The sequence below is a fragment of the Mesocricetus auratus genome, unplaced genomic scaffold (assembly GCF_017639785.1).
Source record: "Mesocricetus auratus isolate SY011 unplaced genomic scaffold, BCM_Maur_2.0 Super-Scaffold_100006, whole genome shotgun sequence".
Classification (NCBI taxonomy): domain Eukaryota; kingdom Metazoa; phylum Chordata; class Mammalia; order Rodentia; family Cricetidae; genus Mesocricetus; species Mesocricetus auratus.
In genome coordinates, this window is record NW_024429190.1 from 18,421,676 (window position 1) to 18,710,033 (window position 288,358).

General features: G+C 46.5%; 2 protein-coding genes, 1 long non-coding RNA gene and 1 pseudogene across 6 annotated transcripts; 1 reads left to right on the top strand and 3 right to left on the bottom strand.

The window, feature by feature from the left end:
- Positions 1-3,538: 3,538 nt before the first annotated feature.
- Slc2a9 (solute carrier family 2 member 9) lies at positions 3,539-132,591 on the bottom strand. Of its 4 annotated transcripts, XM_013112513.3 has the most exons (13): positions 132,477-132,591; positions 117,942-118,039; positions 111,650-111,748; positions 98,442-98,602; positions 90,675-90,799; positions 86,110-86,255; positions 66,615-66,747; positions 53,192-53,379; positions 47,436-47,546; positions 38,057-38,158; positions 36,142-36,217; positions 19,546-19,673; positions 3,539-5,594 (listed from the first exon to the last, which is right to left on the bottom strand). In XM_013112513.3, the coding sequence occupies exons 2-13, from the start codon at positions 118,002-118,004 to the stop codon at positions 5,319-5,321; spliced, it is 1,608 nt and encodes a 535-aa protein (XP_012967967.1). In that variant the 5' UTR covers positions 118,005-118,039; positions 132,477-132,591; the 3' UTR covers positions 3,539-5,318. The 4 variants fall into 4 exon arrangements, with proteins under 4 accessions (XP_012967967.1, XP_021082095.1, XP_040602953.1 ...); XM_021226436.2 differs by lacking the exons at positions 117,942-118,039; positions 132,477-132,591 and adding an exon at positions 114,090-114,352; XM_040747018.1 differs by lacking the exons at positions 3,539-5,594; positions 117,942-118,039; positions 132,477-132,591 and adding exons at positions 12,933-19,215; positions 114,090-114,359.
- Positions 132,592-153,759: 21,168 nt separating this feature from the next.
- Wdr1 (WD repeat domain 1) lies at positions 153,760-185,758 on the bottom strand. The gene is made up of 15 exons (XM_005068821.4): positions 185,590-185,758; positions 185,157-185,278; positions 177,328-177,418; positions 172,994-173,141; positions 171,837-172,017; positions 166,736-166,813; positions 166,482-166,562; positions 165,952-166,185; positions 163,818-163,905; positions 161,756-161,912; positions 160,610-160,697; positions 158,282-158,392; positions 157,397-157,570; positions 156,999-157,143; positions 153,760-154,852 (listed from the first exon to the last, which is right to left on the bottom strand). The coding sequence occupies exons 1-15, from the start codon at positions 185,603-185,605 to the stop codon at positions 154,746-154,748; spliced, it is 1,821 nt and encodes a 606-aa protein (XP_005068878.1). The 5' UTR covers positions 185,606-185,758; the 3' UTR covers positions 153,760-154,745.
- Positions 185,759-185,936: 178 nt separating this feature from the next.
- LOC121140800 lies at positions 185,937-213,913 on the top strand. Its single transcript, XR_005877716.1, has 2 exons — positions 185,937-186,062; positions 212,001-213,913. It is a non-coding gene; the product is annotated as an uncharacterized LOC121140800 (long non-coding RNA).
- Positions 213,914-232,823: 18,910 nt separating this feature from the next.
- On the bottom strand, positions 232,824-238,516 carry LOC101827225 (annotated as a pseudogene).
- Between the last annotated feature and the right edge of the window lie 49,842 nt (positions 238,517-288,358).

The following is a 288,358-nucleotide window of genomic DNA, read 5'->3' on the forward strand; positions in this document are numbered from 1 at the left end:
AACCCAGGAAGGCAGGAGGGCCAGGTCAGCACCGCAGACAGCTCCAGCACTCAGGCAGATAGGGGCACCAGATGCTGGGAATCCACATGCACCTGCAGGCAGCTGTGCCCCAGGGAAATAACTAGCAGTGTGTCAAAAGAATTGCATTTGCTTCATGGCTTCTCATTTGCCACGGGCACTCTCCTGTCACAACTTGTGTGGACTGAGTTTCAGTCGCCAAAGAGACTGGAAATAAGAAGTGATAGAAGTCAAGATAGAGTATTGAGATTTAGTGGCAAATGCCAGGGGTGGGGAGCTCAGGGCTGTGATAGCAGCTTAGACATGTGAGATCTGGGGCACTGTCCTCAAAGCCCCCTAAGGGCATGACTCTAGATTTGTACTTAAGGTGCTGGGCAGTATTACTGCAACTGCATCAACGTTCGTACATTTGTTCCTCCATTAAGACAAGAGTTTCTGATGCCTCCTACACCATAGAGACTAAAGGTGCTCTATCTGAGGTCAGCATTCTTGTGATTCCTAGCAGTGGAAACATTCTTTGAAATGTTTGTGAGGAGAAACATGCCATCTAAGCAAAGACCAGACTGGTTGGAGCCATGGAGAATTGTGACCAAGACTTCCCATATCCCGAGAAGCCTCTTGGGTTCCACCAATTCTGTGTCTACTATGGAGACAAAAGTGAAGAGCATTTGCCCTATCTCTCTGTCACTGCTGTAACAAATGGCCACACAGAGAGTTAGCAGAGAGGATAATGGCAGCCTTGGGGTTAGAGGTGGGAGAGGGAGGCAGGGGAAGGTGAAATGGTACTGGCTTCAGTTGTGTAGGAGAAACATGTCCTGAGGTGCTGTCTACAGTGGTGGCTTAACAGACAGTGCTGCATTGCATACTTGAAGCATGAAATCATAAGTGCTCACCACATGACTAAACAGACAAGAACATGATAACCAAGTGCTGTATTGCATACTTGAAGCATGAGATCATAAGTGCTCACCACATGTCTAAACAGACAAGAACATGATAACCACATCTGGTAATGGCTGTGCTAATTGGCTTGACTGCCCTCCATCTCACACTATAAACTTAGCTCAAAACATCAGGTCATACACCTTAAATCCACACAACTCTTTATTTGTCAAATATGCATCCATAAAAATGGAAAATGAGAATTGAGACGTTGGATTTTTGTCTTGTGTTGTGTGTGTGTGTGTGTGTGTGTGTGTGTGTGTGTGTGTTCTGCCAGGGCAAATGTATTTCTGAACCAAAAGGTAACAGATGAAAATTTAAAAGGAGTAATTCACACTTCCTTCCTGGGCTAAAACCATACAGATTTGTTGTCTTACAATCTGGGAATCAGAGGTTCTGAAGGTAAAGATGCTGGCTGGGCTGCACTCCCCTTAGTGTGTCTAGGGACTAATGCAGCCCTTGCCTTTTCCAATCTTGAAAGGCTATCTGCACTTCCTGTCTCAGGACCCTTCCTCTGCCTTCAAAGCTGGCAAGTGGATATATACCGCTTGGTACTTGCAGCTCCCTTGTTGTGGTGGAGACATGGTGATTTCAGCCAGTACTTTAACCAAAGTCACTAAATCCAATGCTAGAAGCAGAGTCCACTCAATTGCTAACCATGTCTTTCTCTACCTGTTTGCTGGGCAATTGCATCATGTTCTGGAATTGGCCAGTGAATAACTGGCTAGGTACCACCTTTCCTTCTTTTCCTTTCTTTTTGTGTGTGTTTGTATAAATATGGTTGGTGTATCTGTGTATAATCTATGTACACATGAGTATGCAGGTGTGTGCCTGTGTGTGCACAGGTGTGTGGCTGTGCGCGTGAGTGTGGGATCCAGAGGAGGTAACTGAGTATCTTGTCACTCTTAATCTATTTCTTTGAGACAGGGTCTCTCACTGAATATGAAGCTGTGCTGTTAGCCTGTAAGCCCCAGCAATTCTCCTGTCCTTGTCCCTCACAACCCTGGGTTTTGGTGAACAAGCCAATGGTCACACCCACATTTTTGCATGGCTCTGGGATCTGAACTCAAGTTTTCACATCTCACATCTGCAAAGCAAGGACCTTCTCAGAGCAGAGCTTCTGTCCTTCTTGGTCAGTTTCTGATCCTGTTACACACACACACACACACACACACACACACACACACACACGTTTAACCTGTGTAATTTGATTGCTACAACAGACTTTTTTATTGAGTTATACATTTTCCTTCACTCCCTCTAGCAGACTCTTATTCAAACCTTCTGTGTGCTTTTCTCTGAAAGCAGACAGTTGACTTGGTTAAATTCAGATCAAAAGTTTTCACCCATGCTTTGTGGGTGGTAACTCCCACTTCAATCTCTGTGCTGTTCTGTGGGTCCATGGCATGTGTATGCTTGGGAACTGGATGGGCTTGTGCTGGAGTCTACATGCATTTTGATTTTCAAAACTCCTTTAGTCAGCTTCATGCTGGTGCAAACCCAGAATCTCAATCACAGATTTGGGGTGTCCCTATCTTCAGCTCTCTCTTTACCCTCCCTCCCCCATCACTCTGCAGTCTTCTCTTTTGGTTAGAATTGCAATGTTCCCCCCCACTACCGTGTTACATTTTACATGGGCTTGTATCTGAAACAAAGCAGCAATAGGAGGAGGAGAAGGTTAAGGCTAGGGCAGAGAGAAGCTGAGGGAATGATTGAATAATAGAGAGAAGGGTTTTTCTTTAAGTGCCTGTGTGGTTCCTATTGTCACCTCCAGGCAGGGCTCTAAGTTTCCTCCTGTCACCCTGAATGGAGGAATGCTTTCTTCCAGAGCTTCTCCTTTGGGTACCCATTCTGTGGTAACCATTGCTGTCTTGGAGTGTGTTCTGGAGTTGTGGGAGAGGAAGATGCAAGCGGCTAAGTGAGTTGATTTTCCACTTTGAATCCCATGTTCAACTTGCCTGTGTTCTCATCTTCAGTCTGCGTGTGTTTACAGTGCGATTCTGTCCAGGTTTTTAGTTATAATTAGCCAGAGGAAAATGGCCTAATGTGTACATATTATCACCAGAAGTTGAAAGAATTACCTTATTTCAGGGACTCCGAGAGGAGGAAATACCAGCTTCCATGGTTTGGAGATAAGGGAAGAGATGAAATGGACCCAATGAACCTACAAGGGGTGAGGTCACCCCTAGTGCTTGGGTGGGAATTAGAAAGTGAGACTGAGAGCCGAGCTTCTCTTGGGGACCACGGAAGCTTGCAGGGTGCAAATGGTCACAACCTCTCAGCAAACTTTAGCCTGCAGACCCTCAGCGAATGCCTGACTCTGACTCCAGGATCACTGTTTTCTTCCAGTATCTAAGAAGCAGCTTCCTGTGGCAAAGAATTCTCTGAGGTGGGTACCAGAGGGTGAACAAAAGCCTTCAGGGTTGAGATGATGCATTTGATTTAATATCAAGTGGGAAAAATAGGAGATAAGAGAAAGATGATTGTAATCATGTTTTATATATTCTGTGTTTGTAAGTGGATTAATAACAGGCAGGAAATGGGCAGGGATGTGTAAAAAATAAAACGATAAAGCATGTGAGATGATCAGTTTTATTATGAGATTCATTTTTCAAAGAAATGCCCTTAGTGTGGCTTCATTACAATTTCAAAAATAAGAACATGTAAAAATAGTCACTGGCCTCTGGCCTCATGGTTACACTGGTCCTGGATCTGCTCTGTCCCTTGTCTGGGAGGACATCCCTCTTTCTCAGCTGCTACCCCAGCTCCTTCTGCTACATGTCCCCATACCACTGTCCCCCCAGTACTGATGGCGTTGCACCTCACCACCGGTGTTTTAATTTTCCATCTTCTCTGTGAGACATGAGTGTGGAGGTCAGCGCTGGTGTCTCCTTGTCCATAGATCCACCTTCAGTTCCAAGCCAAGGCAGGCTAGTTACTGACTAACAAACATCTATTGGCAGAATACTTAAATCTCCAAGTGAATGACAGCTTTCAAATGTTAGGATTTCTGCTTTATGGTTTCTTTGACTCCCTTTGTGGTGGGCACTTGTCAGATTGGTGTGTTAACTTTCTCTCCATACTTACACACACTATTCAAGCCAATGCAGGATGGCATGGTGCCCTGAGCTGGGAATGAACCCATGGAGAAGCAGATAAAGAGCATTCAACAGGGAAGGGAAAATCAGAACTTGGGTTTTGGGTAAGGTCTTGTCTAGAACAGTCGGGAAAACAGCAGTGCTGCCTGGTCTGGGGACTTAGCCTATCTGGGTACCGTGCCTTCTAAGGCACCCTAAACTTAAACACGCCAATGCTAGCTTAAGTGCCTGCCACATGCTTATGGCATTTGTAGGCAGAAGAAGGGACTCAACCAAATGATGAACCACATATGATGGCAAGATGCAAGTTGCTGCAAACCAGACACCCACTTATCACCCTACTCTAGAACTGGCTCTGACTCCCGTAACAAGTGTTGAGGCTGGTGATTTTCCCAGCCTTCACCTGAGCAGTATGAGTGATGGAGAGTGCCTTTCCAGGCCGCTTGTGACCTCTAAAGATGAATCTCCTTCATATTGCCAACATGAGGCTCAGGAGCAGAGACTGTCTTTCCTGCATCCAGGGCAGGCATTACCAATCACTCCCAGTGTTCCTTCCCATCAAACCTAGGTTTAGCCTTAGAGTCATTGTCATTGTTCAGAGCTCAACTTGTAGTCTCTGCCCTCTAGTTGCCAGAAAGTTCATTCTCATATCACTTATTGATCTTCTGTGTGCTCTCTGTAACAGTCTGACCTAAAGACAGCCTCAGACCTGGAAGCCTTGAGTGCTACAACAAAGTCTGTCTTGGTAGGATCAACAGCATGGTGGGTTGGTATGAAGTGTTGCCGAGCCTCAGGTACACAGGGCGGAGGCAGATCAGCAACGGGCATTTGTTAGTGTGGGCAAAGAATCTTCCCATGGAAGTCAGAAAGCCTCCATGCAGGAACAAGGTCCTGGTCCCAGGAGGCTGGAGGCCAAGGGCAGGTCAGTGTAGCTACAGCACAGCTGGGACAAGCCCCAGACTGCTGTTCCCTTAACAATGCATGCCCATCAGATAAGAAGACTTTACTTTGAGTAGGCAACCTGATCCCCAACTTTATTTGGAAACTATGAGTTTAGTTGTGAAGAAGATGGCCTTTGATCCGTATAGGATCCTGAGTGTACCAGACCTAGGGAATGTTTTCCAGGGAGTTTGGAAGGGGCAGCTGTGAAGACATGGCTGTGAGGTCTGATTCACACAGGCTTCTTCCTAAGACCCTAGTATGAGACTCTCACATGGCTTCCATCAGCTGAAACCTTCTAAGTTTTGGGAAGACCTTAGGCTACTGCAGTGAGAACACACATTTAGATGTTTGGTTTTGGCCTTGGCTGTCCAGTATGGAGGATAGATCTGTCTCAGGCTGGCCATTAGCCTTCTCCTCTGCCATGGCTGAATCAGTCTTCACCTCTTGAGGGTGAGCCTTGTTCCTCTTGGCAAAGGACTGACTGATTTCTGCATGGGTTCTGTTCTTGGTCTCAGGGAGGACAAAATAGAAGTAGACAGCTCCTGCAATACACACTGTGGCAAAGACAAGGAAGCAGTAGGAGTCCAGGCTTTTCTGTGGAAAGTAGAGACAAAAATGGTCAAAAATGTCAGTGAACGAGCTAGCAGGCTGCAAGGCCACATTGCAAGATTCTCCTCGCCAGCCAGCACTCACACCCCAGCAGTTCTGGATAAAACCCCACAGTGGTGGCGGCTGCTGTTGCAAGAGGCAGGTGGAGCCACATGGTAACTGAGCCAGTCAAAGGATGTGGGGATAAGCCAGTTCCCACCATGATCAAAATGAGGAAAAAATCAGTCTTGATTGATCTGTATTTTTTCCTCCAAAGCAGGCATTTAAAAACTGACCATTAAGAAAGGAAAATGTACTCCTTGATGAATATTATCTTAGGTTCATTTTTATCACAATCACATTCTTCCCATGACACACAAGAGGAGTGTAAATCCCCAGTTTGCATGAAAAATATGTATCACAGTATCAAGATCTACCTCACTAATTGGTACAGCCTTGCACACAAAAAAAAGAAAGAAAAAGAAAAGAAAAGAAAAAAGAAAGAGAGATCAGAAGATAGATCCTGGGCGTAGACACTGCTGCTTATGCCTTGGTTAGACCTCAGTGAGATGCTGGGCTTCCCAGGGCTCGTGAGTCTCTGTGGCCCCTGGCATGGTGCTTGGCTTCTGGACTGGAGAGAAGGCTCCTTCCTGCGCAAGCACCAGGAGTTGAGTTTGAATTCTTAGCACCCGTGTAAAAAGCCAGCTGTAGGTGAACACTACACTAGTCTGTGACCCTAGAACTTGGGGTGGGGGCTGGGACAGGAGGGTACTGAGAATTGCTGGCTGGTAAGCACACAGCTGTAATCCCAGGAGTAGAAGCAGGAGGGCCCTAAGTTCATGGTCATCCTCGACTTTTCAAACCAACTTTTGGATATATGAGAGCTTGTCTCCTTAACCCCCAAAGGCTTCCTGGTTAAAACTGCCAGACTTGACTACTTCATACTGCAAACACCATTGATCAAAGATAAGGTGACAATGTTTTTGAGAGGCATTTTCCAAGAAGCAATGTCAGGGTTTTTTCATCAGTTCCATTTGATCTCTGATGGAAAACCATGGTTTTGGAGTGCATAGTGCTTAAGTGTCTAGGTCCTCATGCATTCCAGATTTTCCGATCAAACACATTTCGACTCATGGTGCCCTGGAGGTTGTAAAGCAAGGACAGCAGCAAGTTTGTGGGGTTGTTGTAAAGAGCAATAGAAACACCCATCTCAAAGCACTGCAGTCGGTGAAGGGTGCCTTGCTCTGAGAAAGGAGCCTTCTGTTTGTCTACAGAGTCTGTGAGCCAGGAAGGGTTTCTGCTGTCAGAGAGGCTATGTCAACACAGATGAGTCACTGAAGGCAGAATTTCCAACCGCCAAGTGTTAAGTTTCCTTATTTGAAACACAGTGATGTTTGCCCTCATGTTATTTGGTGATGGAGTGGAATGTGTCTCACAGTCCGAACCTCTGCCTGCATGCTGACTCTACACCTGAGCTCATGGAAAGAATGTAGAGTCCTGCAGTTTGCTGCTGCTACGGGGCCTCATCTCTCTGGAGACTTAAGCTAACCAAGACTCCTCCAGTCAGGATGGCTCCTCCAGCCATCTTCACTCACATCTGCTCCATTAGGAAGTCATGCTGACCCTACCTTGAGATGCAGCCTGCTTCTGACACTTGTCACCTCTCTGAAGGCTACTATATGGGTGGAAGCCACCATTACGCTCTGCCTGGTCATTGAATAGCTTCTCCTCTCCCTACATCTCTCCTACCTGGATTATTCTCAGGGAAGAAGCCGGCACGACTCTGATGGGGATTTTTTTTAGTATATGTTTCTCTTATTGGTTAATGAATAAAACACTGATTGGCCAGACAGCAAGTGATGTAGCTGGGCAGAATCAGGATGAAAACAGGGACGAACAGGAAATCACTCTCTTTTCTGAGGAGACACTGAGCAGTCATCACGTAGCAGGCAAAGGAGTCGCAGGTCCAGCATTCCCTGGTAAGCCAAGACCACGTGGAAATACTTAGAATAATAGAAATGGGTTAGCAATTAAGACAGAGCTAGCCAAATTAGAAGCTCAAGCCATCCGTCAACAGTTTCATAATTAATATAGTGTCCGTGTGTTTCTTTGGGGCAGAGAAAGGCAGCAGGACCTAGCCAGGCCAAGAACCTCATGTACACGACTCTGTTGAGTAAAGGTAGCTTGTCACTCTTCTGTTCAAAATCCACAGTCACATCCAAAGTCACTCTAAGTGAAGTCAAACTCCTGCCCATGGCTGACCTCTAGTTCCTATTACTTCTCTGAGGTTATTTCCTTTTTTTTCTGTTCCAGCTTTACCTCCCTGATGGTTGTCCCTAATATACCCCAGGGTCTTTGCACATGCCGCCATCTGTCTCCCTGGAACACTTTCAAAGCCACCAGCACAGCCTGCTTTCTCACTTTCACCATCTCTGCCTACAGGCCCTTCCTCAGATTGTCCTGGATCCTGCTTTGCGAGGGTGCCTCCCAGTTCTGATTGGCTATTCTCTGATCACACACCATTATGCAGCACAGAGCACAGAGCAGACTGTTAATTCATTCTCTCCCCACTGAGGGTACGCTATGTGAGGGTGGGCACTGCTGGTCTTCTTGCATCCCCAGAACACAGGGCGTTGTGGATAGGCAATGGGTGTTTGCTGAGAACAAGGGTGTCCTGAAGCTCTCTACTCTAACTCCTGGAGCTACCTGGGATCTCTTACCACCCTCTGAGCGGCTATGTGCTTGTCTTCATTTCCCAAAGGACAACATGAGGTCACTTGGATTATTCTGTTTTACAGACTTCAGTTAACCCATAGCACCCACAACATCTGGGGAAAGGACACTTGTCCCCTTCTTTGTGAGTCTCAGTGGCAAAAGTGTAGAAAAGTAGGGTGAGAGACTCCATTTCTTGGGCACTGAGTCTACGGCAGAACCCCCAGATAAAAAGCGCTATTGGGTCCCTGATACAGTTCTGCAAACCAATGTGTTGGGGCTGAACCCACAATGTAGTGTGGCCTTTATGGGGGTGATTAAGCCATGAGGGTGGATCCATAACATGTGGGATTAGAAACCTCACACTGGGACGAAGGGAGATAGGCAGGCTCCTCTCATCCTTCTACCTTCTTCCACATGAGAAGACACTGAGGGCGCCATCTTGAAAGCAGAGAACAGCCTCCACCAAATCCACCAATCCCTTGATCTTGGACTTCCAGCCTTATACAGAGAACCCTGCCTGGAGCATATAGCTGGGATAGCCCTTCTCCCTGAGGGTACTGACTTCTAGGAGGTAGAGCTAAGACACACATGCTTCCTCACCACCTCCCTTACCTAGTTCTGGTACTGGAAGTCATACTACCAGATATTGGCTGTGCAGAGGGAGGGTGTTACAAGGCCAGGTTAGGGAGAGAGAGGAAGGAAGGAGCTTATACAAACGAGGATTTACTCTGTCGGTTACAGAGCCAGATCTTTGGGGCCATTCACTGGTCTGTTTAGTTCCTTTTGACAGATGACAAAAGTCAAGCTGGAGTCAGGTTGTCACTGGAGTCCTTAAGGGTCAGAGCCTGGTCCCTGGCAGTTTCGAATACATAGGCTCAGACAGGAAGGAGACGTGTCAAAGTGGTCACATGGGGAAAAGGAACAAATAATGATGTCCAGCGAGCCACAAGCCAATCTCTGAGGTCTTGACATGAGGTCTAGGTTCAATAGAAACCAAGAGGTGTGCATAATTAGGCAGTCCTGGTCAAGGTGGAGCCACACCCATTCCTGATCCATCATTGCCTTGACTTCAGTTTCCCCTGCAAGTTGGTCTGGTAACTTGTCAGAATTCAGTGAAATCTCCTTCCCTGGAACCAGACCCTCTTCTGACTGGCACCGAGACTTTAGCCTTTCCCTCCCTGAATTGTGATATTCCTTGCAGTACATCGCTTCAATGGTGCCAATGTGTGGGGCATACATGTCTCTCTTTACACTATCTTCACTCTTGCCAGTTCATGTTATTGGCCAAGTTCATGCTGCTGGAAGGGGGTAGGGCTGGACTGAAATGCAGCGCCATGTTCTTCTTCAAAGCTGCCTTGCCTGTTGCTGGATCCTGGCTTGGACTGAGGACCTGACACAAAGTCAATGCTAACATTAGCAACTGCTCTCCAATTGCTTCCTGTCCTGGGATTGCTGACTAGCTCTGGTCACCTCAGTCCTGTGGTGTGATCTTACAGGCGAGATGGCTAGGGGCAGAAACCGGGCTGAGCATCAGTTAAGAAGCAAGCTCATGGAATCTATGGATGAGGTGGAACCTCACTTGGGGTGGATACTCACTTCATAATCACCCATCTTCCCAACCCTGTTCCAGCTCTCAGGGGTCCTGCTAGCCACAGTCACATTGCTTCTGAAAACACATCTTTTATGTCATTAGACAGCCATTAAAGTGGCCCAGATTTTTGTTTCAGAGAAGAAAATTTCTTTTCACAATACAGTAGAATGTTAAATTATGTTAAAAATACAAGGTAATTTTGGTAAAATACTACTCTTACTTCCTCTTAGGAAAAGGTTCTTGAGATTAAAGAAAAAAAACTTAGCTTTTTTTCTCCCCACTGTTCTGAATCAGAACTATGAGGGGTAAATTCTTCCCAGAGCAAGGAAATGAGAAGTACACACTGGGAGTTCACACTCCAGCTCCCCCAGAGTGGACTTATGGATGACTTTGGAGTGGTAAGGTTGGATGGGCTCAGAGGAGGGGCATTCATCATCTAAATATGTGGACACAAAAGCCCAGCATGCTCTGGAGGTGATGAAATTATGACCTAATGAAATTCTGGGTTAAGTTTAGAAGTAGCTATTCAACCCTTTTATCAAAAGCAAAAAGGTGCTCTGAGTCGGAATGACTCTTCTCTGCCACGATATTCTGCATGTTTGCAGAGAAGTGGTCAGAAATAATGTGTCCAAACTTAGGAAGTGCCTATCCATCCTTCACACTGGGTTCAATCCTATCTTACATGACAGCAAAACACCTGTGAAAGCATGTTCTGATGCATGTGTGCTGGTGGCTCTCAGCTGGGCTCCCTGCATCCTGGGGACACGTCACTCTTTGGAGTCTCAAGAAGTCATCATAGCATCTGATGTAGACTGTTCCTTCTAGAAGATTCTGGTGTTTTCCGTGTCTGGCCACTAGTGCCTGGAAGTGTTGATAATTCTTCCCCCATCTCTTCTTCCCTCTCTCCTTTTCTTCCTCCCTCCCTTCCAACACCCCCCCCCCGTCTCTCTGTCTAGGGTATGAGGACAGACAACAACTTTTCAGTAGTCATAATGAAAGCAACAAGCTTTGTAGACACCATTCAGGGTGTCTCTTAAGAACCCTGCTGCAAAACAGAGACTACACTTTTGTTTCAAAGGCAAGACAATGACAGTCATCAGGGGAAGTTAAGATTACTCTGCCCCCCACTTCAATGCTGAGTGGCATGGCTAGATTCAGTGTCACCTGGTTTGGTCTTAAACTGCTCAATTAATCTAGAAGGTTTTGCTAACACACTGGCAAATAAGATCAAGAACAGCAACCACCAACAAATACAGTATTGTGGGTTCTGCCTTATGCTGGGAGCCTGAGGTACAGGCAGGGCTTGAGGTAAGAAGATTGTTTGAGACATGGTGGGGTAGTAGTAGTGACTGGTGACTGTCATAGATTGCCTGGGATTGACCAATGTTTTAACATTTGGGCTGTCTGGGAGAGTTTTGAGCAAACATCCTAGGGCACCTTGGCCACCATAGGAAGGACAGGTGTTGCACAGAGAATTTATTCTCCCAAAGGCATACTAAAGTCCTGATTGTAGAGAAAAGGGGCCAGCCAAAGAAACACACTTTGGCCCTGCAACCAGAACCAAAGACATGTACCCTGACTCTGAAACCAATGCCAAAGAAACACACTTTGTCCCTGGAATCAGAGCCAGTGAAAGAAATACACCCTGGTCCTAAAACTAGAGCCAAAAGATTAAAAAGGACCAAAGAAAGAAACACTTTGGCTCTGAAACCAGAGTCAAATTTGACCCTAATGTGCAGAAAATTAACCAATCCCTGAGCAGGAGATCTAAACTCAGGGATTGCAATCTAATCAATCTCCACCCTGGAAAACTCCGCCCCCTAAGAAGCCCTATATAAACCCTGTGTCTGTTCAGCTTGTGGCTGTTCATGCTACCTGGCTGTCCTCTGCCACTCTCCTAGATTCTTCCCTCCCAATAAACCCCTTCCATGAGTTTGGGTGAAGACCTTCTTTTGGTGGAGTAGAGGCGACCCTGGGCAGAGAAGAGTGAGCAGGGCTGTAACACCTTTGCCAGGGAAACGTTGCCCTCACAGAGGGAAGTTGTTACACTCAGCGGAGCAGAGCTGAACTGTAGCAACTTCGCCTGGGAAACCTTCTCCTGCCGGAGCAAAACTGCTACATTGGGCAAACATCCCCAGCTGGAAGACCCTCTCCTCTTGGAGCAGAGCTGATAGTCTGGAGAAGCCTTTCCCTGAGGCAGGGCTATAAGCCACTAATCTTACTGCAACCTGTAGTGGTACTTGGCTCCCGAGCTCCAGGATACCTTTCCATTTGAGCTGTGTAACACTCAGTATTCTGTGACTCCTGAGTGCCAGAATACCTGTCCCACCCGATCCACTTGTCCCACCCAATTCACCCAAAATGCCTACACTGATGGTCTGTGAATGTGGTATCACTTGAGATCACTTGAGAACCGTCTTTACAGGTATTAGAGAGGTACTATGAGTTCAGGTATTAGAGAGGTACTATGAGGTCAAGCTAGATGGGCTTCCAATCCACTCGGTGTTTTCCAAACAAGAAAACATACACATGCACACACACAGACACACACACACAGGCACACACACATACAACAAACAAATACACAAGTGTATACACATACAGACACACAGACATGCATACAAACACAGACACACAGACACACACAGACAGAGATGCATATACATACACAGAGGCACACAGAGCATACGCAGATTTACAGACACACACAGAGATATATACACATACACACAGAAATACACACATACACACATACAGACAGACACATGCACACAAAGAGGCACATATACACATAGACACACATATACACACATATAGATACCCATACATACACAAACACACAGAGACACACAGACACACTGACATACACAGACACACAAATACACACATAATATACTCAGAGATACACACATATAAACACACAGATACGTATACACAGACACATACATACACACACGCATGTGCATGCCTTCACACATGCACCTGCACATATTCAGACCACATTTTATATTTGAAAGGAAAGAAGCCATTAGTCTGGATCATTTCTATTCATTATATTTTCATAGTTTCCACAGCAAACATGAATCATTTACAATTTGAATTCCCTAAGAATTTCTTGGGAACAAAGGAAGAGGAGGAGGAGGAACAGAAGCAGGAGAAAAAATAAATGCCAATCAGTGCATGTTCCCTGTGGTCTAGTGTCTTCAGGGCCCACTCATATCCTGTAGGGCTGTGCTAGGTTTCATGAGATAACCTACATAACACATTGGCTGAGGGCTCCTGCAAAATGACAGCCAGTGAAATGCTTGTATGCTCAAGGCAGTGTCCCTGGTATGCCGGGCTCTCGGGCACAGGGCTGGGTGATATTGGCACCTTTGGTCTCTGGCTGTCAGCAGTGATGCTCAGGTTGTGGGAAATTTACATGCAGACTTCTTCAGTGTTCTCTTTTGCAGTCTCCTACTGCACTCCAACGTCAAGTACATAGGATGGAATTAACCATATTCCTCATTTCCTTTTCTTTTAATTTGTGTGTGCACATGCACACACACTCACACACACACACACACACAAACACACACACACATGCTATGTGGAAGTCAGAGATCACCTCAGGTGCCAGTCTTTGCCTTCCTCCTTGTTTGAGACAATCTTTCGCTGTTTGCTGCAGTGTATATGTGTATAGCAGGTTGTCTGGCTCACGAGCTTCCAGGGATTCACTTGACTACCTGCCCTCCCATCTTACTGTTGGAGTGTTGGGATTACTATAGGTACGCTGCAGTGCTCATCTTTACATGGGCATTGGGGACCTGGGCATCTCAATTTAGGTCCTCACACTGTGTGGTAAGTGCTTTACCCACTGACCGTCTCCTCAACCTACAATACACCCCATTTCTTGATGCACTAGCACATCTGGTCCATGCTGAGACCCCTTCTTGTTTGTATTTATTTGTTTTTCTCATCTTTAGTCTTGATTACTGCTCTCATTTCTTTTGTGCTACAATATTCTCCTAATCCTGGAGAAAGTTACATGTATGTCTTTGATAAATAAACCCAAATCAATTTTTTATCTGACTATGTACATGTCATCTTTTTATGTATCTATGATCTATCTATCTGTCTGTCTATCTATCTATCTATCTATCTATCTATCTATCTATCTATCCACTCATATATATGTTTGTATCTACACCATCTATGGAATTTTACTTCATTTCTCTCTCTCTCTCTCTCTGTGTGTGTGTGTGTGTGTGTGTGTGTGTGCACTCATGTACTTTTAAACAAAATCTTGTGTCATCCCGGCTGGCCTTAAACTCTCTATGTACCTGAGCTGGTGCCTGTGTCTCCATTGATTACTTGCAGGAGTTAACAGTTTACGAGTTTGGCACAACCTATTTGACCTACAAAATACCCTCACTATGTGCAGGAAGGAAGAGGGGCTTGATCATTCTGAAACCCCTGTGCTGCTAGAGCCCGTGTCACAACCATGCCTGTCCTGTGGGATACAAGCAGGTCACGAGGCAGCACTTCTGCTAACTGGAGTAACCGAGGAAGGACTGAGAAGCAGCTGAGTTTGGAGGCCGGGCTTCTGCGGGGAGGGAGCTCTGTTCAGAAGTGGCCAGATGGAGCCACTGTCTTACAGATAAGACCTTTGTTGCTTTGATGATGCCTCATTCCAATTATGCAAATCTTTCCACTGGACCAGTTCAAAGGCCCTGTGTCCCACCACCAGTCGGAAGGAAAGGCTGCTGAGGGTCAACAGTAGATTGCTTTTGCTGAAGCAAGAGGAGAGCAGGGTATGGAGCTGCCTGGAAGCAAAGTGCCTGCTGCCAGCTTGGCTGTCTGCTCAGCCAGGGAAGAGCATCTCCATGCAGGTGCTGCCTCGTGCCCCTCACCTTGTCCTTGCAGGCACCTTCTACCCTCCCTACCCAGACCTTAGCACAGGATCCCTGGTAAACCGCAGACTACCAGACACCATGTCTCCCCGCCCACAGTCTCTCACTCCAATCCAGCTTCCGAGAATCTGAAAGGATGTCTTCCAGAAACACCCACATGCTTTTCTGTGCATTCTCACTGATTTCCATCCTTCATGGGTTACCAGATGTCAGTGGGTGCCCAGCCTTGGTAACATGCTCAGATCGTCTGCACTGTTTTGACACATATTGACAATCTCACCCCTTCCACATTGCATCAGAACATGTGATGGGTACTTCTCCAGTATCCATCAGACACCCTAAACTCCTAGATGAACCTCATGGCCTTCAGGATTGAATCCCTTTGGTCTACTGGAACAAATGAGGATTCCTCAGTAGGACATTTAAGTTCCAGCAGAATCTGCCCATAATGCATAGAGAACAGGAAGTGGCAGCATGCATGCAGTGACTGTTGTTGGATGCTGAGTTAGAAAGTGTGTCTCCCACAACTAGCAAGCCCATTCTAGTCATTTCCTGGGTGATGATTGGCCAGGTATTCAGTCACTCAGAACTGGGCTCACATGACTTCTCCTGGTCCTATGTGTGCTAATCTAGGGATGAGAGTTTCCAATCACATGTCCATCCCCTGCTCCTAAAACCCACCTCACTTCTATGAACAGCCATTCATATAATGGTCTTCAAAGATCCAGGCCTATGTTGTAAATCTTGCCCTTTAAAAAAAGTGGGAGGTGTGGGGTTGCATGCGTGTGATAAAGTTCCAGTTATGAAAGGGAGGCCCTGGATTACATGGATGGGCTCTATGTGTCATTGTCTTTACATGGGAGAGGTGGCGATACACATCACACAAGATGACAGCCATAGGACATCAGCTACCCGGGAAGAGAGAAGACGGGAGTTGAGCTCACAGCTAAAACGTCCTGCTCTGAGATGACTCCCCTGAGAACAGCATTGACATCTTCACGAGTTGGAGCCTTCTGAAACCCATGAAAGGCTTCAACACCGTTTTATAGTCTGGTTTGGAGATGAGGTCTCCCCTCAACAGGCTCATGTGTCTTGCCCCTTATGCAGCAGCATTCCAAGACCTTTTGGGAAGTAGTTGGACCACAAGACCTTCTTAAGTGAATCTGTCCTCTGGTGGAGTCATCATGTGAGTGAACTGTTGGAGGTGATGGAAGTGTGGGACACGGGGCTGAGTTAGAGGAAGTGCACCACTGGGTGTGAGCCTAGGAATATTTATCTTGTCCTCAGCTCCTTCCTGTCTCTTCTGTGCTCCCCAGACACAGCTATGTGAACTACTTTACCTCACCAAGTCCTCAGAGCCATGATTCTCTGATCGTGGTAATAGAGTTAGCTGTTGATGGATGGGAATGGTGAACTGTGAGCTAAAAGAGACCACCACTTCCTCTCAGGAATTTTCACTGTGACAAAAATCTGAGCAGCACAACTGGGAACCAAACTTTAGCATGAAGCTTGGAGGAGACATGTCCCATTAAAACACGGCATCAAGTGCGTGCTGTAATTACAGCAGCCTCGGGGACACACATACACACCATCCTTCGGGTCTGTGATCTGCCTTGCTACCTGAACTCCTCAGAGCCCATGTCATCCTATTCCCTAAGATTGTCTGTCACCCTGAACCCACCCCACCCATGGCCTGGCTTAAGCTGCGGTCTGTCAAATGTAATGACGCTTTTTAAATTTTATTTGTTTTAATTTTTATTTTATTATTTGTGTGTGTGTGTGTGTGTGTGTGTGTGTGTGCACATTGAATCCAGGGGTTGAGGTATGTCCTCTTTAGTCACTCTGCAAGCTATATTTTGAAACAGGGTCTCTCACTCAACCTAGAATTTCCTGATTTGGATAGACTGATCAGCAAGCCTCAAGGATCTCTCCATTTCCTCCTCTCCAGCACAAAGACTACGGGCATGTGTCTCTGCACCCAGATATTTTGCATGAGTGCTTGGGATTTGAACTCAGGACCTCTTTCTTGCGCAGCAAGCACTTTATCCACCAACCTTATCCCCTTCCTAAGGATGATTTCCCTGCACTGCACCTCGGATCCTCATAAGAGCCCAGTGAGTAGATTCTGCTATTGTTCTTGACACACAGTGAGGTCTGAAGACTGAGGAACCAGGGGCACATTGCCCGAGAGCAGCAGAGCTGACAAGCAAGCCCAGGCTCTCTGCCTGTAAGTTGTGAGCACTCATCCTCAGTTTCCCTGCTCATTAAGCACCCCACACAGACCAGCACCAACCTGCCCTGAAGCATGCAGAAGATACTAGATCTAACTTGAGACAGATTCTTGAAAATTGTTCCCTGACCTATGCACATGTTTGAGGTACATGTACACACACGCACTCTCTCTCTCTCTCTCTCTCTCTCTCTCTCTCTCTCTCTCTCTCTCACACACACACACACACACACATACACACACACTCATCACAGAGCCCTGAGAAGACACCGAGGAATGACTCTCTGTGTAAACCTTTATCTGTATCCATGTGTAGTTTTTTTTTGGATAAATTAAATCTGCCAGATAACAACAGCCTCCTTTCTCCCCTTGTCGTACAGGTGAGGGTGAAGAACTTGTGCTCAGAGTCTGGCTCTGGCATGCCTAGTGGGGATGACCTTGGGAGTCTCTCAGAAGGGCTGGCGGCTGTCCTCCTGGTACTGGCAGGGTTGAGCATTTGCTGACACATGGCAAGTGCTCAATAGATGTTTGAGTGAACGTGCCAGTGAATGCTTCTCATCCCAGCCTGGCAGGATGGCATCAGGTCTGCAGTGTCTATAAGATCTACTCTGCTCATCCTCAGGACCCAGCGAGTATACCCTGAGCCCATGAAGGCTCAGCCGTGAAGGAAAGAGAACCAGCAGGTAACTTGAAGTTAATTTTCTCCATGTAGCGGATACTTTACTGACCCCAGGCTTTGCCTGCTAGCTTTTAACCAAGCAGGAAGAGCCCAAATGAAAAAGCAGCTTGTTGTGTCCTGGCTGCAGCTGGCAAGAGACCCCAAGGAGGAGAGTACAAAGCATGGGTCCCTCTGTACCCTGTGGCCCTTGAGGGGCTTGTAGTATTGTGAGACGGGGAGCCGTTGCTTAAATGCAGCCAAAGATGGAGGCTAGATGGTGCACATGCCTTCCAGCTGTTGGGTTGAGGAGTCCACAGTGCATGGCAGGCCACCACAAAGAGAAGCAGTCAGGGGAGCTGGGCTTGGTGGGTGCTGTGAAGCCTGGGAAGACCACCTGTTGCCTGCCTTCAGTGGGCTTGCCTGTAAGAGGGTCAGGAGTAAGTCTGGCTGAGGGCCATGGAAGATGACATGGACATAAAGCCAGACCTGGGGCCTGTGGCACAGAGGAACTGGTTTGCAGCTGTGAGAGAAGTGACTGTCCCACAGGTCTGCAGCTGTGTTGAGTCTGAGCATGGTGGGCTGGGGACAGGGCCTTTTTGTTCACCTGGTTGGTACTAGGATTGCTGAGGCATGCCAGGCTGGCACTAAGCAGTGGTTTGAATAGTGGGTCAGGGAGGATGATGGTATTGAGAAGAGATGACAGGCCCTTTTTGGAGGTATGTGATATATAGTCTTGCCTTCTCTAGGTGGACACACCTGTGTTATGGGCATCGGGGAGCTCTGGAGGGTGCTGGATTAGGGATGTTTCACCTTCTGACTGAGTGCTCTGGGCCCTCTATCCGTGGAGAATCCTTGCACAGTCCTTGTCTTTCACGCTCTGACCTGTGGATAATTTCATTTTCCACTCAGCGATCCCCTGCCTTGCCCTGCTGCAGCTGCATTGGCCTGTACACTGTTTCCCGCCCCGGCCAAGCACGAGCCAGCATTGGCCTGTACACTGTTTCCCGCCCCGGCCAAGCACGAGCCAGCTGCAGGGCTTTTACACTGCTCTGATGCTAGCCTGCACTTTGTACTTCCAGACTCCCCTGCTCCTGCTCCTTATTTTTCTCATGTCTCTACTCCAATGCTACTTTCTTTGAGAAGCCTTTGAGGACCACCACACCCCCAACAGCCCACATACCGCAGAAACACATCTCCAGAAGCCCATATGCTTCAGAACCCCATCTCTAACAGTTATGTGCCCCAGAACCACAGACTGGGGCCCACTCATTTTTGTTGCCCCAAACACTGCAAACCCCAAAAAATTTGCATCTGGTTCTGGAACATGTTGGCATTTTCCTACCAATCACTGTTTTCCTTGGGAGGCTAAGAGTGTAGGTAGGACACATACCGCAACATTTCTATTAGGTTTGTCTGACGCTGTGGTGAGCACATTTGCAAGAGTGGTCATAAGTTCAAGACACAATATAGGATCTCTACACACACTCAGCAATAAGTGACCCATTCTTAAGGAGGCAGTCCATAGCATCTGGGGCCAGCTCCTAGAAGGGACAGGAGGGAGGAGGGATAGAGAGGGGGAAAGGGATGGGAGGCAGGGACAGGAAGGAGGAGGGAGGAGGAAGAAGGTGGGGAAGGGAGGGAAGAGGGAGGAGGGAGAGACAGGAGGGAGAGAAGATGATCTTAGTCAAAGTGCATATCCTTCCTTCCTTGGGACAACAGTATGAGTTGAGACAAAGAGAGAGGCAGGGGAGAGAGGGGTGGGGAGGCAGAGGCAGAGGGAGAAACACCCATCCCATTGCAACCAGACAGATTTCACCACATCTCAGAGTCCCCAGGCGATGTGATGGCAGGAGGCCCTTTGTCAGGCATACCTGGATGAAGGGGAAAAGGAGCCCCACAGCGAAGTTGGAGAGCCAGTTGACTGTGCCTGCGATAATGAAGGCTGCCGGCCTCTCTGACTGCTGGAAGAACTCTCCAGTCAGGATGAATGGGATCCCACCTGTGAGGGGAGAGCCAGGACAGGAATGAACCCCTACGTAGACCTCATCCACCACACTACCTCTATAACCAGGTGCTGGACCACCGTGAAGTGAGGATACTGTCTTGGCAGGAGTAGCTGTACCTCCATGAGGGAGGGTTGGAGCCCTTAGCAGCCCTCAGCCTTGGGCTCCAGAGACACAAACATTTCTCTGGCCTAGTTGAAAGAGCACTAGGGCCCCAGCTGAGATCCAGCACAAACCTTGAATTGCATGGACACAAGTGATGTGTAAGGCAACACACATTGATGAGATACAGATGCAGCTCCATTCACAGTGGGGTCATGCTCCTATCTAGGGCTAAAATGCATTTATTGCACATCTGCTGCCTGCTCGTTGCTCAGCCTCACCACCTTACAAGTGCTTACAGCATTTGCACTAGCCTGACTTTAGACTCGGTCTTTAAACTAGAACACTTAGGATTTGCATATGAAGAGTCACCCAAAAGGCTCACAGATAAGGTTTGGCCCCTAACTGGTGGGTGTAATCCTGAAATGTGACTGGTCCACAAGCACTCTAACTTAATCAATAGATTAATCCCTTGATGGTATTAGAGGAAGGGGAGGCATGCCCTGAAAAGATACATGGCATCGCTGGCATATCTCTCTCTCTCTCTCTCTCTCTCTCTCTCTCTCTCTCTCTCTCTCTCTCTCTCTCTCTCTCTCCTCTGCTCTATCAATCCTCTCACCATGGTGTTCCACCTTCACCAGAGTCATGACCTAGAAAGACAGGCATGTTTGCTGACCACTTCCTCTCTCTCTGCTTCCTGTCTGTCCCGGAGTGAGCAGCTCTGCCCATCAATCATGGTACTATACCCTATATCAGGCCCAGAAAATCTGCTGTGACCTGTGAAACTGTAAGCCAAAATGATCTTAAAAATGGATTCCTCCAGGGGCTGGAGAGATGGCTTATAAGTTAAGAGCCATGATTGCTCTTCCTGAGGTCCTGAGTTCAATTCCCAGCAACATCTATAATGAGATCTGGTGCCCACTTCTGGCATGCAGGCATACATGGAGGCAGAATGTTGTATACATAATAAATAAATACAAATCTAAAAAAAATAGCTTCCTCTAGTAATTCATCAGAACGATGAAAAATACCAACAATAGCCCATGATCCTTTGGGCAGGCTGCCACAGGGGCACACTACAGGGCAGTGCAGCCAGGCAGGTGGCCCACACAAGCCCATCTTGAAGGGCTATTGCAATGGAGGGTCAGTTGGAGGGAGACTGGGGAGTCAGGCAGGGACATCAGCAGGAAGCAAGCAGTTGAGAACGCTGGTGTATGTGTGGGGTGGGGGTTTGTTGTGGACTATTACTTTAACTAAGTAAAGGTGTGTTCCATTCGCTTATTCTGCATTTGTTTAATTATGTATAGATGTGTTGCTGTTTTACCTTGCCTGCCTAAGGCACCTGATTGGTCTAATAAAAAACTTAATGACCAACAGTGAGGCAGTAGAGGGTTAGTTGGACTGGTGGGCAGAGAGACTAAGGAGGAAGAGGAAGAGGAGGAGGAGGAATCTAGGTGTGTGTGTGTGTGTGTGTGTGGAGAGAGAGAGACAGACAGAGACAGAGACAGAGACAGAGACAGAGAGACAGACAGAGAGACAGGGGGGAAAGGGGGGAAGAAAAGACAAGAATGAGGGAGAAAAAGAGGGAGACACCCAGGGCCAGCCAACCAGGCAGCTGCCAGTCAGTCAAACATGGAGTAGAATATTCAAAATGAAAGAAAGGTAAAAAAAAGCCCCCAGACAAAATGTAGATGAAGAGAAACAGGTTAAAATAAGTTATAAGAGCTAGTGTGACAAGCATAAGCTAAGGCCCAGCATTCACAACTGATATGGGAAATATTGGCAAGAGCTTTATGGCTCCCTCTTTCATCACTAAGGTAGAGTAATACTAACTTGGATTTGCATAGATCAATCATGCGGAGAAACAGTATTCTCCTCCCCACTGCCAATTAACATGTTTTTCATTCTCACGGAGCTCTCTGCTCATCCCTCCAAAGTGATGCTCAGGCTGGGACAATGCCCCTTATAACCTCCTGTCCAAGAAGGAAGCTGTTGATGTCTTCAGAGAAATGCACCATGAGAGCTCAAACTGGCCCCACACGTTCTAATTAAAGATTGGGGTCCTCGGGCTGGAGAGATGGCTCAGAGGTTAAGAGCACTGACTGTTCCTCCAGAGGACCTGAGTTCAATTCCCGGCAACCACATGGTGGCTCACAGCCACCTTGAATGAGATCTGGTGCCCTCCGCTGGTGTGCAAGCAGAAGACTGTATACACAATAAATAAAATATTAAAAAAAAAGATTGGGGTCCTCTACATTTTAATGGTGATCAATCAGGTATGAAACAAAGTCTATCAGAAAAAGCTCCCATCATGGCTGGGGTGGGGCTCATCTTCCAGTTAACACGGGGACAAAGGTTTACGAGCTGTGACACTCAGGATGACCTACTGTCCCGTCCCAGCTTTACAGCAGAATATCAGGGACATTTGCAGAGTCAGCCAAGCAGGCCCTATCACCCAGGTGGGATCTCAGCTTAATCAACTCCTAAATGCTTAGAGAGGAAAGCTATCCAGCTGTGACTAATCCCAAATTGCTAAATTAGTCTACTCCTGCAGAACCAGTGCAGACTGACACCAGGTGGGCTGGCAGGTCATGTGGTGAGGAGCACGTCTGGGACCTGGGTGGGGCAGAGGCTCAACAGGGTAATTTATTGTGGAGCTGACACTAACTGGCTCTCCAGCTGACAGGAGAATGGACTTTCCTCAGATTCTATGGCATACCGTTGTTGCTCAATGGCTCTAATGTCTGCATGACTGTCCTCTCCTAGGAGTCAGATCTCTGCCTATCGTTGCTAAGGGCAGGAAGTGTGGGAAGATCCCCAGAGGCACACTTCTATGTTTGTTCTCATCCAAGCCCTTGAGGGTGGCACTGTCATGGCCATCTGAGTGAATGTCTTCCACTCGGACATTTTGAGAGTGTAAGGGGACTGGTTATTGTACAACCATGTTCAGAGGCAGCTGTGGTGGGTATCTGTCCCAGAAAAGCCACAATGAGGGGATAGAGACATCATTCTGGGTCCCACAAGTGTCAAGGCAGGGCAGAGAGGGTGCTGGGTCCCAAGTGCACTGGGCTTTCCCTGACTCTTCTCAGTCAACGTGAATGTCTTATGTGAGATGATATCTGGGATGTGCTGACGGCCGCCTGTGCATTTCTCTGGCCCTAAGACTCTCTCTGGGTAGGCAGCATTATCTCAGTTCACAAGAGAGGACACTGAGGCACAGAAGAGTGGGCCTCCAAAGGTGGATCTAGGTGTCTGTGGCAGAGATAGCACTGGGAATGTTTCTCAATGCCAGCCTGAGGCTGGGTGAGGATGCTGGACAGTGGGGCAGGATGCAGGGCAGATGGAGGAAGAGGTCTGGAAAAGATAGCAGCAGGTTCTGCACTTCTCTGTTCTCTAACTTCTACAGGCGAGGCAGCTTGTTTTCCCTTTGCAGGCATCTCCCCCAAGCGTTTGCAGCCTGTGCTGTAGGTGTCAGGCTGGGCCAGCATTAGATATGTCAAGAGAGTGCTCTGCAGCTGGGCCACACTGACACCCTCGGTTAGCAGCAAGCATCTGTCCTTTACAAGGTCCTCTTCCCAGACCCGGAAGCTGAGCCCTGTTTGGTGGGAAGCTGAAAGCCCCCCTTTCCCCCATATCCAAGCTGACAGCTGCAGGCTGGACCTGCTCCAGGCCAGTCTCAAGAAGATTTTTTTTCCTGCCTGTTTGTTTTTGCAGTGTTGGGGATGGAACCCAGGGACTTGGTCATGCTAGGCAAGCACTTGACCTCTGAGAGACCCACAGCCCTCTTCCTGGCTCTTAAAAGGCGGTGCTTGGATCCTGAGGTGAGGCTCCTCCCGTGGCACCTTCAGTCTCTAGCTCTCTCCTCCTCAGGAATCCTCTTCCTCATTTTCCTACTCCCAGCCCAGCAGCCTGCAAACCAGCCCTCACCCTAACTTCTTTGTCCAAAATCCCTTCCTGGCTCTGGGGCTGGGGGCACCACCTTCTGTGTACCCACGGTGCCATGTCCACCCTCTGGCTGCACCCATCTAGCAGTTGGGGAGACCCTCTGTCTGGGAGCTTATCTGTAAGACTCAGTTCTAGGCTGTCTGCAGACCTTCTGTAGTGATTTGAATGAAAATGGCCTTCACAGGCTCATGGCGAGTGACACTATTAGGAGGTGTGGCCTTGTTGGAGTAGATGTGATCTTGTTGGAGGAAGTGTAGAACTGGGGGGGTGGGCTTTGAGGCTTTAGATGCTCAAGACAGGCTGAATGTCTCACTCTTCCTTCCTTCTGCCTAAAGAACTCTCAACCCCTCTCCAGCCATGTCTGCACTCACCATGCTTCCCATCACGATGATAATGGACTAAAACGCTGACCTGTAGGCAAGCCCTGATTAAATGTTTTCCTGTGGTCTCGGTGTCTCTTCACAGCAATAGAACACTGACTGAGATAACTTCCTGTGGCCTCCAGCAGCTCCTGGACAAGTTGAGTTAGGATGTACAGGAGCATCCCGACGAGCTCAGTTGGGATGCACATCCCCACCCTCCCCATCACGCTGTCATTCTTCATTTCATTATCTGGTGTTCACACCTCCGGTTTCTTAAAATGTAATCTTATATACATGGCATTTAACTACCGTATAATTCTTTGCCTTGAAGTGAAAGCTCCACAAGGCTGGTCCAGATGTCTGGCCCTCGTGTGTAGATGCCGCAAATACAAATGCGCATGAGAAATAGAAACCTCTCTAAAGAAGGGGACAGATAGCTTAATGGTTTGACAGGTTAAGAATTCAGAAGGGAGGAAAGGTAGTGACTTGGAGGCCAGGAACAGGTGAACCCATGAATGTGCTAACACTGCAGACTGTCAACACTTGCCCCGAGGAAGGTACCATGGCAGGGGTGGCAGACAGGAGATGGAAGGGGCTTCCTGTGTGTGTGTACATGTATATGTGTGCATGCATATATGTGTGTTTGTGTGTGCATTCGTGTGTACATCTATGTGTGTGTTTGTATATGTGCACATGTCTGTGCCTTGTGTGTGTTTACGTTTGTGTATACATACATGTGTATGCATGTGTATATGTGCATGGATGTATGTGTATGTAAAAAAGGACGTAAACACAATCTGTTTCTGGCCACTTTGCTCCCAGTGTGGAGAATGACAACAACTCCTTTACATACTTTTGATTGGCCTGAATCGAGCCTCCCCTCAGATGAACAGGAAGATGATGGTCAGAATATGAACGCACTGGGCTGCTTATGTCTTTTTTTAGCAGCCGATTTTTGACACATTAGAGAAATGAATCATTATCCTGTAATTGCTTCTCACTTGGAAAGGTGCAAATTAAAACAAGGTCAATGTTGATGCCCCAGGCCTACAAGAGTCTGCTCATTAAAGCTATGGAAGAAGCTGTGGGGTGGAGGGGAGGCTTCCTCGTGACCTGTTTCTACCACCTACTCAGCTTGTGAGGTTCTAACAGAAGCTGAGGCAGATGAAGGGCAACACCTCACACCCTGTCTCAACCAACTGCTGAGTTTCTTGCGAAAGGAGACAGCACAGGTAGAGAATGTAGTATCATATCAGAATGTAATAACTGCTCAATAAAGGTGCTGATGGTGACGACAACAACAGTAAAACTGATAATAGTTATGGTAGTGGTGATGTTGGGGACTGGACTATTGTGTCTCTTCCCATTTGTATATTGAAAACTTAATGGTATCAATGCAATGCTTAATAAAGGCAAAACCCTCATAAGATTAATAACCTTAAAACTGAGACCCCAGAGACTGTACCTTCTTTCTGTCATGTGATTGCAGAGCAAGAAAATATGACCATGTAGCTGATCTTGATTTTGAACTTCTGACCTCCAGAACTGTGAGGTGTTTGCTTGTAAGTTGCCCCATATATGGTGTTTTGGTAGAGATGTCAAAGGGCCCTGTGCTTGTCTGGTATCTTTTCAGCTACCTAGGACCATATTGATGCCCAGGGGCCATGTTATATCAGGGGCTATACAGATCTAAGAGTCATATACTGCAATCTGGTGCCATGGTGATGTCCTGGCCAGGGCTGCAGCTGAGGGCTATGTCTGGGTCCGTGGCCCTACTGAAGCTAGGGTCTGTGTTGATTGATGTCTGTGGCCTGTGTCATCAAGGGCCATAGGAACCATGTGTGATAAAATCAGAGGGCCATGCTGAGCCAGCCCTGCCTTATGCCAGGCCCCGGATAGCTGATCCTGCCCCTTGCTGGACACTGAAACAACAGAGCTGGCCCTGACCCTCTCGGGAGAGCCCTCCCACCCTTCCCACTCCCCATACTTGGGAGAGATGGCCCCGCCCCTTGCCACAGGTGAGGGAGAGCTGACTCTGATGGCACACGTGTAGCGGAGCTGTCTCCACCCCTCGTCTGAGGTGGGCAGCCCCAATGGCCTGGACTGACCAGGTTAATTACTACACAGGCACACGGGACTGGGGCTGGATCATCCTAACATCTGCCCAGTCTAGGACCTGCTAGAGCTCATGAAGGGGCTGGGCCTGTGGATCTCCATGGCTCAGGGTGGCCATGGGATAGCTGAGAGGAGTTTGGGAGAGGAGCCAGGGATGATGGCGTACAAGAAGCCAGAGGCCTTCATTGTAATGAACATTGCAAGTAAAGTTGATTGGACAAAAGGGTATACTTATGTGACTCATGTGACTCCCAATGTCACCAGGACAAATGAAGAGGTGTTGGAGAGGTGGGAAAGATGGTTGGATGATTGAAGAGGTTTTTTTTTTTTTTGATGTTGTTATTTTTTGTTTGCTTGATTTGGTTTGATTTTTTAAATTTTTCTTTTGGGGGACACTGCATGGGTGAGGGGAGGATATGGAGAGACTGGAAGGTGAATGGAATTAGGGTACATGATATAAAATTCCCAAAGAGTCAACAAAGAAATTATGTTAAATAACAAAAAACCCAATCGATCAATCAATAAATCAGTCAGTCAATCAATAATAGAGGCTTAGCCTCTGGAGCTTAGGGTTATTTTTAAAGAGAGCAACTGCTTGTAGTTTCTTCTGAAGGCAAGCTTTTCAGAAGAGAACTTGGCAGGAAATCATAAAACACACTGCCGTGTGTTCCTGCTCAAGCTGCAGGCTGTGAGCTCCCTAATTAACTCTCCCCAAGGCTGTGGGAAAAGATAAGAAGGAAAACTGAGCAGTGAGAGACTCGGGGGAGAATGGAGAGGCTGAGGAGGAGACTATCAGGCTCAGAGTCGGGCGAATCCTGATTGTGTTCTGTCTACATTGCGTGTGCTGTGGACTAAGCAAGGCTCGCATAGTCATCAGCAGTAAAAATGGAAGTCTACTTTACAGAGATGCTGTGGTCCTAGGGATGCACATGGCAATGTCCTGGTGGAGCAGGTGCTAATGGGAACTTTGCAAGCTCCCTGGTCTGCTTGGACAAGTGGAACATGCGCTGTACCCTCACTGAGCATGTTCTGGATGGTGGACATATTTATCTCCAAGGGCCACGTGTGCCTATAGCTGCCTAAGTTCACGAAGTGTTTTCCTGCCATCACTGGCACATCACTGTGGCCAGATTAGTTTGCTGTGACTGCTGTAACAAACAGACAAATGTGGTCACTTCATAAACCAGGAAGTTGTCATGCCAGACCTGGATGCCTGGAGCTTGGGAGGGGAAGTGTCTTGTTCCTGCCAAAGGCTCTGAATCTCCTTTGTGCTTCTTGGAATGGTCCTTCCTGGTCTTTTCTTTTTGTACTTCCAACCAGGCTGACCACATCTCAAGAGCCATAACTAACTGTTCTCCAAGGCCTTGTTTCTAGATAATGTTGCATTCCAAGGACACAAGCAGACATGAATCTTGAGGGATGCTATTCAATCCACCACAAGATTGGAGCATGCTATGGTTTAAGTATGAAACATCTCCCGAATTCATGTGTTGAATATTTGGTCCCCAGTGGTAGCAGTGCTGTATGTGTGCGTGCGTGCGTGCGTGTGCATGCGTGTGTGTGTGCGTGTGTGTGCGTGTGTGTGTGCGTGCATGCGTGTGTGTGCGTGCATGCGTGTGTGCATGCGTGTGTGTGTGCACGTGTGTGTGCGCGTGTGTGTGCGTGCATGCGTGTGTGTGTGCGCGTGCATGCGTGTGTGTGTGTGTGTGTGTGTGTGCGCGTGCGCGCGCGCATAAACTTAAGGATGTAAGACCTCACTAGGAGATGTCGGTTTCAGTGAGTGTGCCTCGAGGGTTATATACCTAGTCTGGGTCTCTCCGTCCCTGCCCCACTTTCTGCTTGTGCTGAAGTGAACAGCCTCTTTCTGCTCATCCTGTTACTGTGACCTTCCTCCTCAATATCACTCATGCTGAGTGTTTGGTCAGAGTGACTTAACATCTGATCAAACAGAGCACGAACCTGGCACTGTGTTGACTTGAGGAACAACTTGTGGGCATCATCTGTGGAAACCGCAGGGCTCTAGACCTCCTGTGCTAACAGAGCAATGCTTTGTTTTACCCACCACTAATGGACAGAGGGCTTCATCCTGAAGGTCACAGTCATGTGCCACTGTGCTAATGGCCAAGACATCCATGGCTCTGGCATTGCCTTGTGTTCTCCCCACAGTTTTCTGTCTACAAAATTTCTTCAAATTACCCTTTTGAGAGGTATCCCACCCACACATCAGTCTGAGCCATCACAGACAAGTTCTGTGACCTCAAGCCCTGAGCAGGAAGAGTCTGATCTTACATGATCTCACAAGACTGACTGATGATGAAGCATGGTTATCCATGCTGACTTGTAGCTCTTACATTATCACATTAATTATGACCATATCTGGCTGCTGAGCTGGAATACATTTTTTCATATAGAATAGACATGTATTTTAAAGTTTTCTACTATGTACATGGGCTGAATCATGTCCTCAAAGGATGTGTCGATGTCTACCATTGGTACCCGTGACAGTGACCCTATTTGGAGGAAGGGTCTGTGAAGAAATGGCCAAGTTAAGCTGAGTCCATGGTGAGGTCATGTGTAGCTGACATCTGCTAATTGGTGTTCTTATAAGGATAAAGATGGGGATGGGGATGGGGATGGGGATGAGGATGAGGATCAGGACAAGGATAAGGATGCCCTGAGGATGGAGGCTACCAGCATGGGGCATGGAAAGCTAGTGAGGACTTCTTTCTTGCAGCCTTGTGGGGAGTATGCCCCTGACCTCACCTCTACACCTAGGTCTATGACTTCTATTTCAGCCATCCAGTTTGTGTTAAACTGCTCTAGCAGCTGTGGAAGTAGATTAAATCACTTTGGGCTAGGAGACAGTAAGAGCTCTGAACAGAAATAGAACCAAGAGAGGCATGATGGTATTTTACAACTGAGAAGCATGGAAGGTTGTTGGAGTAGTGTGCTATGGTTTGTGTCTGGAGTGGCCATCAAAGAGTCCAAGTCTTAAAGTCTTCATTCTTAATATCATATGGGAAATGGTGGAAGCTTCAAGGTGGTGCTGTGTGGGAGGGTTCTCTGGCCATGGAAGGGGTGCCCTTGCCTGGAGATGCAATCAGCTTTGCTCTGTCTGGTGCTCTCTCTGGCACACTCTCAACCCATCACAGGCCTGGGGTGGTTTTAAATGCAAATGGCCCCCATAGACTCACAGGGATGGGACTGTTGGAAGTGTGGCCTTGTTGGAGGAAGTGTGCCACTGGGGGTGGGCTTTGAGATTTAAGAAGCTCAAGCTAGTTCCAGTATCTCTCTCTTCCTGCTGTCTGCTGAACCAGCTGTAGAACTCTCTGCTCCCTCTCCAGCACCATGTCTGCCTTCATGCAGCTTTCTGCCATGATGATAATGGACTAAAAATATTGTGAACTATAAGGCAGTCCCAATAAATGCTTTCCATTATAAGAGTTGTGGTCATGGTGTCTCCTCACAGCAATAAAATCCTAGCTAAGACAGATCAGAACCTCCCAAACTATGAGCCAAAATAATCTCTTTCTTTTTCTAAGTTGGTTGTCTCAAGTAATTTGTTGAGTGGATGGCAAATTCCTGTGATGGTCAGTTTTAACTGTCAACCTGACCAATCTAGAACTACCTTGGGAGTGTCTCAACAAGGGATTGTCTAGGCTACTTTGGTTGTGGGCTTGTCTGTGGGGGATTCTCATGAGTACATGAATTAAGGTGGGAAAACAGCAGGGCAGTGCCACTCCCTAGACAGACTCCCTGCATACTGTGCATGTGTAGAGAGGTGCTGAGCACTAACAAACTTGAATGCATTCATTTCCCTCTGCTCTTGACTGTAGATGTGATTTCCTGCTTCGGGTTCCTGTCTTAACTTCCCTGCAGTGATGGACTTTAGCCTGGAATGGTAAGCTAGATAAACCTTTCTCATTCAAAGTCACTGTTGCCAGGATATTTTACCACACCAATGGAAACAAGACTAAAGCAACGATTTCACTCTGACCTAGTTTCCTTTTCTCCCCTACCTTCCCCCAGTACTTCCTCTGTCATCTCCTTCTCGGATCTGGGTCCCTACACTCTGAGAATATGGCTCCTGTACTCCAGTTGGTCACTAGGATGGCCCACATTAGAGAAACTCCTTGACAGGCCTCTGACTTCAGGGCACTCTAGGCTTGAAGGGTAACAGCTCCTGCCTGGGAAGCCATTCTGCATCACTACATAGTCTCCCTCCAGGCTACAGTCTTACCATGTGTTTTTCCACACATCTGGGTGGTCTTAGGATGGGACTGATTCCCACTGGGGCTGGTCCTGGGGCCTCTGTCTCTTGCTGAGTCCTCTACCTTTGTCCTCAGATCAGAGAGGAGACCATTCACATGATGGTCCTTTAAGTTCATTTGACTGCCCTCTCTGGGGACCACCTCCTACCAGGCCCTGGAGAAGCTATGACTTTGCATTGCATCTTAGCATTCACAGGCTGGATTCAGAAGGCTCATGTCACAGGGACCTTCCCACAAGCCCCTGAGTGGTCATGGGTTTGAGGCTAGATTTCGTTTTCTAGATGTGAGCTACTCTTAATAACACACAATAATGATTTCATAGGTAAGCCTCACCTTTGTATAAATTCATTAATATGTCCTTGGCAGTGACAGCTAATCTTGTGTTATATGGGTTTATCTTATAAGAATTATGACCACATACTGATTTGGTGTCAGACTGTGTCTCAGTTTATGGTTCTAGTTGTGTATATGTATATATATATATATATTTCTCTACCCAATAATTTCTATTTAGTCTTGAAGACTAGAAATTAATTTTCTTGTCACTTTGCTTTTGAGATAATTTTCTTACTCCACAGCGAACAGAGTAACCTGATTGGAATCCCATCTAAGTTGTTTAGTTCAGTTGTGAGGAGGCTAAAACCATGCATGGGAGTCAGTCTGTCTGTCTTTCCCTCCCTCTCTCTCCTTCTCTCTTCCCCTCTCTTGTTCTCTCCCTCTGTCTCTCATTTGTTCCTGCACCTGTTCATTTTTCGGCAGGTAGGAATGTCTGAGGTCACGTGCACACTAGCCACTGTGCAAGGAGACTCATGACCTAGTGGTGGCGGGATCTACTAGCGGGGCCAGAGCTCTTGTTCTGCTCTTTAGTCCCAAATGAGGGGCTTTAGGCCATGTAGCTGTTCCTTGAGTTTTAACCCAGGGTGGCTGAGGTCATAAACATGGCCTTCCATCCACAGCGTACTACTACTTGGGTCACGGTCAGGGCCCAGACCTGACCAACTACAAGATCCTGGAACCAACCTCAGAGACACACAGGATGAGAAAGAATAATGTATGCACAATATTCAGATGAATCCCATTAGTCCTGGCCTCACTCTATCCTGGAAACACCCTGAAAAATGGTTGCTGCTGGGTCTGATTCTCCAAGGGCTCCCCCAGGTCAGGAATAGTGCCTTTCCACTTCCTTCTCTGTAGATGTGACGGGGGCATGGCTGGCATTCTTTTACCTGTTTCCCTTGCCTCTGTCCTCAGCTCCTTACTTTAGGTGGTCCTATGGGTCTCCAAGAGCTTGGTTGGGATATAGGGCCTCTGTGAAACTCTAGCCTGTGTAGCTGGAGGGCTCCTGTATCTGTCCTTTACCCAGTACTCAGGTCATTTCTACCTTTGGGAAAGGCTCCATAGGACCAGGGCATTATGACAAGTAGAGGGTTCCCCTTTTCATACAAGACATGTGTTAAGTAGGTTCCTGGTACATATACTGGGCCAGCCCCATCATCTGGAGTGTACATCACCATCCTAATTCCCACCCTCAAAGACCATCCTTCCTCTGGGTAGTAGTCCACCCCACTAGGCCCACATTCCCGCTTCCAGGTGTCAGGTCTTCATGTCAGCCTTCAGACTGGAAATGAGGTGTAGAAATCTTCTGTCCTTCAAAGTAAGGCTTTCAACTGCCTTGCTTATGAGATTCTCTGAGCTGCCTTGGGGCTGTGCACACACATAAAATATGTAGCAGGAAACTGCTGCCTTTGTGTTCTTTCTTTCCCTCTGTCTAATTTCTCTGTCAGGTCTCCTTAAATTGATTGCTCAGGAGAGAAGCTGTCTGGTGGAAACTACGGGTTTCCTCCTGGAAGGATAATCCCAGTGGGTCCCCGGTTTACTGTCATTTCCTTATGGGGAGACCGAATCGGGGTGTGGGGTCTCAGTCATTTATCCCTCAGCTTCCTTATTCCTCACTTTCCTCCTGGGACGGGCTCTGCCCTGAAGGTTTAGGTAGACTGTGAAGCTCTCAGTTGTCTAGACTTCCCTTAGACAGGAAATCTCCCTGAGGCCTTGGGCTCGGCACTGTCAATGTGAGTTGACTGTGGTCCTAGAACCAATCCTCCTAGAGGCTGAGATCACCGCTTGCCTGAGAGGCGAGGCTGCTGAGTGAACACTTGACGCTGATAAAGGGTCAGCTTATCTGTACTTGAAGGGTGCAGGTGACTTCCCTGGAGGGAGCCCCTGGACACCAGTGTGGAGCTGACTGTTTCACACCCTGAGATGTGAAAGCGCTCCCATCAACACCAAGTGCTATGACTTGGGGGTCCGAATTTAAGAACTAAAGCCCTGACTTTTGAGTGGGGACAATGCCTGAAGTAGGAACCAAGGGAAGTTATGAAAATCAGCATTCTTCAGAGTTGCCTTCAGATGAGAAGTTCTGTCAGAGGGACAGGGCTGACAAAACTGTGTCTTGTGTAGATGCATGCAAGATGGATGTGTGAAGATGGAGGTTAACCTCATTCTGGGAAGAAGAAAGTAGAAGCCTCCTCCCCATAACCAGAATTCTCTGTGTAGGCCTCTGAGAAATTAGAAAATATTGCATTTACTAATGCATGCGTGGGCACATATGTGGAGGCCCGAGGGGGTTGGTTCTCTCCTTCTACCATGTGGGTTTCAGGGATCTAACTCATATCCTTACACTTGGTAGTAAATGCTGCTAGCCACTGAACCATCTAAGTAGTTTTTAACCTTGTAGGTCAATGTCAGAATGGATCTAATTCTACTCAAGTTTTAGCAACCAGCGATTGCTCACCAGCCAGGTATGTATGAATGTGTTAAGATCATAGGTCTTAGGACAAGACGGTGACAGTCCAAACTCATCATTTCTCAGCTTTGTGATGCAGGAAATCAATCTGAACTGCTTTCCTTTTAGTCTATAAATTGAGAACAAGGTTAGTATGGAAAGAAAGAATTTGGCAGCTCACCCTAAACCCATTTTCTATTCCTGGGATAGGAAGAGTGAAACCAAAAGAAAAAAAAATGACCTGATCATTTCTCTACTCAGCATGCTATCTCACCTCAGGATGGTACTGATGGTCAGGGAGGCAAGAGAGCATCCTGTGTGTTCAGCACGGCTAGTGGGAGGCACCTGGTCTGCTATCAGTGGGTAGCTCAGGGACGGCCCACAGGAGAGGTCAGAGGCAGCAGCTCTTGGTCTTCAGTGGTAGGAGACATGGAGGTCCTTGTGCTCACAGATAAGCACTAGGAAACCAGGAATGTTAAACATGCTGGGTTGTCTCTTCAAAGGGAAAGATGTATAACCTGTTCTCTGCCCAGAAGACTGAGAATGGAGGTGGCTGATAGGCTGGTGACCTCTGTCCCATCTGCATGGCCAGGCCTCATGGGTTCCCACAGATTTTTATGCTTATCTCAGTCAATCTATAGCTATCTTCTGTCTGTCTTCAGACCCTTATCAAGAACTTTGTTTATCATACGCCTTTCTTCTCAGTTAATCTGTATAATCTACAGAACCTATCTTTATGGAAGATGTCAGTTGTACTTTGCAAGAGTTTTGATGTAATCATGTCTTAAGCTTGTCTGTACACAAAGGCTTGTGTCAATTATCACCAAGAAACCTTTTTTTCCAAATTGTGCTATGCTTGAATATGCCTGAAATAAACTCGCAGGTGTCAGACTCTTGAAGCTTGAACAGACACTGGCTATTGAGTCCTGTGGAATGGACTTCCTTCTTCTACCTTCTTGCTTTGTGTGAGCTGACACTCTGCTGGTTGTGATGTTTGCAGAGATCCCCGGATCCGTGTGAAATGAAGCAGCTTCCTGGGTAAGTGGCAGGACAACAGCTGCCTGTGTCTTCTAGAGACCCCTTGTGCTACATGTGGGCTAAGGTGCATCCTGAGATGGCAGGGAAAAGCTGGGCAGCTGCCTTGATGTACTAATTACGTTCTCATAGTATTTTTGTGACAGTTGAAACATTTAGAAGCAGGGCCTAGAACACAGTAAGCACTTTCAAATGCTGCTATCCGCACGTCAGATTTGTAGGTTGCTGCAGGATGCACTCACGTTTACCCTCCTGGCAGCTCACTGCCCTGCCAGGTAGGTACCTATCTTAGTTAGGAATTCTACTATTGTGATAAAACACCAGGACCAAAAGCAGGACCAAACGCATTCTGGGGAGGACAGTGTTTATTTCAGCTTACAGATCTAAGGTCTCACTCCATCACTGAGAGAAGTCAGGGCAGGAGCCTAAGGCAGGAGCTGATGCGGAGACCATGGAGGAGTGCTGCTTACTGTCTTGCTCCTTATGGCTTGCTCAGCCTGCTTTCTTATAGTACCCAGGACCAGCAGCCCAGAGGAGGCAATACCCACAGTGGGATGGGCCCTTCCATATCAATTATCAATCAAGAAAATACAACACCACAGACTTATCCACAGGTCAATGTGATGGAGGGCATTTTCTTAATTGAGATTCCCTCTTCCAAAATGACTCTAGCTTGTGTCAAATGGACATGAATGTAGCCTGCACAGTGCCTCCTTTTTACTCCAGCCATTCTGAACACCCTGCCTTTTTAGTGTGGGTATATGTGCATGTGTTGATAGGCATTTTCATGATCATTCCAAGTCCCCCTCTGCCATCTTATCACAGTTCCCTGATCCTTGGGATGGGGACAAATGCTGTCCATTCAACAAACACAAATAGGAACCAACATGATGGCCCTTGAAAGTAAGCAACACTAGATGAGACAGAAGTTTAATTCCACTTGTTTTGCTGGAAGTCTAAAAGGCAGGTGTCGCATGACTGATTCATGAACTCCTGGGATCATCTTGACACCAGGCAGTATGTAACTGACTGGGTCCCAGCCCCACAATTTAGCTTTTTCCTCAACATAGAGAAAAAGCAAAGCAAGTCTATGAACACCCTCTCAGGGAGACAGTGCAACCATGTTGGATGATGCCCTAAACCTACTGCTGAGCAACAGCCTTAGGGAGGCTCTACTGGGCACAGCCAACGAGGCCAGGAAAAATGGCAAGGTCTTAAAGAGTACTCCATCTTACAGACAGGGAAAGTGAGGTACAACAAGATGAACAAACTTTTCCAGTTGATGCACGGCTAGAAAATGAAAGAACGAGACTTGCTGACGTTCTGTGCTACCCATCCTGGCTCCATGGTCAAGTTGTTCAAGGTGGTGCTTGGAGCTGGGTCTGCAGCTGGGAAGTTCTGCTGCTACTGAGTGACAGTGGCCTTCCCTAGAGCTGCCAGGCACTCCATGGAAATTTACTCTCCAGTTCTTAGAAGGCAGCTGATGAGCTGTCACTCATCCATCCTGGCCACCATCATCAGTGAACTCCTCAGTACCCTGTACCCTCTCTGAGGCAAGATGTGCCTTGATTATATTTGATTCCTCATAAGCCAGTCCTAAGCCTCGCACACAATACCCCAATTATTATTGGGCTCTTGGACATTACCATTGGCAAGTGTGTTGGTTAGCATGAATCTGCCCTTTGTGGGCAGAATGAAGACAGTCCACTAAGCTTTAGTAAGGTCTACAGCTGGGGCAAGCCCTTCTCCTCATTATTGCTTCTTCCTGGACCTTAGGTTCCTCACCAGTCAGGGAGATACCTGATCCCTACCCAATCCCCCAGGCCAGGCACAATGCAAGAGGGTGTCCTACCTGGGCCGCTGCAGAATGAGGCGATGATGGCCAAGATGCACACAATGCTTAGGTAAGGGATCCAGGGGGCTTGGTCCTGCAGTAAAAGGGCAATGTGGATGAGCAAGGAGCAGCAGATGTCCTAGGGATCTGCATTTTTCCGACTCCATCTGTGTGGCAGGCCATTTCATATCCCTGGGCCTCAGTTGCTGCAAATGGCAACTACTTAGTCATTCTGTCCTCTGATTTCTAAGACGTACGATGCAAGGAGATGATGCCTGCAGAATTCCGCAGGCCCCAGTATGCAGAAAATAGCAAATAGTGTATAAGGGATGGCAATTTGAATGCTTTGTTTAAAGCAAACTATAGGAGAAAATGTTCAGGTATCATCACGTTGAAATTTCTCTCAGTTAACATTCATACTGTGTAAAACACCATGTTTACACTCCTGCTGCCCCATTAGTGTGGAGAGCTAACTCACTCATGGAATGTCCAGAGGGCCTGTCACTCATCTTTAGGCAAGTGTTGAAGGAGGTTTGAGGCCCTGTTGGGTGGGACTTAGATTGGGGGATACTTGAGGCAGAAGAAAGGTCGACCCCGGAGCAGCTTACCCTCCCTCTCTCAGAACCTCAGAGGGCCAAGGGCACTGTAAAGCCACCCAGTTCAGGACAACGGTAAGACTGGATACGGGAAAATGCCAGCTGGGCAACACACTGACCCCCCCCCCAGGAGGAGCCAGCCCAGCACCACCTGTGAACCACAGGCTTTGACATCTCTACACCATTCTTGCCTCGTTCTGAAACTGTTTGGAACCTTAGGATATGTGGCTGAGGACCAAATGCCCAACTCTCGACGTTAAAATTTATCCCTGACAATAATACCGAGACTCATCAGCCCAGTAAGTGTTTGATGGATGCATTTGCTCTGGGCAGTGTAGGGAGCAGAAAGGAAAGATGCGGGCCTTGTAATAAAGACCCTGGGAACCAATCCCACCTCTGCTATCATCCAGCTGTGAAACTTTGGTCACTTGTAATGAAGACCCTGGGAACCAATCCCACCTCTGCCATCACCCAGCTGTGAAACTTTGGTCATTTGCACTTATGATTTGGGTTATCCCTCCATAAAAGGAGGCAATCTGGAGCTGGAGAGATGGCTCAGAGGCTAAGGGCACTTGCTGCTCTTGCAGAGGACCCAGGCTCAGTTCCCAGCACCTACCTGGTGGCTCACAACCATCTTTAACTCCAGTTCTAGAGGATCTGAGACCCTCTTCTGGCCTCAGTGGGCACCAGTCACACACGTGATGCCCAGACATACATGCAGGGAAAATATATGCATAAAATAAAATGTTGTTTTTAAGAGGAGACACCTTGAATTTAGTAAGGGTAGTGGATATAATTGTTCCTCCACATAGACACACATGCACACTCCTGGACCGCTCAGTTCACATGCTGTCATTTACTCCTCTCAGCATCCCAGGCTATGGGGACAACTCTTCCTTGTAGAGCTAGGACACAAGAGGAGGCAGCAGAGTGGTAAGTGGAAAAGCCAGAATTCCATGTCTAGGAATCCAGGTAACAGGGCGGTTACTGAGAAGTCACCTGACAGTCAGTACCCAGCTTCCTTTGCAAGGGGGCAATCACTGGAGGGGCCTCTAACATAAATCCCCTGACCCCAAAGATAGGTAAATTGAGGCTCAGGGAAGGCAGGCTTCCTGCTCACCACAACACAGCTCATCTGTGGCAGTGGCAGCACCAGAAGTCAGGTTTCCTGTCTTCAAGTTCCAGGACCCATCAACAGTGCCACCCTGTGTTCTGGAAGTGAAGCTCCATGGGAAAGATGTCTTACAGGAGGAGCCACAGCCAAAGGCTCCAAAGTGATGAAGTCAGAGCCAGCTCCCTGCTGATCCCCACAAAGAGTGATGGGCACAATGTCTCACCTGCAGGGTCAGTGTCACAGTGAGGGTCCCAAAGAAGAGAGCCATCAGCCCGAAGCCACCAATGAGGAGAGGTCTCCGTCCTAGGCGCTCCATGACCAGGCCCTAGTCCAAGAGAGCAAAAGAGTTGGGGAACACAGTTATTTCACTTTGAGCTCAATAACGGAAGTCCTTGGTCCTGTGAACTGATGGTGGAAGACCGTGGAAAGCTACTGAAGGCTGTTGAAGGCCGTGGAAGACCCCAGAAGGCCGTGAAAGGCTTTGTGGAAGACTGTGGAAGGTTGGTTTCACTCAGGGGTTGTGATTCAGGAGGATCACTTTATACAGCCTCTGCAGCTGCAGCTGTGGAATTTTCCTCCCTCTGGCACCTCTGTCTGTCACCAAGGGTAAAGGCAATGACTCTAAAATATAATGACCATAGGCAAGAGCTATTGTCAGGCAGCCTTGGACTGATGCCCTGGCTCTACTACTCTGCAGTTATTGAAACTTCTGCTTGTGACTTCAGGTTCTAAAGTGTGTAGCAGGAACACTGTCACCTCACCTGCCCCACCCCAAGACATCCAAAAGGCTGAATGGGTTAAATAAGGGCCTGCCTGCTATTTACATTCGGTGACTTTCTCTCCCCCATCCCACTGCTTCTCAAACAAAGAACATCAAGGATCAGAGAGACGAAATAACCTGGAAGAGGCCACACAGCAGAGAGTGAAAAGGCCTGGAACTGAACCCAAGGTGTTGTCAAGACTCATGGCTGAGCTCGTCAGGGAGAGGGTCAGCTCCAGCAAGGTGTGGAGGTGGGCAGAGTCCTACTGAGAGTGCCACCTCCTTTGCTCCCTCAAGGTCTGTAATATCCCAGTCCCACCGCCCATAACACACACAATCTCCACCAGAGAAAAACCTATAGTATTTTTTTTCTGAAACTGGTTTTCTTTTATTTCTTCTTTCTTTCTTTTTGTTTTGTTTTGTTTTGGTTTGGTTTTTTTGAGACTGGGTTTCTCTGTGTAGTCCTAGCTGTCCTGGAACTTGCTCTGTAGACCAAGCTGGCCTCGAACTCACAGAAATTTCCCTGCCTCTGTCTCCCATGTGTTGGGATTAAGGGCTTGTAGCATCACCACCTGGTTTATTTTGTTTTACATAAATATCTAAAGTTCCACCCATTTTCCTGCAAGTGTCATGATTTCCATTTTCTTTATGACCGAACAATATTCCATTGTGTATATGCACCCCTTTTCCTTTACCCATTCATCACTTAGAAATGTTCTATTTCCTGGCTACTGTGATGCCCAGGGGTGCATGGGCCTGAAGACAGGCTGACTGGGGTTCAAGTCCTGGCTGTGCCTCTCATCCTTACTTGCATGAAGGATGGATGACTAAGTGACTGAACTTCTCTGAGCCTGAATTTCCCCACCTGGGAAGCGTGGATGGTAGCGTCTCTGCAGGGTAGCTGTGAGAGGAGAGGAAAGGCTTGCTGGGCGTGAACTCAACTCAGGGCCTGCCCAGCACAGCAGAAACTGCAGCATGACTGATTGTTAGTGTAAGAATGGCCTGGGTGGCTGCTCTCATGCCTGCCTCTAAGTGGCCTCATGGCCTTGAACACGAAGGCCAGCCCTTTCGTGACCTAACTTGTTTCTGTGCAGTCATGGGATAAGTCTAGGTGGCAGAAGCTGGGGATCACTGCTGAGTACCCACTGTTCCAGGCACTGCACTGAGCACATTTCAACCACGAATCATTTAATCCCCACAGACACCCCATGAAATGGGCCTTGTTTGTCTCATTATACGGGTGAAAAAAAAACAAGTCAAGAGGCTTTGGGAAGTTGTTTAAGGCATGCGGCTGATGAAGGGAGAAGCAGGGATGCCTGCGGGATCTTTTCTGTTTCTGAAAATACTAAGTTTCCTAAAGAGGAAACAGACAGAGCCCCAGTGTGCAGCAGCCCACTGCCCCATCTTCCTGTCCGATCATCGGACACATAGAGCACCGAGCAATCAGCTGATCCTCCATGCCCTCCCCAGAAGCCCTCAAATCATCACTATGTTTCCCCAGAATCCAGAAGTACCCTGGCTACCATGGGGGCCCTTTGTGTTGATGGGGTGAGCAAGGTAGATACACAGTGAAGAACATACAGTTATACAGGGAGGACAGGGAAGACAGAGAGGAGAGAGGCAGCGAGCTCATTCTGTGGGAGGTGTGGAGGGGTGTGCCCGCCCGGGAAGGTCACAGAAGAAGTGAAGAGCATAACTTTGTGGGGAAAGAGGATGGAGAAAGGCAATAAGAAGGAGAGGCAAAGGCAGAGAGAAGAAGACAGAAGGAGGGGGCGGGAAGGATGGAGGGAAGGAGAGAGAGAGAGAGAGAGAGAGAGAGAGAGAGAGAGAGAGAGAGAGAGAGAGAGAATGAGAGAGAGTTCCTAAGCCTTCAAAAGCTGGACCCCATCAAAGAGGAGGCATTAATGGGGCCACAAGTTCCTAAGCATCAGGAACAGAGACGGGTCCCAGTGACAAGGGCACATCAGAACCACCCCGAATCAGAGGTGCAGAGCCGTCCTGGGATGCACCCTACAAGGCAGAGTGAATTAGCAGAGTGACACAGAAGTGGACAGGTGCTCCTCCCCTTCGGAGCACTGAAAACCTGAATGCTATCTCCTCATGAGGACTCAGTCTGTAAGACTACCCGTGACCTAAGCTGTAAAATAAATACCAGATCCTCTGGGTCCTAGATATCTGGGAATGAAAATATTTTCAGTTAGTTTTGGATAGGTTGGTAAATCCTCAGCATATGATTTAAAATGAAATGAAGACTAGAAAATAGAGTTACTGTATAAAACATCAATTCTGTCCTGGGCCTCAGGTCTGTGTGTGTGTGCATGCGCCTGCCTGCGTGCGTGCTTGTGGGTGTGCATTCATTCATGTGTGTGTGCATGCAGGCTTGTGGGCGTGCATTCATTCATGTGTGTGTGCATGCAGGCTTGTGGGCGTGCATTCATTCATGTGTGTGTGTGCATGCAGGCTTGTGGGCGTGCATTCATTCATGTGTGTGTGCATGCAGGCTTGTGGGCGTGCATTCATTCATGTGTGTGTGTGCATGCAGGCTTGTGGGCGTGCATTCATTCATGTGTGTGTGCATGCAGGCTTGTGGGCGTGCATTCATTCATGTGTGTGTGCATGCAGGCTTGTGGGCGTGCATTCATTCATGTGTGTGTATGCAGGCTTGCCTGTTGAGGCCAGCAAACCACTCTCGGTTATTCTTCAGGTATTGTCCATCTTTTTTCTTCTTCTTCTTCTTCTTCTTCTTCTTCTTCTTCTTCTTCTTCTTCTTCTTCTTCTTCTTCTTCTTCTTCTTCTTCTTCTTCTTTTACATGAGAGAGGCTCTCTGTTCTTCTGGGGGCTCGCTGGTTATTTTAAGCTGGTGACCCATGAACCCCCAGAGATCTATGCCCCAGCCTCCCCAGCACTAGGGTCTAAGCTTGAACCTAGCTTCTTCCTATCTGGGTCCTGGGGAGTGAACTGGGTCTTCAGAGTTGCACAGCAAGCTCTGTACCAAGTGAGCTATTCCCCCCACCCTGGCATTTCCTGTGCCCCACCTATCACAGGTCATTTCCAGAACCCAGCCTAGTGAATTTCTATAGCCATCTGAAAAGTCACTAAATTCTAATGTTTGGAAGCCACTCCTGTGACTAACTGTGAGAGGTCCAAGGCTAACAGAAGCTCAGAGCTGGAGGATGGGGGAGGGGCTTTGTCTCCTCAGTATCTCCTAGGTGCTGAGCTAGAGTCCCTGGTGACAGAGATGGGCACAGAGGTTGCCAGAGACAAGCTTCCGTATCACAGAGGGGACCCGGTCACAGTGAGATCAGCATATTTCATTGCTGTACTGATTCTGACACTTGTAACAGCTTTGCTGAGGTTAGCCTGTCACAGTTAGAGATTAATGAGTCACATTGTTACACAGAGAGTCTGTGGTTAAACCTGCTTTGTGCTGTGAATCCAGGATTAAGGTGTCTTACACTCAGATGTGACAACATGTTATACTTCACACAGAGATGGAACACACTGTTTATTGATATTCACGTTTTTCAAACATTACTAAGTGCAGGACCCTGGGTTAGATAGAATGTGAGAGAGGCTTCCTCAAGTGAGCCAACCACAGTGTCAGCATTTGAAAGTGTGCCCTCCAATACAAGCTAGCTGATATTTTATAATATGACGTTGATATTCAGGACCTCTGTTGGGGAGGAGACATGCTCTCCCCTAGGTCGCTGAAGAATCTGGAACATGCTCCTGCATGGGAGATGACAGAGCTCAGATGAAGGTCTAGGAAGGCCCTGAGGAGACAGCTTTCAGAGAGACCCGAGTGAGGAAGCAGCCCTCCCCGGCTCCCAGTCCTGCCTGTCCAGGACACCAATGTGCTCTCTCCTCCAAGCCCCACTGCAGCTCAGCCTGTCCGAAGGCATTAGGGTGACAGGATATCCCTACTCCAGCCTAAAGCTGCCAGGGAAGACACTAACTCAAGATGAACAACTGCCCTTGAAGGGTACTGATGTCAGCTAGGAACCAACGGAGAAGCCCCTCCGGGACTCTGAGCTGTAAGGTCCCCTCTGTAGCCACCATCTCTCCCACAATGTGCTGGGACCTTTGAGCAGACAGCAATGGCAGCATGTTTCTGTTTAGGATTTTAAAAATCAACTTTACTGAATTTTGGCCAATGCAATGTCCTCATTGTAATTGTGCAGCCTAACATATTCTCCACAAATTTGCATTATTACCTATGAGCACAACTGCAAATGAGATACAGAAAATGCCCACTACCACCAAATGTCTCTGTGTCCTCTCTCAGCCCCAGGCAGCCCCGATCCACTTTCTAGCACTGGGCTTACAGACACCAGTTTTAGAATTTCCCACAGATCTTTGTAAGGTTTTTGAGACCTATCTTGTTTGTGATATGCATAAATAGTTTTTTTTTTGGCTGAGCAGTATTCCATTGGGTGGCTACACCACAACTGATTTCTCAATTGTTGATGGACATGGGGTTGCTTCTGGGTTTGGTCTCTCATATACAAAGCTGTTAGGAACACCAGCATATGAGTCTCTATGTAGACATGAGTGTTGTTTCTCTTGGGTAAATACTTGTGATTGGGATGGTGAGTGAATGGGTGACTGTCAGAAACAGTCTCTGAAGCGGGTAATGTGACTTCCAACAGTGTGAGAGTTCCTGTTGCTCCGTTTCCTTGGCAACACTTGGAATTATCAGGATTTAAATTCTGCCTGTCCTTGTGGTGAATGACAGGATCTTATTGGGCATTTTACCTCCCCTGAAGGTACTGAGAACTTTTTCCTGTGCTTTTTGGCCTTTGAGAATTTTCCTTGATAAAGATCTGTTCAAATACTTTCAGAGTGCAGTTCTTCTTGAGTTCCCAGGGTTCTTTACATATTCAGGACACAAGCTCCCTGTCAGGTTTATACAGTCACCCAGCCTGTGGCTCGCCTTTTCATTTTCTCAACAATGCTTTTTAAATAGTGGAATTTTAAATTTCTGATAAAATCCAATTTATTAATTTAAAAAATGGTTCACGATTGTGCATCTAATCTAAGAAATCTCTGCTTATCCCTTTTTGTAAACCTTTCTCCTATATGACCTATATGACCATTTGTGCATCTACAGCAAAAGTGTGAGTGACAAGGCATCACCTCTTCACTGAAGCAGTCAGATCTGCAAGTGCTAAGCCACCTTGTCCAGTTCTAAATCTCAGAACTGTCCAGCTCAGAAGAGGTTGCCAGCAGCTGCTCACACCTGCAGGGAGTGGGGCGGGGCCAACACAGATGGCTGCTTCTATTTTTACGTGATGGGGTGTCTCCTCTGCTGAGCTCCTCTATGCTTTGTTCTGTGGACTAGGACTCAGTCTCAAATAACCAACAGAGATTGCATTAGTTTCCACGGCAGTAATAGGTGCACTACAGATAGAAGGGGTCAGACAGCAGGGATGTTCCTTATTTTCTCAGCTGCAAATCTAAGATCAAGGCGCCGGCAAAGCCTAGTCCCTGTGTGGGTGCAGCGGAGCCCCACCTTGTCTTCTGAGGGTCTGCCCCAGCCCACCTTCTGAGGGTCTGCCTCAAACCTTCTCCCACCCTCTGAAATCTGCCTTGACCTTCTCCTGCATTCTGGTATTTTTTTCTTTGAAAATCAAGACTCAAGTATTCATGTGGTGGTCTGTGTCCAAAATTTCCCTTTTTGTAAAGACATAATAAGTTTGTGGGTTCAACCAACTCCAATATTATCCAATTCTAGCTTAACTAACAACACCTGCAATGACATGTCTCCAAATGAGGTCCCATTGGGAGGCACTGGGGATTCCAGCAGGTGAGTTTTAGTCACATCACAAGCCACAGGTCGCTGAGTCTCCATTGAGCTGTTGGGATGACCTGTTACCACCACTACTCCCGAAGAAGAGAGTGGGAGTCAGAAAACCTGGGCATCTCATCTCAAAGTTACCCAGGTTGTGACCAGCCACACGGCCAGGACACCACTGAGCCCAGATAAGCCCGTGTACCCTGTCACCCTCATCTCTACGATCTGCACACATTAGTATCTCACACTATGACCATAGAGAATACAGACGGTGACGCTGAAATTGCAGGAACCCTGGGAAGTCTGGAAGTCCTTAAAGATGTGTGTTTAGTTCAACATGGCATAGTCCCAAACTGCGCTGCTACAAGCAAGACCACACTGCTGTGGATCCTGACCCTGGCTTTTAAAAGCAGAGTCTGGGCCTCCTACCAGAGGCAGAGTTGACTCTGTCCACACCACAGTGGATGGTCATCCACTCCATGGAAGTTCTCTCATCTGAACAGCACAGTTGAAGCCCCCAGAAAACAGCCTGGAGAAGCCAGCTGTTCTGCAAGATGGCAATTATTTACAGCCAGCAAGCTGCTGAGTGATGGCTGCTGCCCAAATTAACCGCAGATCAAAAGAACGGGAGTCTTTCCATCGGTTTTATTATGCCTCAGAGCCATTTTACAGAGTGTCAAAAACCTCAGTAAAAAGAGTGGCAAAAATAATCAGGGAGTCCTTTTATTGATAGGAAATTACCTCTAGGGGTGGGATGAAGTCTTAGTGACCCTGAAAAGCAGGTCACACAAACTTTGGAAAGAGCAGAGGACTCTCCGAATGTTGAGTTTGGGGGAGGAGAAGGAGCAGCCATAGGCTTTGATTTTTGTTTCCTGTTTCCATGACAACTCTTTCTTGTAGCATTAAACTATCTTTGTCATTACTTTAACAAGCAGCTTAAACCAACTCAAAGGTAGCAGTTTATGATTTGGGCAGTCACAGATCCAGAGCAGGTCTCACAGGGCAAAACTCACAGGGGAGCTGGGGAGGAAAGGCCTCTGACTCCCCCAGTTCCCAGAAACCTCATGGGTTCTACGCCCCCACTCCTTCTTCATCTTCCAGGCCAGGCAACTATGGTGTCTCTTACACCTCACATCCTGACCTCACCGATGTTCGGAGACCTTTGGTCACTTCAAAGCTTCACTGGGCAGCCCAGATAAGCCAGGGAACCTCCACAGCTCAAGATCCTTTCTCCCACCTGTGACGTCCCCTCTGACACAGCTCATGACCTATGTCTTCAGACCTGTGGATCTGTGGATCTGTGGATCCAATTTTGCCAGCCACAGATGGCAAGGGTTAAAAGCTAATTTTATAAATGTGCAAATCCATTCAGAGATGTATGGCAATTTCCCTAAGCGCAGGCCACTGGTAAGTGGATTTTCCCGATGGACTATAGAGCTGTCCAGTTCTGAAAGTTAAAGGTTAAGCATGATCTCGATCTCTCTCTCTCTCTCTCTCTCTCTCTCTCTCTCTCTCTCTCTCTCTCTCTCTCTCTCTCTCTCTCTCTCTGTTTCTCTGTCTCTGTCTCTCTGTCTCTGTCTCTGTCTCTCTCTCTGTCTCTCTCTGTTTCTCTGTCTCTGTCTCTCTGTCTCTCTCTCTCTCACACACAGTATTTCTGCTATGTCCTTCTCTACAAGGACACAAGGACATGTAGCCTCACTTCAGGTGACAGGGTGAGACTTATTCCAGCACTGCCAGTGACTTAGTGACATTTGTTTACTCCCCAGCTCTTGTGTGTGAGGCAGGAACCACACACATGTGAACCACAGAGACGTCAAGCATCTTGCTTAGAGAGTCTCCTGTCTCAGGAGAAGCAGAGCTGGCACGGGAACCCAGACCACTGTGTTCTGAGAAGAGATGCCAACAATCCCACCCTGTGGGTGGAGGCTAAGACAGGGAATGGATTACGGGCTTTGGAGAGCTGACAGAGCCTTCATCACCAGAGCTAATTCTCATACAGACTCTTCTTCTGGCTACACCGTGCACCCCATTAAAGTTGGTGGATCAGTAGTAGCGGGGAAATAATTCCACGCCAGCTGTTGTTAGAAAAGCAGGAACCCTGCCTGGTCACTGCCTCCTAGGAACAGAGCAATTGGACACAGCAGAGATGAGCAGCCTGATTGGAGGGAATCTCTTCATTCTTTTAAGTTCTCCTGAATTTTTACAAATGTACCGCAGTAAGTTTGTAATGGTTTCTCATAACAACAAAAATCAAACCAAAGCAAAAACTCAGACTCCAAACCTCTTCTGCTTCCTCTGCCGTTTTCACCCCAGACTGAGTTCTGTTGATCATAGTCAGAATTTGTAGCGGTATTTTGCAGCCTACAGCTGGAGATGGGGTTTAGTGACACTCATGGGTGGCAAAGCATTGGAACGTTTTCTCTCTAACAAAAAGCAGATCAGAGAAGAGCCCAAACATCACTTGTCTACATTCTTAGTGGTATCCATTTTTAAGACGTAGCTTGTTAGAACAATCTGGGAAGGCAGGGAGAAAAATTGAATCTACTGAAAAGTCAGCAGTGGGATGCAGAATCAGCCGGTGTGTGCTGACATCACCCTCGTCAGTGGAGATGAGTAGGGGAGACTGAACACCTGAGCATCTCTTTCAAGGTCAGAATACACACTCTGCCATGTCAGTCAGAGATGTCAGTCCATCCCTCTTTCATGTCTAGAGGGCCCCAGGGTGGGTACTGTGTGTCATAGAATGAAGCACACACCACTCTCACACCAGAAGACAGACTTGAGCGCTTCAAGAGAGGAGCCAAGGCTCAGGGAAGTTGAACACACTGTCCAACATCACACAGCCAGAGCTAGGATTTGGTTCGTTTTAATTGGAGACAGAGAGGAAGGGCCTAGGTGGGTGAAGGGTCATGGAGCCTGAGCCTCTCCCAAATCCAGACAGGGTCCTGTGACAAGGCCCACCCTCATAAAGCAAGCCCTGTTAGTTTCCCTGGGTGCCTGGGTGCCATTCTGCCTCTGGGGCATTGTCGGGAGGCCTTGGTGACTTACAGAGAAGATGGCAGAGAGCGTCTCAATTCCACCAGTGCTCAGGGTGATGTATGGGATCTTGCCCTGAGGGATCCCAGCTTTCCCAAAGATGCTGTTGGTGTAGAACCAGATCTGTAATGCAGAAAAGAATAGAAAGGTCATTCGAGGACCCCAGCCTCCTAGGTTAGACAAGGTGCAAGGATCTCTCTGCACAGCGCCACTGAATTCTGACTCACAGGCGAGCTGTGCCACATGGCCACATGGCTCCTCACTTCTTCTCTGACAGACCCCCATTTTCCTGGCAGTGACGTCTGCCCACCGAGACACTGCTTTCTAGACTGCCTAGAAGTTAGGAGGGCAGCAACATAAATATTGGAGATGGCTGGCAGGAGGCATCTTACTTTACTTTTACATTTATTTATTTGCTCATTTATTTATTTACTGTGGTGGTGAAGTGCCTGTGTGTGTGTGTGTGTGTGTGTGTGTGTGTGTGTGTGTGTGTGTGTGTGTGTGTGTGTGTGTGTGTAGGAGTCAGTTCTCTCTTTCCACCACGGGGGCCCAGGGACTGAATGCAGGTCAGACTTGGTAGCAAGAACCTTTATTGGATGAGCCACCTCTTTGACCACCCTCCTCTCCTGTCCCCCTCCTCGTCTTCTTTTAAAGAAACTTTACCAAAGAGGCACACTCCCAAGTTTGTTTTATTTTATTTCTGCCCGCTTCCCTTTCTGTGGTCAAGGGTGGTGGATGTGATAGCTGGAGCCTCAGTAGCCCTCTTGGATCATTAATTAACCTTAGATAAGCATGCTTTGTGAGAATCAAAAACTATTTCTGCTCCGCAGAACATTTTACTATCACCCACTAGAAACTGCCATGGCGACTCTACAATAGTACATACAGTACAAATGATGCTCCTGAGGTCTGTGTGACTGTACATGTACCGTCGGGTCCAAAGGAAACTCCTGGTCCCCAAACCCCCAAAGGTAGTCCAAATATACATAAATGAGCCCAACCTGGACTAGAGGAGGGTCTCTGGCTGTTAGAGAAAAGGCAGCATCCCTGAGGAGCTTGTGAGACTGGTTCCCATCTGTCAAAAGGATCCATTTCCCCTACCCCTGGCATAGGGGACACATGGCCACCTGAGGTACCTATCAGCATATCAAAGCCCATGCTGCCCTCCTGGCTCCCTCAGTACCACAAGTACCTGTTACACATTTCAAAGCCCACGCTGGCATCCTGTCCTTTTCATCTCCTGCTCTACCCTTAACTTTCTCCAGCTCACAGACTTCCATATCCCCAGCTACTCAGCCTTATTATAACCCGGATGCTCTCACTATGCCCCCCCCTCTCTCCTGCTATCTCTACTATTCTCTCCCACTCTCCCTCTACCCAAGCCCTGGCCATGTCCAGTCTGCTTCTTTCTCCCTCTGCTCTGGACTATTCCAGATGCCTCTAGCTGTCCTCTCCCTCACATCTACAATAAAAACCCTTAATCATATCATGGCAGTTGCTCCACTGGGTCCCCTCACTTATAGAAACACTGGGACAGTGGCAGCTCTCTGCAGAGCCACGGATGCTCACAGCTCAGGCACAACACTGGCTATGCTGCTCTGATGCTTGTGTGAGGAAGCCCTTGTTCTGATCTATCTTGTTACAAACAGTTGTTTGAGAAGCTACTCCTTCTCCCATGTCTGGGAGAATCAGGACTGACTTGTATCCAACATCTGGATATCTTTGCAGTGACAAGTAATTCTTCACAGGGTCTCCTGAACACCCAGAGACACAATTCAAATGAGTTATTGTCCTGACCCTTGGCGTCAATTGGCAGAGATGGGTTTTAATGTTCACATGAAGTGAGGAGCCACTGTCCTGGGGTGAGGAAGCAGGACTTCAGGCTATCGGCATGAACCTTGGCTACCAAATTTGCAGGGAACAGAGGTAGTCCCTCACTAGCCCACCAGTTTCTGTGTGCTAGCTGTCACCCCAAACCCCCAGTGTTCCTGGATTTGTCACACAGGCTCCCTCTCCTTTGGGTAGCCATTGTCACCCAGACCTAGTCACAGTTGGATCACACTCTTGGTTAAGAGTATTATTTATTGTCACTGCAACTCACTGGTTTTTAGTACCACCATGCTCTCTGCCTTCCACTCACAGAGAGACAGCTTCCAGCCCCTACCCACACTCCGTATATATTTTCCTGTAGAAGCTATTCTCCAGCTGCACGGCATCGGAACCTCCCACCCGCTCCTCTGGCTTTCACCGCCCCTCTTCCCTAGTTTCCATTCTCTGCAGTGACATAGCTGTGGACATCCTCAGCAGGTTGAAAGCCAGTGGTGGGAGTCACTGGGCATGACATTCTGTACAGCATTGTAATGTGGCCGTGAAGAGGGCTGAGCCATCTCACTGAATGCATCTGGACACTGGTAGGCAGGAGCCTGGAGCCTGTGAGGTCTGTAGGGCTAGCTAGCATGTCCCATTCTGCCTGATCCATGTAGCACCCTGCCTCCCCCCCCCCCCGCCGCCCCCCCACCTCCCCCCCCTACCCTGCACCTCATTTCAAGGAGTGGAGCTGACTGCCTTTGCCTTGACCTCTGTGTGAACTGAAGGTGATATGACCTGACAGTTTCAGGCCCTTGTGACATGAGAGAGGAAGCACCTGGGACACTCAGAGTCACAGAGCCATGGAGCCGGGGATGCCCCACCTCACCAAGTCAGCATGAGCAACGACACTCACTTCCCGTTTTTCAGGTTGTCCCAGGTTACCTATTGCGGTGGTTCTAACATGCTGAAACATCCAGGAAAAGCCCATATAACAAACAACAGGCACCTTCTAGATGGTTCCTTCTCTCCATGGAGATGTGCGGACTCTTTGGATAAAAAGAGCCTATGTTGTTAGTCTGGACAGGAGGCATCTGTGAGGCCATCCTCTTTGGGGATGTGTCCTGAGGAGCCCCAACAGGGGGAGGGCAGGTGGCTTTCCAAGTCTCAATTTCGGTGTCCCAAATGCCTCACTCTTAGCTTCTGGTGCAGTGTTTTGATGAGGCAGTATGTTACACAATCATTCTAGCCCTTCACCGCTGTGAGAGGACCGAGGAGAAAGCAAAGCCACACCCCCACACAATGACACTGGAGCAGAGAGGTGCTCGCTGGGAATCCACTCTCCTTAAAGTATGTGTCATGATCCCTCTGCTGTCACCTATGGCTCCTATATCTGCTATTGGCTATAAACACAGTGGCCATGGGCTAAGAGATGCGGTCTGACTTTCTTTGCCAACATATGTGTATTAGTGACTTTTCTGGTGGGGAACCAAGTTGACAAGAAGTAACTTAAGAGGATGGTTTCTGTTTTATTTGGGCTCATGGTGTGAGAGGATACAGTCTGCCATGGTGGGATTCATGGATGTGAGACTCCTCATAGTGTCACAGATCAAGAAGAAGAGAGCAAATAGGGACCTGAGCTGTGACCCCTGAGACCTGTCCCTGACCAGCACTACTACCTGGGACCATGTGCCCTAACACATGACCCTGTGGCGGATAGTCACATTCAAAGTACAGCACCTGGAGCTAGACAGCGCTGACCGGGTTGTGCTTGCTGGACATAGTGGGCAAAACCATGGTCTGGGAATCTCAGTTCACATGGCAAATCTGACTCTAAACATGGGCAGGCCCTTGAGGCAGCAGATTTTCCTGGATTGCCTGATAGCTGCACCTGCCATTACTCTTTATAGAGGGGAGATGGGAAGGCAGAATTGGTCAGAGGTGTGGGGGTGGGAAAGGAGAAAGAGAGAGAAAGTCAAATAGACTGTATATATTGTGACTCTGAAAATGGAAGAAGAAGGCCACAAGCTAAGGAAAGGAGGCAGCTCCCAGAAAGCTGGGAAAACAGAGGAATGGATTCTCTCCTGGTGTGGCCAGGAGGAATGGGCCTGATTTGATTTGAGGACCTCTGACCTTGTAAACTGTACAATGACAAGTAGTTTGGAGCCTCTGGTTGTTAGTGCTGTGATTTGTTTTGTCCAGCAGTGACAAGAAAGGGATACGCTGGAGAGATGTAATTCATTTATATTATGCTTTTCCCGGGGATGGGTTCTTTCCACAGACAGTGATCTATGGCTCTATCTAGAGGCCTAGGAGGAAAAGGCTTGCTCATGTATTAAACATCTTCCGGGTGCTCACCTAGGCTTCATCCCTGCTGGGTAGAGCTTACTTGCCCTCGCTTCTTGGGGCTTAAGTACCTAGAACTTGGGGTTCAGACAATTGGTGCTCAAATCTCCTTTCTACGGCTTCTAGTTATGAACCTTTGGGGAAATGTCTCAGTGTCTCTGTGCTTAGCCATGGGGCCCGAAGGACATCTGCTGGCCCCAGAAGGTGCTAATGTGTGCACCCGATCAGGATCACAGCCGAATGCATAGTCAGACCAGGGTGAGCAGATGGTTCAGATTGCTTGCTGTAGGTACATGGTGACATCGAGGTGGGAAGCCAGGCCTCTGACTTAGTCCAAAGCTTTGTCCTGTGTGAGGGAAAGTATGTGAACCAGGAAGGTGAAAACGGTCTTCACCCTGCAGCCCACCAGACAGATTTTGCTGGCACACTTCTGTGCAGCCGGGCTTGAAGACACTGGCAGAATTCATCCGTTACAGGATACACAGATGGGAAATTAAGTCCTGGTGGAGGAGAAGGGTCTGCCCAACAATGTCCTGGCTCTCCATCTAACTGCCTCGATAAGCATGTACATGACATGTCCTTAAGGCTCTAAGTCTCAGGAAAACAGTGCATCCCTCCTCTCCTTTCAGAACAAGGAGGGTCTGATACACCTGACCTTGAACTTGTCTGGGGGAAGAAAGACAACCCTGGGCCTAGGCTGAGCTCTTGACTCCCCACTCCATACTGTCCTTCTCTCTTAACCAGACCAATGCAAAATGGCAATAAATGGCTAAGGAACAAAGTGATCTCATTTTACACCAGCCTTTCCAAAAATAGAACCCGGAGATGTTGAAATTAGGCAGAATGTGTGGCTGCTATCTTCCTAGGCGGCCGTGTCCCCTTTCCTGGACAGGAGCCTTGCTGCCACTCTCTGCCACCTGAGCATCACCGCGCACCACAGCAGAAGCAGACTCTTGTTGAGCAGGTATAAGTAAATGCTGTGCTCCATCATCTGGGCTCTTGGGGGGGCCCTCCCCAGTACCCTTCCCTCTCTCTGATGCTCTCAGTGCTGTGTGCCTGGAAGTCTGTCTGCATCCTTAGTGGATGAAGAATTAGTCACAGTCTGAGGTGAGGTATCCCACTTAGTTCCCCAGAAGCAATCACACTCAGCTCCCTCACTTCTCAGATTTGGGGATTTTACCTCCTGGAACATCGGAGAGAGCTAGAGGCCTGGGATCTCCAGGTAGGTCTCAGCTCAGGCTCTGATAAGACTGCTTCTAGCTGAATCATTTTGGTTCTCTGTACCTTTGACTTCCTGTGTCTGTTTATTGAGAGCCATGATGCTTTATTTCCAGGGACTCACAGTAGGACAACAGGTGGCAGTGCAAGGGACAACCTTGCTGGCTGTGTGGACAAGCCCGCTCCACTCTATCCCATTCTACAGAGGTGGGAACTGGGCACCTGCCCAGTTCTGCCGATGTTCAAAGGCACAGCCTCAGTGGAGGCTTACATTACAGAGCTGGGGTCTGAGGTCAGACATCCAGGGAGCTCACACTCTGCGCCACCCACATACTGGCCTTCCTCGGTTTCTCTGTTGATGCTGGTGTGCATGCGTTGGGGTGGGGGAGTGTACTCACGGCATTGAGTCCACATAGCTGGTAGCTGGCCATGGTGATGATGACAGTGATCACCTGCCAGCGGACAAAAGGTGCCCTCAGCAGCTCCAGCACGGACAGCAGATGGAGGTTCCTCTGCACACGGCTTTCGGCCAGGACCTCCTCCAGCTCTTGGGAGACATCTGCTTTGCCCAGAAATGTTTGGAAGGCTGTGAAGAAGGACCGACAGGTATTGGGATGTTGGCCCTCTAGGGTGCTGGCCCTGAATGGATGGGCCCCACTACCTTGGACATACACTTGTCAGGGGCCACATGGAGTCTATACAAAATCGTGTTTGGAAATGGGGAGATAGGAACCCAGAGACATACACCAACTTTCCTGAGGTCACCAACTGGGCTGAGAAAGAACCTGAGTCTCTTGATCACCCCCCCTACACACACACACACAGGAAAGCAGAGCATGCCCAGTGTTCAAATCCATCTCCGGGACAGTTGTCCCATTTATTTTCTATTTTCAGCCCTGCCCCTCACACTGGGGAAAACCTTGCTTAGAGCTCCCACATCAGAACTGCTATCCCAGTGAAATTCATTGGGCACCTCCTGTTTGCCTGACCCATTCTCACTGGGTATCTGGAGGGATTGCCAATGGCCATCTGGCTGAAGTTTCCTGTATGGGTGAAAGAGGACTGAACCTAATGACCCTCATTGAAGTCCTTTCCACGTGACCCTCTGGACCGTAGATGTCTCAAACAGAAGAGTGAAGACCCACACGCTCTCTTGATGGATGCATTTCCAAGCCAAGCATCGCAAATATCCAGTCATGGGAAGAACTGTATTTTAACCCTTGTACAAGCAGACCACTGAGATCATCACAGCCAGATCACACAGCATGCCTTCAGAGCAGTTTTCCCCCTACAGGGAAAGGCAGCAGTGGTGGTGGCTCCTGTGGACAGTCCATTCCAGACACAGTGGGCAGTGTCCTTAATGACATGACTCTGCCTCTCAGGTGTGTGAAAATGCTCTTTTTAAGCAGAAAAGCAAAGTGGCTAATCCAACTCCAGATTTTCTAGGCAGCAAGCCCAGAAGGGCTTCAATGGCACTGCAAGCTGCTTCCAAGCATCTCTTTGAAAGATGTGATTTAATGCTTTTGCCAGCACCAATTAAGTGTACAGGTGAGAAGTAGCTGGATTTGCACTGCACACTAAACCACTGTATTTTGAATTTTTCTTCCAAGTTCAAGATGTAACATCCATGTCATAAAACAGACCTAGAGTTTGCTAGCAGGAAAATATTTCTCTCGCTTTCTTGATATGCATATTTCCATTATTTCCATTACAAAATATGGGAAACTCACCGGCCCCCCGCCAGCATTTCACCTTGAAGTTAATACAATGCACAGAGTGCATCATAATTTTCCTCCGCAGCCTTGTCCTTGCTAACATCACCAGGGTCTGAGTCTCTCACTCTCTGCACCTTCTCTCCCCAGCATCCTCTCTAAGGCTTGGATCTCTAAGTCCCTCCTCCCCCACACACCATCACCTTCTGCCAGCACTAGGAGGTGCCTGGCAGAGAACAGGTGCCAGGGTGACATTTGTTAGCATGGCTCAGATGGTAAATCTAGGACCTTTCCCCACAATGGGAATCTCCACTTTGGTACCAAGGGCATCATGGGCTGAGTTGCTTCAGTGGGGGACATTGGTTGACACCATCCCTGGATTCTGCCCACAGCTGTGATAATCTAAAAGACCTCTGGCTATTGTTAAGCATCTCCTGGGGTGAGACAAAGAGCAAGAGGCTCTCCTTGCTCCTCCCAGAGGGACACACACACACACACACACACACACACACACACACACACACACACACACACACCTGTTCCACCCTCCAGCATACCCCTCTCTCCCTCCCTTCCGGGGCAGGGCAGTTCTTCCAGACCCCAACCACTGGGCCACCTTTTTGCTCACTGATTTGCAGCCATGTTTGACCTGGATGACTCCTGCTTTCTATAATTGCTCTGAATGATAGCACTGTTGTTGGGGCTCTGCTAAAGCAGAGTTTGGGGCTCTTGCTGTAGCATGAGACCCTCTCCAACAAGAGATTGTTTTTAATGAGAATGACAACCTAGGGCTAAACAGTATGGGGGTGGGGTCCTGAAGGGTGTCCCCAGCAGCTAGAGGAAGGGAACCTTCAGCAGCTGAAGAACATCCTGGAATTTGAGCAATGCAGACACCCATCTGCACATGTGCCTATTCCTCTGTGTTCTCTGGAATTTCAGTGCTGGCCACCTTCTTGTTCATCGAGCTTCAGCTTGGTTATCTTCTCCTCCAGAGAACAGTAAGCACAGGAGTGCAGGCATGGGGTCTGGGATTGGGGTGAAGGTCTAAGAACATCCTGTTTCTAAGGCCAGGATGTGGGTGCTATGGTTAACTTCACTGACCATTTGAACTGGACTTAGAACCATCTAGGAAACAAACTTCTAGGCATGCCTGTGGTGGTTTCTGGATTGACTTAACTAAGGCAAGAGAAGAAGAGGGAAGACCTACCCTGAGTGTAGATGGTACCCTTCTATGACTTAGGAGCCCAGACTGAAGAAAATGGGGGAGAGGAGAAAGTGGGGTGAGCATCGGCATTCATGTCTCTCTGCTCCCTGGTCCCCAGAGATGTGAGAAGCAGCCTCATGCTCCTGCCACATGCCTTCCTTGCTACGATGGACTGTACCCTCTGACCATGACCCAGAGCAAATGATTCACCCCTTATAGTGCTGTCAGACAAGTAAGGAATACAGAAGCCTCCTCATGACCACACACCCCTATTCAAACCCTGGATTTACCACTTCCTTGAAGTTTCTGGGCCTCAGTTTTCTCACCAGGAAACTGGACATAATGACATTGGGGTTGTTGCTAGTACTGAATGCCAACACACACACATCATTAGAGCACTACATGGCTTCTACTGAGCAATGGGCACTATAAACAGGGGCTGGGAATACAGCTCAGTGAGAGAGCCCTTGTCTAGCATGTATAGCATATAGCAAGTGTAAGGTGCAAGATTTGACTGATATATATATATATATATATATATATATATATATATATATATCCTTCTCTTACCTGTCCTTTCCCTTCCTTTTCTTTGTCCAGACAGTGGGTACAAAATGCTGTAATCTTCTGTTGTGGCTTAAGTTGTATACCTGCTATCATATGGTACCTGTGAATATGAGCTCTGGAAACACCTGGGGGGTGTGTGTGTGTGTGTGTGTGTGTGTGTGTGTGTGTGTGTGTGTATGGTGGGGTCACCCTGGGGGCCTGGTTCGTCTGATTCCTGTCCTTGTAGGCAAAAGAGAACAGAGAACAGACGCTGAGACTCAGTGAGAATGTAAGGATGGAAGAGGCAGGGGATGCAGCTGCCAACCAAAGCACACTGTGGGTGCGGGAACACTGGGGATAATGGAAGACTAGGTAGGCGGGAGCACTGAGGTTTCAGGGAGAGTAAGGATGCCTGAACACTGAGGACGCTGGGGTACTGAGGATATGAAAGACTAAGGGTGCCAGGGCACTGAGGATACTGTGCACCGTCACCAGCGAGCAGAGGAGTATGGCTCTGCTGGTACTTCGACTTCATACTTCTGGTTCCCAGAACAATTGTACAGTTAGCTGATGTACAGTTAGTTGCTCTGTGCTGGAAGCATATGATACTGCACTGTGGTGATAGCCATACTTTATCTCTTTGAGCACTCTTGACCTCTTCCAGAGCAAGGCCCAGAGTGTTCTAGAAGCTTCTTCCTCATGACAAAGCAGGCAAAGCAATGTCACATGGAACATTCCCAATGTTTCTTTGTGATGAAGTGCAGAGATGCTCTGAGCTTTTCGCCTTGCACAGCACAGGACTAAAGATTTCTAAAAATAGGAGCTTTGTCAAGTCATTCCTTTTTAACCACTACTGGTATTTAAGAGTGGGGCATCATGGGACTTCCAGTGCAGGCTCGAGGTCTCTTCATTGTCACAGTTGTGAAGGAGTATAGAAGGAGATGTTGAGGTTCTATGGAGCTTTATACATTTTACTGTGACTGTGCCTGGAATCTCATAGCCTATATAATGGTGAGGGAGACCCCACAGTGTGGAAAAGCCAACAGGCCATCATTGTTTTCCTTTGTGATCAGCACAGAGTGATACATTGCTTTTTTACAGTTTACTAGTCAGTGAATTGGATAATGATTAGCAAATTGGAGGATGATAATTTTGTCTTTTGATTGAATTAATGCACAGCAAATACACAGGTATTTTATAAAGAACCTGCCTTGTATTCAAGGTGTGGTGGTTGGTGTGTGTCTGTAACCCCAGACCTGGTGAGGAGGAGGTGGGGGGGCACCAGGAGCTCAGGTCATTCATCGTGGCTACTGTGGTGGTCTGAATGGCATGTTCCCCACAGGCTCATGCATTCGAATACTCGGTCCCCAGTTGATGGTGCTGTTTGGGGAGGTTTAGGAGGTGCGGTCTTGCTGGAGGAAGTGTGTCACTGGGAGTGGGCTTTGAGAGCATTAAGGCCTTGCTCTGCTGTTCTTTCTGCTCTGTGCTTGTGGTTCAAGATGTGAGCCCTAAGCTTCTGCACTGGCTGCCGAGCCTGCCGCTTGCCACTGAGCCTGCTGCTGGCTACCTGTGTGCCTGCCGCTTGATGCCGAGCCTCCCTGACATGACAGGCTGTTAGCACTCTGAGGCTGTAAACCCAAATAAACCCCTTCTTCTATGAGTTGCTTTGATCATGGCGCTTTATAACAGCAACAGGAAAGTAACTTACACAGTTATAGAGTTATAGAGGCCAGCCCGGGGCTACAAGAGACTGAGTCAAAAAAACAAAAAACCACACAAACAAAAAACTGTCTCCTCAAAGAAACTGAAGATTTAAAAACCAACAGTGACAGCACAAACCAAGATGTGACACAGTGGGGACACTACCTGTACTCCAGTTATAAGGCACTGCAAGCTTCAAGACATTGACTGACTAATGCCTGGCAGAGAGCATAAAATTAACAAATAATTAATAATAATACCTCAAAGTAAGGGGCACAGTTCTGCAGGAGTGTAGAATTTTTAAATGGAGTCATGCAATGAAATGAGATCTTTAGAAATGTTTCTGTTTGGTAATCAAAATTGTGAGCTCAGACTGACAATAAGAATTCTTGTATCTGTATGCCTAAAACAACACCAGGGCTCGGGAGATGGCTCAGTGGGTGAGGAGCTTGCCAAGAAAGCAGGAAGATCTGAGTTCAGATCCCTGAACCCAGGCAAAGCCAGACACGGTAGTGTAATGTCTTGCACTCCCATGGCAAGACAGGAGGTGGAGACAGAAACCTCAGCTGACCCTGGCACACGCACACACACACACACACAACCCACCAGCAGCAAACAGGGACCCTGTGGGGGACTGGTGTATGACCACTAGTGTGTGTGTGGGGGGTGGTAATAAAACCCCTAGCATTTTGCAAAGAGGTTTTGTTTTCATTACTGCTTTAAAATAATCTGAGTGAGTTCTGTGAGCTTTGCAAAATTGCAGTTGTCTGTGTAACAAGTGAACTTCCTTTTACTATTTCACCAGGATGACTTATTGACACAGGGAAAGATGGAAGTTTAGAGCCATGTTTCTGCTTTCCCCAGATGCTTTGTTCTGGGGATGGAGCTGTGCAGTAAATGAGATGCATTGGGTCAGCAGCCTCCCTTGCCTCCTCCTTCTATAGGGCTCTGTGAGTTCATCTTACTGCCAAGGTCAATACTGAAACCAATTTGGCCTCTGCTTGTTCACTTTAGAAAAGAAACAAGAGCTCTCTCTCTCTCTCTCTCTCTCTCTCTCTCTCTCTCTCTCTCACACACACACACACACACACACCATATTCTACAGACTTCTTGCCTTCATTTAGTTCACCTGTAACTGACCCCTGAGGTGACAAGGCTAGTGTTGATTCTACAGGTGAGAGGAGGAAAGGGGCTTGGCCTGAGAAGGGGTGCCTGAAAGCATAGCTTGGGGGGGGGGTCTGTGTGAGGAGTTTGCAGATGTGAAAGCTAGAGGGCCAACAGCACAATACATGTCATGGGGGACCTGCCTGGGACAGACTGGTGGGTCTCTCTGGACTTCTGAACAACCCCTGCAGGAATAGTTCCCAGTATGTCCCCATAGGGAGGCTGGATGCTTATCTGAGGGGAATTAACTCTCCACACATTCACAGTGCAGTGTACATGGGCTGGATGGGCTCCTGACTGTGAAGAACATATGGTGTGTTGGAGGCTGGGAATTGTCTGGTCACATCCGTGCTCACAACTGTCTCACAGCTGGGTGGCAATTGCAGTGGACCATTGGCAAATGAGCCAGGGACAGATGAGGCTAGGAGCATCACTGGGGCTAGATGCTCCTGAAGTATGGTCCCTGGGAGCTACCTTGGTTGACATGAGCTACTGGAATGAATAGTGAGGGCTGGGGCTTAGACAGTCTTGCAGTCTGGAGGCAAAAGTCTGAATAGAGGGTACCATTGAGTTGGTTCTCTGGGCTGTTGTATGGCTGCCCATCCCATGTGTGTTTGCGTTTGTGTGTGTCTGTGTGAGTGTGTGTGTATGTATGTGTGTGTGTGTGAGAGAGAGAGAGAGAGAGACAGAGACAGAGAGAGACAGACAGACAGACAGAAACAGAGACACACACAGAGAGAAATAGAGACAGAGAGGATGAACACTCTTGTCTCTCTTGTAAAGACACTAATAGTATCCTTGGTGCCCCACCTTCAAGGCAGCATTTAATCTAATCACCTACCAAGAGCCTGGCTTCTGAATGCCATAGTTCCGGGGCTTAGGACCTCAATATGTGAATTTGGGAGCATGCAAACCTTTAGTCTCTAACAAGATCTTGGCAGGAGCTCTGACGTGAGGGCATCGCTCGGCAGAGGAACTTTCTGACTCACGTGTCTAAGGATGGGCTGGCTTTGGAGACTGAGTTCTCCACCCCCAGAAGTGTACAGGGGCATGGTGATGACCTCAGAGGTGTTGTGGACCCAGGCAACAGGAAGACAGATGGGCAAGGGGATCTCTGACTATGTGCCGGCTATGTGGATGATGGGACCATGTGAAGTGACAGTTTCTGAGAGGGAGGATAGGACAGAACAGACATCTTCCATTTTAACTCTTTGCCTCCGGGGAGGAAGTGGTCTCAGCTACCTGTAATTGACAGCTCATCTCAGAAAGACATTAGCCTGTGGAGAATGGCCCTCCATGAGGCCATTTACCCATGTCATTGAAAAGTGGTTCATCCCAGGCCTCTCCTAGGACACTCCCCACACCCTTCCTTATTTGACAGCAAGCAGTCTCCCATAGCTCTCACATCATTCATTTTCTTAGCCACACTCTATTCATTAGCTCTAAAGAATTTGCAAAAGGAGAAGATGTTCATTTCACATCTGGAATGAAGTCTCTTGGGTGGCCCAGTCAGCTTCTGGGCTGGAAGTGGTGAAGGATTCAGATCTAGTGCCACCTACAGACTCGCTATGACCAAGGCAGAGCCGGAACCCTGGAGAATCCAGAGCCTGACATTAGCTGTACCTACTATGTGTTATGCACCTCACAGACCTTCTCCATATTGTAACAGCCTTGGAAGGTGGGTGCTGCTATGTGCAATGCCCTCCAGGGGCTTAGGGAATGCCCATATGACCTCAGGAAAATCAGCTATCTGATCATTTTTTCCTCACACCTCACAAGAACATGAGAAAATTCCATAGAGCAGAGAGGCTAAGAGGAGACTTGGTTCAGTTCCATTTAGCTTCAGCTTTTGTGGTGGGATGGGTCACAGACACCTAACAGCTAAGAGAAGCAAGTGGGTAGCCAGAGAGACAGTGCTAAGGGGGCTATATGAGCCACACCAGACCACTGCCCACTCCGTGCTTACTGCCTTTTAACACTTAGGAGACTAAGGAACCGTGGGATCAAGTTCTGAAGAAGAGTGGGGATTTCCACTCTTACATTGCTGGGACTCTGTGTGGGTGATGCAAGCTCAGGTCAAGCTCAGGTCAGGTGATGGCAGAGGCAGGAGGTGGTCAGAGACAAGATGACCTGTACAAGAGTTTAGGGCCACCTCTAAGCAGAGGGAAAGCCCTCTTCCTCTAGGACTGCAGGTGATCCGACTATTGCTTTCCCTGGAATGGCCACTAATGACGTTCATGTCTTCACAGGTGTGGCTTTAAGTGGGCAAAATATCATGACGGCCACATGCTCTTGCAGGATGGGAGAGAAGGAGCTGGGTTCTACTGCAGCTCTGCCTCTGTCCCTGTGTGCCTGGACAGTCACGTGACAGCTGGATATGTGGCTATCTTTACAAGGAATTACAATGAACATAACAGAGAACTAATGCTTCCGGAGGGCCACTCTGAGCTGAGGTACATTTGAGTATTGACCCTCATGAATGACAGCAATGGGAAGATTGAGCAAGAACACTGGTTTAGCTGGGCGTTGGTGGCACATGCCTTTAATCCCAGCACTCTGGAGACAGAGGCAGGCAGATCTCTGTGAGTTCGAGGTCAGCCTAGTCTACAGACTGAGTTCCAGGACAGGCTCCAAAGCTACATCCTGTCTCGAAAAACAAAACAAAAACAACACTGGTTTAAATAAATCAAATAAACACACGCCATTCCTTTCTGGTCTGCAGGTGCTTGATCTAGCCACACATGTTCACAGGCTTAGCAGCAACCTAACTGCACACATTCCACATTTATCCTCATGCCAATCACCTTTGGAGACATTCAGCATCCACCTCCTTCAGGAAGCTCTCCTTGCTCTCCCTTGGGACCTTGCTTCTCTCCTGTGACTCGTGGCACAGGTTGACACTACTCTGATCTGTGAGGGCATCACGTTCCTGATGGACCCTCTTACCAACTACAGGATTCAGCACTCAGGACCCTGCCTGACTTTACTCCTTATCTTCTCCTTGGGGTTCTGTGTCCTGGGACGTTGATGAGAGAGTCAATGGAGAAACCAATTCATTCTTTTTCTGTAGCTGCCAGGAAGCTCTGAGGTGGCTCTTCCTAGAAAAATGACATTTCCTGTGGCCCAGCCATTGTCAAATCCAGGTTGGAAGTTCATTGTGCCAGTTACATAATTAACCCAATGAGCTCAGTGCCACAGATGGGGCACCCAGGTGAGTCTCCTTGACTGTTCTTCACTCCTGTGGCTGCCTGTGTTGCCTGGCCCACAGGCCCATCCTACCGCCTTGAAAGCCAATCTCCTTCAATCAAATCCTTCTCATGGGATGTCTCCCTGCCTCTAGTTCTATTTTCTAGAAGAATCTGTGTGGTTGTATTTTCCCCTCTTAGCCAGACACCCTTCCGGTCTGAATCCAGCTGATTGGCAGCACTGATTGCATCAATGACCTCCATTCCTTTGTCTTTTGCTGCCTTTAGTCTGACTGTCGGCAGGATGGGGTTGAGAGCCACCCAGGGGATTAATACATCTCACTCTGGGCATGTCTCGGAGGATTGGCTCAAGAGGGCTCTGAGATGATGAACGGTTTCACCTATTGGTGGGTTTAAAATGTGAGAAGACTATTGGGACACGTTGGAAGACTCAGCTCTGGTTCCTGCTCATCACAGTGTGAATTGCTTTGCTCCATCCCACTGTGATGGATGGAGGCCTCTGAAACTGGCCTTCTCCTTACGTTGTTTGTATTAGGTGTTCAGTCACAGGGCCGAAAAGGCTGATGAACACACTGTGACTTAACCCCAGGCTCAGGCTCTGGGAAGTAGGAAGTAGACCCTCTTTAATGAGGGGATGCTGGGGTTCATTTCTCTGCCTTCCATACTAGCACTATGAGGACCTCAAAACAGTGGGGATCATTTGTAGAGCCACAGGAAGGGAGCTCGGGCAGTGCCCTGTGCCACTTCTCCTGCTTAGTCAGAGGGACCAGGCCATGGAGGAGATGGAGACATCGTATGCCCATGGGGTGATGAGAGCCGACACTGTCCCAGCAATGGACAGCTGATGACCTCATCAGGCTTTGGAAGGTGATAGTCTCACCAATGCTGTACCAACACACCAGGCTTTAGTGTTTCTCCTCTTATGCTCTTAATGATCTGGGAATACAAGCCTTACTTGGACCGTTGAAAACATTTGATCTAAAGCAGAGCCCAGATCCTCTGGGGTGGCGAGGGCTGAGGCCCAGATAGTCAGACCTGCGTGGACCCTCCATGCAGAGGAAGAGAAAGAAGAAGGCACAGAATGGGTACAGCTGTTGGCCTCAATGCTCTGCCTTAAAGGATGCACCATGATGTGTACATGCCTGTCCCTCTGCTATTCCCATCTCCCTGACTACCCTTCCATGCATGATGCATGGAGGCAGTTCCCAGAAACCTCTGGGCTTTCCGCTAGCTCATGCATGCTGGAGGTTTGATATCAAACTTTCAAGACATGCTGTTCACGCACCAACTCATCCCCATTTCCTGTTATGTTTCCCGTGGCTGCTTATATAGAGTCATAAGCTATTAGCCTCTGGAGCCTCCGCATGGCTCTCCCAGCTGGTCTCAATCACCATGCTACATTCTGTCTATGTGGCAGAGTGTGGCAGTAGCCAGACACCACCACTCTTCATTGCCTCTTCCTTTGGAGCAGCCCCCGACATTTGTGGTAAAAGGTGGCTGAGGAACTACATTCCCAGACTCTGTGACAGGGAGGAGAGGCTGTGAGATCATGTTCTGCCCAAGGGAACATGAGCAGAAGAGTGTGACACTGCCAAGGGGAATTCTGAACCCTCCTCTCTTGTTCACCTCTGTCTGGAATGCAAGGTGATGGCAGCTACTTTAGAAGATGATACCTAGAGGGTCTTCATCACCAGACCTCCCTAGCCCTCATCTATGGAGCGTTTATCTGCCCACCACATTTCCCATGATGATGTTTCATGTCTACTCAGTTAATAAACTGATCTTTCTCTCGGGACAGGTTTGGGCTCTTGTGTAGTGAAATATTATTTTAACAATGTAAGGATGTGTTACATTTGTTTGTGCTGCATTTGTTTGATTACGGAAACATATGTTGCATTTGTTTCACCTTGTCTGCCTAAGGCCCCTGATTGGTCTAAGGGAAAGCTGAACGACCAATAGCAGGAGAGGGATGGGCAGGGCTGGCAGGCAGAGGAAGTAAGTAGGAGGAGAAATCCAAGCAAAGGAGAGATGGAAAAGAGAACAAGGGGGAAAGAGAGGAACACACTTGGGGCCAGAAGACATCTGGCAGCCAGCCAGCCAGTCACGGAGACAGCAAGAAAGTAAGACACACAGAAAGGTAAAAAGCCCAAAGGCAAAACATAGATAAAGAGAAACAGATTAATGTAAGAGATAAGGCTGAGCATTCATAGCTAATAGTAAGTCTCCATGTCATGATTTAGGGGTTGGTTGGTGTCCTAAAAGAGAGCCTGTTACACTGTTGTCACCAGTTTCAGGCTCAGACAGTATCTCTTAAATAACTAAGACCACGGCAGGCAGTGGTGGTGCGTGCCTTTAATCCCAGCACTCGGGAGGCAGAGGCAGGTGGATCTCTGTGAGTTTGAAGCCAGCCTAGTCTATAGAGCGAGTTCCTGGACAGCTAGGGCTGTTACACAGAGAAACCCTGTTTCAAACAACAACAACAAAACCTAAGACCAAGAGCTAGGACTTGATCCCTGGCCACTGTGAACTAGAAGTGAGGCTGAGTGGAATTATGGTAGGGCCTATGGGACCTATTTAATTGCCGGCCCCAATTCATGGCCTCTCTGTGCCTATGTCCTTTGCCCTCTGAGTGTGCAGTCTCCTCCCACTGACTCTGAACTTAGTCATGTGGTTTTTAACCAACAGGATTTCAGATTAGGATATTGGAAATATGTGTGCATTTCCCATTTCCTGTCATAGAGACTGGTGATCTCCATGAGCATACCCCTGGGCTGGCTTGTTTGGCGATGAACCGCATGGAGAACCGCTGAGGCCAACCTTGGTCAGACTGCTGAGCCCTGAATAGGTAAATGAATCTTAGTTTACCCTAGGAAGAATTCTGAAGCCAACAACATTAACAGAACACACTGCTGTTCTCCAGACGCATGAGCAATAACAAATGCTGTTGTCTTGAGTTTTGAGGCATTTGTTATGCAGTATTATGGAAGAGCTGACTGTTAGGAGACCTTTTCCCCTAATATTTTCAACAGACTGGGCAAGTGTATTTCTTGCAGTGCAAGCAAGGAGGCAGGAGATAGATTGTGCATCCATTTTTCTTTTGTTGTTGTTTAAGTTCAATGCTACCATTGGCTTCTCTGTGTCATTGGCCAAGTGACCGGATGCTCAGTTTCTGTCTCTGCCTTTGTCTTAAAGCAGGACTAAAGTACAATTGGTTTCCTATGGTTGTGAAGATTTAATGAGCTAATACAGGCCAGTGCCCAGTACAGACGTGCCACTCACGGGCGGTGCCTCTCCCTCTTTTTCCTATAAAGACAGGCTCTCACTCTGTAACCTAGACTGGTCTTGAGTTCATGGGGATCCTTCTGTCTCTGCCTTCAGAATATTGGGAGTGCATGCATGCTCCACCACACCCAGACTTCTGTTTATTTGGAGACCTCGAGACTGAACGCAAAGCTCCACTCAGGCTCAGCATGCAGCGTACTACCTAGGCCCTCTACCCTCAGACATGTCTGCCCACCATAACTGACTACTGCAGTCACTCCAGGAGGGCAGGGATGCCATCTCATGCTCCTGTCTTTCCCATGGCCTGACAGAACACCCAGCATGTCAAAAACTGATTGTTTGCTGAACATCTGGTGTGAAATTGGCTATTGACATCTGGTATTGACATCTGGTGTGAAATTGCTGTTGACAGAAATACAGATCCCAGTATTCTATTTCGACTCAAGGGCAGGATCCCAGTAGCTTTGTTCTTTTTACCAGGTGGAGGTGCAGTATCATGTTTTATGACTTAAGATGTATATACTAAACAAACACACACACACTCACTCACACACACACACATGCTCGCACATTCCTACTGGCCTATGAAACCAAACTTTAGAGCCTCACTCACTCACTGCATCCCACATTGCCCATTCTGACTATACGTGATTAGCGAGTTTCCCAAGGGCCCTTTCTTAGCTGGGCAGGTGAAAGGGAGTTTTCCCAAATCAGGAGGTATCATGTCTCCATGGGAGTACTCGGGTTCTTCCATCAAGCCCAGTTGCTTTCTGGAATCAGATCGCTTAGGCTCTTTTTAGCAGCCTTCTTCATATGCCAGAGCCTCCGCTATCTGACCAGGGTCCACAGCCAGAGAGGCAAAGAGAGCAGCTGTCCCACAGCACCCAGCATGGTGCTTGCAGAGAGGCTGCTGCTTGCCCCTGTTTGGGCGCTTGGGCCTCAGCATAGCATCTTGCTGTCACCCAGGCACAGGCTGGCACTGTGTGATGAAAGGAAAGGACCCTACCTTTCATGGCTCCTGCCTCATCATGCTTTTCAAGGAGGAGGTATCGTGGGCTCTCAGGGAGAAATGGCAGGCTCGCCAGCTGGACCAAGGCAGGGACAACGATCACTCCAAACAGGTATGGCCAGGTGCTCTCCTGCAGGGAGAAGATGCTGCTGACGGAGGGGGCCTTTGCTTGATCTACTGGGGACACTGGACTGAGCAGCTTGAAGTTCACCGGAAGTCTGCTTGCTCAGCTCGTCCCCACTGCTAAGGGAAGGAACAGAACAGATGAGATAATGGTCCTGGCCCACAGCATTTTCCACACTGAGTTGGTGTGGAGTCCTCAGCATCTCCATGAGAGGGTAACCTAGGAGATCTCTGAAAAGAAAGTAGATCCTGGCAGCCAGGCCACTTGAGAAGTACCAGAGATGGCTGTTCCCCTAGCTTGGACTACCACAGCCAACCTGGGGGCTCCTTGGATCTCCTCCACTCCTCGAGCATGGCTCTTCCCATGCTGTCACGGGCATGGAGTCAGACTTGCTTGAGTGTGAACACTAGATCAAGACCCCTGTGTAGTGCCCACCATCTTCCTAGTTAATGAAGATAGGGAAGGGAAGATGGCACTGTCTCCCAGGCCTTCCCTGGGGACAGGGAGCCCTTATCTGTGGAGGACGTTCTCTTTCCAGCTGGCAGGGAAAGACAAATGGCCTCCTCCAACACACGCCATCAATTCGCTGTGTGCATGACTCCCAAACTGTGCAACTTTAATGCAGCATGAAGCATAAGTTCTTGTGCCCATCAAGGTGACATCCTTTCCTGTCTGTCACCCGGCTTTACAAATATGCTTCCACTGTGTGCCCTATGTAGGAGCAAGCCACATAGGCAGTGCTGATGGGGAGGACAAAGACTCTGGCTCCAAGATGATCTCTTGGTGTGTTTTACTTCCTAAGACAGGGAAAGGAAATAGTCCAGGAGAGAATGAGCCATGTCAAAACCTGAAGACATCACACAATGGGCAGAGGTCTGCTGGCCTATTCAGGCCCCACGAGCTCAGAGCCCTTAGGTATATGTGATGGCTTGTCGCCTGGGATGGCTCTCAGGAGAGAGAGTGTCACTGTCAGCTTTTCTGAGATCCTCTATGGAGTGCTGATGGCAGAGAGCCCAGAGCGTTCCAGACCGTACCAGGGTGCAGGAGCAGGGACCCCTGAAACACAGAGTAAGCTGGAAGGGGCCTGTCAGGGCTCTCAGCCAGTGTCAGCTCAGTCCTCATCTCCAAGGCAACTCCAGTCCTCCTCCCCTTTCTGAAGTTAGTGACTACTTCTATTCAGAGGCCAGCACAGTCCTTGCATCTCCCTTTGAAGGACAGGTGAGGTCAAACCAGGCTTTTCAGCTTGGGGAGGCTTGTGACTAGAAGACCATGCAATGAACGAAACCAGATGGTCTGTGGAAGGTCAGAGAGGGCAATTGTGGGCGAGGAGTGCCGAGGGACACAGACGGGCTCCTTTCACGGATCATGGGATATTCTGAGTGTAGATGGGCTCTGGTGGTACCATTTGTGATTATTCTAAAAACCACAGGGGTTTAGTATAAACTGACATGCAAACTACATTTCAATTAAAAATGTTAAAGCATGGTAGAAAACAATGAATAGAGTCTGTCAGTTCTGCCTGTATATTCTGTACCCACAGGTGCCACCCACCATGGATTGAAATATTCAGAAAAAAAATGTATCCATGTTGAACATTCATAGACAGGCCTCTTTCTCTGTCACCATTCCCTAAGCAATATGGTATGCTATGCAACTATTTGCATAGCATTTGCATGGCATTAAGGAGTATAATGAGTCTCAAGATGGTTTAAGATACATGGAAGGACATGTGTAGGTTACATGCAAATATCACACCACAGCATTCTGATAAGCGGTAATAACAGCCACCATAATTGAGGAAGGCCTTCAGTCTGGCCCAGGGCCACCCAGTGAGTGGTGAAGGGCCCTGCTCCTGAGCACGCAGCTCAGATCTGAATTTGTTATACTCCAATCATATTGCCATGGACAAGTACACTAAGATGTCCTGGGAGGAGCCTCAAGACCGCAAGCCAGAGGCTCCCAGCTGGAGTCAAGTGAACTGGATTTGACCTTCTGTATTTCTGATGCAAGTGGCCATCCGTGGTGCTTCTTGGTGTTATACCAAGAACTCAGTATCTCACTCTGCAGTGTCACCCAATAGCTGCCTTCTATTGAGAAACAAATGAGGGAGTGAAGTTTCTCTTATACACTGACCAGTTTCAGGGTTCCTTTTCCTGCTCCTGGAGGGTAACCTCAGCTTCAGGCTGTTTTTAGAAGTGTTTTTAAGAACATATAATCCAAAGTAACCATCTGAAGACAAGCACTGCATTCTCTCTCATGGGGATCCTATGTTCTAGCAAAGCTCGTGGGTGTGAGTAAATGTGAATAAAGACTAGGAAACTAGACAGAGTTCCACGAGAAGGGAAAAACGGGCTTTAAGGGAGGGCGGTGATGGGGGAATCATATACCATAGGACATATGACAGGGGACAGAAGTTGTGGTGGCAGTGGAGAGATGCAGGATAGAAACACGGACAGGGGAATCAAGCAAAACACGGTATGAATGAAAATGCCATAGGAAACCTGCTTCTCTGTAAACTAATTAATCAGACAGCTATACATTACTCCTCTCAGGAGGCCCACAGGCACCACAGAAGTCAGCCTGGGATGAGTCTTTGTGAGGTCAGTCAAGCTCTGAGATAATGGGAAGAGACACAGGGCCCAGCTCAGTGGCTTTGGGTCAGGGTCCTGGTACCCATTGTTCTCATCTGGACAGGTGTGGGTTATCTTGTTGACCAAGACTACATCTAACTCCCCAGGGGGAAGCCTATGAGTCTTCTAATAGCTGTGCCCTGCTCTTTCAACTGCAAGACCTCTGTTTTAAAGCCAGGTTTCTAGGCTACTTCTCCCAGACTATTGAGGGCTATTATAACCCCGCTCTGGACTACTATGAGACAGAGTAGGCATTGTGGATCTTACAGAGTCAAGTTCTTAAGTTTGTGAAACACCTACTGTGCAGGGATCCAGGAGGAACGAAGCAGGGGACCTGAAGGTGACCGTGCCACACTGGCTACTTGCAGCAACAGCTTTGATTGCTTCTAGGTGTGAAATGTAGAGACCCTGACCACCTCCAAGGTTCTTTGGAGATGCAGCAGGATACTCTTCATGTTTCTTCATACTCATGGTCTGAGTAAAGAAGACTGATATTAGTGAAAATGGGCTAAGGTCTCTGTAGCTCCATGAAAAATGACACTGCCCTGTTTTCCAATGTTCTTTCCTCCAGTGGACTGCGTTCCCCAAGAGCCACCCTAGTCTTGTATCTTGATGTATCTGCCAGTGCTTGAAGCGTGGCAGGCTGGGAGATTGAATGTGTGTTCATTTGAGGTGAGTGGTGACACAGGTCATCAATGCAGCTGCTAGTGATGAGACCCCTGAGCCATTCTCCAAGTACTTGTTTTTAAATTTAAGCCTTTCCTATATGACATCCTGTTACCAGCTGACAATTTACAGTAACACAATATTTCCCTATGCAGAATCCTTATGGTTTCAGGTCTATTGGAGAGAAATCTGAGCCCTGAAAGGTCAGTGAGTTCCCTTGAGAAGCTGGGGGACTAGCTGGATGATTGGTTAGCTCTTCTGACCCCTGTATAGACTCTTCCCTTGTTATTGTCCCTCAACTCAAAGCAAAGCAGAGCGGCGGCTCTCTCAGGCCTGGCAGCTGCTGGCTAACTAGAGAATATGAGTGACTGTTCTATTAGGCTAAATCAGTCCCCTGAGAAGAATTCAGCACCAGTCACTCAAACTCAGCTCCAACACTCACCACAGCACGACAGGGGCTCCGTCGAGGGAAGAGACAGGCGCAGGTGTCAGCCATTGTGGGAGGCAGACAACACTGAGAAACTGGGCCGTCTTGAGAAAGTCATACTTTTGAATGATCTCAGAGTGTGTAGGAGCTGGGATTCAGAAGGCAAATGGCTCCATCAGCAAACACTACAGAACTCCAGTGACCTTGCCTCTCTGCCTTCAGACACTTCCCAAGGAAGGGCCCTGGTGGCCACAGCTTCCTAGAGCCATGGGGTAGAGCATGGCTACCTGAGTAGAGTGGCAGTTTTTTGCCACCTCCAAATCTGTCGCCAAGAGTTCATTCCAGCTTCTAAAACATCTGCATTCCTTACAACCATGTGTTATTCTACATAATTTTGGTGTGTATCCAAGGTCTGATTCTACATTTGGAGGGATTCTTGTACACATTTATATTATTGTCCCATTTCCCTCTGTTACAAATAATGACATGACAGTCTAAGGACATGACCCTCACTGTGTGGTCTTTGCCAGTGCCACCTGTGGGGACCCCATACTCTTATACATACAATGCTCATTTCCCTTCCTGTTCCTATCACCATTTCTGCTTTCAAAAGGATTGGCCTGGCTTCTGCCTTGCTTGGTTCTCAGGCGATCTTATAGCAAAGACTAGCCTCCATTATTGCCTTTTTATAGAAAGGGACCCTGAGACTGGGGGACTGCTAGGAAGTCCTACAGCAAGTTGTCTGTAAACCAACTTCATTCTGGTCCTATTCGAAAGAGAGTCAAAATTCCACAGTACTTTTAAAGGTCGCTGATGCTATGAACTGTCCCTGGTCAGCCTATTAGATGGGATGTTGTTGAGTTTGTACAGATTTACTGAGTCTTTGGAGCCCCTGCTAGTGCTCCTGATTCTCAGCTGAAGAAACCCAGGTACCAAAAATCTTCTACCCCATTGACAATTACACTCCCTATAAATAGCTGTGGGGGGGGGCGGTGAAGTGGGTGCTGAACCCATGCAAGTGGTCATCAGCTCCATGCCCTTAACCTCTGTTATCCACAGGGTCAAAGAGGCCACAGTGCAGCTGTACCTCATTAAGGCACCCCCAAATTCCCTGACTCTATTTGTACAATTCTCTTCTCTTCTGTTTCCTAAGGAGTTAGCTACCTGCTCATCTCAAAGCCACGCTCCTTGGAGTTGAAACCCATGATTAATTCCTTTGCCAGCCTTCTGCTTTCCAGTTGAATCACCCTGGCTCCTGAGTCTCATTGTTCCCTTTGTCAGCCATGTGCCTTTTCATCCCTCGCTGATCAGCAGCCTCCAAACAGATCTCAGAGTGGGAAGGCTTGTAAAAGCAGTGGAGCACACAGGGATGCATATAGACACGCTGTATGAATTGGATTTCTCCTTAGTAACTTTGACTCTGGGGTTCGATAAGGGGATGAGGTTTGATTTCAAATGAGGCTGAACCTACTTATTTGTGCACCTGTGACCTTGGATGCCATCTGAAGATACAGGAGTCCAAGGTCAGAGGAAGGACATCAGCTGTGAAATTAGATCCGTGTTCTGATTTTTCTGCCCCTGGCTATGGGGCCTTGAACTTGCTTTTGGTTGGATCCATTTGCTCAGATAGAAAATGGGTAGAACCAATAATGCTCCCTCTGTAGTAACCCTCTGTAGGTTACTGTGAGGGCGAGAGAAATCTTAGCACGGGCCCCATACAAGGCTATGTTGGTTCTTCCCTCACACCCTTGCTGCAAACCAACCTATATGATCCACACTAACTCAAGAGCTGGTCTAAGGTCATATCTGCTGTTCCCCAAGCCCAGGGACCATGACATCTGAGTTTGGTGTATGGAACACATCTCAGGCCTGGGTATGAGCCTAGAAGTTGGAGAACAGACACATCCACCCACCCGTAGGAGCCTTGCCCTCAACTCTCTCTCTCTCTCTCTCTCTCTCTCTCTCTCTCTCTCTCTCTCTCTCTCTCTCATTTCTGCCTAGCTATTTGGAGCCCTTGACCTCAGAGCCCTTTGCTGCAGGGTGAAACACCAGTCTAAGAATCCTGCAAATCTCCTTGGTGTGCTCCCATAATTCAGCCAGCCTTCACTAACCTAGCAATACTGAAATGATCACCTGCCTCAGTTTCTCTGCTAAGCTAAATGACTTATCTAATACTATGTTGCTGCCATCTATCCATCTGCCATGCCTTCCTCCAGAGTGGTTCCCTGCCCAACCAGCTCACTGTGGCTATCCCTAGGGACAGAGCCTGGAGACCCGTCACCCAGTGCTGGTCATCCTCAGGATTCAGTCAGGCTACTGGTGGTCCACTTCGGGCACTCCTAGTTTTACTTCCTCCATCATGGTCTCCAGCAGAACACCCGGGGAGTGGATATGGTGCCCCTGCCCTGGCATCCCAGCAGTACCTGACAGCATCAATGCCTCTAAGCAAACTTTACTCTAAGGGCACTCTCTTCATGGAGACAGTTTGACACCCCGATCCCTCAGCTCATTCACACAGTCATTCCTTTAATCTACAGACATGCTCAGATAGGGCCAGGAGGGTCTGGAATTAGTGTTGGGCCAGTGAGGCAGCAGCTGAGCATCATGACCTAGACCTTGTGCCTCTAGCATTTATCATGGAATGTCTGCCATTGGCTTTCCAGCTGCGTATATGCTCTTGGTCCAAAGAGTGAAATCTCTCTCTCTCTCTCTCTCTCTCTCTCTCTCTCTCTCTCTCTCTCTCTCTCTCTCTCTCTCTCTCTCTCTCTCTCTCTGTCTCTCTCTCTCACACACACACACAATGAGAGTTCTAGAACCACAGGCGTGTGGTCTTTATCTTCTTCTTCTTCTTTTTTTTTTTTTTTTTTTTTTTTGGTTTTTTCGAGACAGGGTTTCTCTGTATTGTTTTGGAGCCTGTCCTGGAACTTGATCGGTAGACCAGGCTTGGTCTCGAACTCACAGAGATTCACCTGCCTCTGCCTCCTGAGTTCTGGGATTGAAGGCATGCGCCACCACCGCCCGGCAATGGTCTTTATCTTCTATGACCAACTTTTTGAGATGCTCTGAGAGTCTGTCTTATGGGGATTTGGGTCAGCATTTATGGTATGCATCCAGGAAGCTGACAAAAGAGACAAGCTCTGATTGTCATGTTTTCCTAACACTAAGTCCATGCCCTTAGCAAGAAGTAGCCAAAACCCAGAGAGGGACAGTTTGGTCACATACTGCTACTTGGCAAGCTGGTGTAGCTACCACAGGTAAAGCAAAAGAGACAATAGCAAGCCTACAGTACAGGCTGTCAGGAGAATTCAGGGAAACACGGGCACAGAGCTCAGCCTGTGTCTGGTCCTCAGCAACACTCAGTCAAAGGCTGTCATTGCCACCAGGACACACCTGGACAGCTCCTAGTATAGGACTCAAGTGTAGCTACTCCTTGAGGGACCTGCTTGAAACCTTGTCTTCTCAGATCCTGAGGTATCCTTGTTTTCACTGCTGCAAGCTACCTAGCAGGACTTTGTCCACACAGATTGTCTCCAGGTTCCCAGTTATGGGCCTAGTCACTGAGTGAGTTATTGGTGTTATGCTGGCTGGTGACAAATAAAGACCTTGGACAAACATGTCCCTTCCCCTCATCAGGGTATAGCAGCCACGTTGACTGGGCCAGTGTCCATTCTACAGACTCAAATGCTCCCATGAGCACAGCAGCAGTTGCCCTCACAACTAGGCCTGTTCACTAAACCTGATCAGTAAAATAGGTACTGTCTGGATCTGGTCTCAGTCTCTCAAAGATGACCAAACTGGGCCAGCGCTAGCCATTCACAGCTTCTGGGGCATTCTCTAGAGATGCAGATTCAAGAAGCCTGAGGTACAGCCTGAATGCTGTAAGAGTACCCCAAGGCACTGATATTCAGCGACCTTCTCCTGCAAACCACTGCTAGGGAGGTAGAGAAACCATCACCAGCATTCAAGTGTGGTTGGGAACCATGGGAGCCTCAGTTCCCCATTTAAGGGATGGATGCTTCAAGCTTTCTTTAGAGGTTTCCGATCTAGAGTTTCATAATTTGATTATTTTAAAAATCCATTTGTTTGAGGTTTCCAGGGTGTCACTGGATACTGCATAGTAGATTCTTACAAGCAAGGCAGATAGCCTATGCTTGTTTATCTTTGATTCCCAAACATGGTGGTATGGGCACTGACAAGCATAAGAACCACGAGAGCGAGAGGTTGGCTGTAACAACTGTGGAATTTCCAGCCCAGTGTTGAGGGTAAAACAAAGTGAGGGTGGAGGATTGAGCATCTGTGGGGGTGCCCAGAAGAATTCGAGACACTCAGCCTAGAGACTCCTAATGGCTCAACACGAAGGGGCTGCCCAAGGCAGGACAAGGCCCTGCTTCGCAAATGGAGACTGGGAGAAGCCCCTCATCTTCTGCACCAGCAGCTGTCCAGCCTCACAGGAGTGCTGTTGGCCTGATGAGTGGACCTGTGTGATCACAGCCGTGGGCAGACCAGGCCCGGAACCACAGCATGAGCCTGATGACAAGAACACAAAGCCCGGAGCCCTTGTCACCTGCAGTGGACCTGGGCTCCAAGACAGGCATCTTCTGCTCGGGAAAGCGAAATTGACCTTTGGAGGAAAACAGTAGAAAAGGCGAGCACCTACCGATGTGGGTACAGTCACCATGGAGACACTCTGTACATCCTCACTCCCTGCGTGTGGGGCCCAACGTGTACCAGGATCTGCTCGGTGTCATTTTACATTTCAAGGAAAGCAGCAGGCATTTGAAAGAGCACAGAGGAGAGAAAGAAACCGAAGAAAGGTAAAGAGCTCTGCAGCAAAGAGAGACACAATGCGCGAGACTGCTGCTCCAGCGTGAGAAAACAAGCATGAGACGCCATGAAAAGGCGAAGGCACAGAGGGAAAGGCCTCAGCCACTGAAACCGAGACGGTGGCAGTACGCAATGCACGAGGAGGGATGGGGCGTGAGCAAAGGACTCATGGGATACAGAGGTAGAAAAGAAACTCGTGGGGGTTACTGGAGGGGCAGGCTAAGGGTAGCAGGAGGTAGGAGAGACAGGACAGCAGAATATACTTTGTGCAAAAATGGCTGCACCGCCTAGTCGCGTAGTTGTACGTCAACTTGACACAAGATAGATACATCTGAGGGGAGGGATCCTCAGCTGAGAAATTGCCTCCATAAGACTGGGCTGAAGGAAGCCTGTATTTTCTTAACTAGTGGTTAATGTGAGTGGGCCCAGCCCATTGCGCGTTGTGCCATCCCTGGCCTGGTGGTTCTAGGTGCTACAAGGAAGCAGGCTGAGCAAGCCAGGGTGAGCAAGCCAGTAAGCAGCACCCCTCCATGGCTTCTGCTTCTGCTTATGCCTCCAGGTTCCTGCCCTGACTTCCCTGGATGATGGGCTGTGTAAACTGAAATTAACCCTTTCCTCCTCAGGGTGTCTATAGCCACAGCATTTGTCACAGCAATAGAAACCCTAAGACAGTCAAGGTGCAGCCAGAAGGGGGCCAGAAGGCAGGGCATCTTCCAAGATAACCTTCCGTGGAAGCACCCTCCTCTGCTTGGGCACTCAGTGGATAAAGAAAAGCTCTGCAGGAAGCCTCACTGGGCTCAGCCCTACACCTTCACTCCTTTCAGAAGGGCCAAAGAAACTGCACCTTTCTGTTGTTTGAGTTGGGCCTTTCTTGAAGCGGATGGTGTAGGTGTTGAGGGGGGAGCAAGGAGGAGTTTCAAGGGAATACGTGAGTTTGTAGGGATGGTGGGAGAGTGGAGACAGTCTAGGGAGGGAGGGGAACTTGCATGGTGCTAGAGATGAGGACAGATCAGAACTGGACCTTGAACCCCCAAATCAGGAGCTTCTGATGCAGTTGGGAATACAGTCTTTGTTTAATAGACACAGCAGTCTGTTTGGCATGATGGCTGTCATCTGTCGACCCCAGGGCTGAACACCTATGTACAGCATCTCATCCAGTGGTGGCACTGGCCCCATGGAGTGTAGGTTATCCCCATTTTACAGACACAGAATCTGAGAGCTGAAGTCACTTGTCCAGGCCACATAGCTGGAGAACAACAGAGGCCAGACTCTATCCCACAACTTCCTAACACCCACATCAGCTCACTTCTCACAGTGCTGTTGTGTGTGGAAGCAGCTGGCCTGCCCGTCTCAACTCTCAGAGTTGTGTCCTATGTGTGGTTACTGAAGCACTCTCAGTTTCAAATGTATTAGACTCTCTCAGTTTCTTTGTTTTTGCTTGGGCGGTTCCCTCTGCTTGGAACTGCCTTTCCCTTCCCTTACACTTGGGCTATTGTCCCTCACAACAGGGTAGACGTGGATGCCACCCTCTCTAAAAATCTTTCCATTGCATTTGTTCCCCCATAGCTCTCCCATCCCTGTGTTCCCTTAAGGCCAAGTAGGTCACACTTGTCCCTCAGGCCACTCCTCTGTGTTCCAACACTTGCTTTTCTAAACAGTGAGTGTTCTGCTTGTAGAGGCTTTCTGTGGCTCCTCCCTTTGGGATCCAGGGTACTAAGAAGTCCAGGAAATGAGAAGAAGCATGTAACTATACGGGAGGCAAGGGATACAGATGCCAGGCACTCGCCATGGTCCCAAGGCACTCGCCATGGGAGCTGCACAAGACAGCAAGCTCAGGGACCCTGGTTCAGCTGGGAAAAAGCAGCACTTAGGAGACAGACTTGCAAGAGAAAGTAGCACAGTGGGTGGTGTGGCCAGGGAGTGAAGGCACAGTCCTTAGGGGCTTGTGACTCATTTCCAGAATCGCCTCCCTTCCAACTCCCACTCAAAGCCATGTCCTCAAAGGGCAACCTTACTAATCATTTCCCCTGTGGTCCTTCTGAGATAAAATAGCTAGGTTCAGACAAGCTTCAAAGGCTTTCTTTACAATTCCATTTGACACGACTTCAAGAACTGTTAAAATTATCTTTGCTCCCTTTGCTCCCTTGCATGCAGATAGAGCTGGTATGGCTGGGCTGACTCTGGAAGCAAAGTGCCCCCACTGGAGGCATGAATCACCAAATCAGAAGTTCAAGCAGCCAGGAGCCTTAGAGCTAAATCAAAATTGAGACTGTCTTTGATGTGCAGAGATCTGGAAGTCAGGAGAGATAGTTTACCCCAGGCAGACACCATGAGTACCTGGTGGCCAGTAGAAGTCTTGGCTACTTCCTCCCAGGCCATAAGCATGGGGTGAATGTCTTAGTTTCTGTTCTATTACTGTGAAGGTACAACATAACCAGGGCGACTGATAAAAAAAGCATTTAATTAGGGACTGGCTTACAGTTTCAGAGGGTTAGTCCATGACCATCATGGCAGGGAACATGGCAGAAGACAGGCAAACAGGTACTGCAGCAGAAGCTGAGGCCTTACATGTTTACATAACAACCTTGAGGCAGATGGAAAGTGCTAACTGGGAATGTCATGGGCTTTTGAAATCTCAAAGCTCACCCCAATGACACACCTCTTCCAATAAAGGCTGTACCTCCTAATCTTTACCAAATAGTTCCACCAACTGGAGACCAAGCATTTAATATATGCATCTATGGAGACCACTCTCATTCAAACCAATACTGAGGGGGTACTGCTGGATTCTTGGAAGCTTGGAAGCACTAGGAAATTCAAGGTCAAAGGGCACCCTCCCACCTCCCTGAGGGGGCAGGCTCTGCCTTTGGATCTGTGACAACACAAAGAGGAGATCATGTGCTCCAGGAAGTAACAACAGGTGCACAGCCGCGTGACTAGAATGCAGAATACAGACAGGTAGAGGAAGAGGCTTGTGTGGAAAAAGCTAACTGTAGTGCCTGGCAGGAGGGAAGGCACCTTAAGAAGGGCTCTGCCCTCGGGGCCTTGAAGGATGACACAGTTAGAGGAAATGAAAGGAAGCTGGAGAAGCATGAAGGCGAGTTCTGGGGGGGGCACTCAGGGAGGCCTGCTGATGAGAGCCTGAGGGTGTTTCAACTCTGTGTCCCCCAGCTTAGCTGTTCTTGGGGAAGAAGGGTGGCTGAGATGAAAAGGGAGATGGGAGATAGGTTACCAAGCCTGGCATTTCACCCTCCTGGGAAGTCCAAACCTTGTCATGGGGAAACCATGCAGTTACCATCTTGTTTGGAAAGCCCATAGGTCTAAAAGAGGAGACTGGGAGGATTGGTTGTCTTTTAGTAATGGTGTTTAGACTCTGATGTGATGTTAAGAGTACAAAGGCGAGTCAGGGGGTGCTTGCATGATCTTCTAGGCATGGTGTGGTGTGGTGGAGATGGGTGAATTCTTTGGGCTTGCTGGTGGGTCCCATACCAGTGAGAGATACTGTATCAAATGAAAAAGATAGACATTGCCTAAGAAATGACAACTAAGTTGTCCTCTGTCTACCACATGAACATACATGCATATGTACTTAACATGCACACAACAGATGTGTACACATATGTATAAACACACACACATATACAGAAAGGTGGAGAAAGAAGGAAGGAAGGAAGGAAGGAAGGAAGGAAGGAAGGAAGGAAGGGAGGAAGGAAGGAAGATAGGAGAAAGACAGATAGAGACAGAATGAGAAGAAGGTGTTCATCTGGTGGCCATTCCCAAACAACCTGGAATTTTCTTCGGCTATAGAAGTAGGTAAGGGGGTGTCCCATATGAGATTCTTCCTTTCAATGACAAAAGGTGTGACTTTCAAGTCAGGGTGACTGAGGACTCTTCTATTGAAATAAACTCCCCCAGATGAATATATTCTTGACAAAAATTAAACTTTCCTTCCTGGATTTCAGTGAAGTCTATTGGGTGCTAAGTCAGAAGGTTCATTGAGAAAAAGAGCTTTCATTCCCTTGGGGGTGGGGTACCCTTGGGATAAACAGAGACCAAGGGAGGTTGACCTCACCTGGGGCACTGCACTCTGGGGTGCCTCTGGGGAAACTACTCCAGAGATGTGGGCTTAAAGTCAGGAAGCTCAGGCCACTGCCTCACTGCCATAGGCACTGGAGTCAAACCTCTCCAAGACTGAGCTTGACAGAAATTAAAACTACTTGTTCTTAGTACTGATCATGAGCCAAGCAATGGCTAACACCAATTTCATACCAACTGCGTGTCTGCACCAACTTCATACCAGCTGCATGCCTGCTCCAAGAGCTTGCTTTGTATTTAATGATATGTGGAACAACCATGGGAGAGACACCACTATTAAACCCATTGTGTAGATAAGGAAACACTCTCATAAATGTTCATTAGCTTATTCAAGTCCCCTCAGCAAGTAAATGACAGATGGGGTGCTGCCTGGGGCTGCCTGGTATGAGATAGTCTAGCTGTCACATGGTGACCACCTGGGGCCTTTTCCTGGAAGGTCACTGTTTCTGTGACAGTGGCACATGTTATCTCTGCTTTCTAATATCAATGTTGTAATCCAGGAAAACCTGATCCCGCCTCTCACCCACCTGGACATGGCAGGTCTATGTACACTGGACCTTCAAAAGAAAAACTCCATCCATTTCCATTCTCTCTTTACGGCTGTTCCTCTGAAGGGGCAGGCAGGACTTTGCTGTCTCCCTCTTCTCTCCTCTCTCTCCATCTGTGTCTCTTTACCTCTTTTCTCTTTCCTTCCCTTGTTTTCTTACCTCACCCTCAATAAAACTTTCAATCACATCTACAGGTCTCTGTTTCCCCACCTGTCCCACATCCATCACCTGCTGCATCGTGGGACCAAGGACCTGACACACGCAGTCCCAGCCCATTATGCTGTATTTCTAACAAACATGAGTAATTCTTTTGATTTATGGTCTTTTATAATCACTCTCCATGTTGAGCCTGCATTTATTGCACTGGGAAGGAGCTATATGTCTTAGGTAAACAAACACTGAGTGTTTACAAAGATTGGACACTAAATGACCACAGAATAAACCTTCGTGTTTCCCCAAGGGAGGGACTCATAAATTACTTCTATAAATGAAACAGAACACGGTGATTGGCAATAAGAAAATCAGAACTATGTGGGATTGAAGACATTGCTCTGAGTAGTTTGACTTAACTGCTATTAAAATGACAAAGTATTTAGATAAGTGTCTCTTGAGAACGTGGCAAATTAAAAGTTCTAGAAATAACACTGTCAAATCTTTCTTCCAAAATGTCACAGAGGGAAGACAGTGAATGGTGTGTGCCAAGAGTTGGATCTTTCTTTCAAAAAACAAAATTTGTCAGCAATTTGAAAAAATTTTAAGATAATCATTGGGGCTATGGAATTGTGTTAATGGTTTAAACATTTATGATCTTGCAGAGGTTCTCAGAACCCACACAGTGACTCAAAACCATCTGTAACTCTGTCTGATGGATGCCCTTTTCTGGCCTCTGCAGGCACTGCACCCAACGATGCACATTCATATATGCAAGCTGCCATTCATTCACAGAAAATAAAAATAAATAAGCCTTTACATAGAAAGAGAGAAACACAATAGTTGTTTCTAATGAAATTCCCACAGACTCCCACTGTGTCAAACAGCAGTGACAGCATCCTGAGACCATGGCTAGTCATGGATGTCCCTTGGGGAAGTGAGGTTGGCTGCTAGAGGGGAAGAGAAGACCACGGCTCTAAGGATATCATCAGCAACCATCATTTTGAACTATCAGGGTCACCAAGTGACAGACACTACTAGGAAGTGAAAAAGAGTTCCAGATCAGCATATACCAACCTGCCAATCACCAGTTTGAAAACAAAATGCAGAAAAGAAATCCCATTAGCAACAAAGCAAAATAGCTTATGAGTCAATACACAAATACAGTGTCTATTTTATTTGTAAGAATGCAGCAGCAGGGCTGGGGATCAGTGACTGGCCTAACTTGTGTAAGGCTCAAAAACTTTCATCCAAGAACCACAGCTATAGACAATAATAACAACAATAAAAAGAAATTAAATAAAGCACTCCCATCACCTCGACTGAGTAATATGAAGGAGAACCAAAATGAGTAGGGAAACACAATTCTTGGCAGTAAAACAGGAATCAAGCCCAACATTTCCAAATAAGTGTATCCGTTTAATATAATTTGGATCAAACATTCAGTGTTAGTTTTGTTTGAGATGAGAATGGTCCTGAGGATCCCAGGGGACAATGAGCAAAGATTCCAGCTTTGACAGTAGAGGCAGAGCTGACTGTGATGGACACAAAGTCACACCCTGAAAGCAGGGTGGACCAGAGAGTGGGGAGGCCACAGGGACACGATGGGAAGTCCAGAAGCAGGAACTCATGTGGACATGCTAACTTGATGTGTTTGAGGGCACCTCAAATATGAGCGGGGTATGGTGTAGCCTAGGGAAAGCAGAATAAAGTTGGGAGAAAAAAGCAAATGTGAATGGTTTCCATACCATATTCTGAGAGTCAACTATTCAAGCAGACACAGACAGGGACATGGTTGGGTAGATAAAGCACTTGCCATGCAGGCACAAAGAGCAGAGTTCCGAGATGAAACAATGTGGAGGCGAGGTGTTTGGTTGACATTGCTCCCTGTGAGAAAAGGCCAGCTCTCAGCTTCTGCTTGCCCGGCCTGATGGCTCAGTCACAGTAGCTGCACACGTGTTCCCAGACCTCTCCTCCCATATCCCTGCCATCCATCTTCCTTTCTTTTCATCTTTGCTAGAGAAATACTTCATTAATATGCCTTTTAACATGTCCCTCAGAAGCAAAAAAAAAAATGTCATGGAATGTCCCACCACCACCGTTTTCACAAGTCTGATGAAATCCATGACACCGTCTTGGCCCCGCACTAGGATCACTCTCTTTCTTCTGCCATCACAGCCCAAAGGTAACTCTCACCACTTCCTCCCTCCATTGTGTTCCAAAGAAACCACCCGAGTGGAATCAACCCTTTTCAGTCTTTAAGTTTCAAAAGCTTAGATGTCTCCATCTTTGAAGGTAAATGCGAAACAGGATTAAAATAAAGAACTGAAATCCTCACACCTGGTGAAATGCCCATGGCTCCCACTCAGCTGGAACCTCCCAAAACTCCAGAGGAGATGAAGAAAAAACTTCTGTCTGATGTCCTTTCCCTCATCAGAAGCCCCTTCGCAGAGTGTGGGCATGAAAAACCATGACAAACAAATCCAAACCCAAGATGCTTACTGGGCTATGCACAGGCTTTCCTAGCCCAGTGGTTTTCAACCTGTGGGTCATGAATCACCCTGGGGTCATATATCATATATTTACATTTCAATTAATAACAGTTGCAAAATCACAGTTATGAAGTATCAACGAAATAATTTGATGGTCAGGAGTCACCACAACACAAGGAACTGTATTGAAAGATCAAGGCATTAGGAAGTTTGAAAACCACTGTTCTAGCCAGAGTCAACTCAGTCTAGAAAATCCAATGTGAAGTGTCCCCCTGAGACACTCATGTGTTGAAGGCTTGGTCCTAGTGTAGGATTCCCAGGGGACACTTTGGGAAAGTGATTGCATCATGAGGGCTCTGTCCTTATCAGTGGATTAACATGTGGCACTGGAGTAATGCCTCTGAAGATTGTGTCTTGTTACCCTCTGTCTCTCTGACCGTCTCTCTGTCTCTCTCTCTCTCCCTCCCTCCCTCTCTCCATCCTCACTGCTGTGAGGTAAGCATCTTCCACCCACCATGCCCTTCTGTCAAGACATTCTGCCTTAACACAAGTCCTCAGCAATGCTGACCATGAACTAAATTTCTGAAATTTAAATTTGAATTTTGTAAACCAGAATAAATGTTTGCTCCTTTAAGACGTTTTCCTCAGCTCTTTTATCACATGGGACAAGACAACGTTCAGTGGCCAGTGCCTTCTCAGCTGGTCCAGGTGAGGTGCTGGGCATAGTTGCTGGACCAACAAGCTGGTGTCATGCTGATGTGTCCTGCTGTTCCAGGGGCAGCCAGCACTCGACACCTGGGAACAGATGCACTGCCTATGTTCTCAAGTCAACTCTCCTGACCTCCTACTACTCTACCTGGCTAACAAGATATCTCTGACTCCTCCCAAGCTGTCACGGGCCATCACCCACTGATTGCTCCAATCTCATCTGCCCGTGCACCCTTGTTGCTGCCATTCTGAGCCAAGCTCCTGGCAACTTTCTGCTGGATCGGGATAATCCCTCTGGTCTAGATTGAGATGCAAGGAAAACTGGACAACCACATGTAAAAGAGTTCTAGATGATCTGATGCCCTCTTCTGACCTCCATGGGCACCTGCATGCACCTGGTACACGTATGTAAACTCAGGATCACACACGTATAAATAAAACTAACAAGTAAAATAGATATTTAAAAACAGCCAATGGGTACTTGAAGAGGTACTTAGCACCACTAATCATCAGGAAAATGCAAATCAAAACCACAGTGACAAGTCACCTCCCACCCTTATGATGGCCATTATCAAAACGACAAGAGACAGAAGGTGACTAAGCCCTGAGCCAATGGAGGTCTGTCTGCCTCTAAACAAATGCCAGGATCTTTTCTAAACTCTCTGTCTGCTCTACACTATCTTCTTCACTTACTCCCCCACCCCCAGTCCTGGCCAATACAAACCCTAATTATCCCTACGGCATTCACTTCGCATCACTCCTGCAGGAAAACCATTCTTCCCCCAGCAAGGTCAGTGTCCTGCTTCTTCCATCATCTGCTGGCCACTGACTAATCGCCTCCCTGTGGTTTCCATGAGTATGGCGTCTAGTCTGGCCACCCCATAGTTGCAGTAGCAGCAGCCAGCCCAACATCTGGCACAGAGCTGGTAGGGCTTCCTGAGGGGGAGGATAAACTTGACACATAACTATCAGCAGGATGCACTCCGCAGAGGGGAGGAAACACGAAAGCAAACAGAAACTGCACAGCAGGAGAGACCATGCACAAGGTACTCTGAGGACGCTTCTGACAGTAATGTGTTCCCGGAGGAAATGGTGTTTAAGTAGGACATGGGGGTGTGGGACTTTGAGCCATGCCTGCTACCAAGAAGGGTTCTGGGGAAAGGGTGACCTGCCAAAGCCTCACTGAAATGAATGTATCCGAAATGCTCATTACTGGACTCCAGCATCCAACTCAATGCTTTAGCCATTTGTTAACTAAATGGATGAAGCCAGAGGTTAAAGGAGGGCCCAAGATAACAGAAAGTCTTTAGTATTGGCATCTAGGCTTTGTAAGTGATAAGGAATTTAGAGTCCTATAAAGCAGGCACTTAATTTTTTTCCATTTTTTCTTTTTTCCCTCAATATATGTTTTTATTTAAATTAGAAACATGAATGCTTCGCATGTCAGTCCCAGTTCCCTTTCCCACCCCTCCTCCCTTGTCCTTCCAACCAGCTCCCCATCCCCCCACCCCATCCCCAGGCACTTAATTTTTTAATCCCAGGAGAACAAGTATGCTGTAAGGGCTCAGGCTGTGGTTGTTGAATTGTTTTTATTGTCACTGACAAGTGTTCACTTTGGGAACTTAAAATATCTTTAAACAGAAAGCAAATGAATCTTTTAATGTGAGACCTCACCCTGGCAGACAGACTGTTTCTAGCACACTCACACTAATTATGGAAATTGTCAGGCACCAGACAACCGGAAGTATGGAGCAGGCATTGTTTCTGGTTTTGTAAAAAAGGGAAAACAAGAATGTTTTTGTAGTCACTCCAGACAGTCAACACAGAGAGGTGAGAGGCAGGTGGTTCTGGGACAAGCTGGACCAGCTAAGATGTCACAAGCCATGCATAATGACACAAAGGTATGTTTAAAGTCAGTGGGATGGCTCATCCAGCGAAAGAACTTGTCATGCAAACCTGAGAACCTAGTTCAGTCCCTAGAACCTGTTGTGGAAAGTTGTCCTTTGACCTCCACATATTGGGCCCATGGAATTGCACTGAGTAAGATAGGAGCTGGACCCAGAGTTAGGGAGGTCAGGCGGTGCACAGAAGCCCACGGAAGGATCAGCCCCCTCTTCCTAAGCTTGGACATCCCAGAGAAGCCAGTGCTGGGTTCACGGCTGAGTGAGCATGCAGACAGATTTGAAAGCCCTTGTCTGGCTCTCAGCTCTCAGCTCTAGCTTCTAGGAAACCTTCCTTGGGCTCACCCCACTCTATACGAACCTGGATGGATGTGATTCTTTGCCAAGCCCACCCAGCAAGTATGTTGTTGAGCTGGGATTCTAACCCACTCCTTCCTGCTCCTCATATAGCAAGGCAAATTGGAAGGTCCCACAATTATTTAGGAAAAAAGATAAACTCAAGATTGTGGTAAAGATAATAAATATCTTGGAAAGATACCCCCAAAAAATGTGAAAATGAAAGCAGCCAGCTACAGAACCATATGCACGGCATGACCCTATGAATACAACACAACCACAGCTAACCACATATTCAGACAAGATGCACATATGGTTTTTAAAGCAGGGAGCAAAGCCTATACAAATGCAAAATCAGCTGTCAACAATGGTCAGTGGGCAATGGACTTGAACATCCTGTAAGGTTTGAGTTTGCTATGTGGTATTTATGTTCTAAGAAAGTGAAAGGCACCTACAACTTTTCTCCATGAATGCGTAAAACACCTGAGCCCTCAGGAAGCGCCACCTCAGAGATGAGATTTCTAAGGGCTCCTTGTGACCTGGTAACAGTGAGATGAAAGCAGCCACGGCTGTCCAGGAAGCCACACTTACCTTTCCCAGGAGCTCAGGCAAGCCCAGCAGTTGCCCAACAAACACGCCAATGCAGATGAAGATGGCAGTCACCTGGCCCAGTGAGCCTCGGATCTCCTTGGGCGCGATCTCATTGAGGTACATGGGGAGTGCACTGAGCGCGATGCCTGGGGAAAGACTCAGCAGTGAGAGAGGCCCTTGCTCACATGTGGTCACAGGATGAGCACTTACAGATGCTCATGTGTCTCCTGCCCGTTACACCAAGACCATGGGAGAGCACATGTCAGCTCACAGAGATGATAACCGCCATGGGGAAGAAGCAGTAAGGCCATGTGTGTGTGTGTGGTATAGAAAAGAAGCAGTAAGGGACCTGGCCATGAGTGTGTGTGGTGTTTTGAATAAGCTCCAGCATTTGCACACTTCTTCCCCAGTAGGTGGCGCTCTTTCGGAAGGTTTAGGTGGTGTAGACTTGCTGGAGGAAGTACACCAATGGGTGGTGGGCACTGACTTGTCCTATTTCCAGTTTGTTCTCTATTCTCCCTCAGCTTCCTGTCCCTGCTGCCATGCTTGCTACCATGCCTCCTCGCCACCGTGATAGACTCTTTTTCCTCTGGAACCATGAGCTGTAATAAACTCCTTTCATATGTCACTTTTGCTCATAGCATTTGTGTCACGGCAACAGAAACGTAACTAATACAGTGTAGTGTTAACTTCTCTAGCTCGCCGGTACTGTAGGGGCAAGAGCAGACAGGAGGGACAGGTAAGGGTGCATCCACTCTGTGTTATGAGCACATTTGTGCTTTGTATTATGAAAGGGAACCGCACATCCTCGGCATACACACACTGACCTTTTCTTTAGAGAACAGGAGATGCAGTGGCCTTGTGAATATGTGACCTCCACTAGAGAGAAAGTGACGATGAGCAGAGAGTTCAAGAGGCCACAGGAGGGACACACGGACACTGTGGATCTCAGAGACAAGGCTGATCCCTACCAGTGGGGCAAGGCTGATTCTTTATAAAAACATGATACCTAGAGACAGCCCAGAGAAGATAGACAGTGTGGGGTGATAGCCAGCTGCATCACCAGAATGTCATCTCTCTCAATAAGTTATAGCTTAAAGATTTAATTCCCAAATCTGCTCACTGGTGTTTCTAGTTGAAGGCAGCATGAACCACTATATTCTGGATATGAGGACAGCGGAGCTATCACCATTATGGAGGTGGGAACACAAACGGAATATAGATAGACAGATAGATAGATAGATATAGTTATGGATATGGATATAGATATATGGATTGGCAGAATACCTGGCACACATTCTGTATTTGGGTCTCTGAATCATCCTGGATTTCCTGGTACCATCTATCCAGGCTGGTTGGTTCTCATTAAGCATCCTCTAAGCAGTCTTATTCAGCTTCTGACCCTATTCCCTGCCATCCATGCTCCCTCGACATGTGAGCCTCAGGGCTCAGGGTGTGCTCTAGGCCCGTTGTGTCCTCGAAGTCTGACCTTGGTTCTTCTGTTTGTTTCGAACCCTCTGTCCTCAGAGATCTTAGGCTGATTGCAACCTATACTTCCTGTTTCAGTTCAGCGTCACCTCCTACAGTAGGAGGTGGAGTTGTGTCTTCCAAACATGTCCAGTTTCCATAGATCTACATTATCTGGCAATAGAGTCTTTACCAAATCTCATTGTTCAGACGAAGTGATAATGGGTGGTATGTTGTTAAAAGACATTACTTTAAACTCATAAATTATTTCCGGAACTTTCCGTATTTTTAACAACAGAAACCGGGCAACTGCACGTCTGCTTGAACAACAGAAACTGGGGAGCTTCTGCTTGTAGCTGTCATGGCTTGTGTCCTGCGAAACTTCTACTGTGGCCAATGGGTAACTGTGCCACAGGGAATGTGGGCAGCCCGGGGGGGGTCATGCTTGGGCCGTGTACAGTTCAATCTCCCACCAACACAAAATTCCTACTTTAAAGTCTTTGGTCTATGTGAATTTGTCTCCAGTGGCATATTGAATCATATTTATTTCTATATAAAAAGTAGTATGCTGATGTTTCTCCAAGTCTCTCAGAAAAAAAAATCAAAACTGTCCTACATTTCTAATCTGATTCAAATGCTCCATAAGAAGCTGGGCAAACAGCATCTTATTAAAAATCTTTCTACTTTTAGGACTGTCAGGATTATCATGTGGCTCTAAATTCTTTGTTTTCAAGTAGAGTCTCAGATAGATCAAGCTGACCTTGAACTCAGTATGCAATGGAGTTTGTCAGGGATGACCTTGAACTCCTGCTCCTCTTGCTTCCATCTCCCATATGGCTTGTGCAACCTCACCTGGTGTTATATGGTGCTGGGCTGGGCTGGGCTTCATGAATGCTAGGCAAGCAAGCACTCCACCCATTGAACTGCACGCCCAGCCCTGGATTTAAATTCTGTTATAAGCACGCAGCCCACCTTGCCCAGGCCTGGTAGTATTCCTATCTCCCTATACAACTTTCCTACCTTAAATGCCCTCACTTTGCTCTCTCTGCTCTAAAGTTTTGGTGAGAATAAATGACATGAAGTCTCTGGTGCTTGGCACAGCTTCAAGAGGCTGTGCTCCAGAAGTCAGGGCGTGTTTTAAAAGTTCCCCTGCTCTTCCTTTTCCTTTGCTTCTTTCTGAATAGCTCACAGACAAAGGGGGCCTAACAGGCATTTATTTTGAGTCTGCGGCTGTGAAAGAGTCATTCATCTGTGAACGTGGAAATTCGGAGAGCAAGTACAGCAAGAGGCAGGCAGAGGAAGCCAAGGGGAAAGCGGTTGGAAAAAACTCAAAACCTCCAGAGAGAGCATGGTGGAGGCCCGACAGCCTCCCTCTTCTGTCTTTTTGTTCCGATCCTGGATCTGCCCCTCACAAGCTTAGAATCAAACACCCAGCAGCAGCACTCAGAATGAGAATATCCTCACCACGCCTGGGGTGGATGCAGGCAGGCTTGGATCCCGCTAGACTGAGTACTATACAAAGGATAATACTGGCATCATCCAACCAGGCCAGCCTTGCTATTTGGTCCCTCTGTGGAGCAGCAGGAGGAGACTCGGGCAGTTAGGAAAGCTGCAGCGCTTGTCCCCACTGCCGGCATCCCTGGCTGGATCTCTGCCTGCTCTTACCATGGGCTTTGGCTTTGGCCAAAGTGATTATGGCTAATTTAATGTATAGTATTTGCACATTAAGGCTTCCCTGCTGTACTCTGGAACCCGTGGAATTACATGAGAAGAAACCCCAGATACTCTGTTGGGTGAGACCCCTCTCTTCATGAATCCTATCTCAAATTGAGCAAGAGAACCCAAACTGAGCTGGCAACATTAAGAGTACACAACGCAGGCTGGTGAGACGGCTCATCAGGTAAAGGTGATTGCCATCAAGCATGATTGATGACTTGAGTTCGATTCCTGGAAGCTCTATGGTGGAGATTGAGAATCTAATCCTGCAAGCCATCCTCTGTCTTCCACATACATACAGTGGCAAAATCAATAAAAGTAATTTTAAATCATTGAGAGTGTAAAACACTTAGAGCTGACTGGTCATGACAAGGCTTAGAACCTTTTCTCTACAGATCTGCAGGTTTGGGGGGAAAGCGGTTTGTTTTGACAACCATTTGAATCTGTAAATCTCGCTCCCTTGGCAGAATCTGGCCATTCTTCTCTGCCTACCCTGCTACACAGTCTTCCTCAAGTCGTAAGACTGTCCCCGGTTCTCCTGACCCGACTCCTGGACCCACCTTTCCCTTCATATCCAAGTGCCCAAGGGGTAGCACTGAGTCATAAAACAATTCATGCCCCTCCCCTTCCTGGCTTCCTCTCATACTCTGCACAAACTCTCGGTTCTAGCTGTGGGCTGCACCATCTGGTCCTGGTTCCCTTTCTTCCTCAGCTCCCACACTCCCCTCCCCACCAAGCTCCGGGCCCCTTGCCCCTCACTCTTCCTCAGAAATGCCAGTCACCTTCCACCTCAGGACCACACCGCTATCCTCTCTTACTGAGAGCCTGATTTTTACTCAGTTCTCAATCTCGGTTCGTTTTGGTCTCTGCTCATATTTCTGGATCCTTCTAACAGGCTTTCAAAAAAAGAAAAAAAGACTAGCCTCTGCCCTGCCTTGTTTGTTTCCTAGGACTTGTACATAATTGGATGCCTTCTGCTCCGAAGGTAGCGTCTCCCCAGCACATAGAACATGGGGCATAGTCAGTCAGTATTCTGACGCTTGGCGAAAGAACGGGAGAATGAGCAGTCAGAGCTCAGAAGCCTTGGGCGAGCTCACAGCTCACCTCCTAGAGTATGGGTTTTATAAAGAAAGCAGCAGGCACACTGTAAACCAGCCAGGGCTTTGGCAGTGACTCAGCTCTACCTAGCCTGGTTTTCTCAGGTTGGATGCTACAACACCGTGTAGAGGGCCATTCAGTGCTCCCCCAAGATGCCCCACTTTCTGTGGAGTTCTAGAATCCTGGTCTCTTCCAAGGCGATCTCAGCTCCTAATACCTCTCCCCACTCCAGACAAGCCCAGGGACTGTTACTGCCTTCCTCCCCAGTTGGGGCAAAGTCTCACCTCCATCCATGCCCATGATGAAACGTCCCACAATGAGCATTTCAAAGGCTCCTGCCTGGAGTGAGCAGGCCATCAGCAATGCTGCACAAATTGCAAATCCATTATTGGCCAGTAGCGTGTACTTCCTGGAAGGAAAAGTGGCTTGATGAGATCAATATATTATGCGGCATGTTGGAGTCTTGTCCATCCCCCAAGAGGTCAGTAGAGTGAGATAAACCAACAGTAAACCAGCATTGGGCTTAGGTATTAGGGCCATGGATCACTTCCACTCTTGACTGTGTGACCCTGAGCCTGGCTGCCACTCCTTGTTTCCCTGTTCACAACGGGGTAAGAAGGGGCACTGCCAACTAGAAAGCTATGGATTCCTTGTGGAGGGGTTTTATTTCATGAATTCTGAGTTTTATTTATCATTTATCAAGATAAGGTGTAAGTCACAATGCAGGAGCCAGGCTAAGCAGAAAAACAGCAACCGCTCAATATTCCAGTGGAAAGATGTTAGCATGGGGAGTTGAATAACGGTGTTAGGAGAGTGATTTATGCAAAGACTCTCTGAAAAGGGGGTGCCACTCTTAGAGGCCCAGGAGGGGATCCCTGAAGAGCTGTCTCAGAGTGGTGCCGCTTACTGGTACCACCTCTCTGATGGGCACTTATGTCTGCTTCTTGGGATTGAATAAAAGCTGGAAACTGAAATCAGTGGCCAAGGAAAGCCAGGCAAACAGAAATAGCTGGGCGTGTGGAGCCCAGACAACAGCTGGACAGCCAGGGTGGCATCCTACTGTTCTAGCTGGCAGACTTGACCCTCTGTTTCTCTTCCCTCTTTCCCTCACTTTCTCCCTCTCCCTCAATAAAACAATCATATTTCTTAATACTCTATAGGCACCTTAGATCTAATGAACTACAGTTTTAGATGCAAAGCTGAGTTAGAACCATCAAACAGAGCCAGACAAATTCCCCTGGCAATAATTACTTTTACTGCTGTGTGTCAAGATGGCTGTCTGTTTCAGGAATGTGTCCCTAAGCCCTCACAGCTGAGATTCATGCCTCACTTGGGTGGCTCTGTCTTTGAGGAGTGAGGCAGCTGTGTTTTCTTTTCCTCACCTGCAGAACCAACCCAGCAGCTCTCATGTATTCAAGCCTTGCTGTGTGGCAGTCTCTAATCTAAGCACTTCGTATGGCTGGTCTTCAGAGGCAGGGGCTTTGACATGCTTATGTCATACAAAATTAACCAGGACCCCGGCAAGTTAGAAACTTGCTGTAAATCATGAGGTTAGGAAGTTGAAGAGGTTAGGAAGCAGCTTCTCCTCACCCCTCCCCAACAACAACAACAAACCACTAAGTAAATTAAGAAACATTGTCCTGTTTTGTAAATTGTGAGAAGCGAGGCTTTTCAAAGGAGACTTGGTATTCACTTTAGCAGTTAGATTTCTTGAGTTATGGGATAACCTTCCATGTGACTTCTGCCTCATTTCCACATTTAAGCTAAGTTCCCTCCCTTTCTGCATCTTCCTGGAAAATTTCATAGTCACTGGCATTTGCATCTGTGGCAATGGTACCAAGACACAGCAGCATCCTACAGCAGCAGATGGTTGGAACAGCCCAAGTGTTCACTGATGGCAAACTAAGCTGTAGTCTGTTCATATGGGCATTAAATCAGAGGTGTTTTTCTATACTCTGAGGTGGGAGGAGCTATAAGAGAGAAATAAAAAGGCCAAAGTGCAGAATTTGCTGTAAACCACGCAATGATCTGTGTGGGAAAAGATGTATGAGTATGAATGTGTGCATATGTGTATGGGCATCTCTTTGTATGTGCGGCTCTGTGTGTGTGGGGGGGGGCGTGCTCACGCTAGGCAGGAACCTTGGAAAGGCACCCAAACTTGAACAAGCACTGGGTCTCTACAGAAAGGACTGAGGGACTGGAGGGCAGCAGTGAAAAGGGAAGCCAGAACTTGGTGTCCATTGGGTGCTTTAGAAATCAAAGCCACATGGATGTGTTAATTAGCCAAAAATGATGTGATTTTGTTTTTCAAATCTAACTGAAACACACCTCATTATGAAAGAACAGTTACATCAGTGATATACCAAGATGGCTAAACATGATTAGAGGGTGTGTAGTGTAAGCAGTATGGATACACTAGATGAGGGACAGTTTGTGTCCCAGGACAGTGCAGGACAGTGTGAGACTCGTTTCTCTATTGAGAACAGCAACTAATCTAAAACTTAGCAACTGTTTGCTTCTGGAACTTTCCATTTAATAGTTCCCAAATACAGCTGCCTTCAAATAACTGTAATCAAGGAGAGTGAGATCGAGACAATAGAGGCTAGTGTGTGTAACCAGGACAGTGTCTGCCATTTGCCTGTTTCTTCTCCGTCCTTCCTCCCTTCTCTGCCTTGCTGTAGGATTGCTATGAAAGCCTCCCAAACGGAGGGCAGAGAAGGACAGTCACAGGTTCACACTCTCTCTGCTGGAATTACTGAGTGCATCTCCTCTAGGGACCCAGCCGTGGTACCAGCAACTGTGCCCTGCAGTGTGTGACCCTGACCTTGGGCTCCGGGAAGGCTGCCTCTCCATTTTAACTTTCCTTCCTAGAGACGGGAGATACTTGACGGTAAAAAGGAAAAAAATTCTTGCAAGCATTCTTTCCTTGTAGCTTCCACGCATGGTCCCTGTCTTAACCCTTAAGACCTCACAGCCCTGTTAGTAGAGCCTCATCAGAGGGGCTTGTCAAAGCTGATGGAGAAAGTGGAAAGCTGAGGCTAGACATCGTGCCTTCATTCCATGTACGGGGAAATACAACACCTTGCCAGAAATTTAGCCTCAGCTCATTCGCAGACACCCCTCCATGGCATCGCTACCATGACAGTGGATATTTGAGCTAGAGGATGTGAGAGAGAGCTCTGCAGAGTAAATCTTCTGTGAGTGGCTCTGAGCCTGATAGCTCCTCAGGTTCACCAATAGCACTTACACAGACACCTGACAAGTGATGACAGTGATATATGCTCAGGAAAGTGTGGTTGGCCAATGTCATCGTAGGTGATACGTAGAGTGTGAACTAAGTGTCTCTGTCAGCCACAGTAGCTCATATGGAGATGCTGCCAAGCCAGCCTTCCAAAGCCTACATCATGAGTGGCTGTCATAATGATGCTACTTAACAAACATTCACTATGGAGCGGAATCTGTCTAAAACACTGTATATTCACTATCTAAGTTGCCTTATGAGTTCGATAACTGTGTGGTGTTTTATCTGTGTTTGTGTCTGCATACCGCATTAGTGTCTGCTGCCCACAGAGGCCAGAAGAGGGCATCAGATCATCTGGAACTGGAGTTATATATAGTTGTGAGCTACCATGTGGGTGCTGGGACTTGCACCCAGGTTCTCTGGAAGAGCAGAGAATCTTAACCACTGAGCCCTCCCTCCAGCTTCAAGTTGTATCATCTTGAGGAAAAAGATTTGCAAGTACCTTTGTCAAGGCCACACTACTGAATGAAGGTGACCATGGCACAATTGGCCTGTAAAAGTAGCTGCCATCTTCACTCATACACATTTATTCTCTGCACAAATATCCATTCCTTCAGCACAGAACTGAGTGCTGAGCACCAGTCTAGACGGTGGCTTATAGGACAAACATGGTGACATCATTCTTAAGTTCCCAATAAGCAGCATAGAGCACGTGGCATGCTAGTGTTGACCTATGCTATCAAGACAGCTGAAGCAGAGAAGGGGATATAATTTTGCACAGAGTAGAGCAGAAGGATGTTCCTGGGACGATGACATGAGAGCAAAGGTATGAAGAAGGGATGAATGGCCTAGCCAGGAGCATCCAGACAACATCATTGAGGTCAGTATGCTTGGGGACAGTGGAGGACCAGGGAGGCAGCAGCAGGAAGTGAGTGGATAGAGGGGAGTCACAGAGGTGTTCCTGAGGAGTGTGCTTGGGCACTAGCAGGTGTGAGTTCCTACCCCAGGTGAGAGAGGTTGCCACAGATAGCAAAGAAAAGGTCAACTTGGCCTGACTTCTAGCAAGACAGCTCGGTCATCTGAGCTGTTCATGGCCAGGAGTGGGCAGAGTGGAGTCAGGAGTTCCTTGGGGCAGCTGTCACAGGAATGTGAGCAAGTGCTGCTGATAGCGTTGACCAGTGTGACATCAATACAGGCTGTGAGAAACAGTGAGGTCCTGCATATTTCAGGACAGACATGCTGGGATTCTCAGTTGGGTGGACAGAGGCGAAGACCGAGGGAGAGGCCAAGATGTCTTCTGAGGCTCAGCCTGAACCTCTGCACTATCCGCAGAGGTGTCTTTGGTGCCTTGCATGAATGTTAGTCACATCTGAGTCAGACAGGAAGCATTTGCAAACAGGGATGCACCCCCTCTAACATTTTCATCATATTAAATCTTCCTTCCCAAAATAGCCCCAGCCTGACAGCCTCCCAGAGAGAATGGAAACCTTATTTGAAAATAACTCTCAAAACTGACTCCCTGGGGCTCAGAGGCAGACTTTAATCATCGTGTTTCCATTTTCTCCCAGGGATGAACACAGCAACACAAACAAGGAGCATCAGTTTTGAGAGTAGAGTCCAAGGTCTCCCGCAACTCCACCCATGGTGCCTGAGTCACTGCTGGAAGCTTCTTCAATAGTGTCTGCTCTTCCCTGTGTGACCCGGGAGGTCGCTAGCTCTCGGGCAGAGAGGAAAAGTGATAGGCTGGTGGGGAGGTTGGGCATCAGGTCTTTGAGAAAGGTTCAGTGTGAGGAGACTTGGATCGGATAAGGAAAGGGCAGGGGAAGCCTGAGAGCAGGTAGGAGACACAGGGCTTGCAGTTTTGATTGCATTTGCAAAGCACTGGTCAGTATGCCCTAGTGAATGGAGAAGCTGTGTGTTTGTGCACCCTCTGCCTCCAGGTGCCTTCCAGCAACTCTTAAGCCATAACAGGCCTGAATGCCAAGATGGTACCTTGCCCTATTCTTTCCTGCTTCCCTGGCCTGAATCGTACCATTCTTCATTTCTTTCTGTGTGCTTGGTAGACCTCAGTGGTTGAAAGTAACCTTAGCAAACATGTGCTTCTGCCGTGCTCAGCGTGGCTGAACATGTTGAAGAGCTCATGTGAACTCAAGAGTGTCAGCCTCCATCACTTTCTACTGTCCAGCCCTCCCTAGGCCCCTAGGCTGGGGTTTCAGGAGGCAGCCACCACTCCAAGCTTTATTTGTGGGTTCTGGGGAATCTGAACTTGGGTTCTTGTGCCCACGTGACAGGTGCTTTACCAACTAAGCCATCTCCCCAGCCTGGCACCTGACACTTTTAAGGTAACTATTAAGAGAGGAATCCCAATGCTGGTCTATGCTGACCCTCCATGGAGAGACTGACAGGAGAAAGGAGGGGCTGAGAGATGGAGGAAAGAGACAGATCATTTGGGTTTCCTTGTGACATTCTATGAGCTGGCTGGTTCAACATTAGTTATGTGTGCCAATGAATTCCCTTTGGGGCTTAAGCCAACTTGATTGGGGCTCTGTGACAGGCATTCAAAGACTTTCCTGAGTTACATGAGACACCCTGTAAACTTGTGTAAATTGCATCACATCCAGCCCTCACAGCTGCTCCCTGGGGTGCTTATCTGTACTTCACAGAATTCTACCTTGGGAGGTCAGCTGCCTCCTCGTGAGCCTGTCACTCATCCTCAGTACTTATGGGGAGGGACCATGAGGGCTTGCAGATGAACTTCTCAGTGTACCTGTCTGGCCCAGTGGCAGCTCTGAGCTTCAGGAGTTGTGCTTTTCTTGTCCACAAACCCAAGTGTGTTCATATAGTGCCCCTGACAGTACCCAGACCAGTGTGCTGTACAGACAAAAGATTTATTTATGTATTTTATGTATATGAATGCTCTATCTGCACGTACACCTTGATTCCAGAAGAGGGCATGAGATGCCACTAGAGATTTGTGAGTTACCATGTAGTTGCTGGGATGAACTCAGGTCCTTTGGAAGAGCAGTGAGTGCTCTTAACCGCTGAGCCATCTCTCCAGCCCTAAATAGATAGTCTTGAACAGACTGACTGACATTCAATCCAGGATTTCAAAGCCCATGTGGGTTTTGTTGCTTTGTTTCTTGTTTTTACCAATTTCCAGAGGTAAGAATCAGATTTAGTGATATGATCAATGAGGACATTTCTAACTCAGTTTAAAACACACATACATGCACACGCACACACACACAAGCAAACAAAACAACAAGGAAAATGCTGCTTCATCGAGTTCTTATGACCCACCCACATCAGGAAGGGCCCTGTTGTGCTAGTGGTGCTCACATGGCTCTGGGAACCATGGCGGCTGACTCTAGCTGACTGCTAGGATGAGCATTTTATACTCAGTATCCACTTTAATCCCCATGCTAGCTCTCATACATGCCATTACTTTATTTTCATGCTACTGCTAACCAGGTCGGGTTAGAGAGTTCATGTAATTCACAGATACCTCAGGAGATACCAGCATCAAAAAAGCCCAGAGCAGAAGCTGAGCCTGTGGCCATGCCTGTGCACACACTGCCCTGCATGGTGAAGGAAAGAAGGGTCTATGGCTTCTGCAGGGGAGAGGGACGACTCCAGAGTCTGAGAGATTTTCTGGGGCTTGATGACTCCTCTCTCCGGTTTGTGTGAATGTAAAATAGAGGCTTAATGAGCAGCTACTTTGTATGGATGGCAAGGTGACCACAAACACATGGTCTCTGTTCACTGGGGTGCTTCTCCCTCCTCTCCTTTTCCCTAGTACCTGTAACATTGCCTGGGTGGGACCCATCATCCTGTGCTTCGAATAATTAGATGACTTGGCCAAGGTCGTCCAACTAGTAGTGGGAGACTCATGATTCAACTTCAGACATGAAACTTACAGAGATTGTCTTGCCCCCACCCACCTCAGCAGGCCCCCAAGAAAGGAGACAGAGAAGACAATGAGGTGTGGGGTAGAGCCTGATAAACCAAACTCATGTGGAAGTCAGAATTATTGTTCAGTACCCTTCCATCATTTTTGAGATAGGGCCTCCCATTGGCCTGGGCATCTAATTTATTTATATGTTATACCAGGTCAGGTAGACCGGCTGGCTCGCAAGCTTCCAGGAGCCCTGCCATCTCAGCCTCCTGTCGTGCCGTCCCTGGGATTACGAGGATGTGCCACTGTGCCTCACTTTTTGTGTGGATTCTCAGGATCTGAACTCAGGTCATAATACTCATGAGGCAAGTGCTGTACTGACAGCCATCTCCCCAGCTCAAAACCTAGAGATTTCCATACTTAATTTACTGCAGGCTTATTGGTGATGGGGACAACTGAAGTTCCCCAAGTGTCCCTCAGTCACACAGTGGAAGACATCCTGAATAGCTGGTCGTCTTGTAAGGATGATCACCCTGTGCTTCTGTGGAACAACCTCTAAGGCTCTGCTGGGAGCTCTCCAGTTTTCCAGTCCTGAACCACTCCTCTGCTCTGTTCTGGCCTCTTAGAAAGCCTCAACTAGGCACCTTAGCTTCCTGCAGCAGACTGGAGGGTGGGAAGGCAGAGGAGACGGGGCATTTCATCCCCGTTCCCTTGGGTTCTACACAGCCCAGGCACTCCACAGTTTCAGCCTCATTGGTCACTGCGTCACCTAATCTTCCTGGACGCTGGCACTCTCTTCCTTCCCTTTGGGCAGGAAAGCCCTTTACAGGAACCCTGTTGCCTGCTGGGACACTGATAATGACACTTATAATTATCATAGAAAGGACCCCAAAGAGAAACAGTGCCCATACTGACCTCCCAATAAACTTTCCGATGAGCTTCACCAGCAGCGTCCCCACCAGGCCACCAATTGCAAATATGGACACAGTCACAGACCAGAGCAGGGTCAAGGTATCCGGGTCTATGGGATGTCCATGTCTTCTGTGCCACGTTTCATTGTAAAAGGCCTTGATATACTGGAAACAAATAAGAGGAGTTATTTCCTTCTGCTCTGCCTATGCTGGAAGCAAATCAAGAGGCTCTTTACGGGATACTTCCAGCATGCTTGGCACCTTGTAGAACTTCACACTTGATCTCACTGGACGCTTCTGACAAATGTGGAGAGTGGCCCTTACAGCATGGCTTGTTTGGTGAGTGTGAAGCCTGGGAGTCCAACAGATCTGGATGTAAGCTCTGACTTTACTACTCAGTGGCATCAGCTGCGAAGCGTCTTAAAAGTGCATATGCAAGAGAGGCACTACATCTCAGAAAAGACAATAAGCATGAAAGAAAACAGTTCACTTGAATTTAATAAAGGTCAAGTCTCTAGTTCTTCCAAAGTCACCATGAAAAAAATTAAGAAAAGGGCTTAGTGGCTTAGTTGGTAATGGTGCCTGCCACCAAGTCTGAAGACTGGGGTTTGATCCCTGAGATCCACATAGTAAAAGGAGATAACTAGGTCCCTCAAATTATCCCTGACCTCCACACATGTACCATAGCATATACCCACATACAAATAAGCAAATAATTCAACTAAAATTCTTTCAAATGAAGATACACCATAGACTGAATTAGTATATTTGCAATGCATCTGTCTACAAAGGAAAAAATTCATGATATGTAAAGAACTCTAAAATATCTATTAGAATACAAATGAAGGGCTAGAGAGATGGTTCAGCAGTTAAGAGCATTTGTTACTCTTCCAGTAGACCCAGATTCAAAACTCAGCATCCCTATGGCAGCTCACAACCATCTGTAACTCCAGTTCCGAGGGATCTGATGCCCTCTTCTGGCCTCAGAAGACACTACATGTAGTGTTTCATAAGCATACATGGAGACAAAACATCCATACACATAAAAATAAGACAAATATAATTAAAAATGATCAAGAGACCTGAACAGACCCTAAACTATATGCACATGTTCAATTAGGCAATCATAGACTCAATATCATTAGTCAAAGAGAAATGTAAATAAAACCACAATGAGATCTGTCTAGACACCCTGATACCCACTCCATCATCATCACTGCCATTGCATTTGGGGCACAACCTGGGTGGGTCTAATGTGCTGGGGTCCTGGTGCTCTGCTATCCAAGGAAGTTCATTTCCCCAGTACATTAATAGCCATACATTGATGCTAATATGGGCCCACATAACCTCAGCATGTTAGCCTATGTCATTACAGGAAAAGCTAGGGCTCGACTCTCACAGACCTGAGCTGCTGGCTTGTGATTTTTAAACAGCTTCTTCACTTGCAGGATGGAAAGGATGACACTGACCTCTAGGGGCTGATGTGAGGGGCAAATAAGAACACAGAGCAGTGTCCTGTACTAGAATGGAGCTCATACAGTCCCCACTTGGATAAAGACACTTCAAAGACCAACTCAGCAGATCTACTTCTAGAAAACTCCATCGCACAGCACATCTACTTCTAGAAAATTCCATCGCACAGCTTTCCTACAGGCACTAGGATATATGTACTCAAATGTCCGTGGTAACACTGTTCATAATAACGCCAAATAAGAAACATGTCAGATGCTCATGGCAGAACAGATTAACAAATTACAAAGTGAGCTCCAGGATGGCCAAGGATACAAAGAAAAGAGAAATCCTGTCTTGCAAAACTAAAAAAAAAACAATAAAAAGAAATGGCTAAACCCCAAGGATACTTAACTAAATGGTAGCTTGGAGAATGGGTAACCTAGTGGCTGAGAAACTCAGAACACAGGAGCTTCCTGATGCTTCACTCTGCTTTCCACAGTTTGTCCTCAACCCAAGGCTGCATCCTCTCCCAACCACAGGATGCTACTCACAGCAAGTCTGTCCATGTGTTTTCCTTCTCGAGTGTAGCCAGAGAAAGCGATGCTGGCCTCTGGTTGGTGACTCTCTACTAGAAAGAGCAAACTAGCACCTTCCTTCCCAACCTTCAAAAGGAGCCAACCCATTGATCTTAGACTTTGGGACTCCGGAGCTGTGAGGCCACAGAATTCTATTGTTCAAGTCCATGGTACTTGTAATAGCAGCCTTAGCAAAACCACGCTGTCTCCATGGATTCACCACTCCCCTCTTTAACCAGTCTAAACCACCACCTGCTCCACCAGGGCTGCCACGGTACTGACCCTTGGGTCTTCACCAAATGGCCATGAACAACTTCTCTGAAGGAATACATCTCTGTCGCCGCCTAGATGTCACATAGACATTAACCACTTAGTCATACGAAGTCTCTGTGTACAGTAATCTTCCTTTTGAGGACAGGACTCGCCTTTATCACAGGCTACTTAGCACTTTGGAGCCTGAGAATGTCACACACCCTTTTCCAGTATCCCCCCCCCCTCCCAATGTCTAGGGAGTGAACATGTGGATAAGACTCAGCCAATCCCAAGCCTAAACTTCAAATGCCATACAAATGGAATGTGGCAACTTCCCAAAGCAGCTGTGGGTTGGGTGGTGACCTGTGCTGGGGAGGGCTTAGGACCAGTTCTGAGTGTGGACTTGGGGCATGTTCCTGGTTGTAGAACTTTGAGCCTGGCTAACTCACTGTTCTTTCAACAACTTTTTAGCATCAGTCATCCAAAACTATTTGTGTAGCTTAAACTATGGAAGCCACCAGATGATGCATTGTCTCATTTTCTACATCAGATGAATCCGGTGGCAGATCCCTTCATGTGCAAATGAGACTCTAAGTGGCAGAAGCTGTGGAAAGCTGTGAGGCTCGTGTGGGGGAGGGGAGTGCGCTGCAACTGTTGCCTCCAGGGCCCAAATGAGCTACTCCTGTGTATACACTGTTGAACAAACCATAGTGGGGCAAAAGTAAAACAGCCGCATCCGCTAGCACATGTGGATTTAAAAGGAAATACCAGGGGCTGGAGAGATGGCTCAGTGAGTAAGAGTTCTTGCTGCTCTTCCAGAAGAACAGAGTTCAGTTTCAAGTCACCTGCAAGTCTAGCTCCAGACAAACCAACATCTTCTACTGACCTCCAACATACACATGTGAGCATATACTCATACACACATACACATGTGAGCATATACTCATACCCACATACACATGTGAGCATATACTCATACACACATACACATGTGAGCATATACTCACACACACATACACGTGTGAGCATATACTCATACACACATACACATGTGAGCATATACTCATACACACATACACATGTGAGCATATACTCATACACACACACATGTGAGCATATACTCATACACACACATGTGAGCATATACTCATACACACACATGTGAGCATATACTCATACACACACATGTGAGCATATACTCATACACACACACATGTGAGCATATACTCATACACACATACACATGTGAGCATATACTCATACACACACACACATGTGAGCATATACTCATACACACACACATGTGAGCATATACTCATACACACACATGTGAGCATATACTCATACACACACATGTGAGCATATACTCATACACACATACACGTGTGAGCATATACTCACACACACATACACGTGTGAGCATATACTCATACACACACATGTGAGCATATACTCATACACACACGTGAGCATATACTCATACACACATACACATAAATAAAAATGATTTTTACAATAACTGAATAAAAATTTTAAACCAACATCAGTAAAGCCTTGGTAAGGGCTAAACTCTGTCGGATCCTGGAAGTACAGTGTGAACACCCAAAGGGCACACGGTGTACAGGAGCAGGGGTGAGGGCATCTGAGTCACAGGGATGGAAGAGCTCCAGAAGTGAGGCTCACAGGAACTCCCAGGACCACAGCAATTACAAACAGAGGCTGGGCCTCTCCTTGTGGAGAAGATTGCAAAAGTAATGGGTGCAGAAATTCTCAGGCACCGTTCCTGCCCCTGTTCCTGCCCCTAGATAGGCAGGACCTCAAAACGTAGAGGAGGCTGCTTTTGCTTCTGACCCTGGCCCCTATTGCAAGCCTATACTGATTCCGGTGGTTAAACTCACTCATAAGGAGTGGAGTCTGCCCTGGAGATCCTGCCTCTTAGTACCTCGCTGGCAACAATGCTCAGTGTCCAGGAATTACTGGATAGAACTAACAGGAGTGGACTTGGAGAAAACAGTCCCTCACCCTCCGAGTTGCCCTTCACCTGGAGAGTAAGTGACCAGTAACTGTTATGTGCTGCTTTGGGAGCCTGCAGAGATTTCTTGCTTTCATTTAGGAAAATCAAAAGCAGAAGCCTCACAGGTCCCCTGAAAACCCTCCAAAGTGCTGCCTGCCGTAACCACTGTGTCTTCCTGCTGGGAAGCCAGCGATGGCCCAGGAGACAGTCTGTGGTCACTGGATCCAAGTGATGAAACTGCTTCTAAATCATCACACAAACATCCATTGAATTTGAGATTCCTGGACTGCTATCTGCCAGTGTAGCCTGCAGTGTGTGACAGCAGGCAGCTGTGTACATGCTTGTGTTTTAAACTGGGCTTCGTTTTGTGTCAGATAGCCACAAGAAATTACCATAATAAAAAACTGGGAAATGGGCACCCTGTTCATGAAACCACAAACTTTTCTGAGAATGGACACCTAACATCATCACCTCGCCCACGGCCCTATTGAGGGCAGCATTTTCAGTTCTCTTTCCGAGCAGAAGAGGAATTGGGTTCAGAACAATAAAACGCTCGCCCAGGCACAGCATCGGCATGTGCTGTCATCAGGATTGAAGCCCGGGCAGCAGCCTCAGACACAAATCTTAATCAACACTTTATTTCAACTCTTTTAAAAATTATTTTTTATTTATTTTTGAAATTTTAATTCATTTATACAATGTCTTTTGCTCAGATCCATCCGCCTCTACCTCCCTCCAACTCCCTCTGGTGCCCCCCACCCCGTTACCCTCCCAGTCTTATGCCTTTCTTTTCCAAGTCTTCTTAAAAATTTAGTTTTAAAGATTTTTAAAATGTGTATGAGTGGTTTTGCCTGCACGTGTGTCTGTGTACCGTGCGTGTGCAGTGCCCACGGAGGAAGTAGAGGAACTGGAGTGACAGATGGTTGTGAGCTGCCATGTGGGTGCTGGAAATCTAACTTGAGTCCTCAGCAGGGATAACAAGTGCTCTCAACTGTTGAGTCATCTCTCCAGCCACTCCGACTATTTTCTTTGAAAATGTGCATGCAGGTGCATGTGTAAATAAAAGCTAAGTTCAGTCTTGGGGGTTTTGTTTGAGACGTGATTTCTCACGAGGGCCTAAAATTTGCTGACTCTCTTAGGCTGGCTGTGAACACCAGGGAAGCTCTTGTCTCCTCTAGTATTATAAATTACAAGCAGGCACCACCAATGCACGGGCATTTCACATAGACACTAGGGACTAAACTCAGGCCCACATACTATGGCAAGTACTTTTGCCACCTGAGTCATCTCCTCAGGCCTGATATCAACTCTTTTCTTTAAATTAACTTTCTTATTTTTATTTGTATGTGCATTGGTGTTTTGCCTGCATGTATGTCTATGTGAGGATGTTGTATTCCCTGGAACTGTAGTTACAGACAGTTGTGAGCCACCATGTGGGTGCTGGGAATTGAACTTGGGTCCTCTGGAAGAGTAGTTAGTGCTCCTAACCACTAGGCCATCTCTTTTGCCCCGATTTCAATTCTTATGTAGAAAACACAGAAATGATTCTATCAGCTGACTGGTCCCCGAGCAGGAGGCACTTGTGTCCACATTATCTATTCTGAGAAAGTTCACTTCATGAGCAAAACAGTTTGGAAGAACCAAAGAGCCTGCTAGACCTTGCCAAGTTGGTGTTTGCTATCTTCTGCTGCCTCTCAAAGCCACGTGACTCTTATCGTTTGTGCCTGGGTGAGGCTGAAGGAGCACTTCCTTCCCAACGAGTATGAGCTGAAGTGACTTGGTGGGCATCTGCATTCACACCAGCCATCGTGCCCACCACCTTTCCCTGTCAGCTGGTCATCCCCAAGAAAGCGCCAGGGGGCTCAAAGGCCACGGAGAACGGAGGGGCCACAGGCTTTGTGGAGCAGAATCCCATGATCACCTGCCTTTGATAGTGACATGAGCTTTGAAGACTGTCCATGGAGCTGAGCTGCCACTGTGGCGCTGAGCTCATTTTACAGCAGCTGAGTTTCCAAAGCACAAACTGCCTGATTCCGAAGCTCACGGCATGACCACTTACAGGGATGTGAGGCTTCAAACAAGCAAGATTTAGGCCACGGCGTGAGGGTGAACAGGAGTGGACATAGGGAACTTTTCCTAGCCCCTCCTTCTAATGCTTTGGGGAAAGCTGTCAGCTTCCATTAAAGAAAACATTGCGCAACCCAAGATGTTCTTCAGGCCACTGTATAGTGAGATTTTTAGGTCAACTCTGGCTGCCCTCACTTTTTCACTGACCCTACATCTAAGAAACCTACTCCTACGTCTCTTTCTTTGTCTCTACCCATCTTTTCCCTTAGCTTGGGACCCAGATCTCATCTGCCTTCCAAGGACAAGCTCCTGTCTTTCTATCTCAAGAGTTGTGAAGACGAGTCTACCACAATAACATGAGCACAAAATGCTGTGCCTATAGAATCCAGTCACATGACCTAGATCAGGGAAGTCAAAAGTGCAGCTAGGCTGGGTCCAAGCTGGACAGCTATGGAGAGAGAGAACAAAGAACTCAAGGAGCAGAAGCTGGAGATCATGGGTTGACATAGAGGAGCTGCACATGCCCAATGGGGCTGAACGGTGGCCCAGCTCAGGAGAAAGGCTGTAGGGCAAGGCAGGGGCTGGCTGGGACTGGCTTTACTCATACGCTGTAAGTGTGCACTTGGTTCTGCAGCTCCCAGGGGGTTTGCGTGTGGGTGAGCTGCTCTGGTTTGTTGCTCGTGTGGTCACTGTAGTTATAGTTTAGAGAGGATGAAGCTGGCGTGGTGAGGAAGTTTCTGCATTTGGTACTAGATGGAGAGCTGACAGGACTTTAGAATGAACCCCATAAGGAGTGTTAACTAGAGTTTAGACTGCAAAGTTTAGACTGCATAAGAGGCAGCATGGGTAAAGGAAAAGAGACCAAACACAGATCTGACCACCTTGACTCCAAGACTTGTTTGCACCTTTGAGTCCTTTTGTGACCTTTGGGGTGGCCTGACGAAGCTCAAGTTCCACATCTCTGGGCAGTGTTCTTGGGGCCAGGGACATCTGTTTTGTCCCATTTGCATCTTTGCCACTTACCTGCTGGGTGACTGAACGAGTTATTTAACCTCTCTCAGCCTTAGGTCCTGCAACTGCTGTCATTGTCCCCTCCAAGGATTTACTGTTAGGACTTACAGGAAGAAAATAAAAAGCCCAGTACTGGGTGTTTAGAGCCCACAATAGAATCTAGGCAGAGGAGTGGTTGGTGGTGCAGGAATCAATATCACATTTCTGTGTCTTTAAAATAAGGGAGGTCTAGACACATTTGTTTCCTAGGTCCAAGAATCTATAAATAATTCACCATTACCTCCCAGCCTAAAAACCCAAGGTCCATGAGTCGACAAAAAATTGAACCATGCAATTCCCTTCCTCCAGAGGATGGCAGGAAATGTCGGGCAATGGAAGGCAAATAACCTTGTAGCCTGGTTTGTGATATTAACACTGCTAGATTCATCAAGGCCCTGGCAAGCATTCATCTAAACCAACTCTCAGAGGTGGCCTAAATATACACAGAAATAGAATACTTTGTGGGGGGTCCAGGGGACTCATGTGTTGCTGAAGAGAGTCAGCTGTACCTGAGGGGCTTGTGAAGAGCCAGCACAGCTAACACCAGCAGGAGGAAATGGATATGGATGCCCTTACCAAGGAGCCTTGATATATGTGCCACACAATCCCAGTGGGGCCGCCTCATGTAACCTGGTTCCCCACACCAAAGCAGCACACAGTAGGTACTCACTGTATCTCAATGGCATCCCCTGTAAGCAGACTACTGTTTCTAATCTGGGTCAGCTTCCTACTTCTCTGATGGTAGTAGCCACTGCCCCCCTACTGCTGAACAAGGGCTCCCTTGAGCCACGATGACACTATGGTTTTACCCCACTGGGGCAACAAATGCATTTTTCCCAGGGGAGCTTAATGACAAGAAAGCTCTAAATCAAAAATAAAGGCCTTCCAGCTCTAACAAGCTGAGATTGCAGGGGTGGAGCAAGGCAGGGGAGTCCCACTTCCTAAAACACTTAAAAGGGTCCCTTCTGCCAGTCAGCAACCCTACCAGTTCTGATCAAAACCAAACCACACCCAGCGGAGACTCAATGCTCCCGATTTAAACAACATAGCAGCATCTTCTAGACAAATTAGAAGTGACAGTTCAGATTTAGAGATGTGCAGAGCAGTGTGAAAAAACTCCATGACGGAGACTTCTCAGTGCATAGAAGGATGCTCGCTATACAAACAAGACGCTGGAGGAGGTGGAGGCAGGGTGAACCGCAAGAAGTAGCTGAAAAGCAGGTTTACATGAAGCCTTCCTAGGGCCTCTGGGAGGAGCCCAGGCTTTGGCTTCAGGGGTGATTGAGCAGGTTGCCTTGGGTAGCTGCTTGCTGTCCCCTTCATTAGCACCATGGAGTTATTACCCTAGCACAGTCTTTAGACAAACGAGAGACGTGGTCTGACTCGTGGAGGAGATTCACGCCAGGAGTTCTGTTGTTAAATCTCTGACTCTTTTCCTGAGTCTGTTGCTTGTACAACTGCCAAACAAGACCAAGTGAAAGCAAGAAAGAGGCTGGAAAGTGGAGTGGGGGGTGGGGGGTGGAGTGGGGGTGGGGAAGTGGGGGGGTGGAGATCTTGGGCTCAGAGATGCCCATTCTATCAGCCTGCCAGCTGTTTCTGGCACAGTGAGCCCTTGTCTCACCAAGACAAACATCCACAGCTAATTGAGCTTGCACTCTTGTTTGTCTACACTGCAGTCCTTGGAGGCTCTTCTTGGGGACCTACTCCAGAGGTCATTCTGCCCAGTTCTGCTGCTATTCTTGGCTCAGTGTAGGACAAGAGGGGCAGGGATGTTGACATTACCACTCTACCGGCAACAGCCCCACCTGCCCCCAATGATGGGAACTCATTCTAGCTCCCAGAGAGCTGCCTGTGAAACCAGACAGCTTACTACAGGTGCAATGTCTCCATCCAGCCCTCCCTGGCCTCTTGAGTGCAGGCATAGGGAGACCACATGGCCAAGGCACATTTCCCTCTGGAGATCTAGTCATCACAGAGTCTTCCAGCAGTGCTAAAAAGCCCAGTGCCCTGAGGAACTACATTCTCCTCCTTACCAACAGAAATTAAACAGTATAAACCTGAGGCCATTTACCATGTGCCAGATCAGCATCTCTAGCCTGTCTGCATGAACTCTTGAGAGTCTAGGCCATGTTCAAAGATGTCTGATTAGCATGTAAATTAGGCTCGGATCCTGCAGTCTTCTGCAAGGGCATCCAAGTGCTTTTGGCAGACATGTAGATAAGTCGGTGGATAGCTGATAGACAGAAAGACAGATGATGATAGAGTTGGTTACTGGAAACAAACATGCAAAGGCTGTGGCAATCCCCAACAATCTGACAATAGAGTGGAATTCTGGGAAAGAAACACCACAGAAAGGCTTCAGTCCAAGATGGGCTGTGGTGCTGCACACCTTTAATCCCAGTGCTTGGGAGGCAGAGGCAGGAGGATCTCTGAGTTCGAGGCCAGCCTGGGCTACAAAACAAGTTCCAAGACAATCAAAGCTACACAGAGAAACCTGTCTTGAAAAAACAAAAACAACACCAACAAACAAAAAAAGGCTTCAGTTTTTGTTGGACCATGTGCTAACTGTTCAGCCACCTTGTCTTCTGCCAGAAACTAAGATACCAGGAGTTCACTGCTACCTCCATACTCTCTTAGAACCCCAGACACAGGGATTAGCCAATGATTTCTAGCCCACTACTTGTTTCGGTAAATAAAGTTTTATTGATGCACAGTTTTACTTATTTATTTACATGTTGTCTCTGGCTGCTTTCTCATCATAAAGGCAAAGTCGAAGAATTGCAAAAAAAAAAACCATATAGCCTTGTTAAGTCAAATATGTGGTCTGGACCTTTACAAAAAAAAATGTGTGTTGACCCCTGTAGCAGGTCATCATAAGAGAACAGAAAGATGGGTCACTAGATAATAAGACCTGGGTCTGAGTGTCATCTGTGAACACAATAGAGGCAGTGCCTGAATTCTTACACAGGGCAGACACACACTGTTAATAGTAATTTGATTGGGAAAGAGAAGCCCAGGAAACTTGTCTCAGAACTATCAAAAATAACTTAAAAAATAAAGCCAAAGAGAGTCCTTTAGAACCTTCGTATTTGTCTTTTTAGCTATTCAGAGCACATTTATGGCAAATGCTCACTTTGTGTTGGGTCTTGTTCTAAATGGTAACACAGCAGAAGCAGTAATATCAGAGAGTCACGAAGCCTACATTTTAAATAGGAAGAGAGACAAGAGGTAAAGACACACCATCTTGGGTGGTGTCAAATACGGAAAGTACTACAAGGGGGAGTAATTTGAGTGATGGACTAGAGAGACTTAGGGAGGAGTCCTTCCACATGGTCAGGTCAGGGAAGGTGTCAATGAGGAAGACAGAATTAAGAAAAGGCAGGATAATCAATGAGAAGGCACAAGCTATCTGAAAAGTGTTCCTGCCAAAGGGAAGAGAAAGTGCAAAGGCCCGGTGGTTCCAGCATGTGTGGCGTCTGAGGGGCAGCACCGAGGGTCAAATGGATGGAAGAGATCAGGAGAATGCACCTTGTATTGAGAACAACATTAACTAGGGGCCAGACTCCACAGCAGTCACAGAGGTCAATGTGGTTTTCTAATGTGATGCTCGGGTTGTGGATTTTGATGCACCCGAATTCATCAAATATCCCTTTGGTGTTTGAGTGGAGGAGAAACTGTTAGGATCTGGGTAGAAATGGGGAGGCGAGTTGGACGGCACCATGAGCCAGGCTACAGGCAGAACTGGAGGAGAAGGAGTTGGCAGCCATCATAGTCATCAATCCCCACCTCATCAGAGCCTTTTCTGCCTCATCAGGTTCAGTGGTTAAAGACAGTGACAATTCCACCAAGTCTAATGCATGTAGACAGCTCTCCTGGGCCTGTGGGGTCCTCTGGGGGTAGAGCCTCAACTGGCTTTTACATGCTGTGCTCTTCTCACATCTACTGACTTGACCCTCTGTGGATACATGAAGCCACAAGGGTGCTCTCACTCTGGGACAGGGCAGTCAGATTCTGGGAATCTCTGAAAGCAGACTGAATGGGTTCCCTTAGGGTGATGGCATCGAAGGGGAACTTAGGACAGTAGTTAATCCAGGAAACTAGACATACTGGATACTGGTCTCCACTGGCCACTGTCACATGAAGTTTCCTGAGACTCCTGGCAGAATGGTCATGAAGATGGAGTGTGACTGTGAGCACTGGCTAGAACAGCCACAGCCCAAGTGGAGGAGTGTGTGTGTGTGTGTGTGTGTGTGTGTGTGTGTGTGTGTGTGTGTGTGATTGTATTCCAGGCTTCTAAATATCATGAACCAAGAAGCTTCCTGGAGAAATTTGGGGGGCTCCTCTGGCTAGGAATGAAGTCAGTGTTGGTGTCTCTGTTGGATCACATTTTTACATGCATCACTCCTTTCTGCAGGAAACTCGAGGGAAGGAAGAGCAAGGACAGGATGAATATGATGGTGAGTCGGAGGCTGCAGTCCTCAAAGTTTGCCCCAGAGAATAACCACTCTTGTGTTTTAGACACACTCACTGTCTCCGTGTTCACCATGTCCCTCAGTTGGCCATGCCAAGTGTCCCTATGCTTTAAGAACCTGGCACTGGTGGCCAGTGACAGAGGTTCTAAAGGTCATGGGTTGGATTCAGACAGACCTGGGTCTGTATCTCAGCACTCCCTTCTCCTAGCTGACCTTGGGCAAGTTGCTGTTTTATTGTGATGGGACGAAGGTAACATCAATGAACTGAAATCTGTCCCTCCACCACCATATTCCTATGTTGAAGTCTTAACTCCCCTAGATGAACTTTCCAGATGAAATAAGAGTCCAAATTCCCAGCCTTTTTTTTTTCAGAGACAAATCCAGATTAGGTCAGATTCTCATCTTGAAATGAGGAAGTCAAAGACGAAGGCATCTGCCGATATCTGGAGGAGCCACCTGACACCATTTTTCCCAGCAGCCTTTGGCATCAGAACCCATTTTTAGATGAGCTTATCTAGTACACCTAATGTCAGCATTAACACAATTTTTACAACCCAGATCTGTCCTGGCACAGATGGTGCCTGCAATCCTGTGGCACCTGTACCCGCTTGGAGAGCCACCAGGCGTGGCTCCTCTTATTTAACACAGGAGAATGTTGTCACTCAAACAAAACAAAGCCTGAAGAGCTACAGGAGCCACCAGACTTCTATCTGCCTCAGGCTGTCCCAACATGCCCAGTGCTCTTGGAACTCTTCCCCAGCCTTTCTCCAGGTTTCTCGGAATCTGTGGCCTCTGTGGCCTGCCCTCCACCTGTAAGCCTGGGCTCAGCATCAGCCTCTGCCCCTCCCCTTGCCGCTTCTGTCTTGCCAGGAACTAGCAGCAGAAAACATGGCCTCTGGAAGACCTTCGGCGGCTACCAGCAGAGCTCCTGGAATTGATCTCAGACAAACAGGAGCCAGGGGTGAGTCATAACAGGTGGCTCTGAGTGTGGTTGAAAGTTAAATTTAAAAGGGCAAATCAAAACATAGTCTGTGTGCTCCAGGCTCCTTAACTCCCTGTACTGGTATTAGAGCCCGCAAGCCCTTTGGACCTCTGCCAGCCCTCTCTGTGCCCGAGTGCCCTAGTAGGTATCTCAGCGACAAGGAACTGACCCCACCCCCCAGCACACCATCTTCCACTGTCACCCTGCTTTTACTGGTCACCCTTCACATTCAGCTTTGCACTCAACCACTGTTCCCTGCATTGCAGGTGGCCTTATGCTGGGCTTGTGACCTGAAGTTCCCTGTGTGGGCGTAGCGCCCCCTGGCGGGCGGATGACACGAGCACTCACCGGCGTGGGCGCGTTCACCACGGAAAGGTTGTACCCATAGAGGAAGGAAGATCCGAAGGCTCCCACGAGAGCGGCCACGACGAGCGACCAGGACCAGTTCTAGGAAGGGAGAAGAAAGAGTCAGAATGGGGTGCCTCCTTAATAGGAAGGCGGTTCAGGGGGAATTCAGGCGAGAAAAACTCAGGTTGGGGAAGGTGGGGGGAGGGCGGTGCGGCAGGCCGAGTTCCTGCCCTAAGGTCCCGCCTGGTGGCTGTCTTCCTGCAAGGCTGCTTGAGAGCCTCCTCCCCATCCCCACCCTTCTGCTGGATGTGGCCTTGTCTGACCCAGGAGGAGCAAAAAGCAAAGCTAAGTTCTTAGCAGAGGCTGGCAGTCCTTGAGCACTACTTGTTCTGAGAGCTTTCTACCTTATCTTTCTTCCCCTGAATATCTAGACTAGTCAGTCCGGTTCCATCCAGTGTCACAGAGGAGGGGGAAAGGGGCATAGAGCTGTCCCTGGTGCTGCCTGGGGAGGAGCCTGGAGCCTGAGCTGGGTCTCATTGCAGGACAAGGCTCCCTACCAGCACAGCTGACTCTTCACTTGGGTCTGAGACAGGTGATGGCCTCACAGATTCACACCCATGTACATGTGCGTGTACACACACGAACAGTTCCAGAGCAAAGCATCAGCCTGCAGATGGCCCAGGCCACCTAAGATGCGGACCTGCAGGTGTAGAGACGCCGGGGCTTCTGCTAAGAATGTGGCATCTGCATCCAGGGGCACCTGTCCCAGACGCATCCAAGAGGACCACAATCAAGAACTGGCCAAACTCACTACTACCCGGGGACTGGAGCACTGCCACAGGCCTGTGGCCTGGTGGAGGAGACCGGGGGCGTGTGTTTTGTTGCAATTTGGAGATGTGAGGTCCACACCACACCACACACACACAACTGCGTGTGCCAAGGGTGTACCAAGATAATATCCAGTTTAGAGGCCGAGATCAGGTACACATATAGTTTGGAAGGCGACACTGGCCCCTAACAGGAATTCCGTGCTCTACCTACCCTTAGTCTCTTCTTACTAGGTTCCAGCACCGCATGGTTGTGGGCATCTGAGCAGAGGCAGGGGCTTTCTGGGGTTCAACTTGTCCATCTATAAAATGGGCTTTTTTTTAAATAGCAGTAGTGCTGCTGAGAAACCACTGAGCTGCTGGACAGCCAGTTCCCGAAGAGAAACGAAAACTCTTTTACTTCCTAGCTTTACTTCCTCCAGCCCAGCCTCTGCCAAGATAGACAAGCTTTGACTCTCCTCCCTGTCCACTCAAAGTCCTCTAAGAGGCTCCCTCATTGCCTGAGACCCACTGCCAAAGCCCCTCCCTCTGGGGAGCCTCCAGAAAGCCACCCACTCGCCTCGCCTTGTCTTCCATGTTTCTCTCTTTGATTCAACCCTGGATCTTAATGCTTCGGTTTTCATGGTGCTGTAAGCTTATACAACCCTGGATCCTAACACTGCGGTTTTCATGGTGCTGTAAGCTTATTCAATCCTGGATCCTAACACTGCAGTTTTCATGGTGCTGTAAGCTTTGACCGGTTGCATGGCCACTCCTTGGCTCTGTTCCCTCATCTTTATGATAAGGGTGATAATAGAATTCACACCATCAGGGATTTGCACAAGAAGCAGAGCGCCGGCGCTGGGGCTGGCACGTGTCCCAGGTCGGGCTCCAGGGGGTGGGGCATGTCCTGAGGGCTGGGCCTCTGCTGCTGGCTTGTCTCCTGTGAGTCTGTGCCAAGCCTGTTGCTGAGGCAGCCCTGAGTAGATTCTGGTAGAATGGTGGAAGACGGGATGGGGGCTGTCACTCCAGGGATGGGTATAAAATGGGCCTAGGGCAGTGCTGTGCTGTAGGAGGAGCTTACGTTCTGTCCCGCTCTGAGCTCAGAGACCATGTCCTCTGAACTGCCCAGCACCAGCTACACTACGCATTTTTTTTCTAGGCCCTGGGCCTCGATCTGTCTCTCAACCCTGAACTCCTTAAGAGTGGACTGGTCCGTCAGATCTGGAAGGATCCTTCCAGGCAGGGGAGGATGGCAAGTGGAAGCCGTCTCCTGCCTCGGCCTTGCTTCTGAGGGTTCTCTGCTTTTCTGTGGCCTGTTGGTTCACTGCTGCTGTGTGGCCTGCTGGTGTTGTATCGTGCCCCCCCCCACACACCCTTCCCACTGATCTCAGAAAAAGATGGTCAGCCCTGAGCAAGCATGAGGTGGCTGTCCACCAGAACTTCATTCTCGGTGTACTGGCAGACAGGATGCTGGAGTGGAATCACAGGAGGGAGTCAACAGGAGGGGGTACAGAATTCAAACTCACACATTCCTGCTCCTGGTGTTATGCTACACAGCTGCCAGTCAGAAGCTAAGCTCTGTTCCACCCAGGCCTGGACTCCCCACAGCAAAGAAGTCATTCTGTGTTTACCTTTTTCCTCCTTAGCCGGTGGCTCTCAGACAGCTCCCCAGGGCAGCTGGTGTCATGTATCAGAGAAGCTAAGGCGAGCTTCCTGGCATTCATGGTTTTTTAAAATTCCTGGCTCCAGGACCCTGGACTTGCGGGGGCATCTCCACAGTGAGGAGGCAGAGTCCACAGGAACGAGGGCAGAGCAGGAAGTGCAGCTGTGTGATCATGCCTGAACAGGAAGCGAGCAACATTGCTCCCCTTCCCCTAAGCAACTGGAGAGTCTTAAAAGGACATCTGCTCTCCTCAGTCACACCCAATTCCTGGAGGGGTTTCTTTGGCAACTTTTTTTTTTTTCACAGTTCTCTTTAGCAAGATCAGAACTCTGGATGCGGCAACTGACCCAAAGCCAGAGAAAGTTCCTAAGAATTAAGGCTAAAGGTCATTGGCTTCACTTTGGACGCTGGGTGAGTTCCAGTGCTGACTCCTCTGCTAACTGTGTGCTCACAGGCAAGTCCTGACACTTTTCTGAGCCTCAATTCTGCCAGGGCAAATGGAATATTGATCTTTCTCTAAATGTCTTGCAGAGTCATTCTGCTGCTCAAATAGCAAACAGGGAGCCCCAGCAGTCTGCAGGAATGTCTGTGGGCCTCTCTGCAGACTCCAATAAAAGCTCAATAAAAGCATAAAGAGACAATGACATCACGCACATCGGGATAGCATGAGAGTGAATTCATTCTGTGGCCAGTTTGTCCCAATGTCAGTCAGAGAAGTGTCTTCAGTGACCCATGGTCAGGACAGGCTGTATCCGTGCTCTGAGAGTCTGAGAAGGGACAGAGGCAGGCTTGGTCAATGCAGGATGCCTAGGAGGTGAGGGGCGGGGTTCAAGTCCCCACACAAGACTCTGAGAAGCTAACAAGCTGTATTTAGTGGGAAGGACACATGGAGATAAGGAATGTGAAGAGAACTGTGCTAGGGACCTGATTGTCACATGTACCAGAAAGCACAGCAAGGAGGCAGTGCTGTCCAGGGTGAGCAGGAACCACTCTGAGCAAGAAAAACCAGCTTTAGTCCTCAGGGATTCACAGACCACAGGTAATCACCCAGTGTGGCATTCCTCAACCAGGGACACCTCCTGCAGGCACAGAGAGCTGATGCAGGTGACTTGTGGAATATTAGTCTAAGATGAGTTACATTTGTTTATGCTGTAGAATAGTTGTTTAATGAGGCAAAGAGGGGTTTATTCTCTTATGCTGCATTTGCTTAACTCTGTGAAGCTGTGTCACTTTGCCTGATTGGTCTAATAAAGAGCTGAATGGTCAATAGCTGGGCAGGAGACAGGGATAGGTGGGGCTGCCAGGCAGAGAGAATAAACACGGGGAGAGATCTAGGCTGGAGAGAAGAAGGGGGGAGGCTCCAGAAAAGGAGGAGAGGAGGACACTGGGGGCCAGCCACCCAGCCATACCACCAACCGTACAGTGAATGAGAATGGAAGACATAAAAATAAAGAAAGGTTAAAAAGTCTGGTGGCAAAACATAGAAGAAGAGAACCAGGTTACTTTAAGTTAGAAAAGCTGGCTAGAAACGAGAGAAGCTAAGGCCAGGCATTCATAAGTAAGAATAAGTCTCTGGGTATTCATTTGGGAGCTAGGTGGCAGGCCCCCAAAGAGCAAACACACAATTAAATGAACAACTACAGGTGACAGGCAAAAGGACTACGTGCTGGGACCTAAGGCACAGGAGGGGAGCAGAGAATCAGGGACTACCACACCCCTACAACGAAGGACTTAACCATGGTCTCATTTCTGCCTCGCCCACCACCCAGCTTTCCTCAGTGGACCCTTTTCTCACTCCTACAACAGACCTCATCAGCTATTACAAGCCTGCTGAAATTTCATCAGGTGACCCCTACCCCACTTAGGCTTCCCACAGAGGCAGCAAGCTCAAGGGCACCGGGACCCAGGTGGTCACATGCAAGTACAGCAGGGCACGATATCAAGGAGGGTGCCAGGGCCCTGTGTCACTCTGAGAACCGTCTTGGGGAAACTAATTGCTTTCTACCCCACTCTCATCTTGTTTATCGCTGGGGACAGGGTGCCTAGAGGTCAGATGTCCCTCTTCTAATGGGCTAATCCAAATTGAACCCTAGAGGGTTGCCAGGGTGCTCCCCCCCCTCTCTCTCTCTCTCACACACACACACACACACACACACACACGTGCGCGCATGCTTGTGCGTGCGGTCGCGTGAGAAAATTGACAGTTATTCTGGTAACAACAGAAAAGAACCATAGAGGAGAAAATAGAGATAGGGCTCAAATCCCTCCGAATCGCCACCTATTGTGAGAAAACACACGGACATCCCTGACTTGCTAGTGTCTCCACTTCTATTCTTTGCCAAGAACACCAGTTTGACCAAGGGAAGTGAACAGGGGACTGGATGTCCATGTAAAGGTCCCAGCGGGTTGCTCTGGCTGCAAGCTCTTCGATGCGGTTTGGAGAGGTCCAAGCAGTGCTAAGCAAGGGAGTCTTCCCAGCTGCTAAGTGTTAGGTTTGAGCCAATTGGACTTGGTGTTCGCACCATTTTACAGATACTAGCAGGCACCCTATGGTGGGATGGGGGAGAGGTCTGTGCTAGGCTCCCTGAGGCCTCCAGACTTCAGGTTTTGAGAAACCCCAGAGGTGAGGTCACTCTGTCTCCTGCAGCAGATCTCTTAGTTGATTCTGGGCTTTTTGTTGCTACAAAGAAACAAACAGCGTGTCTAAATTTGTAAGGCAACCTCCTCCCTAAGTATCCAAACTCCAGGAAAATGGCAGGCCCCGAAAAACTTAGACACCTCAGACATCTAAGGGTGAAGGCCTTCCCTGATCTGCTGAAGGCAACTGAGGTGCTTTTTCTGTACAGCAACACCCTCATTTCCCCAGAGTGGGAGAAGATCCTTCCCCTCCCTAAATGCTCAAAAGCGACCTCCCATATCTTCTCCAGTGCCCTGATATTTCCTCTCTTCCTTTCCTCTTCTTCTGGACCCCTGCCACATCCTCTCTGGCATTAAATAAATCCTGCTGCCTAAAGCAATGATATTTTTTGTCCGTGTCCTCTATCCTAATGGAGACCTTCTGCTGTGGACACAGCAGACACAGGTGGGGCAGGGATGGGTTTCAATGCATGCATATTGAAATTGCATGCATGTGCTTGCTTGCATGCTTGTGTGCCTGCATGTGTGTCCAAGCGTACACGTGTGTGTGTGTGTGTGTGTGTGTGTGTGTGTCTGTCTGTCTGTCTGTCTGTCTGTCTGTGTGTCTGTCTGGACATACACATAGGGTCAAGGCCAAAGATAGATGTCAGATGTCTTCCTCTTACTTTCTACCTTAGTTTTTGAGACAGGATCTCTCACTGAATCCCTTGAAGCTGATGGCTAGTGGGTTCCAGGAATCCACCAGTGTCCACCCCTTGCCTCAACACTAGAGTTACAGTGCACTCACCACCACTTCTGGCCTTTACTTGGGTTCTATGTAGTACTTTACCAACTGACCCATCTCCCCGGATCCTCATGTATCTTTAAATTTAAGAACAATGACCAAAACGGAGTCATCATTAAGGTTCCCTCCTTGACCTTTGGAATGGGGAACCTCACAGAAAGTCAAGACAGCCACCAGCATAACAGAACTCTGATGACCATCACCCCGCAGAGCCCATCCCAGACATATATATAGTCCACAGTGTCCCTCACTGCCATCTGTCCTCTTGGTATCCTGCTCTGTGCTGTTGTCAGCCCAGCCCGCCTCCCCTGGAGGGGGAGCACTAATGATCAGGCAAGATTGCCATGTTCTGGCTCCTGGGAATGCACAGGCAAGAGGAAACCAGAAGACAGGACTGACCACCTTCCTCTGCTCCTGCTGGTTTTCTTTGTTTTCTGCTGGGTCATTCTCGCTGAGCTTCATGGTTTGTTTTTCAGACCATGGGCTTCCTGTTGTTCCTAAGAGCAAAAGAAAGGGTGCCATTTAACCTGCTGCCAAAGATGTGTAAGATGTTACTCCAGCTACTCAAGAGACAAAGGCAGGAGGTCACAAGCCCAGGGCCCTACTGTTCTGCACAGTGAGTCAAGGCCAGTCGGGTAACTCAGTGGGAACTTGTCTCAAGATAAAAAGTGTTTAAAGACTTGAAGATGTAGTGCTCAGTGGAAGAACAATTGCTTAGCAAGCATGAGGTCCTGGGGTCAGCCCATAGTACCCCACAAAAACACAGGAAGTCACAGGAGGTTGCTGAACCGTGCTCTCAGGCAAGGACCCCAAGATGAGGCATAACAGTGTCCTCCCTTGACCCCAGATCCCCAGAAGACCCAGTCACCTCCTAGAACAACTTAGTTATGGAAACATGAGCTGGAGCTGTGTTTCCTGTACCTGCCTCCTAGCGTAAGGAATGCAGGCTGTTCCTCCCAGGAGCCTCACTCTGAAGGTCATGCTCACTAAGGCACATATTGGAAACACCAGACTGCCTGTCCCCAAAGGGGAAAATGAAGCCAGTGGATGTTGAGACAAAGTATCAGTCTCGCCTGTCAAGTTGGGAACAGTCACCAAAACAGTAACCCAAATCACTGGGGGACAGCAGTGGGCAGCCCTGCCAGTCTTCTAGAGTTTTGAAGTGTTTTAACGTCAGGAAGATGTGTATGCTTTAGCTAAACTTGCCGTGGCATTTGTAAAAATTTATCCTACGATAAAAAAAATGAGCACAAAGATTTTAGTCCAAGATATTCATTGCAACATTTTCTAAGCTGCAAAATGGTATTTTGCAATAGTAACTGTGTACTGTGGTGCAGTGTATTGACCTTTATTGGCCTCATTTTCATTGCCAGTTAAAGACACAGGGGAAACCTCCGACAAAGCAGACAGAATCAACCCATGAAGAAAAGCTTTTATTAGGGACAAGAAAACACACACACACACACACACACACACAAAGGGAGACAGAGAGAGAGACAGAGACAGAGAGAAAGACAGAGACAGAGAGAGAGAGAGAGAGAGAGAGAGAGAGAGAGAGAGAGAGAGAGAGAAAGAGAGAGAGGCATGTACTCACCCAAACACAGCACTCAGAAAGACCCTCTGCAAATCAGAGTAGGGAAACTTACAAAGTCCCAAATTCAGTCTTTAAAGGTCTTTGAGGGGGGTCTCCCTCCCATAATTCATGGTTGGTCAGCTGAACAAACACAGGGAGGCTGATAGGCCCAAACTTTGAAGTAAACATGTCCTGAGCCTGCCTTAAAATCATTAGACCAATCCACAGGTAGGAATCCCTGCTGGCCAGAGAAAAAGCCCAAAAGTCCACTAGGACTTCAGGTTTTTGTTTCTGGTCAGGAGTATACAGAAGAAACAAGTATACCATTTTTTTAATCTACCTGAGACTCCCTTTTCTATCTGTCTGTCCACTGGGGATCTGCCTAAGTCTTAAGTCTTGCAGCAGGAAAGTTTATGTATATCATGGTTCATCCGTAGTGGCAAGTGAGTGTGCACATACGGGCGGGTGAGTGTGCACATACGGGCGGGTGAGTGTGCACATACGGGCGGGTGTGTGTGTGTGTGTGTATTGTGTGTGTGTGTTGTGTGTTCTCTGTGTGCATTATGTATTGTGTGTGCTGTATGCATTGCCTGTGCATGTGTGTGTGTGCCCCAAGGCTAGAGGTGTCATCCTCAATCTATATCCACCCTAGTTTCTACGACAAGATCTCTCACTGAATCTGAAGCTCACAGATTTGACTAGTCTGGCTGGCCAGCAACCTCCAGTAACTGCCTCCTCTGTGCTCAGGTTACAGATGTTACTGCAATGCCCAGCTTTTTGCCTGGGTGCCGGGGATCCAAACTCAGGTCTTCGTGATTGCACATCAGACACTCTACCGACTGAGCATCTCCCTAGCTCATGGAAAGTTTTATCTTCCTTTAAAAATGTTATCTAGGGATGGAGCAATGTCTCAGTGGCTAAGAGTATGTACTGCTCTGGCACCAAGTTCAGTTTCCAACATTCCCAGGAGGCAGCTCACAACTGCCTATACCTACAGCTCTAAGATACCCAATGCCCCCTTCTGACTTCAGACATCTACACTCACAGATACACACTCAACACGGACACACCAGTCCACACAATTTAAAATAAAATCAATCTTCTTTAAGAGATTGTAGGTTAATAACATGTGATGACAGGAAAAAATACTCAGAATAAATTTCTATGTGACAAGTGGAGGAGGATGTATAAGTGAATATGTATCATTTGACATTAAACACGGATGATTAATACTTTATATGTTAAACACTGCTTGTGATTAAACTAAGTCTGTGTGTTCTTACTCAAATCCAAATGCAGGATCTGTGTGTTGAGTATTTACTCAACAAACACAAAGTCCCAGTATCCTATGGTGGTGGCAGGGGTGAGGAATAGGAGTGAGGGGCGGGATCCAGTCCTGAGAAGGCAGCCTTCCCTCTCCCTGACAGAGCTGGCATCTGGGAGAACTGATGGTTTCAGGAGAACACTCAGACTGCTCACAGGTGCATGGGACATGAGGGGCTGACCAGACGCAGGGTGGTGACAGTGGAGATGACAGGGCTGCAGGGATTAGTGGGTCAGTGGAAATGGGGCTGCAGAGATGAGCATGGACAGTGGAGATAGGTTTGGAGGATGAGCAAGGACAGGTATGTTCTCATTCATGAAAAATGGGTCAGAAACAGCAAAACCTAAGTTGCAGTCATCCATAGCTGAGATACTATGGAAATTTTGATCTTTTTGTTTTGTTTTCCCATTTTTTTGCACTTTAAAAAATGCTAGTCAAATGACACATTTAATTGCCTTAATTTTTTTTACAAAGTTCTGAAGTTTTGAGTAGCTAAGCCAAGTCACAACCTGCATGTTCCACTTCCTAAGATAAAAAGTACCACCCTGAAAGCTGTGGGGTCCTCTCTGGATGCTATAACCTGGGCTGGATTTAGGCCCAGGAGTCAACACAGCTGCCTTAGCCAGGTGTCAGTGGGACACTGGAGGGCCTGCACTAATGGTAGACATGGTATCACATTACATCCTTGGGCCTATTTTCCCTGGAACATTTGCAAGCCTCTCTGCAGCTGCCTAGGCTACCTTTGTCTAGAGGAAAGGAGGAAATTCTCTATGTCTCACTAATCCTTCCATCACCTGCTGCATCCTCCTGGAAACCTGATCTGTGTCTGCCTGGTACCCTAGAGTAAAATCCAGCCATCCCAGGAGAAGCCAGGACACACGCAGCCCTCTCTCTCTCTCTCTCTCTCTCTCTCTCTCTCTCTCTCTCTCTCTCTCTCTCTCTCTCTCTCTCTCTCTCATCCCTCTCCTCTCTCTCTCTCTCTCTCTATATATATATATATGTGTGTGTGTGTGTGTGTGTGTAATATGTGTCTGTCTATATCTATGTATGCATATCCGTCTGTCTATCTCTGAATTTACCTGCACATAGAGTGGGTATGTCAATCTCTGTCTGTCTGTCTATCCGTCTATCTATTTGTCTCTATGTATGTGGATGTCTCCTCATCAGTGATGCTCTCCAATGTGTGGTGGTCCATTTTCTGTATCAGCATGCCTAGTCTGCAGTGTTGCTGGTTGGATATCTGCAGAACAATTCAGATGTTGCTGGAAACATGTTTTTTCACTTTAATCAGCTTTTGCAATCATCTGGCTTAAGTGAAGCAGATGGCCCTCTGTGATGTAGGTGGCCTTCCCAGGTCACTTCACTACCTTAAGAGAAAAGAAGAAGGGGATCCACCTCAGACTATGACACAGGAGTTCTGCCAAGTTCCCAGTCTCGGGACATGACTACATCAATCAGCATTGCTAAGGTGAATCTGTAGCCTGCTGTGTGGATTTCGGGCTTGCCAGTCCCCAAAGGAATGCACCAGACAGAACAGGGATGAGAGGGTGGTGGTGATACTGTCCTACCAGTTCTGTCTCTGGTTCTCCCTGGGCTGGAAATGAAAAGTAGTCTTCAAGGCCACTGACAACATACAAAGAGTAAAGCAGTCAACCAAAGGGAAGGCAGGACCTGGTGTGGAGATGTGTCATGAATTCAGTCTGGAGAGCAGCCTGTGTGCATCCCTGCCAGGGTGTTGAGGGTCCAACAGTGGAGAAGGAAGATAATTGGCTTTCATCATCAGTGAGTTCACATTATCCAGCATGGGCTTACATTTGGAAACAGATTAGAGAAAGTGTGGCCTCAGCAGTGGTTAGAGTGTGGCCTATGCACTCACCACTAGGGTCCTCGAGAAGTCGAGCTCAGAGTAAGCAGGCAGCAGTCAAGAGCAGGGAGGACAGATGTGGAGCAGAGAAGTCCATGTGACAGGATTAGGACAAGGGGCTGTGGGACAGGGATGGTGGACAGAAACTGTTTCAGAACAGTTAGGCTCCTGTGCTGAGAGGGACCAGATAAGCACTAGGACAGATGAGGGATATGCGCACTCTTTCTAGGAAAGATGCTATAAATGGCCGGGCTCTTGGTCCTCTCTCAGGCACGCCTGCCTTTGGCCCATGGGCTGCGTGTACCCTAGGATAGCTGTGAGTGTAGCCAAACACAAAACTGTAAACATACCGAAAACAGGAGGTTTTCTTTGCAATGTTTTTGTTCAATCATGTCATTCTTGAGCACTAACTCTGTAGATGACAACATGATGCTGCATTGTTAAAGTGTGGACACCTGTGTGAAAGGGCCATGAGTGACAAATTGGGCTTCTTTCTCATTCACAGACAACTGGAATTGTGTCCTATTTCCTGGTTAGCAAAGAACAGCAAGAAAGCAGCTAAGTCAACAACATCTACTGCCCATGGAGAGTGTTCCAGTAAGGGCTCCAGATTAGAAGTCTCACCCTTCCTCAGCCCCAGCAGTATGTCCCATCATCAGCATGTCTTGTGCAAGGCCACATTTGAGAGCTTATACCTCAGGCAGCATGGACTCTGGGACCAGTGTTTCCCATAACTTACAAAGCTATATGGCTAGCAAAAAATTACTTGACTTCTCTGTACCTCCATTTCAAATGGAAAGGATGACAAGGCCAAGCTCATTGGACTGCTGGGAGGATGTATTGGACTCCTCATGGATTGTGCTTAGTCCACAGCAAAGGTCCAGGAGCTAGATTGATAGGGTAACACCCATCCGGGGCACAGCAAACAGCCCCTACAGACAGACATGGTGTTCCTTACTTATGTAGACCTTGTGGAATAGCTGATATCTTAGAGCCAGGTAAGGTGACTCACCATCTAAGTCCACTTGGTATTGAACCAAAGATCTCTGCACTTCCTCAGAACAACTATATAAGGCTTAAATAGAATAAGAAACAAACAAAACCCACAAGATAAACACAAGATCAATTTGGGGGCAATACTAAAGTGTCAGCTCCCTACCTTCAGCCTGCAGTGACCAAACTGTCATTCACGACGAAGCTATGGCAGTGTCCACCCAAGAGAACAGGTCAGTTCCCATATGAGAATGCTCCTGTACTCAGTGAGGAATGCTCCAGTCTCTTGAATGTCAGCAGCCACTGTGGCAGCCCATGTTCTTCTATATCGGGTCTCCTCGAAATCCAGCAGCTACAGGGTTAATAGGCAATGGCGTAAAACACCAAGACTATGCTCTGGAAACGCGATTGACCCCTACTTAGGCCATTCCCTTGGTTAAATATTTAGAAAATCACCTCCATCTATGATTCTACTTCTACTGCTATAAAATCCCTCAGCTGATGCAGGGTTGGGAAGAAGGCAACTCTGACTCAAAGACACACTGTCACCCACACAGCTTGTCCCAGAGGCTGGCTCTGAGCCCAGAAGCTGAAGTAAGACCTCATTCAGAACCCGCATTGGTTTCGAGAGCAAAGGTAAGTAAAGGTGCTTCCAGCATCAGCGGGCCGCAGAGACCGGCAGAAAGGGATATGGACTTTTCTCCCTCCTGGCGAGGAAAACTAGAGGTCACCCTTTCTAGAAGTGTATGTCACTGCCTTGTATGCGTGTCTCTGCTGAGGTGAGCAGAGACAAGTGTTGGCTCCAATATGCTACTGGCTGGCAGCTCAAACAGAAAAATGTCACTATAGGGGCCAGTGAGAGGGCTAAGTGGATAAAGGAGCTTGCCACCAAGCCTGATTGTGGAAGGGAGGAACAAAATGCCAACTTGTGCAAGTTTTCCTTTGACCTCTGTGAACATGTGTACACACACACACACACACACAGTAAAAAAAAAAAGTAAAGAAACAACAACAAAAGGAAGGAAGCAAGGAAGAAAGAAAGAAGGAAGGAGGGAAAGAAAGAAAGGAAGGAAGGAAGGAAGGAAGGAAGGAAGAAAGAAAGAAAGAAAGAAAGAAAGAAAGAAAGAAAGAAAGAAAGAAAGAAAGAAAGAAAGGAAACCCTTGACACACACACATTGTCCTTGAACTCTCCTACTGGCTAACAGCTTTTGGCTCCGGCTTTATTCCTGATGTTCAATATTTCCTTGAGTTTAGTTCCTGCTTTTAGCAAGAAGCTAAAGTGAATTCTAAAACAAGGATCTGGAAATGAATGTGGAATAAAGGAGACTTTGAGGAAGAGAGGGAAAGAACAGGAAAGAAGGGGCATGCAGATTCGGAGGAGAGAATTAAAGACAATTAAGAGGAGGAGGAGAGAAGCAGGAGGGAGGGAGGGACACGGGAATAAGTACAGCCCTACAAACTATGTTATTCCTATAGATAGCTTGAGAGATACCACATTAAGTATTTTATATGTGTATTCTCACTTAATCTTCACAAAACCCTGAAAAGCTGCTTCTCAAGTTTCTCTCTTGCCAAATCCCTGCCTTAGTTGCTCTGATAGTTCTTATCATTGGCAAAATCCTCCCAAAGCTGCCCGAAGTCAGGACGGTAACTCACCTGTGCCCTGAGCCTCCTTGCCCACTCTAGTCTAAAGAGCAAACGGACTATGCCTCAGAAATAGATCAGCACCCAATATGATCAGATAGGAACCTGGGAATTGTGAAATAAAGCAGCATTAATGATTAAGCTGCATCCAGCTGTTGGTGTAAACATCTCAGATGCCCATCCTGATGAGCAATGAATGATTAACGCCTGAAGATTGATGATGGGAACTGGGTGACTGAAGAAATGCTCATGTGTGTGGCACCATATGCTCCAACAGGAATTCATGGCAGAGAAGTCCAGATGAAGCCATTCCCATGAGCCAGTGACTTTGGCATCCCCTCCTGTGTGCCTTATCTGATCCCCTTAACTGGACGATGCTACCATGGGACAATTAAATCCCCTGTCCTGAAGCAAAAATCAACTGGAATGCCATATGAAGAGTCACAACACATAGCAAATGATATGTACGTGTCAATCCTGTAGTCCAGGTGGGCAGTGATGGGCAAATTCTTTGTTTGGACACTTAGCTCAGCTGTACTACCTGGGCAATACTACTACATCTGTGGTTATTGTAATTTTCTGAACACTTGTTGCCATGACTCCCTAGCTGAAAAGTGACCCATACAGGCTAATTTTTTCTCTCTTTGGCACCAGGACTGGTGGAGAGATATGGAAGAGGAGGGTATCTGGAGAGATGCTGAGCACCCTGGGTAATTCTTTCTTATTTTGAATTTTGTTTTTGTATCTTCGTTCATTCTCAAACGTTTGTGGATCACCACTGTCCTAGCACTGTTTGCTTTCTGTTGCTGTGACAAACACCATAACCAAAAGCAACTTCGGAGAGGAAAGTGTTTTTTTGATGTCCAGATCACCATCCATTCATGGAGGGAAGTCAGGACAGGAATTTAAGCAGGGAATTGAGTCATAAACTTTGGTGCAACACTGATTACTGACTTGGTCCCTGGCTCACTTTCAGCTAGATTTCTGATATATATAGTCCAGGCCCATCTGCCTAGGGATGGCACCACCCACAGTGGGCTGTGCCCTCTTGCATTAAGTAGCAATCAAGAAAAACTTCACAGACACTCTCACAGGCCAATCTGATGGAGGCAATTCTTCAAATGAGGTTCCCTCTTCCCAAGTGTGTCAAGTGGACAACTGTGATTAGCCATAATACCTACTACATAGCCAATATGTAGCTAGATAATGAACAAGCTTCAGAGAAGAGCAAACTTACAGCTTCCATCCAGCAACTCACACTGTCGTTAAAGACTAGACCAATGAGAGGGATCTGCATATAGCAAGCACCTGCTGTATACCAGACATGGATGGTGAGAAGCCTTGATGAATGGTTGTGGTTCCATCAGCAGCCTACAGCTGTGGGTGAGAGTTAGACCAGATGACCAAGGTTCCAGGCTTGTTGTGGTCCTGGGTTCTACGAGAAAGCAGGCTGCACATGCCATGAGGAGCAAGCCAGTAAGCAGTACCCCTCATGGCCTCTGCATTAGCTCCTGTCTCCAGGTTCCTGTCCTGTTTGAGTTCCTGTCCTGACTTTCTTCAGTGATGGACTGTGATGTGGAAGTGTAAGCCAAATAAACCCTTTCCTCCCCAACTTGCTTTTGGTCATGGTGTTTCATCGCAGCAATAGTAACCCCATTGGGACAGTGACTCTCCCAGAGACAGACATCCCTTATCCAACAATCTCTCAGCAGCTTTGAGGCAGTCAGTCACTTTTCTTATTCCTGGGACTTTCTATAATCTTCCCTTTCCTAAATTCTATGCACCCCTGTTTCCTTCTATCTCCTTCTCTAGCAGACTTCAATGGTGGACTCTTCTCTGCTCTCCTCCACACACTGTCTCCATAGGTATTGCCTTAGTCAATGTTCTATGACTGGGAAGAGACACCATGTGGATGGAAGCTCTTATAAGGGAAGCATTTAATAGGGGCTTGCTACAGCTTCAGTGGTTTAGTCCATTAGCGTGGCAGGAAGCACGGAGACACACAGGCAGACATGGTGCTGGAGATGTAGTTAAGAGCTCTACATTCAGATCCACAGGCAGCAGGAAGAGAAAGACAACCTGGGATCTGGCTTGAGATTTTCGAAAATCTGAAAGCCCACCTCCAGGGACACACTTCCTCCAACAAGGTCACACCTCCTAATCTTTTCAAATGGTTCCATTCCCCAGTGACCAAGCATTCAAATCTGTGAGTCTATGGGGGCCATTCTCATTCAAACCACCACAGGTTTAGACCGAGGGCCTTAAGAGCACCCACACACTGAGCCACCACACACCTGTTCTCCAAGATCCAGCCTGAGGTGCTCCTACCCAGCCAGTGCCCTCCTAAGAAACTTCTCCAAAGCTGACGACAGCAGTGAGCTTCAGCTGTCCTGTCCAATCTGCTCTGCTTCAAGCCTTGGTCTTCTTGAGCTTCCCCTAGCCTCACAGGCCAAACAGCTAAGACCCTGTGGCCTTGAAAACTCTTTCTCTGTCTGTCAAAGCCAACAAAGGTCACCATTTTAGCTCTACTATGCCATCTTCTTTCACACAATCAATGGCCACAGCCTTCTGAGAGTTTTTTGTCTACCTAGCAACATCTGATTGGTGATTATAGCCAGACTCCTGCAAACCACCCTACCTAAAGCCCTCAATGGTTTTCTAAGAATCCAACCCTCCTAAGCTCAACTCAGACAATCCTCACATCTCATCAGTGTGGCTGTAGCCATCAGAGGAAGGCTTTGGCACCCCAGAATGGGAGTGTCCAGAAAGTCACCATGACTGTACCTGTTCCCCCCATCCTTCAGTATTCACTCTCTTGCTAGTCCACTATGGTCTCTGGCCCTGGCCTTCCTGCTGTCCTGGATCACCCACACTTCCCCTGTCCTAGGACATCTGGGCTTGTCATTCCTGCCTTCTAGCTAGTCAGGAAACCCTTCCTAGGACCCCTATGGGTGGCCTTGTTCCAGTCCTAGAAATGAGTTTGGGGTACCTGAATCACAAGGGTGACAACATGTTCCTGTTTGGGGATTAATAATAACATGTGGACATAACACCCAACACCCAGAAGAGACTGGCTGGGTGTAGCTTTTTTTAAGGTTCATAAGTCAATCATTCCTAAAATTTGGAGGACTCAAGACAAATATTTATGCTTGGGCATTCATTGAGAGTTTTTCTCAGGTTCTTGCTCTGCTTGGCTGGAGCTGTCTGGCACGAATGTAGCAGTCTCTGGGGCCTGAGAACGTCTGCACCACTGTGCTTCTTTCTAGGAGACTCTGCATATACTGATGGGGAAACAGAAGCCTACGACCTACATACTGTGCAGCATGGGTTTTACTTGAAGAGATCAGTCTGAGCCCTTTTGCTGAACACAGCCCTGGAGAGTAAGAGCCTCAAACTGTTGATGATGTTTCTGCCCACTGCAGGGATCATGGACACCTGCTTCAAAGGGCTCAGGTAGGACAGAGAATCGAGAAGCCCAGAAGATGGGGGTGTTGATGAAGGCATACATAAACTGATGTGTCATGTCAGGAAAGGAGAAAGGATCATCTTATATCTACCTTATATCTAGAGAGGGAAAGCCCCATATATAATAGGACACCATCAACCACACACTTACATTATAATTAAGATACACTCTCTTGGGGTTGATGTTTAGACACTGCAGTGGTTTTGTTGTTTGGTTTTGTTTTGAGGTTTTGGATTTTTTTTTTTGGTTTTGTTGTTGTTGTTTTGAGAAAGGGTCTCACTATATATCTCCAGCGGGTCTGGAGCTCACTATGTAAGTCAACTTGGCTTCAAATGTATAGAGATCAAATTTTCCCTATCTCCTGAGGGATGGGGTTAAAGGCATGCACCACCCTACCTGGTTCACTGTAGGGGTTTATATGTGAAATGTCCCCCTTAGGCTCATGCATTTGAACACTTGGTTGTTGGGGAAGTCTTTTGTCAATAAAGCACTGTTGAGCCAATAGGAATCTAGATAGGTGGGACTAGGAGTCCAGGAGGATTCTGGGAAGGAGAAACACAGGAGAGTCAACATGTAACCTCCATGGGGTAGGAGCCCGGAACTATTCTCCGGTAAGAGACATACTTAGATTAACAATTATGGGGTAATTACTTAAAGCAGAGCTAGCCAGTAAGAGACAAGCAAGGCCAACAGCTTCATAATGAATATAGCCTCCTGTGTGTTTATTTGGGACTGATGCGGCTCTAGAACCAGGCTGGTGGAATAGCTCCTCACAAGGAAAAAGCTTCTTTTTTATACTTGGTGGTGCTTCTCAATGGGCGGTGCTTCTCGGGGAAGTTATGGAACCTTTAGGAAGTATGGCCTCACCAGAGGATGGGCTTTGAGGGCTCATAGCCTCATCCCACTTCTTGCTCTGTCTCTTTGTTTTCTGTATGTAGAAGAAAAAAACGTGAGCAGCTAGATATCTGCTCCTGCCAGCATGCTGTGTCCCCCTTTCCCCATCATTGCGGAACCACAAACCAAAATAAATTCTTTCTTCTACAAGTTGCTTCTGGCATGGCATTTTGTCACAGCAAATGCTAGAGATGGTGGCATTCGGCAGGAGAGCCAGGGCCAGGAGATTCTAACTTACTTGAGAAAGTTTAAGGGTTCACGTGGAACTTGGAGCGGGGTGGGAGGCTAGTGAGTCAAGCTGCAGAAGCCGTCAAATAGAATGTGCTTGGGCCAGAAGGATCTTATGTTAGGGAAATGGTTCTCAACTTGTAGGTTACAACCTGCTTGGGGATCTACTGACTCTTTCATAAGGGTTGCCTTCACCTAAGACTATCAGAAAACCCAGATATTTGCATTACAATTCATAGAAGTAGCAAAATTACAGTTGGCAACAAAAATAATTACATGGTTGGGGTCACTACAACATGAGGAACTGTATTAAAGGGTGGCAACATTAGGAAGATTAAGAACCACTATGTCAGAGAGATGCATGTGTGTAGTAGAGCCGTGGTCATGGGGTGAGCAAGGTTTGCATTGGGAACAATGTTAGGAATGTGGGTCTATCCTCAGAGCAATGAGAATTCTGATGGTTTCTAAATTGTAATGGGGAGCTGGAATCTGACTAAGTCAGGTCTTTTATGAAGATGGCCTGGTATCCCAGGTACCTGAACTGGGAGGTTGGGGCAAACAGAAAGCGTTGAAGAAGTAGAGGCAGAATTACCCATTTAAGTCTGTAAGACTAGACCAGGAAGAGGCTCATAAAAAGCTACCTGCAAGGGATAGCAGGAGATGACCCCTGCTGGGCTCCTAGCAAAATGGTGCTTGGTGCAGGGCTATCAGGAGCCCTGCCATCACCTGGTCTGGGCTTCAAATGAAAACCACCCACTTCCCAGAATTCCCCAGGGATGACAACTTAAGGGAGACAGCCTAGTGCCGGGTACAGTGCAGGGGCTTCAGCTTCAGACACAATGGCTAGGCTGTGTGACCAGGACAAGTTAAATAACCAGGCCATCTAGGTTTCTTTTGGTACAGGGGATCTTGGCTCTCTCACTATGGCCCCAGAACTCAGCTAAGTGAGACACATGGAGAGTCAGACGTCTCTCAGAGGCTGTTCGCTGAACCTTCATGCCCACTTTCCCCTCTCTCCACCACGGCAGGGAGTGTACACATCTTTCTCCACTGTGTCAGGTACTGAGTCTCCAAATGTCCCCTTCCTCCTTTTGTCATTAGACTGTGACAGCTTGCTTGAGTCTGTGATGGTAGGACTTGTTCCTACAGAAAACTAAGTCTGTTCCAAAACTAATGAGATGAGTCACAGTGTGTTTGTGAACGTTTCCAACCCTGAAGGAGAGTTTCTGCTCAGACTGTTCTATCTAGTCTCCTACTACTTTTCTCTCCTTTCTGCTTATCTGCCCACACTTAGCCCTCAAAACCTAACTTCCCAAGAGGCCTCAAGATTCTGTGTTTCTTCGACCCCAGGACCACGTTCACACTCCTCTGCACAGTACATTTTGCCTTCACCTCTGGTCCCGGCATCCTCTCCAGCCACCACGAACTGACAACAGCTGACAGGAGGCCGTCCCTCTTCCCTTGTGACCCCATGTCAGACACTGTGTGTGTGTGTGTGTGTGTGTGTGTGTGTGTGTGTGTGTGTGTGTTCATGTGAGGGGTGTGAGCACCCGTGGAGTTTGGAGCACAACTTTTAGGCTCTGGCTCTCACTTTTCCACCCTGTTTGAGACAGAGACTCTTTGCAGCTATGTAAACCAAACTTTCTAGAGACTGTCCTGCCTCCTCCCATCTTCCCTTAGTGATATGATGAGAGTATAGCCCCCTTTGCCTCTCTGTCTGGCTTTTAAATTGGTCTGAGGCCATCAAGACTGCATAGCAAGCACCTTTGGCTATGATACCATCTCTGCAGCCCCCAACAGCACTGTTAAATAAGAGATTCGATTTCTTATTTGTGTGTGTATGTGTGTTGTCTGAATGAATGCATGTCAAGTCTGTGCAGGGGACTGAGGAGGCAACAGAGGGTGTCTAAGGCCCTGGAGGAGGATCACAGGTAGCTGTGAGCTGTCTGATGTGGGTGCTGGGGTCCAAGCTTGGGTCCCTTGGAAGCAACGAGTGCTCTTACCTGCTAAGCCCTGTCTCCAGCCCCGGTAGACAGCCTTAATCAGTTGTACTACCCTTTCCACCAGCCCAGACTGAGCGTCTGAACCCTTTTCAACACAGCACTGAGTTCTCAGTGGTGACTAGACTGCGGAATGAGGCCCCCCATTGGCTCTTGCCACTCTCTCAGCCCTGCCTTGTGCACGTACCACACATCCTAGGAGCATCTGCCCTTTTCCTCTGCCTCCCCCACCCTGGCCACAACCACTTACTTCAGATACTGCCTCCCCTTCTTTAGTTGGTTCAACACAGCCAGCAGGAATCACTGAATCCATCCCTGGCAGAAGAAGATAGCCCGAGACACCAGTACCAAACCCTTCTGACCCACTGATGAATGGAATGTCAAGTGGCAAGCTTGTCTTGTATTGATTTGTATTTTTTAGTCATGAGAGAAGCAGTTGTGGTAGGGGAGAAAGAGAAACACTTGAACATGGAATACATTCCTTCAAGCTCCAGCATCTAGACCAACGTTTCTCAACCCGTGTGTTGTCATCAGATATCGTGCATATCAGATATTTACATTACAATTCATAACAGTAGCTAAATTACAATTATGGAGAAGCAATGGAATAGTTTTATGGTTGGGGGAGTCACAACAACATGAGAACTGTATTAAAGAGTCACAACATTAGGAAGGCTGAGAAACACTATTCTAGACCATCAAAGTCCTTGGCCTGGCTTCCTCAGTGAGCGTGACACTCAAAATAGGTCATGAGGGGCTGATAAGTTGATTCAGTGTGTTCCAGGGCTCCCAGAAAAAGCCTTGTGACCCGAGTTTGATCCTTGGAACCCAAATAAAGGCGAAAGGAAAGAACTGACTCCACGAAGGTATCCTCCGACGGCCACACACATGCTGTAGGCACATACATACATATCATCATCATTGTAAATAATAATAATTTTCAAGTACCTTAAAAAGCAGATCGTTGGAAAGCTCCAATGACCAGGTCCTCACTGTACTTACAGGGATGACTCTTCTTGTTGGCAGCCCAACTGCAGCTGCTTCTTGCTTTAACACTCAGGTTCTCGGTCTAGACCCATCTGCTCATTTGCTTACTCAGCAAAGTTGACATCACACTTGCTCATAGATGAGAGCACATCAAGGTTCAGAGACGTGAAAGTACTAGCCCAAAGTCACATGGCAAGAGATGACCTTATACCTAGTGCTCTGTCTGTCACCTTAGCCAATTCCCTGCTGAGTATGCATGGCCTGGTACAGGTTTCAGAGGTCAGAGTCTTTGGTGATGATGTGCTAAACTGTGTCCCTGTCACAAGGCTTTACTTCCTCTACCTGTCACAGAGGATCCTGGTCTTTGCACTCTTGTGCTGCTGACTGGACAGAAACCACACCCATGTCCTGCCTCCCTTCCCAGTAGCCTTGGCCCTGAACCAAGCCTTTGACAATCTCAGATCAGCGGCACTCCCACCTTCCTAGGGCACGTGAGGTACTTTGTACTTAGCCTGGGCAGTTATTGAAACTCTCCGAAGCCAAGTGTCTGCATTGCATCTGTGTCATAGGCACAAGCCGTATGTCCTGAGCTGGCGTCCATACAGTTCCGAGGCTATAGATACAGAGCCCATCACAGTTGACTCTATAGCCAAAGGTTCTGCAGTTGGAATCAACCAGCCAAATACCAAAAATAGTTAGGGAGAAAACTGTCTATAGGAGTCTTGAACAGGACTGCACTCCCAGGGCAGCTCCCTGGTGTGTGAGCTGTTAGGAAACATCCAAAGATGGAGGGCAGTGAGCGCAGGTGAGATCCAGTGCCAAGGTGTTTCATCTTTGGGGAGTGAGCATCCAGTTTGGTGCCCTCGGGGCATCTTGGAATCCAAGGGATGATGGTGTTTTCGGCTATTACTTTTAAACCATAGCCACAGTTACTGGCATAGACAGTAAAGTTAGAAAGAGAGCATTGCTGGGCGATGGTGGTGCACGCATTTAATCCCAGCACTCAGGAGGCAGAGATCTCTGTGAGTTCGAGGCCAGCTTGGTCTACAGAGCGAGTTCCAGGACAGCCTCCAAAACAATACAGAGAAACCCTGTCTCGAAAAACAACAACAACAACAACAAACCAAAAAAACAAACCAGAAAGGGAGCATTATGAGAGCCTGTTCTGGAGTGGTGCAAGGCCAGCAGTGTGTACACTTGTCTCTGGTATATGTCCTGCCCTCTGCCCTGGCTCCAGACATCAAAAGGTCTGAGCTTCCCACACCTCAGCCCTCCTCCTCTTGCTACCTCAGCATACGGGTCCCCTACAAAGGCCTTTTACATCTGTGTGCCTCCCCTGAAGTTTCCCACACAGTCTCTGGGTGGTCCTGACTGGTTTATTCCAGTCCAGTGCCAGGCTCTCAGCCAGCAGGAACTGAGTGAACAAATAGCAAAGGCTTCAATGTTCTAGGAAAGGCAGAATCGAAATCGGGAAGTCACTGAGACTGACTTACTCCAGAATTAATCATCAGGCTACCCTGGGCGTGGAACACAGCTTTTCTAGGCTGCATAATGACACCAGCCTACTCTCCAGGACACTCACTGCTCCCCTCACCAGGGAGGAGACTGGCCTATGTCATCTACCTACATAAGTACTGTCTGTTTTGTTTCAGTGACTCAGGTTCTCAGGGAACACATGCACAGTCAGGATTCAGATATGTCAAATGATTTGCCTGTGTCACACAGCTGGGTGTTAAGACCAAAGTATGTTGGGACCTCTTAGACACCCACTCACAATCCCTTTTCACCCAAGAAATTTTCTTTTTTCAAGACAGGGCTTCTCTGTGTAGTCCTGGCTGTGTACCACCACCACCCAGCTCACCCAAAAAAATTCCTATGTGGCCCACGGTGTAAAAAAGGTATATAACCCTGGCGTTGGTGGTGCACACCTTTAATCCCAGCACTCGGGAGGCAGAGGCAGGTGGATCTCTGTGAGTTCGAAGCCAGCCTGGTTTATAGAGCCAGTTCCAGGACAACCTCCAAAGCAATAGAGAGAAACCCTGTCTCAACCCCCCCCAAAAAGGTAAATAAAATAGGCATACAAAACCAAACATTTACTAAGAAAACCCTAAAGGAATCTATTTTAGTATTAGGTATACATCCAACTCTGCCATTTATTGCACACAGAAACAAAGTTGCATACTAAGGAAATGGATGTACTGTTTATTTTGCACAAAATTTAAGTCTTGGCTGAAGGTTTGATTCTGCAAGGAAACATCTTCCAGCTCTTTCTGGGCTGTGTAACGTTTTGATTTTATTATTGTCAATCCTGAGAATACTACTCTACATAGATACATAGTACAGAATGGCAGAACTTTGCTTAGGGTTATTTAGAAATTGCTAGAAATTATATCCTAATCTTAGATAGATGGCCCAATGATCAAAAGCACACAATGCTCTTGAAGAAAACCTGAGTTCAGTTCCCAGCACCCACATCAGGCAGCTCACAACTGCATGTAACTCCAGCTCTGGCTTATGTGAGTACCCATACTGACATGCATAGACACACACCTATACATAACAAAAAATAAAATCTTTAAAACAACCCTAGCACAATGCAATCTAAGCATTCATTAATTTGACACTAATGTGCTGAGGAATGATGGTATGAAAATACTAAAAGTTTTGTTTCCACAATTAAGTCAATTGTGTTTATACAAGAGCAGAACACTTGGTTTGTGAGTCACAGCACACGGTAGTCTCAAATCTGAGCCTGTGGGTTTTATGGGAGAGCTGGTGGTGTTGTAAGCATGACAGCATGCCCAGAGCAAGGCATGCATGTTATGTGTTCAGATCCAATGTTACAGTGGTCATACCATGCAACATGGGTGAACTCACTGCCAGAAACAACTCAGATTCATTACCTATTTGATTTTGAATTAATTTTTGATCATTTTGTGTTTAAGTCCCTTTACTGTTGCCAATATTTTTGTGACTCCCCCTTCCACACACACATTCAATCACATGACTGTATACAGGACTGGGACCCACAAGCAACTTTAGTTGACTTTCTGGACATTTCTAGAGTCTTGTGTTTGAAAGACCTGGAGAAGCAGACTCTGGAGCCAGAATCCTGGGTCAGTTGCATGTCACAGGTCAAGAACCTTTTGTGGAATATTTTAACCAACAGACTTCAAGCATAACATGACCCGTCCAGTGACTACTGGGCCTGGTTACAGGCAAAGCGCAGCTCAAAATCTCCCTTCTGGTAGTGAAATGGGTGTCAGGTTGTCCTAATTTAAGGCTATGAGAGGATCAGGGCCTGAGGCCCACTCCAAACGGCACTCAGCCCATGGCATCTTCATCTCATAGCAGCAGGAAGAGTCACAGCGCTGCCACCCCCTCTCTCTCCAGGGCCATCAGCCCCACAGTCCACCGCTCTCCATCGTGACTGCTGGCAGTCCAATCTACTGTACCAGGTAACACTCAGCTGGCTCACTGTTGCCTACTCTGGTTTCTGGTGAAAAACCTACTGTGTTTTCATCAGAACTGAAAATTTGCCTTCATTGTTCCCAATACAGAAATGCTGGCTTTCCCCTTGGTTGCCACGGGGGCCAATAAGGAAAAGACAGAAAAGAATGAGAACTGCTTACTAAGCAACCTGGATCACACAGACAGCCTGGAGCATGCCGAAGCCTGAGGATCAGATCACTTGCAGAGATCTGAATAGTTGAAGTAAATATAGTAGTGATGGGTTACAATACTTTTTTCCCATTTTCATGTGTATGAGTGTGATATACATGACCGTGTATGCTTTTTTGTATGTGTGGGCACATGTATGGAGTTTACTTGTGCATATGAGTGCATGTGGGGCCACAAGAGGCTGTTCAGTTACTCAAGCTACAGCTACAGGTGGAGTGAACCACTAGATTTGGGTGCTGGGAACTGAACTCCAGGAGTATGGAAGAGTCATACTCATAGTCATACTCCACGGAGTCATCTCTTAGGCACTAACCACATTCTTTACCTGTCTATTTCTCACTCTGGTTCTGTTTCCCCATGGAACACCGTCTGACCTGGATCCCTGTATATGTACTGCCTTGTGTAGATTACAGCCGTACACTCCTGTCCCCCCTCCCCTCTCTCCACAAATCCCTCACCGAGCTTCCTTTGCTTTCCTGTTCTCATTTCCCAGGCTGTTCCTGGCTTCCATCAGTGCACGGGAAGCAGCTGGGACCTCTCCATCTTGTTATTAGTACACTACTATTCCATGCACCCTTCCCCTGCCCAAGCCCCAGCTGTGAGGAGTATTGCTTGTAACTCCTCACAGTGGCTCCTCCGTTCTCTGTAGAGCCACCAAACTCCAGATCAGCTAGTGACTACCCGATACAGGGACACTTATGACAGGTCCCCTCAAGTTAGAAGAGCCAAGGGATACCTTAGAGACTCTTTGTTTAGCACCCCAGAAGACCTAGTGAATATTGAGCTATGGAAGCATGCCGAGGAAAGACAGAGCAGCGGGGCCCAGGGACTGGGTTGATGTTAATAGATGGGACCCCAGTTACCACCAGCTTCCTGCCCTGTCCCACAGGCTGTATGGGGGAGGTGGCGCATGACAGACAGTGATCTGGTGTGTTTCATGGTGATGTACTATAGCCATAAACAAACCATAGCCATTTCCCTGGGGTCTAAATGCACTTAGGAAGGGAATACTTGGCATTGCAGGAATCTCATCTTGGCTGAAAAATGGGAGTGAACTAAATTAGGAAAGCCAACAAAACCCCTGGAGCTCACAACAGCTTTCCCAGTGAGTGAGGAATGCCTCTGCATCCAAGGTGGAGGCAGAAGCCTGGCCAGGTCACCTTCTGAATATTGACACTTCCAGGAGGGGCAGTCTGTCGTATTCCATCTGGCTCACCATTCTATCCCTGCAAACAGTATGTGTGACAGTAGATGCCTCTGGAACTTTAGAGGCATTGGTAAGTAGCATCCCTAACCTTAGCTACTATCCTAGGTAGTGTCCCTCTCTTCAACCTTGGTTATGAGATCCTGATTGGCCAATAGATTTCCCCCTAAGCCAATCACAAAGGGAGATCAAAATTGCTTATATTTTTTATGTTAACATTACATTTAAGGTTTTAATTGCTACATTTAAGACATATATAATGCCTCTGGCATGTAAACCCCTAGCTTTTTCCCAAGACATTGAAGACTATTTTTAAATTGACTGATCTTGTAAAATTTGCTGGTCATAACACAAATGATGATTTCTGCTTTTGTAATCAAACTCTGCTTTAAAAAGTTGACTAGGGCAATTGTAAGACATATATGTTAAAATTAGACTCTGTGTGGTGATTTAAATGAAAATGGCCCCTTAGGCTCATAAGGAGTGGCACTATTAGGAGGTGTGATCATGTTGAAATAGGTATAGCCTTGTTCAAGGAAGTATGTCACTCAGGGTGGGCTTTGAGGTTTCAAAAATACTCACGTCAGGCCCAGTGTCATTGTGTCTTCCTGCTGCCTCCCAATCCAGATGTAGGACTCTTAGCTCCTTCTCCAGAACCATGTCTGCCGGTGTATTGCCATGCTTTCCGCCATGAATCTCTGAACTGTAAGCCAGCCACAATGAAATGTTTTCCCTTTGTAAGGGTTGCTGTGATCATGGTGTCTCGTCACAGCAATAGAAGCCTTAAGACACCCTGCCTACACATAGGCAGAATAACATGTAATCTTATGGTTTTTGCCTTTACGATTCCTGGGTTTATATGGCTTGTGGCTGCATCCTGGGGGTGCTCTCAGGTACAGTCCTGGCCCCATGTTGGATGCCAGAGCCTAAATAAAAGCCTCTTTCTATTAAAATTCATTCACGGCCATGGTGAATCTCTGAGCGACCCTAGAACTGTAGCAACATTCACGCAGGACAAAACTTGTCTAGCCAGCTCTCCTGAGTGGGAGACCTGTGAGGGCAGGCATCGCCACTGGGCTGACTCCGGGCAGGCATCGCCATTGGGCTGACTCTGGGCAGGCTTCGCCACTGGGCTGACTCTGGGCAGGCATCACCATTGGGCTGACTCCGGGCAGGCATCGCCACTGGGCTGACTCCGGGCAGGCATCGCCACTGGGCTGACTCTGGGCAGGCTTCGCCATTGGGCTGACTCTGGGCAGGCTTCGCCACTGGGCTGACTCCGGGCAGGCATCGCCACTGGGCTGACTCCGGGCAGGCTTCGCCACTGGGCTGACTCCAGGCAGGCTCTTGCAGTTCTATCTTAAATTTGTCCCCATCTCAGTCTCTGTGTCTGACCTAAAGATTCAGAAAATGATCCCGCTGGCTTCCTGTGGGATGAGGACCCCTGGAAGTACCTGATTCTATTTGTTTTCTAGCTTCAAGTGTCTCAGGAATTCACATCTCAACCCTGTTCTCTTCCTTGGCTCTTCTTATCCTTCTGTCCATTCATGACTCGGTGGCTTCCTATCCCATCTGGAAGGCAGCCTGTGTGGCTTGTATTCTCCAGTCACCCTGTCCACTCTGCTCCTCTTGTGGACTTGGGGGCCAGCTGTCTTCCTCGGGACCACCTGAGCTCTGTTCCAGCTGGGACTATGTCCCTGTCTCGTCCACGGTTGTAACCCTCACAGTGGCTGGTTCACGACAAGTGTTCCATGAAAGTCTCCATAGCCAAGGGCAGCAAGTATCATTAAGATGGTCTAGCCACTACCAGGTAGTTATTGTGCAATACTCATATCTGGAGAGCACTGGCTGCTGCCATTGAATCCAGCCCTTGTATCACATGTTTCCAAAACAGTAACTCCTGAGTACAGGGCCTGAAGGCAGAGGGAGAACAGGCCACCAGCAGGGCAAGGGACCTTTAATAGCCTTTTTGCCACGGTGCCTGTGAACATTCTGGAATCATTGGCATCTTCACCCTGGACGCTGTAGTAGTGGTGAGAATGACACTGTGGTCAGCAAGTAGGAACACTGTCTTGGTTCTTTGCTTGCCCTGGGGAGGATGTCCAGGGAATGTTCACTGTGGACCCTGTGCTTCTGCTCTGACATTCTGCTCTGCCTGGCTGTCCTGTATGAAGGATGTGTCCTCTCTCCCCATCCAAGTTCCTCTGGACAGCTTCACAACCACTCTCTCTGCTTCCTCTCCCCGCTCTTCTTCCCGCCCCCAACTTTCCAGGCGCTCACATATAAAAAGTGGAGGTCTGCTATTGTTGCCAAAGATGGCTGCAAAACTCCAGAGAAACCGGTGAACTGAGCGGATCAGTTGAAGTCCTTGCTCTTGTGTGACCATTCTTCAGAGTCCCTAGGCTATGTGTGACCTGAAGAACACAGTCTTCCCTCTGCCTAAGTGGCACAATTGGAAACACAGATGGATAAGGGAAAAAACAGTAGAGCCAGGGTTTTGTATGGCCTTCATTTTTTTTCTAATTTAAAAAACTATACTTTATTCTAAAGTCAATTTTGGTCTTCTAAGAATTAAAGAACAATATGGATTTTTAAAGATATTTTTATAGTTGGAAACTCTCATAGGAGCCTGAGAACCAGATGTCTCCTGCCTCTTCTTCATGATTTCATAGAGAAATTAGTGAGCCAATCTTACAGAATGGATGTGGCTTGGCCCAGCAGGGCTCAGATCTGCCCTGAGATACTTAGAAGGAAAGAGGCCAGGCTCTGAGCTCCTTCTGTGTCCTGTGTCACAGGCAAAGGGCTTACCTGGTCTCAGTTCACCATGCAAGGGCAATTTGGAGATCCCAGACCTGATAGAGGACAGATTGAAAAAAGCTCCAAGGCCACACAGTCAGGACTAAGGCGGGGCAGGACTGTGGGCATGTCTGCTTCCCAAGCCTGGAGTCTGTCCCTTGTGTCTTCACTTGCCCCTTTCCCTGGGATGAGCTTGAACTGGTGTTAGCTGCTCAGGCCCCGTCAAAGGATGTCTAACTCCTGAGTTCAGTTTGTCTCTGTCATCCAGGCCTGAGGCACAGCCCTCTCTCCACCTTCACTCCTTTGGGGCTTTAATTCGGGATCTTACTTTGTAGCCCAGGCTGGCCTCGAGCTCGTGATCCTCCTGCCTCAGCACCTGAACAGTGACGAGTCTGTGCCCCCCAGGCCCAGCCCTGCACTGTTGCAATGCTTCTTTTCTTCATCCTTCCCTCCACCTTCCACACTGGAAAACACTCCCTAAAATACGTGCCTTATCACTGGGGCCTCACGTTACATCCAGCTCTCCTGGGCCCAAGGACCCCTGGGATATGAGCTGTCGTCTCTATCCTGGCTCCTCCACATCATGGGCCAATGTTCCAGAACAGTAGACAGTGCCACTCAGCTCACAAAAAGGACTTATTGGTACAGATTGGAAATCCAGAAACATGGTCAGGGGAGAAACTGAGGCCTCAGAGGGACTTCATGAAACAGAGGTCTTAGGAACTTAGAGCTGAAGGAGTGAAAAAGCAAGCATGGAAGAATGTTCCAGAATGTGAAAGACCTACTTCATTCACTGTTGCATATCCAGGATGATGGGATGGGGTGGGGGCGTGCTTCCTTGTCCAGTGGCAAACAGCGAGAGCCACAGTTGGGAAAGGAGTTGCGGATTCCACTGACTGGGGACATACTTGAGAGCTCCTTGGCCAAAAGTCACCCTTCTCAGGGTATCTTGAAGTGCCCTGAGGTTCCAGCAGATGTCTGGGAAGATGACAGACAGAAGGAAGTCACTCCTACCATCCTTTGGGGAGCAAATCCTTGGCCCAGCTAGAGAGAATGCTGTGGGGAACAGGGGAGATGGGGAAAGTGGGAACAGGCAAGCCAAGCCTCAGCCTCCTCCAGTAGCCCTGAGCTGCGATAATGTTCATTATTTAATAGTGAAAGGAGATTTCCCCAGGAGAGATGAGCCCCAGGGCAAGCAAAGATCTCTTTGTGTCCTAAACAGGGTAATTGCTGAGCAACTCCCTGCCAGCTTGCCCTCTCAGCATAGGAGGAGAGAGCCAAGGCTGTGCCCCAGCAGGCTCCCAGTGCCAGCGCTAGCTGGGGGCACTGTCCCTTCTTGGGAGGTTTTTAAACAGACCCAGCCAGTTTCTGTGAGGGGAGAAGGCCAAGAGACAAGGCTGCTTGCTGGCTGAGGTGCTTGAGGAGGGCCTACCGGGAGGCTTCTGAGGTGCCACAGCAGGCTCAGCCTCTGTCCAGCCACAACCACACCTCTCTGCTGTCATCTGCTGAGTCATGCAAGCAGGCACCCCAGAAAAACAGAAGAGACAAGGAAGGGAAGTAAGTACACATCAAGGTGGTTATCTCTTGGCTGTGTGCCAGTCTCTTACAGCCAGGATTGTACGGAACTCCAAAAGCTGGGCTGTTTGCCCCTTCCTATCCCCACTCCAGGTTGGATCTCAGGTCTCCCTTTAGGGGTTCCCAAGGCTTCCTCCAACACAGCACATGCCCCACTGCTGTTTAGAACCCCTTTCTTAAACCCTCCTCACTGCAGGAAAACCACAAGCCATGATCTGCCCTGCCCTCAGAGCTGAGTGTATCCCCCAAGCCAGATGAGGTGCCTGATGCACAGAGGTTGACCCTTTGACCCAGGAGCAGGAGTTGAGAGGGGGTTACCGTGTGAACTGAGGAGTTAAGCATGTAAATTATACATCTCCATTATCTGGACCGCTTAGACTCAGGTGCCTGAGGAATGGAAGGCACAAGGTCACACTGCCCTGGAAGGGTCTCAGAGGCAGATGATGAGATTCCTGTGAGACGGACTCAGCGACCACACCCCCAGACCCTCCAAGAAGAGGACCCAGGAGGACAGAGGGGAATGGTTTTCCACACCATGAGTGAGTAGATTTTTTTTAATAGGACGCTGGAGTTTTATTAAGTTGACACTTCAAAACACCATCAAAAAGAAAGAGCTACAAATAGAGACAGATATGAAGACATAGAAACACACACATAGAACACACAGGTTGCTTTGAAGAGGACAGGAGATAGGGCCCCAAGGAAATAGCTTTGAGAAGTCCTGCTGGAGGAGACCAGGAACACCGGGAGAAGGATCTGGTTTCTTGCTATCTTCTACATGAGCATCTCTCCCTGGGGGCCACGGGTGAGTGTGACAGAAACCAAGAGGAGGCACCTGGGCTGGGCTGATGGCACTGACCAACTCACTCCTCTCCATGCTGCACTCATTTCTGCCATAAACCACATAAAAGCATCTAGCATCTCAATGCTGCCCTATTCCCTAGGACCCCTCCTGCAGCATAGGATCTGTTCTCTCTCTCTCTCTCTCTCTCTCTCTCTCTCTCTCTCTCTCTCTCTCTCTCTCTCTCTCTGTCTCTCTCTCTCTGTCTGTCTGTCTCTGTCTCGTCTCTCTCTTTCTCTCTCTTCCACTTATAATTCCACTTATGAGTTTATGATACAATTCTCTAAACTCTGTTGTCCATGAATCTCATTCTTGAGTTATTATTTTATTTATTTATTTAGAACAGAACCTGAAAGCCCCCAGCCATAGAGCCAAGTTCTCCCAAGGCTGAGAATGGTCAAGGATCTCTTCTTACAGATACCCAAATATTCCTAGAGTAAATCTGTGTATTCCTCAGAGTGAAAAGCAGCAGGGAATCCAGTCACTTCATTTTCTTATCAGTTACCAAGTTCGACATCAAATCAGTTAGAAATCAGGACCTGGATTAAGGCAGTCCTTTGAGGCCTGGCTTTCATTAGATCGGCAGTAAAATGACAACTTAAGACATAAGGTTTTTTGCTGCAATATTTTTCTACGTGTTGACAGTATTAATAAAAAAATAGGTCCTTTGTATTGCTTCTTAAGCTAAAGAAGCCTTTTGAGCAGTGCCTCATAAAGATATGACATTCTGTTAATTAAGTGTAACTGATATGTACCCAAAAATCTGGGAACCTATCATTATATTAAACAATGTGCACGTTAGGGGAATCCCTAGAGAAGCATAAGCAAGGGGATACAGAGGATGTGTAAGAGGGCAGCTATCCTGGGACTGTGGTGGTTTGAATGAGAATGGCCCCATAGGCTCTGATATCTAGATGGAAGTGACGTTACTTGAGAGGGATTAGGAGGTGTCGTGTTATTGAAGTAGGTGTGACCTTGTTGGAGAGGGTGTTGCTGGGATGGACTTTGGGGTTTCTAAAGCTCAGGCCAGGTCCAGTGTCTCTCTCTTCCTGTTGCCTATAGATCTGGATGTGGAACTCTCAGCTACTTCTCCAGAAACATGTCTAACTTCATGTCACCATGCTCCCCACCATGTTGAAAATGGACTAAACCTCTGAACTTGTAAGCAAGCCCAAATTAAATGCTTTCCTTTATAGGAGTTGCCGTGGTCATGGTGTCTCTTCACAACTGAGTCAGGGATGTAGGTTCTGTGATCACAGAGGCTAAGAAGGCTGCAGATCCCGGAGACAGGAAATTCAATGGTGTAAATCAACGTTAGCTTTAAATCCAAGAGAGCCAATAGTCTGGTGCTGAAGGCGTGGACCTGGGAGGAGGTATGGACCAGTGTAAATTTTGAAGTCACAAGGCTGGGGGACCAGGATCTTCCATGTCTGAGATGAATGTCCTAGAAGAAGGTATGTCCTAGAATGTCCTTAGAAGAGGGAGGGGGAAAGAGAGGAAGGGAGACGAAGATAGAAGAGGAGAAGGGGGAAAGAGAGAAGAGAAGAAAGGAGAAGAGAGAGGAGAGGCAGGAAGAGAACTTACCTTTCCCCTGCCCTCAGGTTCTATTTGCACTGGGAGTGGTGCCACCCCGGGCTGGTGGTTCTGGGAGCTATAAGAAAGCAGACTGGACAAGCCATGAGGAGCAAGCCAGTAGGCAATGCCCCTCCATGGCCTCCATGGCTAGGAGCCTCAAGGCTCCAGCAGCTTCTGTGTTGTCTTATGAATAGCCGTGGCAGCAGCAGGTGGTGCCCTCTAGTGTTAGAGATCTTGTGTAGGCCTTGGATGTTGGAATGCTTAGCTGTGCCAGTGTTACCCATCTTGTTGAGGCCTCAAGGATTTCTCAACTCTTGACAGTAGCCAGAGTTACAGCCTCCAGGCAGTCCTGGGTGTCAATATTCCTCTGCCGTTGATAGTGACTAGTGTTATAGTTCCTTAGCCTGGGTTGCTCCCAAAGGCTCGGCAGTGCTCTGCAACTGTTCCGGCCACAGGGCCTGTAGCTTCTCTTGTTGGGTGCCACACAGCTGCCGAGCTTTATTCAGCCTCAGCTCTGTGTTCCCTGCTTCCACTTTCTCTCTTGTTCCTTCCCTGGCCATTTTCTCAATTGTCTGGCTCCTGGGCACTCTCACCACTTTTACAGATGGGGCCTCTGAGTGCTCCTTCCAACCTCACTCAGCTGCCCTGGTCACTTCTTCCTTCAAGTTACTGGCCCAAGTATACTTCGACTGGGTGAATGGAATGACTAATCCCTGCTTCTAATTTCTTTAATCTATTAGGCTCCTGACCCTTCTTCCTGACCGCATCAGCTTTTTAGAAATAAAAGGAATCCTTCAATAAGCGGCGCCAGGAGACATTTCTGGCGTAATACCTAAGCTCAGCGTCTGGGGGTGGGGTGGGACTTCTAAGAACCCTGCAGGGACCAGGTCTGAGTACACCTTGAGGAACTGTCCAGCCGCGATGTCAGTAGTGTGGGGACTGGGGGAGCTGCTCCCAGGAAGCAGTCTAGATGGGGCTGAGAGCCCCATGGCTTGCTGCAAACAGAGAAATGTGCTCAAAACCAAAGCGGAGATTTAAACACTGAAATGGACAAAACACCCGACAGAAGCAACTAAAGGGAAGAATGCGTTCTGGCTTTCCCATACACCTGCTACAGCCCCGTGTGTCCAGCAGATCCAGGAACACCCTGGACTTCACCGGGCTCCTCCCACTAGCCGGCTCACTCTGTCCTGTTCTATCGTTAGTTGGTACTTATTCTGTCCCTCTGCCGTTCTATCATGCACACAAGTCCATTCTTGCCAACGCCTCTCACGGGTCCAGTAATAAGAGTGAAGTCTGAAGCTTGTGGGTCAAGTAGACCCTGCACGGCCCCATGAGGTGTGTGCCGTGTGTTCTCATTTTCAGCAATGGAAGTTGACACTACTGTCGTGGACACTGCTAAAAGCCCCTGACATGCATTCTACTTGTTTCCATCCTGGGTGTCAACACAGGACAGGTTCTGCTGTGCTGGCAAGCATGTTCACGGCTGGAGAAGTCGTGGCTTACTTATTGCTCACACCTCAGTCTGGAGCCACACTGGTTGGGTGTGTCATGGCTTGTACCCACTCCCTGTGGTGGCCCAACTCTGGTTAGTGAGAGCTAAGGGGACTCAGCCCTGACTCTGGGAAGATGTTTGCCTTCTGATACTTGTACCACCCTTCTTCCTCCTTCACCTTTCTTTCCAGAATACAGATAACAGCCTTGGAGGACGGAACCACACAAGTTAGAGACGGCGGCACTGAGGCAGGGGCCTGTCAGCCTCCATTAGCAGAAGTTCAGGTTGTTCTGTCTTTCTGGGTACCTGATCATGGAACTCAGGGTACCCTGTGAGACCTACCAGTTCAGTTTGGCCAGCAGGAGGCTCTACAGCAGAAGGCACTCTCCCTTTGTACCTTCAAATTCCGCACTCACAATATCTTTCCCCAAGGTACCTGGGGATGCTTCACTTGGTCTGGCTTTGGGATCCTACCCACAGTCCTCAAATGCTCCATTCACTTAGTTGTCTCTGGTCTAACCCATGGAGCTGCTGTCTGTTTGCTGTACACTCACGGCACAAGGCACCCTGTGTCATCCAAGAAGTGGGTTATCTCTCCATCTTTTTCCTGTGTTTTTGGACTGCTTTGAATTCATAAGGGCTTGCCCGGAGGAGTCCAACAGGCGGAGAGCTATTTTCAAATCTCTATGCTGTTCTCTGCAGGAGTCATTATTTAGCATCAATTACCCAGCAGACTCTTCACAGCCTCAGTATCTGTTATTTGGGAGGTAACACCCGTAGCTTGAAGGATGCTGTGAGAGATAAACTACAGCCCATCTGTGGCAGATTTTACAGACAGTGGAAACGGTGGATCTGACAGTGGAAACAGCGGGTCTGGATATATAATTCATGGCTATGCCACCTGGAGCTATCTGGTCTCATCAGAACAGTGTAACTACATATGTAATACATTGCACACACTTGTGCTAAAACACATTGGGTGCTATTCATCTGAGATTCAAATGCATCTAGGTGTTTTATGGAGTGTGGCCTGCAGTGGAAGCCAAACTTATTAGTAATCTCCAGAACTCTTTGTCCTTAAGTCAATATTAGACAAATGATTTTTAAAGGCAAAACAACAACAAAAACAACAACAGCAACAATAACAAAAGAGTCAACAGACGAAGAGAAGCTGAGACCTGGTGAAGGGATTTGTCTGGAGTAAGGGATGTGTGGCTGGAGAGTCACAATATGTAGTTCCAGCATCCTTGCTTCATGCCAGCATTCCCCAAAATCACATTGGGAAACAAAGTGGAGGAAATTTCTAGAAAGAGGTAATCCTGGTGTGGCACTGGGTAGACTTTCAGCATTATTAGAAACAACCTTTAGTTTTCACCCAGAGTGATAATTATGCTCGTGTTTATGTGTTTATATATGGTGCTGGTGAAGGACCCAGGGTCCTCTCACATGCTAGGAAGGTGCTGTCCCACTGAGCTACATCCTTAGCCCTGTTCTTTTTGTTTGTTTGTTTTGGTTTTGTGTTTTAGAGACAGGGTTTCTCTGTTTTGTTTTGGAGGCTGTCCTGGAACTCACTCTGTAGACCAGGCTGGTCTCGAACTCACAGAAATCCACCTGCCTCTGCCTCCCGAGTGCTGGGATTAAAGGCATGCACCACCACCACCAGGCTCCAGCCCTGTTCTTAATGTTAAAGGAATCCTCAATTTCAGCCTTGCTGAACTACCTCTTTAGGGCTGTGGGTTACAGAAGAAATAGCATTGTTTTTCTTAGGAAATTTCCTCTTTGAATTTAAAATATAGTAAGAATTAAAGGTTAGAAATTAGAATCTTTCTGGAACTAAGTGCTCTGGCAAATTTAAAACTGTTTTTTATTCTATAGAAATAAATCATTGCTTTTTTAGAATTGATTTCATTCAGTGGTTGTTAAATTTTGTTCAGTAAAACTTTTATGAGTAAAATCAGAACCAAAAAATTCTAATTGGTCAGGGTATTTAATTACTTAAAATGAACTCCTCTGATGTGGGATAATGCTCTTGTACACTGTAAAGATTTGTTTAATAGAACGCTGATTGGCCCCTAGACAGGCAGGAAATATAGGCGGGGCTACCAGATGAGGAGAATTCTGTGAGGAGGAAAGGCAGAGAGGAGTCACCAGCCAGATCCAGAGGAAGCAAGATAAGAATGTCTTACTAAGAAAAGGTGCCAAGCCACGGGGCTAAACGTAGATAAGAATTATGGGTTATTTTAAGTGTAAGAGCTAGTTAGCAATACACCTGAGCAATAGGCCAGTTTATAATTAATATAAGCCTCTGTGTGTTTATTTGGGACTGAATGGCTGCAGGACCGGGCAGGACAGAAACCTCTGTCTACACACCTCTAAGCTGAAATATATGCCGAGTGTTAGCCATGTGGCTGTTGGAAAACGTATGTTTGAGCTGCAGACCAGACCATATTAATATCGCTGCCTGAGACTTCACATCCATCTTCATGACTGCGTGTTCATCAGTTGCAATTGTGTCTGCTCTGTCTGAGCTGCAAGGTACTGAGGAGAGTCTTGCTCATGAAGATGACACGCAACTGACAATTTTTTTAAATCTGCCTTGCAATCCAAATATAGTTAACAGACATGTCAGAAGCAAAACAAAGCCCCCTAACAAATGCCCTCATTTGCCCAGAGGTGACTCAAGGCAGGGGAATACATGTGTTGAAATTTGCTGTGAATGGGAGCTTAGTTGCCCTCCTTTCCTCTTCTGGAGCAGTCACACTGGGGATGAGTCTACCTCATCATGGGCTGTTCTTCCCGGCCTCCAACTCCAGCTCTTCAGCCCTCTGAAAGTGTGCTCACAGGACGAAAGGGCTCCCGTATAATGGGAGTGAACGTTTGGTGTGTGCGCCATTAGGACCACATGGATGCTTCCTCTTCCTCCTCCTGGTAGGTGAGAGCAAACAATACCAACCAGACTCGGGATTACAGGAGCAGAGACCTAAAGACCTGGAATTGCCACTTGGAGTTTGTCAACTCTTAATATTATTAATGGTGCTACAGATGACTCTCACGGTGACCTGGGAGAATAGGACTCTCTGATAAATGCTTAAACAAATGAACCTTTGCCCAAATAATGTTTCAAACTGGTAAATGGATACAAGAAAAATCCAAAGTGGGTTTCACCTTAACAGAGGACAGGAAGTCAGTGGCTGTGATTTCAGATTGCTCAAGATAATTCACGTTTGGCTTCTCACTGGTCTACTTTGGGGACTGTGTTCATGATGAAGAGCTGCAACTCTCTGCAAAGTGGACCAAGTCCTTCCCCTCTTCCACTATGCCTGAGACCAGATTTGTCACTTGCTTGGACAAGAGCAATGTATCACAGATTGGAGACAGACATTTCCTAAAATGTAAAGTGATGCCATTCTTCTAACTGGGGGGAGGTTGTCTGGTAAGTGTGCTCTGATGAGAAGTGTTGGGTTTACTTTGCTTGGTCTCCAGTGGCATGTGACATGAGCACAGATCTTAGGGTCCTGGAGGAGGATCTACATTTCAATGGAGGCCCCTCAGCTCTAACAGGTTCTGGGTGACTTGCTGAGGAAATTCATACAAGACTAACCCTAAAAGATCCTTGGAAGTATTTTCATGCCTACTTGTCTGGTGCCAGTGCAGGGCTCAGTTGCATGGCAGCAGCTTCAGTTTTACAGAGTCTCACGTTCAGTTTGCATGTATACACTTCAAAAACCAAATAGTGAAATCTACCAATTGGAGATGGGGTTGGTTCAGGGTGTCAGGGCTAGCCTCAACTACATAGCAAGTTTGTGGTCCAAGAAGAAAAGCCTTCTGCTCTAACACGTAGCCCTTACGAGACAGTTGAACAAGACCAGTATTGATTCCTTTAACATTAGGAACAGGGTTGGGGGTGTAGTATGAGACCCTGGGTTCCATCTTAGAATCATAAACAAGAGTGTTATTCTGCTTCCTGTCAAATGAGTGGTCTACAGGAAACTGCTTTAGTGGGGCAGTGCTGGGTGGACTCAGGCTGCATCCCTGTTGTTGGCTAAACAAGTCAACAACCTTCCAAACTGGACCTCTTCGTCTCAGTACCTCAGATTAATGTGAGCCCAGAAAAGGAGTCCACACACTCTTTTTCCAGATTTCCTTTAAATTGCGCAATTGCTTTTAGATTGAAGGTACATTTCCCATACATATATTCTTGTTGCTTTTCCTCCCAGATCCTCCCCACCTATGCAATTCCAAACCTTTTTTTAAGTAAAGAAACAGGCAAAACCAAACCAAACCAAGTCACTACTAGAACGAAACAAACACCAAAGAAAAAGAAAGCATGAGAAACACACACACACACACCATAAAACACCAAACTGGAAACCATAATATACAAGCAAAAGATGAGTTAGGTTAGCAACTGATGCAAACAGATGCACCCCACAGCCAAACATTAGGCAGAGCTTGGAGAATTCTGCAGAAGACCGAGAGAAAGGATTATAGGAGCCAGAGGGGTCAAGGATACCACAAGAAAACCTACAGAATCAACTAACCTGGGCTCATAGGGTCTCACAGAGACTGAATCGTCCACCAGGGAGACCACATGGGACTGACCTAGGCCCTCTGTATATATGTTACATCTGTGTAGCAGGGTCCTCTTCTGGGACTCCTAATGGTGGGTACAGGGGCTGTCTCTGACTTTTGCTGGCTATTGGGAGCCTACTCTTCATACTGGGTCATCTTGCCCAGCCTTAATACTTGGGATTGGTGCTTAGTCTTACTGTAACTTGATATGCCATGTTTTTCATGGAAGACCTGCCCTTTCCTAAACAGAAATGGGAGAGGAAACTGTGACCAGGATGTAAAATAAATAAAAAGCAAAACAAAACCAAAAATCCAGGGCCATGGTGTCATCTAGCCTGGGCTGCAGCTGAGGGCCACATCTGGGTCCATGGCCCTATGGCCTCCAGGGTCTGGCCAGGTGTCTGTGGCTCCTGTTGCCACTGAGGGCAGTGTGGATGCCCGGGGTCATGTCAACCACCTGAATCCATGTTGGTGTCCTAGGATCATGCTGCAGCCAGGGCCATACAGATATGAGTGGCCTGGGCTGCTACCCAATGCCATGGTGATGTCTGGACCAGAGCTACAGCTAGGGCCAAGTCTGGGTCCACGGCCCTACTACAGCCAGGGTCTGTGTTTATGTCCAAGACTCCTGCTACCATTGAAGGATATTCAGACACCTGAGGTCTGGGGCCATGTTAGTGTCTGAGAGCCACACTGCTACATGCTAATCTGAGTGGCTTGCACTGTCACCTGGGCAATGGTGACATCCAGACCTGGCTGCTACTGAGGATCATGTCTGGGTCCATAGACCTACTGTGGTTGGAATCTGAGTTGAAGTCCAAGCCTGTGCTGCCACCAAAGGTCACACGAAAGCCTGGGGTTGGGGCTTTGTTGGTGTCCGGGGCCATGCCGCTGCCAGAGCCATCCTGATCTGAGTGGCCAGTGCTGCCACCCGGAGCCACGATGTCATCCAGGCCCAAGCTGCTGCCAAAGGTCCTCCTGTCTGGGTCCTTGGTACAGCTGCAGCCAGGGTCTATGTTGATGTTTGTGGCCCCGTGTCATCTCAGGGGACCATAGGAACCAGGCATGATGAAATCAGAAGGCCATGCTGAGTAAGCCCCACCCTTTGCTGCCCTAGAAAGCTGGTCCTGTCTCTCACTGGACAGTGCAGGAAGAGAGCTGGCCCCTGCACTTGGCAGATAGCCCCATCCCTTACCACAGAAGAGGGAGACCCCACACTGATGGCGTGGGCCTAGGGGAGCTGGCTCTGCCCCCTTACCTGAGACCAACAGCCTAGGATTAACCAGCTCAACTACCACCCAGGCCTATAGTTGGGCCTTGGGTTAGCCCCCTAACATCTACTCCATCTAGGACTTGTTGGAGCTCATGAGGGGACTGGACCTGTGGAATGGTACCTGCAGGATCTCCATGATTCAGGGCAGCTGCGGGATACCCCAGAGGAGTTTCAGTGAGGATCCTGCGATGATGGTGCATCAGAAACCAGAGACCTTGAACCAAACCAATGACTCATTGCAATGAGCATTTGCAAGCACAGCTGATTGGACAAAACGGTGTCTATGCTGCCAATGATACCAGGACAAATGAGGTGTTGGAGAGGCGGGAAAGATGGAGAAGCGAAGTACTTTGTTTTGTATTGTTCTGGTCTGCTTGCTTTGTTTTGATTTTTAAAATTTTTCTTTTGCCCTCAAAAACTCACTGCAGAGGTGAGGGGGGTATCAGGGGACTGGGAGATAAGCAGTTAGGATATGTGATGTGAAATCCCCCCCAAAATCAATAACTACATTAAAAAATCAAATAAAAAATCTCCCAAAAGACCAGTGAGTTTTGTGTGTGTTGACCACCTACTGCTGGGCATGGTTTGTATATCCAGTGAGACTCCATTGGGGGAAACTGCACTGGCTCCCTTAGGGTGAGAACTAGGCATCCATGTCACCTGAAGCTGGTTGACATGTTACTTTGATTCAGTATAGCCTGGGGGGCTTAGGATCTTTGCCATTTTGGGCAGCCACAGCTGTACCCCAAATGTAGTCGGCGGGCATAGAGCTCCTGGCTCTGAGTGGAGGAGGGCAGGTCCCATCCTACAGCTGTGAATGCTTCTTCAATCAGGGACTGTAACCGGGTGATCAGGTATGTGGTCACCAGTAATGGGAAACTGCTAGCTCACAACAAGCTGCCACAACCCCTCCCAGAGTGGACTTTCACCCTGACACTGCTCTCTTGAAGCTTTCACCTACAGATCTTTCTTGTTGAAATGATCACTGGTGGGGCCGGTTTTTAAAAAGCTTCCATAGAAATGAAGCCAAGCCCCCTAGCATGCCTGTTAGCTGGTGACACTTAAGTGGAGTCACTTGACAGGCATTATCTTGCAATGTGGTTTCTATTCCTGTAGTTTTAAATTGTACTATTTTCATGAAAAAAATTCAGTATTAAAAAAAGTTTGCCAGACATCAAATTCATGTCTGGTACAGGGCAGTGTCTGCATCATTTGTCACACCGTTACTCTCCTGCCAGCATTGGTTTAATTACAAATACAGTCAAATGCTACCACTTTAACTCATTTGTCCTTAGAACCAGGTTTGAGGGCTGCAGGGATATTATCAGTGGTTAAGAGCACTTACTGAATAATCACGAGGACCAGAATTCATATCCTAGCACCCGTACAAGCCAGGTGTCCCCCATATGCATATGCCTCCAGCTCCAAGGGAGTCAGACAGGCTTGCTTACAGTCTAGATGACCGAACATGAGTCCCAGGTGGGAGAGGTCCTGACCTAAAAGCTTCTGGCCTTTGCATGTGTGTACTTGTAATACAAATGCACTTATATTCACACATATAAAGCTTATGGTTTAAAGAAACAAAACAAAACCCGCTTTCATTGAATTCTACCCTGGAGTCATCTACTCTGAAGCAAATGGTGCTTCTGCCAAACTTCTCAGCTCTGACGTCTAACTCCACGTACTTGAAGGACCGGACAGGCTGCCATGTTTCAGGTGCCACCCACTTTCACCCACTGACTGGACACGGAAGCATCTGGTTATCAGCAAACATGTTTCTGACTGACTTTGCTGTGTCATGTTTGCACATCAGATAATGTCATTTAATTTTATTGACTTCTACCTTCCTTTTACACATGAATGGCAGGAGCAACCCGACAGGAACGTTTTTATGGGGGACTACAAACTTGTACTCAACAGCAGTGCCTTTTGCTTCAAGCTGTTTGGGCGGTATGGGAAGTTTTCTTGACCACCCAGATCTAGTTCCTGGCTTGAGGTATTGAGGGTGATTACAGGGTGAAGCCTGGGTCCTAAGGTGGTGAGTGGGCCATACGGGGTCTGGAAGCAGGGGTGGGAACAGACATAGGAGTCCTGGTTTCTCTGGGACTATCCCTCCATGTGATGGCCACAATGCGGGTTCATAAGGACTCTGCCAGATGTGTTGGCTGGTGGGTCCTTCAAAGTCCCCCATCCTCCCACACGCACCACCACACAAAGCCAAGTGATCCACAATCAAGAGAAAAGATATTTAATTATTTCTCAGTCTAATCTCTTAAAGCGCTCAAAGTGTTTGCACAAGTGCAAGGGGAGGGATTGTTCTTAGCCAACATTTACCAGTGATTCCGACACACGCAAAGAAACTGCCAATCACGGTGCTTTATACTTACTTTAATTTCTGCACTGAAAAAGAAAAAAAAGGTAAAAACATGACAAGTTACAGTGACATCATCTTGTCCTTAATATCTGCTCTTGGGGCCAGGGGGAAGACAGGAAAACATTGAAGCATGGTGATCATATGACCATAGCCTCAGTTTGGCTATGAAGGGCTCTACTTGCCTAGACATGGTACTGTCAGCGCGCCAGCTCAGGAACAAGACAGACAACAGCCAAGATACATTAAAAAGAAAAAGAAAAAAAAACAAAAACAAAACCCCATGATTCCATTTTTAAAATCAAGCACAAAATCTGACAATGAGATCAAGGTTCACATGTCCCCATGGGATCCGGGGATGGCTCCAGAGAGACAGCCATGTAACATGACTTACACCACGGAGCAGACACCTGCTCTACCCAGAATGCTGACACAGGGGTCTCCAGTGCAGCTGCATCCTGCACGGGAAAGCGGAGCCGTGGCCTGCTCCCTACCCAGCTTCCTGATAAGCTGCAAGAGCCACAGGGGCTGGGGTCTGTGCTTTGGAGGCTGCCGCCTCTGGAATGTTCCACGCTCTCATGGTCTGGTGGGCTGTAAGTTTTTAGGTACGCTCCACATGCTGTTTGAGTGCTTGCTTTATTTCTCATGTGCAAACTGTTACTGTCTAAAGCTTTCAGAAGGACGCAGCGTACAGACATGGACACCCTGCAGAGAGGAGAGTATTCGCAGGCCCTGCTCTCTCTCGGGGCAGGCGGGAAGGGGAGCGTTACAGAAATAGTTAGGAGAAGGGTGCTCCGAGGCAGTTAAAATCTAGTCCCTGATTCGGTCCGTGGAGTGAGCGGCGCTCTCAGTAGGTGATTGTCCACTCCTTCACAGAGGCATCATGGGAAGTGGTGACCAATGTGTGCTCATCCAACCAGGCCAAGCTGCTGACATGGTGCAGCCGGTGAGCATCTGGGAAAAAGAGAACAACTTGAGGAAACAGGCTCACTCTGCCTCTCCCTATATTTGAGTAAAAAGAGAACCTCAGAGCTATTGTCATCAATGAGAACCAGAAACCACCACAGTGGCAGTGTCACTTTTACAAGGACAAGTTTGTGAGGACAGAGGCAGGACCAGCTGAGCTCAGCCTAGCACCAGTTCCAGGAGAGCCAACAGTCCCTCTGGGCTTCTGACCACTTGTGGGGACACCAGACCTTGTTTAGAAACCCACCCCTCCATTAGCCTGGGAGCAGGCAGCTTCGAGACAATGTTTACTGAAAACAATTCAGTGCCATAAGCTCCTGATAAGGGCATAAGGGCTCACTCACTGAAACACCATGACTTTGATCCAGATTCTGGTGCCAGAGATTTAACCACCAGCCAGGAGGAAAGAGGTCTGTGAGAGGTGTGTGAGAGGTCTGTTGGAGATTTGTGTGTGTATGGATGGCAAAAGTTTTTCTGAAGGGAAGCGTTTTTCTTGGGAAGTTCTCTTAAGCCGATTTGGGGAACATAAAGTTTTAGCACAACCGACTGGTCTCTGTGTCATCTATCCCAACCACCACCTCGCTACATTCTCGGATACAGGCTGCGCAGGAGGCGCAACAACCACCGATGCCAAGCGGGTACTCTTGAAGTCCCAACACTTAATGACCTCACTTTTCACATATATATCAAGAGAACCAGACACACATTTGGGTTCGCAGGATCTACATTTACAGATTCAACCAATCAAACAGGGAAACAGTCAGCTCCACAATGGTTCTGGCTGTGCTCAACAGACAAGTAAGTTATTCTCAGATGACCACAGCACGACAATTATATGGCATGCACACTGCTAAGCCAACTAACAGTGGTTTGAAGTGTACGGATGTTGTGTCCATTTATAAGCGAATGGCACAATGCCATTTTGGACAAAGGACTTGAGGTCTCTGGATGTCGCTGCGGAGGTCCTGTCACTAGTGTCATATGTAGCACTCAAGTGGAAGTGGTGGGGTATGGACAAGAAGAGACTGAGGACCTGTCTAGTGTCCCCTCCAGAAGTCACACCAGAGTGATGGGACTCCAGCTGCCCTCTCACCTCCATTATGCTGGACTTCAGCCATGAGACCGTACCTTTGTGATTCCTTCAGCCCAAACTTCTCATAGAGCTCCTGGGACCTCCATTCAGGAAAGGGGTCCCAAGGCAGGATTCCTAGTCTCCAGGCCCAGGTGCTTCAGCCTGGATCAGCAGCCCCACCCAGGTGGAGCAGATGTGCCTCGGGACTGAGAACTCTAAGTTGCAGCACTGTCCATGGTAAGGGCAGCTGCACACACCTTGTGATCAGGAGTCTGTGACCACAGCAGACAGATGCCAGCCCCATTCTTGGTACCACTAGTGCTGACACAGTACCTTCCCAATCCATTTCATTTGTGAAATTTCTAGATTTCCTTACAGAGCAAAATGGCTCCTTGGAAGTTGCTTCAGGATTGCTCTTCCTGGTCTGCCTTCCATGAACACTGACACAGCAGGACAGTGGGCCTCCCTAACTTGCAGCTCTTGGGGATGCTCTCAGGGTAGCTTTAAGACAGGCTAGGATCCCTGTTCCCATAAATAAACACAGAAGGTTGCCACCTGTGTAGGAGATAGACCAAGGGGACAGTATAAAAACGGAATACAGCCGTTTCACTCAGGACCATCAGCTGTATGTGACTCTGGACCCTAGCACAGAGCTACCAACAGGATCAGTGTGATAAGACAATGGATAATCAGAATAAAGCTTCAAAAAGATCTCCTTTGAAATTATGACTACTTGGGAAAGCATGGTTCCCATTATCCTTCTGCTGACGTCACCATGGTGGGAGCGAGCTAACTTGGTTGTGGGCTAAGGCACAGGAGCAGGGTGGCAGGAAAGATGCCAAAAGCATTTCCTCATGTATGTCCTACTTATGGAGATCAAGAATTCCTACATAATGGGTGTCTCAGCATCCCTCTGCAAGGCCAGCAAGGTGTCTGATGTGTACTAGAGGGAAGGATGGAGATACATCTCCTTCAGGTCACTTCTTAAAGCACAGACCCCAGGGTCATTTGACCTTAGGGAGCAAGGTCAGGGAACTGACCCGAAGCCCAGGGGTGAGTTACCTTGGATCTTGACTTTGGTCTCTGGGTCACTCAGTGTCCACACGTACACCATCATGTCCATGCCACCAGAGGCAAAGTGCTCATTGTCTGGTGACCAGGCCAGGCACACGATTTTTGCATGGTGTCCATAGAAAACATTGTTCTCCTAGTACAGAAAGAAAACAGAGGCGTTAGATGGGAGTGCAGGCCAGGGTACTATGTGTACTTCCTCCCAGCCAGCCCTCACAGTAGAGAGAAGCCCTAGGCCCCGATCCCTACCAGCATCCTCCCAAGAGCTGCAGCAGGTGCCCGCCACTCCTGGAGATGAAGACATGGCTGAGGGAGTCAAAGTCCAAGAGCACCTGGCTAGAAGGGTCCTCCCCTAGGCCCTCAAGTACAGGGGTCTGCACCCTACTCACCGAGTAGTCATCAGCCACACTGAACACTGTGACCACCTTGCTGGCATCACACACGGCCAGGAAGGCACCATCATGGGAGTAAGCCAAGTCTGTCACCGGCCCCTTGGCTTCTAGGAGCTTGCCTTCATCCTTTAGCGTGGTGCCCAGGATGGAGTATACACGCACATTGCCATCCTGTAGGCAAGGACAGGAAGCAGTCACTCCTTAACAAACATACCATGTGCCCTCTGTCATAGGGGAAGGTCAGGGTTTTAGCAAAGACATGCTCTGCCATGGTTCTGTAAGCACTAGTTCCATGTCTAGGGCTCTGGCTGCCAAGAAATGGCTGGTTCCTCCTCACCTGGGCAGAAATGCCTGGACCCCAGGCCTCCCCGGTCTCAAGCTGTGTGCTGACTGGCTGCCAAGGAGGCTCCCTAAACAGTGCTCATGGCTTCCTGAGAGGTCAACCTGAAGAAAACTGCTTCCCAGCCTCTGGAGGCACCAGCTGTGCCTGGCAAGCTTCCTGTCACCATGTGTCAGGGACACCTTGTGTAACAGCCATTCTGGAATTATCTAAAGACTAAGAGGCTAAGTATATCTGTGAGGATTTTTCCCTCCCTTAATTAAAGGATCTGAGGTGGGAAGACCCACTTTTAATCCAGATCTTTTGAGTCAGGATTAAATGGTGCACCTTTAATCTGGGCTACACCTGCTGGGTGCCTATACAAAGGACATGGAGAAGGAAGTTCGCTCTCTATCCGCTTGTTCTTGCTCTCACTGTTCATTCTCTCACCAGCATTAGAGCCTACTTCTTCAGGACTCCAGTATACACTGAAGACCTTGGCCTTTTCCAGGCCCCAATCTGCTCACATACCAAGGTCAGAGTAAAAAAGAAAAGGGTCTTACCGAGCCCCCAACAGCCACCGTGTCCCCACCAGGGTGCACAGCTACGACTTCAGGTTCGTAGCCAGGGTTGTCGATACTGAAGCACTTCTTCTGGTCCTTCAGGAGGACAATCTGTGACAGGGAAGATGTAGTCAGATCAGTGGCCCCGTGAGACACTGCTCATTAGCAGGAAAGGTGTGCTCTCTGGCTCTGGGCTCTAAGCCACACCGGTCAGTCTCCATCTTTTGATGGAGGCATTTCCTTCCTCACCATCAGGATCATGGTACTGTTAGTCGCAGGCCCGAATTGAGAAAATGTTCAGTGACAAGCATGTCAAGTGCTGATCTCTGAAGGGCAAAGGGCAGAAGTATCAGGAAGGGACTTGGCTTAACCATCAGGGGCAGTGGCCTGACTCTGAGGATTCTAGATCCTAGATCACAAGAAACAGCTAATGCCTGTATAGTGCAGGTTTCTGTTCACCCTGGAGGACAGTGAGTTATCCATGACAAAGCACTGAGTGTCCAGTCCTTCAGGGCAGCAGTGGAGCTCTGTGAGAAAAACTGTGCATTCCAGATCCAGGAAAAGAGGAGGAGCTGGGCAGCAGAGTATAGCAGGGATGGGGGAGGTGTAGCAGGAGGTCTATACATGCACTGTTCTGAGAGAACCCTCATCCTACCTGCTCTAAGAAAGGCAGAAGATTGTGTGGAGAAGGCTACACCACACTCTCCATGCTGGGGCCAGCCATGCTTGCCTGAGTAGCAGATACTTCAATGTGTTTGCTGTCAGGACTTCAGAGATATGTGGCAGCCTGATCTTGACTAAGTTACCTGCTGGTTAGGGGTCAAGGTCACACATGGACCTCAGCTTGTCCCCGACAAGCAGCAGCTAACATGGTGTACTCACCTGCACAGAGAAAAGTTCTTCTATTGGGAGATGGTGCCCTAAGTCTGCTAAGACTGTGGAGGAATTTGCCTCCACCTTCTGAATGGCAGGTAGCCCGAATCCCTACTTTCACCACCTTGACTAATTCTGACCAGCCTCAAGGACAGGGTCAGCCTATGGCCACTATGACCTCTCAGGTGAAGTAACTGGGGCCTGGGACAAGGAAATGCCTCTCTGAGGCCTTGCTGCAGAAAAGGTCCTAAGTCTTCATGCACTGTTCACCAGGGCCAGATGCTGACACAAGGCTGACAGATCTGCCACGGAGAAGCAGCTGCCCAGGGCACCCCATTCCTTTTTGTGCCTGTGGCTGCCCTGACTGAGTGCAGTAATTATTTGGCAGCGACATCTGATTATCTGGGACACAGAAATTCACCCTCCCTTTAGCAATCAGCTTCACAAATAGGGAGGGGTGGGGAGATCCTCAATGGCCCTTTCTTCAGCAGGGTCTGTCACTCAAGCCAATAGAAAGCACTGGTCAGTTGCTGGCTCTGACCACATGATGGGATACCTGGGTTTGCAGAGATGACGTGTTGTGAAGCAGAATTCTGCACAAAGTAGGTCAGGCACAGATACTCTCGAGGAAAAGAAGGGCAGGGACTGCAGAGTTGGAACCTAGCAGCACGGCCCGGGGCCCACCTGCTCCTCATGTGACAGTGTCATGAATAGCTAACCCTGCACATGGAGTATGACAACTGGATCTTCATGACCACCCCGTGCTTCTGTCAGGAAGAACACAGAGCTCAGAGAGGGTGAGCTTCACTAGGGAAGGGCAGGGATCCGAACAATGACAAAACCATGAAGCTGAGTGTCTCAGACCTCATGGACCGATGGTTCTACACTTTGGTCTCATGCGTGAAGTTCAGTTCTGCCCTCTTCCTGAGTCAATTTAGGGGCAGCACTTTGCCTAACGTTAGGCCATAAACAGCAGTACAGTGAGTCCATGTGAAGGCAAATCAAATGAGCCTGCAGCACAAAACCCTGACTACAGGTACTCATCATGACACATCCTACAGTCACCTAGGAGAGCGAACCTCAACTGAAGAACTGCTTTAATTAGATAGATAGGCCTGTGAAGCACTGTCTTGACTACTGACACAAGGAGGGCCCAATACATTGTGGGAGGTACCATCCCCAGGCAGGCAGTAAGGAAGTTAGCTGAGGACAAGCCTGCGGGACACCAGTGAGCAGCACTCCTTCAGACTTCCTGCTCTGCTGGTCCTCAATGATGGCCTCTGATCAGACTTCAAGTCATATAAGCCCTGTCCTTCCCAAATTAGTTTGGTCTATGTTTTATCACAGTACCAGAAAAGGAAACCAGAACATGGGACATGGGTGGAATTCAGAAAGTAGACAGCAGGTCTATATCTCATATCTCACCACTTCTGGTCAAAATGGGGCCAACCATACCTGTCCAATGCACACGACCACAGTATATCCCCCAGGACCAACAGCTACACACTTTGGTTGAACATCCAGTTTCACAACTCCTTGTCCACTGTTGGGGAGGAGGGAGGGCAGGTTACTTCCACATTCAGATGGCTTAGTGTGATATCCATACACACTGCAAAAACTGTACCACTTAACTATGTGGATAAGAAAATCTTACTGTAATCTCCACTAAAGGGCAACTTGCTAAAATCTAACGTAACAAAATAGGGCACTGAGATCTTTTAGTCAAAAAGGGAGACCAGAGTGGAGAAAAGGTGTCAGCAACAAGCAATTGTTAGAGGAAGTTATGCAGACTCTTCCTGCCCACCTTTGCAAACTGCAGACATATTATTCCCACCCACCTGGAGGCCCAAGACTGGAATTTTCTAGGTAGGTACGGAACTGAGTTTGATGCTCCTTCTGTGAGTCATAGCTGCTCTTCCCCAGAGGGGAACTAGGACTCCAAAACCTTTAATGAAGACACCCGTTCCCTCTTATATTAGACGAATGCTATCAAAACTCATTTGGAATAAGTTATAGGCATATCTTTCTTGAAAACATTAACTAGCAAGCTTCCACAGAACTGAACCAAACCATGGTTGGCCTCCAGAGTGCCCAGGTCCTGACCCTTGCAACCATGGCCATGGGTTGCCAACAGGATGACTTTCATGATGTCACATGGCAATAGGAAGCAGAGAGCTGAGAACTCTGGGTTTTGGGGTGCCTTCATTCTCAGGTGCCAGGGGCCACTAGTCAGAACACACAGTGGTGCATATTGGTATGTTTGCTGCCGGTTAGGCACATACCTGGGGTGGGGGTTATAAAGACACCCCCCACACAACCCATCCTTCTCCTGGTCAGACACATTCTTAGCAAGATGTGAATCATAAAAGAACATGATGGAGTCTACCTTGAAGTGCTCTACAGGGTGGGGGGTAGGGAGGTCACTAAGGTCAGTGGGTCTGCTTCTGAGCCAACGACTTGGAGCAGCCCATCTAGCTCCCTGGGCTTGGTACTGCAATGAAGTTCAGAAACAAAAGAACCACTTGACCTGGAACCTTACAGGTACCTGTGGCTCATTCTGGACCTCTAGAGCCATGGCTGGCTTCCTTGGGCAGGACATACCTGTAGTCTCTCAGTGTGAGGTTGGTGTACCGCACAGTGTCGTCCATGCTACAGCTGACCAACTGCCCAGATTCATCCACCGTCATCCTGGACACCTGATTTGTGTGGCCTTTTCCAGAGAAGGAGTCATTCTCTCCTGTTTCTGAATCCCAGTAATGTGGAATAGGATTAAGGAGAAACCAGACCTCAGGATGGTGGTACCTACTGCTCTGGAGAGGCGGGGCTGCCCTTCATGCAGACAGAAGCGAACACAGGAAGGACAGGAGGCATTCTCACGGATGGCCAAGCTTGGAATCTCAGAGAGCTAGTAAGGCAGCCTGGTACTAGCCAAAGGACATAGGCAATAAACAGCACAGCCTTCTTTTAAGAAAGCATGTAAAGCCAGCGTGTTGGACACAGGCAGACTTGTCTATGATGGCCAAGACAGCTGACACACCTAATGTATAACAGTCCAAAATCTAACTTTCTGGGTGCTGATACAATGCCATATTAGGCCAGGAAGTTCTATGACATGTGGCAGTCAGAACACAAGCACATGATAAACACTATATATATATATATATGTATGTGTATGTGTATATATAGTGTTATAACCTCTAGACTGTAGAGTACCCATGAAACAAATGATTTCAGATTTAGACTTGGGTCCACTGACAAGGTAGGTTATCTTACACACACACACACACACACACACACACACACACACACAAAACACACACATACACTCTCTCTCTCTCTCTGGAAACAGGAACAAGGACAAAACAAAAACAGTTTTGGCTACAACAGCTTCAGATTAGGGGTATTCTAACTGCAGCATCACTAACGACCTCAGAACAGCCTTTGAGGTGGGCTCCTGATCTGACAAGAGCACCATGTTCAGAGAGCAGAATGGCTCACATGTCACTCGCTACTGGGACTCTGCATGTGAGCCAAATGCTCATTTTATCTTTCCTGAATCAGTAGCTGAGGCTACGGTCACCCCCAGGTAAGTTGGCTATGCCTCAATGCTCACATAACTACTGCTAGGTGCTACTGGGTACCAGCTGGAGGGTACGGGAGGTCCACCATCCAGGGGTGATGTGTTGATACTGAGCCTGGGGTGTTCAGGGATTAGAAGATGTGGTTGAAGTGCATAACAAAAAAGACTCTCAGTTCAAGTGACCATCGCCATCCATGGGAGACTAATGTACATGAGCTGTAGGCATGAAAATCCAGACGTGGACTCTAAAGGACACAGCTCAAGCGTGGGTACACAGACAGTGGATAAGGGACACAAGTAGTGCTGACGACCCTGGTTACAATCACAGGACATACTCACCTAGGGGCTGCTTAGCCATGAGCTGTGATACTTTTTCTTGCCTAGTGGCAGAGAGTGTGTCATCCATCCTTTAGGATGGGAGATCTTCCTGGGTTTTGTGAAAGCCTGAGACAAAGCCAGTTTGGGAGGCATGCTGTGAGGTAGTGGGACAGCCTCCTCCAGGAGGCCAGCAGCATGTGGAGAAGAGGCCATCGTGCAAAGGAAGCCTCACAGTGAGTGCACAAAACAGGCAACAGAGCCCAAGCATGGCCGGCAGGCCACTGATGGCTACACACCTCCTAAAAAAGCGTAACTTACTGGGGGCAAGGGACACACAGAACCCACTTCCTCCTGAGGTCTATCCCCAACTCTGTTGCTGACAGGTCATGTCGTTTTATTTAGAAAGGTACCTTGCCTCTGTGGGCTTCAGTTTCCTCATGTTTACAACAGAGTGCCTCTGCTGAAGGGTCCATAAGTCCTAAATCCTAAGACCCAATGCAAGGCACCTCATTATAGAAAAAGAGAGTTCAAGTGCAGACACCTTAAGCACCAAGCTAGGCTGAGCAGAAAGCTGGGTCCAGGGCCTTCTTCTGCTTAAAGCCTGAGAGGTCACGGCACCAGGTGGAGACAGAGGTACCAGAGGTCAGCCTGCTTGGTGAGTACAGCTGGGGGTGGTGCCATTTGGCTGGACTAGCCTCTAGCACCATGGAAACGGGAAAGTCCTCTCTCTTGCCAGTGTCTGTCAGCTCTCCAGTCAAAGGATATTGATATGTCCATCGTGGCTCCCGGAATAGATGTAGGACTTGCCACCATTTCTGTGCACTGTCAGACACTGGATGGATTTACTGTGACCCTGAGAGGGAGACAAGGGGATGGGGTGAGCCAAGGTATCACATCTTACACCCTGCCAATCATTAGCTGGGCTGTGCTGGAACCCCAGCAGACATACTGCCACAAATAAGTCACGAGCCACAGTCAGCCATCCATCTCCCAGTCAGCTGATCTGACAAACCATCATATGCTGCTTCCCTCAATACCCAAAACCTGCTTGGGCTAGGACAAGGTCTACACCAAAGCCTAGCACTCAGGGATCTATGCCATGTGGAGAAGGAAACACTACCGCTGCTGCTACCCATGAGCACATCACCTGGGTCTCTCACAGGGAGTGAGTCAGCCAGGATAGGATTATACACTAGAGGCTTTGGTGTTCTAGGTGTGACCACTTTGGATCAGGCCCTCTTGGTACTTATTTTTCTTAGTACCCCCTTCAAAACTGATGAAGCAGGTGACCTTGTATACACAGGACTCTCTAGAGAGCACCTTTCACCTCTGTAATCGACTCAGATAGCACTTTTCAAGTGTGCTCTAACCTCACCCTTTGCCTGGGTCTCCACTAGCTTCTGCTACTTTGCAGCAGGTAACAGTGACAGCCCTTGAGAGATATGAGCCCAGGCTGTGCTCTGTTCAGTGCACCACAGGCCTCATACGAGTCCAGCAGACTGTCTGGCCTGTTGCATAAAAACCTAAGTTCAACACGATTCCAGAGGGACCTGTGTGCTTCTTTGCTGCCTCTGGCAACAGTCTTGCTTGAGAGATTTAAGATTTCGGCACTCAGCACAATGTCTGGTCCTCTCAGAGTTCGGGTTGTTTAACAAGCTAATAGCCTTGGGTGGTCCTCACACACCCTCTAGCTTGAGGAACAGGCTAGAGAAAGCACCACTAAGGCCGGCTCCAGAGAGATCCCGAGGAACCCCATTGGGCAGCCAGGAAACCCTTTGCTATAAAGCTCCAGGTAAGGTAGTCATGTAGCCAGGGTTAAGAATCACATTCCAATCTCAAACTTCTGGTTTACTGGTGCAGCTCGTGCTCTCTGCAGCCAGCTGGCTGCAGCTGCCAGCTGGCAGGACCCAAACAGCTGTACAAAGAGGATATAGGTTTCTCTGAGAACTTAAGTCTGCACAATTTCTCACCATTGCAACTGGAGGCACAGCACAGAAGCGCCTGTTTCTGGGAAGCTTTGGCTCCCCATGCACAACTTCCCACCTGCAGTGGTACCCATGCTCTGTCACATACCCAACCCTAGGAGGGACCTGACAATAGAGGGGCTCCCAATTCTGTCCCTCAGGGCCAGAGCCAAGTTACCTCGTTCTGAGAAGTCACTACATGGGGCTGGGAGGTCAGGAGGCCCCTTTCTTCTGCAAATGTCACCTAGAGAGTGGACTATGACTGCATATTTGGGTCCTTGAATAGCAGGCTGCGCTGGTGAGAGAAGAGCTGGGCTGGGATTTTACTCAACAGTTAAAATGTAAAGAAGCCCTGTCTTCTCCAATTTGCTTTCTGGTCATGGTGTTTCATCATAACAAGAGTAACCCTAACTAAGGAAGCCTGGCTGCGGAAAACATCCCTTAAAGTCATGGCTTAGCCATTAAGGACCCTGGAGTCTTCCAGAAGACAGGGCAAAGGTGATCTTGGGGGCTGTTCCTACCCCAACTGGCTACACCATGATTCAGACTCAAGGCCACCTCTCACCCTGACTCCCGCTGACTTCTGGCTAACACCCTCATTTGTTCACTCGGTCTCCCATCTCGCCCCCCATGACCTATATCCTGCCCTAACACTCAGGAAGCTCCTGGTCTGGTCTTGAAGTTGTGAGGCACACTACAAGTCCTAAAAGAAAGCCAAGCCACTCAGAGAACAATGCAGACCCCAAATGGGCATTGCTCAAACTACTTCCAAAGGTCTACTATCAACCAGAAATACCAACCTGACTTCTGCCGAAACTCACAGGGCTAAGCAAGCCTGATGTCTCGGCTTCAATTAGGCCATCCCTGTTTTCCCTTTTCCTAGCAGACCACACGAGTCTGTTCCCTATCCACACCATGCCTATAACAAGGCTCACCTTGATGACCCGGAGGGGCTTGCTGGGGTTGTTCTTGTCCAGATAGTTGATGTATCCAGACAGGGAGATGCTGAGGAGGTGGTCCTTCTGCCACAGGCAGCCCAGCTGCTGGTCCAGAACATTGGAGCCCATGGGAAATGTGTTGACCACAGAGTTCACGTTGACATCCCAAATCTTAGAGGTTTTGTCTCCAGAGGCAGATAGCAAATGAGTGCTATCGGGACTCCAACTAATCTATTTCAACGAAACAGTGGCATATGTCAGAGGGTTTCAGAGGCCCAAAGCAGCAGCCTACAGCTACCATTTGACAAGAAAGAATAGGGAACTGAAGTAGGTGGCGGGATGGAACCGGCCCCCAGGGTTCCTGCTGAGCCACTGGCTGCTCCCACTCCGACTATGACCTTACAGCTCTGTGCCATGGTTCAACTCTTTAGCTGCTTATATCAATATTCATCTAGATTCAAAACAATCTATGACCTGACTATCAACTAAATTAAAACCAGCAAATCGGGAAACATATTCATACTCACAGCATAAATTCCTCCGTCATGGGCCTTGCTTCCTCCAAGGGCACACACTTTCTCTCCTGTCTTTCCATCATAAATGAATATCTTTAAGAAACAAACAAGTTATATAGAAGCTGGTGTAATGTGCCATTAGCCCACCATTTCCCGAGCAACTGTGGCTAGACAGTGGGGAGCCTTAAGCAGTCTCTGAAATGAAAAGAGACCTATGTCTGTTGGGGCTTCAGTGATACCCTGGGAATCTCCGTCTCAGTTCTTACCTGGCCATCAGCGCTAGCTGTGGCAAACCTGTTTCCATCAGGAGAGAACCGTACACAGTTGACAAAGCGGCTGTGATCCTGTGGAGAGAGGGCTGTCACACACTTGACAAAGCTCACAAAAGCTCTCTACTTAACCCCTGCTGCCCCAAACACTGGTAATAGTCATCAGTCCACAGGAACATTTTGAGCTCAGAGAAACTCCCAGGCAGTCCCTCAGGGCACAGCTCAGTACAAAAGGCTGTTCTTCAGGCAGGCCCGCCTCCCTTATCAAGTGCCTTCTAAGGCATCCCCTTCCCTAGGGGCCCCAGACCATTTATGGACTAAATTACTGGGCTCTGAGATAGCCACACAAGGCACCCAGGTTAGGCCTAGTTAGCTCTGGGGGCACATGTTGAAGAGCAAGTGACTTTTCAAAGACATCAAGCAGTGTCTGTGACTTTCAGGACGAAGAGTCTGAGACCAAGGCCTAAGGCAGGCCACGGCAGTGCCCAGTCTTGGGAGGTAGTGATGGCACCAAGGGCCCCCACTCTAGCTATAGAAGTCCTTACTTGTGTTTGCATTTGCCTGCTGCTCTGCTCTTTTGGTTACTCTCATACTTGCACCTGTCTCAGGGGCCTCCATCTTCATCTGCTCACTTGTAGTCTCTTAGTAGGCACAACTCACACACCACATGGACTCAAAGTCTTCCTAAGTCAGGGTCTCATAAGCCCTACATACTTCCAGCTCTGCCACTGTCACAAGTTGTCACTGTTTCAAGCAGAGGCCATGGCAAGCTTTAGGGCAAACTCCTTACAGCAGAGCGCAAAGCCCAAAGAAGCTGGGTAACTTGAGCTGCAACAGTTGTGAAAATCCAGGCTCCAGTTTCTTGTCCAGCATTGACTTGCCTACACTGGCAGGCCTGGGCGCGCTCTGGCCAAGAGCCATCTTAGTGGGTCAGAGCATTAACTCCTCAGACTGACTGTCACCCATTCAGACATCTATCTCTGGGTACAAAGGAACCAGTTATGCAAAAGAGCTTGTGTCTCATATCCATTAGTTGTAGGGCTCAAAGATGATGGAAGCAAGATCTCAGAGTCAAAGTCCTTCCTGATCACTGTGGGTTGGGATATACACCATCTTTGGGTCAAGGTCAAATAACCCAGAGGAGGTACCATGCAGACAGCTAGACCAGACATCCACTTCCCTTTAATCCCACCCACAGCACAAGGGCCTCACACTGGCTCCTTGAATCCCCACTCTGACTATTCCACAGAAAGGAGGCAGAGGATCCACACTGGTGTCAGCGCACTACTAGACCCCAATAGAGTACCAGGGCACTCTATAATTAGAGGCCAAAGTGCCTATTCCAATAGAGAAGCCTGGAGACCAGAGGATGGAACGGGGTGCCAACTTGTCCCTGCGTGAAAGGAACATTAGAAAAAAACAGACAGCAAGTGCTCAGCTCCAGCCTCTAACAAAGTCCTTGTCACTGCTTCCCTGGTGCCAAACAGACATACCTAGTACTTGCCTGACCAGATGCAGGACAATCCTAGGAGGCAATATTGGAAGCTGCACACAGACTCCAGGACCTCAAACAGGGCCTGTGACCAAGCTCCAAAGCTTCTACCTCTGTGGCCTCTCTTGGAAAACACACGACCTGGCTGCACAGGTTTAAGAGGCTAAGAGAATGGGGTGACAGAGCCTACATGAGCCCGTTTAGAGCCTTAGCCCATCATTCCTTCCTCAACTCGGCCAGCCACCACAGTGTACATGGGCAGGAGACATGTCTGCTCCTGAAATAGACCCTGTGCAGGCAGGAACAGTCAACAGCAGTCCACTAGCCAAAGAAAACGAGAGCTAAGAATAGTGTTTCTCATTGAGAGGGACTAGCAGTGTAGAGGGAGTTTGGAAAGTTTCTCAGTAAGTCCAGAGGTTCAGCTGCCTCACATGGCTGCCTGAACCCTCCCACTCACTGAGCCAGACAAGACTACCGTAGCCACTTTGTTCATAGGTCCATTGGGCAATGACAGGGATGGCCAGCAGCAAGGAGGTGGTCCCACTCAGTCTTTCTAAGGCTAAGGCTGAATCCTGCCCATCTCATCCACAGTCTCTCCTATGACCCTGGAGGGTTACCTTTTAAGGTCATCAACTACAATCCAAAACCACAGTGGGTAGAAACAGCAAGTACTTTGGACTATTCCAAGAGAAATGTTTCTCCATCCCACCTTCTAACATGGACAAGGCCCAAGTGTGGTGGCCAGTACTGGAAGGCATAACTAAGTTTGGCTATGGGTGAACCTGGGCTCACTTCAGAATAGTTCAAGTCTATGCCCCGCTCTTAACAGTGTTGTGATGTGATCTCCAAATCCGGACAAGAAAGTTGGATATTATCTTTGTAGATCAGGTCCTATTTATCTTTTTCTCAGCCACTATTTTCCTTCTGAGGTTGGCATATCACAGGTTGGTTTCATCACATACCACACAGAAATTCCTAACAACTACTTTTTGAGGCAGCGGCTTGAACTCACCCTCCAACTGTGTACTGTCCCATGACACGTTATGGGATGATCCTGCCCAGTGCTTGGAAAAGCTCCTATAAGGTCACTATCCACTTTGGCCCCGAAACCCTTACAAGCCTCTGGGTCTCTTGCATAGAGATGGGCTGTGAGGTAGAATGTAGGCGGGAGATTGGATGTTTGACTTCAGGGACAGAGTGCTGTGGGCTGTTCACTTGTTGAAGGTTCTAGCCAGTACAGGCCTTTTGGCCTGCAGAGAAGGAAGAGGAGGTAGCCTGGTGTCCTACATTCATGGGATAGGAATCTGGTTACAAAGGATTGCTATTTGGACTTCACAGTTAAAAAAAACTATTTCCTCTAACAAAACACGGTAACAACAAATAACCCAACACCCTCACATATTTTAATTTTTAAAGTCTTTCACTAGGAAGTACTCAATGGACTCCTGTGAACCACTACAGCTCTAGCTTTTGCTATCAGAACCCTCATGTGGGTGCTCAGTCCATCTTTAACAGAGAGCCTCACCTACCATAGGCTTCCTGTTGTTTGTCACCTGTCAGAAGACTTGTCCTTAGCTGGGGTATTCCTGCCCCACCCCACCCCACCGTCAGGAGGAAGACAGCAGGAGAGAACCCATAGCAGGGCAGACAGCTGTCCGCCCTACAACTACAGCGTCATGCCTGCTGGCCAGCAGGCCAAGGTCAGACACATAATCAGTGACTGACTCTAAGTCTCCAGTACCTTAGCAACAGGTCCTGTCTCCCTTACGTCAGTTGGGCCTGTAGGAATAGCTGTTGATGGAAATGTGAACTCTCCTTACAAGGGGCAGGGGAAAGGTATGGCGGTGGATTCTGGTCTGAGAGCAGAGGCACTTGGCTGAAGGTAGAAGAAACAACCAGTTGTGTCAGGTGCCACCCAGAGACAGGGCCAGCTGAGAGTGTGAGGAAGGGAACTGCGTACCAGTATGGCTCCCAGTGAGTCCACACAGGAAATGGTGGCAAGTGCAAGCACAGGCTCCTTGCCAGCAACAAACCCTGACCCTACAGTTCCATTAAATGCTCTTCAGCTGCTGTGTTCTTTCTTCACAAGTCTAATCCACACGTGCAAGAGGAAGGATCACTCCTGCTATGGGCAAGGGAGCCCCACCTACAAACAGCTCAGACCAAGAATCCAAACGGTATATGGAGGTCTGAGGAAGGCAGACTGCATCACTAGAAAATGGCAGAACAGCTTCTGGTTGCTACAGAAACCATATCATCTTCCTTCCCCTATGATCAGACCCCAGAGATTCGCTGGCTCAGCATTCCTTAACACAGAGCCAATGGTGCATCCACCCGGCTTAAGAACACTGGTCTTGAGCCGCATCTTTCAACAAAACTCCCAGAATAAACATGCCACCACTACCTACCAATGGTAGACGCAGCAGACCAGGATGAGAGCTACAGGAGGTTAAGCAGAACTTGGATCAGTACACCTGTTGGACACACGGGCTTCACTTAGCTTCCCCAGGGATGAAACTGCCTACTTCACTACAAAGAAGGAATCCCTAGATAGCCATCTGTACCCTAAGCCAAGACCTGTTTATGGAAACTGCTTACTACATGAGTCCTGTCCTTGCCCCTGCCAAGAATGCTGTCCTTATTTATAAATGACTTGTTGCTAAAATACTAAAATTAACAGTCCTCCTCAGCAAGCCACTTTAAGAATATTATCTCATTTAATCCCTGATGAAGAATGGACACTGGAACCACATTTATGAAAGATGAGTCTGAAGACTTTGGAGAAGCTAAGATATGTCCTTTCTGATTAAACAGTCACTTCATCTCCTATTACCAGAACTAGTACTGGCTGCTTTGTTCATGGTATGTGGGACAGAGTCACTGGGAAAGCCAGGGCAAGCAAGAGGAGCCCAAGGGCTGCCCACGTCACAGAGCCTTCTTCCCCATCACTTGCCCTGACTCTAGCCTGACCACTAGCCTGTCACTCACCCTCACTCCAAAATACCAGCCTGAGTGCTACAGCAGTGACAGGGCATGAGCACTACTACAAGCTGCATCTTGGACAAGGCCCCACAGACCACCATCCTGTGATGGGAAACAGGAGGTAGAGGAGCCTATCACTTGGCCAAGTCAGGGACAACTGCAGACCACAGACCAAAACGCACAATGCTCCTAGGAGAAAGGTTGAACACTTGACTCCTCAATCAGATTCTACTTCAGGCATCCCTGCTTTGCAGGGAAGTACCCTAGAGGCCAACCCAGATGTCCTGGAGGGAGATCTTTTGCTAATTTGGTGGCTTAGCAATGCCATTTCAATATACTGGCATTTTGGTACCCTAACACTATGTACATTATCTGGGGCACGTCCTTCCCTGCTGGAGCCTCCATGCCCAACCTGGGACCTAGGATTATGAGGACCAGGGATGAGAACTCCCCAATTTGTGTCTATTTTCCCCACTAAATCTGCTTCCTATACATTACAGTGCTTAGAGCATACACTGTTACCTTCCTGCATCCATATCTAAACACATCTATCTAGGTCCCATGGTCTCAATACAAACCACAAAACTTACCCAAAACCATCCTAAGAAAAGAAAGTCCACTTACGCCAATTGTAAACTTGAACTTGAATGGAGGGCCCTCAAAGAACGCTGCACAGTTATCATCACTCCCTGTTGCTAGTCGGTAGGGCCTGCTCTGCTTGATGTCCACACTGTTGATGACTTTGTTGTGTCCCGTGATCTCACCCACAGAAGAGCCACTGTCCCATAAGAAGACAGCTCCAAACCTTTCCCCAGTCAGGGTCAAGAAGAGAAAGAGAGGGGGAGAAAAATCAATCCCAGAAAGACAATGGGAAACCCAATGGTAAAGCTGCTGGAGCACAGGCCTATGGTGGATGTTGCATGCCTATCTCAGGATGCTTTAGGGACTGACATGCACTAAGGACTGCTTTGGGGCTTTCAAGCGCATGTCCAAAGGCTATGTAGAAAAGGGGCCTGCTGTCCATGTCTGCATGGCCCAGTGTCAGCACCTCCAACAAGGATGGCGCTACAGGAAGCAGCGCTGGGGAACATCTTTCTGGCTTCATCACTTCCTAAGTTTCTTTGGGAAGGCCAGGAATAAGCAAGTTGTTACCATGGAAAGGAGTTGGCCCGCTGGGTGCTGGCACCCATGACAACAAATTGTTGTAGCTACTAAAGAAAAACCTGGGCTGCAGCTGTCACACTGCTGGATACTAGTTCTATGAGGGCAACCACCTCCCCAACAGATCTGTGCACCTCTTTGGCATGCACAGACAAACGTCAAGTTACGGGCCCATCAAGAAGAGAAAGCATGCCCAGCCCTTCCTGCAGCTTTGAGTGGTCATATGTAACCACTTAAGAGAGTTCTCCAGTAAAGTAACACATCTTTTTTTTTCATCACCTAGCCCTTTCTTGCTACCTGGGATGCAGGTATAACAATTAGAGTTCAGAGTTCCAGGAGGTAATGGACTTAGGACATTGCAGTGTAGATAGAAGAAGACGCCTATGCCTTGGTGACACCCCTACTGTGATGTAGAGTCTCCCTGGTAACATGACAAACTCTAAAGGGGTCAATGGCTTCAACTTGTCACAATACTGGGAAATAAGTGCTGGCATCCTCTGGAGCTGAGCCACATTTGTCCAAGCCAATACAGACCTTACTGCAGCCTCTTCCTACAAGGGGACAGGCCATAGCACAAGTATGGGGGTAGGAGCAGGGAGGGGCTGAGGTGAATGACTCACTTTTCCCTTCCTTCCCCGACCACGGCGATCCTCTTACTGTCTTCTGTCCAGGCAATGTCCTTGATCTTCCCAGCGAAAGGCTGGTACTCATACTTTAGAAGATGCTCTTTCTGTGTGGTATCCCAGATCCTTAGCTTCCCAGAGACATCTGCAGGACATGACAGGACATAAGGGTCACATTTCACCACCAGTCAGGGAATCATGGTCTCAGCACCAGCTCCTTTTCTTCTGGTCTAGGCACAACACTCAGCCACTCTAAATCAAGCTGCTATCTGCATGTAGCTTGTCACAGTACCCTTATATTCGACCTGGTCAGCAAACCTTGTATAGGAAGCAGAAAAAGCCAAGGGATGGCCAAATCCCAGCACACCAGAAAGCAGATTCTTGTATGATTTACAGAGCATCTGCATGGTAGCCACAACACTTGGCCTGAAACCCTCCATTTCTGAAGTATGACAATGCTACAGGGCCTATGTGTCCTCTCAGGTGTAGGTGCAGCTTAGCAGACTGTAATGCTGTGACGGTCTGTGTCCCCTTGCACCCCATAAGCCCTGCTCCCAAAGGAAGATCTGCAGTCTCAGTCTCCTGAACATTTGCCCCTCCTCCCCACTCACAAGAGCTGGGGCTGAGTAAGATGCTTCTGTGAGATGGATGAGGTAGGCGTTGATGTGAGTTGTTCCCATGGAATGCTGCCAGCAGATTGTAAAGAAAGGATTCCTGGGGCCCCACCCACCTCTTCCCAAATTAGCACCGTGCCTGTGCCATGGGAAGAAATGGGAGTGCTTTACCTAACTCTTCTTACAGAGTTCACATGACCTCTAAGAAGGCAGGCAGGGTTTACCTTTTCCTGAGGATGCCAGACCATTTTAGTGAGCACTGAGTAGAAGTAGCAGCTGAAATCAGCTTCCCTGTCTGGGCTAAGCAGAAGTGAGGGACAGCAATGGCAGCTCCAGTGAAGGGCAACAGTCAGCATCCAGACCTTGTGAGTCAAGTGTTCAGGAACCAAATCTGTCTCGGTTAGATACCGGCTTCTTGGACCTCATCAGGACCTCATACATGACCCCTTTCGCATTACCTACAGGACCATCTCATGCAGTTGCTGAGGTCAAAAAGAAGTCACATGTGAAGTCTCAGGCTACTCCTCAGGGTGCAGTCAATTCTTGTTACAAGTGAACCATGAACTAAGACTGCACACAAACATAGGGCCAATGTGTAGAGCAGTAGTTCTCAACCTTCCTAATGCTGTGACCCTTTATAGAGTTCCTAATGTTGTAGTGACCTCCAAACAAAATTATTTCGCTAGTACTTTGTACTGTAATTTTCTACTGTTATCAATTACAATGTAAATATATGTGATTTCCAATGGTCTTAGGGGACCTTTGTGAAAGGGCCAACCAATCCCAAAGGGGTTGTGACCCATATGTTGGGAACCACTGGTCTAGAACCAGGACATGCATGAGACTTGAAATGCTGTTCCTATACCTGTGTATACACAGGAAAGACAGGCACTACTGCCCGCCCCCAACATACACAGGCACCCCCCACACATATATACACACATGTATACATATGCATTCATACATAAAAATGTACACAGGCACACTCATTCAAGCACATATGACCATGAGGTCCCTATCTGGGCCCACACTGTTCCGTGGACAAGTCAAAAAGGACAGGATGGAAAGTGTCCTTCCCTTTCAGGTAGGGCAGGACCCAGTTTTTCTACCTGCTGCCACTCCTCACATAGTTCTCCCTCCATTCCTCGACTTGAATCCAGTCATTCATGCACTACACCTCTGCCACCAGACTAGCAGCCTCTTCCTCTGAGCTCATTTCACTCTTTTCAGAGGAAGTTGGAAAAGGAAAGAGAGAAGGAGCCCAAAGATCAAAACCAAGACTTCAACCAATCAGGGTAGACCTCAGCATTTATCAAACACAAGCTGGGAGCCAAGTCCCATGCTGGGTGCTGAGGACAGAGTAGGTACCATAGACCAAATAGTTGAGAAGTAGATAGACCATTTTCAATGATTTGTTGGTCTGTAACGGAGAAAAACTGCCCAGTGCTATGTGACATCAGGAATGGGCTTCTTCCAGCAAACTCATGTTCACACTTGGACAGGGGGCAGAGCCAAGGGAGCAGCCATTCTTCTGAGTCTGTGCCATCCCTCAACCCCACATAAGTGGTACCAGGAGCACACATCTGCTCATCAAATGCCATGGGGCTTGAAGAGGGTGGAGGAGGAGTTGAGCAGAGGAGACCCAGCCTGTGGACCTCTCCTCCTTGTGGTGCCCTTCTAACCTTCATCTCAGGCCTTCCTTTAGGAAGCCTGTCCTGGACATTGGGTCAAATCAGGTACCCTTCTGCATCCCTGATAATCACTGTCAAAAGTCAAGGGCATACAGGAGCAGACAAGCATCAACATCACCCCAAGATGTTGACGAAGACCAAGACTATCCTAGAAACAGCTCCTATGACCAGAGGGCCTTTACAGAGGCACAGGCTCCAGGGATCCATACACCCTATGTACACTTAGTATTCCTGCCAGAAGGTTCTATCTTCCAGTAGCTACTAGCCAGCTAGACTGACAGCATATACATATTTCAAAGAAACAGCAGGGAGGGAGATGTCGGCTTCAGGGTACTGGGATCCAGCCCTGTGGGCACACCCGTTAGCAGTCAGCCTACCCATGGCAGCACAGCCTTTCCTAAGCTTCCCTACCTCCTCCCTTATTCAAACATGCAGTACTATTTTTAGCCAGGGCCTTCATGTGCACAGCCAATGTCCCACTGTTACCCTTAACAATCACTTTGCCTTCCTCAAAGAAATACATTGGAAATGTGAAAACATGACCTCCACCCACAAACTCCCTCCATTCTGCCAGCAATCCAGGGAGTTTCTAAGAGAACATCAAAGCCACACCAATGTCCCTTTCATGGATTGCCCTTTGTTGCAGCCTCTGCATCAGTGTGCTACATAGACTGCATTCAGTCTGAAGGCCACTGGACTTCTGTCTCATTCAACAGCCCCATGGGGATAGTGAGGCCAGGTTTAGGCCCACAGGCTCTCAGGTGCGGATGGATGGCAAAGCAGAAGTTCTGCCAAGTTGGGTGGCTGCCCTCACTAGCAACCTTCTCCTAATAGAATTCTTAGAGCACTCAGCCCAGTGTTAAACACAATTTTAAAAGGCGCTGCAGCCAAATCCTGGGGTTTAAATGAAGAGACATTTTGCTGGCAAGTGGGCCAGACGCAAAAAACTCTACAAGGTGACAACCAATCACCAGACCCGAACAGAAATATCTCAACACAAACACAGTAAGTACCTCACAATGGGTCAGGTTCCTAGTCCATCCCCTCAGTGTTGCAGCACACCTGCTGTCCTGCCTCTGTCAGCACACAGCCCCTTTCTGACAGCTGCCACAGCCATCCCGAGCAGGCTTTGTGCTACTAAATACCAAACACACATCACCTCGCTGGATCCTCTACCTACCCAGGGAGCCCCAGTTCACAGAGAGAACTAAAGGTCCAAGAATGTAAATTATTGGACCGTGAATGTACAACCAGTAAGTGGTGAGCTGCAGGCCTCCCCAGCCCTGCAACCTGCCATCTCCTAGACATCACCACCAACGGTGTGAGGGCAGTGTAGACAAAGATGGCCGCAGCACCTAAAAATCCCAGTCCTCCCTGTTCTGACTAAGTGTCTGGGCTCTCACTACCAGCCATCACTCATTGACGCTTCCCTCCCTGGGCTGGAATCAGAGATAAGCAAGTAGGCCATTAATTGTTTATTGGCTATCTGAATGAGAAAAATGAATGAATGATTTGAGTGGATAAAGGGATGAGATGCCAAGCGCACCACTCTACCGTCTCTGTTTCCGCTTTCATCTGTAAATGGCTAGATGCTACTTCTAGAAGCTTAGCGAATAAACCCCCACAAATGCAAATAACTGCACTGCCTGCCCCATCTGCCACAGCCCCCCACTGACACACAGAGGCTCAGGCTTGAGGGCATAAAGGAATGCCAGCACTGGTTACAGGGCTGACTGGAAAGGAGCAGCCAGTGGACTGACACAAAATAGCCACCACATTCCCAGGCCGAGCTCCAACAACATAGTGCAGGCACCCAGGGGCCTCACAGAAGTGTTTCTGCTGACCTCCAGCTAGAACATTGGAACACGACAAACTACCAAGTGCACCCTGGAAGTTTATAATTTTCTCGTCATCTTAACTAAAGCTAGTTCAATGCTATCTTTGCCATTAACCAGTCCCCAACCCCATTCCCAAGTCAGCAGATGCTACCTGGGCCACACATCTGCCCAGGAACAGCACTCATTACCTCCAGAAGCAATGTAGAATCCACTGGGTGCATACTTGGCCACTACCACCTGATGGGCATGTTCTGTGTAGATGTCAGCAATAGCGGGGTTCTGTGGGGGAGAAGAGTGGAGACTGAATAGAAGGAATATACAGGCACCAACAGCTGCTAGCTCCCAACCCAAGACCAGGGCAAGGACACACAATGTTTAACATTAGACCTTTACTGACAAAGTCCTAGAAAGATACCTACCTGTCCATCCACCCATATGGGCTCTTGGGGTGAGGGAATCTGAGATCCATTTTTGCTGGCTTGCTTTTTTATAGTTCCCACAATACACAACAAATATGTACTTGCAGAACGCCGCCCAAACTAACACTGATTAAAGAGTTCTACAGTTCTGTCCTGTGTGGGAAGCTGTCATCTAGTCTATTCCCACACCGTCTCTCCCGAGCAGTGCCAGACCCTTTAGGCGCCTGTCACAAGACTGCTCCTGGCTCTGGTGTTCAGGAGCAGGAGGCATGAGGCTGGGGGTCTTCTGTCAGAAACTTGGATTCCCGGCACCTTCCCACAGCACACATCTGAAATGGCTGGACTTGAAGGAAAGAATGTAGAAGCTGGGGCTAGAAGCCTCTGCGTTCCTCAGCAATGTTTTGGATGTGTAGTTCATAAAGCACATGCCTGTTCATTCATTCCCAATCCCTCTCTCACAAGTATGTACATCCAGGCAGTCCCCCAGCATGGCCATAGAGCCTTCACAGCCTCTTCACAGTTAAGCTTGCTTTCTGGAGGGAATAAAGATGAGGCTGTCTATCCTGATTCCTGCTATTGGCTTTCTCCTGACCAGCACTCTCTGGGAAAGGAGGCAGCTTCCCACATTCAAGGCTGAAACCACAGGGGAAGGTTCAGGTGGTACCATGACTTTTCCTGAAGCCCCTGCCTGTCTTCCCAGCCCTAGAGGCTTGCTTATTCTTAGTCAAGGGATCCCATACAGCCCTCACTCTACAGACTGAGACCATCCACCTCCAGCCAGTCAATGCAGTCACCTTCTGGGATTTCTGAGTGATCTTACTTTTCGGTGCATGTTGGTCCCTGGCCCAATACACACGCCTGGCTGCCTGCCCGAGACCACCACTCACTCATCTTAAGCGACATCTCCTCTACATCCTCTACAAAACTTGCCAAACTGCTTCACACTCTTGTGCGGTGATTACTGTAGTGTAGCAATTACCACAGCTCTGAGGGGGCTGTAAGGAAAGCTGGAACCCCACCCCTCCACATAGCATACCTGCCCTTCTCCTCCATCATTTGTGACTTGCTCCAAATGATATCCCATGAGCCATCACAGCACTTAGCAAATAATGTGCTAAATACATGGTGTGTGGTGAGGGAAAAACAATGACAGTCTTTCTCTTTCACCTAAAACTTAGCCCATAGAATAAACGTACGCTAATAAAAGACAGAGAACCCAGAGAACAATGAATATTAAATCAGCATATAAGCAAGCATCCAATAGCATTCATCTTTTGGGAAATGAAAATCAAAACTATCATACCTATAAGAACCAATGAGACCAAAGACACCAGCTGCTAATGAGGATGGAGGGAAGGTGCACTGGACTGATCACACAGTGCTGGTGGAAACTTAGTGACACAGTTGGAGATACCCAGGTAGCTACTTATAAAGTTAAATGCATATAGGATGGCAAGATGGCTTGGTGGAGTAAGCAACCTGAGTTCAATTCCTGGAACCCACAAAAAGATGGAAGGGGAGAACTGACTTGGAAGAGCTGTCCTTTGGCCTCCATACATGCCCACCAATATCAAAAATAAATTGAAAAAGGAAAGAAAGCTAAATATACATTCAGGAAAAATGCCACTCTTGGGAGTACTTCAGAGAAATGAAACCCGGTGTCCACAAAAGGCCACCGAGTAAGCCTCATCAAGGGGCCCTCAAATTGGGGACAACTCCAATGGCCATCAGCAGATGAATAAGAAAACTAGGTGTGGTATATCCATCCACTCTCAATACAACACTGCTCAACCATAAAATGAACCAAATTACTAACACCTACCCAGCTGTACCTCCAAAGCATCAGTCATAAAAACGCAGGAGTGAGTTCTAGAATGGTAGACCCCATCAAAATCTGGATCAGGAACTGCTGTTGACAGCATGCCTGGTAGGAGCAGGGACTTCCTAGAATGTTGCCGATGGTTATAGGACTGGTCAGGTCAAGCAAGCACCTGCACAGAGTACCTCACTGAGGCAACCCCCTTCATGCTCAAATCCACTCAAGTTTCACAGCACCTGATATATCTAGAGCTGGCTCTGACACACCCATCCTCACCTACAGCTGACAGAGCCTCCTGAGGGCTGTTAACCCTGCTCTGGCTACAGGACTGGATGATCTCCTAGGTTGCATTGCCTTCCAAGGGAAGGCAGCAAGTCAGTAGAAAAGGGTATCCCAAAATGAAGAAAGAGGCAGCAGAGGCCAAGGGACCACACTCTGCTCCTAACATTCCTGACCCTAAATGGTCAGGGTGCCTGCAGAGGGCTTGTAAAGCCCCAAAGGGCACCAAATCCCGCCTAAGATGGATGAATCATTCACTCTCTCTCACTCACTCACTCTCGTTTGTATTCTGAGTACAACTGGGTCAAAAGACTCCAAATTACAGATAATGACTTGCATCTGAGTCAGCAGCCTCCTCCCTCACCCTCCTAGGCTCACAGCAGGAGCAGCTACTAGTACCAGGAAGATGGGGTGGCTTCCCTGTCCCAGGCAACTGTGTGTCTCACTGCAGGAGGCTCAGTTCAGTGCACAAGATACTCAGAGTGATCACACACACCCTCACTCCTATTCCACAAGCACCCTCTCCCCAGCTTCTTCTCTACGGTGAGCAGCCTATCTGAGGAACCAATTTCAGGAACGTGGGGAACATGGGGGATGGTTACCACTGTTTGCAGGACGCCACTGCTCTAGTTGGGGGCTGGGGTCACCACTCAAAACAGCTTCCGCATGTTCCTCAGTCTAGACTTCCTTCTAACACTGCTGCAAGGGGCATGGGACCAAGTTCCAGCCAACAGGTCAGAGGCTACAGGATTGCTGAGAGGAAGCAGACATTGCCACCTTACTGCATGGAGACCCATGGGGCCTACCAAGCCTGGTTCTCCACCAGGGCTGCCCAGTGCTCCCAACCAGCCCTGGAATACACTCATCTTTACCCACCAAATTTCAACCCAGTAATTCCTGTCGCTCCTGGTGTTAGCAATAACTATTTAACCAATCCCTCTACCATCCATCAAGCCATGTCCCTAGACATCAGCTGGCCCATCCTGTGCCTGGAACCACAGGCCTAAGTGTTACATCTTGCCTGGGAGGGCAGCAGCAATTAGCATAGCCCCTGCAGCTTCCACAGTGCTCTCCCTCCAGGGTGAGGAAGAGCTGTGGTTAGGATCAGACTAGAGGACACCTAAATCAACCAGGGTAGCCCGCAGAGGACCCGGGGGAACATGCAAACTACACCTTTAAGCCATGTCAGTCAGTATCACAAAAGGGGCCTCCATGTATGTGCTTCTTTAATTGCCAACAGCCTCCCAGAGCACATCGTGAAGAGCACTGGGCAGCCCCCACCATTCACCTGGATGGGGTGGAGGCACACTTCCAGGAAGGGCACTGTGTTCCAAGTACTCCCAGGCTAGAGGTGGCAGGGACTGGGAGCAGATTCTGCTAAGGGCAGGCCTGTGCTAAACAAATTGTATAGGGCCCTTCCGTTTCACTAGTGACACAGGGCCAAACCTGTATTACTGCAGTAACCCAGCTCCAAAGCAGCACACACACCTTCATACACCGAGAGCAGAACTTATGCTAGGCCAAGCTGAGACCCAGCATGCTATACCATGCTGAAAGAGAATTAATTGGAGGAGCCCAACTGACTTGGTACAGTGCCAGCCTTGGGTAGTAAGCATAAGTTGTGGTTCACAAGCTGACCAGTCATGCCCCCAGTAACTCATGGCATACTGGTTAACCTGATCAGGCAGACACCAACAGCACATCAGATATCTTCCCTGCTCCATATCACAACTCTTAGCTCACCATGACAGAAGGTCCTTTGTCTGCTGCATCCCTCATCTAGCTCCACAAATCACTGCTTACTCCCCTCTCTTCCATCTAGACTGTGCCGCCTTCCTAATCCTCAATCCCCCATCCTTTTTGGTACACCCCACCAACCACCTACACTGTCGATCACACACTTTAAGCAGAACAAAATAATGCTGGGCTACTGACTGGTAGCCTGAACCACACACACAGCCTCTAGCTGCTGTCTTGTGTTTTCTTAGCCCGGTCTTCTCTCTCATCCATGTTGTTGCAGTCACTACTCTAGCGTTATCCAACTGGTTATCCACAGATCCTACCAGAACCCATAGACTCTGACTGCCTTGTGTTGAAGCACCTTGTCTAGCCCTCACCCACCAGGTAGGTGGTCTTGGGTGAAGGGAATGGAGCTCCTGGCTCTGGATGCCAAGCTTCTACTGTGTGCTCGTTTCTGTCTAAGTGGTCATCAAACACGCAACTTGGTATGAGGACCTCAATTTGCTAAGCAATGTGCTCCATGAGCAGACCCTTACACCTGTATCCCTTAGGCTGACAGCCATCCTGGAAATGCAGCAGTGACTCATCAGGTATGCACCTGGACAGAGGAACTGTCAGTCCTCAAGTCCTGTTTCTCCCATCTCCACCTGCAAGAGCCCACACAGGCCTTTGTGCACAGGCTGGTAACAGATGGTGCCAAATGAAAAATTTTGGGGGTTCAACCTCCTCCAAGGGACCCAAAGAGACAAGCCAGTGATTTAGTACAATTGCTGTGTGCCACTCCCTGAGACCTGATTTTATAGGGCCAAGTTTCCCAGATATTATTAGCTCTACAACCCAGGAACCAAATACCTTCTTTAAGTTCTCCCTACATTGCTCTCCCCCTCTTTTGGGGGGGGTCACATGTGTCAAGGTACACAACTAAAGTTTTCAAATGCCAGTTTCCAGATGGCCTCTATCACCACATGCTTTAACTCTTGAGAATTTCCTCTTCAAGTATGGCAACAGGACACAGGAAAAGAAACAGGGAGCACCTTTCCTACCAGCTAATTCAAAAGCCAGGTTCACAGAGCATTTTCAGTCAGAGACTGACAGCCCAGTAGGAGGGGGGCAAGAAAACTCAAGTTCAAAGGTGAGAACCAGAACATTTAGGATGCAGTGGTGCCATGCATTCTATCTCTGCACCAGGGAGGCAGAAAACAGGGGGACTTTGAATTTTATGCAGCCTTGGCTATATAGTGAAACCCTCTAACAGGAAAAGAAATAAGGTGCGGTGAACTCAGTGGGGTACTGTGTGGCAGGCGTTCCAACGTGAGGATATGTGGTGAATGACACAGGAAAAGCCCTGTTTTCCTGGAGTTGCAGGCAAGGGAGAACATCTCTGAACAGTTAAGAACAGCAACAGAAACAGCAATGGCTTGGTTCACATTTACTGCCAGCAGAAAGCAAGAGAAGGCCAGAGGCAGAAATGCTATTTAGGATAAAGGCCCTCTAGTGAGGTAATTTCTAAACACAAGTATAAGAGACAACAGGCCTTGTGGACACTGGAGAATTCCTATCCAGGCAAAGGCCACACCACCAGTAGGTCCTAGGAGAGGTGAAGGATGTGGAGGTGTGAGAGGGCAAGTATCTGGAGTTGACAGAGAAGGGAAGATCAGAGGAAGAGCACTGTCACAATGCTGAGTGTGAGGCATGCGGAGACTATCAGAGCTGCTCCAGTGGGCACAGTAAGAACACCTCAGGGCAGCAGGCATGGCGCCTGGATACAGTAGGAAGCAAAACAAGGCAAGTCTGCAGATTCTGCAGGATTCTAATGAAATGTGACACGGTAGCTATGGACCTCAGAGTAGTCTTGGCTCTTTAATACCAAACGATAGGGCTGAATTTGGAGGAAGAGGCATCCAAGGACCCCAAATGGGTTCAGGGACACATAGGTGTGAGAAGTCTACAAAGCATTCAGACCTCCCATGATGTAGTCCTAGCTTTCCAGCCCTCCTGAACTTGAATTCCTACCAGATCACCTTCCTTCCTGAATTCTGAATGTTCCTGAAAATCCACACCTCATTTTCTCTAGCAACACTGCCCTAATAAAAAGCTAACCCATCTCTGAGGACCAGTAGCCCAACAGAAAATTAATACATACCGGATGACATCCAGCGCAACAAAAGGATGCAGTAACAGTACCCTACACCAGTTGTCCTGACGTGCCAGGAAATTACCTGGGTGGGAACAGAAGTGGCTGCACCTCCAGGAGAGAAAAGTGAAGCCTGGAGGGAAAGAACTGGAAGGGTTACATGTCACTGGAGGTGAGTTCACCCCTTTCAGCCTCCCTGTGCACTGTTCCTCTGACAGTACCAGGCCAGTGGATTCAAGGGACAAGCTGACCTACACCAGTTCTCCCAACTGGACATGAATAGATGGAGGGAAGGGAGGCTGTGTAGAAGGCAAAACTGAATTCCCCAAAGCTCAGGGTATGTGAAGATGCTTTAGACATCTCTGCCAATCCACAGATCCCATGTGGCCATCTCCATTTTCCCTTTACTTTCCCAAAACCTTATAACCTCAGTGCAGTGTTAAGCCCTTGAGGAGGCTTCCCCAGTTCTAAGGAGGCAGGATCAGCTCTCTAGGAATCCATTCAACTAGCAAGACAGGCTCATACCCAAACTCCCACCTCACTTGAGGTACCCAACCATCCTTCAGAAGTCAGAAACTACTGAAGAGTTGATGACTGGCTGACTCCATCAGACTAACAAAGATACAGTCACAGCCTGCAGCCACCACAGTCCAGAATGCAGTCTCTCTTTACAAAGAAAGCTAGGGTCTGCCCTCAGCCAGCTGGGAGGCTCTGTGAGTCACCTCACCTGTCCAATGATGCTCCCGGCATGCATGCAGGAGCTGAAGGTGACAGCCTTGGTGGAGCAGGCAACCAACATCTCCACCTCTTTACCAGTCATTCACCACGCAGGGTGTAGTAAAGTGCCCCTAACTCCTGGCTGCCACCTCCAGTTTCCACCCCATACCATTCCTTAGGGCCGAGGAGGGGAGGGACAAGATTTGAGCCACCATCCTGGAGATGGAGGCAGACCGACTCATTTCAACAATCAGAGGGAAAACATTAATTTGCAAGGGCCTCCCAAAAGGCTGGCCTGGGAACAGCAGGTTATCTGCAGAGAACCACCCAGCTGAATACACGAGTTCCTGTTCTTCTGAGACTCAAATCCAAAGCAGTTGGGAGTTCAGATGACTGGGTGTGTTTTCTGGACTCTGGCACACCAGGAAGCTGGGGGTATTAGGATGATTAAGCAGAAGGGCCATTTACCAAGCGCTCCATTTGTGCCAAGCACAGTCGGCACAAGGACAGCTGACCAGCTCATTCAGCCGGTCCAGGCAGCCAGGGGAAGTAGAGGATCCTCTCACTATCTCCATTTTCCCAATGCGGAAACTGGGCTCAGGGAGAACCAGTCACCAACCGACCATGATCAAGCAGCAGTAACAGCAGACTCAAAGCCCTTGGCTCTAAGAACCAAACCAAGCCTCAGTTTCCCAGTCAATGGGGGTAAGGGGTGAAGGAAACAGTCCAGTCCAGTCCGGTCATCTGAGCCTTCCAAGGTGTGGCTCCTGGGCAGAAGGGGCGTGGCTACCCTTCTCCCCAGGCCAACCCGCTGGGAGATGAGGGGGCGGAAGGGCAAGAATTCCCGACTCAGAGGTAGCTCGCATGGCAGGGACGAAAACAGGCCACGCGGGGGCATGGGGTACTCACATCGATATTCCTCAGGATGACGCACTTGCCATTGGTGTAGAGGAAATGATCGCCCTTGGGGTCTCCGCCGAGGATCTTGGAGACGCCCCGCTCCACTTGGGGGAGGCTAGCGAACACCTTCTCTGGGAAGACACAAACGCGGAACGGTGCATGAGGGGCGGTCCCGGACAGTCCGGACACGGGAAGTCACAGGCGGTCAGCACCGGGGATCCCAGGCCGGTCACCTGTTGCCGCCTGCGGGCGCGGCCGGCGGACTTCCTGGTCGGCGGTGGCGGCCAGGCCCCGGGGTCGCGCAGTTCGGCCCGTCTAGCCCACAGTACCCACTCCGGGGTTCCCGGCCCGCACCCCGCGACCGTGCACGACCCCAGCCGCGCCCTACTGCCTACACCGACCCCAGAAGCCGGCGGCCGCGCTACGAGGCCCACGCACTCACTGATCTCGTACGGCATCCTCGCCCACTTGTTACGGCGCCGCGCTCGAATGGGTCCTCGCAGCGGCCGAGCCCGGGGACTGAGCGGAAGGCGGCGCCGGGCGTGCCGGGCGCGGAGGGGGCGGTCCGAAGCCCGGCTCCGAGGCCCGCTCGTGCCTGCCCTGCGCGCTGCCGCTGCGGACGACCCAACCCGGAAGCGCGGCCCCGGCGCGGCTCGCCCCCAGCTTTGACCATATATAGTCAAGCGCTCGGCTCGGCGGCTGCAGCCCCACGAGCCTGCGCGGACACCGCCCCGCCCCTCACGCGGTCCCGCCCCGGAAGTGACGCAAAGGCAGGACCCGTGAAAAGGCGGCGCGGGCCGCAGTAGAAGTCTGCGGGTACCCGGTGTGAGGTTCTCGTTGGCGTAGCGGTCTCCGCTCCGGCGGTTTTCTGTCGCCTTGGCGCCAAGGCTTGCAAAAGACTTGAAGCCGTGGCACGTATGGCTTAAAAAAAAAATCTTGCTTTTTCACTGGGTATACTTAGGAACTCTCCTTGCTTGAGGCAGAAGCTTTATAAAGTGCTTTCTAGATCTGAACTCTCCCTGTCTCTTCCTCCTGCTAATCTTACTTTTAAAACTTCCTAGTAGCAAAGAAGCCAAGAGCAAAGGATATAATTGTTAAGGCGGCAGAGCCAATTTCCTAAATACGGGGTGGGGGCAGCGCTGGGTACGAGGCAGGAGAGGGGGAAAGAGGGCATGAGGGTTGGAACTCCGTTCTTGGGGGGGAGGGGAAAGCAAAGCCTGGAACTTGCTCTGAGCCTGGCGATGATTCATTAGAGCAAAACGAAGACTAATAGCTACTTGCTTGAAAAGCATTGAAACCCTAGTTGGGAAACTGGAGAAATGGTCTCAATGGGAAGCTCTTAAGAATTTTCCTTAAATGAAAGTCAAATTCTGTCTTAGAAACTGGAGCCGAGGCTATCTTGGTAATTACTCTGTAGGTCAGACCGACCGCTACTCGCGGTTCACCTGGCTAGCTACCCACCTGTTTGCTATCTGGACTGATTTAGCTTAGCTTTTAAATTGCTACCGAGTTAGTGGTTAGATGAACTTAACAGCCTACAGGAGTTAGAAATTTCAGAGAGCTTTAAAAGTGTCCTTCTAGGGTTTGTGTGGAGCCTCAGTGTTAACTTGAAACTATCCTGTTTTCCTAGTACCTAGTCTCTCGAGCTGGCACACTAACGTTCTTAAGGCTTTAGGAATGCTAACTCCTGCCCACTTCGATCTGTTGTCCTCCCAAGATGGCTGGCTTCTAGAGGTCCTATGCGGTTAGCGTCTCTCAAAAGTATTGACTAAGTCACAACTTTTCTCCTGCCCCAACCTTGAAACCTAGAGTCCTAGCCTGCTCCCTGCACTTGCTTTGTGATGTGGATGTCTCAAGGCTACCAAACTGCCTGCAAGCAGCATCTGGGCACTTAACTACAATTATGACTTCAAACAGTCCCTTTATTACTCTGGCTGCCTTCATGCAAAGTATAGAGAGAAACATTACCCTGACTCTGGTCTACAGCTGTATTAGAGATGTTTTCTAATGACAAGATACCTGTCCTAGGATTCTGGCACAAGGTCGTGTAGGCTGTGAGTCTTGTGATCTGCTAGAATTGTTACAGATAACAGTTGGTAAAACTTTCTAGGGCTGGAGGGATATGGCTCGGTAGTTAAGAGCAGTGACTGCTCTTGGAGAGGATGGTGCTCACGTCCCAGCACCCACATGGCACCTCACCAGGGAATCTGGCACCTTCAGACGTGTGCAAGCAAAGATGTCGATGCGCATGGATCTTAAAGCCTTTCTAAGCCATACTAGAGCTGCCACTGAGTAGTGTACACAGCCTGCCGGCTCACTTGGTTTGAGGACTTCTGGGGAAATAACCAGAGGATGCAAGCTCTTAGCAAGCTGTCCTGTGTGCGCAAAGTCTTGGCACTGGCCATGAAAAGGGGGACCCTCTAAAAATACTTGTGACTCAAGCTCTCCTAAACATCTGGCAAATCCAGGCTTTGGTATATTTTCCAGCTTAAATTACATGAAAGCGCCAGAGATTTGGATACTAAGGGCAGCCTTTTCTCTATAAAAATACTGTACCGTGTGTCAAAATAAGTTTAACAGGTTTGATATAACACTCAGGTGTTCACTTGGCTTATTGCTGGGCAGGCTCGGTTGGGTTGGCTCAAACCGTGCAGCCAGGTGTAGCCAATTTGCTCATCGAAGTTCTAGTCAGCATCAATGACTTCAATCTCTAGAAACTAACCTGGCTGCTTGCGCCTACTTTTCTCTGTACCGAGAAGCCTCCACTGCTGTTCAAGGGTATCTTCCATTAAAGGTACAAGCAGAAGCACAGGCCAGCTGAGATCAATGTCCTGCTTTCCCCTCCCTCACTGCAGGCTTTGGCATGTCTTTTCCCACTGCGATTAGTGAAGCAGTCAACTTCATATATAACTTATTTCATGCAAATTTGCGTTACTGCCTCCGTGTGTGAAGATGTCGGTTCCCCTGGAACTGGAGTTAAACATCTGGAAACAGTCATGTGGGTGCTGGGAGTTGAACCAGGGTCCTCTGAAAGGAGCAGCCTGTGCTCTTAATAGCCGAGCCATCTCTCAGCTCCCCAGCTTCATATTTTAATGGTAAGGACCTCATCCATCCTTATCCCCCACATTCAATCCTTCATAAATCCAGTCTCTATGGAAGCACTTAGCTTGAGTCTGAATCGCTACCTTACTAATGCTACTCAGCTTTCTCCAGCTGCCTCATACCACCTGGGCCTGTTTTAGCCAGTTAATGCTGCCCCAATTAGAATCTATTACAGCCAGTGTGGCATTAGTCGCTTTACCCTTCTACTCATTTTTTGGCCTCAAGTCCTGGAGTTAACCTGTCCTGCCTGATTCTTACACACAGCTTAATGGATATGATTCCACCCTGTATAGCCCTACCTCAGCCTCCTGTACCTGCTCTTTCCTAGGCCATTCCAGACACCTCCATTTGAGGTCAGCCCCCTTTACAAGCTACATACTGTGTTGTTTAGGACTGGGTACAGCATTTCTCCCTTCCCCCAGTAGCAGAGCTTTCCAGACACTTCAAATGAAGCTGATTGTCATTGCTGTGAGAAAATGGGCGGCATAAGTCAAAATTTGCATTGAATTCCAAAGCATGCTACTTTAAAACAAGGGACCGGTAAATACTTTGGGAAAAGCCTGGGTAAGCTAGTTTGAGTTACTTGAATTGCCCTTAATAGGAGCTTTTTGGGTGAGTTTCTCAGGAACTTCAGGCTTATCCGTGATCATTCCAATGTACTTTGCGACCATTCCCCTCTTGAAGAAATTACAGATGTTCTTGTATGGTTCCCTAAGCGAATCTTGGTAGGATTCGAATTTTCGATATTTTATGTGCTCTTCCCACGAGCAATATTCACTCTTCCTGAAGTCACCGGGAGACTGGTTATCTCCAGCTTTCCGGGTCTTGTCAACAGCTCCAGAACTCCCAACTCTCAACTTCAGCAAGAACAACAAAATCAAATTTTCAAGTTTAAGGAGCTCTTCCCCACTAATTGTAGTTCACTTCCTGTGTGTATTGTATCAAAAACCTGAGGCCTGGTTCTAGAGGAAAGGACTTCAACTTGCTCTCACCTATATCCAGCCTGAAAAAGGACCTAGGGCTACTGAGGGAGAAGTAGGCTGGTGCCCCTGACCTCTAGACCTGTGTGGGACTTTCCCCTGTCACTGAGTCTGCCTTCTCATAGCCTACCCTCTGAAGGAATTTCGGTAAATCTCCTAGTCTTGGTCTGCTAAGTGAGATGAAATAAAACCATACTCTGGGGTCATCACCAGTCTCTGGAATAGCCAAGCGTGGGTCATCTTTCACCAGTGCATCCTATCATCACTTTGATCTTCAGTCTGCACCAAGTCTGCAAGATGGTTGTCGTGTTCTTGAACAGGCCTGACTGTAGAAAAAGTGGCTGTCCATTGCTGGAGCCTACTGCAAGGTCTTAGTCTACATAGCCTATTTTTGGACTTTAGAAATCATAAAGTTTAATCCAGGTTAAAGACACCTGGGGTGTACTTAGGTGAGATGTAGGAAAGATGAGCTTCAAGTATTTTGATTCTGGGGCAGAGGCCTAGTTGTTGGGATCATATGGGGAGACCTATGCTGTTACTCTAAAGGGACTGCTACTCTGGTCAAGCTATTGTCTGGGACTAGGTAGAGGAATTCTGGCCTGACTATAAGCCTACCCAGAAATGGTATCATCTTGAGATGAAGAGAGAACAAGTGGATTCTTAACTCATCCCATCCCAAGGCAGCATTGTTTACTGGATCCGTCCTGAGTGTAAATTTGTTTTTAATTGTTAACCACCACCACCCTCCACTGTACTTAGCTTTTGTTGCTGTGAATGATTCAAGAGCAAGCTGGGACAGTTGACTGTTCACCTTGCTGTCCAGGTTCAGAGCCTGTCCATGCAGGAACTTGGAGTGGAAACTGGAGGGACACTGCTTGCTGTCATGCTGCTCTCCCTTTGAGGTTTGGCTGATGGCTAACTACTGCAGTTGTCAAACCTTGTTTTGAATGACTTCCAGGGACCTAATCATGTGTCTCACAGCCATTGAGGGAAATTCTCCTGTAGTAGCTATGGGTTCTGTTACTGCCCTCTGCTCCCCAGCCCCCACCCCATTCTGATGGATAATGAAGCTCAGGAGCTTCAACCTTCTTCTGCCTTATGCTGTACCAGGTGATAACCCGGAGGCCAAGGGACCATCTGTTTCATATTTGCCTACCAAGGGATATTTTCCAGAACATTTTTTTCCTGCTGTCTCTTTTGGGCCACGATTTAAGACCTAGCCTTGGGCACTGACTGTATGTTTGGTGTCTGAGTACACTTTTCTGATAACAGAGTTTCTCTGTATAACCCTGATTGTCCTGAAACTTGTAGACCATGCTAGCTTCAAATTCTGAGATCTTCCTGCCTCTGCCGCCTGAGTTGCTGGGATTCAAAGTGTGCAACCATACCCGGCTAACCACTGTCTTTATACATTGGAGGCAGCAGCAACAGATCTGGTTTTGACTTGTCCAATTTCAGAGACCACAAATGGTCTGCAGCTAGGGTTCAGTTAGTGTTAGATCTGTTGTTGCTTCAGCCACAGGGAAGCCCAGTACATTGGAACTGATGGTAAACTTCAGTTTTATCTATTCAGTCAAATTTGGTTTTAGAGCAGCAGAACCTTTTAGCTTTAATTTTCTCCAACTTGGGCTGAAAGGCTAGCCCTCCTGACTTCTAGATGTGTGATCACATATCTGGTTGTAATGTTTGGTTCTGGGGACTGGTGTGTGTGGTCTGGATGGTCTCATGGTATGAAGACTTGGCCCTGTGATTACTATCTATGGATTACTATATTGCAGGGTCATAGCAAAACCCATTGCTGGCTGCATGGAGACTGCTTCTATAGACTGCTTCTATGGATCTTAGCCTACCCTGACTTGCATGCCTAATTAGCACTGTGCTTTCAATCCTGATCGTGATTGGGAAACCTATGCCATAGGACATTTGCATGTTTGTGGGAGTACTCCTTTATACCTTTTCTATGGAATTAGCCCAGCCCTTTTCCCAGGTGCTGGATCCGAGCTCCTGCCTGATAATCCTGACCTTGTTTTCTGGGTGGCTGCTCCTAAAGCCTTTACTGTTGGCTTTCTCCCTAGTCCACATCTGAATGAACAGGAACCAGAGGGCCTATTCCTTCCAAAAGCACTATATAGGGCTACCCCAGCTTCCATGGAGAAGGGATTCTGAAACTTGGATACTCCACCAGGCTTCTCTATTCTTTTTTCCTAAAAGGCATGAACTCTGCCCCTTAGATTGCCTAGGGGAAGATAGATGAAAGGTGACTATACTTATACTGAGCTCTGCCTGCTGCTAGCAGGTAAAATCTGATCTGCTTCCCAATGAGTGGAAATCCACCCAAGGGGAAATGAGTTGTAGGTCTGCAGGTGAATAAGCAGGAATATAGATCGTCAAGGGAAACCATAACCAATAAATTCCAAACGCGAGTGGCCTAAAGAACACATTTGTCTTGATCAAAAGACTAAATCAAGGGAAATGCTAGAATAGGGTTCTGAGAGCAAGAAGTGTTCAGTCATCTCTCCCACCAGGCTCCTGCTATGGGTTCTGTGTGGCTTGGAATACCATGTTCTTGGCAATTGAAAAAGTTATTCAGTCAATTTTTTCTGTAGAATACTAGCACTAGGCCTATCCTAGCTGTTGGATGCTGCTGTGCTCCAAGAATCTTGTCAGTTCTTCGAGTATTCTAATCTCTTGTTCTGCTTTCCCCACCACTTTAGCCTTTCACTTACCTCACTTCAAGACCATTTGGACCATGAAATGGCATCCTGCTGGCATATTTACATACCATGTCTGAGGGCAGGAACCTGGATGCAAGAACTTGAAGTAGAAGCTATTGGGAAAGGACTTTTTAAAGAATTCTGCACCAGCGGGGCGGTGGTGGCACACGCCTTTAATCCCTGCACTCGGGAGGCAGAGGCAGGCGGATCTCTGAGTTCGAGGCTAGGCTGGACCGACAGCCTCAAATAATAGAGAAACCCTGATGTTCCAAATGACGCTGTAATGATAAACGGCACACTTACTGAAAGTAAAACTAAGTATTGTAGAAATTACAACATACTAAACAAGTAACCCAGATGAGCCCAGTAGTTTTCCACTGCCAAACTGGAAACAGAAAGCTGGAAAAAGAGACAAAGACTTCAGTCTTTTATGCCTTCCCCCGTAACGCCCCCTAGCCAAGCCCAAAAGTGGGCCTGGCTAGTGACGTAGTTCACCGCCTACGTACGTATACGTCTTTATGGCCGTCCCTATGTCTTTAGTCATGCCTAAAGTGGGTGTGGTTAGCGGGGTGGTAAACCGCTCTTTTATTACCTCATCTGTATGGGCCTCTAGTAAGACACATGGTTAACGGCAGCATTGTTTTCCTCCAATTCCCCTTTTAGTCTAAAGGATATTTAAACTTAAAACAACTTGTGTCAATGAACAAAATGTATCAAACATCTATCCCATCTAAACCTAAACTTATCTGAAAGAAACACCCAAATCTGAACACCTCCTTCCAGTCCCAACTCTAAAATAATTGAAAACTAACACTAACAGGTGTAAACTATCCTATAATATCAATAGTAGGGAGAGGGAGAATGGTATTCTCAAAACTACTTCCTGCTGAGATGGGACGATGATAATCTCATGGGGACCTGTGAGAAGAAAAATGTTAGTGTAACAAAATCTTCAGTAGATCAGTCTCTGTAAGGCAGGAGATGCTTGATTGAAGTTCCTGACTGGGGTTCTAGTGTTGATTGAAGCTCTCGTCTGAAGCTCTGGCCAGATTGTAGAAGATGTGCTGTTTCAGTTTCTTGGTCCGGAGTTGTGTAGAGTGATGTAGTTTCAAGCCAGTTTCAGGATAGTATTGTCAGGTGGAGTCAATGATGTGGGGCAGTTCAGATGCTTCCAGTCGAATCAGGTGGAGTCAAGGAAGTGGATCCTCATTCTCTTTCTGAAGCAATTGAAGATTGCTGTAAGGAAATGCCTTTTTCTCTGGAAAACTCAAACATTAGTGTTAACAGAGATATTTTAACTTTTATATGTATGCATACTGGAAGAAGTGACAATAGGGAAGATGGTAAACATGAAGATTAGACTTTTCAGAAAAAAAATCCAGATAACAGTCCCTGATTTTATTTTCTTCTGTCTTATATCAATGGCTCTTTGATATGATACAGAAATTCTGAATTTTATTTAATATGCTTGAATTTAGAGTAGGAGAGCCAATCCAACTCGAAAGCCAGCTTCAGTTAAATGAATGGGGACTGAAGTCTATGAAGAAACAAAGAGAAAAGGGTACTATGAAAAACAATAGAGAGATTTAGACTTTGATACCACACAGTGAGTTTTTGTTTGATGGTCCTCAGGGTAGCTATTCATTCTTCAGGAATCTATATGTCCAGTATTTGCTGAGTTTACCTGTGAAGACAAAAAACAAAACACTTCATTTTTAGGAGGTCACTTTACCCATGGTAGAATATGAATTTGTAGATCTGTTATCTTCCTCCTCCTGAGATGTCTTCTGTTCTGATCGAATCTTAATTTTGATGGAACCCAAAGCTTTTCTCCTGTGGAAACAAAAGCATAACCTCTTCCCCAATGTAACACATATCCTAGTTTCCAGACTGAGGTCATAACATCCTTAAAATACACTGGTTGGTTAAGTTCAGAAATCTTTTCTGTAGTCCAGTGTCTCTCTGCTGCAGTTTGTCCTTTTTCATCAGCATTAAGAAAATTCAATGTTAGTAAAGCATTATGTAACCTGTGTTTAGGGGTCTTTGTTCTCCCTGGCTGTTTATGAAGCATCTCTTTTAAGGTTCGGTTAGATCTTTCAATCATTGCTTGTCCAGTGGGATTGTAAGGTATACCAGTTACATGTTTTATAGTATAATTGAAAAATTGTTCCAATTTACTGGAGACATATTATTTACAATGGGCAGAGGAGCTTCTAATTGTCCTGGGAGAGAGGCTTTCCTCCACTGTCACTGGGAATGACCCGATTATCTTTCTGGGGCCTGCTTGAGGACCCGATTCCCATTTCTCGGCTGTAAAGATCTACCTTGTCTATCTTTAGTGGACCAGCATTCGTTGATCCAATGTTTTCCCTTTCCATACCTCCTACAGAGACCAGGAGGCTGAGGCCTTCTGTTTGATGCATTCCTGGTAAAAGCATTTCTAGGAATGTTGTCTACAGTTCCTACTCAGATGTCCTATTTTACCACAGTTAAAGCACGTGGCATCTTTGTCTGTTAAAATTCTTGGAGATTGCCTTCCCTACCCAGGCCTCTATATCGTCACGGGTAGGGTATTTGGCATCCTAGTGCCTCCTCAAGCCTGTAGAAATAGCTTCACCTACCCAAGCCCCCATATCCTGACTTTTATATTCCAGGTTCGCTGTATGTAGGACCCATTCCTCCAATTGCGCTGATCTTATTGTTAATGGCCAAATCACCTGCCTGCATTGAGGATTTGCGTTCTCATATGCCAAAGATTCTATAAGGAGTCACGTAGATTCTGGATTTGCTACTTGTACTTCTATTGCTCCGGATAATCTCTAAAACTTCAGGGAACCTTTCCTTTGGGCCCAGTAATACCTTGGTATAGGGGTGCATTATCTCTCCTGTTTCACAAACCTTATCCAAGGCATTTAAAGCAGCTGTACGGCATAAAGACAACATGTGCTCGTCATATGCAGACTGAACCTGCGTGTCAGCATAAGGACCCTCCCCAAGAATCTTGTTTTGGGGTACTTCATGACCGTTCTTTAATTCCTGAATCTCTATAGCTTTTGCTTGCCTCCATAAAGCTCTCCATTGAATTTGACAAGAATTGTCGAGCACTGCCGAGGCTAATTGGGCCCAGTCTTTTGGGGTTACTTTATTTACAGTGGCCCATGAGGTTAGGAGCTCTCTGACAAAGGGAGAATGAAGACCATACGAAACAATGGCCTCCTTGATTACCTTTAGATCCTTCATCTCTATAGGTTCCCATTGATAAGCAATGGAACCATTTGATTTTTTGTTGCTGGTTTTTCTGTTACAAATACTGGGAAACCATAGGTGAACGCATAGCAACCTTCAGGAGATCTTTCCGGCATTTGAGAGGTGTTGGGAAACTCCTGTCCTGACCTGTTGCCTGTATGTCTGATTCTGAAGTAACAGATTGAACGCCTTCTAAAACCTGCAGTCTATTCACCATTGTTTCTGAGCTCTTGAAGTTCTTGGGACAAATTTCCTAAGGACATCATGGAATCTTTCATTTTTTTGCATTCATCATTTACACGTGATTCCAAATATTTAATACTCTCATCCTTAGAAAGTACCTCAATGGCATGTAAACTGCCTTCCAGAAATAACGTTCTATCAGCTAGTTTGTCATTGCTCTCAGACATGGAACAAATCTCTTCTGTTAGCATTTCAATCTTATGTTCCAGTCTTTGTAGTTTGCTAGTGTAATCATCAAACATGGAACAGTTTTGTAGGTTAAACGTTTCAACATGATGTTCCACTTTTTCTATTCTGTCTGCTGAACACATTTTTCCTGAAAGTAATTCAATTGTGTTCCGTCTCTTTAAACCTGTTTGTCAGACTTACATTATTAATATCCTGAATATTTTCTACCAAACCTTCCTTACTATCCTGCAAGGAATTTTGCATTTCCTGAATTCTTTGTACTAGGATTTCAAAACTATTCTGCGATCACCATATGACCTGTATAAGTTTCATACTATTTTTGAGCCATTAGCAAAATTATATTGATTATGAAACTAATAATCACCATCGTGGGTAGGAAGTACCTTTCAGGTAGGTCCTCAACCCTTTCTAAAATCCCACCCATACAAAAAACAAGAAAATTCTTAACATCCTGCATCGTAATGTTAGCTGACATTGTATAAAGCAGTTAAGTTTGTTACCAGTGGAGTTTTATTCAGGCCGAAGTCAGCAGGCCACCAGTAAAAGAGCACGTGGCCGCGAGAGAAATCTCGGAATACCAGCTGGCCTTACTGGCAGGTAGAAGGTGCTGGTTCCTGGCGGCAGGAATCGTGTCTTGCCGAGCAAGTGAAGTGCTGGGGAACTTAGCGAAATGAGAATCCACATGTGCCTGGTCGGGCTGTGGAGCAGCCGCTTTTCTGGGCATCTGGATCCGGGTTCTGAAACTCTTGACACCAAATGATGTTCCAAATGACGCTGTAACGATAAACGGCACAGTTACTGAAAGTAAAACTAAGTATTTATTGTAGAAATTACTCACAAGATACCAAACAAGTAACCCAGATGAGCCCAGTAGTTTTCCAGCAGAAAGCTGGAAAAAGAGAAAGACTTCGTTCTTCAGTCGTTTATGCCTTCCTCTGTAACGCCCCCTAGCCATGCCCAAAAGTGGGCCTGGCTAGTGACATAGTTCACCGCCTACGTACGTATACGTCTTTACGGCCGTCCGTATATGTCTTTAGTCATGCCTAAAGTGGGTGTGGTTAGCGGGGTGGTTAACCGCTCTTATTACCTCATCTGTATGCGCCTCTAGTAAGTCACATGGTTAACGGCAGCATTGTTTTCCTCCTACAAAACCCTGCCTCGTAAAACAAACTTCTGCACCCCTGTACCCCACAGCAGCTTGCTCAGCCAGCTTTATTGTACGATCCAGGACCACCAGCCTGAGGTGGCACCACCCACAGTGAGCTGGGCCATCCAGTATCAAGACAATGACCACAGGCTTGCTCAGACTACATTGGTTGCAGCATTTTTCCCAGTTGAAGTTCACTCTTTCAAATTCTGTTAAGATTAAGAACTCTGTACACACCTATGTTTTGTGATGAAGTGTACCCCCTTATCTCCTAATTGTCCCATTCTACCACCAGTATTCTATTAAAATGTTTTCTGTCCTTTATCATACCAAATGTACTTAGTGCCACTAATGTATCTGATTGCAGAATATCTGCCAGAATGTGCGTGGTCTTAGGGGTCTCTATAAAGAACTTTATTCTCAGCCTGCAGCTACCGGTTGCCAATATCTCTTCAGATAGGCATAGGACTTCTCGAACACGTGCATCTTCCATGCTGCGGATTTCAAGCTTGATCTTATTCAGGTCTTTTGCACGCCTTCACAGCCACTGTGAGTTTATGCATACAAATACATGTACTTGTTGTATCCTGAAAAGTTCCTTGGTCTCGTCTACCATTGCTGGCTCTTAAAATCTTCTCTCTTTCCCAATGGGTCCTGAGCCTTGATAGGAGGAAGTGCAAGAGATGTTCCATTTACGGCTGAGCATTGTGTAGATTCTTATACTCAACAGCTGCATTAATTTTGAGTAACTTAATCCCCTATATAGCCAGAAAAGCTGAGGGTCAAGAGATACACTAACATGTGTATAAAAAGGATTTAGGTGGTGGTTTATTATGTAGAATAGTATTTTGTTATCCACTTGAGTCTGTCACCTTTGTACTCAAACTTTGTTAACCCAGATAATGACACCAGCCATAAGTTCCATCTTGTATAGTGGATATTATATCCAGGTGGAATAATGGTTGGGTACTAGGATTTTTCAGGCCATTGTTACTACAGAGGGAAATATTTCACAGGCTTCCTTGCAAGGCCCATATTTATGTACAATTGGTATTCTTTCCCTATGAGTTTGAAGCCAGCCTAGTCTAAAGAGCAAGTTCTGGGACTGGCTTACATAGGTACTGAGAAACCCAGTCTCAAAAAACCACACAAACAATAGAGCAGATAAGCTACTTTTAGTCCTTTTAGAAAAATGTTTGAACACACGGGACAATGACTTACCTTCACCTCAACATGGCAATAGAAGGTAAAACGTGATAGAGGTAATAGTTATATGTCGCATATTCACTGGCTACTTGCTCTTTAGAAATTACATGTTTGTTCATGTGCAGATGTCACACTGACGCCAAAGCCAGCTATGTCTTGTTTAGGAAAGACACAGCTCAGTCTAATTTCTGACAATTCCTCCAGTGCCTGTGGTATGTGGAGAACTGGCAGGGGTAACACAGGGAGTAGGTGTAGGGCTTCTCCCTTGTGTGAATCTCATGAGCCTGCATTGGTTTTATGGCTGAAAGACCTCCTACATGTACTACATGTGAAAGGCTTTTTGTGGTGTTTGGCCAAATGTACTTTCAGGCCTGATTGTAGAAGCCTTTACCATGCTTGGTATATAAAGTGACCTCTTCTTGTGTATTCTCTGCTCTAAAAAGACTAAAGGATATTTCAAGGTCTGCGACAATCCTCAAATTTGTATATTTTAGGCCCTCCAAACTCTCGCATGGAGTTTGCCTCACAATTATGGTAGTCTTCAAGTCTACTCTGGCCTGAAGATAATCTTGGGTGGTACCTCCTCCTTAGGGACAATAATCTCTGGTTGAGCCTCCTTGGGGACAACTTCAGAAAAGGATGCCCTCAGTCTTCCTGGTACCTGTGGGTGACTTGATTTACCCTTCTGAGGGATTCCATGAGAAACACCTGCCTCCTCGGGCTCAGGACACTTATATTCTGGGATGATGAAAAGGGAGTCCATCACGTTTCCAGGACTCCTAATACCACCACTTCCTTTGCTAAGGTTCAAGGAATTGCTGTAGCCATCTTCACTGTCTGTTGCCAATGACATGTCTAAGTGGATCTGCAAGTGTGGTGTTGCTGATTGCATTTCTCTCAGGAGCTTGTAGACTTCTTTTAATGACATATGCTCAGGAAAGAGGCCTTCTCTTCCTGCATGGAGACATGAACCATAATAGGCTTCAAGGCTTCATGTATCAAATCCTCCAGGAATCTGCCCTTGTTTCTGCCACTTGATTCCCACTTTTTCAATGCAAACTCGTCATTGCAGCACCTAGTTTTGAGAAACTGATCCAAGACCAGCTGAGAAATCATCTGCTCCTTGCTCTGCTTGTCTCCTGCAACAAGGTGTACATGTCCCAGAGGATTTGCAGGTTATCCTTTTGCATAGGAGCTATTGTCATTTGGGGGAATGTTGAGCTGAGAAATTGGAGTTTGAGGTGTCGTCTTCCCACTGCACAGGGAAGCTTGGCTTGGAATCAACTCCATGGTTAATACCAGGGTCATTTTCTTATGACTGGGTCTTAAATGATTTTCAGGTTGGAAGCCAGTCTGCTGAGAATCCTCAAAGATTCAGCTATGGCAGTCGGTATATGTCTTGCGACTTGGATAGTTCAGAGGTTCAGTCCATTATGGAAGGGAAGTAGGCCTTCATGGAGGCAGAGGTGGTGCTGGAGCTGAGGCTGCTGCATCTTTGTTCTCTCTAGGGTGAACTTCGAGGGTAATGCCAGGAAGCACAAGGATCTCAATGTCTCTAAGCCTATGATCTGCTCCATTGCTTTCAAATTGAGTCTAACATGTGTGTTGATGGTAAAACTAGCCAGCACAGCCTGTCACATGACATTTTACATCTTGTTTCAGTACAATCACTACTCTGCTCTTTACCATGTAAACTATATGTATATACTATATGGAAATAATTCTCTACTTAGGTGCCTCCCCAGGCAGGCAGCCCCAGTGTTTTCTATGTAGCCCGTTTAAATGGATGAAATGTGTGGAAATGTGGCAGCCATTTCTGCATGTTTTGGAGACTTTCCAGTTATGAATAAGTTTCATTTATGTATAAAGCAAGTAAAAGCTCAAGCAGCAGAGACTACAAAAATTCTGTAGGGTGCTCATGGCATCCAGCAGAGATGACTGGAGTTAGCCCTGCTAGAGTAAACAAAATGTCACCATATCTGGGGCTTGCATCCAGGTGAAATCAACTTGGGGCAGTGAGCTTGAGTTGCTAATGGAGAGTCCCAGGCAATGTCAGTGTGTCCCTGCAGCCCAGGCAATGTCAGTGTGTCCCTGCAGCAAGTGTTTCAGTAAAAGAATGCATAGCAGAAGCTTAGCAGTAAAATGGGCAAGGGTTTATCTCCGTAGATATTGACCTAGAAGAGCTGGGTACATTGGCCCAAGACAGACATGGTGAGAGCACTGAACTCAGAATCCTACTCCAGTTCCAGGGCTTGTTCAGTGGTTGTACGTCTCAAGAATTCCAAGGGGCTTAAGCAATACCTCACTTAAATAGCATTATGAGATGCCAGCTACAGCTGGGGAAACTAAGCCAATCAGAAGATCAAAACCAGGATTGTCAAGTGCCTGGCCAGTTTCTCACTGTAGGCCTCTTTTGGATGGTGGGATAAATACTAGTCTGTTCTATTGCAAGGGCTATGTTGGGTGTCTGCAGAGGGGGGCCTATGCTAGGATATTCTCCCCCATTCAATAGAATGATATGGGACGGGGGAAAAGTACATTCTGAATATTTGGGGGTTTGGACACTTAAACTATGTCTGGTAAAGGAATAACCCTCATTCAGAGTCTGCTTTCAAGACTCAACAGCATGTGGCAGGATGTCCATCACATCCTCCTTTGGATATGTATCATGTATCCGTGTATAAGATGCAAGCTCAGTGCATGCATAACTGAGCATGAGCTGGTCAACTCCAGTCATTGTAGGAAGGAACAATAGTTGCGCTCTGTGATCAAGCAATGACAGTCAGAGAGAAACCTACTTGTGATTAGTAGGAAAAGAAAATAACTGAAAGGGACAAAGAATGATTGGGAATGGAACAACTTGTTTAAAGGAAACTACCTTTAAAAATGCAGTCAGATAATCTAAGGTTGCAGGAGGCTGACACAAAGATCCTGAAAGCTATGCTATATACTTTGGGGAAGCCCAACCAAAGAGGGACATGACAAAGAGTAAGGATGGGACAGGGCAGGACAGGTGGCCTGCTTAACTGACATTGACCATTGTGAAGGAGGGGAATATGCATGGAGATCTGGATAGGTCATCATGGAGCCTGAATCTATGCCATGACTGCATGCAGCCCTCAGCTCCTCTGGTGTGCTTTGTCGAGACTTTACTCCACCCCACCGCCTTTTGTTTCAAGTTCAGGTCACAGACACTGAGCCCTCAAATGTGTAGCTTTCATTGGGGGATAACAGGTGCTTGTCACAAACATCTGGGCAACCCTTCAGGAGTCTAGTAAATGATCCAGGGCAGAGTGCAGAGTAGAGAGGTTGTCATGGGTGTTAGCCTTGTCTTCATAGGGGTGAATTGTGTGTGATTCTTAGAGTTACTTCTGTAATGCCCCCATGGGCCACTTGAACCTGTGTCATTTTCCTCAAGACTGTCCAGTGGACAGAGTACTTGTAGGGTTTTGGTGCAAGATTCTCAGTCCACAGGAATTCTGGCTGGGATTCCTTCCCTTCTCCAGTTCCTAAGTGGTGTGGAGCCTGAAGTTATCTTACTACTTCTCTGGAGCACTGAGTGTTAAATGTTTAGTGCTCTAGTTGGGCAGGAGTCTTGGGATAGTGTGGACCCTAAAAATATCTATAGTGTCTCCTGATAAAGGCAACTTTAATCAGAGCATCAGAGAGCTTACACTTGGGTGACTCTCCTGAATCATCGCTCCATCAAATGGACAGTCACACAATGGTGACAACGTGTTTTCAGAGGCATATAATGAAGTCATAGGCAGTTGTAAAACAATCTGAAGTGAACCCAGTCTTATCTGCTGCACCTTGGGAGAGGCACAAAATCCTATTCCAAGAAGAATCACATTATGGAGTTTCCAAGACTCCTTGTTTACTCAGAGTTTCTCACAAGGTTCCAAATCTCAGAGCTTCATTCATGGACTGTGTTCTAACACCGACTATCCCCTTAGCTGCCACATCGTTACTCTATTTGAGACACTGGTGCAGCCCTATGTGTGACATGTCACAGGCAGCAGGAAGATGGCTAAGGCTGCCCCAATCATGGACCCCTCCCCATGTACAGAATGAACTCTGGAAACTAAGTAGAAAATTTAGTGTTTAAATGTTAAACTTTGCAGCATCAAAGCCACAGGCAAGTCTAAGGTATCAGGAAAAGACCAGACGTCCAGCTGTTTTCACTAAGAATGTATGTGCTGCCTTTATTGCCAGGAGAATGTGAGTCTTCATTGCCAAGTGCTAAGAGGTCTCTCTTGTAGGAGGGAGCAGTCTTATGTATACAGGCTTACAGCACAGTGGAAAAAGCCCAGGTGGAAGAGAGCATGTTTTCCTCCTGCTAGATGTTAGTGGAGCAATGCAGGGGCAGTAAGCCAGGAATAGAAAATGGGATGCACCTGTGGCTATCAGCTGACAACTCAGACCCTGTGGGGGCTAGGCCCCAAAAGAACTTCATACATGGATACAATGTATTCTGATAATGTCTTGTCCTGCTTCCAGCTCCAGGCTTCCCTCCCATGTCCCCAATTTCATTTCCCAGAGCCCCTTCCCCAACTACTCCACCTTAATTAGTGGTGGTCTCGTGTGGAGAGGCTTGCTGACATTTTCAGTGTGGGCAACTTCATGTGGCCACACTTCAAAGAGAAATGACACTCCGTCTTCTGTGCTGTCAGCTCCTTATGACTGCTAAGTAGGGACAGAGCCTCATGCGCTGGATGTTGACTGCACTGCCTTGATCTTGTGCAGTCCTACAGCCGCGAGTGCTCTGCAGCAGACACGTCTAGAAGACGGCATTTCACAGTACTTTTCCCTATCCCTCTGCTCTACATTTTTCAGCCACTGCTCTTCGGTGTTTCTGGGTCTTTTTGGGAGAAAAGAGCTGGTGATGAAAACGTTCCACTTAGGGCTTGAACACTCAAGTACTCATCTCAGCATCTTGACCAGTTATGAAGTCCCCATGTGATATGGACTAGCAGATGTTCCACAGCATAAGCAAATGCAATATACTTGTTTACTGATGCAGTGACATGTTGCTTGCATTTATGTTCCCGTGTTTAACACTGTTAGTTTGTCTAAAACACCGGATTGCCCTCATAAAGCCTATAGTTGTGAGGCTGGAAAATGATAGCTACTCAGCTACACACCGCAAGCCATGGAGTAAGAAGCAAAAGAAAGGTGTATAGGATAGAAGGAAAAGGGGACAGAGGCAAGAGGTAGATGGGATAACTTATGAATGCCCAGCATTTGCTTGACTTATTTAAGTAAGAATAGGTGTCGTAATTGAGAGCTGGGTTGATGGGGCCCCCAAGGAGTCAATAGGCAAAACAATTACACCATGTTCATAGAAAGCTTCTCTGATCAAGGTGAAGACATGCTAATCTGGATGAATAACCTCCTTTGAAGGCAGTTTGTGACGTGACCATTGAGCAAATGGTTTTTGTTTTCCTTTGACTATTGTGAAAAACAAGTTTGAAGTTCTTGCGTGTAGGATCACACCTTGGTGCTTAGCTTCAATCTTGTAACAGCCTTGGTCTCCCCAGTGGTTATGCTGGAGAATGTGGATTGAAGATGGAGAATGGATGGCCCCTCTTGCACATTGACTTGAAGGGTCTCAGAAGCATCCAAGAGCTTGTTAAGACTTCATGCTTCCCTTGTACTCACATCAATTAGGCAGATGGGACATATAGTATTTCCTCATTGTGGTCCTTTCTGAAGACGTAGCTCTCCAGTTCTCATCAACTTGGTAGAAATTTGGCATCTGAAAATTTATGGTTGCTGCCTAAAACAGAAGTGGCCATAGAGAATTGAAGGATATAAACAGATGGGTTGCCAAGGTGCAGTTTCCCTGGTCTCCTCTTCTGGTCTGCTTGCTTCTGATCACTAGCTGATAGGCTTCATGGGCCCCAAAAGTTGGCATAGGCTTCCCTGGCAGTTTATAAAATCTATATTTGGGGAAAACAATAACAAACCCACAAGAGAAGTAAGCTCAAGACAACTAGCAAAAACAAATCTTTCCCCCTAAAAGGAATAGGTGGTTTCTCTCACAGCATGTGAAAATCAGGTACCCTACCCCTATGTTCAACATCTTCCAAATCAGGACATTAGCTTCCATTTTTTACTTGCATGCTGAGTGTATTGGCATGTATGTACGATTAACACCTGTGGGCTTTCGTGGAAGCCAAGAGGCCAACTTCAGGTAAGTAAGTCAGGGTCTCACACTGAACCTGAAGTCCATCCACAGCTATTCTAACCTTGTCGATTTTGTTCCAAGGATGCCCAGACACACCTCCAAAGTACTGGTGTGCCTCCACATCTGCTGGCTTTTTTGTGTGTGTATTCCAATCCTCACACCTGTGGGGCAACCTGCTGAGCCATCTCTAAAGCTGCTCAGCTCCCTTTGAAAATTAGTTTGGCACCTGTTCTTTGCTGGTCTTGATGCCGGTGGCACAGGAGTGTGGCACATGTGTCTCAGAAGCTGAAGGGAAGTTGGCCATGGCATGAGGAAAAGTGACCTGGAAGTGGTCACTTCTGCCTAAGCATTCAACTTGGAGACTCAACAAGCCTAGACAATGATGGGGTTTGGGAGGGGCCCAGCTGGAGTTTTACGATAGGAAGACTGGGCCAGGTGGCACAAGTTCTTCAGGAGTCCACTTTGAAGATGCCTTCCTCAGTCATTATTGCCCATCCTTGCCTTCTGCATGCTAAGGATGCTTTATGGGGATGGGCAAAAACCAAGTCTGAGCTTATACTGAATTAGATCACTCCTGGGGTGGAGTGGTGCTTCTGAAGGACATTGCTGGGTTTTAGAACATGAATGCCTTCTCTTGTATAACATGTAAAACTGCCTAGGCAGACCTACTGCCTGGGTGCTTGGTCTGTGAGTGGAGATGGGTTTTGGAATGTAACAGGAAAGCTGATTGACGAGCTCAGTTCTAAGGCACAGTGTGGATGAGCATGTTTGCTCTGAAAATGGCAGGTATGAAGTGGCTTTGTCCTAGTCTCATTTTTTTCCTCACCTTTTAATACAGCCAGGTGTTGCAACTGCCTCGACACTCGGACTCTTAAGCAGTTTATTTAGGAACCTTGAACAATCTTCTGACGCCAGGGAGTGCCCGCCCACAGCTTAAAAACCCTTGGGCGGCCAACCCCAGTATTCCACGTGGAACATGCAGATAGGTCCACGTACGCGGAAGCAAGCCTGATATCCAGCCTTAACCAAATACAGGTGGGGCTCTTAAGGAGTTGTTCATCATAGAGCACCTGCTGTTGGGCTAGCAGAAGGTGGAAGCCAGCGCCATCTTAAGGGTGCGGCACTTCGCAGCTCTATACAGTTCCCCCTTTTTTGTTTTAAACGCAACAGGCAAGAGTAGAGGTCTGATCTCTGACATAGACAGGGACATTGTACTGATTTCTCATTTTGGTGTCATCCACCCAACGAGTATCAGACCCGTCCGATACCTTTTTTCAGAGGCAGGACGTTTTTTGGGTACCAACCCACATGCAATTAGACATGCTCTTCTCCGGGTCACTGTTAGCTGACAGAGTGCAGTGCTTTGCCTCGCATCCTGAGCACATTTAATCGGCTGGGGGGACTGTCTTGCTTCAATAGTGGTAAAGGCCTGAATGATCATGGCTGCATTGCGTCTTTGTGTGACTCTAATAGAAACCACAAGCAAACCAGGGAGACCAACACCAAAAGACCTGTTAATGCTCTTATGCCCTCCCACTCCTTAAGATGGTTCATTGCAGAAGTAAGCCAGGACAATCCTGATGCAAAGGAAAGGTCCACTCTGGAGTTCACATGGACCACTGCCAGCATCAACTCCTTCAAAGTATCTTCAAATTTAAATGAATAATTCTGTAAAAGAAAACTGGACAAATACTTGGACAAATTTGCAGCTTTTGTAAAATTGGCATACTGAACAGATGTCACTATGGCAGTCATGATACCAAAATCTGTCTAAACAAGGTCATACTGTTAGGCGCTTCTACAGGAACTGGCACATATTGAGGCATTCGAGTAACCATTGTTATAGGGTATTTCTCAGCATCCCAACATAGGGCATAAAAACACACTTTTGGGGTACAATTTAATCAATTTCCTTCTATACAATTACTAACCACACAAGGGGGCCAAATGCATACAGGAATAGAAAAATTTTGTCTGATTAAACCTACACATTCATTATCTAAACTAATATTATTCATAATAGCAAAACATAAACTACCCTTCAAACTAAAACTTCTATTACCCTCTATAGGGCTAATCTGCTTATCTAAAGGCAAATATGCTACCCCCAAACTTCTATTACTAGCAAAAAGACAAGGAAAAACTTGAGCATTATACATCACTGCCATTGGCTTTGGGAACACTGACAAAATCCCCCATCTTCATTTTCCCCGGCTGGATTATCATGGGGACAAGTAGGAAGGCCATCATAATCCTGGGTGGGACGTTTTTCATGTTGTACCTTTTTGGTTAACCATTCTGGCACCCACACCAGATCTTGCTGATCCTGTGGAAAAACAAACAGATCCTCGTGCCCACACCAGCACGGGATCAGGCCCACTCCATAGGCCTGTCAAGATATCCTTCCACTTGACCATGCCTTTGGAGGGGCTATGAGTGTCTTGATGTCTATCAGCCGCAGAGCGTCCTTGAGCATCCAAATTCAGAAAATTAATAGTAAATAATGCAAGGGAAAGTCTTTATGTTGGGCTCCGACCATAGCCTATTCCCCCTTTTTGTTTTTTCAGGCATTCCTTTAACGTATGATGAAGCATGTTCTATGCCTTGTCCTTGAGGATTATAGGGCAATCCATGAATGAGCTGTATCTCCATTGTAGCGCAAAAGGAGGCAAAAGTTTGAGCCGTATAGGCTGGTCCATTATCTGTCTTTAGTTGTTGTGGCTTGCCCCAGGTAGCCCAGGCGTCCAAACAATGAGTTACAACATTGCGAGCCTTCTCTCCAGATAAGGGTGTAGCATGTATAACTCCTGAACAAGTATCTACAGATACATGCACATATTTGAGATTCCTGAATTCAGGGATATGTGTGACATCCATTTGCCAAAACTTGGAAGTAAGCCCCTAGGGTTTACTCCAAGACTAGGTGGATGATGATGAACCACACACCGAGGACAATCCAAAACCACTTGTCGAGCATCCGCTCGAGAAAGTTAATTTTTGTAAGGTTTTCGCATTCAAATGAAAGGTCTTATGGAATTGTTTTGCTCCCTCCAAGGTAGAACTGAGAAAAATGTATTCTGGTCCATTGATCAACTCTATTATTGCTTTCACTCAAAGGTCCTGGGAGACCTGTATGTGTTCTAATATGTTGTACATAAAAACAATTACGTCTTTGCCAAATCAAATTTTGTAAATCTTGTAATAAGAGGCAGACTGAACTACTAGGTTTTATGGGTCCCGCCACTTCCAAAATTTTTACAGCATTAACCACATACTCTGAATCAGATATTAAAGGCAAAAGGACAGGCCTTAAATACTTCTAACACAATTTTTAACTCCATAACTTGGAGATCCTGGTTGGAATTGACGTAATAAGGCTCATGTCTTTCTACCAAATAAACTCCACAGCCTGTCTTGGAACCATCCGTAAATACATTTGGGGCACCATGAAGAACTGGCGAAGTAACCTTAGGGAAAACAGGATGTTCCTTAAAGTTTAATAGAGGATGTTTGGGATAATTATCAATATCCCCCTCAAACCCACACCATAATATTGCCACAAAGGACTGTCACTTGATCAATGGTATTCGACACTATAATTGTCTTGGGGGAAACCCCAAAACTGTAAATATTGTTGAATACCAATCAAGGCTAACTTAGCCACTGTGGTGGGATAATGTTCAATGGATTTTGTGGCCGACATCCTCGGATAAATCCATAACGGTCCTCCTTGCCATAACAGCCCCGTGGGTTGTAAAAGTTGGAAAAAGACAAAGTAATAGGTTGGTTATCTAAGCGTTTCAAAAACGCATCTCTTGTAACCTATCTTTTGTAAGTCTTGTCTAGCTTCCTTTGTCAATATACGAGGAGAATCTATGGCAGAATCCCCAACCAAAATATCATTTAATGTTTTTTTCTCATAATTAGGTCATTTTAAATAGCACCTAATCCATTTAATGTCTCCCAGTAACCTTTGAAAATCATTCAAAGTCCTTAAATCATCTATTCGTAATTCAACCTTTTGAGGAACAATCCTTTTTTCACTTACTCTTGCTCCTAAATAGTCTACAATTTGTTTCTTTTGAATTGAACCTTTTCAGGGGCAACAAATTTTTCTTCAATTAAACTAAATCTATATATAGGCTTGATCCAAAATTTGTTCATTTTTTGCAGCTAGCAAAATGTCTTAATGGCGCAATAGCCTCTCCGACATAAAGTTGACACATAGTAGGGCTATTTGCCATTCCCTGCAGTAAAACCACCCATTCAAATCGTTTATTAGGCTCTTCATGATTACATGATGGTACAGTAAAGGCAAACCTTTCACTATCCTTTGCACATAAAGGAATGGAGAAAAAACAATCTTTAATATCAATGGCTATTAAGGGCCAGGAGGCCGTCAAGGATGATAGCAGTGGTAGCCCTCGCTGCACTGGCCCTATATTTTGCATTTGATTTATGGCTCTTAAATCATGTAATCGACACCATTTTCCAGATTTCTTTTTAATTACGAAAATGGGTGTATTCCAGGGCGATATGGATGACTTAATGTGTCCTTAAGACAACTGCTCGGCCACGAGATTTTTTTGCAGCACTCAACTTTTCAGAGGAAAGTGGCCACTGAGGAACCCATACAGGCTCCTCTGTCTTCCATGTAATAGGAACTGCTTCCTCAGCGGCCCCCATGGAAAAACTAAGGCCTTGTCTATTTTTTCTTTGCTGGGTATCCATAGGATCTTTGCACCCTTGCAGAAACTTCCCTAATCCAAACCCAGGGTGATAACCCATATCCTGCATCAATTTTTGTGAAGTAAGAGAATATTCATTGCTTAACTTAAAGCCCATATCCTTCAAAAGGTCCCTTCCCTATAGGGAAATGGGAAGTTCCAAAACATAGCATTGTATAACTCCAGAATGGCCCTCTTGATCTTTCCAGTTTAGCTGTCTCGCACTCATATCAGGAGTTTTTCCATAACCTAAGCCTTGTAGGGTCTGAGAAGAGGCTTGTATTGGCCAGCCTGAAGGCCAGTCCTTCCTTGGAACTATGCTCTTGTGGTCTCCTGTATCTAAAAGACCAAGTATTTTCCTTCCATCTAATACAAGCTCTAGTACAGGTCTTTGGTCCAAATCTAGAGTCAAAAATGTCAAATCTGTTCCTGAGGATCCAAATCCTTGTTCGCATCAGGTTTTTCTTTTAGAGGCATATCTACCATGAAGGCTGGGCAACACAAGTAGCTGAGCTATTCTATCCCCAGGAGAAATAGCAACTACCCCTCTCGGAGCAGAAACCATGATTTTTACTATCCCGGTATAATCAGGATCAATCACTTCCGGGTGAACTATCAATCCTCTCAGAGCAGACGACGAACGCCCCAGCAAGAGTCTAACTGTATTAGGTTCAAGAGGTCCCTGAAAATCTTTCAACTAATTGAGTTCCCATTTGAGGGGTCAGTACGAGTCTAGTGGTGGAACAGAGGTCCAATCCTGCAGAGCCTGTAGTGGCTCTCCGTGGTCCCTTGGATGACGAAGGGTAGGCCATCTTTCCTGGCTCTTGTTGTGTGGATCCTCCATCGCCTCATATTTGTGGGCCCTGGGGACGGGGCCCTGCTGACCGTTTTTTGGACAGGCACCACCATGGTTTTTGATGGTTTTGAGTTAAGGGTTGATCGTTAATGTCTTTGACAGAGCGACACTCGTTCACCCAATGTTTTCCTTTTTTACACTTAGGAAAAACCCCCGGCATTCGGGGGTGCTGGCTGCTTTCTGCATTGCCTGCACTATTTCTTTCAGGGCATTGCCTCTTAAGGTATCCTAGTTTTCCTAGTTTACCACATTTATAGCAGGCACGTGAACTTTCTCTTTTGTTTCGTGTCAACTGAACCACAGCTGCTGGAAGATTTAAGGGTCCACCTAATTCTCGGCAGACTTTCATCCATGCCTCTAGGCCTTTTTTCTTGTAAGGCGTAATGGCCGCTCGGCATTCCTTGGTACATTGTTCATAGACTAATTGCTTAAGTGGCATGGCCGTATCTGGGTCCCCAAAACTCCTTACAGCAGCTTCCACTAGCCTTGCTACAAAGTCTGAAAAAGGTTCTATAGGGCCTTGCAAAATCTTGGTAAGATTGCCACTCCTCTATTTGGCAATGATTTCCAAGCCTTAATGTCTATCTGATTTACTTGTTCAAACACCTGTACTGGATATCCTGTCTGCGTGTTTGCAAATCTACCTTGTCCAAGTAGCATATGCCTATCCCAATGTTGATTTCCCGTAGCCTGATTAGCGGCAGCTTGCTCGTTGGCAAATTCAATTAAAAAGGCTTTCCAATCCAAATACTGCCCTGGGCTTAAACATGCGCCAGCCAAACTGCTCCAATCACTAGATGTCATGCAGTGTCAAGAGCCTCAACCTGAGCTGGGAGGTGGTGGTGCATACCTTTAATCCCAGCACTTGGGAGGCAGAAGCAGATCTCTGAGTTCGAGGCCGGGCTGGACCGACAGCCTCAAACAATACAGAGAAACCCTGTCTCGTAAAACCAAAAAAAAGCCTCAACCAGTGTAAAGGAAGCTGTTATGCCATAAACAAACTGACTAGGCCAAAGACTTGACTATCTTAAAATCCAGTGGCTCATGATATCTGTCCTTGCTGATCTTGGAACACAGGGTAAGCAAGCCGTAATTCGTACGAGTTTGCTTCCATGTCCCCGGACAAAAGGACCATCCAGAGCATGAACCCTGAGTAGGCTGTTCCACTTCTGGGTATGGCGGTGGAGCAGTAGGTCTGCAACAGCCCTTCATCTCACTATCCGCTATGGTATTCTTTTTCCTCTTTCCCTTTTCCTGAGCTTGGTCATCTCTAACTTTTATGAGAGCTTGGAGTTCCTCCTCATCCTCCTCATTCTCCTCGGAGTCCATAGACTGAGTCCTCTAGATCTTCTAGAGCTGGGTAAATCTTGTTTTCCTCCCTTTTGTTTGCCTGCTCTGATCTCTCCTCTTGTAATTGTTCTAAAGCATTTCTCCCCTTTTCAACCACCTCACTACACTTCTGATCCTCAAGGCAACTTTTCACTAGTCTCCAGACAGGCCAAACACTGCCTCTGAGTGTTTCCAAAAATCTCTCTAAAGTGGAACAAAGCAGCTCATTCAGAGCCAAAAAAATTGGGTGCGATGGAGAAGGGCCCATAGCTAAACAATGTTTCATTTAAGCTTTTACTTTCAGTTTGCTGCTCTGCGAACCATTTGTCCCACTCTTTACCTACAGAGAAGAGCAAACCAACCCACTCTTGTCGAGGTCCCTTTTTTTACCCCACCTTACCTTGGGAACTTACCAGCGCGCTGCCCTGACTGCAGAAAGTTGAGTCGATTAGAAAGGGTCCCCATACGGGCCACCACTTGTGGCGACTGCCTCGACCAGCAAGGAAGACGCAATGCTCGGACTCTTTAAGCAGTTTATTCAGGAACCTTGAACAATCTTCTGACCCCGGGGAGTGCCCGCCCACAGCTTAAAAACCCTTGGGCGGCCGACCCCAGTATGCCACGTGGAACATGCAGATAGGCTTGCTTCCGTGTATGTGGACCTGATATCCAGCCTTAACCAAATCCAGGTGGGGCTCTTAAGGAGTTGTTCATCAGAGAGCACCTGCTGTCTGGCTAGCAGAAGGCGGAAGCCAGCGCCATCTTAAGGGTGCAGCACTTCGCAGCTCTCTACAGCCAGGCATATATTAGGATCCCAGGGCCCCGAAGAAGGGTGAATGTCTCTTGCATACAAGGCCTCTCTCATCCCCTCAACAGTTTAGTTTCTTCAACCTGACAGTGAAACGTATTTTCTGTCTTCTGTAGGAGCTGACCACAGCCCTGTAGCAGCATGAAGACACTGGCCTAGCAAGGCTTCATGGACCAACCTGTGAGGGGGATGTTACAAACGAGGTGCCTGTGACCCATGTCTGGTATTAATATTGGAATGTGATGCCATCAATGGAGTTCTTTCATGGGTTTTGGAGTGATTCCAGAGGCAGGGGTCGTGGCAAGGAAAGGGTGTGTTGGGCATAGAGGGGCTGAAGACTTGATGGTATATTCCAGCAAGTGCCTGAAATCCTGGTGCCTGAGGTTGTTCAGGACAACTCAATTATCCCTTAAAGGAACCGGATGATTTGTCTCTATGAAAATACCATGTATAGTAAATACCAATACTCTTTGTAGTGTAGTTCTGGGCTATCCTTTTCCTGGGAAAGATTTTGACCTGTCAGCTCCATGGTCCTGGGAGAAGTCCACCTCTAATAGGCAGAAACAGGTGTGACTGACTCTTCCAAGGCAGAAAGGCTTTGCATGAAGACACTGAGGCAGGGCTTGGTCAGGTACGTGGCTCCTGAAGTGAAAGCTGACATGAAACAATGCAAGTTTTTCTTGTATCCTGAACGATGCTCCTGTGCTACTTTGCAAGCTCTATGTTGAAAATGCCTTACTCCTAAGCAAATTGTAGAGATGCACAAATGGAAGGTGTTTTCAGGATATACTTAGTTGTAGTTGGGAGGGAAGGAGGCTAAATAGTCCTGTAGGGTTGGTGTGCTCCTTTTGGAGTGGGACAACCTAAGAATATGAACTAATTGGTGCTCATGACAGCAGGTAAGCTTGTGATCTTCATGGCTTCTGTCCTTCCAGGTCAAAGTCATGCCTTAAGTGTAGCTGATAGACAAGGGACTGGGGAGAATCAAAGTTTCTGGATTGGGAACAAATGTTTCCTTTCTTTGTAGTGTTTGGGACCTAAGAATGCTTTACAATCTCCAGCCATAGGAGTGCTAGAATGTCTCTATACCAAATAGAACTTAAGTATGTTTACTTGTCACCTTAGTGTCCTCGGGTAGTACAACTGACACACCTGGAAGGAAGCCATGTTCTTTGTGTATAAGGTTGTGTGCACTGAGCCCAGGCTTATTTGGTTTCACTAGCTGGCTGTTTAGGGCTGGACTGCTGCATAAGGATGGTTCCTGGGGTAGGAGGTGGATATCTTGTGGTCTGAGGATGTCCCCCTCCTACCCCAGGACTCTGTAGAGGTGATTCCCTTATCAGTGTGCACAGAAATATTCCTGAACCTTGGAGACGTTCCGGATTGTGCCTAGGATAGGACACATTGCTAGAGTGCTCTGCAAATACCTTCCAAGTTGATACATGCCTTGTATTAATCCTGCCTATGAAGAATGCCCTTTCAGACTAAAGTACCCATCCTTGGGTTGAGGCTCCCAGTACAGATGCAGAATAACACTGAAGAGAGACTAAATATTCAAACACCTTCCACCAGACAGATGGGGAAGGCTAGTGCAGTCTATGGATACCTGGGCTGTAGTACCTCTACCTGCTTGGTCCCCCCAGGATTCTACAGTCATGGCTTATTTTGGAAGGTATGTGTAATTGGTGGATTCAAAAGTGATACTTCTGGCCAAATTCTTCCTGAGTTTGAGCAGGGTATCTGACAAGGACTTTCAGAAAAGGAGCCCTGACAAGAGTGAGGCTGAAGGGTGGTGTGTATGAGACGTGGAATTCTGTTGGGTTCAAGTATTGAAGCCTTGACTCTAGACATAAAGCTTATTCCTTGCCAGGTAGTGGTTGATGAGCAAAATCCCTGTCTATAGCTTGTTAGATGACTTGACTATTTAAAACCATGCTTAAGCCATTCTTGGAAAAGAGTGAATTATTACTGACCTTGTGGGAAGACCTCCGTGATAAATATTGGGTGCATCTGCTAAGCCAAATCAAACTGAATTAACAAATCCAGACTTAGTATACAGAGCAAAGAATAGCTCTGCTGGTTGACTCTCTGGAATGCAGGAGGGTAGAGAATGTGGCTGGTCTCCTGATCAAGTGTTAAATACCTTATTTGGCATGTTCTTGATCATCTCTGGAAGAGTTAACCCCTAGGAGTCTTTCTAAGGGGCATGTCTGGAATGGGAGGAGTCAACCTAGAAAGATTCCAAACACTAGTATTCCATATTGAGAATCTAAACAAACTAGAATCATGCAGGAATCTCTAGTGTAGGGGAGAGAGGAGGCTTCAAACACTTTTACTTGCTAATATTTCCCCTGCATCTGATTCTTAATGGATACCTGAGTAGGTTGGAATATGAGAGCACAATCAATAAGTCTGAAGTTATCCTTTATTGGAAGAGTTCTTAACTGAAACTGTTGGATCTGAATGGGGGGGACGTTTTTGCCATGAATATTAGCCCCTTGCCAGTATTTCTTCACAAGAGGTGTACTTCTTGCCATAGTCAGCTCAACTTCATGGATGGACCTGAGTGGGGGTAGTAAGAGAATGAAGAAAACAAACGGCAAAAAGCTGGGGGTAGCCTGGGCTCTCTGACAGGAGCCACAGAGCCCAAGTGGAAGCTCAGGGTATTTGTATGTACCGCTGGGCCAGGGAAGTGAGTTGAGCTAATCTCCATAGTAGCAGTTTTGCAGGGGAGCAGTCTTCAGTCATAAAATATCCAGGAGACAAACATGGTGTACTACTTCTGTACATGCAAAGTCAGTGAGGTTTGGCTGATGGCTAGCTACTGCAGTTGGCAAACCTTGTTTTGAGTGACTTGGTGAGATCTACTCATGTGTCCCACAACCATTGAGGGAAGTTGTCCTGTAGTAGCTATGGGTCTGCCCTTCTGATTAAGAAACGAAGCTCAGGAGCATTAACCTTCATCTGGTTATGCTGCACCAGGTGATAACCCTGAGGCCAGGGGACAATCGTGTTTCATTTTTTCCCTGCCTTCTTATTCGGGCCATGATTTAAGAGCTAGCTTTGGGCACTGACTGTATGTAGTGTCTGAGTAAACTTTCTTACTGATAACAGAGTTTCTCTGTATAACCCTGACTGTCCTGAAACTTGCTTTGTAGACCATGCTGGCTTCAAATTTAGAGATCTTCCTGCCTCTGCCTCCTGAGTTTTGCTGGGATTAAAAGCATGGCACCACACTCGGCTTACCACTGTCTTTATACATTGGAGGCAGCAGCAACAGATCCGGTTTTGACTTGTCCAAGTTCAGAGGCCACAAGTGGTCTGCAGCTAGGGTTCAGTTAGTGTTAGATCTGTTGTTGCTTCAGCCACAGGGAAGCCCAGTACATTGGAACTGATGGTAAACTTCAGTTTTATCTATTCAACCAAGTCCAGTGTTAGTAGCACTCAAGCCAAAAGGTTCTGCTATTCTAATTTCTTCCAATTTAGGCTGAAAATCTAGGCCTCCTAGCTCCTAGATGTGTGATCACATATCTGGTTGTAATGTTTGGTTCTGGGGACTGGTGTGTGTGGTCTGGATGTTCTCACGGTATGAAGACTTGGCCCTGTGATTACTATATGGATTACTATATTGCAGGGTCACAGGAAAACCCATTGCTGGTTGCATGGAGACTGCTTCTATAGAAGTGTGCTTATATGGACCTTAGCCTACCCTGACTTGCATGCCTAATTAGCACTGTGCTTTCATCTTGATCGTGATTGGGAAACCTATGCCATAGGACATTTGCATGTTTGTGGGGGTGCTCCTTCATACCTTTCCTGCAGAATTAGCCCAGCCCTTTTCCCAGGTGCTGGATCCGAGCTCCTGCCTGATAACCCTGACCTTGTTTTCTGGGTGGCTGCTCCTAAAGCCTTTACTGTTAGCTTTCTCCCTACTCCATATCTGAATGAACAGGAACAAGGCCTATTCCTTCCAAAAGCACTATATAGGGCTACCTCAGCTTCCATGGAGAAGGGATTCTGAAACTTGGATACTCCACCAGGCTTCTCTATTCCTTTTTCCTAAAAAGAGGCATGGACTCTGCCCCTTAGATTGCCTAGGGGAAGATAGATGAAAGGTAACTATACTTATACTGAGCTCTGCCTGCTGCTAGCAGGTAAAATCTGATCTACTTCCAATGAGTGGAAATCCACCCAAGGGGAAATGAGTTGTAGGTCTGCAGGTGAATAAGCAAGAATATAGGTTGTCAAGGGAAACCATAACCAATGAACTCCAAACACGAGTAGCCTAGAGAACAGAAATCTGTCTTGATCAGAAGACTAAATCAAGGGAAATGCAAGGTAGGGTTCAGAGAACCAAGAAAATGTTAGCGAACACACAGGAATGACTTATTTTCACCTCAACATGGCAATGGAAGGTGACACGTGATAGAAGAATAAAGTTACATGTCACATTCACTGGCTACTTGCTCTTTAGAAACTGCATGTCTCATATGCAGGTGGCACACTGACGTAAAGCCAGCTATACCTTGTTTAGGAAGGACACAGCTCGGTCTAATTTCTGCCAGTTCCTCCAGTGCCTGTGGTATGTGGAGAACTGGCAGGGGTAACACAGGGAGCAAGTGTAGGGCTTCTCGTGTGAATCTCATGAGCCTGCATTGGTTTCATGGCTGAAAGACCTCCTACATGTACTACATGTGAAAGGCTTTTTGTGGTGTTTGGCCAAATGTACTTTCAGGCCTGATTGTAGAAGCCTTTACTATACTTGGTACAGAAAAAGTGGCATCTCCTTGTGTATTCTCTCTTCTAAAAGACTAGAAGGGGTATTTCAAGGTATTACATTCCTCATACATTTGTCTGAGCCTGTCTGGAGTCTCTCATTGGTGACTCATATGTGCAGTTTGCCCTATGATCTGGCAGTCTTCAGTCTGCTCTGGCCTGAAGATGATCTTTGTTGTACCTCCTCCTTAGGGACGATAATCTCTGGTTGAGCTGCCTCCTTAGGGACAACTTCAGAAGAAGATGCCCTCTGAGAGACTTCTTGGTACCTGGAGGTGACTTGATTTGCTCTTTTAGCCTGAGGGATTCCATGAGAAATGCCTGCCTCCTTGGGCTCAGGACACTTATCTTTTGGGATGATGAAAAGGAGTCCATCTCATTTCCAGGACTCCTAATACCACCATTTCCTTTGCTAAAGTTCAAGGAATTGCTGTAGCCATCTTCACTGTCTGTTGCCAATGACATGTCTAGGTGGATCTGCAAGTGTGGCCTTGCACTCTTGTGTTGGTGTTGCTGATTGCATTTCTCTCAGGAGCCTGCAGACTTTTAATGACATATGCTCAGGAAAGAGGCCTTTTCTTCCTCCATGGAGACATGAACCATAATAGGAGGCTTCAAGCCTTCATATATCAAATCTTCAGGAATCTCCCCTTGTTTCTGCCACTTGATTCCCACTTCTCTTCCAATGCAAACTTGTCATTGCAGCACCTAGTTTTGAGAAACTGATCTAAGTCCAGCTGAGAAATAATCTGCTCCTTGCCCTGCTTCTCTTGCTGCAACCAGGGGGTGTACATCTTCCAGAGGGTTTGCAAATCATCCTTTGCACAGCTTTTGTCATTTGCGGAATTGTTGAGCTGAGAAATTGAAGTTAGATCTTCCCACTGTACAGGAGAACCCTGGCTTGGAATAACTCAATGCTGCCTAACCCTACAGGGTAATTTTCTTATGACTGGGTTTTAAATGATTCTGAGGTTGGAAGCCATTCTGAGAATCCTCAAAGATTCAGCTATGGCAGTCGGTATGTGTCTTGTGACTTGGATAGCTCAGAGTTTAAGTCCATTATGGGAGTAGGCTTTCATGGAGGCAGAGGTGGTGCTGGAGCTGATTCTGATGCAATTCTGTTCTCCTCTCTAGGGTTGAACTTCGAGGGTAATGCCAGGAAGCACTAGGATCTCATATGTCTCTATGGTCTGCTCCATCTTTCAAATGGAGTCTAACGTGTGTGTTGCTGGTAAAACTAGTCAGCACAGCTTGTCACATGACATTTTATATTCTGTTTCAGTACAAGCACTACTCTGCTCTTTACCATGTAAATAGTTTATGGAAATCTCTAGTGCCATCCCCATGTGGGCAGCCCCAGTGTTTTCCATGTAACCTGTTTAAATGGATGAAATGTTTAAAAATATGGAAGCCATTTCTGCATGTTTTAGGAACTGCTATCTGTCTTCAATTGTGTATACAGCAAGTGAAAGCTGAATCACCAGAGAACCATAAACATTGTGTTGGGTGCTCCCAGCATCCAGCAGAGATGACTGGAGTTAGCCCTGCTAGAGCAGACAAAAGGTCAGCAGAACTGGGAGTTACATCCAGCTGAAATCAATCTGGGATAGTGAGCTCGAGTTACCAATGGAGAGACCCAGGCAGAGCCCCAGAGTATGTCCCTGTGGCAAGTATCTCAGTAAAATAGCTGAAGGTTACCAATGAAATGGTCAAGGGGTGTTATCTCCTTAGAAACTGACCTAGAGGAGCTGAGAACATTGATCCAGGATAGATATGAGAGCATTGAACTCAGAATTCTGCAGCCAACATTGTTCAGTTTCAGGGTTTGCAAGTTGGCTGGAACTCAAGAATTTCAAGTGTGACTATGACCCTTGCAAGTCAGAAAGGCTCTGCGTGAAGACACTGAGGCAGGGCTAGAGGTCAGGTAGGTGGCTCCTGAAGTGAAAGCTGACATTAAACTATGCAAGTTTAATCTTGCTTCCTGATCTCACTGTTCCTGTGCGACTTTGGAAACTCTAGATGCCTGAAAACCCCGTACTTCTAGCCAAAACTGCAGGGATGTGCAAACGGAAGGTGTTTTCAGGATACACTCTTATAGTAGTTGGGAGGGGAAGAGGCTCAAATTATCAGGTGTTAAATAATGTTGGCATAGTCTCGATAAGCTCTGGAGGTGACCCTTGTGAGGCTTTCTGTGGGGCAGATCAGCAATGGAAGAAGTGAACCTGGAAAGGAGATTCCCAACATTTATATTCCATATTGAGAATCAAAACTAACTAGAATCATGTAGGAATCTCTTTGGCAGAGGGGAGAAGTGGCGTCAAACCCCTACAATTGCAAATATTTCCCCTGCATCTCTCATTCTCAAGGATATCTGAATAAGTTGGAATATGATCACAGAGCAAACATAATGAAATAAGTCTGAAGTTATCCTTTATTGGAGAAATTCTGGTTAACTGAAACTGTTGGATCTGAATGGGGGGGGACGTTTTTTGCCATGAATATTAGCCCCTTGCCAGTATTTCTTCACAAGAGGTGTACTTCTTGCCATAGTCAGCTCAACTTCATGGATGGACCTGAGTGGGGGTAGTAAGAGAATGAAGAAAACAAACGGCAAAAAGCTGGGGGTAGCCTGGGCTCTCTGACAGGAGCCACAGAGCCCAAGTGGAAGCTCAGGGTATTTGTATGTACCGCTGGGCCAGGGAAGTGAGTTGAGCTAATCTCCATAGTAGCAGTTTTGCAGGGGAGCAGTCTTCAGTCATAAAATATCCAGGAGACAAACATGGTGTACTACTTCTGTACATGCAAAGTCAGTGAGGTTTGGCTGATGGCTAGCTACTGCAGTTGGCAAACCTTGTTTTGAGTGACTTGGTGAGATCTACTCATGTGTCCCACAACCATTGAGGGAAGTTGTCCTGTAGTAGCTATGGGTCTGCCCTTCTGATTGAGAAACGAAGCTCAGGAGCATTAACCTTCATCTGGTTATGCTGCACCAGGTGATAACCCTGAGGCCAGGGGACAATCGTGTTTCATTTTTTCCCTGCCTTCTTATTCGGGCCATGATTTAAGAGCTAGCTTTGGGCACTGACTGTATGTAGTGTCTGAGTAAACTTTCTTACTGATAACAGAGTTTCTCTGTATAACCCTGACTGTCCTGAAACTTGCTTTGTAGACCATGCTGGCTTCAAATTTAGAGATCTTCCTGCCTCTGCCTCCTGAGTTTTGCTGGGATTAAAAGCATGGCACCACACTCGGCTTACCACTGTCTTTATACATTGGAGGCAGCAGCAACAGATCCGGTTTTGACTTGTCCAAGTTCAGAGGCCACAAGTGGTCTGCAGCTAGGGTTCAGTTAGTGTTAGATCTGTTGTTGCTTCAGCCACAGGGAAGCCCAGTACATTGGAACTGATGGTAAACTTCAGTTTTATCTATTCAACCAAGTCCAGTGTTAGTAGCACTCAAGCCAAAAGGTTCTGCTATTCTAATTTCTTCCAATTTAGGCTGAAAATCTAGGCCTCCTAGCTCCTAGATGTGTGATCACATATCTGGTTGTAATGTTTGGTTCTGGGGACTGGTGTGTGTGGTCTGGATGTTCTCACGGTATGAAGACTTGGCCCTGTGATTACTATATGGATTACTATATTGCAGGGTCACAGGAAAACCCATTGCTGGTTGCATGGAGACTGCTTCTATAGAAGTGTGCTTATATGGACCTTAGCCTACCCTGACTTGCATGCCTAATTAGCACTGTGCTTTCATCTTGATCGTGATTGGGAAACCTATGCCATAGGACATTTGCATGTTTGTGGGGGTGCTCCTTCATACCTTTCCTGCAGAATTAGCCCAGCCCTTTTCCCAGGTGCTGGATCCGAGCTCCTGCCTGATAACCCTGACCTTGTTTTCTGGGTGGCTGCTCCTAAAGCCTTTACTGTTAGCTTTCTCCCTACTCCATATCTGAATGAACAGGAACAAGGCCTATTCCTTCCAAAAGCACTATATAGGGCTACCTCAGCTTCCATGGAGAAGGGATTCTGAAACTTGGATACTCCACCAGGCTTCTCTATTCCTTTTTCCTAAAAAGAGGCATGGACTCTGCCCCTTAGATTGCCTAGGGGAAGATAGATGAAAGGTAACTATACTTATACTGAGCTCTGCCTGCTGCTAGCAGGTAAAATCTGATCTACTTCCAATGAGTGGAAATCCACCCAAGGGGAAATGAGTTGTAGGTCTGCAGGTGAATAAGCAAGAATATAGGTTGTCAAGGGAAACCATAACCAATGAAATCCAAAAATGAGTGGTCTAAAGAACAATTTGTCTTGATCAGAAGACTAAATCAAGGGAAATGCTAGAATAGGGTTCTGAGAGCAAAAAGTGTTCAGTCATCTCTCCCACCCGGCTCCTGCTATGGGCTCTGCGTGGCTTGGAGTACCATGCCTTGGCACTTGACAGTCTCCATGTATAATTTTTTTCAATTTTTTTCTGTAGAAACTAGCTCTACTATCACAGGTATTGGATGCTGCTGTGCTCCAAGAATCTTGTCAATTTTCTTGTTTTCATCAAGAGAATTCTAATCTCGAGGCCATCCAGACTAGGTCTGTTGATAGTCTCTCATAGGAGGCTTGTTGGCTCAGCTTACCTTGTCATAGTCTGCTTCCCTCACCACTTTAGCCTTTCACTCTTGTCTCACTTCAAGACTACTTGGGCCATGAAATGGCATGTAGCTGGGATCGGTATTTACATACCTTAAGGAAGCATAGGTGGAGTAACTGAAATGTCTGAGGGTCTAAAGTCAAGATGAACCTGAGTTTATTGCTCCTAGGAGGGAGGCTTCCGCTAATGGCTGCTCTATCACTCAGGCTCTAGGATGATACAGAACTTGCACCTTGCTCCCAAGGGCTGTGTTGCCAACAAGTTCTATGCTTACAATGACAACTTTACATACCAAGATGGTAGCTTTGTCACTGAACCTCAGGATGAATCTGAGAAGTGGAAGAACCTGATGACAGCTAACACCTGAGGTGATGCTGGATGATTCGGGGCGTCTATGACCAGACTGTGCAGCATGTCTGTGACCTATTTCAGCAGGGTGTAGTACTACACAAACAACTACCCAACCAGCAGGGGAATAGGCTTCTCCATAACCATTGCTTTGGTCAATTCAACCTGCTCAACTGAGCAAGGGGACCAGGCTGCTGTGCAGGAGTAGGTGGCAGTTTCCCTAGTGCTATGCCCATCAGATTTCTTATAGGGCAGCATCTTGAAGCTGTGGAAGTTCTTTCCAGGATCCTTCTGATATCTGGCACATGAATTGGAATTCTCCCCAAAAGTAGAATTCTTTGTCTAGAAAATGGCTATCATAACTAACACTTTGGCAGTGCCGTATCAAGTAAAGGCTGGCTTCACTTGTCAAGAGGTGATAGTGGGGGACAGCAGCTTGTAGTTGAAAGCTAGCCTTTTAAACTTCAGTAGTACTTTGAAGGCTTATGCTAGCAATTTGGATATGAGAATAAAATGCCTGGGCTCCTCTAAGAAGCCATTTGTGTGGATCGATGGACTGTTCCTTTAGTAATGCTCTAGGATTGTTTTTGGTACTGATGGGCTGTTAGGTTCAATATGTCTGGAAGTGTCCACAAATGTTATTTAATGAGACCATCTGGAGTCTGGCTTCCTGCCCCACTTGATCAACACAACCAGGGCCTGGGTCTTTTGTGGTGTGGTTCAGAATGTCTTCAAGAGATGCTGGGACATGATTTGACAAAAGCCTAGTGTAAGGTCCTCTGAGACAGGAGTGATTAGGAAGCAGAATTTGGCAGATGATGTCAGACAAGGATGTGATACTAGCAGGGTGCTCCATAGCAAATAATTGAGCTACCGTTGTCCCATGTTAGGGTTGCTGAGACGTCTATTCATGAAATGACACCATAGGCCAATAGTGGTTTCTTAACTGCCATGCAGTATCTTGAAGGGATGATTATGGGTGTTGTATGTCCCCCTAGAGAACCTGCAGGAATCTAATTAGTTTATATCTTTGGTAAGGAATATGAGGTCTTTCCACACAAGCAGTAATTGCTCTTCCCAAGTCAATAGTGACTTGGTTGATAGTTGTAGTTTCCTGGCCACTGATGTCCTCAGATCCAGAATGCCCAATATGTTCACTTCCTGTAAGATTAACTAAATTTAGCTTTCCAAGGTGAAAGAGCTCTTCAAGTGTAGTGTCTTTCATGCATATTGTAACAGGATGAACTTGAGAGGGAACAACTAGTCATTGTTCATAGAGTTCATCTTTGTGTAGTGTGATTTTTCTCTCTAGCTTTATCACTCCTCTTGTGCCAGGATCAAACATCTGCAGCTTCTCAAACATCAGTAGATGGACTTAAGAACATGAAAAAGCTTTTCATTTCCAGCTGGGACACTGTGATAATGCAGTGCCATTATCAGTGTCTCAAATTAGAGTACCTGGAATTAAGCCACCAAAGGATCTCCTCACCATATGCTTTAATAGCTGACCTTTCACCTTTCATTGTAAAAGTGTGTCCAGCACCAGTCTGGCTACATAGCAAGATGATGGTGCCAGTATAACCCTTAACGTCACCTAGAACTGGGCGTACACATAAGGAAACATCAAGTTTTGTAGATGGCTTCAAACAACAGATCAAGCTTTCCTGTAGCTTATACACACCAACTCTCTGCACATCCCATTCTACTACTGAATGCAATTCCCTTTCAGTTCTGACATTAAGTAGTCTGCTGCTTCTTGGAACAGGTCATAGAACTTCACCTCACAGGACTCTGGCAACAAAATCTGTTTCCCAGGCTTGGTCTCGACTCTTTCACTTTTCTTTACCCAAGTCTACTTACTCAGAACCTGGCTGTGGAGGTCCCAGTAGGAGTTGGTCTTCTGTCAGCTCCTAGTTCAAGGCCTCATTAGTCTTCGAGGATAATTTCTGTAGCTTTGACAACATCTGCTAATGCTCCGTCTTTCAGCACAAGCTGAAAACACTTCTTCATCCTGTTGGTTCAAGTCATTGTTGGTATGATGGGCCAGATTTACACCCTCTTCGTTCCTCTCATGTCATTGTCTTTTTTACCGAAGGGCCAGTTTCTCCACCTTGGGCATCTGTGGCTCCAGTTCAGTGTGGGAAGGAAGGGTGTGGATGATACCTCCCCAATAGTTCCATGTCTTGGCTTTCCACCTCACATGGGCTCCCTTCACAGCTCCCTGCAGCAGCACTCACGACATAGCACCCACAACCACTGGTGCCAGCTCCTCTGCAGAGATAAGTCTAATACCTAGAAAGCGTTTTGCTCCAATGGCAAGGTGAGTCTTGACCTTGAGGATCGGTTGGAGTCATGCTCATGGAAATATCATACACAGGCGCGTTTGCTGTATTCTGATGAAAGTTGTCTGAAGGCTGACCCAGGTGGCGAATGGGTACTATGTTGAATGATGGAACACTGGATATTTGTGGTACCAAGCCGTGGACTAGTGAACGAGAGGAACATTGAATTGGGTATGTCCAGTCCATGTTAGTCATTCCATTCAGACTTTGTTTTAATTGTTTTTAAATTAGAACAAGCTTGCTTCATTGTCAATTTCATCCCCATCCCCTCTGCTCCCCAGGAAAGGTGAGGCACTCCGTGGGGGTCCCCCAAAGTCTGTCATATCATCCAAGGCAGGGCCCAGGTGGAGAGACATCCCTCCCTGTGGATTAGGCTCCCAAAGTCCATTCGAATGACAGAGATAATGATCCACTACCAGAGGCCCCATAGATTGCCAAGGGGTCCTCACTGACATCCACACTCCAGGGGTCTGGATCAGTCCCATGCTGGCCTCTCAGCCATCAGTCTGGGGTCACTGAGCTCCCCCTTATTCAGGTCAGCTGCTTCTGTGGGCTTCACCAGCCCGGGTCTTGAACCCCTTGCCCATCACTCCTCCCTCTCTGCAGCTGGATTCCAGGAGTTCAGTTCAGTGTTTAGCTGTGGGTGTCTGCCTCTTCCATCAGTCACTGGATGAAGGCTCTAGGATGTCATATAAGGGAGTCATCAATCTCATTACTGTGGAGGGTAGCATCTCCACTATTAGTTTGCCATTTGGTGTCATCCTTGCAGATCTTTGGAAATCTCTCTAGTGCCAGATCTCTCAAACTATAATGGCTCCCTCTATCATGGTATCTCTCATCCTGCTCTCCACTATCCTTCCCCAATTCAAACTTTCTGCTCCATTTCTTTGTCTCTCCTCTTCTCAGATTTCTCTTATGGCCAGCTCAGTCAGGACTGTTTCCTGGAGAAGAGCCCTTGGATTTTAGTGGACCTTTACAAGGTTGTCTTGCCGGTGACCTTTATCTCGACTTTGTTTAGCTCCTGAAATGGATGAAATTGGAAACCCTTGGGGGAGGGTCTCAAGCTTGGCAGAAAATGCTGTTTTGATCTGGCTTTAAACTCATGCCAGTTAAGTCAGGGCAATTGTGTGTTGGAGGTGTTTCCCCCTTTTGGATTTTGGGGGGCCTACCACCCAGCTCCCAAAGAAATCCCACACTTATTAGATGGGAATGCCAGGCATCAGTATGGCTTTCGTGCCAGCTTTTGATTATCCCACTACCATTTGCCTCTGGGCTTTTTACTTTACTTCTGTGTATCTTATTTTCACTGTTCTTCCGTAGCTGGCTGACCCTGGCATCCTCCTGTTTCTTTGCTCCTCTTTGTCATTCTCCTATTTATAATCTCTGCCTGCCAGCCCCCTAGCCTTGTTCCTGCCTTGCTATTGGTCATTCATCTCTTTATTAGACCATCAGGGTTTTAGACAGGCAAAGTCACAGCTTCAGAGATGAACAAATGCAGCATAAACACCAAACACCTTAAAATAACTCAACATCTCGGAAGGGTTGGTGGCCACTCTGAACTGGCACAAAGGCTCACACTGACTCTCGAAAGAGTAAGTAGCTATAAGGGGTTTGTGTGGTCCACAGTGGCACTCAAGAATAAGCTGCTCCCTTGCAGGTGGTACCTGACCTGGAGGACACGTTACATGGTAGGGTTCTTTTCCAAAACACTTCCCAAGCGACCCTTCAGCTCTCGGGTGGGAATGCGTATATAGAAATCAACCTAAATAGGAACAAAACATGCAAGGTGGAACCTAGCTAGTGGAATGTGAAAAAGCCAGAACTCAAGTAGTACTCTGAGAAGTACTGAGAGGGCCCATCACCATGGGAAAGTAGCATTGTAGGTGCAGAGTCTTCAGCCCAGCATCCTGTCAGTGATGTTTGTGGCTTCATTAAGGTCCAGAGCCTCTAGAGATGGTGTGATTGCTTGGCCAGGAAGTGTCTCTAGGTAATGATGTGCCCTGGTCAGCACTTACGAGTCCTGGGATTTCAGAGTGCTCCCTCCAGAAGCTGTAATCCAGCTTGTTTCTAGCAAGTCTTCTAGAATGCACCAAATATAGTCTGGCTGAGGTGGCGCTTCGTTGATGGATGATCCTGTCTCTTGGAAAGGTTTTGTGGTATGTTAGATTTTAGTGCTATTCTAAACCCTTCATGTTGGTCAGTATTTCACCTTGCAGTTTACAGTCCTTCAGAAACAGACTTGGGGCAGGAACTTCCTCAAAGAGGAAATTAGTCAAGCTTACAACCAGAAAAATTAAAAGAAACTGTTTCAAATGCAGAGAGGTTGGTACCTGTCTTAGTTTCTGTGATAAAAGTGGCAGGCCCAAAAGAGAGCTGAGGAGGAAAGGGTTTATTTTAGCTCACCCTTCTGCATGGTTGGAGACCATCATGGAAGATTGGGCAGGAACCTGGATGCAAGAACTGAAGCAGAACCCATGTGGAAAGTTCTTTTTAAAGAGTTCTGCACCCCCCAGCTTGCCCAGTCTGCTTCTTGTACAACACAGCACCACCAGCCTGAGGTGGCACCACCCACAGTGAGCTGGGCCATCCAGTATCAGTCAAGACGATGACCACAGGCTTGCTTACGGGCTGAACTGACTGCAGCATTTTTCTCAATTTAAGTGCCGTCTTTCAAAAGATTTTAAAGATACTGTTTGTGTACACACCTATGTTTTGTGACAAAGTGTACCCCATCTATTTTCTAATTCTGTCCCATGCCAAGATCAGTATTCCATAAAATACGTGTTTTCTGCCCTTTTTTTAACCTACCAAATTAATTTAGTGGCACCAATGTGTGATTGCAGGGATATCTGCCAGAATGTGAGTGGTCTCTCAGGTCTTTCTAAAGAACTTTTTTCTCAGCCTGCAGCTACCAGTTGCCAATATCTCTTCAGATAGGCATAGGACTTCTTAAACACGTGCATCTTCCATGCTGCGGATGTCAGGCTTGATCTTATTCAGGCCTTATGCACGCCATGACAGCCACTGTGAGTTTATGTACAAATGAACTTATTTCCTGCAAAGTTCCTTGGACTCAGCTACCATCTCTGCCTCTTAATCTTTATCTTCCCTCATTCTCAGTGGTCCCTGAGCCTTGATATGAGGTATACTAGAGATATTCATTTATGCCTGAGCGTTGTGCAGATTCTTGCTCTCAACAGCTGCATTCATTTTGAGTATCTGTGTTAATCACCTATAATGGCAGGAAACTTCTATGATGAGGGTTAAGAGATATACTAATCTGTATTTAAAAAAGAATTTAGGTGGTAGTTTATTATATCTGTTAAGTAGAATAATTCTCTACTTGGACCTATAACCTTTGCACTAACATTTTCTTAACCCAGATAATGGTGCCACCCATGAGTTCCATCTTGTATAGTACAGATTGTATCCAGTTGGAATAATGGCTGGGTATTACCATTACTTTCACACCACTGTTGCAAAGAAACCTATGGAAAATTTCCCACTGTAAGGCCCATACTTGGGTATAATTGGATTTTTTTCCCTATGAGATTGAGTTCAGGCTAGAATAAAGAGCAAATTCCAGACTGATTACATGTGTACTAAGAAACCCAGTCAGAAACACAAAGAACAAAAGAGCAAATAGGCTACTTTTAGTTCTTAAACATTAGTGAACACACAGAAAAATGACTTACCTTCCATTGCCATGTTGGTGAAGATGACACGTGATAGAGGGAAGAATAAAGTTACATGTCACATATTCACTGGCTACATGCTCTTTAGAAATTACATGTTTGTTCATGTGCAGATGGCACACAGACATCAAAGCCAGCTATATCTTGTTTAGGAAGGACACAGCTCAGTCTAATTTCTGACAATTCCTCCAGTGCCTGTGGTATGTGGAGAACTGGCAGGGGTAACACAGGGAGCAGGTGTAGGGCTTCTCCCTTGTGTGAATCTCATGAGCCTGCATTGGTTTCATGGCTGAAAGACCTCCTACATGTACTACATGTGAAAGGCTTTTTGTGGTGTTTGGCCAAATGTACTTTCAGGCCTGACTGTAGAAGCCTTTACCATGCTTGGTATATAAAGTGACCTCTCCTTATGTATTCTCTGCTCTAAAAAGTCTAAAAAATATTTCAAGGTCTGTGACAATCCTCAAATTTGTATGTCTTAAGCCCTCCGTGGAGTCTCTCAGGGTGACTCTCGCATGGAGTTTGCCTCACAATTATGGCAGTCTTCAAGTCTACTCTGGCCTGAAGATAATCTTGGGTTGTACCTCCTCCTTAGGGATGATAATCTATGGTTAAGCCTCCTCCTTAGGGACAACTTCAGAAGATATCCTCTGAGAGTCTTCCTGGTAGTTAGAGGTGACTTGATTTGCTCTTCTGTGGCCATGAAGGATTACATGAAAAATGTCTGCCTCCTCAGGCTCAGGACACTTATCTTCTGAGATGATGAAAAGGGAGTCCATCACGTTTCCAGGACTCCTAATACCACCATTTCCTTTGCTAAGGTTCAAGGAATTGCTGTAGCCATCTTCACTGTCTGTTGCCAATGACATGTCTAGGTGGATCTGCAAGTGTGGCCTTGCACTCTTGTGTTGGTGTTGCTGATTGCATTTCTCTCAGGAGCTTGTAGGCTTTTAATGACATATGCTCAGGAAAGAGGCCTTCTCTCCCTGCATGGAGACATGAACCATAATAGGAGGCGTCAAGGCTTCATGTATCAAATCCTCAAGGAATCTCCCCTTGTTTCTGCCACTTGATTCCCACTTTTCCAATGCAAACTCGTCATTGTAGCACCTAGTTTTGAGAAACTGCTCCAAGACCAGCTGAGTAATCATCTGCTCCTTGCTCTGCTTGTCTCCTGCAACAAGGTGTACATGTCCCAGAGGATTTGCAGGTCATCCTTTTGCATAGGAGCTATTGCCATTTGGGGGGATGTTGAGCTGAGAAATTGGGGAGTTTGAGGTGTCGTCTTCCCACTGCACAGGGAAGCCTGGCTTGGAATCAACTCTATGTTGTCTAATAGAGGGTAATTTTTTCTTGTGACTGGGTCTTAAATGATTCTCTGAGGTTGGAAGCCATTCTGAGAATGGATGGCCCCTCTTGCACATTGACTTAAAGGTCTCCGAAGCATCCAAGAGCTTGTTGGGAAGACTTCATGCTTCCCTTGTACTCACATCAATTAGGCTGATGGGACAGATGGTGTTTCTTTGTGGTCCTTTCTGAAGACGTAGGTCTCCAGTTATCAAGTTGGCAGAAATACGGCATCTGAAAATTTATGGTTGCTGCCTAAAACAGTAGAAGTGGCCATAGAGAATGAAGGATATAAACAGATGGGTTGCCAAGGTGCATTTTCCTTGGTGTCTCCTCTTGTCTGCTTGCTTCTGATCACTAGCTGATAGGCTTCATGGATGCTATCAAGTTGGCATAGGCTTCCCTGGCAGTTTATAAAATCTATATTTGGGGAAAACAATAACAAACCCACAAGAGAAATGAGCTCAAGACAACTAGGAAAAACAAATCTTTCCCCCTGAAAGGAAAAGGTGGTTTCTCTCACAGCATGTGAAAATCTAGGTACCCTACCCCTATGTTCAATATCTTCCAAATAATCAGGACATTAGCTTCCATTTTTTACTTGCATGCTGAGTGTATTGGCATGTATGAACGATTAACACCTGTGGGCTTGCATGGAAGCCAAGAGGCCAACTTCAGGTATGTAAGGCAGGGTCTCACACTGAACCTGAAGTCCATCCACAGCTATTCTAATCTTGTCGATTTTGTTCCAAGGATGCCCAGACACACCTCCAAAGTACTGGTGTGCCTCCACATCTGCTGGCTTTTTTGTGTGTGTATTCCAATCCTCACACCTGGGGCAACCTGCTGAGCCATCTCTAAAGTTTCTCAGCTCCCTTTGAAAGTTTGGCACCTGTTCTTTGCTGGTCTTGATGCCGGTGGCACAGGAGTTTGGCACATGTGTCTCAGAAGCTGAAGGGAAGTTGGCCATGGCATGAGGAAAAGTGACCTGGGAAGTGGTCACTTCTGCCTAAGCATTCAACTTGGAGACTCAACAAGCCTTGACAATGATGGGGTTCGGGAGTGGCCCAGCTGGAGTTTTATGCTAGGAAGACTGGGCCAGGTGGCACAGGTTATTCAGGAGTCCATTTTGAAGATGCCTTCCTCAGTCATTATTGCCCATCCTTGCCTTCTGCATGCTAAGGATGCTTTATGGGGATGGGCAAAAACCAAGTCTGAGCTTATACTGAATTAGATCACTCCTGGGGTGGAGTGGTGCTTCTGAAGGACACTGCTGGGTTTTAGAACATGAATGCCTTCTCTTGTATAACATGTAAAACTGCCTAGGCAGACCTACTGCCTGGGTGCTTGGTCCGTGAGTGGAGATGGGTTTTGGAATGTAACAGGAGATGGACGAGCTCAGTTCTAAGGCACAGTGTGGATGAGCATGTTTGCTCTGAAAATGGCAGGTATGAAGTGGCTTTGTCCTAGTCTCATTTTTTTCCTTTTTTAATACAGCCAGGCATATATTAGCATCCCAGGGCCCCGAAGAAGGCCTTTCTCATCCCCTCAACAGTTTAGTTTCTTCAACCTGACAGTGAAAAGCATTTGCTGTCTTCTGTAGGAGCTGACCATAGCCCTGGAGCAGCATAAAGACAGTGGCCTAGCAAGGCTTCATGTACCCACCTGTGAGGAGGATGTTACAAACGAGGTGCCTGTGATCCACATCTGGTATTGTCTCAATATTGGAATGTGATGCCATCATGGAGTTCTTTCATGGGTTTTAGAGTGATTCCATGAGGTGGGAGTCATGGCAAGGACGGGAGTTGGGGGGCGGTGGTGACGACCTGATTGTGAATTCAGCAAGTGCCTGAAATCCTGGTGTCTGAGGTTGTTCAGGACAACTGAATTATCCCTTAAAGTAACAGGAGCATTTGTCTCAATGAAAATATTACCACATATAAGTGTCATTGCCCCAAATACCAAAACTCTTGTGGTCTAGGGCTGCTGGGCTGTACTTTTCCTGGGAAAGATTCTGTCCAATCAGCTCCATGGTCCTGGGAGAAACCCATCTCCTAATAGGCAGAAACAGGTGTGACTGACTCGTCCAAGGCAGAAAGGCTCTTCATGAAGACACTGAGGCAGGGCTTGAGGTCAGGTACATGGCTCCTGAAGTGAAAGCTGACATTAAACCGTGCAAGTTTGTCTTGTATCCTGATCACTGCTCCTGTGCTACTTTGGAAACTCTAGATGCCTGAAATCATCTTACATCTAACCAACATTGCAGGGATGCACAAACAGAAGGTGTGTTAAGGGTACTCAATTTAAGGCTCAAATTGTCCTGTAGGGTTGGGGCACTCCTTTTGGAGTGGGACAAACTAAGAATCTGAACTCCTTTTCTCATATGGCAGCAGGTAGGTAAGCTTGTGATCTTCATGACTTCTGTCCTTCCTGGTCAGTCATGCCTTGAGTGCAGCTCTGCTAGACCAAGGACTGGTGGAGAAGCTAAAGTTTCTGGGTTGCGAACAAATGTTTCCCTTTTTTTTTTTTAGTAGTGTCTGGGACCTAAGAATGCTTTACAATCACCAGGCATGGGAGTGCTATAGAATGTCTTCATACCAAAATAGAACTTATGTATGTTTGTACTTGTCACCTTAGTGTCCTCGGGTAGTACAACTGACACACCTGGAAGGAAGCCATGCTCTTTGTGTATAAGGTTGTGTGCACTGAGCCCAGGCTTATTTGGTGTCACTAGCTGGCTGTTTAGGGCTGGACTGCCACATAAGGATGGTTCCTAATAACACTGAAGAGAGACTAAATATTCAAACACCTTTCACCAGACAGATGGGGAAGGCTAGCGCAGTCTATGGATATCTGGGCTGTAGTACCTCTATACCTGCTTGGTCCCCCAGGATTCTGCAGTCATGCCTTAATATTTTGGAAGGTATGTGTAATTGGTGGATTCAAAAGTGATACTTCTGGCCAAGTTCTTCCTGAGTTTGAGCAGGGTATCTGACAAAGACTTTCAGAAAAGGAGCCCTGACAAGAGTGAGGCTGAAGGGTGGTGTGTATGAGACGTGGAATTCTGTTGGGTTCAAGTATTGAAGCCTTGACTCTAGACATAAAGCTTATTCCTTGCCAGGTAGTGGTTGATGAGCAAAATCCCTGTCTATAGCTTGTTAGATGACTTGACTATTTAAAACCATGCTTAAGCTATTCTTAGAAAAGTGAATTATTACTGACCTTGTGGGAAGACCTCATTGATAAATAATGGATGTATCTGCTAAGTGAAATCAAACTGAATTAACAAATCCAGACTTACTAAACAGAGCAAAGCAGAGCACTCCTGGGTAACTCTCCTGATCAGGTGTTTAACCTCTTATGTTCTTGATAATCTCTGGAGGAGTTGACTCTTGAGATTCTAAGGGGCAGGTCTGGAATGGGAGGAGTCAACCTAGAAAGATTCCAAACACTAGTATTCCATATTGAGAATCTAAAGTAACTAAAATCATGCAGGAATCGGTGGCAGAGGGGAGGGGGAGCTTCAAATATACCTACAATTGTAAATATTGCCTCTGCATCTCATTCTTAACAGATCCCTGTGTAAGTTGGAATATGATTGAGCAAAAATCATAAGTCTGAAGTCTTCCTTTATTGGAAGAATTCTTAAACTGTATCTGAATGGGGGGTGTGATTTTTGCCATCAGTGTAGTCCCTTGTTAGGGCTTCTTAAGATGCGTACTTCATTCTCACCACCCCACTCAGGTCCATCCATGAAGTTGTGCTGACTATGAAGAAAAACGACAGAAAGCTGGGGCAGCCTGGGCTCAGGGTATTTGTATGTACTGCTGAGCCAGGGAAGTGAGTTGAGCTAATCTCCATAGTAGCGGTCTTGTTTAGGGGAGCAGTCTTCAGTCCTAAAATAGCCCATCCCTGTTTGAGTTTTACCAGGATCTCCAACACATCCTTCACCCTGGACACAGGCATATGGAGCTCATTCTAAACTATCAGGCCACTGGTCTTCCTTTGCCAGAAGATGCCTGCTCATACTTCCTGCTCTAAGACCGTAGAGGTGACTGGTGTTCTCTCGGAGGACTGCCAGAGTATGGGAAAGTGACTCCTCTTTGACCCTGGCAATCTCTCGGACTATGTGCCAGGCCTGGACGGGCATACTGGCAAAGACTTCTCAGCACCTGGCAAGGGAAGGAAGTAGGGTGCATCTGTTTCCACAATGATCCTCTCCAATGGGGATCTAAGAGCATCCCGGGCCTCCCAGGCAGAAGAGTAGGTCATTACTGCTGTGAAGCCCACCGGCATGTTAGAGAAGTACTTCAACAAAGGCTTACTGAGTAGCTGCCAGCGAAGCAGTGCCTATGGATCTTGTAGTCAGAGGGCACAAATTTTTTCATGATGTCCAATAGATCATCAGCTTCACAGCAGTGGATGACCAAGGGCTTCTCCCGAGATTCGGGCAGCTTCAGCTGCCTCTCAAACACCTGGTGCTGGTCAGGAGCTGGTGTGGTACACTTGAGTAGTCCAGGCCCATCTCTCCAAGTGCCACAGCCTTGGGGTGCCTTAAGGCATGCAAAAGCTTTCTTGATTCTCATAGTAGTGTGCAAAATGAGGGTGACTGACTGCCAAAGCCCCCCCAAACCAGATCTTTCAGGAGTTCCTCCCATAGGCCGTCAGTGTCCTTGGATCATAGAAGTCAGAGATGCAGCCCTGAAACTCCTCATGGAAGGAAGTGCTATAAACTTCTGAACTTTGTAAATATCCCCGTGAAAAACAGCTTGGAGTACAGCATGTTCAGGTGACAGTGGGTACCAAAGCCCTCCTCGAGGCTCATCTCCCGGTGGCTCCATGGCAAGGAGCTCGATATGTTCCCTGGTGTGGCCGGGTGGTGTCTCCTCTCAGGATGTCCTTTCTCCTGTACCTCCTCTGTGTTTCTGGAGTATTGGGAATGGGAATTCTTGGACCTGCCTTCCTGGGCAATGTCCAGGTCTTTGCAGATACTCTGGGTATTCACTGTGGACTTAGAAGAATGAACACTCAAAAGGTCCTGGGGCCTCTTCTCAGCCTGTGCTGAGTCATGGCTGCTGGATCCCACCAATGGATAACCAGGAGTCTTATGGCTGCTAGTCCAGTAGCTGGCATAGTCACACCATGGACTACTATATAGATGAGGAGGGTACATAACATAGTCAGAGGGGAAGGAAGAAGATTCCGGAACTGCTGAGTGTTTCAGCAAGAAAGGCTCCTCTTGAGAAAACCTCAGTGGCCAGCTCATCCGCATCTGACCAATCACTCCCTGAAGAGGGATACTCAATCACCACCTCTCCATCTGTGTGCTTTTGAATATCTGCATATAAGAGAGTCATCAAAAAATTCTAGGGCTAGAGAGGGTTTATCAATGACTGTCCTTTGATCACCAAGCTGCTCCTCACTAGTTTCTTCAGAGTCTATAATCGCTCTTCTGTTACAGAAGCTACTGCCGTCTAGCATAGACTCTTTCTTCTTCATCCTGACCTTTTGTAGACGACTTTTCCTTCTGAGGTACGGTGACTGTAACCTTTCTGCCGGTCCTTCCATGCTTCTGGCCAGCCTTTCCCCACCCCTGACAGAGCCCTTCCCTGCTCCTGGATGGTCCTTCCACATTCCTGGTTGGTCCTTCCCTGCTTGGATATTCTAAGCTCGTCTTCACCCGAGTGGTGACAGCCTCACCCTTCCTCTTGGGCATCGACTTCCCCAGGATGCCCTGGATGGCCTTTAGGTAGATCACTGTGGAGCCCTGGTCTCGAAGCCTGTCCTTCCTTTTCTGGAACTTGTTGGGTTCCTCCATAGCATCACTCTGATCCTCGGCTTCAGTTGCAAATTCAGAGTTCAGAGTAACGAAGAACTATCTTTATAATCAACCTTACAAGCTTCCTTCTGAAGAGAAGCCATTTCTAGAGAGGAGTGGGCAGGGTGCAAAGCAGACCCCTTGGACTTAAGGAACCTTCCAGGGCTCGCAATTAGGAAGCCAGGAGAAGCGGCCCTGCCTGCACCTGAGCCCGAGGAGCTAGAACCTACGAAGAGAAAGAGGTGAGGCCAGGTTTCAGACTCTGGAGACTGGCAATTTGGCCCCGTCCTGCAGACCAGTTCATGGCTGTGCTTGCAGGGACACCCTTCCAACATGCCGCCCCCGTGGTACTTGACCTTGCTCCACTCCGAAGCCATGGGCGCCTTTCCCGTTCCTGTCTGCCCATCCCAGTGCTGCAGGTTTCAGGGACTCTACAGCGCTCCGCAGCGTGCCCATGGGCCAAGCGCCGAACCCCACGAAGCACTGCCTTAGTATGCTAGTGCCACTATCAAGACCACGCCAAACCGAGACAACAAGGAGCTTCTGGCTATGCACAGCGGGCAACCTTCTGAATCCCCACACCTAGAGAGCAAAGCAGCCGCCCTTTGGGCTGCTCACGCCTGCAGGCCCCTGACGCCAAGGGCAGGCCACCACGGGCAGGGTGGCCACTCGGCTCCCTACACCCTGCCATGCCCCTGGGCCAGAGAGGAACCACTCTTCTGCCTTCTTATTCGGGTCATGATCCTAAGAGCTAGCTCTGGGCACTGACTCTGTTGTCTAAGTACACTTTTTCTTACTGATACAGGGCTTCTCTGTATAACAATGCTGACTGTCCTGAAACTTTTAGACCATGCTGGCTTCAAATTCTGAGATCTTCCTGCCTCTGCCTCCTGAGTTTGCCTGGAATTAAAAGTGAGGCACCACACTGGGCTTAGCACTGTCTTTATACATTGGAGACAGAAGCAACAGTTCAGGGTTCGCTTGTCCAAGTTCAGAGGCCACAAGTGGTCTGCAACAAGGGTTCCACTTAATGTTGTCTTCAGATCTGTTGCTTCATACATAGGGAATCCCAGTACATAGGAACAGATCTTAAACTTCAGTTTTTATCTATTCAGCAAAGCTTGGTGTTAGTAGCACTCAAGTTGCAACAAATTAGATTAGCAGAACCTTTTAATTTAAATGCTGCTAATTTCTCCCAATTTAGGCTGAAAAGCCAGACCTCCTAGCTTCTAGATGTGTGATCACATATCTGGTTTAATGTTTGGTTCTGGGTACTGGTGTGTATGGTCTGGATATTCAAGGTATGAAGACTTGACCTTGTGATTAGTCTCTATGGGTTACTATATTGCAGGGCCATAGAAAAACCCATTGCTGGTTGCATGGAGACAACTTCTACAGAAACTTGCTTGTATGGACATTATCCTACCCTGACTTGCATGTCTAATTAGCACTGTGCTTTCAACATGATTATGATTGGGAAAACTTTGCTATAGGACATTAGCATGCTTTTAGGGGGTGCTCCTTCATACCTCACCTGTGGAACTAGCCCAACCCTCTTCCCAGGGGCTGCTGAGGATAATAGTGTAGGTCCTGAAGTTTCCAGAACTCCACCCAAGCTCATGCCTTAACACTCTGACCTTGTTCCCTGGGTGGCTGCTCCTCAAAGCCTCTACTGTTGGCTTTCTCCCTACTCCACGTTTAAATGAACAGACACCAGAGGGCCTATTCCTTCCAAAAGCACATCTATAGTTCTACCTTAGCTTCCATGGAGAAGGGATAAACTTGGATACTCCATCAGGCTCTCTATTCCTTTCTCCTAAATAGGCATGAATTCTGCCCCTTAGATTGCCTAGGGGAAGGTAGTGTAAGTATAACCATTTATCTGACCTTAGCCTGTTAGCAGGTAAAGTCTGATCTGCTTCCCAATGAGTGGGACATTCTCCACCCAAAGGGAAATGAGTTACAGATCTTCAGGTGAATAAGCAGGAATATAGGTCAAGGGTAACCATAACAAAATAACTCGAAACATGAGTGGCCTAAAGGACAGAAATTTGTCTTGATCAGAAGACTAAATCAAGGGAAATGCAAGAGTAGGGTTCAGAGACCAAGAAAATGTGTTCAGTCATCTCTCCCACCAGGCTCCTGCTATAGGCTCTGCTTGGCTCGGAGTACCATGCTCTTGGCACTTGACAGTCTCTCTGAATAACATTTCTTCAATTTTCTGTAGAACACTAGCTCTAATCCTATCTATGATAGCTGTTGGATGCTGCTGTGCTCCAAGAATCTTGTCAATTTTCTTGCTTGCATCAAGAGTATTGTAATCTTGAGGCCATCCAGATTAGGTGTGTTGATAACCTCTCATAGGAGGCTTGTTGGCTCATCTCGCCTTGTCCATAAGCTTCTCTCCCCCTTCAGCCTTTCACTCTTGTCTCACTTCAAGACTACTTGGACCATGAAATGGTATGCATCCTCCAGCTTGCTCAGCCGGCTTTCTTGTACAACCCAGGACCACCAGCCTGAGGTGGCACCACCCACAGCGAGCTGGGCCATCCAGTATCAGTCAAGACAATGACCACAGGCTTGCTCACAGCCTAAACTGGTTGCACGTTTTTCTCAATTGAAGTTCCCTCTTTCAAAAAATGATTTTTTTCATTAAGATATTTTGAACTCTACACACCTATGTTTTGTGACAAAGCGTATCTCCCTCTTATCCCCTTTTTAATTCTGTCCCATTCCACCACCAGTATTACATTAAAATGTGTTTTGCTATTTTACCTACCAAATGTACTTAATGTCACCAATATGTGTCTGCAGGGATATCTGCCAGAATGAGTGGTCTCTCAGGGGGGGGTCTCTTTAAAGAATGTGTTTTTCTCAGCTTGCAGCTACCTGTTGCCAATCTCTATTCAGATAGGCACAGGACTTCTTGAATACCTGCATCTTCCATGCTGTGGAAGTAAGGCTTGATCTTATTCAGTTCTTATGCACGCCATCACAGCCACTGTGAGTTTATACGTACACATGAACATGTGTCCTGAAAACAGTTCCTTGGACTCATCTACCACCTCTAGCCCTTAAAATCTTTTTCTTCCTCTTTCCCAATGGGCTCTGAGCCTTGATAGGAGGAGGTATGCCAGAGATGTTTCATTTACGGCTGAGCATTGTACAGAATCTTAATCTCAACAGTTTCCTTAATTTTGAGTATCTGTGTTTAACCCCACATACTGCCAGAAGTACGTTCAATGGTGAGGGTTAAGAGATATACCAATCTATATATAAAACTAAGCATTTAGGGTAGTAGTTTATTACTATATCAAGTAGAATAATATTTTGTTCTCTACTTTGACCTACCACATTTCCACTCACACTTAACACAGCCATGAGTTCTATCTTGTCTAATAGATATTGTATCCAGGTTGGAATAATGACTGGTTACTACCATTACATTCATTCCACTGTTACTACAGTGGGAAATCTTCCCTAGGCTTCTTTACAAGGCCCATACTTGGGTACAGTTGTTTTCCTATGAGTTTGAGGCCAGCCAAGGTCGAGAGCAAGTTCCAAGACTGGCTACATAGGTACTGAGAAAATCTAGTTTTAGAAAAGAGCAAATAAACTTAGTCCTTAGAAAAATGTTAGTGAACACACAGAAAAATAACTTATTTTCACCCCAACATGGCAATGGAAAGTGACATGTGAGAGAAGAAAAAAGTTACATGTCACACATCCACTGGCTACTTGCTCTTTAGAAACTGCATGTCTCATGTGCAGGTGGCACACTGACGTAAAGCCAGCTATACCTTGTTTAGGAAGGACACAGCTCGGTCTAATTTCTGGCAGTTGCTCCAGTGCCTGTGGTATGTGGAGGACTGGCAGGGATAACACAGGGAGCAGGTGTAGGGCTTCTCCCTTGTGTGAATCTCATGAGCCTGCATTGGTTTTTATGGCTGAAAGACCTCCTACATGTACTACATGTGAAAGGCTTTTTTTTCTCTCCTGTATGACCAAATGTACTTCCAGGCCTGATTGTAGAAGCCTTTACCATACTTGGTATGGAAAAATGACACCGCCGCCCCCCCCCGTGTCTGCCCTGGTGTGCTAAAGACTAGAGGGATATTTGAAGGTCTTCCTCACAGTTGTATGTCTTAGACCTTCCGTGGAGTCTCATTGGTGACTCACATTTGTGGAGTTTACCTCATGATTCTGGCAGGCTTCCGACTCTCTGTCCTGAAGATGATCTCTAGTTGTACCTCCTCTTTTGGGACTATAATCTCTGGTTGAGCCTCCTCCTTAGGGTCAACTTCAGAAGATGCTCTCTGAGAGTCTTCCTGGTACCTGGGAGTGACTTGATTTACCCTTCTGTAGCCCTGAGGGATTCCATGAGAAACGCCTGCCTCCTCGGGCTCAGGACACTTATCTTTTGGGATAATGAAAAGGGAGTCCATCACATTTCCAGGACTCCTAATACCGCCATTTCCTTTGCTAAGGTTCAAGAAATTGCTGTAGCCATCTTCACTGTCTGTTGCCAATGACATGTCTAAGTGGATCTGCAAGTGTGGTGTTGCTGATTGCATTTCTCTCAGGAGCTTGTAGACTTCTTTTAATGACATATGCTCAGGAAAGAGGCCTTCTCTTCCTGCATGTGAGACATGAACCATAATAGGAGGCTTCAAGTCTTCATGTATCAAATCCTCCAGGAATCTGCCCTTGTTTCTGCCACTTGATTCCCATTTTTTCAATGCAAACTTGTCATTGCAGCATCTAGCTGCTCCTTGCCCTGCTTCTCTTGCTGCAACCAGGAGGTGTACATCTTCCAGAGGGTATGCAGGCCATCCTTTGCACAGGAGCTATTGTCATTTGGGGGAATGTTGAGCTGAGAAATTGGAGTTAGAGATGTCCTCCTCTCACTGCACAGGAGAACTCTGGCTTGGAATAACTTGATGCTGCCTAACCCTACACAGTCATTTTCTTGTGACTGGGTCTTAAATGATTCTCAGGTTGGAAGCCATTCTGCTGAGAATCCTCAAAGATTCAGCTATGGCAGTGGGTATGGTCTTGTGACTTGTAGTTCATAGGTTCAGTCCATTATGGGAGTAGGCCTTCATGGAGGCAGAGGTGGTGCTGAAGCTGATTCTGCTGCAATCTTGTTGTCCTCTTCTGTAGGGTGAATTTCGAGGGTAATGCCAGGAAGCACTAGGATCTCATATGGCTTAGAGATCTACTTCATCTCTTTCAAATGGAGTCTAACATGTGTGATGGTAAAACTAGCCAGCACAGCTTGTCACATGACATTTTATATCCTGTTTCAGTACAACCACTACTCTGCTCTTTACCATGTATGGAAATCTCTACTTTGGGGATGCCTACCTGGGGATGGCAACTGCGTTTTCCATGTGACCCGTTTAAATGGATGAAATGTGTGAAAATGTGGAAGTAATTTCTGCATGTTTTGGAAACTGCTATCAGTTTTGAATGAGTTCATTTATGTATAAAGCAAGTAAATGCTGAAACAGCAGAGACTATAAACATTCTGTTTGGATCCTCATGGCATCCAGCAGAGATGACTGGAGTTAGCCCTGCTAGAACAAAATGTCACCAGATCTGGGGCTTGCATCCAGGTGAAATCAACTGGGGCCAGTGAGCTTGAGTTGCCAACGGAGAGTCCGAGGCAATGTCAGAGTGTCCCTGCGAAAAGCATTTCAGTAAAAGAATGCATAGCAGAAGCTTAGCAGTAAAATGGGCAAGGGTTTATCTCCATAGATATTGACCTAGAAGAGCTGGGTGCATGAGGTGAGAGCACTGGACTCAGAATCCTACTCCAGTTCCAGGGTATGTTCAGTGGTTGTACCTCAAGAATTCCAAGGGGCTTAAGCAATACCTCACTTTTAAAATAGCATTGATGTCAGCTACAGCTGGGGAAACTGAGCCAATCAGAAGATCAAAATCAGGATTTTCATGTAGCTGGTCACTGCAGGCCCATTTTGGATGGTGGACTAAACTCTAGTGAGCTCTGTTGGAAATGGTTTACCCTCGCCCCAGCCCTAAGGGCTATCTTGGGTCTCTGCTCAGGCTGTGTTGGCTCTCTGCAGAGGGGGGGAACTGGGTTGGCATTTTCTCCCCTATTTAATCACATGGGGCAGAGGAAGAAAAAGCACATTCTGAATATTTAGGGAGTTTGGACACTTAAAATTATGCTGGCGTCGAGTAAAGAAATGTCCTTATTCCCAGAGTCTGCTTTGAAGACACTTCAACAACACATGATAGGATGTCCATCACATCCTCCTTTGAATATGTATCATGTATCCGTGTACAAGATGCAAGGGCAGTGCATGCATAACTGAGCATGAGCTGGTCAACTCCAGTCATTGTAGGAAGGAACAGAATAGTTGAGCTCTGTGACTAAGAAATGACAGTCAGAGAAAGTAATAGAAAGGGACAATTTTGATTATCTGACTGCATTTTTAAAGGTAGTTTCCTTTAACCTAAGGTTGCAGGAGGCTGAGACAAAGATCCTGAAAGCTATGCTATATACTTTGGGGAAGCCCAACCAAAGAGGGACATGACAAAGAGTAAGGATGGAACAGGGCAGGACAGGTAGCCTGCTTAACTGACATTGACCATTGTGAAGGAGGGGAATATGCATGGAGATCTGGATAGGTCATCATGGAGCCTGAATCTATGCCATGACTGCATGCAGCCCTCAGCTCCTCTGGTGTGCTTTGTCGAGACTTTACTCCACCCCACTGCCTTTTGTTTCAAGTTCAGGTCACAGACACTGAGCCCTCAAATGTGTAGCTTTCATTGGGGGATAACAGGTGCTTGACACATACACATCTGGGGGTTATTCCAGGCATCTAGTATCTTATCCAGGGCAGAGTGGAGATGTTGGGTCATGGGTGTTGGCCTTGTCTTCATAGGGGTGGATTGTGTGTGATTCTTCTGGGAGTTACTTCTGTAATGCCCCATGGGCCACTTGAACCTGTGTCATTTTCCTCAAGACTGACTGTCAAGTGGACAGAGTACTGTAGGGTTTTGGTGCAAGATTCTCAGTCCATAGGAATTCTGGCTGGGATTCCTTCCCTTCTCCAGTTCCTGAGTAGTGTGGAGCTGCAAGCTGTGGACCAAGAAAGCATCTCAGTACTCCTCTGGATCACCGAGGGTTAATTAACCACTTACTGCTCTGGTTTGGTGGAAGCCTGGGAAGTGTGGACCCTAAATATATCTGTAGTGTCCTGCTAAAACCAACTTTATTCAGAGAATTGTAGCTTAGACTTGACTCTCCTGAACCATTACCAAATCAAGTGGACAAGTCACACAATGGTGACAACTTGTTTCCATGAACGCATATAATGGAAGTCATAGGCAGTTGTAAAGCATAATCTGAAGTGAACTCAGTCTTATCTGCTGCACCTGGGAGGGGCACAAAATCACATTCCAAGAATCCTGTTATGGAGGAACAGATTATAAGACTCCTATCCTGTTGGAGTTTCTCTCTCAAGGTCCCAAATCTCAGTTTCATTCATGGACCGTGTTCTAACACCGACTATCCCCTTAGCTGCCACATAGGCCTGCACCCGTTACTCTATTTGAGAGAAACTATGTGTGACATGTTATCATAAGCTATTCTGACAATGTCTTGTCCTGCTTCTGGCTCCAGGCTTCCCTCCTATGTCCCTCCCAATTTCATCTCCCAGAGCCCCTTCCCCAACTACTCCACCTTAGTGGTGGTCTCGTGTGCAGATGCTTGGTTCCACTTTCTGCAGTGTAGGCAACCTCACCATGTTGGCCACACTTCAAAGATGAATGACACACTTCTGTGCTGTCAGCTCCCTATGACTGCTAAGTAGGGGCAGAGCTTCATGCGCTGAAAGTTGACTACACTGCCTTAATCTTGTGCAGTCTTACAGCTTCTGCTTCTGAAGAATGACCTTTCTGACTACAGAAGAAGCTATCCTTGGGTTGAGGCTCCCAGTACAGATCCTGAATGATGGCACTGTAGAGAGGCTGAAGATTCAAACACTTGCACAAACACAGATGAGGAAGACTAGTGCTGCCCATGGTTACATGGGCCATAGTACTTCTAGCTGCTGGTCTCCCAGGATTCTGCAGTCATGTCTTAATACTTTGGAAGGCATGTGTAGTTGGCTAGAAGTAACACTTTTGAATCCAAGCTTTTCCTGAGTTTGACCAGGGTATCTCTGACAAGGGCCTTCAGAACGCAGACCCAACAAGAGTGAGGCTGAAGGATGAAGTGTATAAGACTTGGAATTCTGTTGGTTATTTCAAGCAATTGAAGCTTTTACTGTAGATATCAAGTTTCTTTGCCAGGCAGTGGTTGATCTGACAAAAACCCTGTCTCTGGCTTGTTAGGTGATTTGACTATTTAAAACCATGTTTAAGTCATTCTGGAAAAGAATGATTACTGCTTTTGTGAGAAGACCTCAATGATAAATATTGGGTTCATTTGATAAGTCAAATCAAACTGAAGTAAGAAATCCAGATTTAATAAACAGAGCAAAGCAAAGAGCACTGCTGGGTGACTCTTGGGAATGCAGGAAGGGAGAACCTGTGGCTGCTCTCATGACCAGATCCTAAATAACCTGCTGGCGTTGTCTTGATCAGTCCTGGCGGAGGACTGGGCCTTGGGAAGTATTGGGGAGCGGGGTCTAGAATAGGAAGATTGAACCCATAGTGGAGATTCCCAATACTCACATTCCATATCGAGAATCTAGACTAAGTAGAATGTTACAAGAATCTCTGGGATGGGGGTGTGGGGGGGCTTCAAGAACATCTACAATTGCAAATTTCCTCTACGTCTCAGTCTTAGGAAATCTGAGTAAGTTGGAATGTGCTCACAGCGCAAAAAACCATCACGAATAAGCCTGTCATTATCAGAAATTCACCCCAAACAGGATAACTTTCTTTAAACTTGGAGTGTCTGAAATTGAATTGTTATAGCCCCTTGCCTCCTTCATCAGAAGAGTATGGGTTCTTCTTGCCAATACCCAGTGCTACTCCATGGATGGTCCTGAGTGGGGGTAGCAAGAGAATGAAGAAAAGACACACATACAATGCAGAAAACTGGGGTGGACTGGGCTCTCTGACAGAAGCCACAGAGCATGGATGGAAGCTCTAAGTATTTTGTTGGGTCTAGCCAACTTGACAGGATTTACCTGAGAAAAGGAGTGTATACTGAAGAAAGAAACATGCTGTAGAGACAAGATAGTCAGAAGGGGCATCCAGTGAATGCTGAGAGCCTGCCTACATTTATTGCTCCAAGTTATTAATATACTACAACCAAAAGGGGGAAAGGGCAAAAGACTACTTTATCATGATATGAAATTCTCCAAATATCTAGTAACAACATCTTCGGTCAAAGCTCTTGCTATCCAGCCTTGAGGATTAAAACATAATAGCCACACCTTTGATCAAACACCTTATCTGGCCTTAAGGACTAAGACATTTAGTAACCTTAGATAATGAATTTAGCTATCTAGATAAGAATCCACACCTCGGGCCAGAAATTCTGCAGTATCTATACCTTTGAGCTTCTGTCTTAGGCCTTTAACCTTGAAAGTCAAAAAGGATAGGTTTGAATTAACTAACCTTAAATCAGTGATTAAAGATAATAGGAAGTGACTTCTTTGATTTCCTGTTGCTACAATAAAATATTCAGACAAGAGCAACTTAATGGGGAAAGGAGATATCTTAGTGTCACATTTCAGGAGTAAAGTCCTTCAGCACAGAAATGACAGAAGCAGGAGCTCAGTTGATGCAGCTATGCATATATATCTATGCTCAAGCATAGTAATGCACTTGTGCTTGTTTAGTTCTCAGTCATTTTTGATTTTTGACAAACCTGGGACCCCAAGCCTGGAGTGCATATTCCTAGGGAATGGTGCTACCTGCAACTAGACTGTCTTTTTGGAAGGTTGATTACTGAAGGTCCATTAACCAAACTCCATCTAAAGGAGAATGCATATGATCATGTAAACCAGAGGAAATTCAGAGCAGCATTGTTTTAAGAATAAGTTGGGAAATGTAGATGTTTGTGGAAACATGTAAAGGTAGTCATCTTAGGGGTTTCCATAGATGCTTAGGAAAGCCAGGGAATCTGGAAGGTTATTAGTAAGGTGGACTGGCCTGATATCATGACCTCAGTGGAAAAAATCTAAGCGTCGGCTATGTACCTGTTGGTATCCTCGGTGATGAATGAGATTGTCCAAAATCACAGATCAGTGTCCAAATTTATGGAAAAATAGACACAGATCTTACTAGATTTTTAAGAAAACCATTTGGGATATGACTGTGTCTAGATCACCATGACTAGATGGCATTTGTTCTTCACTCTATTTCACTTGATTCATACGTATTAAAGACCGTTCTTGTGCTTGGTTGAATGTTTGTAGCATTCATCTGGAGTCGTAAATTATTGGGTGGTATTTAGTCCTTAAAGTAGTATTTGTTCCTTAAAGTAGTGAATGCTCTTACCTGATATTTCTTTGGATTTGCTAAGACCAAAGTCTTATCTCACCTGTAAGTATGCTTTGACGTTAGAACTTTGACAAAGTTCTTTAATAGTGTTTTCCCATTTGTAGCCTATAGCAGCAAGTTTCCAATTGGTCTTCAGCAACATGTTAAGTCTGTCCTGGGAAGGATCCAGCAAATCCACTAGTCCTGAGTGAAGTCAACATGTCATCCTAGGTCACTGCATTCTGCAGGAGGAGGCAAGGGTTAGGAAAGCATGGGAATCATTTCCAAAGGAATTCTTTTCCATGTCCTGGCTTCCCAGCTCACCTATGCTCCCCAGAGCTCACTGCCGTGTCTCTCAAAACACAGCACACACAACCAGGCATACAACCTGGTGCCCTGAGTGTGGTACCCTGACTGTGTGTAGTGCCATCTCAGGACAGATAGTCCAGGGTTGAATAAGCCAGCAGGCTGAGCAAGCCAGGAAGTAGCATTCTGTCATGGCTTCTGCTTCAGTTTCTGTTTCTAGGTTTCCTGCCTTTGTTTCCTCAAAGGACCATGACCCAGAAATGTAAGACGATAGTGTGTAACTTTCCTCCCTGTGCTTTTCTATCACTATATCATGTTAATAGAAACCAAATTAAGACCTAAGGTAAGAAGCAGTCTGCTCTGCCTGTTTGGTGTTTCCCCATGGTTTTGGGTTGGGCTAGCTAGGGAATAAGGTCTTCTGAAGTTAGGAATCACTGCCGTACTCAGCTGGAATGAATCTGAGGATATTCCAAGTGGAGCCCATGAAGTTTAGTCCTTGGTGTGGTAATCAGAATCTGAAAATATAGAATGAGAGGCCAACTTTTGGATCGGAAATTCAATGAGTTATCACAAGATTGCAGAAGGAAAGGAGTTGGGGAGATCCTTACCCTGTGTTTTAAAAGTAAGTCACTGGATAAAGTCTTTGTAATAGGATCTGAAATAGATGTTGGGGGCATCACGAAAATTGTTCCTTGGTTTTTAATGAACAAAACCAAATGAGGGGAGGGTAATTTTGTGTCATCAAATGGGTTTTGATAGAGTTTAAGCCACTCCTTGTGTCCTCTTAATTTTGTGTCATCAAATGGGTTTTGATAGAGTTTAAGCCACTCCTTCTGTCCTCTTAATTTTGTGTCATCAAATGGGTTTTGATAGAGTTTAAGCCACTCCTTCTGTCCTCTTAATTTTGTGTCATCAAATGGGTTTTGATAGAGTTTAAGCCACTCCTTCTGTCCTCTTAATCCTTAGCTTCAGCTCTCTACTTTAGGCTACCATTGGCCATAGTTCAAACCTTAAAGAATCGTATAACCAAGGCCTTTTTCTGGACAAAAGCTGGGACCTCTTAATTGTTAGATGGTGTCAAGATAGGGCATGGTTGTTAGAAAATACTTTTCAGAGTGGACCATAAGCCTTGAGGTTTGGAGATGTCATATCGCAGGGGATAATTTGGTTTGCACAAAACCAGCAGGTCTACAGAGTAATTCATACAATGGTGGTAGTGTATCTACATATGGCATCCTACCTTCAGGGAGCTTTTAATGACAATGGATATGTGGGGCAATCTAGAGATTTTGGACTTCAGGGTGCTTCCTGTGGTATGTGATGTACCTGACTTACCCTTTGAAGGTTTCTCCACTCCATTGAAGACCTAGATGAATTCATTTGAGGACAATGTCCTCAATTCTCTAGAGCACTGTGACCTTGGATAGTCCACACCATAATCCATCTCAAAGATGTTAAGCCTTAATTTAGGCTTCACAGATGTCTTCATGTTTAAAGGCAATCTTGGGCTGGAGGAATCTAACACAAGGTTTTAGGTGAAAATGAACATTTCAGGTGGGACCTTTGACCATGGAATTTTGATGGATATCTTAGGGCCATTTTCTAGCTAGTGGTCTGCTTCGTCTTACCTGAACTCCAGAATGCATCCTCCTCCTAAGCCACTACATTGGGCTGTAGGATGGGGCATGGTCAGGATGGGATTTCCATCACTAAGCACATACACCTTAGTGAAAAGAGATGGCTGAATCTTGTCCTTGAATTCAGGAAGGGAGACCTTTGGAAGTTATGTTTTTATAAAACAGGGCTCCAGAAATTTCCTTCATTCTCAAACTCCAGCTGCCAAATTCGGTGACTTCTGTGCTCATGTGGCTCATGACTAACTTGAGTGTGGGGACGATGTAAGGCAGAGGATAGAATCTCTTCTGTACTTAAATAGGATGAGGCATCACTCCCAGAAGCATCTAGAATTTTAGAGGGATACCTTCTCCATCAAGGTCATGTTGCATATATTAACAGCCTTAGCAGTAGGTTTATTGTGACAGTACTTTTATCTGTATGTAATCAATTGATCAGAAAGTCCCACACTAAAGTCTTCTGGCTCTATACTAATCTATCCATCCATCAGGGATTTTTATTCTGACATTAGCATCACAATGGGTCAATATTTGATGTTGATCCAAGCTTTGTCCCTTGGGACGAAGGTCTTCCTAAGGACTTACACTTTTGCACATCTGGTCCAAGGGTTTTCAATGGTCAAGACCAGCATCCAAGGAAGTTGTCCTAATAGGTACAGAGGTCCACTGAAAGTCAGTGTTGGAGGTGGATTTAATTCACCAGGTGTCTTCACTTCTCAGACATATCACTCAAGGATTGAGCCTTGTTACATCCCAAGGTTTAATTCTATTGCCTGTCTTTCATGTTTGTTAGAACATCTTATCATTCCCCCTTCGACTCATTTCATGCCCTTTTAATTTGGGTTACTAATGCTATGATGAAAGGCAATGATAGAATGCAAGTTGGAGAGGAAAATTTATTAACCTCATGCATCCTTATCCATAGTCTGTCACTGAAGGAAGTGGGGCCGGAGTTCAAACAGGATAAGAAACCTGGAGGCAGGAGCTGCCAGGCAGGGGTGTTCCTTTTGCTGCCTTGCTCCCCATGGTTTGATCAACCTGATTTCTTAGAGCCCAGGACCACTAGACCAGGGATGGCACTACCCACAATGGTCTGGGCCCTTTCCCATTAATCAGTAATTAAATGTCCTACAGACCCATCTTCTGGAAGTGTTTTGTTTAACTGAGAACATAGCCCAGGTCAGCATGCATTTGATGGGTTCTTTGTCTTCCCATTTCCTCCCATTGTTAAGGTAACACTCAGACATCATGTACCTCCTGTTCAGGGTCACTCTCCCACATATAGACTCCCTCCCATCGGGCCAGTGTTTGGATGCTGGACATGGGTAGGAATCTCCTTGGACTGGCACACAAGTCTGCTTTGGTTGTCTTAGGATTTCAGCCGGGGTCTTAATTTCCCAGGTAGAAGTTAGCCTTCATTTTGAAGGCCATGACACAGACAATTGTTTTCACAGCTGAGCATAGTGGTGGTGGCTGCAGGTTGTTTCAGAACTAGAAGCTCAGAGCAAGTGATCTGAGCCTGGGTTCTCTAGAGGCTTCAAGAAACTCTTTTGCTGAAGGACTTTGTTTCAATCTCTTTGACTGCCAAGACAGGAACAGAGACTGCTTCAGGAGCAGAAGATGCTGGCCTGGAAATGCTTTCATGATTCACTAGCTGTCGGGTTTACATTTGTACCCTTAGTGTGCAAGCTGTCTGCCTATTAAGGTTATAAAACCCTTACTGGTGGCATTGACAAGTAAAGTTCTGCTTGCAGTATGTCCATCTGTGAAATGGTAGCCTGAATGTAGAATTTCAGGACACCAGCTATGGAAGTAGCAGAGAGTGTCCCCTACTCTCAAAGGGGTTAGGATTATTTCTGCTCTTGGTAGGTCCTGTGAAAGAATTAGCTTGCCAGTTTCGGTAAGTGCCATGCCCTGGTCTCAAAGCCCAGCTTGCAACAGACTCCTAGGGGGGTCTTTGGCCAGTGCTGGCTAGGAATTAGCGAAGGGCAGAGTCCCTACTGAGCTCTGCAATAGGGGGGAGCACTTGGTTGGGACCATGGAGCTTGAGGTCCTGGAATCAGAGTCTAGCATTCCACTCTCTCCATGGGCATTTAGTGGGACATTCTCTGGAAATCAGGCTCCTTGTCACTTTATAAATGTATTAAAGTTGTCTGCAATGGATCTTTCTGGATGTTCCAAGTGTATTTCCAAACACCGTTTCAGAATTGGACTGCTGTAGAAACTTTAGTGCATGGCTCTACCTGGAAGCCTTGTCTGACTGGTTCTTTTAGAGGCTGCTATGACACTGTGCAAGTATCTCCCACCCATTCTTTGAGAGAAATGAGAGAATTTGACAGGACTGCATATAGAAACTCACAAAATGATAGAAAGGCTCCATTGTCAGTCTCATTCTTGGCATTGTCTCCGTTGAAATCTGACAGCTTCTTGGTTCTGATACTATTTTACATTTTTGGAACTTACTTATGGACTAAACCTCAAATTTTCATGTAACCAAATTGATGTAAGTAACCTTTCAGTGCTTGCTTCACTGAAACATCCTTTAATAGTAACTGAGTGATATGTATGAGTATACAGGCTCCATGGTGGGCGAGTCTGCCTGGGAATTTGGCTGCCCAAGGGGGTCACTTAAATATTAAAATTGTGTAAGTCCTAATTATGAAAATTTTAGAGTTATGTGACACTCCTTGGGAAGTGTTACAAGAGTGACTGAAAATACAACCTTTAGCCATCTTAGTGCTAATCTCTCATCTGAGGTGACAAACTGTAGAGTCCTAGATACCTGCTCAAATGGCCTTGTGAGTGGCTTGTCAGGAATTTTATTCTCACTTGTATGTGTCTGAGAACATTTCATACAATTGTATAGTCCCCAAACAATAGTCTTCTCAAATGCCTGGTTTCTTATGAATCACTAGCAGAGTTGGTGCCACCAGCTGACAAGACAATGGCTCTTTAGATCTTTCAAGTCCTGTAGGCACCCCAAGATGGCAGCTCAATATTCAGAGGGAATTGAATCCTGATGGGATGGGGAAAGACCAAACATAAGGGAGACCAAACATAAGGGAGAATAATTTCTCTTCCAAGGTAGTTGGTGAGCCCAGCCTGCACCGGGGAACCAGAAGAGTGAGATGCTTGAGCAGTCAGCAGTGTTTCATAGATGCCTACTAGATAGTCTCACTATCGGTCATTAGCATGGAGTGCTTACTAATAACTGGGACAGCATTATGCAGATACTTCTACGCTTTGTCAGGTGAGAGCATGGCTTGGGCAGTATGAGCTTTTTGAGAATGTAAGGCACCCTCACAGCCACAGTGTAGGTTGCAGCATATAGGGTCTCACCCTATTACCTCTGTATGAGTGCTTGAGTCAGGTGCTTGATCTTGTTTTTAATTTCCTCATGGTAGTTAACCATTTAGTCACCATGCTGGAATCCTGACATTTAAAGATGACTCTGCTGTTTGGTTTCTAAGAGCGTTCTGTGGGTAGTGTGCATTTGTGTCCTCTCATGGACTAGGTTGGGATGTGAGCTTATTTCTTTTGTAGCCCAACAAGTTCTGGTTATGCCAGAGGTCTAGATCTTTCACAGGATATCATGAGATGCTTCAAAAGATGTTATATCTGGGAGCACCTTCTAGCTAGAGAAACAAAATCTCCTCATGAACTGAATTTAAATGTGTTTTTTAGATAAATTTCCCATTTGCTGATGAGGCATGTCCTTCTGTTATGAGTGTGTGTGAGCACTGTGCTCAGGGGAGTCAGAGCAGAGTTGACAGAGGTTGATCCTGTTCTCCACACAGGAGGTCCTCTTTGTCTCCTTTTGTGGGTCACAAACTTATGCTCCTCGGAGGTTGACTTGTCTAGCAATGGATACTAGCTTCTTCAGGACAATGCTGGTTCTGAAGTCCTTTTGTCGGGATGATTCCCTACAGGTAAGGCAATGAACAGGAAGTTGGATGTCATTTCAGGAAAGGTGGAGGCAGGCCCAACAGAAGCTGTGGTCACAGCTTATGGTGACTTGGGTCTATGAGGTAGCTCAAGCAGATGAAGCAGACAGGTTCTTCCTGGAAGACTTGGGAGATGTTTGACTTCATTTTCTGAAGAAAAATTCTCTGGCATCAACCATGTTTAATTGGAACACAACAGTATCAGCTCAGCTCTGGGGTCCAATCCCCAAAGGCTGGAGGTGATAGATCTAGCAGTCTCGACATGCTTATCAAACAATGAACATGGTGGAAGGGATAGGGTCATGTGGTTGTACCCCATCTTTTAATTGAATTTTTCAGTAGTTTGTCTAGTTTGAGTTCTTTGTATGTTTTGGAGATCATCCCTCTGCCAGATGTGGGGTTGGTAAAGATCTCTTCCTATTCCATAGGGAGTCGTTTTCTTGTTGACCATATTCTTTGCTTTACAGAAGCTTCTCAGTTTCAGGAGGTCCCATTTATTAACTGTTGCTCTCAGTGTATGTGCTACTGGTGTTCTATTTAGAAATTAGACTCCTGTGCCTATGCATTCCAGGTATTTCCACTTTCTCTTCTATGAGGTTCAGTGTAGATGGACTTATATTGAGGTCTTTGACCCATTTGTACTCTATTTGTATTTTACATGTTGACAGCCATTTATATTGGCACCATTAGTTGAATATGCTTTTTTTCCATTTTATATTTTTAACTTTGTCAAAAACTGTTCATAGGTTGTGTGGATTTGATACCAGGATCTTCTATTCAATTCCATTGGTCCACTTGTCTGTTTTTATGCCAATACCAAATTGTTCTCATTATTATAGAAGATCCTAAAGTCAGGGATGATACCCCAGATCATTTATTGTACAGGTTTGTTTTGACTGTACTGGATTTGTTTTTCTAGATTAAGCTGAGTATTGCTCTGTTGAGGTCTGTAGAATTGTGCTAGGATTTTGGGGATTGCGTTGAATCTGTAGATTACTTTTTGTAAGATTGCCTTTAAAAAACTGAATCCTACCTATTCAAGAGCATGGGAGAGCTTTCCATTTTCTGATATCTTCTTTAATTTTATTCAAAAATACTTGAAGTTCTTGTCCTACAGGTCTTTCACTTGTTTGGTTAGAGTTACCCCAGGATAGTTTGTTATTTGTGGCTATTGCAAAGGGTGATGTTTCTGATTCCTTTCTCAGCCCATTTTATCTCCATATAGGAGGGCTACTGACCTTTTTTTAGTTTATCTTGTTTCCTGCTGCATTACTTCAGGTGTTTATAAGTTGTAGGAGTTTCCTGGTAGAGTTTTCTGGGTCACTTATGTAAACTATCAGATCATTAGCAACTTAGTCTTATTTTGTAATTTGCATCCCCTTGATCTCCTTCTGTTCTGTTTTATTGCTAGAACTTCGACTCCTATATTGAATAGAAATGGAGAGTAGACAGCCTTTTCTTGTTCCTGATTTCAATGGTGGATCACTTTCTCTTTAGTTTGTCTATTGGGTTACTGTATATTGCCTTTATGTTTAGGAGAGAACATGAAGGATCAGGAAGACTGAGTGGGGAGAGTAGAGAAGAGCAAGAAAAACCCATTAATAGAGGGAGCCACTATAGGTTTAAAGAGAAATCTGGCACTAGGAAACTGTACAGAGGTCCACAAGGATGACCCCAACTAGGAACCTAAGCAATAGTGGAGACGGCTACCCTAAATGCCATTCCCCTATAATGAGAATGAGACTACCTTAAATGCCATCCTAGAGCCTTCGTCCAGTAGCTGATGAAAGCAGAGATCCACAACCAAGCACTGAGCCAAGTTCCTGGCATTGTTTCAGAGAGGGAGGAGTGACAAACTAAGTGGTCAAGACCACACCGAGAGAACCCACAGAAAAAATTGACCCAAGCAAGTGGGAACTGATGGACCCAATCTGACAGCTGGAGAACCATAGGACCAAACCAGGTCCCCTGAACGTGGGTGTCAGCTAGGAACACTGGGAAGTCTATAGGGCCTCTGGCAGTGGAACCGGGATGTGTCCCTAGTGCACCAATGGCCTTCAGGAGCTCATTTCCCATGCAGGGATACTGTCTTAGCCTAGATACAGAGGAGAGGGCCTAGGCCCTGCCTCAAATGACTTGACAGATTTTTGATCCTTCATGGAAGGTCTTACTCTCCCTGGGAAGTGAATAGGGGATGGGATTGGGGAGGGTCAGTGGGGAGGCATGGGAGGATGGGGAAGGGAGAGCGACCTGGGATTGATACATAAGATGGTTTCTAATTTAAATTTTATAAAATATCAGAAAATGGAGAGATCCTATGCTCTTGGATAGGCAGGAGCAACATAGTAAAAGTGGCACTCTTACCAAAAGCAATAGACAGATTCAATGCAATTTCCATCAAAATCCCAGCACAATTCTTCACAGACCTTGAAAGAATCATACTCAACTTTATATGAAAAAATAAAAAAACCAGGATAGCCAAAACAACCCTGTACAATAAAGGAACTTCTGGAGGGAACACCATCCCTGACTTCAAGCTCTATTAGAGAGCTGTAATAATGAAAATGCTTGACATTAACATAAGAACAGACAGACCGACCACTGGAGTCGAACTGAAGATCCTGTTAATTCACACCTATGAACACCTGATTTGACAAAGAAGCTAAAATTATACAATGGAAAAACATCTTCAACAAATGGAGCCCATCTTTTATACAGAACCATCCTGTGCCTGCATAGAGCCAGAGTACTGTTTGCTATGTTTGAAGGGGTGATACACTGCACCATGTTCCCAAGGGGTAGGGCCAGGTTTGCCTGGATAACACCAGGCAGAATTTAATTCCAAACATTTTTTCTACATATCATTACTTCTGTGATACATTCTTAAATGTTTGGAAACTTCAAATGTTAGTATTCATCTCTAATGTCTTGATAAACACTGAACATTAAAACACCACTTTGGTGATACTGTAAAACTGCAGGGTGTATAAAATATTAAATGTGAAGCAGATAAAACTATTCTGAAGGTGTGGAACTTCACATTGGATTTTATATTTTTACTATTGAATGTATCATGTACTTAGCCACTACCCACTCACCTCTAAATTTGATCTTTAGAACTAGGGAAGCAATTAACTTCATATCTTCCAGGAGTCAAAAGGTCCATTTCTGGTACTCAGTCTATCCTAGTAAATATGTTTGCTTAAGGGATCTCTCATTTTGACCTTGTTTATTCCCCGTGTCTAGAAATGAGATTTCTATGGAAAATTCTGGATCCTTACTTGGGGTTTCTCTGGAATTTGTTATCCCTGCCATCCCATATGTAGTAATCATTTTTCTTTTACAAAACACTATTCAGCTAGTTGTGGCATTCTGTTATCTCTAGAGTTACAAAACCATTTGTGCACCAGTGAGTTATTGGTTTTGTCACCAAGTTTTTTCAGGTGAGGGTACAGCTGGGAAAGATTGACTTTTCCCATCCCAGCAGAGACTTGTAGCATGACCTTTCTCTTTCGTTCTTTTTTTTTTTTTTTTTTTTTGTCTTTTTAAAAGCAAGATGAAAGCTCCCATGCCCAGTGATAGAAATGCACTATCAGGAAGACTTGACCCAGGGGAGGTGTTATTCTCCAGCTATGACCATCCCTACTTGCTAACAGCATTCTCACAGTTGAAAGAACAAATTCTTGAAGGGAGAAATTGGATGCACTGTCTGGTCTGCAAGTCTGCTCTGCCTGTCAAGTTAAACTTTCAGGCAATGTTTCAAGTGATAATGGGTCACAATAAGCTAATACTATGCAAATCAGGTTACCAGTGAGGAAGGCTTTTGTATGTTCGAGATGTGTTACTCTGGTCACCAAGGTTACTGAAAAAGCATACTGATGGTACTTTATATACATGTAAAATTGAGGTAGAAAGGTTTTAGGATAGTTCTGCATTTACTCAAGTATTGCCAGGTAAATTGAACCCTTCCACACTGAATTAGTGAGGGTTCACTAGAGTCATGGAACTTATAGAATGAATCTAATATATACATAAATACTCTCTGTATAAGTATAGTCATGTGTATATATATACATATATGAATTTATTGGAATGACTTAGACTGCAGTCCAATTGCTAACTGAAAAGTGATTCTAGTAGTTAAGTCCCACGAGGCTGGGTGTCTCAGCTCCTCTTTATGTGCTGGAATGCTGAAGAAAGTAGACCCCATGTCATTGAAGAAATAAGGCAAGGGCAAGCAGACAAACCCCTTCTATTGGCCTTCCAGAAAGGTGTGGCACTGATTAAAGGTATACCATCCAGTCTCTAGGCATGTTGTCTTCTTGCCTCCAGGTTTGGATCACAAGCATAACATGCCCTCTTTTTGGATTCTAGTTCATTCTTAGATAGTCAAGTTGACAACCAAGAAAATCCATCAGGCTATCCCTTGTCAACTTGACACAAAATCTTATCTCCCTCAAGCCATGATTTCCAAATGAAAACAATAACTAGGTCATAATAGCACCTAAACATAATTATCCCATGTATAATCACAACACATTGTATATGTCACCAAGTCATAATTCTAACATAACTATCTCTTGTACAACCACAATCACATTATGAAGTTAAAATAGTGGCAATGTCCTGGCAGGAGTGGGGGCATCTTCTAGTATCACAAACTTGCCTATGATAACCACCGACATTCTCTTAATGTTACAACTCACAAGGAAATTAAAAGGAGACACAAATCTGTACAAACATTCTTAACAAAATAAAGTTGAAACACTCATTCAGTTATCATTTCCGCAACTGGTCAAATGGCCCCAGATATTTTATTTACCTTTCTGAACTTCCAATTCTGTATTTCCTCCACCCTCTAAGCACCCCAGTAGGCTTGGTTCTTTTCCTGGAGGACTGACCCATACCTTCATTCCTGATGGGTCTATGCCCTTTGTCATCCTTCTTTGATTGGGCTGTTAACTTTAATCACAGGGCACAGCAGTCCCAAGGGACACCCAAAATGATATCGTGTACTTCAGGCATAGTCATTACCTGTATTGTGGAGAGGCAATACAATTTTCTCATGGTAATCTGGGTCTATCACCCCTCCTGACAATACTATTCCTTTCTTAGCCAGTTGGTCTAAGGGCATCGGAAGCCCAAAATGACCAGGGGGGAAGTCAGTTTCCAGTTCAGTGGCATGTTTGTGGCTCCTGGCAGGATCACTCCTCTCTGGAGCCAAAACTTCTAGGCCAGCAGAATTTAGGTTTGTGGGAACAGGAAGCAAAACCATTTCTAGTTTGTCACTAGAGGTGATTGTGAGTGGAACTATTCCCCTTTCCACCCCTTGATTCCTGGACCCTTGGATCCTGGCTATAGGAGAAACAGGGCCATATATTGGATGCTGATTCAAAGCATATACTGCCTTCTTGGAGAACCCTTCCCCAGCCCTCCATGCTGATGCCACCTAACCAGCACTGTGAAACCGTCTTCAAAAAGCCATTCCATCTTTCTATCTGGCCAGCTGTTTTGGGATAATGGGGAAACATGGTAAGACCAGTGGATTCCATGACTGTGGACCCATTGTTGCACATGTCTGGCTGTGATGTGAATTCCCTGGTCAGAAACAATACTGTGTAAGAAACCATATCGGTGAATCAGACATTATAAGCATGGATGTTGGTTTTGGCAGAATTACACACAAGAAAGGCAAATCCACAATCAGAATAAGTACCTAGTAAGGATAAAGCATTGTCCTTTTCATGGACGAAGTGGTTCAATGTAGTCAACCAGCCACCATGTTGCTGGATAATAACCCTTGGGAATGGTGTCATATCTGAGGCTCAGCGTTGGTCTCTGCAGTTGGTAGATCTGGCACTCAGCATCAGCTGTTGTAGCCTGGTACTTTGGTGAGTAAATTCTTGTTGTAGAGACCATTCATAATGTGCAGCTCTTATCACCAAGGCTATGTTTGAGTCCATTGTGTACTGACAGGAATGGCTGGAAAGAGGCTGACTGTTCACAGATCAAGTCACCTTTTGGCAAGCATTTAACATGGGACACATCCTTCACCCATTTTCACATACTTCTTGCCCATGTCTTTTCTCACTAACTTTCTAACCATAGTCTTTCCAAGTCCCTTACCATCTAACCGGTCCATTGCTATAGCCCACGAATCGGTGAACAATCTCACATTTGGCCATTTCTCTTTCCAAACAAATTGACCCACGTGTACTGCCCAAAGTTCTGCCCACTGTGAAGATTCCCTTCAGTGTCTTTTTGGGTTGTTGCAGAAAGGGGTTTTAATACCAAGGCTGTCCTCTTCTGATTAGTGCCTGCATAATAGGCAGAACCATCAGTAAACCAGGACCTATTCTTTTTCCTCAAGTGATCATGGGGAACTTCCCAAGAGGCTGCAGGTTCATGCTTGGCAGCAGGCATCCTTATAACAGAAGAAACCATAGGCATTTGGGCAATTTCTTGTAGCTTCTTTATGCCTTCAGAACCTGCTAGCATCAGATCTTGTATATACCACTTAATGTCTAATGTCTGCTATGCTTGTCATACTTTATGACTTGGTAGGTCTAGATCACTGATGACCTTCATTTTAGGTGCAGTCAAAGCTGACAACCAAGAATATTTGCTAGAACATGTAGACTGGGGAAAAGCTGATAACTTTGCAAAGGTAGAGTTCTCCAGAAGCTCTGGGCTGTGGAGGACTTGCTGTCTCAGGAATTACTTATGCATCAGTTCTTTAAAGGATAAAGTGTTTCCCAGACCTTGTCATGATTGGAGATTTCTCTAGGAAGTGTATCTTGACAGGTTGTATGCAAAATACTAATCTAGGATTATTCTTTTCTTGTGCTTCTATAGCAGGGAGTCAAAAGGGACAGGAACAAAGAACTTGACCTCCACTATGGGGAAGGAGGGGGTGTCTAATTCCTTCAGTTGTCCTCACAGGGAGCTCTGGAGTAGAAATGGTCTCAGGTTATGATGTGTTGGCCCAAAACAAGAGCATGATACTCCAGTAAGTGGGTGCTTTTAAAGACTTCATCAAGGGAGTTGACACTCAGGAACTAAGCCAACCCTGTATGATTGCATCTCACAGCTGGAGAGGTAGCAAGATAACCTTTGATGGGAGGGTGACAGTGATGCATGTCCTTACGTATTACAAAAACATATAAAAACCCGTGTCTTACCTCAAAGAGAAACTGTATTGTTTGTTCTGAAGCCAAATACAAGTGACCAGATTTGTTGCCACAAATTCTACGTTCCAGTGTCATGTGTAGTTGTTATTGTAATAGAACAAAGAAAGTTATAAACATGTTAACCTATTGAGTTCAACTAGTGCTCTGTGTGCATGCATGTGTGTTCACTGTGGCATGGGATGCTCTTCAAAGTGAACAAAGAAAAAAGGTTAACTAAGCTACAACCCTTCAGTCTACAATGGTGATCTGCCCTGCGTGTGGTGCGATAGTGGTTGTTTACGCCGAAAATGTCTGTGCTACCATTTGATTGGTTTTAAGGCCCACTCTGTAACATGATTAATAAAAGACCCAGAGACTGATATCAGGGTTCAAGCTTTAAGATGAAGATCAGGAAACAAAGCAGCCTGGCACTAGCTCTTACTCTACCTCAGACTTAAAGGCAAACTTGGCACCACCAAAACAGACTGGTGCTTCTCCTCAGCATGACTGGAGCATCCTAAGACCTCCATGTAGCTGGAGAATGAATGCCTCCTATCCTCCATGTGGCTGGAGAAGGATGGCCAGCTCCGAGACTTTGCTCCTGTCTTATACACTTTTCTAATGTTGGGCTTAAAGGCATGTGATCCCAGATTCTGGGATCAAAAGCATGAGCTCTGTTACTTTTCACTCTTGTGTAGGCCGTGGTGGCTTTGAACTAACATAGATCCATCTACCTCTTAATCCTGAGTCCTGAGATTAAGTGTGTACCACCATTACCTGATCTCTATAGTTTGAGGCTGACTTTGCTTTCTGAATCCTCAGTCAAGCTTTAATAAATCATAAATAATATATCACCACACCACTCCAACAGATAGAACCTATGACTGACACTGCTTGGTGGCCAAGAACCCGAGTCTAAACTAGGGGAAACCCAAATACCATTGTCCTGCTAAAGGTAGCAACAAAATGAACTCTGCATGACTTTCTGCTATACTTATTAGAACAGTGTTTCATCACCATCAGAGATGCTTTGTGTTGTAGCAGAGGGGATCTAATACAGAGATCGACAACTGGACAATGTGTAGAGAGTTAGACACTGGAATACTCAGTCCTAAATGCCCTTCTGCTGAGGAATCTATGCAGAGAGATGGTGGAAAGATTGTAAGAACCAAAGGGGATGACACCAAGGGAAATGGTATCTTCTAGACACAACACCAGGGATGCCCATATGAACTTGAACTATAGTAGCACCCATAAAGCCTGCACAGGTCCAAGCCAGATGGATTCTAGCCCTTTGAAGGTGTAAGTGGACACTAGCTTCCTCTATAACCAGGAAGCCTGATGCCAACCACAAATGACCAACACAAAATGAAATCAATGGTATATATGAAACTTTCCTGTCTTACTGCCTTGTTTGAACATTTTTTTCAAACCTTACTGTTTTTCTTTATGGCTTCCCATTTTATGACTAAGAGTGATTTTTATCTCTGTGTATACATCTTGGTTCTTTTAAGTTTTGTTTGAAATTCTGGCTTCTCTGCTTTCTGAAGAGAGATTGGAAGGGTGGTGATATAGAGGAGCATCTGGGAAGGAAATACAGAAGAAACCAGGATCAAGTTATATTTATGAAAATTCTCAAAAGAAATGGAGATATGTAAAGAGGAAATAACGTACATCAGTGGAACCATCCAGGAGGCAAAAAAATCAGCAAAGCAGAGAAATGTTCGAGATCTTGAATACTATCTGATATATTAGCTTCTGGGTTGGTGGAAACACCATTCTACATTCCAAAATGACTTCCTGAGTAGTCTCAAGGACACAAGAGGTGGGCAACTAAAGGCTGCTAAATGGTGCTAAAGATGCCCAAGATAATTTGGTCCTGGATCTGCAACATTACCTCTCTGCAGTGAATGATGTGCTAATAAACTTCTTACCCTTAAGTTATCCAGTTTGGTTTAACTAGTCAACTACATTCTCTCACCTATGTTTGATCTATGTTTGAAAAATAGTTCTCCATAGTATAGACTACTTTCTTGGAGAGCTATGAGTTAGGGTCCTTAAACGGATAGACTCTTAACCCTTAAAGGGTTTCTTGTTGGAAACCAGCCGACCTGTCAAACATGCCTGAAAAGTGGAGTGATGATTGAGAAAAGACGAGAGGCAGAAGATAGTCGGGAGGGCTCTCGGTGAATACTGCAGACACCCCAAATTTTATTTAACATAGCACGTTTATGTCCAAAGCAAAACGGGAGGGCAAAAGACTTCCTTACAAGGGACAAACAAGTGTAACAAAGCATCCATAACCACTCCCTTTGTTAAACACTCTGCCGTTTGGCTTTGAGGAGAAAAATATCTAGTAGCCATGCCTTAGAACAAACATCCTGTTATCTGGCCTTGGATCAAGAATAAGTTTGAACTCTGACCATGAGTCAATATGGAATGGAGTCAAATCTGTGGGCTCCCACAGTCTCCACTTTGTCTGCAGCATCCACTGTCTTACGAGAATGACCTCCCTCCATCTCCATTCTACACTTAGTGCTTTTAATGTGGGTGAATTTACAGGTAGTAAATGTTAGACATTCCTCTTAAAATGTCTTTCCCTGGTAACAGTGCTCCTGAGGTTGTACTTGTATGATTCTCCTGCCCATCACCATTATTAGAATCCGGAAAGTGTCCAAGGTGTGGTCACTTGTATGCCAAGCTCTCTTCCCTGCCCCAACTGTGGTTCAGCAGTGCCAGACTTGTGATTAAGACTCTACTTTGTATCTGTTGCTTCTGGGACATAAAGGACTAGAAGAGTCCCTGAGTAGAAATAGTTTGAATTCTGGTTAGAGTTGTTCCTGAAACTTCTGAGGGCAGAAAGCATCTGTCAAGTGAGTGGGTTACTCCTCCTACAGGTATTCTTCATTGTAACATAGTGCAGTTTAAAGATGCTTGAACCAACCCTGTGCTGGATTCTGGAGGCCTAGAACGGGGATTGGAGATCATGCTACATGAAGGCAGAGTTGACAGAAACTTCTGGATTGCTGATTGAGGAAGCAGGCAGCAGGTAGATTCCATGGTTATTAGTCATTCCTGTGCCTTTTCTACTGAAGTGAATGTCTGGTCTGATCTTGCATGGCATGCTGTGCATTGAGTGTAAATGTTCAAAGCCCTCAGAAGAGCAGGTGAAGCTTCTGAGCCTAGGATATTTACTAGGGAATATGTGTCCTGTTAAAACCAAGCCCTGATCCTCCTTGGGTTGCAGGAATCTAGTTCAGGAAGAATCTGTCAGTCAACTTTATCTACAAAAGGCCAACACAGCCATGTTGGGGAATGGACAACTGTTCTTCGAGTTTGCCACTGACTGTACTGGAGTTAAATCATCTGAAGTGCTAACAAGGCTAGCCATGGCAAGTAGCTGCCTTGAATCTGTGGCTCTGACAGGTGAAATTGGCCTTGGTCATTCCTTTTTATGAAAACTTCCCTGTGCTAGCCTTCACCCCACCATTATGATGCTGCATTTAAAGTAAATGTGGTTCATATTGAAAGATTGAATGGTGTCCCCAGCCTTATTTCCTGTCTCTGTGTAAGCTAATATGTTATGTTGGTTACTGCCATGAATCCACACGGTAAGCATGAGGTCACCTGTTTTATTGTGGGCCCATGCAAGACAGCAATTGCTCACTCACCTGAATGAGTTTTCATATGCCCAGACCACTGATACAGAGAGACCACTTTGGGGATGTCTATCTACCAACTTGTGGTTCTCATATCTGGATAAATTGTTTATAGTGATTGAGTCTTGTTCAACTCTGATCAAGTTTGTGACAGTGTTCCTTTTACACTCAGTGGATAAAACACTGCCAGAAATTCTACCTCCTTTGATTTCCCTTCTCATTTCTTTTCAGTCCTTTGAACAGGATGTAATTCAATGACGTTCTATGTATTAGTGCTGCTAGATTACTGAATCTGCATCCCAACCTTGGTGTCATGTCCCTTGGCTTCCTTAGGATTACTCATAGCTGTGGGTGGGTTGTAGGATGCTTAGAGAATCAAGGGAATATTGAGGAATTTTGAAACATGTCATGCAATGCTCTTGGAGACTTCACATTTAATAGTGATGCTTGTCTATCCTTGCAAAAACTTAAATCTCAAGTTTTATGTGGACCATCAAAAGTGTTATGTAGGGCTCAGTCCCTATTATGACCCAATAGCAATCCAGAACCAAAAATTATTCATTTTGGATAATAGGGAATGGAATTTCTTTGGTGCCCTGGGTGTCTAGAGTGCAGTGAGATGTTTTATTCTAATGACTTTTTGAGGGGCCCACTACCCAACTCCCAAATAAATCACACACAGAGGCTTATTCTTAGTTAGGAATGCCCGGCCTTAGTTTGGCTTGTTTCTTGCCATCTTTCTTTCCTTTTTTTGTAGGAAAGAGACCAATAGCTTATTGTAGAATGAAGTAGGGGGGGTCCCTCCCAGGGTAACCTTGCTTACAGGCAAGACAGGTTCACATTATCCCAAGCAAAGTCTCTGGAAGAGTAGTCTTGGGGTGGGAGGCAGTGACCTGCCAAACTGGAAACAAAGACCTTATTCTACCTATGTCCACAGTTCTGTAGTCTCAATGGTATAGACAGTACCCCTGCTCTTTGGCTTCTGTAGCTCAGACACCAGGTATAAGTTTACCCATGAGAAATGCTCAGGACTGTGGTCTGGTTCCTAATACCCAGGATAGTTGCCAGGAGTCTAATAAAGACTTTCAATTGGTTTTAACCATGAACAAGGCATCTTCTCTGGAGCTTCACAAGTTCTTCAGACTGACTCTTCCAGGTGGGGCCATGGGGATCAATGCCATGATTTTCTTTGCATGAAGACTTTGGATGGGGATGGATGGTAGGTTGTAGATCTAGGAAGGGCACTGAAGGAGAATTTGGGGCAGGAGAGCCTGACTGAAGGGAGTTGGTGTGGTCTGTTGTGTTTCTGGGTCTCTGGTCAAGTGATTCCTCGTCAAAGAAGTGACAGCAGGCCTAGCTTGAGCCACAAAGTGGTTGGAGCAGTGGGCTTGGATCTCCACATCTTGGGTGGGCACAGGGGACAGAATAGAGTTCTGGTGGGCTGCCCCATTTATTAAAGCCAGAGGCCTCCTGATAGAGAGGCTGCCTGTTGGCCCCTCACTGTGACCCTGAGTTGGCAGCGCCTTGTCCTCCTTCTTGGACAGTGGCTGAAAGTGTCCACAGCCACAGCTGGTGGGGGGGACTCTGAGGAATCAGGGGACTAGAATTCCATGAAACAAGGAAATTCACCCACCAGCTGCCTTGGAAACTGGGTACTAGCTCTGGATCTGGCAACAAGAATTGGTAGTATCCCATGTCCAAACTGAAACCACCCATGTGGAAATTTTGAGGCATGGGAAGGTTTCTGGCAAGCTATCCATGCTGTACCTGGAGACATGGGGAACCCTCCTGATGGGCCACAAGGTCTTTGAAGACTAATGCTAAAGTCATTGGCACAAGCAACAGAGACCCAGGGGTCTGGTGCAGCCAAAGGTGTGGTGCCTTCCTCTCAGAACTACCTTGAAGTGCAGGTGTTACTGTGTTCCTCAGGCTACTGGGATGTGCCTTCAATCTGTTTTAAGCATCCTCTCTGATTCAGGAGTCAAAGTGCTCTCCATATAGGCCAGTCCACATGGTGACTCTGTCTGGACCTCAATTTGTCTGGACCTCTAAACAGGCTGTACTCTTTATCTAGTCTTCTGGGTTGGTTTTCCTGCAATTACTCCAGTGATATTTCTTAACAGCTGTTGAGATGCTCTGGAAGAGGGCCTGATCTTGCCTCCTTCATTGCTCTAGAAGCTGTGTCTAGGGCTATCTCGCCACCTTTTCTTAAATTATCCTGTCTTTGGCCTTGGGGCTTAATTCTCTATTTCTGTATACCTTTTCTTTCCTTCTTACTCCATGACTGTGTAGCTGGATGGATGGCCCCTGAATCCTCCTCCTTCCTCTCTCATTCCAGATCCTTTATTTTCTTCTTGATTTCTCTTCATATTTATCTTTGCCTGCCAGCCCCAGCTTTTCTGTTGAATAAGGCCAAGTGGCAGTGCAGCTTACACTGACTACTATGCCCACTCTGGCTTGTTCTGGATTCCGCTTTAACCTACAGTTTATAGATTACATAGTAAATGGGTCTGACATCCAAATATGTATGAATTTGTTACTGCTGGAATAAAAGTTTGAGCACAAGTCCTACCTACTTTCTCTGCTCTGACACAAGGAATAGAAACTTCCCATTCACTGCCAAGTGTTTTTATATGCCAAGGCCACTGATACAGCAGGACTTGACTCTTTGGAGATGGGCATTTTTTCTTGCCCTCATGTTGCATTCAATTCATGTGTGTGTTGCTTGTTGGTCAATAAGTCTAATGAAATCTTTCAGTGAGGGAGCAGCGACTCGACTTCATGGTAACACATTGAAAGCATGTGACTGTGGCATGTAATTATGAAAGTGTGCTATTTTTACTGCTTGGTGAAAGCAACTCCCAACCAGTGGTCTATCATCAGCTTCTTTCAATGACAATGTCTTTTTGTCTAATATCTTGTCATCAAGATTTAATATGCATTAAGATTGGCAGCATTTTGTATCAGAGGATTTAGAAATTTTTGGTTCCCCCACACTAACATTCTTGACTGTTTCCCAAGTTGTGGCTGACTGAATATATCTTTAACAAGTGTTCCATGCTAGTAGACAGCTATAATCTTGGGCATAAATGTAGTATATTATGGAAATACTTAGCTACACAAAATAGGGATATCCTATGATATTTTATTGGGAGAAGTTACATGAGAAGACAAATCCGAGAACCAAAGGTCCACATGCTGCTCTCCAGAGTGCAGCCAAAACCCAAAGAGGATCTTCTTCCCCCCAGCTCTTTATCCCCCTTATATTCTATGTACATGTGACCACGCCCAAGCAGGTGTGGTCAGTGCAATGGGTATGTGAGATCTCTCCCTACAATCCCCTTTAAAGAAAAGATTTAGACTTAAAACTGAATTGTCTCAAACATATATAAAGCATATATACATAGAAGATGATAAACAAATTGAATCTACCTATATCCTATCCTAAGCATATCTATCCCATCTAAATCCTAAACTTACCTGAAAGAGATGCCCAAGTCTGAACACCTCCTTCCAATCACAACCCTAAATAATTAAACTCTAACAAGTATAATGTCAACAGTAGGGAAAAGGGGCATGATATTCTCAGAATTATTTCCTCCTGAAATGGGATAACCTCATGCGATGCTATAGGAAGAAAATATTAGTGAAGTGAAAGTCTCAAGTGGACTAGCTACAACTTTTGTACCCAGTCTATTTGGTGCGAGATGCTTGATTGAAGTTCTTATCTTGATTGAAGTTCTTGTCTGAGGCTCTGGCCAGAGTAAAGAAAGTGTACCATATCAGTCTGGAGTTGTGTAGAGTGATGTAGTCACAAACCGGTTTCAGGGTGATACTTGTCAGTTAAGATGCATCAAGTTGGATCAGGTGGAATTGATGAAGTGGGGCCCCATTTTCTTTCCAGAATGTTTGAAGACTGCTGTTAAGAAATTTTTTGTTCTCTGTGGAAAACTCAAATGTTAATATCAACAAAGAAATCTCAACTTTTTATAGGTATGCATACTGGGAAATACAACAATAAGGAAGATAGTAAATATGAAGGAAATTGGACTTTAGAGAAAGAACTAAGTATAAACAGATGACAGTCCCTAGACTGTTTTCTGTCTTCAATTGGCTCCTTGATACAATATAGAAACTCTGAATTTTATATAAACATGCTTGGGTTTAAAGAGTCAAATCCAACTCCAAAGCCAGCATTGGTTTAAGTGAATTATGACCAAAAGAATATTAGGAAGTAAAGAGAAATCTTATAAGGATATAAGTTGAGAGAATTAGTAATTGATACCAAATCTCATTCTTTGATGGTTCTTTTGGCTGGCTATCCTCTTTAGGTATCTACATGTTCAGTGTCTTCTTTTTGGAGATGGGTTTTTCTGTGAAGATAAGAACAAAACACGTCCCTTTTTTTTGAGAACTCCTTATGCCTCATAGAATGACTGTGCATGAGGGACCACATTTCCTCTTCCCGAGGTTTCTCCTGCTCGGATTGAATCTTGACCAATTTTGATAGAATCCAAAGCTTTTCTTATGCAGAAACGTTTCTGCAGAAGAAATGTTCCCCAATGTAACACACATCCTGGTTTCCAAACTGAGGTTATTACATCCTTGAAATACATCTGATTTAGTTCAGAAGTTTTCTGTAGTCCAGTGTCTTTCTGCAGCTGTTTGTCCTTTCTCATTAGCATTAAGAAAGGTTAATGTTAGTAAAGCGTCATGTAATCTGTGTTTGGGGGTCTTTGTTCCCCCTGGCTATTTTTGGAGCATTTCTTTTAAAGTGTGGTTAGATCTAACAACCACTGCTTGTCCTGTGCGATTGTATGGTATACCAGTTATGTTTTTTGTTATAATATTTGAAAAACTTCTCCAATTTGCTAGAGACATATGCTGGAGCATTGTCAGTTTATATTTGTGCAGGTATACCCATAATTAAAATCTCCTAAGAGGTGTGTGATAACAGAATCAGCCTTTTCAGAGCTAAGAGTGGTAGCCCATTAGAACCCTGAAAGTGTGTCTATGGTATGGTGCACATATTTTAAACTTCCAAATTCTGGAAAGTGGAACACATCCATGTGCCAAATTTCATTTCTATGAATACCTCTGGAATTATTGCCTGCTGATAAAGTTTGATTGTAGAATGAACAGGTGGGGCAGCTCTTTATTTGCTTGGCTTGTTGCCAGGTGATAGAAAAATCCTTTTAGCCTTTGCTATTAACATGGTGTTCTTATGAAATTCTGAAACTTCTAGCATACTTCCTGTTAATAAACCAGTAATCTCATTACCTTGTGCTAGAAGACCTGGCAGACCCATATGGGATCTGATGTGATATATATGGTACATATGATGAGTTCTTTTTCTGATAGTTTCCTGTAATGGTATAAACAAATTTAAACAATGAAATTCTGTATCATCAGGAATAAATTCAGTGGTCTTGATGTGTAAAATGAGTCTGTATTTTGAGAGTAAGTAACTATATTTAAAGGCTCTGTAGAATCCATAAGTGCCATGAGAATGGCGTACAACTCTGCCTTTTGTACAGAGTTGTAAGGGCTTTGAACTACTTATTTCCTGATTTATATCCTCCTTTTCCTGACTTGTTCATATCCGTGTAGAATGTAGGAATTCTAGAGATTGGTGTTATTCCTGCAATATGTGGAAGGATCCAAATTTATGAATTTGATTCTCTGTGTTGGGATAATTGTTACTAATAGTTCCCAAAAAGTTACTGCAAGCCCTTTGCCAATATTGATTATCCTTCTATAAACAGGAAATTTAAAGGTACTATAATCTGTTGGGTCCCTTCCAGTTGATGAAGCCTTAATTTACCATTTAAAATCAAATCAGACTTTATATATATATATATATCCTCAGTTTTTATTCTATTTACGTGGCAGAAGTATACATTCTAATATATCTTCCTTCTGCATTAATATCCATGAGGGGTGTTCTCTGGATGGTAAATAACCAGAATAGTCTAGTTTTGGATCCACACGGTCCACATATGCTTTTAGTTTTCTCTTTCCCACCCATTCTTTTTCAGCCTCTGCTGATAATAGTAGACTACTTAAGTCCTTGTCTCCTTTTAGGACCGCTTTTAGGTGTTTTAAATCATGCCCTTCTACTCCAATAATTGTCTGTAGTTGAGAAATTTCTCCCAGTAGTTTCTAAAGATCATTAAGCATCTGGTAACCATCTCTCCTGATCTGTACTTTTTTCTGTCTAATTTTTTGTAGATCTATTTTATAACCTAAATAATAGAATCTCCTTTGTATTTTTTCGGGGGAAATCTGTAATCCTCAGCGACATAAAATTTTCTTTACTACCTCAAACATCTTTTCCAACACTTCTTTCGAATAAGCCAGCAGCATGCCATCCATGTAATGGTAAATTCATGGATTGTGAAAAATGTTTATTTCCAAAGGTTTTGGCATAAAATACTGGCACAAAATAGGGTTACTTTATCTGTGGTCGACCTGCCTTCATTGGTCCAGTGTTGGCTTTTGCTACATCTCCTACATAATCCAGATGGCTGAGCCCTTCTGTTTGAATTATTCCTAGGAGGAGCATTGTCTCTAGGAATGCTTTGTTATAATTTCTCAGATGTTTTAACTGTGGTAGAATAGGACATCTGGTATTTCGATGTCTTTTTAAACCTCTGGAGATTGCTTCTCCTACTCGTTTCTATAGCCTCGCTGTCACGGCATTTGGCATCTTGGTGCCTCTTCAAACCTTTAGAAATTGCCTCTCCTATCCAAGATTCTGTATCTTGATCTTTATTCTCAATGTTAGTTGTATACAAGAGCCATTCACACAGTGGTGCTGATCTGATTTTTAATGGCCAAAGTACCTGTTTGCATTGTGGATTTGCATTCTCATAAGCTAGATATTCTATAAATATTCACCTAGAATCTGAGTTGGGTCCCTGTAATTCTACTGCTCTGGATAGTCTTTTCAAAAACTCAGTGAGCTTTTCTTTCAGACCCTGTACCACCTTGGTATAAGGTTCTATTTTCTCTCCTGGTTCATGAACTTTATTCAAAACATTCAGAACTGCTGTACAGCGTAAAGACAAGATGTGTTCATATGCAGCCTGAGCTTTTGTAGGTCAGTGTAAGCACTGTCACCAAGAATCTTCTCTTGGGGAGCTTCATAACCTTTTTTAAGCCTTGAAGCTCGAGGGCTTTTTCCCTCCATAAAGCTCTCCATTGTATTGAGATGAATTTTCTAGCACTACTGAGATCAATTGACTCCAATCCTTAAGGGTCACTCTATTCATGCTTGCCCAAGAGTTCATAAGTTCCCTGACATAAATAGAGTACCATAAACAATGGCTTGATTCCCTTTAGTTCCTTCACCTATATTGGTTCCCATTGGTAAGCAACGAAATGATTTGGGTGCTTATTTGTTGCTGCTTTTTCAGTCATAGATACTGGGAAGACCAAGGTTGTTATGCGCCCTCTCTCCCATGAAGATCTTCCCAGCATCTGAGAGGTGTAGGTAAACCTGTCATTACCTGTTGCTAGTACTTCTGATTCTGATGTATCAGATTGTAGGTCATATAAGGCTTGTAGCCTATTGAGCTCTGTTTCTGAGTGATTGAACTTCCTGGGTCAAAAATTTCTAAGGACTACATAGTCTCAGTTTCTTGGATCCATTTATATGCAATTCCAAGCACTTAGGAAGGGACTACTTTGGGGGCACCAAGATGCATGGGGCCGTAGGCTGTGTGCACAATGCTCAGCAAACTTACTTGCTGACTCCTGATACCAGATATTGTGGAAATATTATGCTACACAAGTAGGGATTCCCTATTATATTTTATTGTGGGAGAAGTCATTTACATAAGTCAAAGCCAAGAACCAAAGGTCTGAACACTGCTCTCCAAGACATGACCAGAACCCAAAAGTTCTGCATATCCTTCCCCTTAGTTCTTTTATCCCCTGTACATTCTACATACCTGTGACCATGCCCAAATGGGTGTGGTCAATGCTATGGGTACATAAGGTCTCTCCCTACAGGGTTGTTTGGCTATCCTGACTCTTTTGGTTTTCCATATAAAGTTGAGTATTCTGTCAAGGTCTGAAGAATTTTGCTAGTATTTTGATGGAGATTGCATTGAATCTGTAAATTGCTTTATGCCAAAATGTTTTATCCATCACAGAGCAGCTGTACCTGAAAATACTGCTGCCCCAGTGAAATGTAATTTATGAGTTTCCATGGTCATCGTGTATCTTCTAGGCAGCAGAATACTAAGATACCTTGCTTATTTTGGGTGTGAGAAGACCTTAATTCTGTAGACTTGGACTACAGGATAGTGAGACCTATCCTGGAATTTGTGTTAAATTGTGTTAGATTGGAAAGCAAAGCTAACCAGTTCATCCATCGCATTTCTTGAACTGTTTGGCTAAGCCTATCTGTAGCATATGAAGGAATTGATGGTGTCCAGATTCAGAGGATGATTCTAATGAGGGCAAAAATATTCAAAGCTACTTTGGTTATTCTTCCCAAATAGAAGTTTGTAGTTGTGGGCTTCATCAAAGCTTCTGGAATAATTTAGATTGTCCTAACTAATATCCTCCATATTGCCTTCCTGTTGCCCTTACCTTATACTGGCATGCTTTAGTTGGCCTCACAGGTGGTTTATCCCATCTTAAGCTCAAAATGGTGTCTTTTCGAGGCAAGCCCTGTAGAAGACAACTGCTTGGGCAGTATTTATCATAGGCTTTGTAACTGGCATGTCCAGGATTTATATTCATGGGCCTTTGTGGTGAAGGGATATGGCTCACATTGAGGGATGAATCACTTTGTCAGTATCTCCCAGTGGATCCATCTGACTTGGGGACCAAAGCAACAGACAAGGCTACACTCTACAAGTTTCTTTTAACATCTAGGAACTGACCACCTTCATGGTGATATCCATAGCTGTGTCCTCAAAAGGCCACCTATGGGCTTCTTTGCTCTGGGTTTTCTGGCATTCTCCATATGGCTCCCTCAGGTTTCACAGGGAACAGGGTGACAGGTACTGCCATAAACACATCTGGGTTCTGAGGCAGAGCAGAACTACATACACAGGTTTGGAAGGGATTCTGTGTGTGTTTGCCTCTATGAAGTTGTTCATCTTAAATTTGAGCTATCCATTCCAATGCCAGTACTTTGATATTCCACTTCAGTGTCTGAATTGGGGGTCTGTTGCAGTACTGTTGGTCCATTAAATTCCTAGGGTCATGTGGCAAGGGAGAGAGACTGATCATCTGGAATTTGGCCCCCTAGCAGGACTATGCCTATGTTAAACCTGACCCTCTCATTATTTAAAAAATTTAGAGTTAATAAAACGCCATGCAATCTATCTCTTTGGGGGTCTTTATCCTGTTAAGCATGTATCTGTAGTGTGATTAAATCTTTGCATAATTGATCTACAGGAATGGATGGTATACCTGTAATAGGCTTTTGTTGTAATATGGAAAAACTATCATTTTACTAGAGATACATGCTGCGGAATTGTCAGTTTTAATATATAAAGGTTCTCCAGATATAGCCATAACTTCAAATGTTTAAAATCTGCCTTTTCAGATTTTGAAGCACATTCAAAAGACCTGAAATGTATCTATAGTATGGTGGATGTACTTTTATTTTCCTATCTCTGAAATGAAGTACATTCATTTGCCAAATTTCATTTTTGGGGACCTTTTTGGATTATTTCCTGCGGGTAATGGGAGTTTGGTTATACAAAGAATAGGGCCTTTCCTTAGCCAAGTGATAGTAAAATCTTTTCAAACACTTGCTGTTAACACGGGGTTAATGAAGATCTGAGGCTTTAACCCATTTCCTATTAATAGCTGATCAATTTCATCATTACCTTATGACGGAGGGCTTGATAGACTTATATAGGATCTAATATAATGGACACTTTCTATTTCTGATTACTTGTCATAGTGGAATAAAGAAGAGTTAATTTTGAATCATCTGGAATAAGATGATAGACTGAAGCCACCCTGGCATGGCCACCTTTACCTGTGTAGTGTCTGGTGCCATGTCCTTTTGCTATGTGGCAGTTGCATTGTCAACTGCTGTGGGTGGGAAGACCTGACTTGAGGTTCCTTCTCAATGTGGTGCTGGGTCCTCTGGCAGGTAGGGCTGGGTAAGAGTCAGTCCAGTCAGTCTCTTCCTGGGGGTAGCGGGATGGTAAGTGTCGAAGATTCAGACCTCCCTCCTAGTTACCAGAGAGAACCACCATGAATCAGACTTGTCGAAGCACAGTCTGGCTTTCTTGTAACAGGCATGCACTTACATAGCATTTGAGAAAGAGGGTGGGGATCTCAGGATGGGGGTGAGGTGTAAGGGCCAATAATATTCTACCACACCATGTTACCTGTAGCTGGGCAGAGGCAGTTTTGCTGAGACAGGTTGCCAAACTCTAGCCAGGAGCAGGAAGTTCTACTAGGCCTTGTGTCCAGGCCTTTTTTAGGCCCAACAATGTGGTGGTGTGGGATCCCAAGTTGACTATTCTACTCTACATAGTATGGCATGGCAAGTCTCCTAGATATGGGGTCCATCACAAAGTTAAAGGGTACACTCCTACAACTGGCTGGACTTGAGAATATTAAAGTCCCCCAAAGTATCACAGGTGGACTCAGACTGGGGTTTCACTTGTGTTGACAGTTGGGCAAATAAGACAACAGACTGAGATGTCACAATACTTCATGTCACATGAAATGTTATGAGAAAGTCTTTTGCAGGCAGTCTTTTTAATTTCCTCAAACTTAGTCAAAAGGACAAAGGACACATTAGTTTAGAAAAGTAGTTCATAGACAAATAGAATCATAGCACACATGGAATCATAGCACTCAGGAGGCAGGAGTATGACCTGAACACAGGGCCATTACTAGGTTAACATAGGAATGTAATTGTTACATATATCACAAAACCTGTGTCAATTAATTTGGAAAATAAAACTCCCTAAGTAACTTCTAGTTGCTGTTCAAATTAGTCACCACATGGAATCCTAGCATTTGAGGGAAAAAGGCAGTCAAGTTTACAGAAAATGTTGGGCCATCCTGGTAACATAGACTTGGAATCATTGTCAAAACAAACTGGTCGCCGGGTGTTGGTGGCTCACGCCTTTAATCCCAGCACTCGGGAGGCAGAGGCAGGCGGATCTGAGTTCGAGGCCAGCCTGGTCTACAGAGCGAGTTCCAGGACAGCCCCCAAAAGCCACAGAGAAACCTGTCTCAAAAAACAAAACAAAACAACAATAACAAAAAACTGGTCTGGGTGGGCTGATGGCTAGTGATCTGTAACTCATACACTCTGGAAAGGGGACAGAGGAGTGATAGGAGCCTCAGGACAGCCCCTCTCATATAAAAGACAAAATAAAAGTTCTTCCTGGCCACATTAACTTGTCAGTGGAACTAGCTCTATTGCTCCCATTGGGTGCTGAAATCTGCAAACCAACAGCAGGATTGGACTTTTGGTCCTTAGGAAATATGAGCAACCTTTTACCCCACTGCCATCTCATTCTATGGATATTGTCTGAAAGGCCACCTCTTTGCAATCATAATTCCCTAGCCTTGATCAAGGATTCTTTAAGTGTCAGAGGGCTTGTGTGAACTCATGTTGTAACTGAATTTCAACCAGTCATCTTTTGCATCAAAAAATGTCCTCAAGCACTCGTTGCCAAAGCTCAACAGATGGACCAGAGTCTTGAACATGCTTTGGTTCTTGGGCTGCAGCTGCCATGAAAAGTGCAGCTTCAGGTGTGGCTTGCACCTCTGGCTCATTCTGGGTCCCTTGGTGCTTCATTTCCTTCAGGTAGATCAGGGTGGGCAGCTGAATCACTGGAACTGGGTGAACCAGCTGTAGAGCTTCCGCTTGTCTCTGGAATTCCCTGTAGTACATTGTGGGGATTCCTTTTTGTACTTCACAAAAAGTGAACCAGACCTGTATCTGTTTCTCTGTCATGTCAATTCTTTTTGCCAGCTTCACACGTTCATCCAGGCTTGGTTACATGTACTTATCAAGATTTTTTGCAGTAGCTTTTGCTGCTTGGAACAGAAAATGTTTTTTCTTCTGGCTCTCTGGAGGATTGGGGGAAACTTCCTGGTATCCATATGCTGAAGACACACAACTTTTGTTGGAAGACATGGGGAAAAAATCAGTCTGGGACTAAATTGGAAGCTTCTTCCTGCTGGATATCTTTCATAGTCCTAGAAAGTGCTATATAGGCTTCAGGGGAATTGTCAACAGTCCCTGTGTGGACCCCACAAGTTATAGTACCAAACCAATATGTGCCAACCACTAGCAGTGGTGGCATGAATAATAGTACAAGCAACTACTTTTCTATTTGATTTTAGGCTGCCCCAGGGGAGGGAGTCTGCATCTGGGACTCTAAACCCAGTCAAAAGTTCTTGGCTGAGGTCATAGGCTCTAGTGGGAACCTACTACTTTTCCTTTGTGTGTGGGGGAGAGGGGTAACCACAGTGCAGATGGTGGAGCTTGAGGGAAGCTTGCAGGAGTTCTGTTAAGTTTTTAAATAACATTATTTTATATACCAATTCCAATTTCCTCTCCCTCCCATTCTCCATGCCCCCACCAACCACCATCCCACCCCTATCCACTCCCCAGGGAGGGTGAGGCCTCCTATGGGGGATCATCAAGGTCTGCCACATTTGGGGCAGGGCCTAGTAGGCCCTCCCCTGTGTATGTAGGCTGAGAGTATCCCTCCATGGGGAATGGGCTCCCAACCCTAATTTGTGCACTAGGGATAAATATTGGTTCCATTGCCAGAGGCCCTATTTTCTACCATGTTGGGTCCAAGGTATCAAATTTGACCAAGTTTGATGGCAACTGCCTTTCTCCATTTAGGCATCGTTCTAACTACCACTGTTCTGTAAATAGACACGATGTTCTGGTCTAACTGCTTTCTCAACATTTCTCATCAGTAAAAAATAGGAAATTTTAGCCACTTTTATTCTGGTATAAGAGTCTGAAGTGGCCCTATTACAAAGGTTGGAATAACTGGCCTATAATAAAGATTCTGCAGTCATATCAACCTGTACATCATGTATACTTTGTTTCTTCGTTTAAAGTGGCTAAGTTGTGTATCAAAACACAGGCCTGGAATTTGGGGAATTATACACACAGCTTGTTAGGAACTCTAAAGAATTACTCATGTTAGGGACTTAGACATGGGTATGTATATATGTGTATATACATATACATACCCATGTATGTACACATACATATACATACCCGTGTGTGTATGTATAAATATATTTTATTGAGACAAGTTCTTTGTAGTCCTTGCTGTCCTTGAAATCACACTGTAGACCAGGCTGGCTTTGAACTCAGATCTGCCAGACTCTGCCTTTTTCCCTAATGAATAAAGTACTTTAACATTTGGCATAGTAAGTAAAACAAGTGTTTTATTTCTTAAACTCAAACAAAAAAAGGGAATCAAATATGCTTGTGGATGGTTTTCTCAGAATCAGGCCCAGAAACCCCCGAGTAGGGAACTAGCTGTGGAAGGTAGGGTGAGAGGGATAGTCCAGGCCTTGAGGTGGCCAACTAAGCCTATATAGAGTAGTCTCACTAAAACCTCAGAGTACAGAAGATGTCTCAATGTATCTCCTAGGAAACAGTGTGGGACTTTCCTACTACTCAGTCCCCTCCCCCACTGAAGATGATCTGCCCTGTGCCCCACTTTGGAGAATCTCTAAGACAGTGGCTTTGCTATCAGAGGGAGGTGTCTGAATGGGGTGGCCAGTGGTTGTGCATGCTGTCTTCAACAGTTGTGCCTATAGCAAGCGAATCCAGGAGATGTCATCGAATCTCTCATCCCTCCACATTGCCAGAGATTTCCTTCTAGCAACACAGGGAAAGGATATGTCTCACTGCTATAGCAGTGTTTGGTTTTCATAGCTGAACACGGGAGGCATCTCCTGGAGTGGCCTTGACCACCTCCTTTGAGGGCCTGGCACAGAAAGCGGGATTTCTTACTAGAAATACTGAGTACTGAACTGAGGGAGAATTTAATGTTTGAAAACCGTGCTGCTGCTCACCACATGGTCTCGCCATCACTGGTGTTGTCTGAGTCATTGGGATCCTCTGTCAGCAGGTCAGTGGGTTTTGTGTTCATCCTATGGAACTTCCTGGAGGTCCTGGGTGAAGACTATGCAGTCTGTGTCTGCACAGGCCTTTTTGCTTTGAGTGTGTTTCCTCTCCTAGCCTACTGAACACATTAGAATGTCTTGAGTACCAGTAGTTGTCAGGAGCAGGTTGTCCTCATGGGGACAGACGTCTGCTTTGTTCCTTAGGTGAGTATGTTGAATACAACAGATTTTGGTGTTCACTCATGAAGTATAGAGCTAAAAATAGAACCCATAGTTCTAGAAACTTGTTTAATGTCATCGATGTTCAGTCTCTTATTTCTGAATGTTTGAGAGTGTTGATCACACGTGTGTTGGCTTCCTCACCTTTCATCAAGAAAAGTTCAGTGTCTGTTCAAACAGGACTGTGAAGCCACTTCTATCACCATGATGTAGACATGGTAGGCCTGCCATGTTCAAGTCCAAAGCTTGGGCCAACACTGCTTAGTAGTGTGGAGGCATCTGCTATTGGTCAATCCTGCTGTTTGTGGGGTGGGCTGCAGAAATGGTCTGCTCTCATCAAGACTAGGTACAGGGTTGTGAACCTCCAGTAGTTTTATCCAGGGACAGTTGTGAGAGAATGCTGCTTGCTACTTTTGTCATACCTTGGGCTTACCAATGAAGAGTGACATCAAATATTTTCCTTCCTGTTGCCTCAATTAGGACATAATTGGAGTCATGTCTTCACTGGGAGTAGAATCAAGTGAGGAAGGTATTTGAGTTTATAAGATACTTTCTCAACACACAAGATAATGCTGCAAAGATCTATTAAATTTCAAGTGATCCTCAGCGCTCTACAATGATGCCATGAAGATACTGTACTGCTTTGGTTTCCTTGCCTCTCTCTATTCCTGGTCAGAGTCCCCAGCAAAGAAAATTATGAGCACCCTCCCATGAACTAAAAGAGCAATGGCCTGACATGCTCAGTGTCACCTGGCATAGCACCTGGAAAAGAGACGTGGATGGGCCCTGTTTTGTCCCTTCTCTGATGCAGAGAGAACAAATGTTTTAAATTTACTCTATGGCATGGCACATGGAAGCCGCCATGTTTTTCATAGGAACCAAGCAGTGGCATGGCTTCAGCTTCTGTCCAAAGAGCATTGTTTCCCGGGCTCATCCACTTTTCAGCAGCCTTTTGTGTTCCTGGGTTGGTTTGTGATGGCTTTTTAGCTTCAGAGCTGAAACCCATTCCTACCCCTCACCCACCTTTGGCTTCTCTGAATGGCTGCTCCTCCTGCTCACTCCTAGACTTCTCTCCCTATTTCCCATTCGCCCTTTCGTTGTATATCTCATAACTACTGCCTGGACCACTCAGGACTGACTTTGAGTCTTACCCTTTAGGTGGACAGCATCCTGTTTGTCCCTCTGACTCTCTTGCTGTGTCATATAACCTACTTACCAGTTTTTAGCATGTCAACGTTTTAAGGTGACACCAATCTGCCTACAGAATCTGACAAGTCTATTTGGAAGTGTCTTCAAGGTAGCCAGAAAGGGTAGCAGAGTGGCAAGATCTGTGACCACAGCATGACGCTAGTCACTCCTTGGCTGGATATGGAATCTAGAAGGGCACTTTGGGTCCTCCTACGCAGTGACCCTTGGGATGACCTTGTTGAACTGTCAACTGCATCAGCAACTGCTGAGATTGTCACTCAGTGTGGAACAAAAGTGAACAATGGAGGTTGAATGCGTGATCTAGCCTCATCAGGCAGAGGTCAAATTCATCTGGTTTCCCTTTCAGCAGAGGGAGGATGGGATTGGTGACAACTATAGCAAGGAACTCCCTCAAGCTTCTTCCTATGAGGGACGCTCCTCCTGTCTCAGGATACTTCTGCCAAACATCTGGATATTTGAATATATTTTATCTTGAAGTTCAAAGATGTAATTGTAAATAACATCTGACTTTCAGGTCTTTTAATTCTGCCCAGAACTGGCAAACTTGAAATACTCAGAATTGAAGGAATGAGTTGGGGCTGCATGCCTAGGGTAAGACTAGAAATCATATGACCAAAGTATTTCTCCAAGTCTGGGCTAGGTATACGGAGGAAGTGGGGAGGGTAAGGGGGTGGGTTTGGTGTGGATGGTCCCAGAGGCTATGCTTGGTGTTTAAAATACATTATAATGAGACTGGCAGTGGGTGCCTGGGAAGGAAGGTAGGCTTGAAGTACCAATGTGTGGAAGCCTAACCATTCTGTTCCAGAAGGATTCTATTCTGATTTGCAGTTGTCTTAGAAGGAGCCTATTTTGTTCCCTAACCCAAGGATAGCCAGATACATTCCATCCACTGTAAACCTACCTTGTTTTTAACATGTAACATCTTGGACCCTTTTTGTGCTTATACAGTGAGTCTGCCTTTGTGCCAGGGAGTCTATGTGAATGAATGGGTTTGCCTCATCTGCCTTGGGTTCTTACCCTCGCACTGTGGAACCCAGTATTTGAATTCTAAATGCCCAAGCCTGGCACTGGGGCTGGTCAAAATATAGACATTGTCAAGCAGGCACTGCCCTGGGATTGTAAGTGCTTTTTAGCGTACATAATCTGTTCCTGCATAGCCCTGTGCTCTACTAATCTGTGGCGTTTGGAACACTTGTCTGAGGTCTTTTCTTAGTCACAGTGAATGATTTTTTTCCCTGCACATTAATGATAAGGCCAATAGAATTCCAAATTAGCTGCTGGGTATCTTGCCTGGCCTTCTGAATATACTGGGATCCCAAAGAAATAGGTTTCAGTGACAGTGAAGGAATGGATGTGTTGACAAGGCAAGGGCAAGCAGGTGAAAAATGAACCCTTTTCCCACTGTCTTATATAGGCTTCCAGGAGAAGGTGTTGCCAAGATTAAAGACATCTTTCAGCCTAAAGATATGAATCAAAGGCATGTTATCTTCTTGCTCCAAGATCCAAATCACAAGTGTGCCCTCCATTTCTGGATTATAGTTCATTATAGATGAAATCAAATTGATAACAAGAATAACCATCATATGGACCAAACTTGTTTTTTAGTTGGCTCAGCATGTTTGGCTCCACCAGTCAGCTGGAGGGTCTAAAAGGAAGGTAGTCTGGACAGTTTCTTGAACTGAGCAAAAATAACATGTGAAAGGCGGCTTCTGCTCTTTAACTCAGACTTGCTTGTATCACCAAATCTTCAAATAGGCTGTCCTCTGAGATAATTTGGAATCTTTTGCCCATTTTTATTTTGGATGGGAGGCTGGATTCAGTTGTCCCTATCTTCAAAGATTACATAAAGACTTTCAGGATAAAGAAGGAAGTAAATGAGTAGTAGCCTGGTGGGAGTTTCAATTTACAGACTTGCCTGTTTACAATGTTCCCTACAGTTACCTCCTAGGTTTGCTAAGTGATGGTTTAACATACATAGGCAACTCAATTGAAGAAAGCTTATAACTTCCGTGCCTTTTCTAATTTAATATAATGGCATTTTATTCATAACTCTTGACAATGAAAGAGTAGTTAAACATAACTTATTTGCAATACAATATAAAACCCAAAATCTTTAAGTCAGATAATTTCAACTCAAAAGCAAAGATCCTTTTCTGGGGCAGCTTGTGTTTTTTTCCAGGCTGCAGTTATGGAAAACTCAGGGAAATGGTAGTAAAAAACAATAAGGCAGTCTGAGATGGACAGAGCCCTGAGCTGCTCATCTGTAGATTATATTAGGGCTGTCCCAATGGAAACCACCAGAGCAGTGACCTAGCATGGACCTCGGAATATCTCTTCCAGACAATAAAGATCCTTGGGTTTCCCACCAGTCCATCCTATCCCATTGGTTGAGGTTAACTTGCTCTTCTAGAGTGTGCTTGAACAGAGCTATCTCGGGACATTCATGGCAAGTACATAACATTGGATTCTACAATGCCATTCAGTATCCAAGACTCTGCTACACTTCAACTTTCTCAGAATTCCAGTACTCCTAGACTGATCTCATTTGAGTAGGAGAAAGGACCCTCCCTCTACAGTAGGAGTCGTTAGTGTCCGAAGCTGAAGATGACTCACACCCTTATTCTTAAAGGATGATCTTAACTTTCTCCTTGAGCCTATATATCACAAGCCTCCTGGAAAAAGAAAACCTTCAACTTTGAAACTTTTAGGGCTGAGTGGCTAGAGAATGAAGTTTTGAAGCTGCATCCTCTCTTTCATTGTAATATCAGTTTGATCAATATTGCCCCAAATGCTACAGAAGAACAATGGGAGGGCTTCTGAATCTACATTGTTCTCTCTACTTAACACAAAAGTCCATGTTTAGGCAGGATCATCATATAATCCATACCGATACCTGTTGAAACCGTCATCTGTATGATGTTTTCTCTAAACACTGTTCTTTGGAGAGTTTGGGTAGGAATTTCTTGTAAGTATGGAAGTAGTTCCTCATGAGGACAACCGCAGGGAGGTTGATGGTGGGTACTGCATTAAATGCTAGAGATAGAGGACTGCATTCAACATGCACAGTACTTATTCATGCCTTTGCTAATGATTAAACATTTGTCCTGTATAGTCTAATTTTGTTCATGGTTGACATGAGCCCTTTCCCATCTGGACTGGAGATTGCTTGACCACCTTTATCAAAAAAGGACTCTAAACCTTAAACCTAGCCTCATCGACTACAACGTGGCAATGTTGGGCCTCCTAGACTCAAGGCAAATGTGGGAGCCAGAGCATTCCGTGAAGCAGCTCCTAGAATGACTATGCAGGTCACATTCCTTTCACACTTCCTGAGAGAAATTCCAGTGGCTGCTGGAATATATTAGTGACTGATGGAAGTCCTGTGTATATGTCAAAGCACTATTGGCCAATAGGGAAACAAGATAGGTGGGACTAGGAGTCAAGGAGGACTCTTGGAAGGAGAAACACGGGGAGTCATCATGTAACTGCCATAGGGGTAAGAAGTTCGGACCCTTTTCTCCGGTAAGAGAAACAATTATGGAGCAAATACTTAAGTCAGAGCTAGCCAGTAAGAAGCAAGGCCAACAGCTTCGTAATTAATATAGCCTCCTGTGTTCCTTTGGGACTGATGTGGCTTTGGTACCAGGCTGGCGGGAAGGCTTCTCTCTACAAGTGACAGATGCTCAGAGCTCTTTGTTGGAAAGATAAATGGCTTATTTATCCAGGACAGAGGCTGGAGTGTCTCACCTGTTGGGAATGTCGCCTCTTGATTCAGTGTAAAGTGGCATTCTGAAATTTCCTAGATTTTTGTTTCCAGAAAGACTGACTAGTGTCTTAATTCCAGACTATTCCAGGGATTGGATCTACAGAGAAGCACTCTCCATGTCAATGACACAAATATGGGGACTTTATGGAGTCTAGACCCAAGATTCTTCCAATCAATATGGTATTACAGGGTAGGCCTTAACTAGATGCTTCTCCTGCAGTAGTTGACTTGGTGCAGTTAGTGTCAGCAGCAGCAGAATACTGTAAGTTTGTGTTAAGAGACAATTCTGGTTGGAAGCTCAGTTAGATCAGAATTCAAAGGTGGATTAATTTTCAAACACTAGAAAAGGGAAAATGCTGAAAGGAATAATTTGCAAAGCAGAACCAATCCAAACTAGGATAGGGTAAAATACAATAGTACTCTATAATTGCTGTTACCATTCCCCACTGTCATCCCTCTCCTTGTAGATGACACGAGATGTTTGCTGTTATACTTAGCCAACAGTCAAGAGGAAGTAGAATAAGTTCTTAGACCAGAAGGAATTGACATGGTTAGCATTTTTGTTCTTCAAAGGGGAAAGGTAGCTAAAAAACATTTGCTTGCCTTTTGCCTTCCTGTATAGATTTATAGAAATAGATGTACTTTAAAATCACTAAGCTCCCATTGTTTCTAATTATTTCTAAATTTAGAACTCCCACAAGGATGAAACTGAATTCAGATGGCCTCCAAGAAACTTTACAACCAGTCTTTTGGTTAATTTTCACTGACTTGATCAAAGGTATATACACAGACACCACTGTGTGGATTTGAGGGGTAGGTAGGCATTTCCTAGGACAAAAGAAAGCCAGCTCTCTCAGACCCTCCCTTTGTTTCCTGTCTATGATAAGAGTTTTCCTTCCCCACACTCTCCAGCCACAGCCGGCTGAAACTTCGGAGATTCTCAGCAAAGTCTTAGGTTGTCAGGTGTCTAGTCATGGTAATGAAAAGACCAGCAACAGAAAGTCGGTGTCACAGAGTGTGCTTGTCACTATGACTAATCTGGCCATGTGGTTCCTTTGGAAGAGCTTGGAGATATAGCATTGGGTTGCTTCCCTCCATAGCTTGTTAGGTCAGCTTTCTGGGCAGTCCTGCTGGGAGCTCAGTAGATCACAATGTTGATTAGAAACAGGAACAGAAAAGGCCGCTTATGAGACTCCAGATGGGAATAATTGTACAGAATTTGGACCATTCCTGTTAGATTCTGGAAAAGTACTTGTCTGGATCTTGATCCATCTTCTGAAACTGTCTAAGAGTGAAGGGCTAAGTAATCGGTAGACTGTTTTGAGGAAGTACAGTGTTGAGGCTTGCATAGTGATAACTACTTTTGTCCAGGCTTATAGTGAGAATCTGGAGCAAAAGGCAAAGCAGAGGGACTGGGACTGGGAAAATTTCCAGTTGGTCATCAAAGCCAGTGTAAAGTTGAAGGAAGATAAGGTCCTGAAGGCAGTGTCCCTGAAAAGTGGCTGAGTACTTTGCATTGGGATTGTAAGAAAGATAACCCCATGAGCATCTCAGGAATGGCCTTCCCTCATGGTGTATGTGCATTGTGGTGGGGGAGGGGAGCCCAGCCACCCAGCCCTACGTCCATGGCTCAAGAGTCTGAAAGAATAAACTAATCTGAAAGGCCTCTCCTTAGGAGAGCACCTCTAGGCACCCTGCTCTAATGGTGCACACGGGGCCACCTAAGCCATTTCCCCAGAATTCATTTCACTTACGCTGAGGGTATAATGTCAGAGCCCAATGTGGTTGGTCATGGTCTCAGTGGTCCTGACCATTGATGAAGCTAGTGAGTGACTTTGGCAGGACCCATGTAATGTTTATTTTTGCAGACATGCAGAATGCAAGGCATATAACCTCATGGAGGCTTTCACCCAAATTTCAAAGGAAGGTCTTTGAGGCAAGGAAGTGTTCAGGGTTGAGCCCTTTCAGGGATCCTCCTGAGAAGGCAATGTGCTAAATTCCAGTGGTGAAACTCATTGGGGATATTTGAAACTTGTTGGAATTTCTTCCAAGGAAATCTACAATAAGTAGTTAGCCCAGCAAAGAAGCTATGTTGTGGGATTCCACCAAAAAGTCCACACAATGAGGCTTCCCAAACCTGATGATGCTTTCAGCATGCCATCTTGTGCACACCCTACATGGTAGACACAGAGCTATAGTATTCATTGTTTGCCCTAATTGAGTTTCAGTCTTGACTTAGTCTGATATGGTTACTTTACCCCCATGCCTCTCCTTTGGAATAGATGTTTATTCTATGTCATTGTATCTTGGAGCCATTGTATCTTAGGAGAATCAATGTATTAACTTTTTATGGTTTTTTAATATTATCTCATAGCTAAGGGTTTTCCTTTGAGTCCTAGAAGAGACTTTGACATTGGAATTTTATCAACTTTGAATTTATCACTCAAACTCTGGCGCTGGGAGACACAAATACTTGTTTCTGATATAGCACACTCACAAGTCAGTCATTATTATCCTGTTCTTGATGAGGTAAGAGCACCATAATTGTTTTTCACTGTAAACTTTTCTGTCTCTTGGATGACATCAGGGGACTGCAATTGCTTGCTAGCCATCCCTTATACAGCAAAATAGGCTGTAGGGCAAGGGACTCCAAGTATGTACAAAAGCTTACATATCTCATAGACCTTCCCATTGAAGGGCTTCTGGGAACTAGGAAACATCAAGGAGACAAGCACTGTTGGATCATTTTTTCTCAACAGTAGTAGATGGCTTGTTTTAACCCAGAAAATCCAGACAGGGAGAAGGCATAAGTAAAATAAGGAAGGAATCCAAGTTCAGAGCTCCCCACTATACCTAGAAACTCATATAATGGTCCTGTATTTAAGAGGACCTTTAGGTTTGACACTGATTTTGATTGAATATTGTAGTTTGAGATGCCCCCCTCCATAATTCTTGGCATTTAAATACTTTACCCCAAGTTGGTGGCACATTTGGGAAAGATTAGGAAGGTCTGGCCTTGCTGGGGAAGTGTCACTGAGGATGGGCTTTGAGGTTACAAAAGAACTTGGCACCATTTTGAGTATGTCCTCTACTTCCTGTTTGCTTTAAGACATGAGTTCACAACTATTCCTGTCACATGCCTCTGCCCTGACATCATGGACTCTCTACCTTCAGAATCTTCAGCCCAAAATAAACCCTTCTGTAAGTTGCCTTGAGGGGTGTGTGTGCGTAATCGCAACAATAGAAATGTAACTGTAGGAGATATTAGCCTCTATTTTCCTTGCTTTTAATCAGCGTTAGACAAATCATTTTCAAATTTGGGCTTTATGAAGTAGCACTTTAGGTTACTAATGGTGTTACTACCAAAATGGTGTTAAATGCACGTTTTCTGTTGAGGTCTGATATAATAAACATTAACAGGCTAAAGAAACACTCTCAAGTTAATAGGTTTCTATAGCCTCTGGCTAATATCTCATCAGATTTTTAAATACTGAAGTAATATAGCCCAACAATATTGAAAAATGGAGTTTCTCACTTCTGTCGATGAAGAGTAACTGAACTTTTTTAGTGGCTTGCAAAAGTTTCAAATTTCAGTCACAATCCACCACAACCTCCAACTAAATGCCAGAAAAGCCTAAGGCTTGGTGCCATAGGATGAACACCTCACCCTTTTTGGAGCTCACCAAATCTTGAACAAAGCTATACTCCTGTGTGTGTTTTTACAAACAAAGCTGGAGTATAAGGTCATTCTGTGGGGTCAGATTGGTCCATATCCAAGAAGTTTCATTTCCCTGTTACTCCTGAAATGGATAGGGCTTCTTGGTTCATCTGAACCACTGTAGTATTGAGGATGGCTTCTAGACTCCATCAGGAAGTTTCCCATTGCCACCCATTCCTGGGGCTCTGGCTTTGATGGCTATTTGTGGTTGTCACCTTGGCTATATCTGGAATGAGCTATAATCCAGAAATGTATAGCAAATCTGTGATATTTCCTGCCTGGTTTGAAGTTGGTAGATCCATCTCTAGTCCAGAGGTAAGACACACACATATTTGTCTTTGATCTTAAGGCTTGAAGACACGGGCCTTTAATTCAGATCTTGAGGCAAGAAGACACATACCTTTGGTCAAAATCTTGAAACTAGAAGACATACCTTTAATATGGGCCATACTTCTATTGGAGGCATATGTAAGGGCACAGGAGGAGGAAGCTTTTACTTTGCCTGCTTGCCCTTGCCTGTCTAGCTCATTCATTCCTTCACATACATTGGAACCTACTTTTTCAGGATTCCAGGATATACAGAAGGCCAGCTGAGAAGATACCTAGCCTGTGGAACTGAGAAACTACCAGGTTCTAGGACTTTCTGTTCAGTTATCCATTGTTGGATTAGTTGAATTGTAGCCTGTAAGTCATTCCAATAAATGCCATATATACATATGTTTGTATGTATGTGTATAAGCTGTAATGCACATGTGAGTATATGTGTATATACATCCTATGACTCCAGAGAATCTTGACCAATATACCTGGGGAACTTAAATTGGATCTAAAAGATCTTGAAGCCATTCTTTGGCTCCTTCGTTCCCCACTCGACTCACATTCTTGTCCCATCATTTGTCTTTGTGCTTACCGCATCTCTTCAGTTTTGGGCATTCATGCTTCTGATAACCCTTATCCATGAAATATGTACATCGTCTCCTACCTGGGGATGTCCTCTTCTCATATTCTGGACTCATTTTTCCTTTTTCTCATGTTCTGTCTTTATGTAGTCATGAAAATCATCTTATTTTTCTAGTATCATTTGGCAAATATCCAGGATGGATTCATTCTGGTTGCCTCCTCTCCATCTTTTGTAGTTGTCTACAAATGTCAGGGCATTGTCCTATAAAATGTCTCTATACTCATAGTATCTGAATTAACACATGTATGTACTTTGTAATGTAGCTGATAAAGTCTAGGGATTCTGAGGGTTTTGAATTAGCTTTTAGTTTTATTTCTGGGCCTTTTATTAGATATGGATTTCCTTAATTCTATGATGTAATATTTGTAGCTCAATTAAATCATTTTTTATCACTTGGTTTCCATTTAGGTCCTAATAGAGTCCCTCAGGAGGATTGGTAATTCTGTAACTGGCCTGGAAGGGATAATGGTACTTTAAAAAAGACACTCTTGTCCTTCATGTTGACAGACTATTGAAATATTGGATCTCAAGCAATTGGAATTCCCTCCAAATCTAATTTTTGGAGAAGGAAAAGCCTAAAGCCTGGGCCAACCAAAGGGAAAACTTTTCTCAAAGATTTATATAAGTCACACCACCTTCCAAGAAGGGCCAGAGAAATGCATACGGGTGGGAGCACACCTTAACCAGTACTGCTTAGATGTGTGTAACTCTGGCCTCTGCTGTAGCCTGCCTTCAGGGTGTGTGACCTTACAAAATGGGCTCATGGGGGTCATTGGGTCCTTGTCCCTCTCCTAATTGAGGCCACACTGAATAAAACTTGTTTTCTACTTCTCATTATTAATGTAGCTGTTTTAAATGCCTTATTGGGCATGGATGGCTAAAACTGGCTCACTGGGACACAGTCTGTGACCCTTAGTCTAGTAACAATACCTATAGTTTGCCTAGTGAAGACACATGCCTCCTCTTATCTCTGCTTGCTAAAACTCTGAACCTCGAGTATCCGCCAGGTGGCGCACTAGGTTATAAGAAATAAACAAATTGGTTGTTTTCAGTGGGTCTTAAGTGGTGGGTTAAGAGTCTTTCTAATTCAACTTTAAAAAGTGTCCAGTAATACTTTGCTGGCTGAACTCTTCTAGTTGAGTCCTCTGGTTAAAATGTCATGTTAGAGGATATGACCTCACCCTGAGGAGTGACACCCCTGAGTCAAACTGTTTGTAAAAGCAGCTGTCGTCTGCCTTGCTTTGACATTGACTGGCAGATTTGGCAGCTTGTTTATTGTTCATAGGACCTGTGCTTATATTTTGTGTTTTTCAATACAGGGGATTTTATCTAAAGCCTTGTGCATGCTGGCTAGGTGTTCCACCACTGAGGAATATGTCCAGCCCATGTTTTACATTTTTCTTCTGAGACAGGGTCACCCAGGGTTTCCCAGGCTGAATTTGAGTTGCTCTTGCGCCAAGATGGTCCTTGAACCTGTGATCTTTCTTGCCTTAGCCTCTCAAGTAGGAGGCTGGCATATCACAAGCCTGCACCACCAGGCCTAGGAGGTTCCCCCCCACCCCCTTTCCTAATTTTTCTATGTGGGGAGGATATCTCCACTTTCCTCTTTCCCATTGGTTTCTTCTATCTGGAATTATGTAAATGCATATGTGCTTGTAAAAAAAATTTCATTCCAGCTGGGCGTTGGTGGCGCACGCCTTTAATCCCAGCACTCGGGAGGCAGAGGCAGGCGGATCTCTGTGAGTTCGAGACCAGCCTGGACTACCAAGCGAGTTCCAGGACAGCCTCCAAAGCCACAGAGAAACTCTGTCTCGAAAAACCAAAAAAAAAAAATTCATTCCATTTACAAACTTCAACAAAACTATTCTAATGAGATTATATAGGAACTTAAGCACTGGATAGCTGTCTATCATTAGAATCTAACACATTCTAGGCCATACAGTATTGCACTAGAACACAATTCTTTCAGTAAGGGGTGCTTAGGCGCATAGTTCCCTGCGGCCCAGTGGGTGAGTTAGGTTCAGAGAACTCTAGACTGACCTGCCAATTATGTAGTTCCATAAATAGACAAAAGGCCTAGGTAATGCCTTAAAGACATTCATTATTACCCTGTTAATCCTTTGAGAGAGAGCTGAGAATTATATCAAATGGTACCATAAACAGCCCAAGCAAAGTCCAAATAGTGATTTAAGACCCAAACAATGGAAAATAGTGTACTCAGTGGAATTTTGGTGTGATTTGCCTATCCTCGTGCCTATTGATACCCCCCAATTCCAAAGAGATTACTTTCTACCAATAAAGTATGTATAGGTGGCTGGTGTCTGGAGAGAGAAGAGT

Excerpts from the sequence above, each read along its gene's own strand:
- Slc2a9 (XM_021226436.2), bottom strand. The coding sequence starts at position 114,182 with ATGAATGCCAGGAAGCTCGCCTTAGCTTCTCTGATACATGACACCAGC. Across the intron at positions 53,380-66,614 it reads TGAGGCAGGAGCCATGAAAG|CCTTCCAAACATTTCTGGGC; the intron begins GTAGGGTCCTTT and ends CCTTCTTCACAG. Across the intron at positions 47,547-53,191 it reads AGCTATGTGGACTCAATGCC|ATCTGGTTCTACACCAACAG; the intron begins GTGAGTACACTC and ends TCTGCATTACAG.
- Wdr1 (XM_005068821.4), bottom strand. Across the intron at positions 173,142-177,327 it reads ATTCTACATTGCTTCTGGAG|ATGTCTCTGGGAAGCTAAGG; the intron begins GTAATGAGTGCT and ends CATGTCCTGCAG. Across the intron at positions 158,393-160,609 it reads TGGTCGTGTGCATTGGACAG|ATTGTCCTCCTGAAGGACCA; the intron begins GTATGGTTGGCC and ends TCCCTGTCACAG.